General features: G+C 37.8%; 4 protein-coding genes, 1 non-coding gene and 5 pseudogenes across 12 annotated transcripts; 4 read left to right on the plus strand and 6 right to left on the minus strand.

The window, feature by feature from the left end:
• The first annotated feature begins 16,850 nt into the window (after positions 1-16,850).
• Positions 16,851-22,876, plus strand: Apobec1 (apolipoprotein B mRNA editing enzyme catalytic subunit 1). The gene is made up of 5 exons (XM_047551713.1): positions 16,851-16,887; positions 18,883-18,910; positions 20,819-21,216; positions 22,081-22,199; positions 22,727-22,876. Exons 1-5 carry the CDS (start codon positions 16,872-16,874, stop codon positions 22,874-22,876), a joined length of 711 nt encoding a protein of 236 aa, XP_047407669.1. The 5' UTR covers positions 16,851-16,871.
• Positions 22,877-34,887: 12,011 nt separating this feature from the next.
• Positions 34,888-34,981, plus strand: LOC124984061 (uncharacterized; annotated as a pseudogene).
• Positions 34,982-38,988: 4,007 nt separating this feature from the next.
• On the minus strand, positions 38,989-47,022 carry Aicda (activation induced cytidine deaminase). The gene is made up of 5 exons (XM_047549701.1): positions 47,015-47,022; positions 42,316-42,463; positions 39,831-40,101; positions 39,420-39,535; positions 38,989-39,042 (listed from the first exon to the last, which is right to left on the minus strand). The coding sequence occupies exons 1-5, from the start codon at positions 47,020-47,022 to the stop codon at positions 38,989-38,991; spliced, it is 597 nt and encodes a 198-aa protein (XP_047405657.1).
• A 13,951-nt stretch (positions 47,023-60,973) lies between these two features.
• On the minus strand, positions 60,974-84,523 carry Mfap5 (microfibril associated protein 5). 2 transcript variants are annotated; one of them, XM_047551683.1, is made up of 11 exons: positions 84,360-84,523; positions 83,545-83,604; positions 82,537-82,572; positions 78,352-78,387; positions 77,936-77,968; positions 77,210-77,245; positions 74,117-74,146; positions 72,050-72,137; positions 71,197-71,270; positions 69,520-69,667; positions 60,974-61,858 (listed from the first exon to the last, which is right to left on the minus strand). In XM_047551683.1, the coding sequence occupies exons 2-10, from the start codon at positions 83,600-83,602 to the stop codon at positions 69,555-69,557; spliced, it is 504 nt and encodes a 167-aa protein (XP_047407639.1). In that variant the 5' UTR covers positions 83,603-83,604; positions 84,360-84,523; the 3' UTR covers positions 60,974-61,858; positions 69,520-69,554. The 2 variants fall into 2 exon arrangements, with proteins under 2 accessions (XP_047407639.1, XP_047407640.1); XM_047551684.1 differs by lacking the exons at positions 60,974-61,858; positions 77,210-77,245 and having other exon boundaries at positions 68,199-69,667; positions 84,360-84,518.
• On the minus strand, positions 79,397-79,469 carry Trnaa-agc (transfer RNA alanine (anticodon AGC)). The gene has a single exon. It is a non-coding gene; the product is annotated as a tRNA-Ala (tRNA).
• Positions 84,524-105,641: 21,118 nt separating the features above from the next.
• Positions 105,642-105,828, minus strand: LOC124983985 (40S ribosomal protein S29-like; annotated as a pseudogene).
• Positions 105,829-111,169: 5,341 nt separating this feature from the next.
• Rimklb (ribosomal modification protein rimK like family member B) lies at positions 111,170-195,061 on the plus strand. Of its 7 annotated transcripts, XR_007108431.1 has the most exons (9): positions 111,170-111,581; positions 129,955-130,181; positions 171,402-171,632; positions 173,618-173,704; positions 175,168-175,371; positions 182,906-187,490; positions 189,750-189,827; positions 190,288-190,451; positions 194,259-195,061. XR_007108431.1 is itself a non-coding variant. In XM_047550685.1 (6 exons), the coding sequence occupies exons 2-6, from the start codon at positions 130,007-130,009 to the stop codon at positions 183,367-183,369; spliced, it is 1,161 nt and encodes a 386-aa protein (XP_047406641.1). In that variant the 5' UTR covers positions 111,170-111,581; positions 129,955-130,006; the 3' UTR covers positions 183,370-189,668. The 7 variants fall into 7 exon arrangements, 1 of the variants encoding a protein (XP_047406641.1); XR_007108429.1 differs by having other exon boundaries at positions 189,750-190,451; XR_007108430.1 differs by lacking the exon at positions 189,750-189,827.
• Positions 195,062-214,347: 19,286 nt separating this feature from the next.
• LOC124982774 (60S ribosomal protein L24-like) lies at positions 214,348-214,818 on the minus strand (annotated as a pseudogene).
• A 20,900-nt stretch (positions 214,819-235,718) lies between these two features.
• Positions 235,719-236,712, plus strand: LOC124982775 (probable tRNA N6-adenosine threonylcarbamoyltransferase; annotated as a pseudogene).
• A 26,921-nt stretch (positions 236,713-263,633) lies between these two features.
• Positions 263,634-265,745, minus strand: LOC124982776 (cysteine-rich PDZ-binding protein-like; annotated as a pseudogene).
• Between the last annotated feature and the right edge of the window lie 22,613 nt (positions 265,746-288,358).

Consider the following 288,358-nt stretch of genomic DNA (forward strand, 5'->3'; position numbering starts at 1 on the left):
AGCTCTCATATATACTCCTGATGGGAGTATAAACTGTTATAACAATTTGGCATTTTCTTTTTTTTTTTTTTTTTGCAGTACTGCAGATCAAACTCAGGGCCTCGTGCTTGCAAGGCAAGCACTCTACCAGCTGAGCTATCTCCCCAGTCGGCATTTTCTTAAAAACTAAATATGAGGCTGGGGAGATAGCTCAGTTGGTAGAGTGATTGTCTTGCAAGCCCAAGGCCCAGGGTTCGATCCCCAGTACTGCAAAAAAAAAAAAATCTAAATGTATACTTAGCCATTTGATCCAGCAGTTCCCCCTCTAGGTGTTTACCCAAGAGAAAGAAAAAGAAATATACATTGACACAAAGAATTGTACAAAGTTGTTCATAGCAACTTTAATCATGAAAATCTAGAAGTTGGAAATAACCCAAAGACTATCAGTAGGTGAAATGAATGAACAAATTATAGCATGCACAGTAAAATAGAATACTATTTAGCACTAAAAGAAAATGAACCACTGAAATACTAAATCATGTGGATCAATTTTACAGACAAGCGAGTAAAAGAAGCAAAGACAAAAACACACATGTGGCTGGGCATGTGGCACATGCCCATAATGCCAGTTACTTGGGAGGCTGAGGTAGGAGGATTGAAAGTTTAAGGACAGCCTGGAACTTAGTGATACCCTATCTCAAAATAAGAAATAAAAAGGGCTGGGACTATAGTTCAGTGGTTGAGTGCCTATGGGTTCACTCCCCAGTGCTGAAAAAAAAAATATCAGTGTATACATTGTAAGATTCCATTTGTATGAAATTCTAGAATAGTCAAGACAATAACAGAAAGATCAGCAATTACCTGGGATTGATTAGCAGTTACTTAGGAGGATTGACTGCAACAGACACAGATAATTTGGGAGGGGGCAATAAGAATTTTAAATATCTTGATTGCAGAATAATTACATATATATCTCCCCCACCCCCAAACTCACATGAATCTCACTGGGCTAAAATCAGGTGCATAAGGCCAGCATTCCTTCTGGAGACTCTAGGGGAGAATTTGTTTCTTTGCCTTTTCCAGCTACAAGAGGCTGCCTAATTCCTTGAATCAATGGCCCCTTCGAGGCAGCAATCACATCACTCAGATCTCTGCTACTACCTTCATAGCTCCTTCTCTGATTCTGTCTTTAACTTTTCTGCTTGTGTTCAGGAGGGGCCCACCTCCATAATCCAGGATAATCTCTCCAAGACTTTTAAGGGTCCATTTGCAAATAACTTCTTGTGACAGAAGATAACATTCTTATAGATTCCAGAGGTTGGGGCATGGACATCTTTGTGGTGGATGGATATTACCTTTAGACTACCATTATTCTACATTTGCCTAACTTGGTAAAGTTGCAGGGCCTTTATGAAATGGAGTTTCTGGCCTTCCTTCAAATGCTCATCTGCCACTGTGGAAACAACTGCTTTATCTTGGGGAAACTCCTGCTTGTCTTTCAAAGTTAAACTTTTTTTTTTTTTTTAACTAGGGGTTCAACCCGTGGGTCTCATGAATGTTAATCAAGTACCCTGCCACTAAACTACATCTCCAGTCCTTTTTATTTTGAGACAAGATCTCACTAAATTGCCCAGACAGTTCTTGAACTTAGGCTCTCCTGACTCAGCTTCCTGAGTAGCTGGAATTACAGACATGAACCACCCACCACCCCCTACACTAAATCTTTTGTTTGGGGTACAGGTTTAGGGTTCATGAGGCCTTCAGATTCAAAGTTCAGAGGCTCTATGTGTAAGATACTAGAGGGAGATTTAAATCTCAAGACCTCAGTTCCAGGAGTTTGGTAGGGTTCCCTCATTTTCTATTTCCTGGAATACTTTGAGAAGTATTGGAATGAGTTCTTCTTTGAAGGTCTTGTAGAACTTGGCTGAGAATCCATCTAGTCCTGGACTTTTCTTGGTTGGTAGGCTTTTGATGGCTTCTATTTCATTGCTTAATACTGATCTGTTTAAATTGTGTATGGTTCAGTTTGGGAGGAGCATATGTCTCCTCCCAAACTGAACCAATTTGTCAATGTCTTCGGTAGTTTCTATTTTGTTAGAATATAGATTTTCAAAGTGGCTTCTCATATGTTATGTATTTCAGTGGTGTCTGTCGTGATATTTCTTTTTTCATCACGGATTTTAGTAATTTGAGATTTCTCTCTCCTCTTTCTTAGTGTGGCTAAGAGTTTGTCTATTTTGTTTACTTTTTCAAAGAACCAACTTTTTGTTTTGTCAATTTTTGAATTGTTTCTTTTGTTTCAATTTCATTGATTTCAGTTCTGATTTTAATTATTTCCTGTCTTCTACTAATTTTGGTATTGTTCTGTTCTTCTTTTTCTAGGGCTTTGAGTTGTAATGTTAGGTCATTTAGTCGTTGACTTTTCATTCTTTTCTTGAATGCACTCCATGCAATGAATTTCCTCTTAGTACCGCTTTCATTGTGTCCCAGAGATTTTGATATGTTCTATCGTCATTCTCATTGACCTCTGAGAATTTTTTTATCTCCTCCCTGATGTTTTCTGTTATCCATGTTTCATTCAATAGCATAGTATTTAGTCTCCAGGTGTTGGAATAATTTCTGTTTTTTATTTTGTCATTGATTTCTAATTTCATTCCATTATTTTTTTTGCATTTCCTAAGGGCTGATTTGTGGCATAACATATGGTCTATTTTCGAGAAGTTTCCATGTGCTGCTGAGAAGAAAGTGAATTTGCTCATTGATGGATGGAATACTCTATATATGTCCGTTAAGTCTAAGTTATTGATTGTGTTATTGAGTTCTATGGTTTCTTTTTTTTTTTAATTCAGATCATTAGTAGCAGTCTTCAGAACACTCACTCTAGATTTAAAAAGTAATAATTTGTTAAAGCATGCACAAAAGTGTAACAGTGAATAAAAATCACAACTGACAAATATATTGGTTAACATTCCAAACATGTATAACCAATGAACATGGCATAGGTTTTTTGTTTTTTTGGTTTTTTTTTATTGGTATTCACTTCAGTAACTTGAATCCACAGATATAAGCAGTAAATAACCAGAGAGTTACAAGTAAACACGATTATACATGCAAATTTCTGTTCACAAAGGTCACATGTGTAGGTACATGAATTAGAAGCATGCATCTAGAATTATGACCAAACTTTTAAAATGCAGAAATGTAAAAATTACATCTTGAAACTATGAAGACATCTCTTCACACTTCAAAAATCAAATATTGCTTATACCAGAGATATATGACAGCTATAGGATTCAAGTGACAAGCAGTAGATCTCAAGAAATTTTTTTTTTTTTTTTGATCTCAAGAAATTAATACTGGTCAAAGAGAACGGGAATATTTTTACATTTCACTGAAAATACATTGACTACTAGAATACAAAATCTAACAGGAACTCAGGGAAAAAATTACAAAATCTAAAGCCAATGACTTAATATTTCTTATTACCTAAACAACAGCATGACATTAAAAGAAAACTGCACCTGCACCTGAATTGCCAATTTCACATGAAGTTCTCTAAAAATGAAATGCAACCAAAACAGCTTCAAACTCCAAATGAAAAGTCTGCAAGGCTCAGATTAAAATGTGGAATATTTCAGATGAAAGTAATAAAAATACAATTGGTTTTGTACTTTATTGAATGGAATCAAAAATTGACATTTCTTTAAAGCTTGGAACAACTAAATTTCATTTCTCTGAACGGTTCTATGTTATCTTTTACTTAGTGGTGCAAGTTGTCTTAATGTAACTTACGGAGTCGGTCTCTACAAAGTACTTCTTCTGTCTGCTGCCCTTACTTTTTTTTTTTGGCAGTACTGGAGGGATCAAACCCAGGGCCTTGAGCTTACAAGGCAAGCACTCTAACAACTGAGCTATCTCCTGAGCCCTGTCTGCTGCCATTCTGATGAAACAAAAACTATTCTCCATTAACTTAACAGTTATGTGGATTTTTTTTTGCTATAACACTTAACACATGAACAGTCATCTATTATTTTTCTACTAAAACAAAAGAGTACAATAGTTTTCTTCTATCAGTATTGTATTTAAAAAGGTTAACATTAAAAACAAAGAACCATTGTTTTCTTTGAAATTAAACTTCTTGAACATATTAAGCCTCCTTCTGTCTGCGTTCTTCTGCCAATTTATTCAGAAATTTCTTTAATTTCTTTGTGTGTGTGTGTGTGTGTATAACTATTTTCCTTTGGAGTTTTTATAGTTGCTTTTTTTTAATATTTTTTATTTTTACAAACAAATTTTGATTCATTGTACACAAATGGGGTACAACTTTTCATTTCTATGGTTGTACACAATGTATATTCACACCATTCATGTAATCATATATATATATATATTTATATATATATATATATATATATATATATATATAGGGTAATACTGTTTAATTCTACTGTTTTTCCATCCCCACCCACTCCCAGCCCCTTTTCCTCTATACCCTCCAAAGTTCCTTCATTCTTCACTTCCCCCCTGCTACCCCACATGCTTATATATTGTCATGCACTTATCAGAGAAAACATTCGGCCTTTCGTTTTTTGGCTTGGCTTATTTCACTAAGCATGATATTTTCCAATTTCATCCATTTACCAGCAAATGCCATAATTTTTTTTCTTCTTTATGACTGAGTAATATTCCATTGTGTATATATACCACAGTTTCTTTATCCATTCATCAATTGAAGGACATCTAGGTTGGTTCCACAATCTAGCTATTGTGAATTGAGCTGCTATGAACATTGATGTGGCTGCATCACTGTAGTATGCTGATTTTAAGTCCTTTGGGTATAAACTGAGGAGTGGGATAGCTGGGTCAAATGGTGGGTCCATTCCAAGCTTTCTGAGGAATCTCCATACTGCTTTCCAGACTGGCTGCACCAATTTGCAACTCCACCAGCAATGGTTGAGTGTGCCTCTTTCCCCACATCCACGCCAACTCTTAATATTGCTTGTGTTCTTGATAATAGCCTTTCTAATTGGAGTTAGATGAAATCGTAGGGTGGTTTTAATTTGCATTTCTCTAATTACCAGAGATGCTGAGCATTTTTTCATATATTTGTTGATCACCTGTATATCTTCTTCTGTGAAGTGTCTGCCCATTTCCTTAGCCCATTTACTGATTGGGTTCTTTGTATTTTGGGTGTAAAGTTTTTTTAAGTTCTTTATAAACTTTGGAGGTGAGTGCCCTGTCTGAAGTGTGTGTGGAAAAGATTTTCTCCCACTCTGTATGCTCTCTTTTCACATTGTTGATTGTTTCCTGGGTTGAGAAAAAACTTTTTAGTTTGAATCTATCCCATTTATTGATTCTAGCTTTTATTTCTTTTTTTTAATATTTATTTATTTTTTAAAATTGTATACAAATGGGATACATGTTGTTTCTCTATTTGTACATAGAGTCAAGGCATACCATTTGTGTAATCATACGTTTACATAGGGCAATGATGTTTATTTTTTTTCCCTTCCCCCCTACCCCTCCCACCCCTCTTTTCCCTCTATACAGTCCTTTTTTCCTTCATTTTTATCGCTCTCCTTATCCCTAAACCTAAACCTAACCCTAAACCTAATGCTAACCCCTCCCACCCCCCATTATATGTCCTCATCCGCTTATCAGCAAGATCATTCGTCCTTTAGTTTTTTGAGATTGGCTTATCTCACTTAGCATGATATTCTCCAATTTCCTCCATTTGCCTACAAATGCCATAATTTTATCATTCTTCATTGCGGAGTAATATTCCATTGTATAAATATGCCACAGTTTCTTTATCCATTCATCAACTGAAGGGCATCTAGGTTGGTTCCACAATCTAGCTATGCTGAATTGAGCAGCAATGAACATTGATGTGGCTGTATCTCTGTAGTATGCTGATTTTAAGTCCTTTGGGTATAGACCAAGGAGTGGGATAGCTGGGTCAAATGGTGTTTCCATTCCAAGCTTTCTGAGGAATCTCCACACTGCTTTCCAGAGTGGCTGCACTAATTTGCAACCCCACCAGCAATGTATGAGTGTTCCTTTTTCACCACATCCTCGCCAACACCTATTGTTGCTTGTATTCTTGATAATCGCTATTCTAATTGGGGTGAGATGAAATCTTAGGGTAGTTTTGATTTGCATTTCCCTTATTACTAGGGATGTTGAACATTTCTTCATATATCTGTTGATTACTTGTACATCTTCTTCTGTGAAGTGTCTGTTCATTTCCTTAGACCATTTGTTGATTGGATTATTTGTATTCTTCGTGTAGAGTTTTTTGAGTTCTTTATAGATTCTGGAAATTAGCGCTCTATCTGAGGTATGGTTGGCAAAGATATTCTCCCACTCCGTAGGCTCTCTCTTCACATTTCTGATAGTTTCCTTTGCTGAGAGAAAGCTTTTTAGTTTGAATCTATCCCAGTTGTTGATTCTTGCTTTTATTTCTTGTGCTATGGGAGTCCTGTTAAGGAAGTCTGATCCTAAGCCAACAAGTTGAAGATTTGGACCTACTTTTTCTTCTATAAGATGCAGGGTCTCTGGTCTGATTCCGAGGTCCTTGATCCATTTTGAGTTGAGTTTTGTGTAGGGTGAGAGATAGGGGTTTAATTTCATTCTATTGCATATGGTTTTCCAGTTTTCCCAGCACCATTTGTTGAAGAGGCTATCTTTCCTCCATTGCATATTTTTGGCCCCTTTGTATAGTTTGAGAAAATTGTATTTATTTGGGTTTGTGTCCATGTCCTCTATTCTGTACCATTGATCCACCTTTCTATTTTGGTACCAATACCATGCCGTTTTTGTTACTATTGCTTTGTAGTAGAGTTGAAGATCTGGTATTGCAATACCCCCTGCTTCGCTCTTGCTACTGAGGATTGCTTTAGCTATTCTAGGTTTTTTATTCTTCCAGATGAATTTCATAATTGCTTGCTCTATTTCTGCAAGGTACATCATTGGGATTTTAATTGGAATTGCATTGAATCTGTATAGCACTTTAGGTAGTATAGCCATTTTGACGATATTAATTCTGCCTATCCAGGAACATGGGAGATCTTTCCATTTTCTAAGGTTTTCTTGAATTTCTTTCTTTAGTGTTCTGTAGTTCTCATTGTAGAGGTCTTTCACCTCTTTTGTGAGATTGATTCCCAAGTATTTTATTTTTTTGAGGCTATTGTGAATGGGGTAGTTTTCCTAATTTCTCTTTCTGAAGATTCATCACTTATGTATAAAAATGCGTTGGATTTATGAGCATTGATCTTGTAACCTGCTACTTTACTGAATTCACTTATGAGTTCTAAAAGTTTTCTGGTGGAATTTCCAGGTTCCTCTAAATATATAATCATGTCATCAGTGAACAGGGATAGTTTGAGTTCTTCTTTTCCTATTCGTATCCCTTTAATTTCTTTGGTTTGTCTGATTGCTCTGGCTAGAGTCTCAAGGACGATGTTGAATAGAAGCGGTGAAAGAGGGCATCGCTGCCTTGTTCCAGTTTTTAGGGGGAACGATTTCAGTTTTTTACCATTTAGAATGATATTAGCCATGGGCTTAGCGTAGATTGCCTTTATAATGTTAAGGATTGTTCCCACTACCCCAATTTTTTCTAGTGTTTTGAGCATGAAGGGATGCTGTATTTTATCGAATGCTTTTTCTGCATCTATTGAAATAATCATGTGATTCTTAACTTTAAGTCTGTTGATATGGTGAATGACATTTATTGATTTCCGAATGTTGAACCAACCTTGCATCCCTGGGATGAAACCCACTTGATCGTGGTGCACTCTCTTTTTAATATATTTTTGGATGTGATTTGCTAAAATTTTGTTGAGAATTTTTGCATTGATGTTCATTTAGGATATTGGTCTGAAATTTTCTTTCCTCGATGTGTCTCTGTCTGGTTTAGGTATCAGGGTGATATTGGCTTCATAGAACGAGTTTGGGAAGGTTCCCTCCTCTTCTATTTCATGGAATAGTTTAAGGAGTATTGGAATGAGCTCTTCTTTAAAGGTTTTGTAGAACTCGGCTGAGAACCCATCTGGTCCTGGACTTTTCTTTGTTGGTAGGCTTTTGATGACCTCTTCTATTTCATTGCTTGAAATTGGTTTATTTAAGTTGTGTATGTCCTCCTCGTTCAGTTTAGGTAATTCATATGTCTCTAGAAATTTGTTGATGTCTTCGAGGTTTTCTGTTTTGTTGGAGTATAGATTTTCGAAATAGCTTCTAATTATGTTTTGTATTTCACTCGTGTCTGTTGTGATGTTTCCTTGTTCATTCCGAATTTTAGTAATTTGAGTTTTCTTCCTCTTTCTCTTTGTTAGTGTGGCTAAGGGTTTATCAATTTTATTTATTTTTTCAAAGAACCAACTATTTATTTTGTTAATTTTTCCAATTGTTTCTTTTGTTTCAATTTCTTGCATTATGGGGGTCTTGTTAAGGAAGTCTTGTCCTAAGCCAACATGATGGAGACTCTGGCCTACTTTTTCTTCTATTTGGTGAAGGGTCTCAGGTCTAATTCATAGATCCTTGATCCATTTCGAGTTGAGTTTTGTACAGGGTGAGAGATAGGGGTTTAGTTTCATTTTACTGCATATGGATTTCCAGTTTTCCCAGCACCATTTGTTGAAGAGGCTATCTGTTCTCCATTGTAAATTTTTGGCACCCTTGTGTAGTATGAGGTTACTATACTTATATGGATATGTCTCTGTGTCTTTTATCCTGTACCATTGGTCTACCTGTCTATTTTGGTGCCAATACCATGCTGTTTTTGTTACTATCACCCTACAGTAGAGTTTAAGGTCTGGTATGGTGATACCTCCTGCATCACTCTTCCTGCCCAGGATTACTTTGGCTATTCTGGGTCTTTTGTTCTTCCAAATGAATTTCATGAAGACTTTTTCCATTTCCATGAGAAATGTCATGGGATTTTAATTGGAATTGCATCGAATCTGTATAGCACTTTTGGTAGTATGGCCATTTTGACAATATTAATTCTGCCTATCCAAGAACATGGGAGATCTTTCCATCTTCTAAGGTCTTCCTCAATTTCTTTCTTCAATGTTTTGTAGTTTTCATTGTAGAGATCTTTTACCTCTTTGGTTAGATTGATGCCCAAGTATTTTATTTTTTTTGAGGCTATTGCAAATGGAGTTGTTTTCCTCATTTCCCTTTCAGATGTTTCATCGCTTGTGTATAAAAATGCTTTAGATTTATGCATGTTGATTTTATAGCCTGCTATTTTGCTGAATTCTTTGATGAGGTCTAGAAGTTTTCTGGAGGAGTTTTTTGGATCCTCTAAATATAAAATCATGTCATCAGCAATTAGTGACAGCTTAAGTTTCTCTTTTCCTATTCATATCCCTTTAATTTCTTTAGTCTGTCTAATTGCTCTGGCTAGTATTTCAAGAATGATGTTGAATAGAAGTGGTGAAAGAGGACATCCCTGTCTCGTTCCTGTTTTTAAAGGAAATGCCTTCAGTTTTTCTCCATTAAGAATGATGTTGGCCATGGGCTTAGCATAAATAGCCTTTACAATGTTCAGGTATGTTCCCACTATCCCTATTTTTTCTAGTGTTTTGAGCATGAAGGGGTGTTGTATTTTGTCAAACACTTTTTCTGCGTCAATTGATATAACCATATGATTCTTATCCTTAAGTCTTTTGACATGATGGATTACATTTATTGATTTATGGATGTTAAACCATCCTTGCATTCCAAGAATGAACCCCACTTGATTGTGGTGCACAATTTCTTAATATGTTTTTAGATACAGTTTGCCAGTATTTTGGTAAGGATCTTTATATCTATATTCATCAAGGATATTGGTCTAAAATTTTCTTTCCTTGATGTGTCTTTTCCTGGTTTGGGTATGAGGGTGATATTAGCTTCATAGAATGAGTTCGGTAGGGTTCCCTCCTTTTTTTTTTTCTTTTTTTTGTTTTTATTGTAAACAAATGGGATAAATGATGTTTCTCTGTTTGTACATGGCGTAAAGGCATACCATTTGTGTAATCATAAATTTACATAGGGTAATGTTGTTTGATTCATTCTACTTTTTTCCCTTCCCCCCACCCCTCCCACCCCTCTTTTCCCTCTATACAGTTCTTCCTTCCTCCATTCTTGCCCCCCTCCCTAACCCTAACTCTAACCCTAACACTAACCCCTCCCACCCCCCATTATGTGTCATCATCCACTTATTAGCGATATCATTCATCCATTGGTTTTTTGAGATTGGCTTATCTCACTTAGCATGATATTCTCCAGTTTCATCCATTTGCCTGCAAATGCCATAATTTTATCATTCTTTATGGCTGAGTAATATTCCATTGTATATATATATACCACATTTTCTTTATCCATTCATCAATTGAAGGACATCTAGGTTGGTTCCACAATCTGGCTATTGTGAACTGAGCAGCTATGAACATTGATGTGGCTGTATCTCTGTAATATGCTGATTTTAAGTCCTTTGGGTATAGGCCAAGGAGTGGGATAACTGGGTCAAATGGTGGTTCCATTCCAAGTTTTCTAAGGAGTCTCCACACTGCTTTCCAGAGTGGCTGCACTAGTTTGCAGCCCCACCAGCAATGTATGAGTGTACCTTTCTCCCCACATCATCGCCAACACCTATTGTTGCTTGTATTCTTGATAATCGCCATTCTAATTGGGGTGAGATGGAATCTTAGGGTGGTTTTGATTTGCATTTCTCTTATTACTAGAGATGTTGAACATTTTTCCATATGTTTGTTGATTGCTTGTAGATCTTCTTCTGTGAAGTGTCTATTCATTTCCTTAGCCCATTTGTCGATTGGATTATTTGCATTCTTGGTGTAGAGTTTTTTGAGTTCTTTATAGATTCTGGAGATTAGCGCTCTATCTGAAGTATGATTGGCAAAGATATTCTCCCACTCTGTAGGCTCTTTCTTCGCATTGCTGATAGTTTCCTTTGCTGAGAGAAAGCTTTTTAGTTTGAATCTATCCTAGTTATTAATTCTTGCTTTTATTTCTTGTGCTATGGGAGTCCTGTTGAGGAAGTCTGGTCCTAAGCCGACATGTTGAAGCTCTGGACCTACTTTTTCTTCTATAAGATGCAAGGTCTCTGGTCTGATTCTGAGATCCTTAATCCATTTTGAGTTTAGTTTCGTGCATGGTGAGAGATATGGGTTTAGTTTCATTCTGTTGCATATGGATTTCCAATTCTCCCAGCACCATTTGTTGAAGAGGCTATCTTTTCTCCATTGCATATTGTTGGAACCTTTGTCTAGTATGAGAAAATTGTATTTATTTGGGTTTGTGTCCGTGTCCTCTATTCTGTACCATTGATCCACCTTTCTATTTTGGTACCAATATCATGCCGTTTTTGTTACTATTGCTTTGTAGTAGAGTTGAAGATCTGGTATTGCGATATCCCCTGCTTCACTCTTTCTGCCAAGGATTGCTTTAGCTATTCTGGGTTTTTTATTCTTCCAGATGAATTTCATAATTTCTTGCTCTATTTCTGCAAGGTACATCATTGGGATTTTAATTGGAATTGCATTGAATCTGTATAGAACTTTTGGTAGTATGGCCATTTTGACAATATTAATTCTTCCTATCCAAGAACATGGGAGATCTTTCCATCTTCTAAGGTTTTCTTTAATTTCTTTCTTTAGTGTTCTGTAGTTCTTATTGTAGAGGTCTTTCACCTCTTTTGTGAGATTGATTCCCAAGTATTTTATTTTTTTTGAAGCTACTGTGAATGGGGTAGTTTTCCTGATTTCTCTTTCTGAAGATTCATCACTTATGTATAAAAATGCCTTAGATTTATGTGCATTGATCTTATATCCCACTACTTTACTGAATTCACATATGAGATCTAAAAGTTTTCTGGTGGAATTTCCTGGTTCCTCTAAGTATACAATCATATCATCAGCAAATAGGGATAGTTTGAGTTCTTCTTTTCCTATTCGTATCCCTTTAATTTCTTTGGTCTAATTGCTCTGGCTAGAGTTTCAAGGAGGATATTGAATAGAAGTGGTGAAAGAGGGCATCCCTGCCTTGTTCCAGTTTTTAGAGGGAATGCTTTCAGTTTTTCACCATTTAGAATGATATTACCCATGGGCTTAGCGTAGATGGCCTTTACAATGTTAAGGAATGTTCCCACTATCCCTATTTTTTCTAGTGTTTTGAGCATGAAGGGGTGCTGTATTTTATCGAATGCTTTTTCTGAATCTATTGAAATAATCATGTGATTCTTGACTTTAAGTCTGTTGATATGGTGAATGACATTTATTGATTTCCAGATGTTGAACCAACCTTGCATCCCTTGGATGAAACCCACTCGATCATGGTGCACTATCTTTTTAATATGTTTTTGTATGCGATTTGCTAAAATTTTGTTTAGAATTTTTGCGTCGATGTTCATTAAGGATATTGGTCTGAAATTTTCTTTCCTTGATGTGTCTCTGTCTGGTTTAGGTATCAGGGTAATATTGGCTTCATAGAATGAGTTTGGGAGGGTTCCCTCCTCTTCTATTTTATGGAATACTTTGAAAAGTATTGGAATGATTTCTTCTTTGAAGGTCTTGTAGAATTCGGCTGAGAATCCATCTTGTCCTGGGCTTTTCTTAGATGGTAGGTTTTTAATGGCTTCTTCTATTTCATTACTTGATATTGATCTGTTTAAGTTGTGTATGTCCTCCCAGTTCAGTTTGGGAGGAGCATATGTCTCTAGAAATTTGTGAATGTCTTCGGTAGTTTCTATTTAGTTGGAATACAGATTTTCTTTTTTTTTTTTTTTTTTTTTTTTGGTGGTACTGGGGATTGAACTCAGGGCCTTGTGCTTCCAAGGCAAGCACTCTACCAGCTGAGCTATCTCCCCAGCTCAGGAATACAGATTTTGAAAGTAGCTTCTCATTATGTTCTCTATCTCAGTGGTGTCTGTCATGATATTTCCTTTTTCATCACGAATTTTAGTAATTTGAGTTTTCTCTCTCCTTCTCTTTGTTAGTGTGGCTAAGGGTTTGTCTATTTTGTTTACTTTTTCAAAGAACCAACTTTTTGTTTTGTCAATTTTTTGAATTGTTTCAATTTCATTGATTTCAGCTCTGATTTTAATTATTTCCTGTCTCCTACTAATTTTGGTATTGTTCTGTTCTTCTTTTTCTAGGGCTTTGAGCTGTAATGGTAGGTCATTTAGTCGTTGACTTTTCATTCTTTTCTGGAATGCGCTCCGTGCAATGAATTTTCCTCTTAGTACCGCTTTCATAGTGTCCCAGAGATTTTGATATATTCTATCGTCATTCTCATTGACCTCTGAGAATTTTTTTATCTCCTCCCTGACGTTTTCTGTTATCCATGCTTCATTCAATAGCATATTATTTAGTCTCCAAGTGTTAAAGTAATTTCTGTTTTTTATTTTGTCATTGTTTTCTAATTTCATTCCATTATGGTCTGATAGAACACAAGGCAGTATCTCTATTTTTTGCATTTCCTAAGGGCTGCTTTATGGCATAACATATGGTCTATTTTCGAGAAGTTTCCATGTGCTACTGAGAAGAAAGTGAATTCGCTTGTTGATGGATGGAATATTCTATATATGTCTATTAAGTCTAGATTATTGATTGTGTTATTGAGTTTTATGGTTTCTTTGGTTGGTTTTTGTTTGGAAGATCTATCCAGTGGTGACAGCAGTGTGTTAATGTCACCCAGAATTATTATGTTGTTGTCTATGTGATTCCTAAAATTGAGAAGGATTTATTTGATGTACAGGGATGCACCATTGTTTAGGGCATAAATATTTACAATCGTTATGTCTTCCTGATTTATGGTTCCCTTAAGCAGTATGAAATGTCCTTCTTTATCCCTTCTGACTAATTTTGGCTTGAAGTCCACTTTATGTGAAATAAGGATGGAAACCCCCACTTTTTTAGGGTCCATGTGCATGGTAGGTTTTTTTCCCATCCTTTCACCTTTAGTCTGTGGACGCCTTTTTCTATGAGATGAGTCTCTTGCAGGCAGCATATTGTTGGGTCTTCCTTTTTAATCCATTCTGCCAGTCTATGTCTTTTGATTGATGAGTTTAGGCCATTAACATTCAGGGCTATTATTGAGATATGATTTGTATTCCAAGTCATTTGGGCTTATTTTTGGTTTTTAACTTGGCTTCATTTCTCCTTTGAGTGGATTTTTCTTTAAGGTAGGCCCTCCCTTTGCTGAACTACATTGTTGTTTTTCATTTCCTCATCATGGAATATTTTGTTGAGAATATTCTGTAGCACAGGCTTTCTATTTGTAAATTCTTTTAACTTTGGTTTATCATGGAAGGATTTTATTTCATCTTCAAATCTGAAGGTTAGTTTTGCTAGGTATAGAATTTTTGATTGGCAACAATGTTCCTTCAGAGTTTGAAATATGTTGTTCCAGGCCCTTCTAGCTTTTAGGGTTTGGGCTGAGAACTCTGCTGATATTCATATTGGTTTCCCCCTATATGTAATCTGATGCTTTTCTCTCACAGCCTTCAAAATTCTATCTTTATTTTGTAAGTTAGGATTTTCATTATAATGTGCCATGGTATGAATCTGTTGTGATTTTGTGCATTTGGTGTTCTGTAAGTCTCTTGTATTTGATTTTCCATTTCATTCTTCAGGTTTGTAAAATTTTCTGGTATTATTTTATTGAATAGGTTGTTCATTCCTTTGGTTGTTTGTATCTCTGTGCCTTCCTCAATTCCGATAATTCTTAAATTTGGTCTTTTTATGATGTCCTATAGTTCTTGGATGTTCTGTTCATGATTTCTTACCATCTTCTCTGTTTGGGCAACTTTATTTTCAAGATTAAATATTTTGTCTTCATTGTCTGAGGTTCTGTCTTCCAAGTGGTCTAGTCTTTTGGTGATGCTTTCCATTGAGTTTTTTATTTGGTTTATTGTTTCCTTCATTTCAAGGATTTCTATTTTTTTTGTTTGTTTCTTTGTTTGTTTTGTTTTGCTTTTTAGTATCTCTATCTCTTTGTTGAAATGATCTTTAGCTTTTTGCAGTTGCTCTTTCAACTGCTTATTGGTATGATCATTCATTGCTTGCATTTGCTGTCTTATCTCATCCTTTGCTTCATGAATCATCTTAATCATGTATATTCTGAAGTCATTTTCTGACATTTCTTCTACCATGCTGTCATAGGATTCTATTAATATGGAATCTAGGTTTGTTTGGATCATTTTCTTCCCTTATTTTTTCATGTTGTTCATGTACCTTCCCCTCTAGCAGTGCAGATCTGGGGTATTGCAGATTCCCCCCTATAGGCTTATAGTGACCCTATAGGTTTCCAAAATATTTTCTTTAAGGGGGAGATCAATATTAGCAGTGCCCAGTACAGATAATATGCAACCCTAAACCAAATAGCCCCTATGAGGACATTAACTATATTGTCATAATAAACAGAATGAAAAACAGAATGAGTTCAATTATTATCTACAGTATAACAAATAGATTTGCAATAAGGTTTGCAGTTTCTAATGGAGGACAAAGAGGATTTGGAGGGGTGTAGGATGTAGCTGTTAATGGGATAACAAAAGAGTATATAGAAGTTCTACATCATAAAAAAGAGTGAAGGTGTAATCAAAAGAAGTTGGTTGTTAGCATGAGAAAAGGGAGAAAGAGACTCTGAGGAAACAGGTAAACAAAAGGAAAAGAGAGCAAGAAAAGTAAAGAAATAAAAACAAAAATTTTCAATAAGGAGGAAAAAAAATCTACACTGTAACAGTCATATAGTATTCAAACCTCTCAGTCTTCAGTAGCCTGATGTATGAGAGGTACCTGACAATGAGCTTCCAGTCTCCAGCAGGCATCTCAGGATAAGATTTGCCCCACCTAAAGATGGGAGATATGGCTTCCTGGATAATCCAAGATGGCTGCTCTGGCTTCAAATGTGTTGGCAAATGGGGAGCTGCAGCACAAGTGTGGGCACGGTCGGCTGGAGGTCCTGGAGGTGGGGTGCAGTTGGTTATGCACAGGTCCTGGTGATGGGGTTCAGTCAGTTGGTCTGGGGGCCCCAGAGGCAGGGAGTGGTCCGTCGGCCTGAGTGTTGGAGACAGGGCTCGGTCAGTCCAACTAGGAGTCCTACAGGTCCTGACTGTTGTCTTAAAATGGTCTTTGGGAGTGGATTCTGAGATCCAGAGAAGTATCCATTTGAACTTGACCCAGGTGCAAGCAACAGAAGACAACAGAAATAGGGAAGCATAATATTGATTTTTTTCAAGAGGATTAACAAAGCAGGAATAGACTTCATTGTACACTTAACCTTAGCTTCCAGGAGGGGAACAGAGCACCATATAACTACACACTAATTATCTGACTCAGAGGCCAAGGTCCTTCTGACTTTACAACTTACCATGCCCTTTCCTTTCCAACAGGGATTTGGGGCAAAGGGCAAAATTAGAGGAAGTAATACATGAAGTCCACAATATTTTCACCAGGTAAAACTGAAAACGTTCAGGGTATAGAAACAGTTTAATTCTCTTACCTTTCTATTTTCCTTCTTCTCTCCATTAAAGAATGATGTGTTTGTCTTACCTTAATTTAAAGGAAAGAGAATACTTTCTAAATGCAGATGTTATCAGAAAGGAACTTTAAAATTTAGTGCTCCCAATGATCTACTCTGCAGGAGTAATGCTATTTGCATTGCAGGCTTTCTTATCAACAAGTGTGCAAATCACCATACGAACTTCCCTCTACTACCAGGTTGTATAGTCTAGATGCCCAATGACTCCCTGAAACTCAGAAATGAGTCATTCTCTAAGTCAATGGCAGTGGGCACACCTGAAGAAACAAAGTTCAGGTACATTGCTGGCAGGAGCAGTGAACACAAGACAAGCTCTAGAGGAAGGAGTCCAGAGAGAGAGCAACATGACTTCTGAGAAAGGTAAAATGGATTCAGGGACCTGGCAAGGACCATATTCTCTCTCTCTCTCTCTTTTTTTTTCCTTCTTTTTGAGTCAGACTCTCACCATGTTGACCAGACTGACCAGGACCCCTGGATTCAAGTGATCTTCCTGCCTCAGCTTCCCAAATAGCTGGGATTGCAGGTACACCTTGCCCAGCTGGGGCCTATCTTCTTGAACATAGTAAAATTGTATGTGATGTGATCTGCTTATGCATGTGTCCTTGGGCATTTTCCAATTTTCCTGGTATTGATTAATATAGTAATATTATTCTTAAACAAGATATATTACTAGTATGATGAATTATTTACAACTCCAAATGATTTTGATTAAATGACACTAAGTCAGTGCTGGTTTTTCCATTGATGGGGGCATTAAGGGGCATGGGGAGGTAGCTCAGTGATGGAGTGCTTGTCTAGAATGTGCAAGGCTTTTTGTGTAATCCCCAGCACCATGTACACACAAAATTAAATAAAATTATGACTTTTGAAATAATGGTTTAAGAGAACAGAGGTGATAGCACAGGGCCAGTGTGTTAATTGAGAAGTTAATGAGCAGTTACTTGGATTAGAAAAATTCATAATGGAGCACACTTCAGGTGTGTAAGAAGATGATGTTAGATGAGTTGGATTGGAGCTGGATACTAAGAAGGTAGAATTTGGATCACAAGGAAGAGGAGATTCCCTGCTGTTTGAATCCAATTGAAAAAATGATTTTGAGAGACTTTGCAAAAATCTGTGTTTAGAATATAATGAAGAAACTGGTTAGGCTAGAAGAGAATATATGGAAATAATCTGCAGTAAGACTATTTGAAGTGTTACTATAGGGACTTTGAATGCCAGGTTAAAAAGATGGAGGTTTATCTTTTTGTTAGAAAAAATCTTTGGAGAATTTCTGAATTGCAATAGTCATTTAGGAACATTTTCTTAGTACCTGGTGGGTTTCAGGCTGGAAGCAGAAAGAACTGGAGTAAGGAGATCAGTTATAAGACCTTGCAATAAATAGTGTAAGTGTCATAAGACAGGAAGTCATAAACATCAGTTTGGAGTTTAAGTAACAATGTGTTTTTATTCATTACATTCTCCCTCTATTAAAATTATATTTTAAGTACCACACAGGGAGAACAAAGGTGGGGGACACTAACCATGTTATTTAACTGAAATGTTGGGCATGTTGGCACACCTATAATCCAAGCATGAGAAAGTCTAAGTCAGGAGCATCACAAGTTTGAGGCTGCCCAGGCAACTTAGTGAGACCCTGTCTCAAAATAAAAAGTAAAAAGAACTGAGGATGTAGTTCAGAGGGAGCACACGCCTGGGTTCAGTCTCCAGAACATGTACAAAATAGTAATAATAGTAATTTTAAAAATAATAAAAAATATCTGGATACCTTGTCTTGACTTTCCTCTATGCATCCTGGTAGGAAAGTATCTGTGTAGTTTTAATTTGCATTTCCCTATCGTATACCTTTTGTTCCTGTGTGTATTTGTGTGCGTGTTTCTTACTGGAAATTGAAAACCTAGGGTGATCTACCACTGTGCTATATTCCAAGCCCTTTGTATTTTGCCCAGACTTGCCTTTAATTTGTGGTTTTCCTGCTTCAGCCCCTGAGTAGCTGTGATTACAGGTGTATGCCACTGAGCTGGGCTCCATGTTTTCTTTGTTTCTTTTCCTTTGTTGCTGGGAATCCAACCCATCGCCTCTCAAATGTTCTGTAAATGCTCTGCCACTGAGCTACAACCCCAGGCTGCATTATCTAGTTTGGGATTGGGCATCTGACAAATAGATTTCAGCAGAGCCCTTAAAAATCTTGCTTTTCTTTGGTGCAATGAGTGAGTTCAGTTGAATGAATCCACAAGAAAATCTTCCAAATTCATTTACAGCTATGATTTGCAGGTTTAGAAGAATAGAGCACTTTTTCTTAATAGCTCAATTTGTATTTGGGTGTTATTTGACATAATCTCTCTTGGTCAACAGGTCCTTCAACTGGTGATGCCACTCTGAGGTAAGAATAATATCAACACAGTGCAATTCAATTCAATCAAGAATAAGTGACAATTCAATATTTGTAGAACTACAGATTTTTTATTGTTCCCTTCTTCTTTTAAAAATTTTATTGCCACATTATAATTATACATGATAGTGGGATACTTTATGCCATATTTGTACGTGCACATAATATAATTTGATCAATCTCATTCCCTAGTACCTTCCCTTTCCCTCCCCATCTCCCTCCTCCTGATCTACTTGCTCTTTTCTACTAACCTCTCTTCTATTATCATTATTATTATTTCAATTAGTGCATTATAATTATATATACAAATAGAATTCATTGTGGTACATTCATCCATAGACATAGCATAATTTGGTAGATTTCTTTCCCTAGTACTTCCACATACCCTCCTCTCCTTCAATTCCCTTCTTCTACTCTATTGGCTTTCCTTCTATTTTTGTGAGATCCCTCTTTGTTTGTTTTTTTATCCAGCCCACCCCCCAGCTTTCGCATATGAGAGAAAACATTTGATCTTTCTGAGTCTGGCTTATTTTGCTTAACATGATGTTCTCCAGTTCCATTCATTTACCAGCAAATGACATCATCTCATTCTTTACATCAAGTATAAACATTCTTTTTTTTTTACCATGTTCCCATTCTTCCTTTCTTTGTGCCTTTTCCAACTTAATTTTCTTTGATTATTTTTTTTCTTTTTATATCTTTGTTCCTATGTCTTTTGGTTTCTATTCAAATAAATTACTTTCCAGCTTGCTTCTCTGTTGTCTTCCTATTCAACTTTTTTCATTAATCATATGTTTTAATAGTCCTCAGTGAAATGTTGGGGGAATTATTTGTCACTTTGATTTCATCTTTCTATTTGATACTATTTGCTCATTTTCCAGACTTATATAGGGAATCATGTCAAGGGTATATCATGGTGGTTGGAAGGGAAAGGGTTGACTATGAACTCAATATGGCACTTCAGAAATGAGTGGGAATAAGGATGTAAGAAGCCTATAACTTAATCATTGCATAGAGGAGCCCTCCGCACAATCTCGAATTTCCCGAGTAACAGCTTTCAAACATGGAGAATGTTAAAATCTAAAGACCATTGAGAGAATTTTGAGTTTCTTTCTTACAAGGAATTGCATACAGAATTCAAAAGTGGAAGAATCTTGAGGCTAAAATTGCCAGACTTGACTGCAGAATTTGTTGGCCAAAAGATTCTTCCATACTTCAACACTTGCCAAGCCCACTGAGAAACACTGAAAATAAGTATTGAGACAGGACACTTCTAAGTGTGAAATAGAGAGATTAGCATATAAACTGGTCCAGGTGGAGTACACCTGTAAGCCCAGCTACTCAGAAGACTGAGGCAAGAGAACAAAAAAATAAAAAATAAAAATAAAAATAAAAAGATTAGAATATAGTAAGAAATCTTTTTAAAAAAATCAAAACAGAACACACTTATACCTAAATTCAAGACAAAACAATGGTATTAAAAGGCAGTAGAGTGAATTGGACATAACTTTCCTATGTTCATATATGAATACACCACCAGTGAAATTCCTCATCACGTACAACTACAAGAATGGGATCCTAATTAGAATAAGTTATACTGCAGGTATATATATCAAAATACACTCTATTGTCATGTATATCTAAAAAGAATAAATAAAAAATAAAATAAAACAATGGTATTAGAGAGTAGTCATCAAATACCATGACTAGGGAAAAAAATCCTTTTACTATGTTTGTGATTGAAACTGATAATGCATATGAACTTCTACAACCTGCAATAGAAAAGTTTCAGAGATGTCATGTTTCAGTTCTGCTTAATAGATGAGGGAAGAATGAAATGATTTCTAAGATCGCATGGTACCTAGAAAAAGCAATCTAGGGCTGCTTTTTATATTTCAGGAGGAGAATTGAACCCTGGGAATTTGAAGTCTTCTTTGACCCTCGAGAACTTCGCAAAGAGGCCTGTCTCCTCTATGAAATCAAGTGGGGCACAAGCCACAAGATCTGGCGAAACTCCAGCAAAAACACCACCAATCATGTTGAAGTGAATTTTATAGAAAAATTTATTGCAGAAAGACATTTTTGCCCATCCATCAGCTGTTCTATCACCTGGTTCTTGTCCTGGAGTCCTTGTTGGGAATGTTCCAAGGCTATCAGAGAATTTTTGAGTCAACACCCTAATATAACTCTGGTTATTTATGTAGCACGGCTTTTTCAGCACATGGATCAGCAAAACCGGCAAGGACTCAGGGACCTCATTAACAGTGGTGTAACTATCCAGATTATGACAGTCTCAGGTAATGACAATAAACAGAATCTTAAGTGTTTATGAGACTGTGGTGATAGATCTGTTTGTAGGCCAAGTTGATCATTCTAGGCTGGAAGTCTCAGGAATAAGAGTCCAAAATAATTTGAGAAAGAACCAGGTCTGTGTGTCCTTTCTCTACTCTTGCCTCTACCATTTTGATGGTAATAGAGATTAAACCTAGGGGTGCTGTATTACACATCCCGAGCCCTTTATATTTTTTATTTTGAGATGGGATCTCACTAAGTTGCTGAAGTTCTCACTAAATTGCTAAGGCTAGCCTTGAATTTGCAATCCTCCTGCCTCCACTCCTGAGTTACTGGGATTACAGGCATGCCCCATCATGTTCAGCAATGAATTGTTCATTTTAGGGAGTGGAGTCCATCTCCAGTAACAATTAGACTACAACCTTTACACATAGTATGCTTTTTTTTTACCCCTTCTTTTTCTTTTCTTTCTTTCTTTTTTTTTTTTTTTTTTGGTGCTGTGGACTGAACCCAGGGCCTCATGCATGCTAAGCATGTGCTTTACCACTCAACTACACCACATTTATAGTACATGTTTACTTTTTTTTCCAGTACCAGTGATTGAACCCAGGGTACTTAGCTACTGAGTCACATCCCAATCCCTTTTGTTTTTAATTTTGAAACAGGGTCTCACTGAGTTGCTCAGGATCTTGCTAAGTTGCTGAGGTTGGTCTTGAATTTGCGATCCTCCTGCCTCAGCCTCCCAAGTCACTAGGATTACAGGCATGCACCCCCACACCTGGCTATAGTATACATTTTTTAAGTCGTAACTCTCTTTAAGTAATTTGCCATTGTATTTGTTGAACAAACCATGATTTGTGTCTCCTTAGAGTATTGTTACTGCTGGAGGAATTTTGTCAACTACCCACCTAGGGAAGAAACTCACTGGCCGAAATACCAGCCTTTCTGGATGATGCTCTATGCACTGGAACTCCACTGCATCATTCTAGTAAGTTGCTTTGACCCATTACTGTACATCATCCCATAAAGAATTGAAAACTTGGGACTTAATGTGTTAAGAGGCAAAGATTCTGATGCAAAAAGAAGCATCCTTCATCCAACTTCTTTCCTGAGAAGTTTGGCACAACTCTTCTCACCACTGTTTTGCCATTTATATGGATATTTAGTTATTTAACTAGTTGACTCATCTTAAGAAAATATGAGAATAAGACAATCCCTTTGTGCAAACTACGGAGGGAGAAGGGAATGGTCTAAGATGCATGTGAACTCCACATTAATTCCCTTTAGTCATCATTGTTATTGTTGTCATCCTCACATGCTGGCTCCAAGGGTTTCAGATTGTTTCCTTTCCCATAGTGGTGAATGTCATTCTGTTGAAGAAATGTGGGTGTTTCATTTGAATTTTTGAAAGTAGTTCAATGATCTTCCAATTGACATTTTTGAATGTTCATGGTAATAATAATATTAATTAAAATGTTTATCATAAGAATAAAATATAATCTGTTTTTATTCCAGAGTCTTCCACCTTGCTTAAAGATTTCCAGAAGGTGTCAAAAGCAGCTTACACTTTTCAGACTTACTCTCCAAAATTGCCATTACCAGACGATTCCACCCCACATCCTTTTAGCTACAGGGCTGATACAGCCAACAGTGACTTGGAGATGAATAGAATTATTCCTATGCATGCTATTTTAAGAACAAGCAATGTTGACCCACCAAGGAGTGAGTGCCGTTCAGAATCGGGGATGGGAATGAAGCTCAGTGGCAGAGCACTTGCTTGGCATGTACAAAACTCTGGGTTTGATCTGTAGCACTGGAAAAAAGAAAAAAGAGAGAGAAGAATCCAGAAATTTTCAGAAGCAACATTATCATATATTGTGTAACCGTCTGCCATATTCCAAATTACCCTAAAACTTTATATCTTTTGCTTTGAATGTTGTATCTTAAAGCAATAAATATTTATTGTCACAGTTTCTGAGGCTTGGGAATTCAGGAGTGTGTGCTTGGCCTAGGGGTCTCCCAAGAATTGTAGTCAAGGTGTGAGCCAGGACTGTAGTTGTTTGCAGGCTTCACTGAGGTTAGAATAGGTGCTTCCCAGATGGCACAATCATGTGGCTGACAAATTGGTGCTGGTGGTTAATGAATCTCAGCTTCTTGCCATGTAGTTCTCTCCACTGAGCTGCTTGAACGTCCTTGTGATATGGCTGCTGGTTTCCTGCAGAATAAGTAGTCTAAGAGAAAGCAAGGTGGATATCCATGTCTTTAATAGCCTAGTCTTGGAATCACACCCTATTTTTTTTTTTAATTGGTCACACAGGCCAGCTATGGTTCAGTGTTGAGAATTTGAATCTCAGGAAGTGAAACTCATTAGAAGACATGTTGGGTTCCCTATAAGGGAATTTTTCTGTACTTTGAGGACAAATAATTATAGGGAGCCAACTTCTAGAACATAGCTAGAGGGAAAGAAAGGACAAAGTAGCATATTTTTCTTTCTTTCCACATCAGAACATCTGTATCAGAACACAATTTAATAAATGATTTTTATCAGCATTTATAGGATGATTTACAGTTGTAATATCCACTCCCAAATCTGAGTAGCTTAACATATGTGCACCAAAAAAAAAAAAAAAAGATTTATTTCTTGTTTTCATTGCAGTCTAATGTAAGTTAGATAGAACTGTTGGGTCTTAGAGTCCACTTACTGAATTCTGTACTTTCAGCCAACACAGAATAGGCTGGGGAACATTAAACTAGTGTGAAAGAGTATGTTTAGGATCAAGAACTGACAAACGTCATTTTCTGGCCCCATTCCACTGATCGAAAATCTGTCATGTAACTCCACCTAACTATAAAGGAGGCTGAGAAACAAAGTTGTGCTGCTGCCTAGAAAGAAAGAAGAAAGTGATTCAGAGAACAGAGTGCCTGCCACATTGAGGAAACTAGGAAGCTGCAACTTGTGCAACTTGGCCAGGCTCAGAAAGGAAAAACCCTGGCAGAATGGGATCAATGTGCTTTTATTGTCCTGAGGCATTCACAATATGCAACAGCAAGCATATCATGGACTTTGATAATGGCGTGAGATAAGCTCAGTCATTTGCCTGGCATGCCCTTCCTGGGTTGGTCTGACAATAGGGCAATCTCTTTCTGGAGCCTTAAAAAAGGCTGGGAATATGAAACTGTCCATATGACAACTAATCTATAGTTTTTTTAAAAAAAACTTATGTGAAAGATACACTTTGTCAATTGCTCTTACAAAAAATTTGTATTAGGAAAAATTTTCAAAGACAGGACATGATTTCTCATATGAATGTTATATTTCCTTTATTATGCAAAACAAAAACAATGTAAATCATTATATTTCAATCTTTCTTATTTATTTTTTTAGTAGTGTTGAGGATCAAATCCAGAGCCTTGCACATGCTAGACAAGCCTTCTACTGCTGAGCTGCATCCCCAGTATCAAACCATTGTTTTTTAAAATTTAATTCATTTGGTTTGGAGGAAGCTGAGAGCTAAGATTTTGGTTTTTGCTTTTGGTGCTGGGGATTGAACCTAGGGTCTTGAACTAGCATTCTACCATTGAGCTACCCCCGCTAACCTGAAAGCTGAATTTTATGTATGTCTGTAGCTTTGCCTTGTGTTGAATATATTTGTCCATACTCCACATCCTAACTACTTGTCTCTATCATTTTATTATCTCTGCATTTTAAAATATTTTGCTAATTTGAATAAATAAATTTGTGATTTGGGAACTTGGTATAGATAAGTCATAAAAATGTGAGTGATACATGGTCATGGAGGCACATACCTATAATTCCACCTACCTGGCAGACTGAGGTAGAAGGAACACATGTCTGAGGCCAGTGTGGGCAACTTAATCCCTGTCTCAAAATAGAAAATAGAGAAAAAAGTGGGGGCAGGCTGGGGTTGTAGCTCAGAGAGTTTGCCTAGCAAGTGTGAGACCCTGGGTTCACTCCCCAGCATGGCACATGTGTGAACACACACAAACTGTGAACGATAAGCAATATAAGAACTATAGGAGAAATAAAGTTATGAAACAATATTGGAAGGGCCCAAAACTTGAAATAGCTATTTATCAAATAATTCTATACTGATGGTCATAACATTTCTAGAAGGATAATCTGGGTTGAACCTTAACTAATCTCTGAACAAGGTAAAAATGTTCTCAATCTTTTTAACTCTCCTCCTGCCGAAACACACCCATTCTGATGCCTTCATCTCTGGTGGTTTTAAATGAAAGTCTTTTCATACCTACTACTTGTTTTTTTGTTGTTGTTATTTTTTTTTTTTTTTGTACTAGGAATTTTGGGGGACAGAGGGGTGTGGTATCAGGGATTGAACTCAGGGGCACTCAGCCACTGAGCCACATCCCCAGGCTTATTTTGCATTCTATTTAGAGGCAGGGTCTCACTGAATTGCTTAGCGCCTCACTTTTTGCTGAGGCTGGGTTTGTACTCAAGATCCTCTGCCTCAGTCTCCGGAGCCTCTGGGATTACAGGAGTGCGCCATGGTGCCCAACTTGTACCTGGGATTTAGCCCAGGGGCACTTTGCCACTGAGTCACATCTACAGCCCTTTTCATTTTTTATTTTGAAACAAGTTCTTACTAAGTTGCTGAGGTTGGCCTCAAACTTTTGATCCTTTGTCTCAGCCTCCCAAATTGCTGGGATTACAGGCATGCACCACCACACTCTCTCTCTACTATTCTCCACCCCGCAACCTCCCTTATTCTAGGGATTGAAGCCAGGGGCACTCTACAAGGCTACATCCCCAGCCTTTATATTTTTGTATTTTGAGACAGGGTATTGCTAGGTTACTGAGGCTGGTGTCATACTTAAGATCTTCCTGCCTCAGCCTCCAAAATTGCCAGGATTGCTGACATGTGCCACCATGCCTGGCCTCACATTCAGTACTCTTACCAAAGTGACTCCCCGACCCCAGTATTCCATCTCACAGCTCAGCATTATATTAAGTCCATTAGACTTGCCTTTCTGGCCTTATATTCCCAACACATGTGGGTATCTACTATATGACCCACCTATGTACAGCAATCATTTAATAAATGATGAAAATTGAATTATTTAAGCCTGACATGGTGGCATACTCCTGTAATCCAAACTACTTGGGAGACTGTGGCAGGAAGATCACAAATTTGAGGCTAGCCTGGGCAACTTAGTGAGATCCTGTATCAAGTTAAAAAAAAAAAAAAAAAAAACCTTTTTAAAGGGATAGGGACATAGCTCAGTGGTAGAACTCTTGTCTAGTATGTGTGAGACCTGGGTTCCATTGTCAATACTGCAAAAGAAAAATAATTACTTAGAACTATTCAAACAATAGGTAGTCCCTGCTACTTGGGAGGCTAAGGTGGGAAGATCTCTTGAGTCTAGGAGTTCAAGGCCAGCCTGGACAATGCAACAAGACACCATCTGAAAAAGAGAGAAAGAGAGAGACAGAGAGAGAGAGAGAGAAAAGAAAAATGAAAAAAAAATACAAGAGACACTGTCTATATGTCAGAAAATCTAAAAATGTTCACAGTTTTGTCCCTTTTACACTAACCAGGGGGATAGGAGTTTACCTGTCAAGAAGTCTTCAATCATGTGAAGCTGAATCCATATATATAAACTACTCATTTTCTAAAAAAGTTGGTATTCTTCCCAATAACTTGAGAGGTAGAAGCAGGAGAATTGTAAGTTCGAGCCCAGGCTTGGCAATTTAGAGAGATCCTGTCTCAAAATAAAAAATGACAAAAAAGGTTGGGGATGTTGCTCAGTGGCAAAGCATCCCGGGCTAAATCCCCAGCACCAAGAGAAAAAAAAAATTTTTTTTATATTCTTGCAGGTATGGTGGCACATGCCTGTAATCTCAGCAATTCAGGAGGCTGAGGCAAAAGGTCCACAAGTGTGAGGCCAGACTTGGCAACTTGGTGAGACTGTCTCAGAATAAAGTAAGAAGGGGTTGGGATGTAGCTCAGTGTTAGTGTGCTTGCCTAGCATGATTGAGGTCCTGGGTTTGATCCCGAGTAGATCAAATAAGTAGAATAAATAAGTAGAATAAATAAATAAATAAATAATAAATAAAACTTGATATTCTTCATTTTGAAAAATGACTTCATTGTGCTGTTACTGAAACCACAAACTGGATGCCTAGTAATCTCCCTCTCCTCATATCTTGCCTTTCCTTGTAGGACAAGCAACAAATGACATCAGGCTAAGGCAATGGATATAGAGAAAAATGAATGGAATCAAGAGACTTATTAGGATGTAAAATTAAGGAGGTGATATATTGAACATGGGAGTACAGGAGAAGAAGTTATCCAAGATGACTGACATTTTATAATTACAATGTTAGTTCACCTGTTCACTCATTGATGTAAAGCACAAGGCAAACATTGGTGAATATTTATTTGATATGCTTATCAAGTACTCATATCGATATTTAAAAATACTTTCTAAGCTTGTATTTGCTAAACTGTGTTCTATAGCCAGGCATGATGGCACCCTCCTACAATCCCAGGGTCTCGGGAAGATCAGTGAAAGGAGGTTCACAAGTTCCAGGACAGCTTCAGCAAATTGGTGAGACCCGAAGCAACTTAGAAAACTTAAAATAAAAAAATTTAATAGATTGGGAATGTAACTCAGTGGTAAAGCATGCTTGGGTTCAATCCCTAAAACCAAAAAAAAAAAAAAATTGTGCTGTGTGTTATCTGGACTACCTGAATGATTCATGGTGGATGGCTGGGGATATAGCTCAGCAGCATAGTGCTCACCTAGCATTTCTGAGACCCTGAGTTCAGTCCCCAGAAAAGACAAGATTCATGATGGTATTAAAAACTTTTAAGAGAGTCTCTGCAGATTTTTCTTTTTTATTACTGTCAACCAAACTCAGGACCCCACACATGCCAAGCCTACAGTCAACCTTTCAGCTACCACAGGCACAGGGAAAATATTTCTGGGTGTTCCTACTTTGGTTCAAATTCATGAACCAGAATCAGAAATCAAGCTAAGTTGGACAAGGCTAAAGCAGGAAATAATACTGATTATCCATATTTTATGGAAATCCATGTTTTATGGGAAATAGATCGGCAATTTTATGACTGAAATAAAATTTACTTTTTTCCTTTTAGTGATGCTAGAGATTGAACCCAGGGCTTCATGCATGCTAGGCAAGAACTCTACCGCTGGACTACACCCTAGCCCCAAGTTTCCTTCTTTTATAGATCAACATTCTCATTCTAATCATGAATCCTGTAGTTGTGATTTGGCATCAAAAGGACTAGGGAAGCTTTGAGGTAATTCCATTACCCAGTGGAAAAAGCCAAGTTCCACTGGATATAGTCTAATACACAGTCACCTTAGATAATGGGGAAACTAGGATTACAACTGTTCTGCAGTAATATGGATGTAAGTAATTTTTTTCTCTTTCTCTCCTTCCCAGTGCTAGGACTCAAACCCAGGTTTTATGTGTGCTAGGCAAGTGTTCTATACCTCTAGCCCAAACTTTGTAATTGTGTGTGTGTGTGTATATGTGTGTGTGTGTGCAAGGGATTAAAACCAGGGTGCTTAACCACTGAGCCACATCCCCAGTCCTTTTTTATTTTTTATTTTGTGACAAGGTCTCACTAAGTTGCTTAGGGCCTCGGTAAATTTCGAGGCTGGTCTTGAATTTACCATCCTCCTGTCTCAGGCTGCCGAGCTGCTGGGATTACAGGTATCACGCCATCACACCTGGTCAAAATAAGTAATTTCTTACCTATCGTGACAATAAAAATCTAACTCTAAAATGACCCAGTTTACCTCTTATAGCTTCTTTGATGTCTTCTTTATCTTCTGCTTTATTTGCTTGGATTTAATTTCACAGAATTTAATTTTTAAGCTTTAAAAATTAAATTAAATGTACTTTTCTAAATAATTAGTAAAACAATAAACATTGTTTCACAATGGGGTACATAAAATTTAGAACCAAAAAATGTGAGTTAGACCAAATGTGAATATACAACTCCAGCCTAGGACACACTACTAACGAAAACAGACCTCTAAAAATGTTTGAGTTGGGCATGGTGGCTCATACCTGTAATCACAGCTACTTGGCAGGCTGAGGCAGGAGAATCACTCATTCAAGGCCGTCGTAGGCAACTTTGTGGGACCCTGTCTCAAAATAAAATTTAGAAAAGGACTGAGGACGTAACTTAATGGTACAGCACCCCTGGGTTCTTTCCCCAGTACTGGGGAGAAAAAAGAAAAGATTCCTGTCAGACTTCTCAAGACCAACACTGGAAACAAGAAGACTTTGGACCCATGCCTTTAAAATTCCAAGGAGAGGGCTGCGGTTGTGGCTCATTGGTAGAGCGCTTGCCTGGCACATGCAAGGCACTGGATTCGATTCTCAGCACCATGTATAAATAAATAAAATAAAGGTCCATTACCAACTAAAGATTTTTTTAAAATCTAAGGAAAAAATGTTTCTCAGCTTTGACTTCTGTACTTATTAAAACTATTTATGTAAGTAGGGAATAAAGATATTTTCAACATGTAAATATCCAAAAAATTACTTCCTGTGATCCCTTTCTCAGGAAGCTACCAGAGGGTTTATTACACCAAAATGATAGGCTCAGTCAGGAAAGGGGGAATATCTGGAATTCAGTACACAAATAATTCAACCCAGAAGAGGAAAAAAAAATCCCCAACATTTTGTGTATATGTGTGTGTGTGTGTGTGTGTTCATTGACAATTTATGGCTCTTCTAGGAATTGTCTGTTATTATCCTTTGTCCATTTTCCACTGGTTTGTTATCTCACTTGTATTCATTTGTAAGAGAGCTTTATATGTTAGAGGTATATGTATTTTCCCCACAGTTTTGACTTTGATTATAATTTTTTTCTGAAAGAAAACTTAAATGTTTTACAGTCAAATATATAATTTCTAGTTTCTATGCCATACCTAGTACTTTTCTCTCTACCAGATTATAATCACTCATCTTTTTATCCTATACCCCAGGGGGAAGAGTTGACAAGAATTCCTGTTTCCTAGAGAAAGAGAGCAGAAGGGCTGGGGAGATAGTTCAGTTGGTAGAGTGCTTGTCTCTTAAGCATGAGGCCCTGGGTTCAATTCCCAGCACAGCAAAAACAAAACAAAGAAAAGAGAAAGAGAGCAGATTCACTACACTGTAGAGGTGGTCCTAGACATATAGTGGTCATTTTTTTTTTTTAATATTGAGGATTCAGCAATGGGCCTCACACATGCTAAGTACCCCTTTCCCACAGAGTTATGTGCCGGGGTCCAGCCCTAGCAGGGGTCGTAGTGGTCACAGGTGATGGAGTAGGCGTAGGCTAGGAGGAGAACAAAGCAACACAAACTCAAGGAATGGATGCTATGTTCTAAATTTTATTTTTCCCAGCCAGCTTTTTATACATTAAAAGGTAGGCAGTTACACATGTTTTTTCAGAACAGGAAGAAGTCACAAGGAGAAAAACAAAAATATTTTGTATGATCATTACTAGACTAGACAATGAAGTATTCTAATTATTTTAGTAATTATTTACTTATGATAACCTATAACTAAACAATAAGACATATTAATATTTAACTGATCATAAAGGTTAAAGCAAGTTCAGTAGGGTTGAATAAACATCAGTCGTATGACTACTGCTGTAGTTAATAAATGCTAGACATTTAAGCTAACAAATATATGATATTATACTGTGTGCACTTAACATTGAGGAACACTTTATTTCTTCTGTTCCTGTTATTCCTTCCTGATGGGGCTGGAATTATTTGCCTACGTGTTTCAGGTCATCTGAGAGTAGTCAACAGGGGATCGGCAGCTACAATCTGTTTTTGTATTTTCTCATAGCAATCTTGGTTACTCAGAGTTTCATAACAAATGACTAAATCTGAAATCACTGTTCCATAAGAAGTCTGATTTTTATGTTCTAACCCTGGTTCTGTTAAGACCCCTATTTTCAGGGAAAACACATAAAATATTAATAGTAAACCTACACATATTAAGCAAGCAAGGAAGGAAAGCCCGCAACCCAAATTCCCAATGAGATGAGACTTTGAAAAACATCTTTTTTACTCAGTGGAATCCTTGTCAAGCACTGAGGGGAATTGCAGGTGGCGTAACAGTTATGCCCCCAGCTTCATATAGTGATCACAAATATATAGTCTCTCATCTGCTTTATTGAGTGACATTCTCCAAGAGTGTTCTCCAAGACTGCTCAGGTGCATGCATGGAGAATGCTGGTGGTTAGAAGTTAGCTGGTTATAGATTTTTGGCAACTGGAAGCAAGAAAAAGACTGAGGGGCAAGAAAGCTAGATGAGAGAAGGGGGATGAAGAAAGGACAGTGGTGGTAGGTTGCAAAAAGTATGGAGGACAATGAACTGCAAATCTTGATAAGGTTATTAAATAAGTAGTTGGTGTGTACTTAAACAAAGTATAAGAAGAAGAGTATCTTGTCGTCTGAAACAGGGTGGATTAATTATTTTGAAATCAAAGTAGCTACAATTGATAGCAAATGCCGAGTGTACAACCAGGAAAGTGGGAACCCCGGAAGTCTATAGCTGAGGTAGAGTATCAAAGTAGAAATGAAGAGGTCAAGTAACTGAAAAGTAAGCCTCATAATTTCATTTCAGAAGATTTTTTTGTTGTTCTCACATGTTTTTTCTACCCCATGAGTTGTAGAATAACTTTGAGAAGTCCCTATCAGACCTAAACACCTTATCAGACTTGTTTTGTTTTGTTTCACAGTGCTGGCAGGTGGTCAAACCCAGAGCCTCACACACATTAGGGAAGCGTTCTACAACTGAGCACAAATGATTTGACCAAGGGTCACAGAGATGCTGCTAAATTTTAAACCATTCTGCCTCCTAGTTTAGTTTCCTCGTCACACCACTACACTGCCTCACCAAAGAGGAAGTAGTTGTTTGTGGCAAAAAGAGCATTTCTTGCAACTTCCTTTATATATCAGACCAATTCTCCTTCTGATTTTACAATTCAAAAATATCCACGAGAGGAAACAAGATGTGGACTCTTGCCAGTTAATGTAAAGTAATCTGACCTGTCATTATACCTGGCTTATTGTGACTTATTTTCTGATCTAGTTTGTTTGTTGTTTGCAGTACTGAACTATACCCCTAGCCCCCAACTCTTTATTTATTTATTTATTTGATACTGAGGATTGAACCCATAGGTGCTTTACCACTGAACCACATCCCTAGCCCTCCTTTATAGAATTTTGAGACAGGGTCTCACTAAGTTGTTGAAGCAGGCTTCAAAGTACAATCCTCCTGCCTCAGCTTCCTGAGTCACTGGGATTATGGTCATGTGCCATCACACAGGGCCCGATCTAGTATTTTTAAACATCTTATCTTCCATCATAAAAGATGTTCCTGCAAGGTGTGGTGGCACACGCCTGTAATCCCAATAATTCGGGAAGCTGAGGTAGGATTGCAAATTTGAGACTAGTTTCAGCAATTTAATCAGATCCTTAGCAACTTAGCAAAACCCTGTCACAAAATTTTTTAAGAAGTTGGGGATGGGGCCTGGGGATGTAACTCAGTGGTAAAGCACCCCTTGATTCAATCCCTTGTACAAAAAAAAAATGTATTCTTTACTTTATAGAGTGGGTTTTCTGGGGCATAATGATGACAGTGAGTTTGAACAACCCTGTTATATTTGCCTAGTTACTAAAGAGTAAACGTAAACAACAGGAACTGGAGTCAGAGGAAGAGATAAACTGGAGTTACTTACTGGAGTCACTTCCCAAAAACCTACCTTCTTATCCCCAGAATTCAGGGCAAGTGAATACACAGGCATGTGCATGTAGACTTGATTGATGGAGTTTGACCTGCCCACAAAAGTACATAATGTTTACACAATATAATTAGAAGGGTGCTATATTTATGTCAAGTGTTAAAGATAACCACTTAGCTTAAGTGATCTCTATTTGTTGAGAACCAGTATCTCTGAGACTGGCTACAGCAACTTCTCAAATTGAGGTTCATGAATTCTCAGAGGTATAGTACAACTTTTTATATACTGGATCATCTGGAATAACTTTATGTGTGTATGTGTTGTGCTGGAGATGGAACCCAGGACCTCCCACATGGTAGTCAAGCACTCTACCACTGAGCTATACACCCAGCACCTGGAATAACTTTATAACTGAGAATTACCAATGTCCAGTGAAGTCTGAATGAGAGGGCCAGGAATTGTGCCAAAAAAAAAAAAAAAAATAGCCATGTACCTTGAATACATTATAATGACAGGACAATTGGACAGCAGTTCAAAACACAGGATGCAATTTTGAACTTCAGTTTTCATTGTTAGGTAGGTTACTGTCATGTCTGTGTTGCAGTATATATATGTATGAAATCTCATCTTTATGAAGACAATGTGAAAACATTTCATTAGGAATAAGTAGTCACTGAAACCTTCTTAGTTATGAAAGGTGGGAGCTTGTATCATAAACAGATGATGACCACAGGCTCCTTTTAATTTTATTGTTTATACTGTTGATTGATTTTGTGTTCTTAAGACTCCAGTTCAACTTCACAGATCTTTGTTAAGTCTTTACTAACTTCTGTAGTTCACTGTTCCAATGTTCTTTATCCCTCTTGGCTTAATTTCTTATTGAGATCTCATGTATGACAAAGGGTACATGAAGCCCTGCAGGATTTAAATTGGGCAGAAAAAGAAACCAAACTTCATGCACCATGACGGCTTTAAAACCCTGGGGACAGATTATATTTGATTACTAATCAAAGGTGGTTATTTGTGCTGTGCAGATTTCATGGTCCAAAGATTAGAACAGCTTGCTATGTATCAAGCTAGCCAGGCTTTGTGCCCATCTCCCCAATGGTGTGATAAATTCTCTCTCTCTGTAGCTAACCTCTCCAGGTCCTGGTAATCACACTTTCCAGAGATGGTGACAGCTTTTGAGCTGTAACTAGCTCTTCACTTTTTGGCTCCCTTAAGCCCTGTTTCACCTTTGCAAACCATTCTTTTATTAAACTCCACTCAAGTTCCTACATAAATTATGCCATCTTATCCTGCCAGGATTCTGTTTTTATGAAATCAACATGGAATACATTCTTTCTCTTCCGGGATTTTGTAAGCATTGGCTGTATATAGTGATTGTCTTCGTGGGCAAGAATGTGGATGCATGTGTTGATAAGTTGTTAGGGTTTACAGAGCCAGGGATAAAGCAGACACCATCCCTCAACTTGGATACCACATGGGATGGAACCTAGTATGATTCTTGTATACCCAACTATGGACGTCAAGTATGGAGCCTGTCTTTGTGTCACATGCCCTTCCTGTTGCTTCAAGTATCAGAGACTGCCAAGGAGTCAGAGGAAGGCTAGTAGTTCGCCAGTACCTCCCACATCTTTATTGGGGCTGGATATTGGTTTGTGAGCTAGAAGTGCCAGGAGGGGTGTATCTGAATAGAGAAGGTTGTTGGAGAGGAGAATTCAAAGGGTTTATTACTTCTATCACCTTAAAAAGAAAAGAGGCAGTTTTCTAGTTTGGGTTAGTAGCTAGGAGAAATGTCCAGAAGCAAACCAGTCAATATTTCTAGCTTAGTTTGTCTCTGGGTACTTGATACTTTCATTTTATGATAGAACTTATGAAGTATTTTATAAAAGCTGTTGGATGGTGCAGCACATATATTAAAATTGGAATGATACAGAGATTAGCATGACCCTTGTACAAGGATGACATGCAAATCCACGAAGTGTTCCATACTTTTAAATAAATAAATATTGATGGAAGGTCTACAAATCTTCCTTGGATTATAATAGTACAATGAGCAAGTTTCTAGGATAAATTCATAACTTTTGCAGTATGTTACAATCTTGGTAAAGAAGTGAATCATGCTATGGGATTTCTGAAGGCAAGATTGGTGGACTAATCATATTTTCTGGCAGATTAATTACAGATATGTGTATATATGTGTACGTATGTGTGTGTGTGTGTGTGTGTGTGTGTATTTTAGTACTAGGGATTGAACCCAGAGGTACTTTGCCACTGAGTTACATCTCCAGCTCTCCCCTCTCTTTCTTAAAATTTTGAAATAGGATCACTGAGGTCCCAAGTCTGATCTCAAACTTGTAAGCCTCCTGAGTACCTGGTATTACAGGTATGAACCACCATGCCTGGCTTAATTACAGATATATTCTACCAGATTCTGACGGATTAAGTTGAAGACTTAAACAATGTTATAAATGATATAAAATGAGAACTACATGAGAAATTATATAGTGAGGGTAAAATAATCTTGAAACTTAAAATAATGAGTAAAATTACCCTATATTTTGCTGATTACCCAAAACCCTGGATATGGAAATGTTCGTACAATTTCCTAACTGTGTCCCAAGTTACATTTCATGGAGAATCATAAACTTCCTATGAATTCCTATTGCAAGGTAAGAATTTTTTCAACCTTCAATGAATTCTTATATATCATTTTAAGGCAACTCCCAGCCCCTACAAAAAAGCATAAATTATCCACTATGCAATGAAAAGTTAAAAAACAGTGTCACACTGAAATGCGGATTCTAAGCTGTCATCGAGGCCTACTTGTTGACTAAAAAAGTCTTGCCTTTACACTAGTCTTAAAGTTCATGCACAAACAAAATAAAAAATTATTGCATATCATAAAAATTTTATCCATTAAGGAAATTTAAGAAACAGTAAATGCTAAGCATTAGAATAAGAGTCTGCTCTTTATCTTCAATTTTTTGTGTGTTTTGTTGTTGTTGTCTTCGGTATTGGGGATTGAACCCAGAGGCACATCCTGAGTCCCCCCTTTTTTAATGTATATTTTATTTTGAGACAGAGTCTTGCTGAGGATTTTTTTTTTTTTTTTTTTTTTTTCGTACCAGGTATTGAACTCAGGGGCACTTGACCACTGAGACACATCCCTAGCCCTATTTTGATTTTTATTTGGGGATAGGGTCTCACTGAGTTGCTCAGTGCCTTCCCATTACTGAGGTTGGCTTTGAACTCACAGTCTTCCTGCCTCAGCCTCCCAAGTTGCTGGGATTACAGGCATGGGTCATCATGCCTGGTGGTCAGTTTCTGGAAAGGAGGGTCTTTGTGGTTTAAAAAAAATTATTTTTTTTCTTTTGCAGTACTGGGAATTGAATCCAAGGTCTCATGCATATTGGGCAAGTGTTTGATCACTGAGCTACACCAAGCCCTTTTTAATTAATCAATTTTATTTATTTTCAGCACTGGGGATTGAACCTAGGGGTACCCCACAATCCTTTTTATTTTATTTTGAGACAGGATCTTGCTAAGTTTCCCAGGTTGGTCTTGAACTTGCAATTCTCTTGCTTCAGCCTCCTGAGTAGCTGGGATTGTAGGTGTGTACTATTTGCCTGACTTTTTAAAAATATTTTCATGATGTTGATCACAAAGCTATACATATTGATCAATAAATAGTTGGAAGAATGAATGAATAATTAATAGACTCAGTATTCATTTTTCATGAAGTCTCCTTAAAAACAATCATTGTCAGCACAACCATCTCAGAGTGAATCTCACTAAAATGCAACAAGATCTGGTGAGCAAGGCAGGGTGATGCATGTCTATAATCCCAGCAAGTCCAGAGGCTGAGGCAGGAGGATCCCAAGTTCAAGGTCATCCTCTGCAAATTGGTGAGACCCTATCTCAAAATTAAAAAAAATAAAATAAAAAAGGTTGGGGATGTGGCTCAGTGGTAAAGCACCCCTGATGCTATTCCCAGTACAAAACAAAACAAAACAAAAAACTGGTGAACTTATTACAACAGACTAGGCTAGGATGTTGATGACTCATACTCAGGTGTGTTGATGCCCTCCTCCCACAGATCACCAGGAACACACTGGTAGTTGAACAAATTGGGTTTATTACTCATTGCAGAGAGGGTAAACACACATTAGGAGGAGCCCCTATACATGAGGTATCTCAGTAAAAAGAAATTAGAAACAATTATGGAATTTGGAGCTATAATTGATTTTGGACTTTGATTAGGTGATTTGGGGGAGGGTCAAAGAGTATGAGGGCTTGATATGGATAATAAATTCTTAGAAAAGAGTCAATTCTACGACTGAGTTTGTGAATAACTCTTATCTTCAAGGAGGGCAGTCTAGAACAGGGTAAGGCTAATAAAGTTGCTCAGTGATAGAGTGTGTAGCATGTTCAAAACCCAGGGTTCAATCCCCAATACCCCCAAAATTGATTAATTAAAGTTACAAATTTATGAGACTTCAGGAACCAATTTCAATATTTCAGAAAAGGAAATTATGATAACAAAATATTGCTAGACACTCTGTGGTATAATATAAAAATGAATGAATACATGAAGTAGTAACTTTTATTATTTAATCTTTAACAAACCTATGCACAATAAGATTAAAATATCAAACATGGTTTCACACTCCTGTTACCCCCCCAACTGCTTGAGAGGTTGAGTCAGGAGGATGGCAAGTTCAAGGCCAGTCTGGACAACTTAGTGCAACCCTATTTCAAAATTAGAAATGCAAAGGACTGGGGGTGTAGCTCAGTGGTAGAACACCCCTGGATTCAATCCCCAGTACTGTAAAAAAAATTAAACTGATAACAGTTGTGCATACAAGTTTTCATCTACATTGCAAAGATTGCTAGGTAATAATTGCATAGGGATAGTTATTCTGAATACTGTTTTTTCCCAGCATCAAGGATAGTTCTTAGGGACAAACAGGGAGTCTGTTTTTACTCTGATTTTGCTGGAAAAATCACAATTTTCCTTTCAGTGTGTTCTCACCTTTCCCTCTTAAATATTATTTTCTTTTGTCATACTCTTTGGGAGAAGCATCACACACATATAAAAGGTGGGAAACCTTGACCTGCTCGGCATTGCTGAGGTTAAAAGGTCCACCAAAAAGAACAGATTTTACTTGAATATTGATTCAAGCAACTCCCTTCCAAGTGTACAGTATTAAGTGCAAAGTTTGTGGGTATTTCTAAATTATGGACTTCTTTAGAGTGTGTTTCCAGAGGATTTTCTTCTTAAGACATCAACTCATCATTCAGCAGCATCTTCACAGTTCTCATTATGGATTTGAAGATCCTTTATTAAAATCACCTGAAGGTGATCATCTGTAGTCCAAACCCTCCACCCCCATCCTCTTATATACAAATAAAAAACATGCTTCAGACAATTAAAATATACATAATGTGTTTGAATATTATTAATGCTTTGGGGAGAGGGTTTGGGCTTATAATCACCCAGATTCTCTCATCAGGATGTTCTACAGATAGATGATAGATGAGGTTACCCAAATGTGAACTTCAAAGGAAAAAAGTAGAAAAATATGTCACTAAAATCTGACAATTAAAATATGACAATAAAATAATAAAGGGTATTAACATAAAATCATTTGATCTTCTCACCATGCTTTTTAGTATATACCTTCTGTTTTCATTCTGCCTTAAATTCATAGAACATTGACACTTTAGGATGGTCCCAGGTCCTGCAGTTCTGTTCTTTCTCAGTAGAGGGCGATGCTGCACTCAAAACTGCACCAGTAGCAAAATCACCCTGGTCGGCCTGCGTTCCTTCTCTATTTTCAAGACAGATATTTTTGAAATCACATACAAGTATTTTTTTCCCCTCTACACTCCAAGAAATTAAGAGTTGAAGAAGATAAACAGAGAAGGTTTGAAGGATTATTCTATCCGTTCTCTTCAGCAAAGATATTTCACTGTGGTGACATTCCAGGAGCTTTACTATCAAAGTCCCAAAGTACGAAAGGCATCTCGTAAGTCATCCACCTCATATAGGGGCTGCAAAGAAAGAGAAAAATGAATAGAGTGAATGGCTTCAAAACTGAGCTGAAGAGAGGGCAGTCTTCTAAACTGCATGGCTATCTTTATAACATTTAGTTAGTAAACTGGAATTCTGGCCAGGAGGGAAACACATCTGAGTAATCTGAGGAGAGATAAACAGAAAGAAGAAGACATGTAAAGCAATGAGAGAAAGAGAAGGTAAAGGAAAGGCATCTTAATGGAGAGCTCTGAACTATGAATTAACAGAAGGGAAAACTGAATTGTAGGAGAAATAAAGTTACATCAGATGAAAAACCAGAGTGACTTTTAAAGATATAAGAAGCTCTAGGAAAAGACTATAGAGAGAAAAAGTGAAAAGCAAGGAAGCCCCTTACCAAAAGGATGCGACGAAGCTGTCTGGATAGACGAACTGAATTTTCATGCAGCCCTTCCCAGGCCTTGAAAGTTCTTTCATGATTTTCGACAAAAGTATTCCAGCAGTAAAAATAATCTTTAGCAAAAAAAAAAAAAAAAAAGTGGGGGTCGAGAGAAGAAGATAGTTCTGGTCTTAAACTAGAAGTAAAGAAAAACCTGGCCCGTTTCCTCATTTACCCAGGACCTTGTCTCTAAGCCATTCATTGCTTTCCTCAAATTCTAATCAATATTTTTTACTCCCATGGTGAACCAGGACCCCTAGGCAATTCATCCCCCTGAATTTTCCCCACTGACTGGGAATTGCAATTCTGAATTGCAATTCAAAATCATGTCTGCGGCACAGAGCCTGCGCAAAAGGTTCCCCTTCGCACCTTTGAAAGTCATGATGGCAATTTGGACCCCAGCTCGGTGCAGCCGCCGCAGCCCCTCAGGCTCAGCCTTGCGGTCCTCGCAGAAGTAAAGGCGCGCGGTGAAGATCCTCAGGCTGAGGTTGGGATTCCCTCTTAGAAAGTCTGCCACATGCCGGGCACAGTCGTAGCAGGGGCTCCAAGAGGTGAACCAGGTAACTCGATAGCACCGGCCAGGATCCAAGTCCCAGTCCGAGATGTAGCGGAGAAAAAGCAATTCCACGTGGCAACCGGACTAGGGAGAGAGATAGCAGAGAACTCAGCTGAAGTTCATTGACTTTTGTTGTGGTTGTGGTAATTTCACAGGTATTCTCTCCCTCAGTGATCTCTTAGGATGCTAACAGTTATTGTCTTTGTGTTACACAGAGGTCAAGCAACTTGCTCAAAAGAGCTCACTAGTAAGTGGTGAATCAAAACCTTTGTGTGTGTGTAATAGTGGTCTTACCCAGTGAAGGAAGGCTAAGGATTGGGAGGTGGGGGGTAGAGAAGGATGAAATGAGTTAAGTAGAGAATGGAAAAAATAGCATCATACTACCTGTGCAGAAATTGAATTTGTATTTTGAAGTTACTTTTGCACCTTTTAAGAAGGAAAGTGTTTTGGAAGTTTCTGTTGCTGAAACATTGTGGAACTACACCTGGACCCCTAGGTGGAGCTAGGACAATTTGTGAGGTTGCTTGGGAGGATGCGAAGAGGGAAAACAGATTATGGTGATTCAGACAGGTGGGTGTTGTAGAATAGGCACTGGTATGGGCCAAGAGCAATTAAATAATGTGTTTGCTCATCGTATGATCTCTATGATTGTAATAATAATTGCAATAGTGAGTCAACCTCTTATTGCAGAAGTCATTAGTCCAATAATATGAAGACAGGTTGTATTTTCTAGCTCCACTATTGAGACTTAAACAAACTACCCAACTCTTGGTTCTTACATTTCCTCATCAGAAAAATGGGTTGGTATTGTGTGAATTAAATGTGAAAGTGCTGGATAAAATGAAAGGTTTCTATAAATAGAATGTGTTATGTCACAGAATAAGAAAATGACTAGAATGTAAAATAACGGTGGTAATAAATATAGGCAAACAAATAAAGGCAATGAAAATAGCATAATGATATAACCATCAGACAATGACATTCCACCCCATGGATTCTCCCCTGGAATTCAACCAAGACTAAATGTCACAGAATGTTATGAAAGGAGATATTCACAGGCAGAAACTTATGTAAGATCATTTGATTTTTGATGAAGAAGTCTTTTTAAACTTTTCCCCGCCATACTGGGGATTAAACCTAGTGTTACTCTATATCCCCAACCCTTAAAAAAATTTTTTTTTAAATTTTTGAGATAGGGTCTAAGATGTTGAGGCTGTCCTCAAACTTTCCAATTTCCTGCTTCAGTCACCCAAGTTGCTAGTGGATGAAGTGTTTTGAAAATGTAATGCTGTCAGGCAGCTGAAAGTTTGATTTAATTAACCAATAAGTGAAGGCTTCTCTGTGTTTTCTGGGACTCACCATGTTAAATATATTTTCTGGTCTTCAATCTACATGAGTAGGAGGGAATAGAAATCATTGAGAAAATAGAAGTAAGCCACTATAATTTCACCTAAAATTTTCATCTTTATAAATTTTCAAATTCCAAAGACAATTAGTTTTTTTCATTTAAAATTTTGCTTGAGCTGGGCATGGTGGCATGTGCCTGTAGTCTCAGGTACTTGGGAGACTAGGCAGGAGAATCACTTACACCCACAAATTCAAGACCAGCCTGGACAAAATGGAGAGACTCCATCTCAGAAAAAGAAAAAAAAACATTGGATTTCAGTTTGAGGGGCTAGGCACATGACTAAGGGGCAGCACTTGACTAGTATGTTCAAGGCCTGAGTTTGATCCCCAGTACCACAATCAATAAATAAAACAAGCTGATAATAGTCCTCACATCAAAATCCTCTTACCTTAATCTCAGGACAATTCATAGTCTAGGAAAGGGGAAGAAAGTTTGGGGTCAAGTATGGCATTAGGATACCCAGCATAATTGGGGAGGACATTAAATGACCTTTTGGCCATGTCTAATATGGATACATGGGGGGGGGGGGGAAGAGTATTTGAGGAAGTTAGTGAAGACAGAAATGAAAAAGGAGGTGGGGGGCAGTGAGCTAGCTACAGTGGCCCATGCCTGTAATTCCAGGGATTCAGGAGGCTACGCAGGAGGATGGCAAGTTCAAGACCAGCCTCAGCAACTTAGATAGGTCCTAAGAAATTTAGGGAGACCTGTCTCAAAATAAAAAATAAAAAGGGCTGGGGATGTGGCTCTGTGGTAAAGTACCTCTGCGTTAAATCCCCAGTACCAAAAAAAAAAAAAAAAAAAAAAAAAAAAAAAAAAGGCTGAAATTAGTACCCTTAGCAAGTAACTAAATGTTTAGCTTTCAAATGCTGGGGAAGCAAACTAATTGATACCTTGTTGCGAAGGTGGCCAAAGTCCAGTGAAAAGGAGGTAGCACTATCCCGCCGCTTCACAACATAGCATAGGTAGGTCTCATGCCGACCCTTAGCCCAGCGGACATTTTTGAAATGGTAAAGAAACTTCTTCTGCTTCATCAGAAGGCTGTGGGTGAGAGGAAAGAGAAGGAATGCAGGAACATAGTTCAGTCTCTGGTCATTCTGGGTTTTCCTTCTGATGCTACTGCTGCTGCTGATGTTGCTTGGTGCTAGGGATGGAACAAACCCAGGACTTCTTGCTTGCTAGGCTCTACCACTGAGCTACATTCCTAGCCTTATTATTATGACTTTTAAAATCTATAATTACTTGGGTGCATCTCTTCCTTCATTTGCTGAATGCCTGAGACCTACTGACTTTGGAATCCATCATAAACATCTTTTCCTGCTTAAAATTAAGACCAACTGAGCGAAACTTGGCAAGTGCACAGTAAGTTGAATTTGTTAAAATGCTCTTTGGTAACTCAAGTTTCTTTAAGGAAATTTAGAATCCTTGTTAAAGCTGGGAGTATAGTAGCATGAGCTATGTGTCAGGGTTGATATTAAAGCAAGAGTGGTGTCTCTAGTTTTTGTGGGTCCTCTTTTCCAGGTATATATTTTTCCAACTTGTGTAGATAGTGCTGCCGCCTAATGGTACTGGGCAGAAGTGCAGAGAACTTGTTAAAACCTGGTGAGGAATTTGAATATAGTTTGCTGGCAAGAGAATTGAAACTTCTTTGCACTTTTTTTTTTTTTTTTTACATTGAGGTGTAATTTACATACAGTAAATTTCACTCACGATTCTATGAATATTGGCAGATGTAAACACCCCAAACTGCTACCACAATCAAGTTACAGAACCCTTCCCAGGTAACTCCCACAAAGTTTCTTCAACCCCCCTTGCAGTTAATTCTCCTCTCCACCAGGCAACCACTGACTTGCTTTCTGTAACTTCTATAAATTACTATTTGTTTTCTATCATTTCATATAAAACATACATTATCTTTTCAATCTTACTTATTTCACTTAGCATAATGACTTTGAGACTCATCCATGTATCACAGTTTGTTCCTTTTTCCTGCAGAGTGGTATTCTATTGCATGAGTATAGCATGTTTTGCTTTCTTATTCACCTGTTGATGGATATTTGGATAATGCACACTTTGGTGCAATTGTAAGTAAAGGTTCTATGGACATTCATGTGCCAGTCTTTGTATGGACATAAAATGAGAACTGATAATTTAATAATGTATTATGGGTGACAGACCTGACTTTAAAAATTAACTACCCCGGGGTTGGGGAGATAGCTCAGTTGGTTGAGTGCTTGCCTTGCAAGCACAAGGCCCTGGGTTTGATCCCCAGCACTGCAAAAAAAGAAAAAAAAAAAAATTAACTGCCCCAATGTCAACTTTATTAGGTAGAAAATCTAGGTCAACAGCCCATTATTATGGCTGTTTCAATTCTGTTTTGTTTTGGTATCAGAGATTGAACCCAGGGATGCTTAACAGAACCACATCCCCTACCCTTTTATTTTTTATTTTGAAACAAGGTCTTATTTAGTTGCTTAGGGCCTCACTAAATTGCTGAGGCTGAACTTCAACTTGTGATCCTCTTACTTCAGCCTCCTAAATTGTTGGGATTACAGGCATGCACTACCATGCCCAGCTAGCTCTTTCAATTTAAATGTCTCCCTTCACACACATAAAATTTATTGAAAAACATTTTAAATGTTAACTAGATTTATCACCAGCATAAACATTGTACATATCAAACAATATAAAAATTAGTCAACTGTATTTTTTTTTTTTTTTTTGGTACTGGGGATTGAACCCAGGGGTGCTTAACCACTGAGCTACATCTCCAGCCCTTTTTTATATATTATTTAGAGACAGGGCCTCACTGAGTTGCTAAGTGCCTCGCTAATCTGCTGAGGCTGGCTTTGAAGTAGCCAGCCTCCTGCCTTAGCTCCCTGAGTTGCTGGGATTACAGGCATGTGAAACCTCACCCAGCTGTATTATTATTATTTTTTTTTAAGTGAACTATGTAGTTAGGTACCGGTGGTAAAGTTCAATGTAGAGTTTTTTTTTTTTTGGTACCAGAGACTGAACCCTGAGGCCCTTAACCACTGAGCCACATCCCCAGCCCTTTTTATATTTTATTTTGAGACAGGGTCTCACTAAGTTTCTTATGGCCTCCCTAAATTGCTCACTTTAAACTTGTGATTCTCCTGCCTCAGCCTCCTGAGCCACTGAGATTACAGGAATGTGTCAGCACGCCCAACATATGGTACATATTTTGATAGGCACTGGGTTCAATTCCTGGCACCAAAAAATTTTTAAAAATTAAAAATGCATAATTGACAAGAATCTAAAGTGGATACAAAGCCTCAGCAACAATCAGCTTTTCAAATGGTAATGGTATATTATGGTAATCACCATAGCACCACCACTATTACTATGACTACTATTACATAATTATCATATAATTACCATTAGCATATGTAAGTTCAACATGTAATAAGCCCTTAATAAATATAGAAGAGAAAGAAAAAAAATATCTTTCTGGAGCCCAAACAGATGTTATTATTGTTGTTGTCTGTGGTACTGAGGACTGAATCCAGGGGCGCTCTACCAGTAAGCTTTGCTTATTTTTAATTTTGAGACAGGGTCTCCCTATATTGCTCAGACTGTCCTTGCACTTGGGATCCTCCTGCATCAGACTTCTGAGTCACTGCGATTGTAGTCATGCATCACTACACCCTGCTAGAGTCATCTCTTACCAATATCCTTTTATATTTAACCTATCTTTTGGGGTTGAATAGATGAGAACAGTGAGGAACCTCTGAACGCTGGGATGGAAACAGGGCAGCATACATTCAAGTCAAGCATTTTACCATTGTACATCACCAACCCTGGAAACCTTCTTTGTTCATGCACCATGGGTGGCATGTGTATGTTCATGTGCCTGTGAGCACATGAATGTGTGTGTGTGTGTGATGTGATGTGTTAGAGCAGGTTCTGTTATTATGATGAAGGAGGAATGTCCTGGGAGTATAGGAAAGAAGAACATGACATAGGTAAAGGAATTCAGGGATACTTTTGTGTCCTACACGGTGTGAAAATGCAGTTGGCCTGACTATTTCAGTCAAGTTACCTGCCAGAGTGAGATGATTTTGCCGGAGCCTGATCTTGAATCATTTCTTCCCTTCGACTCTAACTTGGAACCTGTTTCCAGCACCTGTTCTGATGGTGTCTCTCCTAGGTAGGAAGGACTTTGCAGAGGCAATTTTTTCAGGTCCCCAGGTTGACAGCTGCTTGGGCAGCTGTGTTCCCTGAGGCAGAACATGAGCTGCATCCCCAGCAATGCAAACCAGAAAGAAATGGGTTAAAAATAATCCTGACGTACTCATCTTCCTGCTATCACCAAACAACTCTGCAGTTAGGACCTTCCTGAATGATAACAGTGTGTTGTTCTTTTGTCCTGTGGAATTTCATCTTTGTCCTTATTTATCTTTCTCTGAATTTTAATAATGACTTTACCTTTGCTTTATCTTTCCTTATGTACAGATATTTCCACTGGACCTTTCACCAGGATTTACACCTCAGATTAGTTTTCACAATCTTACTGCAAATTGAGGAGACAGTTGATATTATTTTCTCTCAAGAAAATGTTCTGAAGAGGATTTAATCTACCATTAAAAATCTTATTTTTGTTTATTTACTTTTACAAGACTAGCAAGCACTCTACCACTGAGCTACACCCCCCAGCACTACCATAGAAATTCCTAACTATGGAGTAAAAATTCTTTGTTAAAGAATTATATTGAGATAAAATATGTAAATTAGATATGATTCTCCTACATTCCTAGTAATCATCATAATAAGAATGGAACCACTGTATAAAACTATAATATACTAATAAAAATATGGAAAAAATTAGAATGGAATAAGCTCTATAATAATAACTTACCATAAACTGCATGTTGAGACATTGTGAAAACCTTACAGAATCCAAATTTAAGAAGTAAGTTAGACTGTATTTGAAAAAATGTAAAGATTAGTTAACTAGTAAACATGCCACTAACTTGTTTAATACTTGGATCTATAGCATAAAATAACTTGCTTAAATGAATTTTAATCCTTATAACAACCTTAATGACTTTCAAGCAACTAATCTTGAATGTTGTATATTTTTTAAAAGTACAAATTTCCTTGCCACAGCTAAATTATTTCAGTAGGCTCCCTAGGAAAATTGTCTTCAAATGGTTTCATTACTGAATATTTACAGATTTATCATAAAAAAATTACCACTACTGTTTTTAGTATAATATTGCTATGAGCTTTTCATGATTTGAGTCTCTAAATATTTTTCTGCTAATATTACTATCATAAACTAGTTCTAGCGGTGGCAAGTTCCAGACAAGTCAGTACTTTGTGCATAATTTGTGTGTGTGTGTGTGTGTGTGTGTGTGTGTGTGCAACATGAAAAAGAGAGGGATGGAAAGAAGTACAGAACAGAGAAAGTAAGGCTGAGAACATGTAAGGCCTGATTAGAAGTTGAGACAGATTCAGAATAAATGGCACATTGACCAAGCAGACCTTGCAAGTCACACAGGGATAGTTACTGACCTCATTACTCTAAGAAACCCAATGCAACCACCCATAAGGAGATTGCCTCTTTACCTGTCCATAGTGGTTTCCAGAGTGTCTTTCTTGATTCACTGAAAGTCTTAAGCCAAGAAAATCTTGCCTCAAGCAATGCTGCTTCACTGCCTCTGTCTGACAAATCATTGGCCCCTCACATTCAAATTTGAACTTGCCCCTGTAGACTCCTCCCCCATAGAATCACCACCACCAGGTACCCCAATGACCTTCCTCCTAATTTGGGTCCAGTGAAGATGGGTGGGGTTGTCATAGGCAGAGTCACAAGGGTTAAATGTTTGAGGGTAGCTTTGCTAAATGTTTACTTTCCTTTAGGGCTGCATCTAAGAAACCAGTCCATGCTTCATAGGTAACAAAGATTAGGAGATAGTAGCAGTAGACACTTCTTCAATTATAATCATGGTGATAAACAATATCTCTTTCTCTCTCTCCCCCCACCCCTTTCTTTCTTTTTTTAAACTGGGGATTGAACCCAGAGTGCTCTAACCATTGAGCAACATCCCTAGACCTTTTATTTTGAGATAGCTTGCTAAATTACCTAGGCTGTCTCAAACTTGCAATCCTCCTGTCAATCCCAAGTCACTGAGATTACAGACATTTACCACCATGCTTGGATGTTGTGTGTGTGTGTGTGTGTGTGTGTGTGTGTGTGTGTTTGTGAATCAAATCCAAGTCTTTATGTATGGTAGGCAAAGGCTCTGCCACTGAGCTACATCCCCAACCCAATAAACATTATCTTTAATTTTAAAAGTATAATAATAATAATGATAATATTCATATTCACTTAAATGGCATTAAATAGAATTTAAGTGGCATCTTGTATTCTGTGAGCTGAAAGCATCTCAGTTAATTTACACAATGTCTTTGGACCTCAACAGAGACAGGCATAAACAGCCCTGCTTTGTGGCTGAGCAAGGAGCAAGTAAACTCAGTTATATAGGATTTAGAACCCAGAAATTTTACCTTCCAAACCACTGATGTTTTTCTTTTTGATTGTATTACAAGAATTGCTGGAAGACTAGATGTTTACATCAAAGAGTAATTTTTGAGTGAGCCATTAAAAAAAAAAAAAAAAAAACTTTAAATTTCAAATCAGAGTAGCAATGCCCCCCAAATACCAAAATGCTTATTTCACCAGACAGAATCAGTGCTTAAATGACTGTACTGAACTCGGGAAACAGGCTGGGCTTTTCAAATAAGAGGCTTTAAGTTCCTGCTTGTATACAACGTGGTCTATTAAAGATTATATTTCTCACTCCCAGCTGAGTGCATATATGTCCTATGTATCCATTGCGTTGATAATTAATACCTGCTATAAGATATACACGTGAAAGGTGCTGGAAATCCAACAGTGAACAAAGCAGCTGGGGTCTTTCTTCTTGCTTCATGGCTTTAAATACCACCTCTACGTTGATGATTCCCAAATTAATAAGCAATAGCTCTAGCTTGGACCTCTGCCTTGGACTCAAACTTCCCTCTCAGCATCTTCTTTGGGACACATGCTTAAAACTAGCCCCTCTTCTCTTTCCCATCACAGATCCTCTCCTCTTGCTATCTTCACCATCTCAGTAAATGGCAATGTCCTGCTCAAGCCAAGAACTTCAGAGTCACCCTTGATTCATCTTTCTTTTAAGTTCCATGCACAGTCCATTAGCAAATCCTCTTAACTTTATTTGGAATATATCCAGGAACAGACCCCTTCTCACCACTTCCATGTCCAAGTGAGCCAGATGATTATGTTTTGTGCCCCTCCTGGCCTTCCTGCCTCCATCTTTTTTCAATTACAGTGTGTTCTCCATGCACCTACCAGAGTACTTCTTTTGAAACTTCTTTTGACTTCCCATTCTCTGGGTATAAGTCCACATCCTTACCATAGCTCTTAAGACCCTCTATCACCTGATCCCTCAGACCTCATCCCCTTCCACTCTCCCTTACACACGCAGAGAGCACACACCACTGCCCCTGCACTCCTGGCACCTCCTCCTGGAGTGCTCTTCCCTGAATGTTGTTACAGCTTAATTTCTTATTTATTTTATGTCTGGTAGTTGAGACTTCCTCATCACTATATCTTAAATCAATGAAATTCCCATTCCCCACTTTTTTTCCCCCTCTGAAATTTTTTCTTTTCAACTCTTATCACTTGGAAGACACTCTTTATTTTACTTCTCAGTCTGAATTATTATTTCTGAAAAAATTCTTCAAGGTGCCAGCAAGATAGTAGGTAGTAGTTGTCTTAGTTGTCTTTGGCAAACCATGTGTCATAGAACAGTAGAATGGGAGAAGCCGGGAGATCTTGCAAATTTCCCTTCAGAGTCCACCATGGGCTGTGGTTATTTGAAATAGGATCCCTTTAATTTGTCTCCTTAGATGTAACTTGTGCTTTTACCATATTTTCATCCAGTTTTCCAGAGAATAATATACATATGCACACATAAACAGACACACTTACATACATCCTCCCAAAGGACCAACATTAATACTCAGAGATGGTGCCATCTCTAACTCCCCCCCACCTCCAAAAAATGGAAGAGAACTGGGTGCGGTGGCATGTTTCTGTAATCCCAGAGACTGGGGAGACTGAGGAAGGAAGATCACAAGTTCAAGGCCAGCCTGAGCAACTTAGTAAGACCCTGTCTCAAAATAAAAATTAAAAAGGGTTGGGAACTCCTTAGGCTATATCCAAAGGACTTAAAATCAGCATACCACAGTAACACAGTCACATCAATGTTTATGGCAGCTCAATTCCTAATAACTAAACTGTGGAACTAACCTAGATGCCCTTCAATAGATTAATGGATAAAGAAACTGTGGTATATATACACAATGGAATATTCTTCTTAAAGAAGAATGAAATTATGGCATTTACAGAATGGAGTTGGAGAATATCATGCTAAGAGAAATAAGCCAATCCCCAAAAAACAAAGGTCAAATGTTTTCTCTGATATGTGGATGCTGTTTCATAATACAGGGGGCAAGTGAAGAATGGAGGAACTTTGGATTGGGCAGAGGGGAGTGAGGGGAAGGGAGGGGATATGGGGTGGAAAAGATGGTGGAATGAGACAGACATCATTACCCTGTGTGATGGTGTGACTCTGCATCATGTACAAACAGAGAAAAGAGAAGTTGTGCTCCATCTGTGTACAATGAGTCAAAGTGCACTCTGCTGTCAGGTAGAACTAATGAGAACAAATTTTTAAAAAAGGGTTGGGAAAAAAAAGGGGGGGGGGAGTTGGGGATGTAGTTCAATCCCCAGAACCACAAAAACTCAATCAATTGATAAATGAATAAATATATAAAATAAAATGGAAGAGAAAAATTTTCCCAGTGTCCCAACATGAATCTCCCTCCTGATACTGTATCTTATTCTCATGATTATGCAAAATTGTATTAGTATCTTTTGTTTATTCTCTCTTTTCAAATTATACCCTTTTGAATCTGGCGAAAATAAGAAAACTGGCCCATTGCTGATTCACAGGCTTTTGTTTGTCATTGTTGTGTTGTTGTTTTGGTTTGGTTGGCTTTTTTGTTTTGAGTTTTTTGTTGTTGTTTTGGGGGTTTTCATTTCCCTCTCTCTCTCTCTCTCTCTCTCTCTCTCTTTTTTTTTTCATTTCTAACCACTTTTAAGTGTACAACTCAGTGACATTAATTAGATTTCCAATGTTGTTTTACCCATCACCATTATCTGTTTTGGAAGTGGGCAGGGAACTGGGTACCGAACCCAGGGGCACTTTACCACTAAGCGACATCACCAGTCCTTTTTATTTTTTAATTTTGAGATGGAGTCTCACTAAGTTACTGAGGCTGGCCTTAAACTTGGCAGTTCCCTGTTTCAGCCTCCTAAATTACTGAGTTTACAAGTGTGCCCCACCATGCCCAGCTTTGTTTCCAAAACTTTGATCACACCCAAAAAGAAATCCCATAGCATCTATGTAGAAACTCATGATTCCTCCTTCTTCCCAGCCCCTAGTAGCCTCTAATCTACTTTCTGTCTCTATGAATTTGCCTATTCAAGATATTTCATATAAGTGGAGTCATACAATACTTGTTCTTTTGTGTCTGGCTCATTTCCTTTTGCATAATGTTTTCAAGATTCTTCCATATTATACTATGTATCAGCACTTCATTCCTTTTTATGACTGGTAACATTCCATTGTTTATCCATTTACCTGTTGATGAATACTTGGAAAATGCATACCTACATATCATATATATATATATACACACATACATAGGTACATATATGTATATATATATATGTATGTATGTGTGCATATATATTTATTTATATTTGCAATATTGGGAATTGAATTCAGAGGTTCTTTAGCACTGAATCATAGCTCCAGCCCTTTTTATTTTATTTTCGAGACAAGGAATTGCTAAGTTGCTGAGGCTGACCTTGAACTTGTGATCCTCCTGCTTCAGCTTCCCCAAAAGCTAGGATGTGTGCCACCACATCTGGCAAAAATGATATATACTTAAGAAGTATGATATAATGCTTTGATGTACATGGAGAAATGATTGCTATGGTCAAGCTAATTAACAATTCCATTGCCTCACCTAATGACCTTTCTTTGTGTGTGCAATAAGAAAACCTGAAATCTACTCTTATCAAGTTTGCAGTATACACTGATTTTTCAGTTAATAATACAGTATTATTAACTATAGTTTTGATGTTATACAATAGATTTCTAGACTTAGTTATCCTATATAACTGCAATTGTAAACTCTTTAACCAACATCTTCCCATGTTCCAACCCCTGGAAACCACCATTTTACTTTGTTTCTATGTAATCAATGTTTTTTTTTTTTTTTTTTTAGTTTCTACATATAAATGAGATTATAGAGTATTTTATTTCTGTGTCTGGCTTATTTCACTTCGCACCAAGTTCTACAGTTTCTTCTGTTGCCATAAATGGCACGATTTCCTTTTTTTTTTTAGACCTTTTTATATGGCTATAATTTAAGATTTTTATTTGAAAGTCTTATGTAAGCTTTGAATCAAGCAGTGTACATAGAAGTTTTCTTTTTTTACTAGGGAATTGTTTTTTCATTTTTAGGCTCTCCTTTTTAAGGGCTGAATAATATTACATATGTGTGTATCACAGCACATTTCCAAATCTTGTCTACTGTGAATAATGTGAACAATGCTGTGAAGAACGTGGGAGTGTAGATCTCTCTTTGAAGTGCTTATTTCATTTCCTTTAGCAATATACACCAAAGTGGGATTGCTAGATCAGATGGTAATTTTAATTTGTGTGTGTGTGTGTGTTTAGAAATGTCTATGTCAATTTTCATTCCCACTAAAAGTGCACAGGGTTCCCTTTGCTCCACAGCCTCTCAAATATTTGTTTTCTTTTGTCTTGTTGATAGATGTTATTCTAACAGGTATGAGGTTCTGAGATGGGGGGAAAAATCAATGCAAAACCAAAAATGTATAACAGGAAATTCAGTCAACTATTTTTCCTTCTGTATTCACACAGCAATCAATGTACCTCTTCTAATACCAGATGTGTAGGGTTTTCCCCACATGTCAAGCAATTCTCCAGTGGACACCAACTGTCTATCTTATAATTTAGCTCAATTCTGACCCTATCTACCTAGAGAGTGCCAGATGCCACAAGGTGAGGGCTCAGTCTCACAGGGTGGCTCTCCCCTTCAGATGCCATTCTGAAGTCCCAGGTTGTGACCTGCACCTTTTATCAATTGGTATGAGTTTCCACACTTACCTCCTTGAGTCTAATTAATTTGCTGAGACAACTTATTGTACTCAGGGTAACATATACTGGTTCATTATATTCACAGATGAAGAAATACCTAGGATAAGGACTAGGAGGATCCTCAGAGTAGGAGCTTCTGTCCCATGGAATTGGGGTGATCCATTCTCCCAGTAGGTAGAAGTATTTGACAACCTGAAAGCTTTCTGAACTCTGTAGCTCAGGGATTTTTATGACATTTGATCATGTATCCATGACTGATTATTAACTCCATTTCCAGCTCCTCCTACTGCCCAGAGAATAGGGCTGAAAGTTCCAGGCATCTAGCCATGGCTTGGTCTCTCTGGTGATCAACCCCTTTTTTAAATTTTTTTTTTTCTATTTTTACAGAAACATTTTGATTCATTGTACAGAAATGGGGTACAACTTTTCATTTCTATAGTTGTACACAATGTAGATTCACACCATTCATGTAATCATACATGTACATAGGATAATACTGTTTCATTCTACTGTTTTTCCAACCCCACCCTCTCCCACCCCTTTTTCTTCTACACCATCCTAAGTTCCTTCATTCTTCTCTTCCCCTCATCACCCCCTTCCCCTGTTATATATTGTTATGCACTCATCAGAGAAAACATTCGGCCTTTGGTTTTTTGGGCTTGGCCTATTTCACTTAGCATGTATTTTCCAACTTCATCCATTTACCAGCAAATGCCATAATTTTTTTCTTCTTTATGGCTGAATAACATTCCATTGTGTAGATATACCAGTTTCTTTATCTATTCATCAACTGAAGGGCATCTAGGTTGGTTCCACAATCTAGCTATTGTGAAGTGAGCTGCTATGAACATTGATGTGACTGCATCACTGTAGTATGCTGATTTTAAGTCCTTTGGGTATAAACCGAGGAGTGGGATAGCTGGGTCAAATGGTGGGTCCATTCCAAGCTTTCTGAGGAATCTCCATACTGCTTTCCAGAGTGACTGTACCAATTTGCAACTCCACCATCAATGTATGAGTGTGCCTCTTTCCCCACATCCATGCCAACATTTATTATTGCTTTTTTTCTTGATAATAGCCATTCTAATTGGAGTTAGATAAAATCATAGGGTGGTTTTAATTTGCATTTCTCTAATTACTAGGGATGATGAACACTTTTTCATATACTTGTTGATCACCTGTATATCTCCTTCTGTGAAGTGTCTGCCCATTTCCTTAGCCCATTTACTGATTGGGTTCTTTGTATTTTGGGCATAGAGTTTTTTAAGTTCTTTATAAACTTTGGAGATGAGTGCTCTGTCTGAAGTGTGTGTGGAAAAGATTTTCTCCCACTCTGTAGGCTCTCTTTTCACATTATTGATTGTTTCCTGAGCTGAGCGAAACTTTTTAGTTTGAATCTATCTCATTTATTGATTCCTGCTTTTATTTCTTGTGTTATGGGGGTCTTGTTAAGGAAATCTGATCCTAAGCCAACGTGATAGAGATTCGGGCCTACTTTTTCTTCTATTTGGTGAAGGGTCTCAGGTCTAATTCGTAGATCCTTGATCCATTTTGAGTTGAGTTTTGTACAGGATGAGAGATAGGGGTTTAGTTTCATTTTACTGCATATGGATTTCCAGTTTTCCCAGCACCATTTGTTGAACAGGCTCTCTTTTCTCCATTGCAAGTTTTTGGCACCCTTGTCTAGTACGAGGTCCAAACCCCTTTTTAAGAGCCAATCAAGAGTTGCCTCATTAGAGTAAAAGATGAGCCTATCATCCATGAAATTCCAAGGGATTTAGGAGTTCCGTGTCAGATGTGTGATCACTCTGGAAATCACAAGGATTTTAGACAATCTGTGCTGGGAAACAAGGGTAGAAACCAAATATTTAATATTCTTATTTCACTGAAGTGTTACCTCATTGCAGTTTTGATTTGCAATCCTGATGATTAGAATGCATTAAACATCTTTTCATATACCTACCTACCTGTTGGCAATTTGTATGTCTTCTTTTAAGAAATGTCTATTCAGATCTTTTTCCCATTTTTAAATTAGGTTGTTTGGTTTTTTACTATTGAGCAGTATGAGTACCTTATATTTTTTGAATATTAATCCCTTATTAAATATATCATCTGCAAATATTTTCTCCCAAACCCCAGGTTGCTTTTTATTTGTTTGTTTCCTCTAAAGTACAGAAGCTTTTTGGTTTGTTGTAGTCCCACTTGCTTATTTTTGCTTTCGTTGCCTGTTTATTCAATATCATATCTAAAAAATATTAGGAAGGCCAATGTCAAGGATCCTTTTCTCCATTTTTTCTAGGAATGTTATGATTTCAGGTCTTACATTTAAGTCTTTAATTCATTGTGAGGGGTCTTTTGCGTATGGTATAAGAATAGGGTCTTTCGTTTTCTTGCATGTTGATATCCAAGTCTCTCAACATTATATTTATATACACATACATGGAGAATAATGGGACCCCAGCTCCTTCTCTCTCTTTGCTTCCCAGTCAACATGAAGTGAACTACTTTTCTCCACCATGTACTCCCACCTGCTCTCCACAGGCCCCAAAATAAAGCCAACAAATCATGGACTAAAACCTCTGAAACAGAGAACCTAAATAACCCTTTCCTTCCTTAACTAACTTTTTCTCAGGTCACAGCGGTGGAAAACTGACTAACACAACACACTTGAATACTTGTTGACCATATGTGCTCCATTTATTCTTTTCCATCAGTCTGTGTGTAGGTTTATATGCCATTGCCATACTAATTTGATTACTATCTTTGGAATACAATTTGAAATCAAAAGTATGATACCTCCAACATTCTTCCTCTCAAGACTGATTTGTCTAGTAAGGGAATTTTGTAATTCCATACAAATTTTAGAACTATTTGTCTATTTCTGTGAAAAATAGAAGTTTGATAGAGGTTGTGTTGGATCTCCGTTCCTTTGGTTAGTATGGAAATTATAACAGTATTAATTTTTAAAATCCATGAACATGAGATATCTTTCCATTTATTTGTATCTTCTTCAATTTCATAATTGTTTCATATGTTTTAATGTACTGTGTAGATCTTTCACCTTTTGGTGTCAGTTTATTACTAAGTTCTTTATTCTTGCCATGTATGGTGGTACATATATAATCCTAGCTATTTGGGTGGCTACACAGTCTGTGATATTCCGATATAGTAGTAGAAAACAGACTAAGACAAGATCTTAATTTATTTTGCCATGTCAGTTTAGAAATCTTCATCAGAGCTACAGAGGATCCCCCACCCCCATATTATTATAACATTTAGAATAGTGTTTGGCTGAATCTGTCAGACAAACTCAATAAATGCCTTGAGCAAGAAAGACTTTCTCCCATACAAAAAAGAATGTGGATAGTTGATCTAGCAGATAATTAAATCTAAATCAATTGAAACATGGATATGTGCTCCTTTGGAGCTCCCTGTTTTGTCAAAAGAGGCTCTGTTGGCAGAATTATCTTTGGATATTTGTTTACTTCATTTCATAAAGTATATTTGATATGGTGTTGGCCAAACCAATAAAGGCAACACAAAATACTAAGTGTACATTCTTACATAATGTCTTTGTGTTTTAAAATCTTTCTCAGAATATTTCCTGTACAAAGAAGATTCTCTCCAACATTTAAAGTCAATTTTAGATATTCAGTACTTAAAAATGAAGATGCTAGAGAGAAAAAGCTCTGTTTGTTTCAATGTTTTACACATTTGGGAACAATCTAAAGAATGTTTTTATGAGTAATTTATAGACACCATTTTTGAAAACAGAAATTCGCTTATTTGACTAATATTTATTGAAGGTCTATTATGAGAAAGGATAAGGGAAATAATGATGCACATTTTAGTTCTTCAAATAGTTTATATTGTTGGAAGCTTTAAAAATAGCCATAATACTTAAATGACATTATAAAAGAATTAAATGGCAATAAACGACAGATGTAAACATTACAGAATTTTAGCATCTCAAAACTGAAGGCATGTCAGTGTTCATCTAGCCCTGTACTTTTCAATGTAGGATGAGCACATCTGGAGGTATGCCTGAATGTGAGCCCACACTTACAGATCAGGGAGTAAGTCAATAGTATGGACGTGCCACACTATTTTAAACATAAATGTCTGGGGAAACATAGTCTTTTATTTAACAAATTATTTATGGACTGAGGGCATAGCTCAGTGGTGGAGCACTTGCCTAGCATGCAAGAGGCCCTGGGTTCAATCCCCAACATAAGGAAGGAAGGAAGGAAGGAAGGAAGGAAGGAAGGAAGGAAGGAAGGAAGGGAGGGAGGGAGGGAGGGAGGGAGGGAAGCCAGGACAGCAGGGTAGCACATGCTCATAATCCCAGCAGTTCAGGAAGTTGAGGCAGAAAGATCACAAGTTCAAGACTAACCTGGGCAATTTAGCAAGACCCTATCTCAAAAATTTTTTAAAAGGTCTGAGAATGTAGCTCAGGGGTAAAGCATCCCTGATTTCAACTATTTGTATCCTTCCCTATGTGCGAAGTAGGCCCACATTTGACAGATCCACAGTGTGAATGCTAATATGAATAGCATTATCCAAATTTTAAAGATAAAGCATAGATCCTAGGAAAATTTCAGCCTAACAGGGGTACTTTGGGATTATAACTCTGGTGGTAAACATTTTTTATTTCACTCTTATTTAAAGAACAATTTAATGGGAGAAAAATTGAGAACTAGTGATTCCCTAATTCTCTATAGAAAGCACGAATCCTTGCTGAAACATCCCAGATAGCTGTTTTGAATTCTCTTGTACAAACCCAGGAACAGGACATGCAACACCAACTTGATGCTATGAATTCAGAAGAAGAGAATCACAGCAGGTAGAAAGTGATCATTGAAAGCTTTGAGATAGATGTGGTGCTTTAATGAAACTTCAGCTAATGAATAAGTTTTGAATAAAAACAGGATATTTATTCAGTAGTAGTAGAACACTTGCCTAGTGTGCACAAGGTCCTAGGTTCAATGCCCAGAACCACGGACGGACACACACACACACACACACACACACACAAATACAGTTGATAGAACACAGAATTCTTTTTTTTTTTTTTTTTTTTTTTTTAATTCTTGATGGACAATATAGAGTCTTTTGAAGACAGAGAGACTGGGGCTATAGATCTTCCCCATGATTAGGAAATCATGTCATTGAGACAGAATTCTTTCCTCACAAGTCGCTCTGAAGATTTCCTTAGCTATTGTGTGTGAATGTGAAAGCATGGTATCTAGAATATGTGGAATATGCCTAATAAAATTTCTCATGCCTCTCAGCATGAGCAAAGGCAGGCTTGTAAGGATTTGCTTTGTATGTTTTAGCAACAAAGAGTAGCTTAGTTGGTTTGAGTGATGGCTCATAGCACAGCAATGATGACAGAAAAAAATTAAGATGTCATTCATATTTTCTTTTTCTTTTTGTCTTGGTGCTGAGGATTGAACTATATAAGGTCTTTAAGGAAAACTTTCTCCTTCCCTCTCTCTCTCTCTTTTCATTTTTTTTTGTTTGTTTCTTTGTTTGTTTTTAGATGGGGTCTCACTATGTTGCCTCGGCTGGTCTCAAACTTCTAGGTTCCAGAGATCATCCAGCCTGTCTCCCAAGAACCTGGGACTGCAGGCAAGTACCACTAAGCACAGCTTAAGGAAGACCATCTGACAAAATCAAGAATTAAGTAACTTGCATATGGTGGTAAATTTTTAAGTTAATGAGGTGTGGTTTATCCAGCATAAGAAAATACTTTATTTCTTAGAAAGTCGTACTCGTGGCCTGGAGATGTAACTCAGTGCTGGCGGAGCATGTATGAGACTTTGGGTTCAATGCCCAGTACTGAAGTGGGGAAAAAGGAAGAAAGCTATACTCACTGTTCATCTCTCTTATATCTCTTAGTTACAAAATCATTTCCCATTCCTGGGAATTTGGAATTAGTGTCATTTAAAAATATATATTTTATAGGGTGTTATTCAACTCTTTGTTATTTTCCTTACTAAGAACCTTCACCAACTTCTATTGAAAAACCGCAGCACAACCTGGTTAGTTTATTTTTAACAAAAATAACATGACTTGGAAATTGCGCTGCTGGTGGTGAGTGCAGTTTTGGACATCTGGACTTTACCACTTAGTCTTCATCATGAGAAGCACAGGTGAGGTTTCATTATGGCCAGTGTGTGAGGCCAGCAGGCCCCTGGGAAGTCTCTGGGGCTTGCATTCCTTCGTCTCCCAGCCATCACATTCAGACAGTGACACCCCAGGTCACTATTTTTGGACACCAGCTAGATTGTTCAATATGATACCTTGTTGTTTTTAAAAGAACCCAAAAAGGGGTCTGTGTGGGTGAAAGTGTGGTTTTTGGAGACCTTCAACTTCTGCATTCCCCAATTTTTGTTTTTCTCAGTTTACTGCCAAGCATATTATTGAATTGCTCTGGGGTTTGAAAAAGTCGAGGGACAGGCCTTTAAACATATACAGGAATTACTCAGCTTCTGCTGTGCAGCTGCCCAGGGCTCTTCAAGAATGAGACAGCCATAAACAAGTATTTATCAAAAGCCTTGGTCTGCAAGAAAGGCCTGAAGAAAGAATTTTTTTGATAGGAAAATGAACTAAGGAAGTTTCCTGGACATGCACATGCAAGAAATAGCATAGAGCAGTGGAAAAAGTTCTGTGATCAAATTCATAGATTTGAATTCTGTATCCACCATTTCCTACCCACCATCATCCTCCACATTCTTTTGAATGTATTGCCTAATGACCTATGTTTCAGTTTCTCCATGTGTAAAATATGGATAAATAATAATAACTAGCTTTTATTTTACACTTACTTTAGCTAGTGTCTGTGTTGTGTTGTATATGTTACCTCATTTAAATCTAAGAAGTAGGAACCGTCATTATTCCAGTTTTCAGTCATGAACACTGAGGCTCAGCAAGTTATAACAACTTATCTTGTAGAATTGTTAAAGATAATGTAACTACATGGACACAGCCCAGTGGCACTTGCCTGTAATCCCAGGAATTTAGGAGGCTGGGCAGGAGAATTACAAGTTCAAGACCAGTAAATTAGCAAGGCCCTAAGCAACTTGGTGGGATCCCGTATCAAAATAAAATAAAGAAAATGGGCTGGGGATGTGGCTCAGTGGTTAAATACCCCTGGGTTCAACCCCTGGCACTGCCCCCCCATAGAAGATAATATAAACAAGTGATTCAACATAATGCTGCATTCATGGAAGATACTCTGTAAAGAATGACTGTTTTTATAAAAATTTTTTATAATAGCTGTTATATTTAGAATATAAGATATTTCAAAAATATGAATTGTCGGTTGGGGCTATAGCACAGTGATAGAGAGCTTGCCTAGCATGTGTGGCATGTGTGAGGCACTAAGTTCGATCCTCAGCACTGCATAAAAATGAATGAATAAAATGAAGGTATTGTGTTCATTTATAATTTTTAAAATTTTTTTTAAATATGAATTGTGAGGCTGGAGATATAGCTCAGCTGGTAGAGTGCTTGCCTTGCAAGCATAAGGCCCTGAGTTCAATCCCCAGTACCGAAAAAAAAAAAAAAAAAAAACTATATATATATGAATTGTGACCATCAACAAATTATCTGCTTCCATGATTCAAAGTGTTCTAATGATAAAATGTGAGTGAGCACATTTAAGGTTCTCACATTTCCATCTGAGTGAACATATAACATTATAGATTCCAGTGTTTAATCCCTACAGATTTTGATTCAGTAAGTCTTTAGAGCCTCTGAGGTCTTGGCCTTTCTGACAAACATTCCAATAATTCCAAAGCAGATGATGAGTTTAGAAATGAACTTTGATAATTATTGGCCTAGAAAACTTCCAAAGTCTCTCCCAGCTCTAAAATTCTATAATTATGTAACATTATATAATTTTTAGAAATTGGTGTGAGTGGGTGGGGGTGCTTTTTAACAAATCAGAATGCCAGGGAAAGTTAAAGTTGCTCCAAATAATCTGGAATGTTTCACAGGCCTTTTTTCTCTTTGTGGGTAGGTGCATTCCAAAAACCAAATTCTGCATTGTTCAATGATAGAACATAAGGAATGGCATAATTTCAATGACTGGCAGAGATAATTTTGACAAAAATAGCTCTACAATGAAAAAGGGATGGTCCCTAAAGAAAGCAGAGCACAGTAAAACAATGTCATCTATAGAATTGCCATTCTCCACGTGAAGGGTATTTCGGTCCAAATCATCACTAAGTCATTGAATTCATGGGGCCTTCTGCTCTTAGGGAGAATTGGAACCATATTGGCAATTTTTTCTTGATTCTTTTTTTTTTTGCCCCCTTTCTTTTTAGGATCTGTGGCCTTTCTTTTATAATAATTTATTCAGTCATTACTAATTAAATTATAACCCTATTGATTTAATTAAAATTCAGTATCCTTGATGGGATTTGAGAAACAGTTAATGGATATCAACAGTTCCAAATTCTTTAGCAGATACTTTTCCTCCAGCTTCCTCTTCCCCATGTCTGCTCCTACACCCCATTAGCACATTCTTCGATAAAAGTACCAAAAGCACCTTTTCACCTTGTTGCCAGAGCAGGAAAGGGAAAGTCAACTACCTCAGCACAATTAGAAAAAACACCACTCACCCATTCAGTACACTTCAGCGTTTTGGTTAATTCAACCTGACCTTGCCTCCCACACATACTGGTTGCTTTAGATTGAAATGAGGCATGCCTACAGGGTAAAAGTAAGTAACGTCAAAGGTCTCCCTACTGAGGCAATTATCCTGGATATGCTCTAAATTTATACAACACACAGACAATCCTAAAATCTTGACTAGTATAGTCACAAAAGGTAACATAGTTTATGATTCTATTTATATGAAATATCCAGAACAGGTAAATCCACAGAAGCAGAAAGCAGATTGCCCAGAGGCTAGGGGGAAGGAGAATAGGCAGTGACTGCTTCTGAATGTGAATGTAGGGTTTTCTTTTAGGAAGAGGAAAATTTTTCGGCAACTGGGCTGGTGGTTGTACAATGATGTGTGTGTGTGCTAAATGCCACTAAATTGTACACTAAAATGATTCGTTTTAGGGTTAGGGATGTAGCTCAGTGGTAGAGGACTTGCCTAGCATATGCAGGGCTCTGGGTTCAATCTCCAACACTGAAAAAAAAAAAAAAAAAGAAAAAGATTCATTTTTGGGTTACATGGATTTCACTTCCACTTAAAAAAAAGAAATCCTCATTAACTTAGATATTTCTAGGAACTAAATAACCCCGGAAAGGATACAAGGGATAATGGATGTTTTCCTGTATGCTTTCAGTTATTATTATATGTAAGCATAAGAGAAAGTTATAAAAAAGGGAAACAAAAGTGGTAAGTGCCCTGGAATGGAGGAAAAAGAATGGAAATATGAGTGGGAGAAAAGAACCAAAAAAATTGATGAAAAGTTCATTTGGTCAAACCTAGGGAGCAGGGGTAGGCAAGGACTGAAGGCCACAGACAAGTCTGTGTAAGAAACTAACTTGACCCAAGAGGGGCGGTAGTGCACACCTGTAATCCCAGCAACCAGGGAGGCTAAGGCAACAGTATCTCAAGTTTGAGGCCAACCTCCACAATTTAGCAAGGTTTTAAGCAACTTAGTGACACTCTGTCTCAAAATAAGAAACAAAAACAAACAAAAAAAACAATTATTATTTTTTAACCCAGGGCACTTTACCACTGAGCCACATCCCAGCCCTTTTTTCATTTTTTTATTTTGCTACTGGGCCTTGCTAAGTTTCTGAGTCTAGCCTTGAACTTGTGATCCTCTTGCCTCAGCCTCTTGAGTCACTCAGATTATAGGAGTGTGTCACCACTGGGTTCAATATTTAGTATCTCATGCATACACACAAAAAGAGAAAGAAAGAAAAGAAACTAATCAACTTTAGTAGAATAAAATAGTTTTATTATATACTTAATATTCTTACAGGTACTAAACCTTTTGAATATATGATCTTGTTAACTCTCAAAACCACCTGTAAGGTGATCAACAAATATATGAAAAAGTGTTCATCATCCCTAGTAATTAGAGAAATGCAAATTAAAACCACCTTAAGATTTCATCTAACTCCAATTAGAATGGCTATTATCAAGAAAAAAAGCAATAATAAGTGTTGGCATGGATGTGGGGAAAAAGGGTCACTCATACATTGATGGTGGAGTTGCAAATTGGTACAGTCACTCTGGAAAGCAGTATGGAGATTCCTCAGAAAGCTTGGAATGGACCCACCATTTGACCCAGCTATCCCACTCCTCGGTTTATACCCAAAGGACTTAAAATCAGCATACTACAGTGATGCAGTCACATCAATGTTCATAGCAGCTCACTTCACAATAGCTAGATTGTGGAACCAAACTAGATGCCCTTCAGTTGATGAATGGATAAAGAAACTGGTATATCTACACAATGGAATGTTATTCAGCCATAAAGAAGAAAAAAATTATGGCATTTGCTGGTAAATGGATGAAGTTGGAAAATATCATGCTAAGTGAAATAGGCCAAGCCCAAAAAACCAAAGGCCGAATGTTTTCTCTGATGAGTGCATAACAATATATAACAGGGGGAGGGGGTGATGAGGGGAAGAGAAGAATGAAGGAACTTAGGATGGTGTAGAAGAAAAAGGGGTGGGAGAGGGTGGGGTTGGAAAAACAGTAGAATGAAACAGTATTACCCTATGTACATGTAAGATTACATGAATGGTGTGAATCTACATTGTGTACAACTATAGAAATGAAAAGTTGTACCCCATTTGTGTACAATGAATCAAAATGTATCTGTAAAAATAAAAAATATTTTAATAAAAAAAAAAACCACCTGTAAGGCAGGTATATTGCCAAGTTTATAGTTGAGAAATTATTTGTTTAAAATCACACAACTTGTGAATACCAAGTTTGGCCTGGCACTGAAAAACATACCAGTTCTTTTATATTGAATTGAACAGGGTGAGCTAAGGATTTGGCTTAGTGGTAGACCATTTGCCAGGCATGCATGAGGTCCTTGGTTCTATCCCCACCAAAAAAAAAAAAAAAAAAGTTGGGTTAAATTGAACAGGGTGATGTAAATACAGGGACTTTTTTTGTTTTGTTTTTTCTTTTTCTTTTTCTATTCTTTTGTGGGGGGAGGGTATCAGGGATTGAATTAAGGGGCACTTGACCACTGAGCCACATCCCCTATTTTGTATTTTATTTAGAGAAAGGGTCTCACTGAGTTGCTAAGCACTTCCCTGTTAAGGAGGCTGACTTTGCACTCCTGATCCTCCTGTCTCAGCCTCCCCAGCTGCTGGGATTACAGGCATGCACCATTTTTTTTTTTTTTGGACACCTAGAACCACATTGATTTGAAGTCTAGACACAATATTCATCATAGATATAATTTTTTAGTTTCTACATGGTGAGAGAAAAAAGAGCACAGTTGTTTGACTTTATCATATTACAAATGACCTTCTAAAAAACTTACTCTCTTTCTCTCTCTCTTTTTTGTCACTGAGCTATATCCCCTGCCCTTTTTATTTTCATTTGTTTTTTGTTTGTTTGTTTGTTTATTTGTTTGTTTTGAGAAAAGGTCTTGTTAAGTTGTTGAAAGTCTCACTGAGGTGACCAGTCTGGCCTCAAACTTGTGATACTCCTGCCTCCTGCCTCCTGCCTTGACTCTCCCCTTGTTGGGATTACAGGCATGTACCACAGAGCCAACTTATCCATTACTTTTTAAGGGGGTGTGGAGGAAGAGGTGAATCTCACATAAATTTACCAGATCATCCCAAGTTCAGTCCCTATGAAATGTAATTATGTAGTAGATATGTGTGGCAGATAATTGCACAGAAGGGAAAAGGGAGAGGAAAGAGAAAATACCAGAAATATAGAAAAGAACTGAAGGATCTACAGGTTAGGAAAAAACTAGACCTAAAATGATTGGACAAATTGAAAAAAACACAAAACCATCATCAGTCACTTAATAAAACGTGAGGGTTTGAGGTAAAGCAAAGCTCAAATTGTTAACAGGAAACTATGGGCTCTGCATGTCTATTTATATAAACATTTGCTTTTTCTGTCTTGGGCTCTGCCCAGAAGTTGTCCTCTGACTGCTACTTCTGGCTCTACTTGACTGGTTAAAAAAAAAAAAAAAAAAAAAAAACTGTTGCCACCTGTTCCTCTCTCCACTAGAGAAACTAAATATGTCACTTTCCCTGGTGTTTGGTTAGTGAAAATGCTTCAAGATGTCAAGGTATCGACTGGTTTTTTTCTTTGTACTGGGGATTGAACGCGGAGGGACTTTTCCAGCTCCGCCTAACACTTTATTTTAGAATTTTGAGATGGGGTCTCCCTGAGTTGCTTACGGCCCTGCTAAATTGCTAAGGCTGGTCTTGAACTTTCGATCCTCCTGCCTCAGCCTCCCAACTTGTGGGGATTTCAGGTGTGCACCACTGCAGGCAGCTCCAGGGTGTCAATTTTTATTGAAGTGTTGTGACTTCTTTGAGTTCACAAAACCTCGAGGGTGGTCCTGCCTCTCTTCTGCTGTGCTCCTGATGTCTTTTCAAATTTTCCATTGGAAACTTTCCATTAACTTGCCTCCTGGTTCTCCCCCTGGTGTCAACTCCAGATCCTTTGTTGGTCTCCATCTTCTGGTCTGTCTTCACTGTGTTATAGTTACTTCTGTACAATAGGCATAGGAACCTGAGAGTTCACAAGTGGCTTACTCCTTCCAACCAGGTGTACAGTGTTTGGTTGAGCATACATCTTTTGCCACAAATACCCTGAAGGAGGGAGGAGCTTGTGGCTAGCAAGATATACTCCTTGATGTCATCAAAATAAAATCTAGAGGTGGGGAAACCAGCTGGGGTTTGCACCATCTGCCTGTGAGTCAAAACAATACTAAGAGAAAGTGTGCACAGAACTCTAGTGACTATAGTTCACACTTGAATTTCCAGAATTTGTTAATTTGAGGAGAAAGGAGAATTTTCTTGAATAACAAGCATGAAATATGGGAAAAGTGAGACGCAGAGTAGAATCAACTCAATTTTGTGTGTGTGTGTGTGTGTGTGTGTGTGTGTGTGTGGTGTTGGGGAACTAACCCATAGGTTCACTCATGCTATAAAAGCACTCTACCAATAAGCTACATTCCCAATCCTTTTTATTTTTATTTTGAGACAAGGTTTGCTAAGTTACTGGGCTGGTCTGGAACTCTTGATCCTCCTGCTTCAGTTTCCCACATAGCTGGGATTACAGGTGTGCAACCTTGTGCCCATTATGGATCAACTCAATTGGGAAGAGAAAGTAAGGATGAACCTTCTGGACAGGCAGATGAGGTTGCTATCTATTCAGATACCAGGAAAGCATCCAAAGTCTAATGGATGTTTTTACCAAATTGTTTAATATTAAAGATCTATTATTTTGGTTTACATAGCTGCTTTTCATTAAAACATAAATTCCAGGGCTGGGGGATGTAGCTCAGTGGTAGAGCATTTGGCTAGCATGTGTAAGGCCCTGGGTTCAATCCCCAGCACCATCACCACAAAAAAAAAAAAAAAAAAAAAGTGGGTACAGAACATTAGAACAATAGGAAATGGCAAAACTTAGGAATTTGCACAAAAGAGAAATGAGAATATGTCATGAAACTTCACCTACCAAGATTGTTGGGCCTGATAAGGGCAGAAAAGCAAAAGGGGGACACATCTGGAGGAGACTAAATAAATTTGGACTTTTAGAGAACCTATGGTAAGTTACAGAGTGAAGGATAAAATAGGAGCAGAACAGAGAAAACTGGTTAACTTTGATACTCAGTTTTCAAAGTGGGATAAAAGAGAAAAAATTCAGGTATTTTTTGTAAGCATAAAAAGAAGAGAAAAACAATAAATAAACCAGAAACCACTTTATTCTGAGAAAAAAAAATGAATAAAAATTAAATGTAAAAGATTTAATTTGCAATAGATGAATATTGGGATTGAGGTGCTCACTGGCAGAAATGTCACCTGTTTTCATTATGTAGTAGGAATGTCAAGTGCATGAAGAGATTCTTTTCTTCTTCTTTTATTGGTATTCTCCCAACTTCCAAGAATAAACTGAATTTTTGAATGTCTTCTAAGCTAAATATTAGTATTCTTGTTATTATTATTTTAATAGTACAACTTTATAGGGTACAATGTGATAATTTGTACATGTATACAGTATGCAAAGATCATATCAGAGTAGTTAACATTTCCTTTTCCTTAAGCATTTAAAAATTTTTATTAACACATGATCATTATATGTATTTATGAGGTACATGTGATATTTCAGTATTATATACAATATGCATTGATCAAGTGGGATAACTAACATTTCCATCTCCTTATCATTATTTTGAATTTGAAGTCTCAAGAAGATATTTTGGGTTTGTTTGAATGATTGTTTGCAGTGCTAAGGATTGAACCCAGGGCTTCCACTAATGCTAGGCAAAGGCTGTACCACTGAGCTACAACCCTAGCCCTATGAAGAAATTCTTAAAATGATTCTTGTAAACTCTGTGCCTATGAGGTTTCTCTGTAGTGACTACAATATGCATTTAATATGTTTGCCTGGATGAGGACATTTTAATTCTAGAGACTATGGTGGGATAGAGATTACATGCTTTGGGGTTTTCTCTTACACTTCTCTTTGATAAGAAGTAAAAATCCTATTAAATTAAATTGTTTATTAACAGCAAGAATCCAACCCTCATTTAGCTAGTTTTTTTGACAATATAAAAGGAATCCAACCCCTACTGTCATATGTAACTTCTTCTTCCCTAATACCTATTTGAATTCCATTGACTTTTATAGAAAGTTATTAAGTTATTCAGACCCAACAGTTCACAATATATAGTTTATCACTTATTAAAATGGAATTTGGGGGACCTGGAGGTATAGCTCAGTGGTGGAGCATTTGCCTAATTAACATGCTTGAGGCCACAGGTTTAATCTCTAGCCTGGGGTGAAGGGAGGGTAGGATTTGGTTCCATTACATTGTGGACTGCTGTCAGTATTTAGGATAAAGCACACGTTTGTGAATTAGACTGCATCTAGGCTTTGAAAAATATGAATAATGCATTTACATCACAGAATCATAGAACTAATACCTTAGAACTAACAGAAATCTAGCCTTCTCATTTTAAAGGTGAGGAAATTAAACCAGGACCTAATGAAGGAAAATGACTTATCTGAAGCTTCATCCTATTATTAGGGCCAGGATAAGAAATTGTGTTTCTTTCACTCTTTCATTTCAAACTTTAGGTAAGCTTTCTGCCTACCTATTAAAGTTCAGATCTGGGCTGGGGAGATAGTTCAGTCGGTAGAGTGCTTGCACAGGGCCCTGGGTTCAATTCCCCAGCACCACAAAAAAAAATAAAAATAAAAAAAAAAAACTATATATATATATATATATATATATATATATATATATATATATATATGAAGTTCAGATCTGATCCCAGTTCCATGGCACATGCCTGTAATCCCAGTGACTTGAGAAGCTGGGGCAGGAGCATTGAAAAAGTTTGAGGCCAGCCTCAGCAACTTAGCAAGGCCCTAAGCCACTTAGGAAGAGCCTGTCTCAAAATAAAAAATAAAGAGTTGGGGACTTAGCTAAGTGAGAAAGCATTCCAGGGTTCAATCACTAGTTAAAAAAAAAATCAGATCTGAATATTCTTCTTAGGCCCTAAGTCAGGATATTCCGGAATTTCCATTTGTACAATAAGCTCTACTTTTGCACTTATTGTTAAGGATAAAAGAAGTAGAAAAACTCAAGGAAACTCAGGCAAATGGTATGGTTTCACATTAAGCTGTTTAGTTTACTTTGTGGAAGTGAGCTAACCCCAGTACTATCATAAATGAATAAGTAAAGGACTTATTTTCCAACCCTACTCCTTGACTGAACAATTGCATGAAAAATCGAAGACAGAATTATGAGTCCAAGTTCTATAACTGGCATAATCCTCTCTCTTTAACCCCAGACTCTGCCCTTAGCAGAAGACAACATTTGGGGTCTTTATGTATTGCTATTAGAATTACATAATTCTTGGTTCTGATGAGAGAATCTTCTAGAACTACAAAAATTACTGTGATCTTTCTCACCAAGGAGACCTGACAGGCAAAATTAGAATAATCCAAGCAAAAGACTTAAAATGAATAAAGAGGAATACATAAATGATAGAGAGTTAATTAAGGAAGGGCATGGAAGGAAAATAAATGAAGTTTATGGTTAGCCAAAGTAGACAAAGATAGTTTCTTCTACCCTAAAATCTATTTCCAACAAATCTAATAATTGAGATTATTAACATACAGGGTGGGCCTGTAGCTTCATGGTGAAGCACTTGCCCAGTATTTGAGAGGCAGCATCACACACACAAACAAACATACATATATGCCCTCACACACTTACACTGAGATTATTATTACTATTGATTTATTTTTTGCAGTTCTGAAGATCGAACTCGGGCCTTAGGCATACTAAGCAAGCATTCTACCACTGAGCTACAGTCCTCCCAAAAAGATTATTAACCTAAAGTTTATTCTCTCCAGAAATTGTATGTAGAACATTTGAATGTAAATCATGTTTATCCACTATGTCTATGATATTGGGAAGCAACAAAACTGCAATAATATAGATATTGTGTTTTAAGTACTGAAAAATGAGTTAAATGTTATTAGTCTTGGTCAAAAATTAGGGAGTGGGGCAAAGCTAGATATTGCAAAGGGACAGGTTTAAGAAATACTCATGTCTATGGGTTAGCTGACAGTGGTGTAGAAGAAGAAATTCTGCCTTCCTCTCACCCACACATTCTTTCTTCTTTCTTCTTCCTTGATGATCACAGACCATTGGGTCTCTGCAAATTCACATCTTCACAGGGAGGAAGTCGGAAGTAGTTGGAGCGACGGAGTCGCCTTGGGGGCAGACCTGCCATCTGACGGCAAAGTTCATCTAGAGAAGAAGCAAAGAGTGACAGGAGAATGCAGGAAGATAACAAGGGCTCTTGTTTTAAGGGAAAGAAAAGGCTTTGCAGTGAGGTGTAGTGAACAATGTTGAAGAGAAAAAGACCCAGTGGGTTGAAACCTCAGCTTTGTCACTTACTAGTTATTTACCATTTACTAGAAAGTTCCTTAACTTTTATGAACCTCAGTATTCTTTTTTGTAAAATGAGCACTAAAATACCCACCTTAACAGTTTCTGTTAAAATGAAATAACATATGCAAAGTACCCAGCACCACAGTAAATGTTAGTTTCCTTTATATACCCAGCTCCCATTTCTAGTCATGGATCTAGCAAACAGGAAAATGAGGTCCAATCATTCATTCCACTTTTAGGTGTTTACTATGCGCAAATAAATAGTTAAATTTAGTAAATCCCCTGAGATACTTGAAAGTGCCTAGAGTTCCAAATACTCATCCTCAATCTCAAGGTGCTTCCCTTGCAGGTGGCTTGCACAAAGCCAATGGGGGCAAGCAGCAAGTTTCCTTCAGCAAAGTGAACTACAGCTCTTACTCAGGAACGCAGCACAGAGCAGGCTGCTGAGTCAGAAGTGCTGTGTCTGTGGTGTTTTCACCAACCACAGCCATCATTTGGGGCTGTCCATGGGGAAGGTGAGAAGTATGTTTGCTCCCACCATGCATTGTCTAAAACCACACATTTAGGACCCTTGTAAAATTGTTCTTGTAACATCTTTCTGCCTTTCTCTATTTCTTAAATTTCTCAATAAGCAATGTAAATGCTTCCTGGAATTGGTGAACTGTTTATAGTATACCCAATTTCTTAATGTTCCTCCTTTTTTTCTTTTTTTTGGTACCAGGGATTGGACATAGCAGTGCTTAACCACTGCGCCACATCTCCAGGCCTTTTTATTTTTTTGAGACAGGCTTTCATAAGTTGCTGAGGGCCTCTCTAAGTTGATGAGACCAGCTCTGAACTTATGATCCTCCTGTCTCAGTCTCCCGAGCTGCTGGAATTACAGGTGTGCACCACCGTGCTTGGGTACATCCTTTTTATATATCCTATCCAAACCTTACTGTCTCCAAACTAGTGTGTATGCATGTGTGTGTGTGTGTGTGTGTGTGTGTGTGTGTGTGTGTTTTCCTTTTAGAGCTAGGAACTCGGTTGTTGACTAGAGGAATCTATTATCTGAGATGGCTGAATTGGTCCTTTCCCTAGAACCCCAGTGAATGACCTTTAAAACAGCCAGACCTTCAAAAAACTGTCTACACAGGAGAAGCTGGGGCGGGGGGGGCTGCCATTTAGTTGGAAAAGGATCTAGAGGTACTTTTGTTAGGTCTGTATTTGTATTAAGCACACTGCTTTACTTATTGTTTATTTGGAGAAACTTCCATTAGGGCAGATGGAAGCTAAGCCTAGAGCCAGAGTCCTCCTCCAAAATCAAGCCTTAGATCTTGGATCATGATCCTATTTACCTCTCTCATAATAGTTCCTCCCCACTAAACATCCAGATGTCAACTTACCTTTCATAACTTCATGTTCCTTGCAGACAAGACGGGAGCAGATCTCGTTGTTGATGATGTACATACGTCGTAAACTGCCACATCGCAATATCATGGTCAAGGAAAGAGATAGAAAAAAGCCTTGAAGGGGAGAACTAACCTTGGCCTAGGCTTCTCTTCAACTCTGTAGTTCTACTCTCCCCTATGTAGCCTCCCCCATCTACATTTCCTTAGGTATTTAGATGACTAATTCTTTTTTATCCCTCAGAAAAATATAAAGAATGGAATGATATTTTCTTTCTTTTTTCTCTCTTTTTCTTTTTGCAGTACTGGGAAATGAATCCAGGGGTACTCTAACACTGATCCACATCCCCAGTTCTTTTTAATTTTTATTTTGAGACAGGGTCTGGCTTAGTTGCCCAGGCTGGCCTTGAACTTGGTACGATCCTGCTCCAGCCTCTCCAGTAGTTGTGATTACGGGTGTGAGTCACTGCACCTGGCTAATTTCCTCTTCTTACACTTCACACTTTCCACCTAAAGTCAAGTCCACTGCTCCTTTCCGTTTTCTACCTTCAGATCTAAGTCTTTTGCTTCAGCATCTTTCAATCATGTAATAAATTCAACATGCCAGTGCTTCCCTTATGACCCTCTTTTTCTCCAGCCTTCATCTTCACTTACCTTCTGGCATCTGTTAGTCAGCCTGTCCTTTGTGTACCTCAACCCAGAGTATAGCAGCACCTTCAGGAATAGCTAGAAGGGTTATGCTAAAAACATCTGCCCCATCAAATGTTGCAGTTCCTTAATGAGTACTTATTATACTGACACAAAAACACTACCATGGAAGGTGCTCTCTGGGTATTCTGGGTTCCTTTACCTGGTGAAGCAGACCTGATGAACACATTGCTTGACTGGTCTATGGACAGAGTAGAGTCTTGTGCAAGCAAATTTCTCATCCCGGCACTCTGAAGAGATCCAACACGAAAAAATAGAGAGGTCCAAATAGAAGTACCATAAATAAAGGATTAACGAACTGGGGAGGGAGATAGAGTAGGGAAAAAATACAGAATAGTTTCTATAGAGGATCATTATAAATTGGGAGCTGTCCTTCCCGCTTACCAAAAGCAGAGTAAGAGGAAATTTAGGTGCTTCCCTACCTGGAAGAAGTGAATGAAATAATTTCTGTGGACTCTTCTAGGAAAAAAAAAGTCTTTTTCTAGCCCTCTAATTTAATTAGCGGTCCATACAAAAATAGAGAAATAAAGTCCTCTAAGGGAAAGTTTTTTAAAAAGAAGTCTTTTTATGATTATCTAGGTAGTAATATGAAATATTAAACTGAAATGTTGATCTCATTCTGAAGAACGAGAGTTCTCAATTCAAGAATTAAGGTCACTACATCTCTAGCTGTTTTCAACCCTAGTTGTAGATGAGACTTATCAAGAAAGTAGGGATTAGGAAACACCAGGTGATATTCTGACTGTTACAATGAATTAACCTCACATACAAATATGATGTTTTTCCTCCTATCAAGCACTGATGACACATAGGTATTATTTGAACCAACTCCTGATTCCACATTGCCTGGACCATTTTTAAGCAAGTAACAATGAAGTGTAATAGAAAGAGCAGGTGTTTGAGTCATTCGTATTTGTGTTTGAAATGCTGATTGTGCTACTTTTAAGCTTTAGGACTTTATTAAGTTAGTGCCAATGATATCATAATTTTATTCCAAATCTAGATCAGTCACACTGGAAGAGTATTGTTAAATAAAAAGTCTCATGATAAACAGTAACAGAATTAGGACAGTATCTCTTTTAGAATTTTTGTATGAACAATTAATTTAACCTGCACCGAATGGAAAGTACCATTGCTATTAAGTTTGTTTTGAAGATATAGCTTATTTAGACTATTAAAGTGTTCTGTCAGTTCTAGTAGCAATATTACTAATTTATTATGATTACAATAAAAGTTGTTCTAAATTAAAAAAAAAAAAAAAAAGAAAGAAAGAAAGTAGGGAAAGCACTTTTCTTTTTTCCAGTACTGGGGCTCAAACCCTGGGCTTCAGGCTAGGCAAGTGCTCTACTGAGTTACATGCCCCGCCCTTTTTAACATTTTTAAAATTTTGAGACAGCGTCTTCCTAAATTGCCAAGGCTAGCCTTAAACTGTAATCCTCCTGCTCAGTTTCCCAAGCCTCTGGGATTATACTTGAAAGTTACTAGACCCATCTAGGGAAAGCAATTTTAACCATGATGTCTATGGTAAATTGACAAATCGATTTTATTTCCCAATTCCTAGTCACCAAATAAAGTCCAAAAGTAGTGTACAGAGAGGGCATTTGGGGGACCATTCAACAGCAGTCTCATCCTTTCTTTGTGACTTTTAGGTCAGGAATCCATTTTGATAATAAGTAGATAAAAGCTGGGTGCATGGGGTTGGGGAGTGAAGAACACTAAAAATATTTTTTGAGGAAATCTGGCTCTCAGGAACTGACAATTATGAGAAATTGTTCCAGATTGCCTGGGGTGTGTGGGTTCCATGCAGATTGGTTCACCGCCGGAATTTGCATGCCCTAGATGAGCCAATGACCTGCTAGAGCAAAATGGCTTGTTTAGCTCCACCCTCTCCTGTTTCTCACGGAAGAAGCTCCTCCTGGTCCCCCTTTGATCTGTACTGCGATAAGTAAACCAAGCGCGGGCTCTTCCATGTTGTTAGAGCGAGACCCTGTAGCATGGCTCAAATTGTCATGCCCCCTGATTCAAAAGATAATTGTCTCCTGTGGTTTTTTTCTATTAAATGAATTTCTTAGCCAGCCCATCCCTCTGACAGGACCCTTTTCCTCACCCTCTTGGGACATGTGGCAATACTCTCCAAAAAACAAGGAAGAAAGGAATCCATAGAAGGAAAAAGAGCTTCAGAAAAAAAACATGCAAGAAATTAGCATACCTGTGGAGGTATTTTTATCACTGGGCGAGGCTGGAAGGCAGAAATTTTATTCAGTTATTACCATTTCTAGAAGTCAGCACTTCTGTAATTGTCACACTGCCTCTCTTGGGACTCACTTGGAATACTCAAATAGGGAACAAATGAGTTTTTTTTTTTTTTTTTTCTGGTACTGGGTTTGGAACTGAGCTACACCCTCTGCACTTTTAAAATTATACTTTGAGACAGGGTGTGGCTAAATTGCCCAAGATGGCCTCCAACTTGAGATCCTCCTGCTTCAGCCTTCCCCAACTGTGGGATCACAGGTATGTGCCACCTCATCCAGAGAATCAATAATTCTTAGCAACTTCTGAAAGAAAACCTCTATTGGGCTGCTTTGATCCACACAATGAAAGAGATTTAAGAAATAAGATGGGATTATGCCTTTCCCCTTTCTCTTTGGGAGAGTTGAGAAATTCACTGCATATATGTATTTTTAGTTTTAGACATGAGGGAGTATTCAATATGTTGACTAGGCTGGCCTCAAACCTCTGAGGTCAAGGGATCCTCCTGCCTCAGTTTCCCCATTGGCTGGGACTCTAAGTGCACACCACCATGCCCAGATATAAGAAACAAATTTTGTAGGAGTGCAAGGCAAAGAGCCATATCCCCAGAAGTTCTTCATCCTAGACCTAAGGAGAAAACATGATCCTGTAGAAGCTCCTCCTCATTCTTACTTCTCTTTTCTGTAGATTAAAGACATCATCATGGGTCCTTTGATAAAAGCTATTGGGATTAAAAAATAGCAAGGGTTGTATTTATAGCCAAACCTCTCCTGGGGCAAGCTTGATACAGGCTTAATTTGCAGAAAGGACAAAAGGTCAAGGAGTTAGATGTGGTTGAGGGACTATTCAGGGAGCTTTCTGGAGGAAATGTCTTGGTACCAGGGATTGAACCTGGGAGTGCTTAACCACTGAACCACATCCCCAGCCCTTTTTATTTTTTATTTTGAGACAGGGTCTTGCTAAATTGCTTAGGCCCTCACCAAATTGCTGAGGCTATCCTGGAATTTGCGATCCTCCTGTCTCAGTCTCCCAAGTGCTGGGATTACAGGCATGCACCACTATGCCAGGTTCCTAGTGTCCTTTCTGTTTAACTCTCCCAAAGACTTTTCCCACAGGGCATGGTGGCCCATGCCTACAATCCCATTGACTCAAGAGGCTAAGGCAGGAGGACTGAAAGTTCCAGGAAGCCTCAGCAATTTAGTGAGACCCTGTCTCAAAACAAAAAAATAAAAACGGGAGTGGTAAAGTGTCCCTAGGTTCAATCCTTACTACCAAAAACAAAAACAAAAACAAAACAGAATACTAGGAAGGTGCTAGCCGATATCATCTACCCCATTGTCAAGGTAGACCTTTACTGATAGTTTCAAAACCTGTTTCTAACCCAGATTCCTAAACCCCAAACTATAGATCCAATCACCGTTTTTTGAAAGTGTTACTGAATTTTTAAGATTCCTCAAATTCTACATATCTTAAACTCACTCATTATCTTTTCCTTCTCCAATTTGAGTTGTTTTTCAATGAATGGTACCACCAACCATTCAATAACCACACTAGAAAACTGCACATCATTTTAACTATCCTCTTTCCCAGGCTGGGGATATAGCTTAGTGGTAGAGCGTTTGCTTACTCCCCAAGACCAAAAACAAACAAACAAACAAACAAAAAAACCCTATCTTCTATCTCCTTTTCTTACTTCCTTCATATCATTTGTTCCTTACCCCTCACCGTTTAAAAAACTCAGTTTTCACCAGCCCTATGTGGCCCACACCCATAATCCCAGATACTCAGGAGGCTAAAACAGAATCACAAATTCAAGGTCAGCCTGGACAATTTAGTGAGAACCCCCACCTCCATCTCAAAATAAAAAATAAAAAGGGATGTGGATTTGGCTCAGTGATAGAACACCCTGGGTTCAATCGCCCGTATGGCAAACAAACAAATAAACAAAAACCCCTCAGTTTCTCTCAGGTACTAAATTCTACTGTGTTTTTCTTTTCTAAATCTCTTTTTTCCTGGGGATTGAACCCAAGGCCTCATACCTCACATACTAGGCAAGCACTCCCACCTCTGAGCAACACCCATAGTTCTGGAGTTTTGTGTTGTTGTGTTGTTGTTGTTTTGTTTTTTGAGACAGGATCTTGCTGTGTTGCCCAAGTTGGCCTTGAATTCCCAGGCTCAAGTGATGCTCCTGCTTCAACTTTTTTTTTTGGAAGGGGCATGGTGGGGAGTACAGAGGATTGAACCTAGGGGCACTCTACTCTGAGCTACACTCCCAGCCCTTTTTATTTTGGGACAGTGTTTCATTAAGTTAATGAGGCTGATCTTGCCTCAGACTCAAGAGTCTCCTACTTGACATGCCACCGAGGCCTCAACCTCCTGAATAGCTGGGAATGAAGACTCTCAGTGCACCTGGTTTAAATTCCATTTTATTTTCACATCTTATAACATGTTGTTGGTACCCCTCATTGAAATGCCAGCTCATGACTGTTTTGTCTTGTTCCAATTCTTCTTTCAAGATTTAGTTCAAGCCAGGTACAGTGGCTGCACCTGTAATCCCAGCATTTTGGTAGGCTGAGGCAGAAGGATCATGAGTTTGAAGCCAGCCTCAGCAATTTAGTGAAGCCCTAGTGACTTTGCAAGACTCCATCTCAAAATAAAATATAAAAAGGGTTGGGAATGTGGCTTAGTGGTTAAGGGCCCTTGGGTTCAATCCCTGGTACAAAAATAAAAAAAGGTTTAGTTCAAGCATTCCTTCTAAAAAACTTCATTTATCCTCCAAAACGTTTGTTTCTAATTTTGTCTCTTCTTTACTCACTTAACCTTGGAAACGTTGAGAGAAAGATCACATCTTTGTACTTTATTTAGCCAACAGCACAGTTTCTGCTCATTAGGTTTCAAAATGTCATTAATTTAAATTGACCTATTGGAAGAACATGCTACATATACTGTAATCTACTTAGGATCCTTCAGCAGCTGCACTGCCTTCCATAATGGGCTCTAGGGAAAGCCCAGAATGGCCCTTATGGCCCTGGGATCCCGGATCTGAACTCACCCAGGTCATCTGTGGAAGGCTCGATATCAGCCAGAACTGAAAAGGCACAAAACAGCAGGTGTGAGGAGGGCTTTGAATTGCAAGAGTAAAAAGGAAAGTAGGAAAAGGGAGAATGGAGGAATCAGGGCAAGGTCAAGGCTACTGCTGCCTTTGTGTATGATGTCCAAAGGAATAGAATTAATAGAGTTAATTGGGAATATCTTTTGAAGAATATTGGTTCTGTTGACATTATACTAATTTTTGAAAACTTGTATTATTACCCAGGCCTAATTTAGCTATTAATTCACTTTGTTCCCTCTTTTTAAAGGACTTTTTCCTTTTAAAGGCCCTCTTTCCTTTTATCCTATGGTCACTGAACAACACTCCCACAATCCCTTTATCCAGAGTTTAAAATATAGCATTAATTCAAGAATTCAAGAGTCAGAATTTTTTTTGACAACATCATTAATCAGACTTTTTTTTTTTTTTCCTTTTTCTTTTCTTTTCTTTTCTTTTTTTTTTTTTTGGTCTTGGGGACTGGACCCAGGGTGTCTTACCGAGAAGCAACATCCCCAACCTTTTTTTTTTTTTGAGACAGGGTCTCAGTAAATTGCTGAGGGTCTAAGTTGCTAAGTCCTCAAAATTGCAATCCTCCTGCCTCAGCCTCCTCAGTAACTGAGATTACAGGCATGTGGGATTACACACCTGGCAGATCATGCTATTTTTAAGAACTTCAGTGAAACTTACCAGTTTCATCTGTAGAAGGTTCATTCACCAGATCTGCGAAGATGCAAAACAGGGAATGAAAAATACAGATGGGAAAAGTATCTAACAGAAGTAGGATAAAGGAGACGATTATCTAAAAGGTGACAAGAAGGGTAAAAATGAAGGCATGTGGACTCCTGAGTAAATATAAGGAACTATTGCAGAAAGAAATGGAAGAGATAATGACTAGATATATTTATTATAATGGTGGCTTCTAAGAAAGACAAGAGAACTCTGTGTGAGCTCATAGTGCCCACCAATCCTCTTCCAGTCTGTTTTTCTTTGGTCAGACATCATCCTCAATCCTTGTATCCCCAAAATGATAGCAAGGAAATTTTAAAAATAAATAAATAAATAAACAAACAAAAAACAACAACCAATGAGGGTGGATAGCTTACTAGGATCTTCTGTGAATGTTTCTGGAGTCACATCATCTGAAAGAAAAATTAGAAAACATTTTCTGAGCATTCTCTGCACCCCCTCAACCCTTGCACTTCCAATAAGTGACATTATCAAGCACAACACCAGCACATAGTTAAGTATCCCCAAGTTGTTTTTCTTTATCTGCCTATAATAATTACAATGGATTGATGACCTCTTTGCAGTGCTTATTTAAAATGAAAACTATCTATACCAAAACAAAGATTTATGGGGATAGAAAAGAAGGCCTTAAGCTAAGCAAAAACTCTATCACTGAACTATACCTCCAGCCCAACATTTATAATTTTGCTATGGATTTGCTGATAATGCTGTTATATAGAGTGTCTACAAAAGGTGGTGGCAATGATTTTCTGATGCTCAGAAATGGGAGAGAGGGTGGGGGAATGCCAGTATTAGTAGACAACTTTTGGAATTTGATCATTGGAAAAGTAAAGGCAGGAAGAGAGGGAATAAAAATGGTCCAGATATTTGTGTGAATTCTATTAGGATATACTGAGAAAACCATATCTGGGATTTTAAATAATTGCACTTTCTAAAACACATTGTCTGTTCTGTTAATCTTATTATTTGGTACTGTGGATTGAACACCAGGCCTTGTACGTGCTAAATACGTACTTTATCTTTGAACTACATTCTTAACCCACTGACTTTACATTAAAAGCAAACAACAAAAAAACAAAACAAAACAAAATTCTAACATTGTACTTTTAAGTTAACTTTCTTCTTTATTTTTTTCTGGGAAGAATTCCAGAAATCAGTGCTACCACTGAGCAACACCCCCAGCCCTTTTTACTTTTTATTTTGAGACAGGGGGGTCTCACAAGTTGCAGAGGCTGGACTCATTCAAACTTTCAGTCCTTCTGCTTCAGTCTCCGGAGTAGCTGGGGTTATAAGCATCGACCACCATGCCCAGCTTAAGATTTTTATTTATTTTTTATTAATATTTGTATTATACATGTTTAAAGAGTACAAATAACTTTTTTTTGTGTGTGTGTGTGGTGGTGGTGGTGCTGGGGATTGAACCCAGGGCCTTGTGCATGCTAGGCAAGCACTCTACCAACTGAGCTATATCCCCAGCCCTAAATGACGTTTTTGATATATAAACACAAAGTGAAATGATACTACAGTTAAGCAAATTAATTATGTCCATCTTCTCACATAGTTACTGTGGCGGGGGGCGGGTGAAAAGAAGATGGAGAAAAGAGCACCTGAAATCTGCCATCTTGACAAATAACTTTTAAATACTGTATTTAGCAAATATTCCATCTGGAATAATGTTTCAATGTAAATAGTTTATATTCATAATCTATTCTGCCCACTAGAGGTCAGCAAATTCAAAAAGTTTGCTTTGACTTTATTTTATTTTATTTTTTTGGTACTGGGGATTAAACCCAGGGATGCTTTCCCACTGACTTAGATCCCTGGCCCTTTTTATTTTATTATTTTGAGACCAGGGTCTCATAAAGTTGCCCAGGCTGACTTTGAATTTGTAATCTTTCTGCCTCTGCCTTGGGAGTTTGTAGGATTACAGGCATGCACCACCACACCCAGAAGGATAAATGTTTTTTTTTTTTTATAAAGCATGTCGGAGTTATTGATGATTGTAGGGAGGAGAAATACAAATAAAGCATTTCATGAACATTTCCTGTGCTTATCTCATCCTTTTTCATAAACTCTAGTTAAAACAAATACAAATTCATCAGATCTGATAAGCACCTTTTTTTGTGCCTATTGCTGAACATGGAACCCAGGATCTCTCATAAGCTAGGCAAGTACTCTACCACTGACCTACACCCTCAGCCCTGAGCCTTGTTAACATTCAGAAAAAGCTTTCTTCTTTCAGAACAAATTTTGATAAAAGGAATCCATGTCTGTTCCAATATCATAGGATTTTTTTTTTTTTTTTTTCCTCTTGGTACTGAGGATTGATCCCAGGCACTTTACCACCAAGCTCCATCCCCAGTCCTTTTTATTTTTTATTTTGAGACAGGGTCTTACTAAATTGCTGAGACTGGACTGCCCTCAAACTTGTATCCTCCTGCCTCAGCCTCCCCCGTCACTGAGATTACAGGTATGCGCTCCTTGGGCCCAACTATCATAGGATATTTGAAATATTATCACTAACCCATATAATTCTAGAGACTATACGAGGTGAATGAAGCCTCTCAAGGATGGAGCCCAGTCCCAAGCCACTCATTTCCTTTCTCCAGAGTCTTTTCTACATTCCAGTCCAGCCACTCACAGAATAAAGTGAAGCCACCAGAGAGAAGAGTTTGAGAGCATGGCCTGTCTTTGGGTTTTCAGGGCAGAGCAATGCTTTTCTGTACATATCCGCAGTTAAACCAACCATAAGCTACCACTGTAGAAATGTTCACTCTAGGATTCATGAAGTTCTCTGAAAAGGAATCCTTAGTAACATTCATCATAACTTATACTTTTTATGTTAGAAAAGAATCCTAAAGTCATAAGACAGGACTGGTCCTTACCACCCCAGAAAAATCAATTCAGAGTTTTAGTTTTACTGGTGCTATCTTGTTCAGAAACTTAACTGACTCAATATTTTTACCAATAAGAGGGAAAAAAAATTATTTCTATGTTTTTATCTTCAGTACCAGGACCCTCAGCAAGAAATATATATTATACTGGGCCCTGTATATAAGCGTGTAAACCTGATACAACTTTCATAAACTAATGCTTTACTCTTACAAAACACATGCAGTGCATTCTGATACATTTAGCTTACTTTAAGTTGTTTTAAAAAATGCACCAGTTGTGACCCACTAAATTGATTTTATGACTCATTAGTAGACTGTATTCTGCAGTGTTCTATTTTCTAGCCCTCAAGGGTTGGGAAAAGTAAAGCGATAAATTAGAATTATGTCAAATGCCTTGAGGCAGGGTGGAGTTTCCTTCATCAGACTGAAGGAAGTGTCTTTCTGGAATCAAAACTTTTGGGTTCTGTCCAGTTGTGCCACAATTTCACTGTCGGACTGCAAAAATTTCTTGCCCTGTTTTTGCATCTTAGTTTTTCCACTGTTATGTGGATAGACTTATGCTTTCTGGGGTTTGTGTGTGTTGTTCAGTGATAGAATGCTCACCTAGCAGGCTCAAGGCTCTGGATTCAATTCCTAGCATTACACAAATAAGCAAACAAACAAACAGGCTTACCCAAATCATAAATGAACAAAAAATAACAAACACACACACAAAAAAACAAGACCTGGGATGTAGCTCAGTGGTAGGGCACTTGCCTAGCATGCACAAGGACCACAGTTCAATCCCCAGCATTGGGAAAAAAAAAATGTTTTCTTACAGGACCTAGGGGCACAGGACTGTAATCCCAGTGACTCAGGAGGCTGAGGCAGGAGGAATGAGTTCGAGATCAGCTTAAGCAATTTAATGAGGGCCCAAGCAATTTAGTGAGACCCTGTCTTAAAATTAAAAATTAAGCAGGCCTATAATTCCCACAACTCAGGAGTCAGAGTCAGGAGGATCCTTAAGTTCCAGGCCAGCTTCAACAATTTAGCAAGACCCTGTTTCAAAAAATAAAATTAAATAAATAAAAATGAAAAGGGCTGGGGAATGTAGCTCACTGATAAAGTGCCCCTGGATTCAATGCCCAGTGGGGAGTGGGGAAGGATGTTTCCTGAAGGAGTAATGAGTAATGGATACTTTCTTGAGTTAGATAAGAAATCTGCAGAGAAGAGTGGAAAGAATAGAGAAGAGATGGGGATTGAAGAATTCTTGGGAAAGATGTTTCAGTAGGTAGAAAAAAAAAACAAGAAGGTTTATGAATAGGGTTATAAGATTGTGGAAGCTGGTGAATTAGATCCTATTTCTCATACCTTGGCAATGTATTTTTCGTCTCAGGACAGATTCCTTTTTTTTTTTTTTTTTTTTTTTCCCAGTACCGGGGACTGAACCCAGGGTTGCTTAAACACTGAGCCATGTCCGCAGTCTTTTTATTTTTTATTTTGAGACAGGGTCTTGCTAAGTTGCTTGGGCACTTGCTAAATTGCTGAGGCTGACTTTGAACTTGCAATCCAAGTGCTAGGATTACAGCAGATTCTTTAACTCCAACTGTTCCTCTACATTATCCTGATAAAAACTCAAATAGAGTCCATATTCAAGGCTTCACCTACCTCCTCGTTGACCATTGACCCCCAGAGTTCTCCATTCTGCAGGAAAGGAAGCAGAAAAGAGATGTTAATGACTCCCATTGTATGCCCCATAGCTTTTCATGGGATGAACCAGAACATGATGTAGAAATGGCTGAGTATGATCTTTGATTTATTCCCATAAGCTCAACACAAAATTAGACTACTAGTGCTATGCACAAAACTGGTAGGAATAAAAACAGTCCAGAAAATGCCCTGACTCAGAATGTTCTCTTTCCCTCATTCCCAACCAGGAAGGACCCTTTTGCACAAAGGGGTCCAGCAACCTTTCTAACCCCATAGCCTTTCCATTAGCTACCCTACCCAACAAGGCAGAAAAATTATCTTCTCAGTCTGCATCTGGCAGAATAAGGAGGAAAAAATAGAATGGTATTTCTTTAAAGTCCAAGGTTACTTTTTGTGACCAATCTTTTAGCTAGATTCTGTGAAATCTGTGAAGATCATTTTTTCTTTTGAGTATAGGTATGGCATTTATTTCTTGCATGAATGTAAATATATTTGTGTGAATGTTCATGCAGGTGTTAGGTATCAGTGTATATATTTCCGGCAGTTTCCTTCAGGATTTGAATTTGGTCCATTTTCTTATTACACAGCCTCTATACATTTATGTATACTTTTGTATTAGCTTTTTCTTTTGGTTTTTGTTTACTTATGTATTTGTGTGCAACTCCCTTTTAGTGGTAATAAGCATGTGTGTGCATCTTAATTTCACCCTAATTTCCTAGGTATCAGGCTATCTTCTTCCAGTGGAAGGTCATCTCTATCTCTGGTCACATTCCTGTCCTTTCTAATTTGACAATCTATTCTTTCCTTCTCTTTAATTTAAAGCAGTTCTAGAACTCAATGCTAAGCATGTCTTCTCTCAATCCCCTTCAATCTTAGACCATTCCACCTTCTAACACACAGTTCCACATACAGATATAGCTAGGGAGCTGACATTTTGAGGAGAAAAGAATAAAAATAGAGACTCACCAGAGGTGATGATGAGTGCAGTGAGAAACAGCAGCACTTTGGGGCCCAAGAGCAGCATATCTAGTGGGGCAGCAAGGAGAGTAGAGAGGGTGATGCTCAGGGACACACTGACATTTCGCCCCAGGAAAAGGTACCTCAGCAGCTGGTTTCTTGTCTTCCCAGGAGCTTTCTTTGATGCAAACGCTTCCTCTCTTTTATTATCTTTCACATAACATTTATTTCTCCCTCAACTCTGATCTGTTCTTTGGTAATTTATTAATAGTCTCTCTTACTACTCTTTTCTATCAAATTAGCAGGTAATCATTCCTTCATTCCCCTCTCTTTCTTTTTTATTTATTTTATTTATTTATTTTTTTATTTATTTATTTATTTATTTATTTATTTATTTATTTATTTTTTGAGACTGTCTCACTACGTTGTTCAGTCTGGCCTCAAACTCCTGGGCCTAAGCAATCCTCCTGCCTCAGCTTCCCAAGTAACTGGAATTATAGGTGCATGACACTGCATCCAGTTTTCAGAGGAATTTTTATACTCTAAATAGTCCATTCTTTGCCAAACCCTGTGGTCTTTGGCCTTTTTCACCCCTAATGTCTAACCTTCTTTTTGTATATCCGTGTCTTCTCTGTACCGTCTGCTCATCTTGGTTTCTCCTCTCTGTGGAATTCCATGGATAACTGGGGAGTCTGCTGGATTCTAAGTTCAGTGGCATTCCCCACGGCCCCTCTACAGCCCGTCAGTACACACACACACACACACACACACACACACACACACACAGATACACACATCCAGAGTTTTATAATGGAACAACTCACTGTCTACGGTGCTCTGCTCTCTCCACCGAGTCCTTTGGCTGCTGACTGTGTCTCTGTCCTCACGCTGTTTCACTTTGGCTAGAGAGTAAGATGAACAGAGCCACGCCCTGGGAAGGACTTCAAATTTGGTCTAGTCTGAAACAATGAGATGAGGGAGAGGGAGAAGGAGAGAGAGAAAGCCAGGCCAGAGACACAGAATGCAGTGTTACAATAAGGCTGGAATGAGGAGGGAGATGGGAATTTGCAGTCACTCACACCCTCATTCCAAAGGTTATGACCACATTGGTGAGAGATCTTGCTGCTCCCTAGAAGAGCTGGCCCACGCTCATGTATGCCTCTCTTCTATCGGCCTATTTTCCCTCTCACTGTTTGGTCCTGATCTCCCTTTTCTCTGTGGGTTCCTTTTTACCTTAATAGTCCCCTCTCATTCTTGGAGTGTTTCATTGCCCATTAGCAAACTCTATTTCTGTGTCTCTTTCTTCCATATTTGAATTATTCCTCCATTCCCCTCTTTATCTTTTTTATTATTTATTTACTTCTTGGTAATGGGGATTGAACCCAGAGGCCCCACCATCACTGAGTCACATTCTCAACCTTTTTTATTTTACTTTGAGACATGGGCTCTCTAAGTAGCTGAGGTTGGTCTTGAACTCATGATTCTCCTACCTCCGTCTCCCAAATTGTTGGAAATTGTTGAGTGTTCACCACAACACTCAACTCTATCCTTCTTTTTTATTTGTTTTATGTTTTTCTTTTTGGGATTTGTGTGTGTGTGTGTGTGTGTGTGTGTGTGTGTGCATTTTTTAATATTCGTCTCTTCAACACATTCCTTTGTATCTTTGTATTTCTTTTTCTTCTTTGCCTCTTTCTTGACTCACACATTCAGGCTCTTGTTTTTCACTTTGGGAATATCCTATTTATTCTCACACCCAAGCAAACAGACACCACGTGAGGTGTGTCCAAGAGAAAGTCTGGCTATCTTGGAGTTATAAAAAATTGAGGCATTCAGAACTCTCCAAATCCTTTTCAAGTGTGGAGGAGCTCCATGAGAGGAGGTGCCAGTCTTATTTTGTCTTTGGCTTTGTTTAGGCTTGTGCTAAGAATCTTAGTTTCTGTAATCTAAAGGACAAAATGCCTTAAGAAGCCTAACGAAAATTGGGAGGCAAGTACATTCTGCTTGTCTTATTTTCTATCAGTATTATTTCTCAGATCGTATAACATGCTAACACTCTCTCTGATTCAGGAATTTTAAAAAGATTTTGTATTTGCTCTCCTTCATAGACAGCATGGATAAACCACTAAAACATTCCCACATTGTAAGGAGTGAACTTGAGTTACAGAAACTCCAGGTTGTGGAATAGAAATATGTCAATTTCAAGTCATCTGCTAACTCCTTTAGTCTATGTGATGTAGCACCCTGATGAGATAAATTAAAGTGTAGATAAACAGAGATCAATAGTACTAATAAATGACAGACTAGAAGAAAAAGTAAATGATAGAAGGAAAGAGATAGGTGGTTGGTTAGAAAGGAACAAGTTAGGAGGAAGAAAAAGTAATGAAAATAGTCAGAAATAAGAAAACTGCACTCCATAAGCACCTCTGGCACCTCTGAGGGAGGTGTAAGTGTTGTACCTCTGAGATTTGTGGATTCTGGTTAGCCCCCAGAACAAATACAAGTACAAAACCCAGCTCTTCCTGATCGGCTTGACCCAGAACTTGCCCTTCTTCCATCTGGTCCACAGTGAGGGGGCAGAGGCTAGAAAACAGATGTGACTGTAGTTTGCAGAGAGTCAGGGAGAGAAAAGGTTGAGGTGGGGGGTGTGAGGGAAAAAAAGCGGATGCAAAGCAGAGCTAAAGCAGACATAGAATAGAGAGCCTAGAGCAACAATCATGTTTTCCATAAAGCTCAGACAGATGGGGAAACTGAACTGAGGCCAATCGTTTGGCAGGGAGAGCAATGACCTCAATGTGCTGGCCTAGCTAGAGACTATAGTTTAGGAAAGCCTCCCCAGGCAGTAGGAGGGGACCCTCTCCTGGGGCCACAGGAGGGAGTCTTAAGCTAGAGCAGTGAAAATAAGAACAGAATGTTCAGAGCAAGGCTGAAGGAGAGGACTGAGGCAAGGGGTAGCCCCTTAGAAGGCAGGGAAAAGCAGAAAATCAGAACAGCCATACATTGTTTTGGGGCTTCATACTTCCAAGAATCCAGTTTGTTTCCAGGCATAGTGGTACATGTCTATAATCCCAGGGACTCTGGAGGCTGAGGCAGGAGGATTCCAAGTTGGGATCCTGGGTAATTTAGCAAGATCTTTTCTCAAAATAAAAATAAAAAGGGCTAGGGTTGTAGCTCAGCGCACAAGGCCCTAGGTTCAGTCCTCAATACTGCCAAAAACAAACAAACAAACAAACAAACAAAAAACAAAAACAAATCCAGGTAGGGCATGGTGGCACTCACCTGTAATACAGCAACTCAAGAGGATCTCAACTTTGAGACCAGCCTCAGCAACTTAATGAGACTCTGTCTCAAAGTAAAATGTAGAAAGAGCTGTGGATGTGTCTCAGTGGTTAAACACCCCTGGGTTCAAACTCTGGTCCTACCCCCCAACGCCCCCCCCCCAAAAAAAAAACCCAGTTTGGTCAAGGTAGTTTAATGCGGTTCATTTCTTCAAGGTCACTGTGGTGGTGTCCCCTTTCTTCTAACACAGTTCCCCACTTGTTTTTGAAGCCCAAGCTTGGATCTTCAAGCTCATAAGAGTCTCCAGTTTACTTTTCTCAGAGTGATCTGGTCAGCTCTGTTCTATTACACCATCGACTTATCATTTAATTACATCAAGTCAAAGTCAATGGCCAGAAATGAGAAAATGCCATCTAGAGCTGTAGGCCTATAATTTTCTGAGACTCTCTATGACTTGAGATGAACTCCTTGGGCAACAGTCCATATTTCCATTCCACATAGGCTCCATCCTCTGCATGAAGAGAACACATTTTCCAGTAAAAGAAAATTCCTCTGTGGAACTGACTGGCAGGTGTAGAAGTAACTTAATAAAGGTAATCTATGTTTGAGTTACACAGAAAACTTTTGGTTTTTTTAAAAAAGTTCTGTCGAAAATGAGTAAAATGCAAAGAAAAACAAGGGAGACAGAGATGGGAGACAGCAGGCTGACTTTATTCATCTGTTTATTAGCCTATAAAGATACACCCATTAGCTGAAGGCCTCTGGGCAAATGTACAGAAACATTACTGCAATTCAATCCAACTAAATTAAATCCAGGGACTAAACACAAAAAATTCCCATAAAAGGAAAGAAAAAGACGAGAGGAGTGTTATATGAGGTGGGAAGGAGTAGAGGGAGCGGTATGCGTAGAGAAATGAAGCAGAAAAATAGTAACAGCCAAATGCAAAAGAAGGACTTAAATGCCAGTAGGCATATGTCCTCAGAAAACTAGGGCTCAGGAAAACTTGTTTGTCCTTCAAAATCCAGCCTAGATGTTATCTCCTCCCCAAAACCTCTCCTGATCCCTCTACTCCTAAAGAGTTAATTATTCCCTCTATTGAGCCCTTTGTTTATTTTTATAATACCATCATCTTCTTTGTTAAACACTTTTACATATCTTTAATCTCTATTTAGCTGTGATTCCTTGATGGCAAAGGTTAAGCCTTACTCATTACCAGCTGACATAATGGTTAGCATATGAGAACTAAAATATGGTCCTTCGAATTGAGTGGAGATGAAGACTTCAAACAGCAACTTCCATTTCTGAAGTATAAACATTCAAAAACTTACTCAAATGCAGAGGGTACAGGATAAAGTTTTAGTAAAGTAAGCAATTTGAGAGTACACAGGGAGTTTAGCTACTGGAACGAGTAAGCAGTGTATTAAAGTGATCTGAAGGTAATAGAGCAAAAGAAAATAGGTACAAGGTATGGTGAATCACACATGTAATCTCACTACCCCAGAGACTGAGGCAGGAGGATTGTGAATTCAAAGCCAGCCTCAGCAAAAGTGAGACCCTAAGCAACTCAGTGAGATCCTAAATAAATAAAATACAAAATAGTGCTGGAGATGTGGCTCAATGGTCCAGTACCCCTGACTTCAATCTCTGGTACCCAGTACCCCCATCCCCCAAGAAAAGGCTCTGGCTTTTGTCTTTGGTGCTTTCCTGTTGGGACTAATGACACGTTAACTAACTCAGGCTTACTCCTTACTCCCTGGCGAGTGAGTTAGATCAAGGCCTCAAAGGCGGTTTCAAATGATGATAAATTGGACCACCGTCAGGGATTGGTTAACAACAGTTCCGCGAATGTGATCAGCTCGTGCTTGCCATATAGTCCTATGGGACTCTCACCTGCATGAACCCCCCCATGCCTTGCTGACCTTTAAGCTGATTGGTTCCCGACTAGCCTCCACCCTACATAAAAGCTGTGTGATTTCCTCAATAAACGAGATTCCTGCTGTGCCTCCTGCCCTGACAGACCTCCCGGCTCTTGTGTGTTTCCTTTGCCACTGACACTCATCATCCTGCTCCACTCTGTATTCTCCTCAGGAGGGCCCTGAGGAGGTACATTGGACCTTGTTGCCTGACAGGGAACAACACTTTCCCTCTCTTCCTCACTCATTTGCTCTGAACAAAGCTGGTTGCCAGACAGTGAGCCACTCTAGAGAGATACCCACATGGCAAGGAACCGAGGTCTGTAGCCAACAGTTTGGAACCTCAGGTCTACCAAAAGCCATGTGTGTGAACTTGGAAGAGAATCTACTGTCAGTTGGGCCTTGAGATATCTGCACCCCCAGCCAACACCTTGATTACAGCCTTTGTGAGATACCCCCAGCCACAAGTATGGCATAGGCTGTACTTGGATTCATAATCAACAGATATTTGGGGAAAATAAATTATTGCTGTGTTAAGGTGCTAAATTTTGATAAATAATTAGTATATAAATATATCTACATAATACATAAAATATGCATTGTAGTTATGCAATACCATAGTTATACAATATATATTTTGTAATTATACAAAAATATACAAATATGTATATTTGTAACTACATATAGTATACAACAATCAAATGATTAGTATCAATAAAAATATATTAATATGAAATATTATAAGCTGGGTGCAGTGGCACATGCCTATAATCCCAGTTACTAGGGATGCTAAGGCAGGAGGATCACTTAAGCCCAGGATTTTGAGGCCAGACTAGGCAATACAGTGAGACAAATAAATAAAAGAAAAACAAGTAGCTAATAAATATGAAATACTAAGATTAGTTATTATAACATATTAGCTATTAATAAAACTAGCTAGTTGGGGGTTTGGCTTTTTGTTTGTTTGTTTCTGTGGTGCTGGGGATTGAACCCAAATTCTCATACCTGCTAGATAAGTGATTTACCACTGAACTGCACACCCAGCCCTAATAATACCCTAATGTTCATGGAACATTTAGAGTATGTTCAGTTATGCTAACTAAAAACTAAATATGATTATGCCACATAAATTGTATGACTCTTTTTAAAGTTTGTACCTTCTTTGAAAAGCAGAGAGAAAAGGAAGGAAAGAAATGAAAAGAGAGATAAGGGAGAAGGGATAGAAGAGAAGGGAGAGGGGAAAAAAGGAAAGAAGGAAAAAAAGAGAGGGAGAAAAAGGAGCTAAGAATACAGCTTAGTGGAAGAGCAGTTGCTTTGCAGGCATTAGACCTTGGGTTCAATCCCCAGCACCATTAAAATAAATAATAAAAATAAAAATAAAAGGATTACAAAAGAAAAAAGGAAGAAAGAAAGAATGGGAGGGAACATTTATTCTGGAGCTTAGTTTCACTTATATCTTGCAGTGACTTTTCCTAATGATAACTACAAATAATTATATTCCTTTATTCATTCAATAAACATGGAGAACTTTTTATACTCCAGCTGTACTCTTATAGGTATTTGGAATATGCAAAAATAAAAACACAACATTCATTTTGCCTTTGTATGGCTTGCATTTTCTAAGGAAAACTATGGAACTTTTTTTTTTTTTTTTTTTGTAGACTTCTCCAGTGACTTGGCATTGATAAATTTCTAGAGACAGAATGGTGGATTTGATGATTAATAAGGTTTGGGACTGAATCACATCATGGGGGAATTGGGATTTGTTTGTTGTTTTATGTGGTCTTCTGTATCTTTATATTTTGTGGCATGACTGAAGGCAACTGTTAGAGATATCCTGAGAATAGCAGAATACAATGCTGCTCTTTCAAACACTACTGATTGGCTATCATGAATCTTTGATATCTTTCAACTTGAAGATCATTCTCCCCACTTCCCTTAAAGGTGCCATTTAATAAACTGTACCCAACTCAGTGACTTAAAACAACATTTTTTGTTAGTCTGTTTGCTTTTTGGTTTTGTACTAGGGATTGAACCCAGGGATACTTTACAACTGAGCCATATCCCCAGACTATTTTATTTTTATTTTGAGACAAAGGCTCACTAAGTTGCTGAGGGCCTTGCTAAATTGTTGATGCTAGCCTAGAACTTGGTAATCCTCCTGTCTCAGCCTCCTAAGTCACTGAGATTATAGGCATGGGCCACAACGCTGATGTAAAACAACAACTTATTGTGCACAGTTTTGTGTGAACAAGACAGTAATTCTCTACATAGTGTTGGCCCAGCTGCAGGGATGGCTGAAAGATATAAGATGGCCTCACTCAAATGGCTAGTTGGTGCTGGCGGCTGATAGGGCTCTCCATGGGGCTTGTGGGTGGAAGCCTCAGTTCTCTTCCATGTAGTAACTCCACCTGACTCACTTGGGTTTCTGACAACATGGCCATGGTTTGAGGGAAGCATTCCAAGGAGAAAATGAGGAAATTACACAGTCTAAGTTCCATGGGCCAAAATGAGTTACAAGGTCAGTTCCAATTTAAGAGGAGGAAAAGTAGATTCTACCTCGTTTTTTCTTTTGATTTCTTTTTCGTTTTTATTTATTTATTTTATTTATTTAGGCAATACTGGGAATCAAACCCAGGGCCTCACACATACCAGGCAAGCATTCTATCACTAAGCCACATCCCCAGTGGGATGTGGGTTTTTAGACTCTACCTCTTAATGGGAGGAGAGGCCAAAAATGCAGTCATTTTTAGTCCACCAGCATGCTGAATGAATTTTTTCAACAGACTGGGGTTAAATGCCAGACAGGGAATATTTGTATTTTGCCTTTTCCCTGAAATCTAACTCACCTCTTTCACAATTCTAAGAAAAGCTATCACACAAGGATTTCTTTGTTCCTCAATATTGTAGACACATTTCAGTCATATTTTCTTTAGCATTAGGCACTGTGGGCCAGTCCCTACTTCTTGAAATGTTCCCTTCCTTTGGCATCTATGATACCATGTTCCTTGTTTTTCTCTTCATACCTCTCTAGTGTGCTTTTAAATATCTTTTTATTTTTTTATTTTTAAAAGTTTTGTGGTACTGGAAATTGAACCCAGGGGTGCTCTACCACTGAGCTACATCCCAGCCCTTTTTCTTTTTCTTTTTGAGACAAGGTCTCAGTAAGTTGCCCAGGCTGATATGGAAATTTGATCCTTCATTATCTGTCTCCCAAGTAGCTGGCATGCATCACTGTGCCTGGAACTTCTATGTTCAGTCTTAAATTTTGGTAATTTTCAAGGTTTTGGTCCCAGCCACATTTCTTTCTTGTCTTTCTTCCTTCTCTCTTCCCTCCCTCCCTTCCCTTTTCTTTCTTCTTGTGCTGGGGCCTGGTACATGCTAAGCACACACTTCTTCTGAGCTACACCCCCACACCTCCACCTCTATTTTTACAGTACTCTATCTCATTAATCCACTCCCATGTCTTCATTTTTTGTCTCTTGGTTTATGCTCCCATATCTATACCTCAGTCTAATCTACTTCTGTCTCCTGAACCCTATATCTGAATATGCTATAGCACATCTTTACAGAGAGCAATATCATTTAGGAGGGGGAAGTCAAAGGTTGAGCTCAAGGCTGAACTTCAAGAAGGGACTGCCTAGAGACTTTATTGCTCTCTCCATCTTTGGAGGACACTTTCCAAATTGAAATGTCACCACTTGGCCTCTAAACTATCCTAATTCTGCTATAATCCACATCAAAAGGGAATTCTCATTCTCTGCCACTGTCCTTATTTATTTTTTTCTTTCTTCTTTTTTGGTACTGGGATTGAACCCAGGGGCACTTTATCACTGAGCATCATCTCTGGCCCTTATTTATTTATTTATTTTTTGTTCTTTTTAGCTATACATGACAGTAGAATGTATTTTGACATCCTATACATACATGGAGTATAACTGCCCATTCTCATGGTTGTACATGACATGGAATTACACTGGTCGTGTATTCGTATATGAACATAGGAAAGTTATGTATGATTCATTCTACTGTCTTTCCTGTTCCCATCCCCCTTCCCTTCCCTTCATTCTCCTTTGTCAAATCCAAAGTAATTCTATCTGCCTGCCCCCACACCTTTGTGTGTTAGCATCCACATGTGAGAGAGAACATTCAGCCTTTGGTTTTGGGGGGATTGTCTTATTTCACCTAGTATGATAAGCCTCCATTTCCATCCATAATTTCATTCTTTATGGCTGTGTAATATTCTGTTTGTATATATACCATATTGTCTTTATCCATCTGTTGAGGGGCACCTCGTTTGGTTCCATAGCTTAGTTATTGTGAATTGAGTTGTATAAACATTGATTTGGCCATATCACTATAGTATGCTGTTGTTAAGTCCTTTGGGTATATGCCAAGGAGTGGGATAATTGGGTCAAATGGTGGGTCCATTCCAAATCTCCTGAGGAGTGGTCATACCGCTTTCCAGAATGATTGCACCAATTTGCAGTCCTACCAACATCCCACATTCTCACCAACACTTATTGGTGCATTTATTCTTGATGATTGTCATTCTGACTGGAGTGAGATGAAATCTCAGTGCAGTTTTAATTTGCATTTCTCTAATTGTTAGAGATGTTGAGCATTTGTTTGTTTATTGGTTGGCCAGTTGTATTTATTCTTCTATGTAGTATCTGTTCAGTTCCTTTTCCCATTCATTAACTGGTTTATTTGTTTGTTTGTTTTGATCTTGAGTTTTTTGAGTTCCTTATATATCCTGGAGATTAATGCTTATTTGAGGTGCAAGTGGTAAAGATTTTCTACCATTCTGTAAGCTCTCCCTTCATATTCTTGTTTCCTTTGCTATGAAAAAGCTTTTTAATTTGATACCACCCTATTTATTTATTCTTGACTTTACTTCTTGCATGTTAGGAGACTTGTTGAGAAATTTGGTTCCTAAGCTAACATATTGGAGAGTTGGGTCTACTTTTTCTTCTGGTAGGTACAGGATCTCTGTTCTAATTCCCAGATCCTTTTTTTTTTTTTTTTTGTGGTGCTGGGGATCAAACCCAGGGCCTCTACCAACTGAGCTATCTCCCCAGCCCTAATTCCCAGATCCTTGATCCACTTTGAGTTGAGTTTTGTGTATGGTGAGAGATAGAGGTTTAATTTCCTTTTTTTACGTATGGATTTCCAGTTTTCCCAGCACCATTTGTTGAAGAAGCTATCTTTTCTCTATGTTTTGGGTGCCTTTGTCTAGTATGAGATAACTGTATTTATGTGGGTTTGTCTCTGTGTCTTCTGTTCTGTACCATTGGTCTTCATACTGTTTTGGTGCCAATACCATGCCATTTTTGTTACTATGACTCTATAGTACAGTTTAAGCTCTGGTATTGCGATGCCTCCTGCTTCACTTTTCTCACTGAGGATTGCTTTGGCTACTCTAGGCCTCTTAGTTTTGCAAATGAATTTCATGATTGCTTTTTCTCTTTCTATGAAGAGCATCATTGGAATTTTAATAGGAATTGCATGAAATCTTTATAACACTTTTGGTGCATGGCCATTTTGACATTCTGCCTATCCAAGAACATGGGAGATCTTTCCATCTTCTAAGGTCTTCTTCAATTTCTTTTTTTAGTGTTCTGTAGTTTTCATTATAGAGGTCTTTCACCCTTTTGTTAGATTGATACCCAGTTTGTTTTTTTTTTTAAGCTATCATGAATGGGATAGTTTTCCTAAGTTCTCTTTCAGTTGACTCATCAATGATGTATAGAAACACAATTGATTTATGGGTGTTAATTTTATATCCTTCTACTTTACTGAATTCATTTATGAGTGCTAGAAGTTTTTTGGTGGAGGTTTTTGGGTCTTCTAAATGTAGAATCATGTCGTCAGCAAATAGGTATAGTTTGAGTTCTTCTTTTCCTATTCTTATCCCTTTAATTTCTTTCTTCTGTCTAATTGCTTTGGCTAGAGTTTCTAGGACTATGTTAAATAGAAGTGGTGAAAGTGAGCATCCCTGTCTTCCATTTTTTAGAGACAGTGCTTTCAATTTTCCTCCATTTAGAATGATGTTGGCCTTGAGTTCAGCAAAGATTGCTTTTACAATGTTGAGATATGTTCCTACTATCCCTGGTTTTTCTAGTGTTTTGAACATGAATGGATGTTGTATTTTGTCAAATGCTTTTTCTGCATCTATTGAGACAATCATGTGATTTTTATCTTTAAATCTACTGATGTAATAAATTATGTTTATTGATTTCTGTATGTTGAACAAATCTTGCATCCCTGCCTTATTTTATTTTTTTTATGGTATTAGGGATTCAACCCAGGAGAGTACTATCACTGAGCTACATCCACAACCGTTTATATTTTTAGGCAGAATCTTGTTAAATTGATGAGGCTGCCCTCAAACTTGAATCTTCCTGCTTCAGCCTCCAGAGTCTTTGGGATTACAGGTGTGTGCCACCGCACCTGGCATTTTTTTGTTTGGTTTGGTTTTTTAAAACAGGTCTCGCTAAGTTGCTTGTGGCCTCACTAAATTGCTGATGCTGGCCTTGAATTTACAATCCTTCTGTCACAGTCTCCTGAGTTGCTGGAATTATTTGTGCCACTGCACCTGGCCAAATTTGTTTTTGTTTTTGTTTTTTAGTACAGGGAATTGAACCCATGGGCACTTAACCACTGAGTGCCATCCCCAACCCTTTTAAATATTTTACTTAGAGACAGAGTCTTGCTAAATTTCTGAGGCTGGCTTTGAACTCTAGATCCTTCTGCCTCAGCCTACTGAGGATTAGAGGCATGTGCTGCCACGCCCAGCCCAAATTTGCTTTTTAATTCAATTCTAATACTAATGCATGTAATTGTAGGAACCTAAATTACATTCAAAATCTATCTGCAGAAGAGTCTAAGACGTGTAGTTTTTAGTTTTCCACTCTGTAATATAGAAAGGTGCAAGATAAAGCAAGTTAAGACATAGTATCTCAGCATCTCTACAATCAGTTCAGCCATTATTATTAAGCCTACCTTTTTTTTTTTTTCCTTGTTTTGTACTGGGGTCCAAAAGTGGGGGTGGAAGTAGGGGCTGGGAGTGGTTAACTATGCTGCAAGTTGTTTTTTGTTTGTTTGTTCGTTTTGGGTTTTTTTTTTTTTTTTGTGTGTGTGTGTGTGTGTGGTGCTAGGGATTGAACCCAGGGCCTTGTGCATACAAGGTAAGCACCGTACTGACTGAGCTATCTCCCCAACTCTTTTCTTTTCTTTTCTTTTCTTGATGTAGGGTCTCCTAAATTGCTGAGGCTGACCTTGAATATGCCATCCTCCTGCTTCAAAGTCCTGAGTTACTGGGATTATAGCTGTTTGCCACCAAACCCAGTGAGCCTACCTTCTTAATATCTTCAGATTTGTCTATTCTCACCATTCTTTCCATCACTTTAGTTCATTCTTCTCTCTAGCAAAGTCCTAACTGGTCCCTGAGTTTCAGTACTTCCCTACTTCACTCCTAATACAAAGCAGCCAGAGCAATCCCTTTAGTATTAATCAGACAAAGTCACTCCCTGGTTTAAAAATCATAAAGGCGTCTCATTGTTTTTAGAATATGGATGAAACTCCATACCATCATTATTTACAACTATAATGCACTAATAAATAAATATGGAAAGAGAGAGAGAAAAAAGAAACTCCTTAGCATCATATGTGTGGTTATTCATAATGATTATTATTACTATTTTTTTGTGGTACTGGGGATTGAACCCAGTACATGTACATGATAGGCAGGTGCTCTACTACTAAGCTATATCACCAGCCCTTTTTATATTTTATTTTGAGGATTTCACTGTTGCCCAGGTTGACTCTAATTTGCAATCCTCCTACCTCAGCCTCCTGTCTCTGGGTTTACAGGTAGGTACTACCAGTCTTGGTGTATAGGCAACATTCTGTTAGGAACACCTCTGCCACCATCCTTAAATTTACAAAATCCTTATTTTAATCTGGCTTTTTTTCTTCTTTCCTTCCTTCCTTCCTTCCTTTTCTCTCCCTGCACCCCTCCCTGCATCCTGCTGTGGATGAAACCCACAGCTCTACTGCTCTACAACATTTAGATTGTTTTCCTGAATGAAGATTTGTTGAATAAATGTGGTATAAGCAGTATTTGATTTTCATACCTAGTTCCTGCACAGAGCTCCTAAAATCCTTGGAATTTCCTGAGTGGTAGATGTGTCTTTTTTGTTGTTGTTGTTGTTTGTTTTGGTGGTGCCGGGAATTGAACCCAGGGCCTTGTGCATGCAAAGCAAGCACTCTAACAACTGAGCTATACCCCACCCCCTAGGTGTGTCTTTTACTATTCATAACAAGCCTCTGATCTTGCACAATGATCCCGCCTGGGTTTATGCTAATGAGGTGATTTTAGGTGTGGCCCCCAGAAAATTTCAGGATAGGGCTGCTCTCCTGAAAGACCAAGAAATTAGAATTGGAAATTTCAGCCCTACCCAGCAACATCCAGGAAGCAGGGATGGGCTAGATATAAAGCACTATAAAATCTCTTGAACCAATGAAGCTTAATGAGCTTCTGGGTTGGTGAACTGAACCCATATTCCAGGGAGGTGGTGCATCCCAGCTCCACTTACACTGGGACAGACTCTTGTGCTGAGGACTCTTCCCAGAGGCCACCCTCTACGCTTTTCATCTGGCTAGTCATCTGTTGTTTTTTATTTTCTTTGTTTTTCATCTGTTCTTGATAATATACTCTATAATAAACTGGTAAGTAATGTGCTTTCTTGAGTTCTTGAGGCCATTCTAGCAAATTATTTAGACAATTAAGGAGGTCATGGGAACTCCCAATAATAGCTTGCTTGTAAGTCAGAGGTACCATAGACTTGGGGTTTGCATCTGTAGATGGGACAGTCTTGTGGGACTGAGCTCTTAACCTGGGGGATCTGACATAACTCCAGGGAGACAGTGTTGGTACTGAATTGAACTGCAGAACAACCAACTGCTGTCAGAATTGGTCGGTGCAGAAGTAAAAACACCCTACACAGATCAAAAGTGTTCTGTGTGAGTCTGGCACAGTGCTGCACCAGCTTTAGTCCCAGCTCCTCAGGAGTCTGAGGCAGGAGGATGACTTGAGTTTAGGAGTTCAGGGGCCAGCAAGGGTGACATAGTGAGACCCCCATCTCTTAAAATGTCTTCTGCATTAGAAAATAGAGAAACAGTGTTTTTCTTAGAATAAATAAAGAAGTTATAAGTAAGGTAGAGGATTCTGAGTGAAGGGGAGAGACTGCACTTTCTAAAACCAAACACGAGGGGGCAACAAATAACTTCTCCAGACAAGTCTCACTGTTCAGTTCCTGAACGTTAGTTAATGGAGTTCCTATAGCAAGAAGTATTGAGCTATACCTAACAGGGTGAAAGACTCCTACAGACTAAAACCTGCTTCATCAATGATTTCTGTCATAGATTACCTTTGGAGTGGTGTCTAACAGTTAGCGGCAGCCAAGTACAGGGGAACATAGGCTCAAGAGGCTGAGGCAGGAGAATCACAAGTTCAAGGTCAGCCTCACCAATTTAGGGATACACTGTCCCCAAAATAAAAAAGGGTTGGGGATATAGCTCAGAGGTAGAGGACCCCTGGGTTCAATTCCCAGTACACCCCTACACACACACACACACACAGACACACACGGACTAGGGACATGCCTAAGTGGTAGAGCACCCTTGGGTTTAATTCCTAGAAACTGGGCTGGGGAGATAGTTCAGTAGGTAGAGGGCTTGCCTTGCAAGCACTAAGGCCCTGGGTTCAATCCCCCGCACCGCAAAAAAAAGAAAAAATTCCTAGAAACCCTCCCCCACAACGCACACTCACATGGATTAGATCATACACCTAAATGAAAATCAAAAGTGTGAAATTGCCAGAAAGAGGAGGCTAGTGTCAGGTGGCTATAATTCCAGCACCTCAGAACCTGAAGCGGGAAGATGTCTTGAGCCTAGCCAGGAATTTAAGCCAGCCTGAGAAACTGTGTGAGAACCTGTTTCAAACAAAACAAAATAAAAACACTATAAAACTAGAACAGGAGAAGCTCTACACATTATTCCTGCCTCAACCTCCCGAATCACTAGGATTACAAGCATGTCATTATGCCCAGCTCCCTTTTTTAAAGATGTGTGTGTATGTGTACATATTTTAAATATATATATAAACACACACACACACATACATACATATATATATTATATATATATATATATATATTTTTTTTTTTTTTTTTTGAGACAGGAGCTCCATAAATTGCTCAAGCTGGCGTTGAACTTGCATCCTCCTGCCTCAGTCTCCTTAGTCCCTTGGGATTATAGGTATATACTACTGTGCCTGAATGTATTGTCTTTTTAATTTTGAATTGCACTTGTTCATTGCTGATACAAAGAAAAACAATTTAGATTTATCTATCTATCTACCTATCTACCTATCTATCTATCTATCTATCTATATCTATATGCAGTGCTGGTAATCAAATTCAGGACCTTGCACGTGTTAAGTAAGCACCCTTACACTGAGCTCTACCCCCAGCTCCCTGTTTTTTTGGAAGTGCTGGGGATTGAACCCAGGGGTGCTTTATCACAGAGTTGCATCCTCAGAGCTTTTGTATTTTGAGATAGGGTCTGGATAAATTGTTTAGGGCCTTGAATTTGGGATCCTCCTGCCTCAGCTTCCTGACTCGCTGAGATTATAGGCATGCATCACCACGCCTGACCTTAACTTTTAATTGGAGTCAGGCTCTCACTAAATTGCTGAAGGTCTTGCTGAATTGTTGAGGCTGACTTTGAATTTGCAATCCTCCTGCTTTAGCCAACTGAGTCACTGGGATTACAGGCTTGTGCCACCACACCCAGCTCCCATTGACTTCAAAAAGTTAATGTTTTAGGTGTAGCTCCATGGTATAGTGCTTGCCTAGCATGTGTGAGGCCCTGGGCTCCATCTTCAGCATCATTAAAAAAACAAAAAACAAAAAAAAAGGAAAGGAAAGATATATCAAAAGTTAGTGCTTGGGGGTTGGGGTTGTGGCTCAGTGGTAGAGCACTTGCCTACCATGTGTGAGGCACTGGGTTTGATTCTCAGCACCACATATAAATAAATAAAAATAAAGGTTCACTGACTATTAAAAATATATATATATATTTTTAAAAAGTTAGTGCGTTATAGTGACAGATATATGTACAGATGTATATAAAAATAGAAGTGTTTATTCTATGCAAATTTAGGGAGGCTTGTCAGCCCTCCTAAAATTAGTGGTTATGAAACTTTCTTACATCACAATTATCTAATGTATATCAAACTGAAGATTTTTTTTTTTTTTTTTTTTTTTTTTTTTTTTTTTTTTTGGTACTGGGGATGGAACCCACGGGTGTTAATCACTGAGTTACATTCCCAGTCCTTTTTATTTTTAATTTTCAGACAGGATCTTGCTAAGTTGCTTAAGGCCTTGCTAACAAACTGAAAAATCTTGAACTCCTTCCCACAGATTTCACTTTGGTGTGTGTGGTGAAGACAAGAATCTGCACTTTGCAACCACATTCACGTGATCCTGGCTCAGGTGTTCTTACTAAATGTTGGCATGTATCTGAATCCCCTGAATGTATGTTGGCCAGATACATACAGAATGATCAGTTAAATATGAGTTTCAGGTAAACAGCAGGTAATTTTTAAAAATAGGTACATCTCATAATGTAAAATATTTGAGGCAAAACATCTGTTTAACAAAAATCCAAATGGTGCTATCTCTCCAAGCATCAGTAAACATTTTCAAATTGGTAGTTACATCTTCCTTGTGGCAGGTATTTGTCATGATTACGTACCTTGACTTTTAAGGAAAATTTCAAAATGTACGATTTCATCAGGATTTTTCTCCATTACTGATCATCCCTCTGAAATAAAAAGCTCAAGAGAAATAATATTACTGATCTCTCAGACTTTTACCATTAGCAGCTATTGCTGTTTACTCTCCTGTTCCCCTTTTTAAGTCTGTTTTTCTGCTTTTGTCTAAGTTCTCTTCAACAAAATAAAATTTTTTCCAGAGCTCCCTTTTCTCCTCTCTCTCTCTCTCTCTCTCTCTCTCTCTCTCTCTCTCTCTCTCTCTCTCTCTCTCTCTCTCTCCTCTCTCTCTCTCCCTGCTCTCTCTCCCTGCTCTCTACTCCAAGCTAACATTCAAATCTATAGAAACAAGTTAGAGTATTAGGGACCAGCCTACAGTATCATGATCCAGGAGATTCTGTTCTGCCTGTCCTTTTGCTGGAGCAAGTTCCTGGTCAGGGCAAAAAGGAGCTTCAAGAAACGACAATTGCTTTGCTTAAGGATCTGCTGGGAGAGTGATAGATGGCACTGCAGTTAGGACTTGCAGAGCTGCAGGAAAAGGAGGGGAGTCATTGCCAGGCAGCATGAAGGGAGGAGGTGTCTGGAAGAAAGAGCCAGTCAGGAAGCGCTTATGAAAGGGGTGGAGAATGCACTGCCTGTGTCTGCTGCCTGCAAGACCTTTCTGCAGACATTGTGTCTTTGTGAGCTGACTGCAGAGGCCATGTGCACACACAATGTATGTGATGTATGTGTTGCTTCTTTCAGATCATGGGTCTGTGTGAACTGCTGACTACAAGAAACAGGAATGGATTGTTGAAAAGGTTTTGCAGTCAGAGTGCTTGTTTGTGGTTGTGTGGAATGTGTGACTGACTTTTTGCCAAATGTACTGTTCTGGTTCCAGCTCTGAAAGTTTAGTGGAAGTCTGGCAGACTAAGCTAAGACACAACAAAGTCAGAATTTAAAAGGAAATATGAGGGCAACCTGAGACGGAAACCAAGAGAGACCCTGTTGCAACAAGAGAAAAAGAGAGAAAGGGGGAACGAGAAAGCAGAAGGTAAATAAGAGAAATTCCTTCCTTAGAAAGGAAGAAATTTCAGAGGAGGAAGGAAAGAAAAGCAATACATACTTCCAGATATAGGCACTAGACACCTCTAGTTCTAATACCTAGGCAGGATAGCTCATCTCCCTCATATTCTTCTAGATGTGGCTTATCTTGAAATATGTATATTAGAGGTATACTTTGGTTACACTGGGGGGATATTTAAAATCTTAATTATCCAGAAAGGAGCATTACCAGTTCTTAAACAAAAAAATTTTGTTGTTATTATAGGAAGGTTATTGGACATTATGGAAGGACATCACTTCTGGTCTAGGAATACAATGACCAGGACTAGATAATTAATTTCTGGTGATTAAAACAATGTGTGAAATGCATGGCTTATTTCAAAAGCAGGGATAATAAATACACCCAGTCTCCATGTGGAAACACTGTTATTGTCATTACTTTTAAAAAATTTAACAGGTACCACCTAAACTTTAACTTAGCCACAAGATTTTCTTCCAGATCTAGTCAGGTAAACCACAGCATAACTTTTAACGTGGATGTGAGTTGAAGAGTCCTAGTTGGGAGTATCCCAGTTTTGCTTTGTTACCAAAACACTGACTTTGTTCTTAATTTCAAGTTACAACCATTGTGATGTCTTTGTTCACAGCATTTTGCTCACTAATCTGTCTTTTGTTTCCTTCAGCCATCTTTTCCACCTTTTCTTCATCTGTCTCTCTAGGTGGTTTGTTATCTCTTCCTCCATTTTCCCCTGATTAATAGTCTCTTCCTCATCCTTCTCTCCTTTATTAGAATCATTCTTTTTTTCAGGTTTGTCTTTCTCCCCATTGCCTTCCCGGTGTCTTTGTTTCCTGCAGAGGGGGTCTGACTATGACGCTGAGGTAGGGCAGGAGGCCTGGGAGAGAGCAGACGGGAGGCCGGGCGGGAGGAGGAGGAAGTCGGCCTTCAGCTGTTTCTGCAATCAGCCTACAAAAGCTGACCTATAGCCCTGCTCTGTAAATTCCCCCATTCCCACCCCACAGTCTCCCAAAGGGTCTCCACTTCCCCACCCTCAACTGCACCCCCCCGCCCCCATACCTCAGTGACATCATTCTCTACCAGCTGTGACTGTCAGAGACACTGACCTAGTTTTGGCCTATTTATTAGGCACTAAACCCTGATTTTTTTCCACTAAACCGAGTTTTCTCCTCAACACTTGTCAGTGGGTTCCATTTTAAACCTCAAAACATTTTGCAGTCTCCCACAACATAGTATTTTTCATATTTGAAGAGAAAAAACATTATGATAGGACTTTAGCAAATCTATTTGTGACCTGATATGTTATTTATATGTTATATGGACTATATGTTATTCTGCAATAAATGGATTTATATGTTATTCTGAAAAATAGAATCTACAAACAGGTTGGGGAAGCACATGCATTTAATTCCAGTGCCTCAGAAAGAGAGACAAGAAGATCAGAAGTTCAAGACCAGTGTCAGCAATTTGGCGAGACCCTCAGCAATTTACTGAGAACTTGCCTCAAAGTAAAACTATTAAGAAAAAATTTAAAAGGCAGGGAGCTGGGAATGTCGTTCATTGGTAAATACCCTGGGTTCAATCCCTGGTGGAAGAAAAAAAAAAAAACAGAATCAATACATAGTGGGGGGTTGTGGCGCATGCTTGTAATCCCAGCAATTTGGCTGAGGCTGCAAGATCTAAAAAATATAAAGCAAGGGGGATATAGCTCAGTGGTAGAGCACCTCTGGGGTCAATTCCCAGTACTGCAAAAACAAAAACAAAATAAAACAAAACAAACCAACAAAAAACAAACTCCCAAAACAAGCAACAAAAACCCCACAAAACTATACATATTTGAAGAATCACATTTATTAGTAATGCTTTTTTGTTAAATCCTGTAGATAATGTCTGTTTAATGTTTTATTAATTCTAAAAATTCACAGACAAGCCAAAACAGCAAACATTGTTATTTAAATTAAATTTAAGAAGTGGAAAAACTGTCAACCAATTTCATAGACTTTGGTTGGATTACAAGAAGTACTGAAACAAGCTTGGCATGGTGGTACATGCCTACAATCCCAACCACTTTGGGAGGCTGAGGCAGTTTGAGGTCAGCCTGGAAATTTAGTGAGACTGTCTTAAAATAAAAAATCAAAAAGGGCTGAGGATATAACTCAGTGCTTTCCTAGCATGTAGGAGGCCCTTGGTTCAAACAACTTGTACTTTGCTGCTTGGATTCTAATCTTTGCTCTCCCATTTATAACTGTTTGACTTTGGATAAGCTACTTAACCTCTCTATGCCTCAATTTGCTCATTTTTAAAAAGAAGATATTCAAATCCATTATTGGTGTTAGGAGCATTAAAGGGCTTGCTATATATAAAAGCTCTTAGAGTCCCAGGTTACAGTGGCATATACCTGTAATCCCAGTGACTTGGGAGGTTCAGGTAGGAGGATTGTAAGTTTGAGGCCAATCTGTAATTTAGCAAGGCCCCAAGCAACTTAATGAGACCCTGTCTCAAAAATAAAATATAAAAAGGACTAGGGATGTAGCTGAGTGTTAAAGCACCCATAGATTCAATACCCAGTACTAGTACTATTACTACTGCTAATAATAATAATGATAATAAAACCTATAAATGTTTATTGCCCACTCAGGATGCTGCTGGTGACAGAGATAAGTGACAAATCCTCACAACCCTTATTTGGTTTGAATATTATCATTTACATGGTTGGATTCCATGAATAAGTTGTCTACCAATTCTGTCATGTTTCTTTGCACCAAATGAGGGAGGGTCCTGTTTTTTTCCCCGCCTTGGTAGAGAACACAATGCCTTTCCAAATTTACTTATTCTACTTTTTTCTTTCACTCATTCTTCCAAAATTTATATATATATATATAACATATATATTTAATATATATATTTAATATATATACATATATACCTCCCCGCCCCCGCCTTTGTTACTGGGGATTGAACCCAGAGGTGTTTTACCACTGAGCTACATCCCCAGACTTTTTTATTTTTTATTTTTAGACAGGGTCTCACTAAGTTGCTGCGGCTGACCTCAAACTTGCAATCCTCCTGCTTAGCCTCCTGAGTCGCAGGTATTACAAGCATGAGCATGAGCCACCATGCCCTGCCCAAAATTGATATACTTTTAAAGATACTCCTGTCAATCATAGGTATCAACTCTTTGAGGAAATAAGAAAATTTTTTTCTCTGAGTCAAATATGAGTGATAATCACCCAGGAATCTAGATTCTATTTATAGGGAATGGCATGGTTCCTCCTTAGAAGTTTCAGGAGCTTTTACAGTTATAAAAGAAAGTAGGTGTACTATAACAAGGTAGGGAAATCTCTGCTATATGATTCAGATGTTGTTTTAAACAAAGCAGGGAAATCTTTTACAGTATTCAGACATTATTATGTTCTTAGCTTTAAGGTTGGTGGAAGTCAGATCCAGGAAGGTTAGTATACATTCCAAGAGTTTTATCTAGTCTCAGGAATGCTAGGTCAGATACAGAGGTTGATAGTACATAGCTGTTAAAAGGGAGTACGAGTAATCCAAGGTAACTTTGGCTCTTAATCTGCAACATTCCATCTCTCTACAATCACAATACTCTAATCAGAGGCTAGTCTGCAGACTCTTAAATGTAGATGCACCTTCTTTTCTTTTCTTTTGATAATGAGGGATTGAAACCAGAGGTGCTTTACCACTGGGCCCCATCCTCAGCCACTTATTTATTTATTTATTTATTTATTTATTTATTTATTCATTCATTCATATATACCAGGAGATTGAACCAAAGGGTGCTTAACCATTGAGCCACATCCTCAGCCCATTTTATTTTTTATTTTGAAACAGGGCCTTGCCAAGTTGCTTAGGGCCTCACTAAGTTGCTGAGGCTGACTTTGAAATTCTTAGCCTCCTGGGCCACTGGTATTACTTTTTTTTTTTTGAAGTTTTTAGAATTTTATTTTATGTACAAAGAACTAGCATGTTCTTTCATTGGGAGGCTGTCCTGGGCGATCCACTGGAGGAAGATCACTTAGTCCAACTTAATGAAGCCTATATCCTTCGCGTACTTACGGAAACACTGCCGGCACATGTTAAGGCGGTATTTCCGGATCAGACCGTGCGGGTTTGAGCATACGCGGCAAGAGCGAGAACCCTGGCCGAATTTTCACGGGTGGCTCCAGTAGAGCTGTTGGTGACCCATGTCGCTTTCCAGGGTGCAACGAGGCAAAAGGAGCCTGGTATTACTTTTTTTTAACTTTGAAACAGGGTCTCTTGAAGTTGCTTAGGACCTTGCTAAATTGATGAGACCTGCCTCAATCTTGCAATCCCCCTGCCTCAACTTCCTGGTTTGCTGTGATTACACCCATCCAGATGTAGCTTCTTTGGCGAACTTCATTTCATATTCCCATGGACAGGAACTCAGGAGACCAGGAAATTATCACCAATGAGTTAATATCATTGCCTTAACTTTTTCTTCTACCAGAGAAGACTAATAATATTTGCTCAACCTTACAAGTTTGCTTGAGGCTACAAAGAGTTTTTAAATGTTGAATGCTTTCAAGAAAACATTTTACAAATGTTTATTTTAGTTTCTTTAAGGCACTATTATCAAACTTTCATGTGTCTAAGAATCACTTGATATGCTTATTTATTAAAACACAGATTTTGGTAGGCTGGGAATACAGCTCAGTGGTAGAGTACTTGCCTAGCAACAAAAAGGCCTAGGTTCAATGCCCAGCAGGACAACAGAAAAAAATGCAGATTTGGAGCTGGCAGCTCAAGGAGTATAGTAGCTACACAGGCTGATTCAGTTCAGAGGTGGGGCCACGGAATCTGCATTTTAAACAGGCATCCCAGGTGATTCTTACCTGTAGACAAAAAGAAATCATACTGACACCCAGATGCAACTTAAGAAAGAGGGGGAAACATACATCACCCCTTGACTTTATTCAACTCTTTCTCTTATTCAGTCGCTGTATGATCTTTCATTCCTTTCCCCACCCCAACTCCCTTTGTGTCTGGCATAGGCATTGTCTTAGCATAGTTAGAAAGGCTCTGAGTTTAATGTGCAGAAATGGAGTGGAGGAAAAGGAGGAGGGATGTGGGTGGAGAAAGACTAGACCAGTGTTTAGCTATTCTAACAGCGAAGACTGTTGTTGTCGGGCTGGTTCTAGCCGGCTGGCTCCAGGAGAGGAAACAGCAGGGAGAGCTAGATTTACTGCAGCTGCTGCTACTGTTCCTTATTTGCTAGTGAAGATTCTGATATAAGACACCCACCACATTTTCTCTAGTCACATGAAGTTTGCAGTAATCACATTAGATACTCCATAAAGAATACTATTAGATATTGAAATCAGAGATTAAATTCCTGTTTACAAGTCTTCTCTTTTCTACTTTTCAGTCCTTTAGTTTTGGTCAAATTCCAGCTTGTTTCCTTGTCTTGAGACCCTGAGGAAAATATTTGTGACAGATGGTGCCTCTGGGGCACTTAAAAGATTTTTATTTGACCTGTAATCTAGAAAAAACAATATTGCTCCGTATGTGTGATTTTTTTTTCCTCCTCTTTTTTTTTTTTTTTTTTTTTTGGACTGATGTAGATATACACTTAAGCACACAAGTAGAATCGGAGACTTGGGATTGATTGAACCTGGGTAACTTTGTGAGGGGAGATTTTATTTTCATTAAACCCTTTCCTGTGCCTTCCTGGTATCATCATGTTCTCTCACCCCCAACTTTAAAAAAATACTTCATGCTGCTATTGTATTCTAACCTGCTAATCTGATTAACTGAAATGGCTAGATAACATGTGCATTTCACAGTCGGACATAATTAATTCTAACATCACTATTGGTTGTGCTTTGGGGGCAGGATAGAATCCCCTGCAGTGCTTTAAAAAAATATTGCTCCCAGACCAAAGGATCATTATGCTTATTAACTCATTTACTCCTTGTGACAGCTCAGTTAGGTAGGTAACTCTTTCTCCTCCCTTTACAGGTTAACATATGAAGATACAGGGAGGTTAAATTACTTCAGAAGATCATATAGGTGGTGGAACCAGAAATTCAATCTAGGCAGTGTGACTCCAGAAGTTATCACCCTAGGTTATGTAATAGCTTTTAAAAGACTCTCAGTACCCTGAAGAAAGAAAAAACAAAAAACAAACAAACAAAAAAACCAAAAAAAACCCAGACAAGTGATGAAATTATATTGGCAACAGATTAAAAGCACTGAATAGAAGTTGTTGGCTGAGGTGACTAAGAAGGGGATGTGACCTAAAAGAAGGCAAACAGGTTAGGACAGGTAATGTACTGGGTTCTTAGTTCCAGACATGCGGACTTAAACCATTTTTGGAAGCTTTCTAGTTGATTCTATGGTATCTAGGAATAAGAGCAAAAAATCTGAAAGTGTTTGGTTTAAGCAAAGAATGAACTTTATGTTCATCTCAAAGTCATCACTCGCCCAGAGTTGGTCTCACAGTCAGAGACATACAATTAATATTAATTCTTTGTATTATTCCACACACGTAAACTTTGTGTAATTTCTCCTATAATTGTAAGACTGTTTTGGTATCAACTTGGATAATAATAGCCAATATTTATTGAGCAGTTATATCGTATACTATGTTTGAGTTACTGCCTTAATCTTTATAATTTAATAAAGATTTAATGAAATCTTGATTTTTTGCTGATGAGAAAACTGAGGTTTATGAAAGTTAAACAACAATCCCATGCTGCTAAGAAGTTAAACCTGGATTTCAAATCCAATTTATCTGACTTGAGGTTTATTATGCTCCTTAAGAAATTCAGCTGACCTTAAAGCCTTCTGAAGAATATTAATTCACTGGTTAAAAATGAGTGGTGCATGATTAAGCTAGGAAAAGCTACTTAAAAGTATTTTTGAGCACATGTTGCTATCCAAAGGACATAAAAACCATATTTCTCTAAATACATCAACCATAAAGCCCTCAAGATTGTAATTAAATATATGTACAGCCTTTCTTGCCTTTGGTTTCCCAGTATGAAAATGGTGGAAATAATTTGCTCCCTCGTTATTTTATGCAAAAAAGATGAAGTGTAAAATGATCATTATTTCTATAATGATAATGACAAACAGTTTAAGTCATATCATTAACCATTTTTTGGGGGGGATACTGGGAATTGAACTCATGAGCACTTGACCACTGAGCCACAACTTCATCCCTATTTTGTATTTTATTTAGAGACAGGGACTCACTCAAGTTGCTTAGTGCCTGGTTTTTACTGAGGCTGGCTTTGAACTCGTGATCCTTCTGCCTCAGCCTCTTGAGCCTCTGGGATTACAGGGCCTTGCCACTGCGCCTGGTTACACACTGCTTTTGACTCATGCTAATGGGGGGCATAAAAAGGACTATTTTAAAGAGTCTTTGGGTTGAATATACTTTATGTCCCAGGAGGCTGAATATCAAAAGTGGAAGTCAATAATGTTGTATTTCTTTAGACCTTATCCTCTTTTGAAGGTGGTATGTCATATACCACATTTGTTCCTCTAAACATGTCCTCTGTGAGGATAGGGCATTATCCTTCTTGGTAACTTTCAGTGGTATCACGCACAGTAACAACAGTTAATGCTCATAATAGCCCTTGCTTTGTGTCAGGCATTAGGTATTATATACCACCATCCTTCTGTGTCCATGGATTCAACCAAATGTGAATTGAAATATTTGAAAAAAAAAATTGTGTCAGTATGGAACACATACTGGTATTTTCATGTTATCATTTCCTTAAATGATGTAGTGTTTCAACTATTTACATGGCATCTATATTGTTAGGTATTATAAGCTATCTAGAGATAATAAAGTGTATGGGAGATATGTCTACATTGTATGCAAATTGTACCTGCAATTTTGTATACAGGACTTGAACATCCCTTATTTTGATATCTAAGAAGGGTCCTAGAGCCAATCCCCTATTGGTTGAGAAAGAAGTATGCATTATTAAATGCATTAATTAACTTATTCCTTGTGACAGCTCTGTGAAATAGGTAACCATTTTCCTTCACTTTTACAGGTTAACAAATGAAGATACAGGGAGGTTAAGTTACTTTAGAAGATCACATAGGTGGTGCAACCAGAAATCCAATCTAGGCAGTCGGATTCCAGAAGTTATCACTCTGGTTTATGCAGCAGCTCCTAAAGAACTCTTAGTATCCTGAGGGAAATGGGCGAAAAACCCTCTCAAGACAGATGATGAAATTATATTGGCAACAGATTGGGAAAGTAGTGTGAATAGAAGTTGTTGACTGAGGTGACTGAAAAGATGTGACCTGCAAAAAAGGCAGATTAGTTAGGACATTACTGTAGTTCACACCTGGGCTGATTATTTGGAAATTAATCTTCCATGTGTAGAAGGGAGATCATCTGCATTATTTATATATATTTTTGGCTACAGGGATTGAACCCAGGGGTGCTTAACCACTGAGCCACATCCCTAGCCCTTTTTGGTATCTTGTTTAGAGACAAGGTCTTGCTGAGTTGCTTAGGGCCTGGCTAAGTTGCTGAGGCTGGGTTTGAACTCGCAATCTTCCTGCCTCAGCCTCCGGAGCCGCTGGTATTACAGGCGTGCGCCATGAGTCGGGCTCATCCGCCACTTTTGATTTTATTCGCGGTCTAGAAAAATTAGGAATGTAGTCCAACATATTCATAGTCTTAGCCTCCTTTGGACTAAAATGATCCTACTTCATTTTCATGCAGTTTTAGAATTTACAAAATGTTCTTAAATATATCATTTCGTTTTATTCTCACTGTAACCCTGAAATACACTTTTATCTTTTTATAACGAAGGCTGAGGGGAAGTTAAGTAACGAACTTGCCCAAGGTTTACGCTGGTTTCTAAGTGGTAGACCTGCTCTGTCTATCCTGGTAGATAGCTTCTAACCTGCTAAGCAAAGAGAATTCATGGTGTCGCTTTAAATTTGCCTTCACATACAAAGACTTTGAATGGTTATGGACCCTCTAGATGCCCATCATCTTTGTCCCCAAATCCTCGCCTCCTGGAGGGGGAGGCCGCGGGGGAGGGTTCTGGGTGGCGGCCGGGGAGGCGGGGGCGGGGGGGCGAGGCTAGGGTACCGGGACCAGACACTGCGCGCCAGAGGCGGGTGGGCTCGCGCCGGGGCTCCGGGGGATGGCTGGAGTCTGAGCAGGGAATGCGAGGGCGGGGAGGGCGAACAACGGAAGGGACTCATCTCGCGGTTTCGAGCTGGGAACCAACCTCGCCCCCCACCCGTTTCTCTTCTCAGCGAGAACGGTTTGGGGGCGGGTGGGAAAGCGCGTCCTCGGAGCGCTCTCGTGCTCCCTTCTTCGCAGCACGCGCACTCCCTCGCTCCTTGGCTGCCCAGGACAGCGATGGCTGCGGGCGCCGACGCGGAGCTGACAGGGCCGGTGGCAACGCAGGTGTCAGGTCCGCTCGGCCCGGCTGGCCCGCAGGCCCGCCCCTCTTGCAGGCCGCCGCCCCCAGCCCGCCGAGCTGCGGCGCCGGGAGGGCGGGGCCGGGCGCGCGCCGGTTCTCTGTTCGCGGGCGGGGGGCGCGCGGCGCCTCGGTCTGGGGGAGCGCGGGGCGGCCTCCGCCGGCGTCGCGCGCGCTGTGTGTGTGAGCGGGGTCGCGCGCGCGCGAGCGACAAGCGAGTGAGGGAACGAGGAGCGGCCGGGTGTGAGCGTGTGGGAGTGTGTGTGTGGGAGTAGGGGGTGAGGGAGAGGCTGACCGACCGCGAGGCCGTGAGAAAGTGGGCGAGTGTGCGAGGACGCCCGGCCTGGCTGCGGGAGCCGCGGTCGGCGGAGGAGAAAGGAGGCGGCTCCCGGCATCCCTCCCCCTCCCCCTCCTCTCCTCGCACGACTTCCAGCCCGACCCGCGGCCCGCGCTGCCTCAGAGGCCCCAGCCCGGCTCCGCCGGCCGTGAGCGAAGGAGGATCCGCCCAAGCCAGGTGAGCGGCACGGTCGCCTCCCCGCCCGCGGTGGGGGCGTGAGGCGGGGCGCGGCCTCGCGGGCGAGCGGCTGCGGCCGGGAGGACTTAGGGAGCGGGGGCTTGGCCAGGGGAGGGGCGGCGCCACGCGCTCAGGGCCCGGGGTTCTGGAGGCCGGTGGTCGCTGCGGTGTCAGTCGGTGGGGAGCGGGGCTGAACCCGGTGGTCGTCTGCGTGCGGGGAGGGGTCGGCAGTGCGGAGTGCTGGCGACTGGATAACTGTGTCGGAGGGAGGCGGCGACCTCGGCGTGAAAGAAGTATGGTTTCCCCTGTGGGTGAGGGGGTGTGGTAACCCAGGGAATGCTTGCCGTAGTAAAACCTGCGGGTTGCTAACCAGTGCTCGGGCGTGTGGTGACCGCCCTACTTCCCTGAATTCCGTGGTGTGACCCCTGCAGCAGGATGGCTCCCCACTCTCCCTGCAGTTACTGTGCTCCTAACGTGTGAATCTTAGATTGTTAGTCATTCCGCGATCGCCTTTGACAACCCTCTGAATAAGAAGGGGATAACCAAATAATTACTTGTCTTGATTTTTTTTAGAGCATTTGAGCGTGATAGAAATACCCCCCCAAACAAGCCAAATAGGGTTTCACTTTAGTCATTACTAGTTTATATTTATCTCCGATCCCAAATTTGTAATTCCATGTTTTGTGAGTAGAAATGGGGCACTAATTCTGTTGTGAATGGGGTTATACTAATGGTGCTGTATTTAACTTCAATGTAAGTTTTTTCAGTGTGCTTATTATTTTCCAATTAATTGCATGTATTTTTGCCCCACGTCTTTGTGGAGTTTGACTACATTCTAAATCTGTAAGGAAAATACAGAGGTAGCTTATTTAACACAAGATTTTCTGTTGGCTTCATATGTTTTTTGGTGGGCATTATTAACTGTAACCATTAAAATTTAAATGTTGCTCAGATGTCATTTTTTTCCTTCACAGTATTGAATAGCTTAAATGTGATTTCTTCTATGGCTTTTAAAGTGATTTCTTTCTTTTGTCAATGACTTGACAACGTATTTTTTTGTGAAATACTTTTTAAGGTACTTATTGGTAATAAAACTTTGAAATTCCAGTCCTGAAGGTTCAACGTTGTTTTTTCTCCTTGCACGTTTTTTATGGGTGCCTTATAGTTGTACATAAGGATGGAATTTGTTTTTATATACTCAAACGTGCACACAATATGACAGTTTAATTTGTCAATGTTTATTTTGTAGGTAATCCTTTTTTTTTTTTTTTTTTTTTTTTTTTCCCCTCGGTACTGGGGATTGAACCCAGGGCCTTGTGCTTGCAAGGCAAGCACTCTACCAACTGAGTTCTCTCTCCAGCCCAATCCTTTACTTTTAAAAGTAAGCTTATTGTGTTATTTGGTTAGTATGGTAAAAGGGAGAACTATTTTTGTTTTGAAGTAATCTTGTATTTCTATCTTTGATAATACATTAATTTTCTTTTTTTTTGGGGGGGAGGGTACCGGAGATTGAACGCAGGAGTACTCAGCCACTGAGCCACATGCTCAGCCCTATTTTGTATTTTATTTAGAGGCAGGGTCTCACTGAGTTGCTTAGCATCTCGCCATTGCTGAAGCTGGCTTTGAACTTGGGATCCTCCTGCCTCAGCCTCCCGAGCCGCTGGGATTACAGGCGTGCCCAACCTTGCCGGTCTTAAATTTATTTATTTATTTTTTATTTTTTCTCTATTTCCCTTCTGTTTCCTTTTTTCTTCTCTTACCCTTACCAGGTGTTGGGAGTTGCTTGTCAGACAGGCTGTCAGGGAGGTGGGGGCGGGGGAGTGCAGTTTGATTCTGAGAACAGAGCCAACAAGGGGAACAGCAAATTCAGTCACTTGCAAGCCGCCCCTCATTCAACATCCACTTTTCTCTTCCTGCTTTTCCCCTTGCAGAGACCAAGTTTCTAATCTTTAACTCATTGACTATCAGCTGAGATTCCAGTTGTCTTGGTTTATAGTGCTTTTAAAAAATGCTTCTTGTATTTCCTTTGAGTTCCTCACAGTAGTAGTAGCATGTGGTAATGGAAGGAAGAGTGACAACAAGAAATTATCCCTATTTTTTCTTTCCCCTCATTCAGTCTCCTTTTACTATCCAGAGGGTATTACCAGCGAAATCTTAGAAGTCTTCTATCTCAGCCATGTTGTAAAGAAACCCACTGAAGTAGGTTTTGTTTTCTCTCACCAATGCTTATGAATCGTGGCACATGGAAAAACATACCTTTTAAAAATATCCCCCAATTTGTCCTTTCCCCAGTTTGTATCACCTGGTGTTTGTTGCTTGGGCAAGTCATTACATTTATTTCTCAAAGCTCACTGCCCTGAGATGAATGAATAACTGACGAATTATGAACATTGGTAGAAGCTGAGGGAAAGGAACAGAGAGCACAGCTAGTTGTTCCACACTTTGAGAAGTAGTAGCTTTTACCATCTTCATAGAAACATAGACAGTGAAAATGGATGGAGGAAGAACTTCTGTGCCCACAAACAACAAGTGAAGAGTGAGAGAAAACCAAACATAAAGTAAGGAAGGTGAGTTTTTTTTTATGTTGCTTGACAACTGTTTTGGGGGCACTTTTAATGATGTAGATTTGTAGACTTTTATGGAAGATGAGTTTACAAAGAATATTCTGCCAGCATATGAGAAAAAGCCTTTAGGAATTATAATAGTTTCTTTCTTTCTTTCTTTTTTTTTTTTAATTTGAGGGAGAAGATTGTATAAGGAACAATAAAATAGGTATTATTTTTCAAATAATATATTGAGATACAATTGTCTCAAGAGAGGTTGAGTGTGGATGTTGGGGAAATTTTCCTTCATTATTTGGAATTTTACTGGTTGAAGTTAAGGATTATTAAGGAATAATACAGTACCTCAGTATTTGTACATAATATATTTTAGATTCACGTGCCATAGGTATCTGTGTATGCTTTAGGTTTGCAGAAAAGGTCTGACTTTCTGGTATAGTAACTAATGTCATAGTGGTGTACTTAATGTTTTCTAGTGTTCTTTTTCTCTTATTTGGCTTGGAGGAGAAAAGTCACAGAGCTAGTCATTTCTGTTCCCTTAGAGACTGGGCTGCACAGAACACATCTGCTTATATCTTTTTTTCAATTGAATGAAATTTTCTTTTTCGGTTTTCCCCCCTAAATTTAACTGCTAACAAAGCTTAATTATTTCAGGATGAATGTCACGATGATGGAAAGTAGCATTAGGCTTGCCTTTTTTTTTTTTTTTTTTTTTTTTTTTTTAAGAGAAACTGAAATTATGAACTTTGACAGCTACATTTAGATCTTATGACAATATACATTTACCTGGTGTTTAACACTGAAAATACCTGTTGATTTTTGATGTTCTATGATTTGATACAGCCAACTGTTAAAATAACTCAAAATAACTCTTGTCTTTAGCTTGTCAGTCTGTTACATATCATGTTCTTTGTTGTCCATTGGATAACAGCAGAGAATAACACTTGTAGGTTTTGTCTTCCTGGACTTTGCAGTCTGTTTTCATTGATTGCTATACTTTTTAATCTGTCATTCAGTTCTTCCAGCAGTGTCTGGAGGATTCTACTAGATTCTCATGCAATGTTACCAATTTGTCAATTGAGTTGGCAAAACAAAAATTTGTTTAAATGTTTACATTCCTAATTACTACTTCCCCCCCAAAACCAGCTTTATGTCACTAAATTGTGACCAAAAAATTCAAAACTCCACATTCCTTAAATGTTTTCACTCTGTATTCAACTCCTTACATTCTGTTTCTTTTTCTTTTCCTTCTAATACTATCTTCATTTTTTTTTTTTTTTTTTTTTGTACTGAGGATTGAACCCAGGATGCTTAACCACTGAGCCACATCCCAGCCCCTTTTATTTTTTGAGGCAAGGTCTTGCGAAGTTGCTGAAGCTGACTTTGAACTTGGAATCCTCTTACCTCAAACTTCCACACTGGGATTACAGCATGCACCACTTGCCCAGCTAGCTTATGTTCTTAAAAATAAGGTTTCACATACAACATGGAATTGTGATGTAAGAGCAGATGACTTCTCTCTTACTACTCTGCTCTCATTTTGGGTAACAGTAGAGCTTTGGTACTTTATCAGAAATCTTGAAAAATCCTGCAAGCTTCAAGTTCTTCTCTTGATGTTTTGAGTGATCAGTTGTTAGCTTAATCCTTTAACATGTGATTTAGTTAGCCATGCCTTGGGCTAAGTAAGTGAGTAGGTTCCTGACTTCTTTGTAGAAGTATGGTAATGTCTGGAAAGTTCCATGAAAGACTAATATTTATCATGTTAAATGTGGATGACTTTGATCTGTACTGTGCTTTTTATCTTGGAACTTTTTTCAGATTTTATGCCACTTTTCAGATATACTTTTATGTAATTTTTCCTCTTAAGTGAAATCATTAGAAATTTTATTTGGATTTAAGATACCCACCCCACCCCTGTGGGAAACCCTCCCCACCCCCCAGGTTTAGAATGTTTTGTGTTGTATAGATCATTTGGGGAATTTAGTAACTAAGCTACAGATAATTAAGTAAAAGGTAATATTTTTCTGACTGTGGTTGAAAATGTGTAAAATTTAGCAGTTAATTTACATGGGATTTTTTTCTTTCACAATTTTCTTTCTTTCTTTCTTTTTTTGTTTCTTTGTTTGTTTGCAGTGCTGGAGATCAAACCCGGGGCCTTGTGCTTGTAAGGCAAGCACTTTACCAACTGAGCTATCTCCCTAGCCCACACAATTTTCTTTATTGTGATAAAGTACTTATAAAATTTACCATTTTAACCATTTTCAGGTATAAAGTTCAGTGGCATTAAACACATTCATATTGTTGTTCAACCATCACTATCTTTTTCCAGAACTCATATCTTGTGAAAGTGAAACTCTGTACCCATTAAACAATAACTTCCCTTTCCCCCTAATCCCCAGCCCACTGACCACTACCATTTTTTTTTCCATGTGTGCTTAACCACTGAGCCACATCCCCAGTCCTTTCTTATATTTTATTTAGAGACGGTCTTGCTAAGTTGCTTTAGGACCTTGCTAAGCTGCTGAGGCTGGCTTTGAACTCATGATCCTCCTGCCTCAGTCTCCTGAGCCTCTGGAATTACAGGTGTGTGCCACTGTGCCCAACGTGACTACTCTTGATAAGTGGATATCATGCAGTATTTCTTTTTCTGAAATTGGCTTATTTCATTTAGCATAATGTCTGTAAAGTTCGTCCAGGCTATAGTATGTGTCAGAATTTTGTTCTTTTTTTTTTTTTTTTTTTTTTTTTTTTTTTTTTTTGCGGTGCTGGGAATTGAATCCAGGGCCTTGTGCTTGCAAGGCAAGCACTCTACCAACTGAGCTATATCCCCAGCCCAATTTTGTTCCTTTTTAAAGCTAAATAATATTCCATTTTGTACATGTGAACCCAGCTTGCTTATTCATGTGTCAGTGGACATTTGGGTTGCTTCTGCCTTGTAGCTATTATGCACAATGCTGCTGTGAACACAGGTGTACGGATGTAGACAGACTCTGCTTTCAGTTCTTTTGGGTGTACATCCAAAAGTGGAATTGTTATATCATATGGTAATCCTGTTTTTAAATTTTTTCCACATTTTTCATTGGTGCATTATAGATGTATATACTGATGGATCTGTTTTTAATTTTTTGAGGAACAGTCATATTTCTACAGTACCTGTGCCATTTTATATTCTCATCAATGGTACACAATTATTCCTCTTTATCTATATCCTTACCTGTGTCTATATCCCTACCAACACTTGATATTTTGTTTTGTTTTTTTCTTTTTAAATAGTAACTATTCTGGTGTATGTAAGGTGGTAGTATCTCATTGTGGCTTATTGGGGATGGGTGTAGTAGTGTCTCATTTGCATTTCTCCAGTGAAAAATGATATTGAATGTCTTACTCATGACATTTTAGCATCGGGCATTTTTAGCTTTATACATGCTTACACAATTTTACTCACCATGGTGTCTTTAGAGTACATAGGAGACGCTTAAGTTTTAATGGAATACATTATCTAATTGAATACTTAGTCTTGTTTACTTAGTAGTATATATTCTTAGCTTATGTGGGATTGTGAATAATTTTTTATTTAGAGCAGTTTTCTAATATTTAGTATTTTTATTGGCGTACAGAAATATTTCTCATAGGGGTGTGTGTGATCTGCACAATAAATGTAATAAACACTTGGTACCACTTTTTGCAGCTGGTATGCAACACTTAATGATGCCAAGGGAATGATTTCCTATGACTTTTTTTTTAATTAGTGCCCAGAATTTAACTCAGGGTCACTTTACATTGAACTACATCATTCCCAGCCCTTTTTCTTTTTTATTTTGAGACAGAGTCTAAATAAGTTGCTGAGGGCCTTAAGTTGCTGAGATTGGCCTCGAACTTGCAATCTTCCTGCCTCAGCCTTCCCAGTCACTGGGATTACAGGTGTGTGCTCCTGGACCTGGATTCCTATGACTTTTGAACAGGTATGATGGAGTATAATTGCTAAGGTAAAATGCAGTGACCTAAACCAGGTGTGGTGGTGCACACTTGTAATCCCAGTGACTCACAAAGTTGGGGCAGGCAGATTGCAAGTTTGAGGCCATCCTCATCAATTTAGAATCTATCTCAAAGAATAAAAAGGACAGTGGCATCTGCTTGACTGTCTTGTTTGTGTGGATTGAGCAGGGAGTTGCAGCAAGAGTCATTGTACCACCCTTTCTTCCCCCATTTTCTTTTTAATGAACAGGCCGTGGAATATTACTCCTCTTGACATGACCATCCCACCATTGCTTAAGTGTCAAGGTGAACATCTTGGCTGATGTAACATTACAACAAGGTGGAGAACAGGGAGAGAGCAGATGGAGGATGATGTAGTACCTTTTGTTTCTACCGTTCTGTTATCATGGCTACTGATGGCAGTGCTCTCAAATGGGTCTGGTGGAGAAGAAATATTATTATCTACAATCAAAGCTGTATTATGGTGTTTTATGAAGAATTCTCTTAAACAAAATTTCTTCATTAAGTATTGCTCAATAAATAAATAGGACAGGGGTTGTAGCTCAGTGGTAAGGCACCCCTGGGTTTAATTTCTAGTACCAGAAAAAGAAAAGATTCAGTGGCCTATAATAAAAGAATCCCCAACTACTGTAAACAATATAGAAATATATTTCTTTCTCCTACAGAGAAGTATTTGGGAATGCAGAGCCTGTCTTTATGAAGTTGTCAGGTTTAAGTTCTTTCCAACACAGCTAAAGGTCTAGGATTGACCTCTGTCCTCACAGTACAGATGTTTGCCACAGATGAAGCCATAACATCCATATTCTAGACACAGGTTAAAAGAAGGGCCAATGAAGAGTATGCCTCTTGAATATATTTTCTGGAATTTCCAGTGCAATACTTTTGCTTAGATCTCTTTGCCCAAAATTTAATTATATGACCACATCTAATTGTAAGAAAGCATGAGGAACACAGTCTTTTGTGGCATTATGGCCAACTAAATATTAGGTATTACTGGGTGTAGTGGTGCATGCCTGTAATCCCAGGCAAAGGCAGGAGGATTGAAAGTTTGAGACCAGCCTAAGCAATTTAGCAAGACCCTGTTGCAAAATTAAAGATAAAAAGGGCTGGAGGGGTTGTGACTCAGTAGGTGCTCCTGGGTTCAATCTCCAGTACTCCCCCCCCCCCCCCAATTATTACTAAGGAAGTAGTAGAAAATGGATATCTGGAGACAGGACAGCTGGCAATCTCTGTCCTAGAAGGTGTGGAATTTAAAGTCACCCTGAGCTCTACCACTTTCCAATTGTGACCTTAGACAAATTGTCTGACCTCTTCTAGAATAGCTTACTGCCAAATGAAGATTATAATATTTCAAAGAGGCAGCTTCAAGGATCGGATAATATAAATAAACTATCCAACATTGTATTTGAATGTATAGTCACTCAAATATGAATTTATTTTCCTTATCCAGTTTCCCTTTGGTGTCTATGTATAGTAGAAAAGAATACAACAAAATTAAAAAAACCTAATCCCAGTTCTGGCTTTACTTGGACTGGTCTTTCTTTAGAATGGTGATAACATGTGACCTGAGTTCCTCATGTAATTATTGTATTAGGTACTGCTTAAATGAGAAAAATGTATAGTTAAAGTAGTTTTTTGAAATGTAAACAAAAAAAATGTTTTTAAATGTTGCTAGGCAGGATTGAACCCCAGGATCACTTAACCACTGAGTCACATTCTGCATCCCCCCCACTTTTCCCTTTTTTAAAGTTGTTTTTATTTTTGAGACAGGGTCTTGCTAAGTCCTTAGGATGTTACCAGGTCCTTAGGGCCTTGCTAAATTGCTGAGGTTGGTCTTGAACTTGTGATTCTCCTTCCTCAGCCTCCTGAGTTCCTGGAATTACAGGCATGTGCCACTCAGCCTGTCAAATGAAACAGTTTTTAACTTTGCACTTGTGTGCATTGTTTTGCTTTTGTCCTATATGTGTTTCTTTGAAAAAGTGGAAACTATAGGCACTTATTTACAACTTTCTTTTTTTTATTCTTTTTAGATATGTATGACAGTAGAGTATATTTTAACATATTGTACATACATAGAGTATAACTTATTCTAATTAGGATCCCATTCTTGTGGTTTATACACGATGTGGAGTTAACACTGGTCATATATTCATGTGTGAGCATAGGAAAGTTTTGTCTGATTGATTCTACTGTTTTTCATATTCCCAACCCCCTCCCTTTCCTTCATTCTCCTTTGTCTAGTCCAGTGAATTTCTATTCTTCCCCTCCCCACCCTTCCTTGTTGTGTGTTAGCATTCACATATCAGAGAGAATGTTTGGCCTTTGGCTTTTTCACTCAGCATGTTTCCAGTTCATCCATTTACCGGCAAATGCCCTAATTTCATATTTTCTTTATAGCTGAGTAATATTCCATGTGTATGTATATCACATTTTCTTTATCCAGTCATCTGTTGAAGGGCACCTAGGTTGGTTCCATAGCTTAGCTATTGTGAATTGAGCTGCTCTGAACATTGATGTGCCTGCATCATTATGGTATGCTGATTTTAAATCCTTTGGGTATAAACCAAGGAGTGGGATAATTGGGTCACATCTTTTTCTTTTTTTTTTTTTTTTTGATACTGGAGATAATTCTTTTTACTTTTTATTTTGAGACAGGGTCTTGCTTAATTGCTGAGGCTGTCCTTCATTTGTAATGCCCTTCTGCCTCAGCCTTCTGAGTTGCTGGGATTAAAGGTGTGAACCACTGTGTTCAGCTTCATCTACATATTTCTAAGTGTTGCCTTTCCTTGCCTTCAATACCTTTTTTTGCTTTTGTGTAAACACTCATGTTTTACCAATCTTTTTTGCAGTTTTTTGACAGAGGGATCATATTGAGTTTGGATAGAAAAATCATGTGTATAGCTGGTATTAGGGGAAAGAGGGTATCTTAAGAACTATCTGTAAGAAGAAAATGAATGTGGAATGAAACTTGTAGAAATTATGTTTGCTGTGTTTTTGAGGTATACTCTTGAATATAAGGAGGGGACCTTTGTGGTCATATATTTATTTTCTACCACTGTTAAAGTTACCTTTGATTAATATCCATCTTCATGCTCCTACTTTTTCAGCATCCCATCTACCTTTTTTTTGTGGTGGGGGGGGTGTTTGGGGTAGAATTCAGGGGCACTGGACCACAGAGTGACATCCGCAGCCCTATTTTGTATTTTATTTAGAGACAGGGTCTCACTGAGTTGCTTAGCACCTCACCTTGCTTTTGCTGAGGCTGGCTTTGAACTTGCGATCTTCATGCCTCAGCCTCCCAAGCTGCTGGAATTACAGGCGTGTGCCACTGCTCCCAGCTCCCATCTACCTTTGATTAATATGGTGCCGGGCATGGTGGTGCATGCCTGTATTCCCAGCAACATGGGAGGCTGAGGCAGGAGGATCACAAGTTCAAAGTCAGCCTCAGCAGTTTAGTGAAGAGCAAAACAATTTAGAGAGACCCTATCTCAAATAAAAAATAGGGCTGGGGAGATAGCTCAGTCGGTACAGTGCTTGCCTTTCAAGCACAAGGCCCTGGGTTCAATCCCCAACACTGCAAAAAAAAAAAAATAATAATAATAATGAAAATAAAAATAAAAAATAAAACAGTCTGGGAGTGTGGCTGAGTGGTTGAGCTCCCCTGGAGTCAATCCCTATTACAAAAAATAAAATAATATGGTAAGGAAAATGGTGTTTTATGTACTGAAAATATCTAAATCAAGTGATATTACTTTAAATGATGATAAGATTATATAATAGAATCTAAGTTTCAAAGGGACTTTCTTTTGTGTGGTTATATATTGGTGAACATTTTTAGTGGATGATGGGATAACTGAGCCATCACTTGGTTGTTTCTGAGACTCTTCCCTGAGATTTTCATCTATTATTAATTTTCTGCATCTTTCATTAAATTTTTTATTTTCGATTTTTTATTGGTGCATAATTATTTATAATAGTGAGTTTCATTATGCTAGATTAGTGCATACACATAATTTGATCAGTCTCATTCCCTAGGACCTTCCCTTCCCCTCCCATCCTCCTCCAATTGCTTCATTCTACTGATTCTCCTTTCTATTATTACTATTATTATTTCAGTTAGTGTATTATAATGATATATATAAGTGGGATTCATTGTGATACATATATGTATGAACATAAGCATAATTTGGTAGATTTCTTTTTCCTGTTCTTCCTCCTTCTATGTTATCCCCTTTGTCTCTCGGTCTCCCTTCTATTTTTGTGACACCCCCCCCTTTTTTTTTTTTTATTCCTTTTCCCCTCCCCTCATATGAGTGAAAAATTTGACCGTTGGCTTTTGAGTCTGGCTTATTTCACTTAGCATGTTGGTCTTCAGTTCCATTCATTTACTAGCAAGTAACATACTTTCTTTTTTGTCAGGGGTACCTTTTTTTTTTTTTTTTGAATGAGACAGGGTCTTGCAAAGAACCTGAGGCTAGTCTCAAATTTATGATCCTCCTGCCTCAGCCTCCCAAGTGACTGGCATTATAGGTGTACACCACAATGCCTGGCAATTTCATCCTTTTTTTAATGGCTGAGTAAAACCCTGTTGTGTTTATATACCATTTTATTTATCTGTTCATCTATTGACAGACACCTAGGCTGGTTCCATAAAGTGACTATTGTGAATTGTGCTACTGTAATTTCTGCACTTTCAGTAAAGAGCTGCTCATGCTTGTTAGGCAAGCACTCTACCACTGAGCTATATCCCCAGACTACTTCTGATAGACTTTTTGGTAAAGGAACTGGTAGCATTTTATACATTTATGAAATTTTGTTTCATTTTGAGTGTTTCATCTTCAAATCTGAAGATTAGTTTTGCTGGGTATAGGATTCTTGGTTGGCAACCATGTTCTTTCAGAGCTTGAAATATGTTGTTCCAGGCTCTTCTAGCTTTTAGAGTCTGTGCTGAGAAATCTGCTGATATCCATATTGGTTTCCCCCTATATGTAATCTGCTTTTCTCTCGAAGCCTTCAAAATCCTATCTTTATTTTGCATGTTAGGCATTTTCATTATCATGTGTGTTGGTGTGGAGCTGTTGTGATTTTGTGTATTTGGTGTTCTGTAAGCCTCTTGTTTGTTTTTTTTTTTTTTGGGTGCTGGGGATTGGACCCAGGGCCTTGTGCTTACAAGGCAAGCACTCTACCTACTGAGCTATCTCCCTAGCCCCAAGCCTCTTGTTTTTGATTTTCCATTTCATTCTTTAGGTTTGGGAAATTTTCTGATATTATTTCATTGAATAGGTTGTTCATTCCTTTGGTTTGTATCTCTGTGCCTTCCTCAATCCCAATAATTCTTAAATTTGGTCTTTTCACAATGTCCCATAGTTCTTGGAGATTCAGTTCATGATTTCTTACCATCTTCTCTGTTTGGGCAACTTTATTTTCAAGATTAAATATTTTGTCTTCATTGTCTGAGATTCTGTCTTCCAAGTGGTCTAGTCTTTTGGTGATGCTTTCCATTAAGTTTTTTATTTGGTTTATTGTTTCCTTCGTTTAAAGTATTTCCGTTTTTTTGTTTTTTTGGTTTTTTTTTGAGAATCTCTCTTTGTTGAAATGATCTTTTGCTTCCTGCAGTTGCTTTTTCAACTGCTTATTGGTATGATCATTCATTGCCTGCATTTGCTCTCTTATCTCATTTTTTTGCTTCATGAATCATCTTAATCCTGTATAATCTGAACTCATTTTCTGACATTTATTCTACCATACTGTCATTTGATTCTATTAATATAGAATCTAGATTTGTTTGGATCATTTTCTTCCCTTATTTTTTCATGTTGTTCATGTATCTTCCCCTCTAGCAGGTGCAGATCTGGGGTATTGCAGTTTCCCCCCTATAGGCTTATAGTGTCCCTACAGGTTTCCAAAACCTTTTCTTTAAGGGGGAGATAAATATTAGCAGTGCCCATTTCAGACAGTATGCAACCCTAAACCAAATAGCCTCTAATGAAGACGTTAACAATATTGTTATAATAAACAGAATAAGTTCAATTATTATCTACAGTATAACAAATAGATTTACAATAAGGTTTGCAGTTTCTTTTTTTTTTTTTTTTTTTGCCATTCAAGAAATTTATTTCCAGAAAAACTATCATGTAAATAACTTCAGAGGATATTAATGGAAGCAAAATAAAGACATTTTCAAAAACAAGGACTGGCACAATTTACCACATCAGACAACTCTTATGCGAAATACTGATGAAAGTTCTTTAATTTGAAAGGAAGAATCCTCAGTAACATGATGTTGCAGGTGATAGAATCTTTAGGAGGTATTACCTGGTGAGAGGTCCTTCAGTCACTGGGGCTGTTGCCCTAAAAAGGGAATGCTGATCTTTTTTTTTTTTTTTTTTAATTTATTTTTATTGTAAACAAATGGGATACATGTTGTTTCTGTTTGTACATGGAGTAACAGCATACCATTTGCGTAATCATACATTTACATAGGGTAATGATGTTTGATTCATTCTGTTATTTATTCCTCCCCCCCAACCCCTCCCACCCCTCTTTTCCCTCTATACAGCCCCTCCTTCCTCCATTCTTGCCCCCCTCCCACCCCCCATTATGTGTCTTCATCCACTTATCAGTGAGATCATTTGTCTTTTGGATTTTTGAGATTGGCTTATCTCACTTAGCATGATATTCTCCAGTTTCATCCATTTGCCTGCAAATGCCATAATTTTATTATTCTTTATAGCTGAGTAATATTCCATTGTATATATATACCACAGTTTCTTTATCCATTCATCAATTGAAGGACATCTAGGTTGGTTCCACAATCTGGCTACTGTGAATTGAGCAGCTATGAACATTGATGTGGCTGTATCTCTGTAGTATGCTGATTTTAAGTCCTTTGGGTATAGGCCGAGGAGTGGGATAGCTGGGTCAAATGGTGGTTCCATTCCAAGCTTTCTGAGGAATCTCCATACTGCTTTCCAGAGTGGCTGCACTAATTTACAACCCCACCAGCAATGTATGAGTGTACCTTTCTCCCCACATCCTCTCCAACACCTATTGTTGCTTGTATTCTTGATAATCGCCATTCTGATTGGGGTGAGATGGAATCTTAGTGTAGTTTTGATTTGCATTTCTCTTATTACTAAAGATGGTGAACATTTTTTCATATGTTTGTTGATTGCTTGTAGATTACAGGCATGTGCCTCCACTCCTGGCTCCTATGTTTTATAATAGTGAATGTCATTTGAAATTTAAGATTCTGGATCATCAGTAAAGTTGTCATTTTATTGGTGAACTTTTGCCTTCTGTTCCATGTAAGTTTACTGCTGCTGTCCTTCAGATTTTTTATTTTTAATGGTACTGGGATTGAATCCAGGGTTGATCTACCACAGGGCTACATTCTCAGGCCTTTTTATTTTAAAATAGGGTCTCACTAAGTTGCCCAGGCTGGCCTTGAACTTGCAATCCTTCTTCCTCAACCTCGAGTAGCTTGGGTTGCAGGCATGCACCACTGTGCTCAGCATGCCTTCTGACTTCTTATCAGCATTTATTTTTTCTTTTTCCTTGTTATTAGTACATACAAACATCAAGATGTTTATAAGGTAGAAAAGTAGATGTTTTAAAAATTCCATTAAGGTTTGGATATGCTGTGGCCAGTGGAGGGAGTTGTCCACTGGTGTTGGCAGCCTGAGACTGGGAGGACTCTGGTGGGGAAAAGAGCTTGAGCCACTGTGTTTGGATCAGGACCTTGGACCTTTTGGGGTCTCAAATGTGAATCCTGATGGTATAGCCCTAAGGTAAGCTCATGTGGTGGCACACACCTGTGATCCCAGCAGCTCTGGAGGCTGAGGCAGGAGGATCACAAGTTCCAGGCCAGCTTTAGCAATTTAAGGAGGCCCCTCAGCTACTTAACAAGACCCTATTTCAAAAGAAAGTTCTGGGAATATGACTTAGTGGTTAAGTGCCCCTAGATTCAATCCCTGGTAGGAAAAAAAAAAAAAAAAAAAAAAAGAAAGAAAGAAAGGAAGAAAGAAGAAAATGAAATGAAGCTGGGCAGAGTGGCACATGCCTGTAATCCCTGCTACTTGGCAGGCTTAGGCAGGAGGATCACAAGTTCAAGGCCAGCCTGGGAAACTCAGTGAGACCCTGTTTCAAAATAAAATTATAAAAAGGCAGTGAGTGGGGCAGGATGTAGCTCAGTGGTAAAGTGCTCCTGAGTTTAATTCTCAGTACCACAAAAACTAAACAAAATGAAAGGTGATAGGAAGCCAAATCTGAATCTGTGGTTGTTGGTTGCAGTGTAGAAACACCCAGTTGTCCTCAAGGATGTCCAGGATAACCATTAAGCCAAACAAGATGATATTCTTAGATACATAAATCTGCCAGGAGTTGCTGCAGTGACTGAGTTTGCAGCTATGTACATATATATCCTCTTCTGCTTGTTCAGGTAGTATGAAGTTATCATTCCTGTACCCCACCTGCTGTTGTCTGATTGGATTTATAAAAACCACATCACAGAAGTGTACCTTATCTAGCATCCTGGCAAGTGTTACAGTGAAGAAAAGTAGTTCGGACGCAAGGAATAAAATCACTCGACATTCTGCAGTCCAAAGTCAGGAAGTCCTTTTCTGGTAAAGAGGGAAATTGAGAGGATCCACTAGAGCTGTCATGTTGACAGCAACTCTTTAAATGTTGGACACAAGTGTGCAAACAATGTACTCTTTGCTCTGCACAGGATCTGAGAGTGAGCTGAGGGAATGTAGGCCCTTGGGAATGCACCATTGGCCTCTGCTAACTTTATGACCATCCAGGATTATGTATGGCTTCTGCAAGAAAGCTTGACCTATACAACTGCTGCTTCTAGAACCATTGCAGATCAGAGAGCAGAGTATATACATGAACCCTGTACTGCCCTTCTACAGTGTTTGGTTTGCCTGTAGCCCTTCTGCCACCTGTACTAGGGCAGCTCTTTGACTCGATGCCAAGCCCACGTGTTTGAACTTGTCCTGGGTGACAGATTCTGAATTGGATGCCCAATAGTTATTCAGATATCTTAAAACAGTTATCTGGCAACTAGAGGTTTCATGTGAAAAAAACATATTGACTGAAAGTTGTACTTTTCAGGGGGCTTGGTGGGTATTTTACAGAATCACTATTAATACCATTTTGGGGCCCATGAAGTTTTCAATAGCTGACATTAATATCAGCAAAACATTTTTGCTTCCTGGTTGCCAGTGTCTGTAACTTTTCATTCTGATTGCTATTGGGGTAGGAACTGCATACTCACTTGTAAGACTACCACACAATCAAATTAATCATCAGTGAACAGATGAGGTTTGAGAATCAAGTGTCAGCAGAGGAGGGACTGACATGGCTGTAGAATATTGGAGGTTAATGGCAGTTTCGAAAATGGTATATACAAATATTCTTAAGTGCTTTTTTTTTTTTTTTTTTTTTTCGTCTTTTGGTGCTGGGTATTGAACCCAGAGAATCTTTACCACTGAGCTGCATCTTCAACTCCTTTAATTTTGAGATGGGGTAATCTTAGTAAGTGGCCAAGGCTGGTCTTGAACTTGGTTTATAACATATATTTTATTTCATTTTGTCTGGTGACTGTCATCATTATCATCATTTCCTCCTCCTCCCTCTTTTCCTTCTCATCATCATCATCAGCAACAACACAGGGGTACTTTTATCACCCAGCTACATCCCCAAATCTTATTTTTTACTTTGACACAGGGTCTCACTAGGTTGCCCATGCTGATGTAGGATTCGCCATCCTCTTGCCTCAACCTCCTGAGTAGTGGGAATTATGGGTGTGTGCTGCCATACCCCGCTTGCCAATCATCTTCTAATGAGATTTAAACATCACAAATTATAACACAGAGTCTAATTTATAATTTACAAATTGGGTATAATATGGTATTGTTAGCTTGGTTCCTTCCTAGTGTGTAAGTTATTATCATATTTAGCATAGATATCCTGCTTCTTTAGTGCCAGTGACTTATTTACACCTTTGAGGAAGTGGATTGAAGGATAGGTGGCTTAGGGATAAGGTAGGTGGGTGAGTGTGACAGGCATGGTGTGGGTCAAGGTGCTGAGGATGTCTGGTTTTACTATGTTTCTATGGAGTAGGTCCTTCCAGTTGTATATCAGAGAGAGAGGTGAGGTGTGCATGAAAGACCAGAATAACTGCTGCTCTTCATGAAGCCGCTGATCTCTATGGATTTTGCTATCCTCTAATCTTTGCCCTTGTTTTTGAGTTAGGTTTACAGTGTCATCTGAAATAATACTCAAATAATCAGCCCTCTGTTCACGGATTCTGCATTCATAGATTAAGTCAATTTTGAATTGAAAATATTTGGGAGAAAAATTGTGTGTATGTGGAGCATATACAAACTTTTGGTATTCTTGAACAAAACAGTAAAACAATTACTTATATAGTATTTATATTGAATTAGGTATTGTAAGTAATCTAAAGATGATTTAAAGTATACAGGAGGGCTAGGTGTGGCCATTGGTGCAAGATTATAATTGCAGCAACTTGAGAGGACTGAGGCAGGATTCTAAGTTTGAGGCCAGCTTGGGCATGTTAGAGACCCCGTCTCAAAATAAAAAAATAAAAAGGACTGGGAATATAGCTCAGTTGTAGAGTCCCCCTGGGTCCAATCCCCAGTGCTGTGGAAAAGGTATAGAGGAGGATGTGTGCAGTTATATGAAAATAGTACACCATTTTATGTAAGGGCTAAGTGTCTGTGGATTTTGTTATGCCTGGGGGTGAGGTAGGGTGTGTGGGGCAGGGATGGGGTTCTGGGAACCAAATCTTAACCACCTCTAGGGTACCAAGAGCAAGGAACAACCTTAATTGAATTTTTTTTTTTTTTTTTTTAATTTTTAAAAATCTTCCTTCTTATTCTCAAGATCTTATTTTGTGTATGTTTGTGTGTTCGGTTGTTTTTTTTTTTTTTTTTTTTTAACCTTAGGAAGACAACTTTTGTCTTAAGATAAAAACTGAGTGACTGTATCTCTGTGAAAAAGTCCTCTTTTTTCTATTCTAGTAAACTGTGTGTTTCCAAATTTCTATTTAAAGAAAGAATACAAATACTGAGTAAAAGCATCCTGTTCTCTGACTAAAACAGACAAAATTTAGGGTGAGGACCTGGGTATTTACTTTGATTATTTAAAGTCCTTTTGCTGCTTCTCTACTTACTTTGATTAAAATAACTGTGTAAGTGAAGCCAGCATTTATTTACCTAGTAGTACTAGTGCTGTTATCTCACTTTGTACATAACTATAACAAAGCATAGGAAGAAAATTGAATGTTAAGCTAATTACAGCTACAAAATATACATAATCAGACTATCTACTGCTGGGAAAGATGGGGTATCTTTTTGATTGGAATTTCGTCTATTTCATGTCAAGAAAGAGAATGATTTTGAGGGAAGAAATGAAACTGAAAAGGAAGTGATCAGGTTGAAGTATATTCCTAGATAATATACTGACCTATATTCTTTCTTTATGCCCCACCATTCTTTCAAGTGACCTGCTGTAATTATTAATCTGTTAAGCTGCAGTGAGAGTTTCCTTAGAGGAAAAAAGAGAAATTTATTTATTAAAGGTTGCCAGTTTCTATATTTTTACTGGTATATAATTTTTAATTTGAATGAAAATGAAAAAAGGCATAGTATCTTCACTTTTTTCCTAATTACTATATAATAACCATATTATAGTTATTGCACAGTTTTATATAATCAGCATTTACATGTATAAAATCCAGATTTCAAGTAGATTTCTTGATTTGTATGTATATTTTCTCCATCTAGAGTTTATAGTCAAGAAGAAATAATCCGGAAGAGAAAGAGTAAGCAGATCAAGATGTGTAGCTCTGTGGCTGCGAAATTGTGGTTTTTGACAGATCGTCGCATCAGGGAAGACTATCCCCAGAAAGAGATATTACGTGCTTTGAAGTCAAAATGTGGTGAAGAGGAATTGGACTTCAGGGCTGTGGTGATGGATGAGGTGGTGCTGACAATTGAGCAAGGAAACCTAGGTAAGTCTATACTGAGTGATCTTTTGAATTTTTGCTTAGAATAGTGTGAATCTTTCTGTTTTAGGACAGATGAATCCTTAATAGCCTTAGCATTTTTAAGCATCATTTGATCATAAAATCTGGTATATTTTATAAAAACATTAATAGTTTCCTAAAACAGGAAGGAAATTAAAATGACTTTCTACTTTACTCCTATTTTTATTGTCTTCTAGTTTACAGTACTGGAGATTGAACCCAAGGGCTTGTACAGGCAAAAGCTCTAACTCTGAGCTACATAACCAGCCCTGCTTTTTAAAAATTTTATTTTAAGTTGTACAGGTTGGCCTAGAACTTACCATCTTTCTGCCTCAGCCTTCTGAGTAATGGGGACTGTAGGGTGTGTGCCATCATGCCTAACTATTTCTGTCTTCTAGTTTTAAATACTTGTTCATAAGGAATTCCTAAGGGAATTTGTGCCTTTCAAAGGTCCTGTTATCAGTGTACAGTGACTCTTATTTTCATTTTCTTTATAAAATAATTTGTAGCATAAACTAAAACAAGCTTTATTAAGGGTGTGTGTTAATGATGTGAATGTGTTAATGATGTGACTCATTGGTGATAAAAATATTTCTGGTATTTGTAATATTTCACATTTGTTGTAGGATTAAAAGGGAAAGATACCCTGGAAGAGCATAGAAACTCTTGAGGTCTGACTTTCAGGAATCTAAATTTTTGCTTTGAAAAGTTATAGCTTGTTAGCATAAGTGGTTATTTCTGTCTGGGAATTTCACATGGTATCAGAGAAGTGGAATTTTTGATTGGCTTTCAGAACATAAATTATAATTTAGCATATATATATATATATTCTAGATCACTTATAAAACAAACAAAAAAAGTAGATTACTTACTTGCTTTGTGACTAGAATCATAATGAGGCTTCCTGGTTTTAATTTCCTCATTAATACAATGGAGAGAGACAGTTATTGTGTGAATTGATGATATGCAGAGTGTATTAAATTCTTACTTTTATTTGCTGTAGATAATTTTATTCAAAGGGTGGTTAATAGATGCAGAATCTTGTCTAATTCCAGATTTAACTAAGCAGACTATCTTAGCAAACAGTCTTTATTCTTAGCTTTCTTTTAACATTTACTTCATCCTTTGAGCAATTATTGTTATGTTTCCATGCTATTTCACTTAAGTGAATAAGTTTTCTTCTTCTCTGAGATGTAATTACTACCTTTTTTTTTTTTTTTTTTTTTTTGAGTATACCTCCAGTCCTTTTTTTTTGGGTGGAGGTACCAGGGATTGAACTCAGAGGCACTTGACCACTGAGCCACATGCCAAGCCTGATTTTGTATTTTGTTTAGAGACAGGGTCTCACTGAGTTGCTTAGTGCCTCACTTTTGCTGAGACTGACCTCAGGACCTTGAACTCAGGACCTTCCTGTCTCAGCCTCCCTCAATGCTGGAATTACAGGCATGCACCATCATGTCTGACCTTTTTTATTTTTATTTTGAGACAGGGTCTCACTAAATTGCTGAGGCTGGCCTTGAACTTGTGCTCCTCCTTCTGCCTCCTGAATCACTGGGATTGCAAGTGTGTACCACTGCACCGGGCTAGGAGGATGATGTTCATTATTTTATTATTGAATCCAATTCTCTTTTCAATTTTTATGCCTAGATTTTCAGATTCAGAAGACATTGAGCAAACTCACTTTCATTCTTCCATTGCATATTATTGGAGAACTTCCTAGATAGTGATTGATTGGTATGGTGTGCAAAATAAAACATAGTCCCTATTTTCTAAAGGTCAACTTTAATAATCATTCAAATAAATGTAAAATTATTACAGCTCGTTTATAACTTTTAGTATAAGTGTATGTATAGCTGTTGTTGAAACCAAAGTCAGAACCTCAGATGCTTTATTTTTGGGAGCTACACTCTTGAAGTCTTCATGAAAAGAAGACATACCAATGTGAAACATTAGTTCACTTAATACTACTCCCACAGACTTCTGGTGTTTACTTATGTGTTTTAAAGGTTAGAAAACCAAAGGCCAGAGCCAGGGTTCTTTAAGAAAGGCCCTGGCCTCAATCCGCAGCACCGCAAAAAAAAGAAAGAAAGAAAGAAAGAAATCTGGTGTCTCAGCTGAGCCTGGTGGCATAGCCTGTAATCCTGGTGGCATAGCTACTTAGGAGGCTGATGCAGGAGTGTGGTAAATTTGAGGTCAGTCTAAGCAACTTAGCAAGACCCTGTTTCAGAATTTAAAAAGGGCTGGGCATATAGCTCAGTGGTTAAGTGCCCCTAGGTTTGATCCCCAGCACCTCAAAAGAAAAAGAAAAGAAATCTAGTGTTGCCAAGTAGACTGGCAAGATTTGGGAGGTAGAAATTAGTTTGAATAGTTGAAAAAGATCTAGGGTTGAAAACCATTATTGTTAGGGGCTGCACAAGGCACCACAAAAAAAAAAAAAAAAAAAAAAAGAAAACCATTACTGTTGCATTTTTTTTTCTCAGTTGCCTGCTAGACATTTTCACTTAGATGTCAGCTAGTATTTGTATGCCAGTTTGTCAAAGCTGAACTCACTTTTTCTCCTACAACTTCCTTCTTACCTGAGCTTCTTTGTAACATCACATTTCTCACACTGATCTGGACTTATGATATTTAAAAATCTAACTCTTAGAGCCTGTCACAACTTCCTTAGTTTTTTTCATTCTAAATTATAACTATTCTATCTTCTTCTTATCCTGAGTCAGACAGTCATGGCCTCAAATTTTAATGACTGCAACAGCCCTTTAGCACTTTCTCTTTTCTTTTTTTTAATTTATTTTTATTGTAAACAAATGGGATACATGTTGTTTCTGATTGTACATGGAGTAACAGCATACCATTTGCGTAATCATACATTTACATAGGGTAATGATGTTTGATTCATTCTGTTTTTTCCTCCCCCCCCTCCCACCCCTCTTTTCCCTCTATACAGTCCCTCCTTCCTCCATTCTTGCCACCCTCCCACCCCCCATTATGTGTCTTCATCCACTTATCAGTGAGATCATTTGTCTTTTGGATTTTTGAGATTGGCTTATCTCAGCATGATATTCTCCAATTTCATCCATTTGCCTGCAAATGCCATAATTTTATTATTCTTTATAGCTGAGTAATAGTCCACTGTGTATATATACCACAGTTTCTTTATCCATTCATCAATTGAAGGACATCTAGGTTGGTTCCACAGTCTGCCTATTGTGAATTGAGCAGCTATGAACATTGATGTGGCTGATCTCTGTAGTATGCTGATTTTAAGTCCTTTGGGTATAGGCCGAGGAGTGGGATAGCTGGGTCAAATGGTGGTTCCATTCCAAGCTTTCTGAGGAATCTCCATACTGCTTTCCAGAGTGGCTGCACTAATTTACAACCCCACCAGTAATGTATGAGTGTATCTTTTTCCCCACATCCTCTCCAACACCTGTTGTTGCTTGTATTCTTGATATTCGCCATTCTGATTGGGGTGAGATGGAATCTTAGTGTAGTTTTGATTTGCATTTCTCTTATTACTAAAGATGGTGAACATTTTTTCTTATGTTTGTTGATTGCTTGTAGATCTTCTTCTGTGAAGTGTCTGTTCATATCCTTAGCCCATTTGTGCACTTTAACTTTTCACATCAGTCTTTCCTCTTTAGCTCTTTTGTATCTTAATTGAACACTGCTCCGATTATCTATTTTTTTTTTTTTTGAACAAGAGACTAAACCCAGGGGCACTTAGTCACTGAGCCACACCCCCAGCACTTTTTATTATTTACTTTGAGACAGGGTCTCACTAGGTTGCTTACAGCCTTGCTAAATTGCTGAGGCTGGCTTGGAACCTGTGATCCTCCTGCCTCAGGCTTCCAAGCTATTCTGGCTCTGATTATCTTAACGTCCATTAAAAAGTCTTCAGGAACTTATTATTCCCTATAGCATTAAATTAATTTTCTTTATGGCTTTTCATTGATATATCTCTTGTGTATCCAGACATTTCTAGGTGTTTTTAAAAACTATTATTTCACATTTAAGTCTCACATCTTCTTTTAGGGAATGTTATATTACCATTTTATAGATAAGAAAACTTTTTCATAGAATTCTCTTTTTCTATATAGACCTAAAACAATGGTCTCCAAGAGTTTTTCTTTGAATAACTTCATTTCTCAGTTAAAATTTTTTGGAACATTTCTCTGCAGTATATGCCTCTTCGAAGAAAAAAATAATATTAGAGCAGAGTTGGTTAGACCAAACTTGCCTGTGGTAGAACTGTATCCTTGGGCTACCATAATTATATTTTCCCTGTTCATCTCTTTTATTGACATTGAGGCCTTGGTTTTTTAGCTTCTGTGCCTCATCCTCAGAATCACCCTCTCTGGCAGCAAGTCTGCTGTTTTTCACAGCTACTTCACCCAGGTCAAACTACTCTGCCAACTAAGTTTTGCAGGTAGAGTTAGGAAATGGAGGTAGCCTTAGGCAAAAAAAGGCCATAGACTCTCATTGTTCATACCCAGTGTTCTAGCCTTTTTTTTTTTTTTTTTTTTCAGTTGTAGATGGACACGGTACCTTTATTTTATTTATTTATTTTTTTATGTGGTGCTGAGGATCGAACCCAGTTCCTCACATGTGCACTCTACCACTGAGCTACAACCCAACCCAAGCCCTATTCTACCTTTTTGTTTGGTTGTTATTAAATGTGTCTCTATTAGTTTGTCTTTGGCTAATTTCCTGAGTCCCATAGTAGAATTTAAAACACATACTTAGACAGTTTTGTACTTGAATGTTTGGGAATGAGAATTTATTCACTTTTTCATAATGTCATAGTTGGAAGTCTAAGCCATTTTTATAAAAACCTTCAATTTTTAGAAGAGTTTTTAAGTTTACAGCAAAATTGAGTAGGAAGTAGATCTCTCCTGTATCCCTTCCCTACACGAATGCATAGGTTCCTCCCTTCATCTACATACGCTACTAGAGGGGTACATTAGTTTAAAATTGGTGAACTTGCATTGACATCATTATTACCCAAAATCCTTAGTTCACCTTGTGGTCCACTCTTGTGTTGAACATTCTGTGGGCTTGAACAAATGTATAATGATATGTATCTATTGTAGTTTTTTACAGAATAGTTTCAGTGTCTTAAAAATCCTGTGTACTCTGCTAATTTATCATTTCTTTCTTCTCCCACCTATTCATCCTCTGTCCCTTTCTTCCCTCTTGACAACCTTGGACTTTCTTCATAGTTTTCCTTGCCTAAAATTCATAGCTGAATAATAAACTATGTAGCTGTTTTAGTCATCTTTTTCACAGCTTGACTAAATGACCCAACCAGCACAATTGTAGGGGAGGAAAAGTTTATTTGAGGGCTCATGGTTTCAGAAGTCTTATTCCATTCCTTGGGACTCTAGGTGAGCCAGGACATCAAGGTGGAAAAGTACACAGGGAAACAGCTCACTTGAAGAGCAGGAAGCAGAGAGAGAAAAACTGCTTGCCAGATACAAATATGTACTCCAAGGTCATGCCCCAATTCCCACTTCCTCCAGCTTTCTTCCATTGTCTCACATGTGAGCTTTTGAGGACACCTCATATCTAAACCATAACAGTAGCCTTTTTTGTGTTGACTTTTTAAAATTAATAATACCCATTTAAGGTTCTAGCATGTCTTTTTCTGGCATGATAGTTTTTTATTTCTTTTTAGTGCTGAATAATATTACATTTGTCTAGATGTACCACAGTTTATTTACTCATATACCATTGAAGGATATCTTGGCTACTTCTAAGTTCTGGCAGTTATAAATAGAGCTGATTTAAATTATTTTGTATATGTTTTGTATGGGCATGGATTTTTTTACTCCTTTGGGTTAATACATGTCAAAAAACATGATTGCTAGATCATATGGCAAGATGTTTAGCTTAGTAAGAAACTGCCTTAAAAAGTGTTTGTAGGGTTGGGGAGATAGCTCAGTTGGTAAAGTGCTTGCCTTGCAAGCACAGGACCCTGGGTTCGATCCCCAGCGCTGCAAAAAAAAAAAAAAAAAAAAAAAGTGTTTCATTTTACATTCTGATCAGCAAAATGAGAGTTCTTGTTGTTCTGATTCTCACCAGTATTTGGCGAATGCATCATTTTGGTGACCTGTTGATGAAAGAAGGAATTGGGGGACCAGGATCTTTACTGGAGCATCTAGGAGAAAGTTAATTAATGTTAGGTATAGGAGGAGGAATATATCTCCTTTAAGAGATGGAGTGGATTAGAAAACAAATCTTCTGGAGTCAGAAAACAAGTCAGGGCTTCCTGGTTATAGTTGTATACAGCAGAGTTTTTGTTTTGTTTTGGTGTTGAGGATCAGAGCCAGGTTCTTGTGCTTACTAGGCAAGTGCTCTGCCACTGAGCTACAATTCCAACCAGGATGAAAGTTTTAGCAAGCATTCAGATATTTAATCTTATTACTGTCAAAAGTTATGGTTTTTCAGGAAAAGCACTTTCTCCCCTAATTTGTGTGTAATTTGGAGTTGTATGCTGTCAAATTCTTTTAAAAATGAAGACTATTAAAATAAATGTACATGTTTCATCTAACTTAATTTGAGTGAGTATGTGTATGTATATGTAGAGGGGAGTGAGAGCAGCATATTTTTGGTACAGGAACTTTAGGAATTAGGAAATCTATTCATCCTCTAGTAATAATAAATATTACATATATATTATAGTTATAATAATTAAATTAATTATTACTAATTTATTTATTTGGGGGGATTGAATCCAGGGTACTCTACCACTAAGCTCCATCTGCAGCCCTTTTTTTAAAATTTTTGTTTTATTTTGAGATTGGGTCTTACTAAGTTGCTAGTGCTGTCCATGAACTTGAGGTCTTCCTGCCTCAACCTTGAGTCACTGGGGTTATAGGCCAATGTATCTGTCTGTCATCCTCTCATTAAAATTTTTAAGATTAATTTTTTTTTTAACGCAGGCACTCACACATGCTGGGCAGTATTCTACCACTGAGCCATGATCCTCTAATTTTATTTATTTAAGTACCAGGGATTGAACCCAGGAGCGCTTAATCACACAGCCATATTCCCCAGCACCCCCCACCCCTCCCTTTTTTTTTTTTGAGACAGGGGCTCTCTAAATTGCTTAAGGCCCTCGCTAAACTGCTCACGCAGCCTTTGGACTTTCAATCCTCCTTCCTCAGCTTCCCGAGCTGCTATTATAGGCACGTGACACAGCACCCAACTCTGATCTTCTAATTTAAAGAGAAGGAAATAGTATGAAAGATTGTTACTTGCCCAGTTTTGTGGAATACAATCCCATTTAAACAAATCCTAGTTCTGTGAATTTTCTATATGCCACCTACCAATTTATGGTGAGTTACTCATTCTTTGTTAGTTTATTTTCTTCTTGGTAAATTAATTGGTCAACAGTTATTTTCAACCTTTTTCCTCCTGGAATCCTACAACTCAGGGGTGTTGAAGCAAACAAACTGTATTTAAATTCTAGTTTTACCAGTTGTGAGACTTAGGACAAATTATTTAACCTTTCATCATATCAGTTTCTTAACCAGGATGATAATATCTATACAAATAATAAAGTCATATATTAAACTTCTTAAAATTGTTTTCCCAACCTTTCCTTCCTAATTGTTGATAATCTCATTGTGGCACTCAGACTTTTGGAGCTGATCAAGCTTTGTATGTATAAATTATGACAGGATTTCATAAATATACCAATATGTAGCCTCATTTGTGAAAAGCAGATTTTTTAAAAAAATTGTTTCCTAGCTGGGTGTGGTGGACCATGCCTGTAATCCCAGTGTTTCTGGAGCCTGAAGCAGGAGGATCGAAAGTTCAAAGCCAGCTCAGCAATTTAGCGAGGCCCTAGGTAAACTAGAGAGACACTGTGTTAAAATAGTTTTTAAAAGGAGGAGGCTAGGCAATCCTGGTACCTGCCCCCACCAAATTTTCTAACAAAAGTAATAAATGATTTGTTCTAGAAAATTGGAAAAATATAGACAAGAACAAGGAAGGTTAAACAGTTTTTTGTAATTTTGTGCTGGGGGCATAATTTAGCTCAGTGGTAGAGCATAGCATGCACTATACTCAGGGTTCAATCTCCAGCACTGAAATACGTAATTTTCTTTTTTCATATTTTTTTATTGGTGCATTATAGTTGTACATAATGGTGGAATTTGTGGTTACATATTTGTACGTGTACACAATGTAACTATAATTTGTCTAGTATAAAAAATAATTTTCACATCTCTAGAAGGTCACTGTTAAACTTATGCTATATGTATCCTTCAAGTCTTTTTATGGATAATATGCATAACATGTAGTTACAAACTGTAATTTTAAATGTGATTATAAAAATACTTTGCATTTTTATTTATAGCCTACCTTTACAATCTAGTTTTGTCTTGGGGCCATTTTTCTCTTGAAAGGTATTGATGCATAACACAAATTTTAATAGCTTTGTAGTGTTACATTATATGAACGTAATATAGCAGTATAGGATTAGTGGTTAAAGGAATTTGCTCTAGAATCAGTCTGTTTGGGATTAAATCTTGTCTGCACTTACTAACTGTATATCTTGGACAAGAGATTGAACTTCTGAGTGCTTTTCATCATGTGTATAATGGAAGCCATGTTATAGGATTGTTATGAAGATCAAAAAAGGTAATAAAAGTCAAGTCCTTAAAATAGAGCCTGGCCCATACTAAGTTTCAGTGTTGTTTTTCCTCATACTTTATTAGATATTTAAGTTGTTTACAGTTTAAAAAGAAACTCTTAGTTTAATCTGATGGAATTTTTATTTATTTCTTTATACTGGTCATTTGTATTTCTGTAATGCAAATTTCTGAAAGGAATCATTGAATCAGTGCATATTTTTATGTTTTTTGGAGGATGGGGGTTGAGGGGTTGGTTTGACAGATGTTGCAAATTGATTACCAGAAAGGTTGTATAATTTCTTGCACTTTTTTTTTTTTGACTATATTTGGAATTGAGCCCAGGGCTTTGAATGTGCTAAGAAAGCACTCTACTACTATGCTATATCCCCAGTTGCAGTTTATTTTCTTATGAGCAAGAGATAAGGCCTATTACCCTCACCTCAATTAGCTTTTACAGATATGTACATATATCTGTTTAATAAGACATACTATTTCATTAAATTATGTATTACTTACTGATCTCAAAAGGAATCCAGCTATATTTGGAATGAATTTGAGCTTCCTTTATTTTATGTATGTATGTATATCTATATATGTATTGATTTATTTTTTGGTACTGGGCACCTAACCACTGAACCACATCCCCAGCCCTTTTTATTTTTTATTTTGAGACAGGATCTTATTAAATTGTTTAGGGCCTCACTAAGTTACTAAGGCAGGCCTTGAACTTGGAATCTTCCTGCCTTAGCCTCTGGAGTTCCTGGGATTACAGACATGCGCTGCTGTGCCCGGCACTTTGAGTTCCTTTTGATTGTATTAATTGTGGCCTTAAATTAATCAATTTTTAGGTGGCCATTTTGTTTAGGTGCTGTCATATTTTACTTGCCCTTGGTATCATTTAGCTTCTCAAAGTTTATTGTATTTTTATTAACTAACTGAACACAGTAATACTAGGAAGGCGTTAACATGTATTTCAAATTACAGATTTTAATAAAAATAGATGTATTTATTTATGTAAAATAAAAGCATTTTATTTCCCAATGGAGAAGGTAATAAATACACAGAGGCAAACTGAGTCCCACCTTTTCTGTTTTAATTAGCCTTTGGAGTTCTTTGGAGTTCTTTCATGAGACTTCATCTCAGCTAAGCACAGAATACATTAAGGACCAGAAATTCACTTCAGGGGACAAACAGGATGAGGTAGTTTTGCTGCATTTGTCATACTCTGGACTGTATTCCTTAAACTATATTCAAGAGACAATAAGAAAAAACTATCCTAATTGTTTGTTTTGGTACAGGAAATTTGTGGATCAAATTTTAAAAAATGTTTTCCTTGGTCAGAGTTTCAGAATATCTGGTAATGATACATTTTGGAGTTTATGACCAATTGGAGCTGCTTCTGTCAAACACAGGCTGAAATTTAAAATTTTCAAAAATTGACTTACTAGCACATCTTTATGGAGTACAGTGACATTTTAGTGCACATATAGTATGTAATGACCAACTCAGAATAATTGACAGCCATCACTTCAAACATTTGTCATCTCTTTTGAGACTGAAAATTTTAAAAGTATAAACAGCAATAAATATTAAATAAACATTTAATATTTAAACAAATGTGGAACATTGCTGGGTAGATAAAATACATAATTAACCTTTGGTAAAAATTTTAAAACTTATTGTATTGAGCTGAGGATGTAGCTTAGTGGTAGAATGCTTGCCCAACATGTGTGAGGCCTTGGGTTCAGTCCCCAGCACTGCAAATAATTTTTTAAAAATAAGAATTTTTTAAAAATTTTTGAACCTTTTTGCTTGCTTTTGTTTAAAGAGTGTTTTGGGAAGAATCCTTATTTCAGAATTTTATTATCTATATCATTAATGTCTTCTCTGAAGCTGTTGGGCCAATTTCTTCAGATGGCAGTGTTTGCCTGTTTTACAGTTGAAAGATCATTATTCTTTTATTTTATATTTAAGGGTATTCCTAATTTTAAGATACCACAAGATTTGTGTTTGCTTAATAAGTGATTTTCTTTTTATAAGGTGCTATTTAGTCTTTAATATTCATTTCTCCTTTCAGTAAGCTAAAATTGGTCTATTGGCCTTGTACTTTTAAAACCTTTTTATTTTGAAATAGTTTCAAATTTATAGAAATGTTGCAAAAATAGTACAAAGAACTCCTGTTTACTGTTTACTCAGTTTTTACCAGTTGTTAACATTTGCTACATTTGCTTCCCCCCATGAGCTTTTTTTCTGTACTATTTAGAATGAGGTCCAACAAATTCTTAAGTGTATGTTTCCTAAGATTAAGTATATAAGCTTAGCACTATTCAGGAATTTTATTTACATATATATTTTAGTTGTCATTGAACCTTTGTTTTATTTATTTTTATGTGGTGCTGAGAATCTAACCCAGTGCCTTGCACATTCTAGGCAAGCACTCTACCACTGAGCCCATAACCCCAGCCCCCAAGGAATTTTATTATAGTTTTTTTTTTTTTTTTTAAGAGAGAGATTCACTATGATGCCCAGGCTGTTTTCAAACTCCTGGACTGAAGCCATCTTTTTGGCGGGGGAAGGGGGACCAGGGATTGAACCCATGTGCACTTCCCCACATCCCCAGCTCTTTTTTGAATATTTTATTTAGAGACAGAGTCTCACTGAGTTGCTTAGGGCCTCTCTTAGTTGCTGAGGCTGGCTTTGAACTCTCAATCCTGCCTTAGCCTCCCAAGCCACTGTAATTATAGGCATGTGCCACCATGCCTGACTTCAAGCCATCCTTCTACCTCTGTCTCCTAGATGGCTGGAACTACAGGTATGCATCACACCCTGCTTCAGGGTTTTTTCAGGATCACTCATTGCATTTGTCACCTATCATTAGTTTCCTTTAATCTTGAATTGTTTCTTTACCTTTCTTTTTCTTTTGACATTGATACTTGCATAGTATAGGTGAGCTTTTCTGTACAATGTGTACCAGTTTAGACATGTCTGATCTGTTCTCAGTAGTAGTCAGATTGTGGCAGATATTTTCTTTCATTCTCTTAATATTGTCTTAAGAGAACAGAAGTTTTTAATTTTAATGAAGTTCAAGTTGTTCATTATTTCATAATTTCTTGCCTTTGACATTGTATCTAAAAGGTCACCACCATACTCAGAACTTGAAAACTGAATCTCTGTACCCTGGGTACCTCTTAGACCAGCATCTCCACATACCAACCCCTGGCAACCACCATTCTATTCTATTTCCATAAGTTTGGCATTTTTACATTATACACATATAAGTGAGATGATGCAGTATTTATTTTTGTGCCTGACTTATTTTGTTAAGCTTAGTGTTTTCCAGGTTTCTGAACATAGTTCTATTTTTAATTTTTTTAGAAACCCCCGTACTGTTTCCATAATGCCTATGCCAGTTCACATTCCCACCAACAGCATACAAGGATATTTTCTTTGTGTTCTTAATATGGGCTATAAAAATTCTTTAAGTTATAATAGTCTGTTTTTAAGTGATACATTCAATTACTTATAAAAACTCTCTCTTCATCCCCCACTTTGTTATAGTTGTCAAAAATTACATGTTTTTATGTTTTGTATCTATCAACATAGTTGTATAGTTACTGTTTATAGTGGTGATGAACTTAACTTTTTAAATCTGGAGTATCTATATTTTTCCTTCAATTAAAAATAATTTTTTTTTTGTAGTTGTAGATGAACAGAATGCCTTTATTTGTTTATTTTTATGTGGAGCAAAGGATTGAACCCAGTGCCTCACACATGCTAGGCAAGTGCTCTGCCACTGAGCTATAACTCCAGCCCTTTTCCTTCAATTTTGAAAGTCAATTTTGCTGAATATAGATTTTTTTGGATGGCACTTTTGCTTTCAGTAGTTGGAATGTATGTTCACATTTTCTTTTTTCAAGCTTCTTAAAAATTCACTGATAACATGGGAACTCATTTGTACACAATGATGTACTTTTTCTCTTGCATTGATTTTTGGTAGATTGTTTAGATGTCTCAATGTGCGGTTCATTGGTTGAGCTGGAATTTGGATGTCCATTTCCTTCCTTAGATTTTAGATTTTTTTTGGCCATCATTTCTTCAAATAAACCCTCTGTCCCATTGACTCCACTTCTGAAATTTTCATGATCCCTTTGTTGGTCTGCTTGATGATATCCTGTAAGTTTCTCATATCCTTCATTTTTTCCCTAAATTGTCTTTTTGAATAATTTCAGATGACCCACCTTCAGATTCATTGAATCTTCTGATTAAGTATGATGCCAAATTGTTCTAGTGAACTTTTACAATTCACTAACTTTATTCCTAGCCTTCCTGAATTTCTATTTAGTCATTTTCATAATTTCTCTTGATAATTCTCATTTTTCATCATTTTCATAATTTTGTTTAGTTGTCTGTATAGTCTTAGCTTATTGAATTCTTTATTGGATAATTTTCTGCCAGAATTTGGGTATTTTGAAAAGTGACTAACTCCTGGTTTTGTTTTTTTTTTTCTGTACTGGGGATTGAACCCAGGGCACATGAGCTACATCCAACAGCCCTTAACTCTCGTAGTCTTTAAAGTGATTTTGTAGAGAAATGCCATCACCAGTCAACCCAGTGAGATATATTGGCTATCTGTAATGTTTTCTGGAGATGTTTCTTCTCAGGACTGTGTTTGTAGTTTACTAATTAGAGAGATTGGACTGCTGTTTAGGCATTATTAATCTCTTGTTCCCTCTGGTGTTTATATTTGGTACTTCAGGCTGGTTCTGCAGTTGATCACCCTGCCCTCCTTTTTCTCAGCAGCTCCCAGGCATCTAAAGTATGCCAGTTCCCCATCAGCTCTTAAAGTCAGTCATGACAAGAAAGTAGTCCTTCCGACAATTCTTCGCAGGGAAAACTGAACAGTTTTTCCCGATTGCACTGAGGTGTGCTGGCTTTGGAGAAGGCTTTTGGTGGTTTTAATGTGGCTGTTCTTAGCATTGCATTTGTCAAGAACTGGAATACTGCAGCTGCAATACTGTGACTTCTTAACTAGTTTCTGGAGTTTGTAGAAAGATCTTCTGGACCTCATACAGTTAAGCTGGTATCTCTGGGCAGGGAAGAGATCTGAGTCTTTCTATGCTATTACTGTGCTGAGGATACTCACCTTCATTGTCTTCTATGAGTGTGATGCATTTAAAACATCCTGGACAGGTATATTTTTTAGTCTGTCCCACAGTTTTGGTGTTTCTCATTGTTAGATTAAAGTTAGTTTTTTTATAGGGACCCATCAAACTGTTCAACAGAGTGGCCACCTGTTTTTATAAAAAATTTTTAGAACATAACAGTACCCTTTTTTCTTCATTGATTGTGGTTGTTTTTGTACTATACTGGTAGTGTTAAATAGTTGTAGCCAAGACTATATGGACTGCAGAGCCTAAAATGTTTACCTTAGTTTTTTGTGGAAAAGCTTTGCCATTTCCTAAATATAGGAACACATACCACAAAAGTGTTATACCTTTCTCAGTACATCCCATCAGGGGGTCCATGATGTTGCTATGGCCTGTTACTGGTGATGTTAACTTTCTTCACCTAGTTAAGCTTGTGTCAGCCAGCTTAACTATTTTTCCCTATGCAGTTAATAAATAATAAGGGGGAAGATATCTAGTAGACAATGCAGTTGTCCCTTTTCTCCTTAAACTTTAGCACTTACCAGTTGGTACTGCTTGAAGTTAGTATTTTTTTTTTTTTTTTTTTTTTTTAATTTAAGTGAGTTTCTCTATTTCTCATGCGGGTCTTCAACTTGCAGTCCTACTGCTTTAGTATCCCAGGTAGCTGGAATCACAGGTGTGTGGCATCATACCCTCCTGCTGCAGTATTCTAATGCTATTTTTCTCCTTTCCTCTATATTAATTAAATGGAATTATTCTTCCCCTTTTATTTATATCAGTAAGGACTCATGTTCTGTAGGCTTATGCTTATTTTTAAATTATCTTTTATCTTTTTTTGTTTTGTATTATATTCTGTACACAAGTCACAATGGATATACATATTATAAATACATTTTTCACTCTCTGACTTAAATTTTCACTGTTAATGTCTTTCAGAATAAAGAAACTTATAATTTGTAGTCTGGTATATATTTTCATGGTCTATTTAAGGAAAGTTTATTTTCCTTAAGAGTCCTTTTCTTGAGATACATACTAAAATATCTACTGCTTAAAATATGATATTCTTTTTTATTTTTTCATATATTTTTATTTTAATTGACATATAGTAATTTTACATATTTATGGGGTAGAGTGTGATATTTCAATACATGCATATAATGTATAAAGTCAGGGTATCCGTCACATCAGACATTTATCATTTCTTTGTGTGTTTCGTTTTGGTTCTGGGAATTGAATCCAGGGGCACTTTACCACTGAGCTATATTCCCAGCCTTTTTTTATTTTTCACTTTGAGACTGGTCTCACTGAGTTGCTGAGGCAGGCCTCTAACTTGTAATCCTCCTGCCTTAGCCTCCTGAATCACTGAGATTACAGGTAGGTATGTGCCACTGTACCCGGCAAAATATGATTTTCCTAAGAAAAATTAGGAAATTGGGAAAAACAGTAAGATGCTGCCATCATCTAGGAGGAGGGCAGTGTATAAATATAATTTTTGCAGAAATAAATAATGGAAGTTTAAACTACAATTGGAGAAAAGATGAGTTACCTTTTGGGAAAAGGGGAAAAAATGTTGAAGGAGACAAAGATGAAAAATTATATCTTATTTTGTAGACCCAGATTATCTGTGGTTGGGGGGAAGGTTTAGGCATATAGGTAAAAACAGGGTTGACTGTGTCCTGATAATAGTTGGAAGTGATAATAATACATTGAATTTATTACACAGTTTGCAATATTTTGTTTGAAGGATTCCATAATAAATAAATTAAATAGAAAGAAAGTTTGAACTGCTGATTTGTTGCTTCTCATGTAATTTCCTAATTTAAAGTAAAATTTTCTCTTTACTCAGGTAGCCTACAAAATCCACATTGCTTTCAGAAGTTTGTAAAAGGTCATGAAAAAGGCAGACATTACACTTGATTTATAATAGACTTGTTTAATTACTTAAGTCTTAAAGTTTTATGCATATGTTATCACCTATTTATGTAATTTATCTCACATAAAAGTGATTGTGTCAGTTTACATGTTAGTCTTTTAAAGTGACTGTGGGGTTTTTTTGTTTGTTTTTTTGGTGCCATAGATTGAACCCAGGGGGGCTTAACCACTGAGCGGTGTCCCCAGTCCTTTCTTTTTTTATTTTGAGACAGGGTCTCCCTAAGTTCCTTGAGGGCCTTGCTAAATTGCTGAGGCTGGCTTTGAACTCATATTCCTCCTGCCTTAGCCTCCTGAGCTTCTGGAATTACAGGTGTGTGCCACCATGCCCAGTGTGACTGTGATTTTATACTTGAGCCTTGAAACTGTGTATTGACGGTCAATCTTCTTTGAGGAAAGATGACAACTCGGTTTTGAATTTTCCAAAATTCCTGTCATATCTAAAACAGTATAATCTCATCATTTTAAAACTGCAGTGCCATTGTGTCTGGAAATGAGGGTCTGTTTTCTTTTTAAAAAATGGTTTTGTGAAAAGATTCCATTTCGCTTTTATATATATTCTCTTATTTTAGTGTTTTAGTTTTCATATCTAGTAGATTTTCAAATTATATACTTTTAACATAGGAATATACTATGCTTTCTTTCCTAATTTAATGTTATTAGACTTTTCATGTGATGTTGATTCAGTTACTTATCATCTCTTTGAGATTACTGTCATTGAGAACTCAGCTATCACTAATTAAACATCTTCCTTAAATTCTTTTGGAAGTTTTCTCTCAGTTAATTGAGAAGAAATGGTTTGAGAGCACCTATTATATACAAGATATGGTGTTAGACATGTACATTTTCTCTTTTTCCAAAATGCTAAAAGCATATTCAAAGGAAAAAGCTTTCATATCTTAAATTACCAAGAAGCAGTGTCTTCTTTTTTAGATACTTAGATCTTTTTTTTTTAGCTCCTCCTGTTAACAGAGCACCAGGGAGATTTGATTATAGTCTGCATACTGAATCAGTCTGCCTTTTAGTTATTAGTTCTTCAGTGAGATACTAGAATGAAACCTTATCTTCTCTAACAGAGCCAAGTGACCATGCCTGTCTTAAGAGTGATTGCCTATCCTTTTCCAAAATAGTTCAGGAAAGTGTTGGTATTTGGTATTTGTGACCCTGATGCTTTAAACTCTTTCAGATTGAGGGATCAGATTGCTCTTGAAAATGGTTGCAGTTTTTTTTTTTAAATTTTATGTGATATTGAATATTAAAATTGAAATCTAGCTGTATGAATAGAAGTTCTATACAAATTGAAGTAAATGTTATATTCTTGTAAACAAGCAGGTCCTATGCATCATGTCAGAATAATTCCCTTAGTAATGATGTGGGATGAGATAGTGATGAAATGTGACAAGATATGTAGTATCTCTTATCCCTGTCTACTGAAGGCATTATTATAATATAGAACAATCCTATCAGATGTTACAAAATTGTGAGAATTAGTATAATAATGTAGATAAAATTATTTGTTCAGTTTTTGGCCTGTGATATACTCTTGTTTCTTGGTCATTCCTCCCTCATCACCCCCTTTTTTCCACTTCTTTGCTTTACTAATAGTAAATGTACTTTCTTTTGAGAAATTCCCTTTTCCATTATTATACAGTTTTGATTGTGTCATTAGACAAGGTCCTCTGCTTTTATAACCAAACTGGACCATCATTTAATTTGTCATTTATGTCTCTCACCCTCTGAAGGACTCAAGGACAGAAAATGGAGTTTAATCATTTTGTTATGATGCCTTGATGAGACTATAGGTTGTTTCCTAGATCCCCAGAATTGTCCTTTTTCTTCTAAGCCTGGTTTTCCTTTTTTGCGGGGGCAGTACTGGGGATTGAACCCAGAGGCACTTTACCACTGGGCTATATCCCTAGTCCTTTTATATTTATTTATTTATTTATTTTTTTCATATTTGATAGCAGCTTTTTTTATTGGTTACAAAATCTAAGCCCATACAAAATTAAGAACATGTTTAGATGCCTCTTTTGAAAGAACGTTTTAGTCTATTTTAACTGAGTTAAAAAAAAAATAAAAACAATGCAATTTTTAAACACTGTTTTGAAAACTTAAACGTGCAGCAATATACTTAGTTTCCTTTATCTATGAAATGGTGCAATTCCAATTCAAAACTGGTAAGGTCACAATAAACTGAATCAAGCAAATGCACACGTTGGTCTGCACTACTTGATGCTAATGTTCACTTAAATGTTAGTTTGCACTTAAAACAAGAGGAAATAGGAATCATCATAGTAAAGGCCCAATTTTAATCTCAGTGTGTGCAAAATTTGAAAGGTAACTGTCAGTTAAGTATGAGAGTCTGGAAGAAACTAAGTTGGGGGACAAAAAATTCACAATATCCAAACAATTTGTACTTCATGGGTTTCACCAAAGTTTGTGACCTTAATTTGATTTGATTTTGTTATTCCTATTTTTAGTGAACACCACACAGTTTGAAAAATTTAGATGATAGTGTATATTTATTTTTTGAGACAAGGTCTTGTTAAGTTGCTGAGGCTGGCCTTGAACTTGTAGTCATCCTGTCTCAGCCTCCCAAGTTAGAGAACAGATCGAGGACAGTAGACCCTTAGAGAATTGTTTACCTGATATAGGTAGGGCAGAAAGTAGTAAGGATCACTTTTCTTATTTCAGTATGAGAATTTAAAAACCCACGTTACTTGTAGTGAAACTGATAATTGGAAAATTACCTTGATTCATTTGGAACAATGGACTTGTTGAGGACAAGGATTAGGAGAACCTGGTAGCTATTGACACAGAATACTTTGAAAGATTTGTGAAGAGTTTGGAGTTAAGAGGCTAGAGTAGCCTTCTAAATGACATTAGATAAAAAGCAGAGCATGAGTGAGGAGTTCTTGATTGTAGGTACCATTAGAAAATATACCTGCTAAAAGGAATCGCCCAGCTATTATATGCTGCTTAGAAAATTAGCACAGCTAGAGATTTTAGGAGGAAGTTGTGTGACATAGAAAAGAGCTGGTCTTTACAATTACATAGTTAGATCTGATTGTCCTAGCTGTTTAGGAACCTGTTAATAATAAGTGAAAGAGCAGTGGTTGAATAACAGGTGGAGCCATTGTTTACATGCCAGAGATCTTATAATATTATCTACCTATTTCTTGTTTTTGCCTTTGTTCTCCCCTCATTATTATTCCTGGGTATTGGGAGTTTACATGCAATATGGGAGGATAAAACCTTGATATTTTATTTTCTATGTAGTTTTCTTCAAAATGTTCAGTGTTCAGTTTTATATTTCCTCTCCTTTATTGTTCATTAGTCTATGTTTCTGTTTATAACTGTATTTGAAAGCTTTAGATAATAAAGTTTAAACTACTCTTGATTGTCAAAAGAACAAATTGATAAAAAAATTTGACTTGTAGTCACTTTTAAAAAAGAATCTATTTCTTTTCAAAATGGGGCAGAGGCAGACTTTCCTTGATTGCATTAAAAAACTTTGCTTCCTTTCTCACCTAGAGTAGTCTGTCTAGAAGAATGAAGTAAATTTTTTATGTCTAGCTTCATTATCAGTGACTTAGACACTTGTTTACTTATCTTCTTCTTTTTTTTTTTGAAGGGAAAGAATATTTATTTGATCACAGCAAATCCTGTTGCTTTCACTCATGGGAATGGCAACAGCAGACTTCCAGTCTGCCAGTCACCTTCCTCTGCCCCCTTTTTTGGGGGATACGGGAGTTGAACTCAGGAGCACTCAACCACTGAGCCACATCCCCAGCCCTATTTTTTTTATTTTTTATTTTTTTGTATTTTATTTAGAGAAAGGGTCTCACTGAGTTGCTTAGTGCCTTACCATTGCTGAGGCTGACTTTGAAGTGAAGATCCTCCCGTATCAGCCTTCGGAGCAGCTGGGTTATAGGCATGTGCCACCACGCCCAGCCTCCCTTTTTGTTTATACTGGGGATTGAACTTGGGTGTTCTACCACTGAGCAGTGCCCTCAGCCCTTTAATTTTGAGACAGGTTCTTGCTAAGTTGCTAAGGCTGGCTTCAAACTTGCAATTCTTCTGCTTTAGCTTTGTGAGTGGCTTGACTTACAGGGCTGTGCCATCTTGCCTGGTAGCTTCACATTTTCTTTGGTTCCTTACGAGTCACCATGTACTTCTGGGCCATATTAAGGAGAGGGAAGAGGGCCATCACCCTCCTGGGTTGGAGCCCTAGACAGGAACCCCTGAGTTCTCAGCCTTTTCTGTCCTCATCTTCCACTCTGGAGTTAAGAGGTCTGGATACTCACCTCAGTCCCTGCTATTCCAAAGCTGGTCCTCAGTAAGCAAAGGGGCTTAGGGCAGGGAACAAACAGCAGGAAGAAGAAGGGAGACTCATTTCCCACAGGGTCAGACTAGAAAGGGCAAGGGGTCTTGTTCCATTCAGGATCCCACACTCACCTCCAAGTCCCGATGCAGCTCCTCCCAGAGGTAGTCTGCACCGTTTCATCGTAGCAGCAACCCAGAAGAGACAGAGCTACTTATCTTCTGTGTAGCTTTACTTTATCATTTCTGTAGAGAATGTTATTTTATGGGAGAAGAAAATGCAATAAAATGCAATAATTAGTTTAGATATAGGTTATTTATTTTGTTCGTTTTTTGAGGCTCCTACCTAGGAAGGGTAGATGCAGCTCTGGAAAGTGTCAAGCTGGGTCACTGGGGTGGTGTGAGGAACCAGAAACAAACAAAAATGGAGCTAATTTTCTTGTCTAATTGGGGTGAGGGTGGGGGTTTAGGAATATATATTGGCTTCAGGTGCACTTCAAACTGTGAGAGCACCTTAATTTAACTGTCTTTATCCGGGTGAGTTAAGTGAGGCGCCCCCCCCCCCCCCCCCGCGCGCTCTGATGATGCACCCAGTACTCTATTATTTTTAAGCTTTTATTTATTAATTTTTTCCATTATCTTTTTTGTTGACAGTGATAAATTAAAAAAAATTTTTTTCATACATTCATGGTAGGGTATTAATGTCTGTCTCAATCTACCAACCTTCCCATCCCCACCTGCCCCCAGCCACTCCCCTCTGTGTAATCCAAAGTGCCTTCATTCTTCCCTACCCGTCTCGCCCCCCCACTATGGATCAGCATCTGCTTATTAGAGAAAACATTCAACCTTTGGTTTTTGGGGATTGGCTTATTTCACTTAAGCTTAATATTCTCCAGTTCAATCCATTTACTGGCATACACCATAATTTCATTCTTCTTTAAGGCTGAGTAATATATCATTGTGTATAAATACCACATTTTCTTTATCCATTCATCTGTTGGAGGGCATCTAGGTTGGTTCCATAGTTTTGCTATGGTGAATTGAGCTGCTATAAACATTGGTGTGACTGTATTCACTCTAGTATGCTGATTTTAAGTCCTTTGGGTATAAACCTAGGAGTAGGATGACTGGGTCAAATGTTGATTCCATTCCAAGTTTTCTTTCTTTTTCTTTTTTTTTTTCCGCACTGCTGAGGATCAAACCCAGGGCCTTGTGCTTGCAAGGCAAGCACCCTAACAACTGAGCTATCTCCCCAGCCCCCATCCCAAGTTTTCTTAGCAATTTCCATTCTACTTTCCAAAGTGGTTGCACCCATTTGCAGCCCCACTAACAATGTCCGAGTGTACCTTTTTCCCCACATCCTCACCAATACGTGTTATTGCTTGTGTTCTTGATAATTGCCATCCTGACTAGAGTGAGATGAAATCTTAGAGGTTTTGATTTGCATTTCTCAAATTGCAAGAGATAATGAACATTTTTTCATATGTTTGTTGATAGATTGTATTTTACTGTGAAGTGTCTATTCAGTTCCTTAGCCCATTTATTGTTTGAGTTATTTGGCTTTTTGGTTTTTTTTTTTTTTTTTTTTTTAAGTTCTTTATATATCTTGGAGATTAGTATTCTCTCTGGCAAGGTGTGGTAAAGATTTTTTTTTTTTTTTCTATTCTGTCAGCTCTCTCTTCAAATTATTGATTGTTTTCTTTGCTGAGAAAAAGATTTTTAGTTTGAATCCATCCCATTTTTTGGTTCTTAATTTTACTTCTTAAACTTTAGTAGGAGTCTTGTTAAGGAAGTCAGGTCCTAAGCCAACATGATGAAGATTTGGGCCTACTTTTTTTTCTATTAGGCACAGGGTCTCTGTTTTAATTCCTAAGTCTTTGATCCACTTTGAGTTGATTTTTGTGCAGGGTGAAAGATGGAGGTTTAATTTCATTTCATTACATATGAATTTCCAGTTTTCCCTGCATCATTTGTTGAAGAGGCTATCTTTTCTCCAATGTATATTTTTGGCACCTGTGTAGTAGGAGATAACCATATTTATGTGGGTTTGTCTTTGTGTCTTCTATTTTGTACCATTGGTCTATATGTCTATTTTGGTGCCAATACTATGCCATTTTTATTACTTCTGCTCTGTAGTATAGTTTAAGGTCTGGTATTGTGATGCCTCCTACTTCACTGTTCTTCTAAGGATTGCCTTGGCTATTTTGGGTCTCTTTATTTTTCCAAATGATTACTTTTTCTAGTTCCATGAAGAATGTCATTGGGATTTTAATAGGAATTGCATTGAATCTGTATAACACTTTTGGTAGTATGGCCATTTTGACAATATTAATTATGCCTATCTAAGAGCCTGGGAGATTTTCCATCTTCTAAGGTCTTTAGTTTCTTTCTTTAGTGTTCTGTAGTTTTCATTGTAGAGGTCTTTTCACCTCTTTTGTTAGATTGAATCCCAAGTATTTTATTTTTGTTGAGGCTATTGTAAATGGGGTAGTTTTCCTAATTTCTCTTGCAGATTTGTCAATTATGTATAGAAATGCATTTGATTTATGGGTATTTATTTTATTTTATTTTTAATATTGTTTTAGTTGTCAATGGATTTTTTTTAAATTTAATTTTATTATTTATTTATATGTGGTGCTGAGGATCAAACCCAGGGCCTCACACATACCAGGCAAGCGCTCTACCACTGAGCCACATCGCTAACCCCTGAGTATTGATTTTATATCCTGATACTTTGCTGAATTCATTTTTGAGTTCTAGAAGTTTTCTGGTGGAATATTGGAACTTCTAAGTATAGAATCATGTCATTGGCAAATAGTGATAGTGTGAGTTCTTCTTTTCCTATTTGCATCCCTTTAATTTCTTTCATGTGTCTGATTGCTCTGGTTAGGGTTTCAAGGAGGATGTTGAATGGAAGTGGTGAATGAGGGCATCCCTGTCCTATTCCAGCTTTTAGGGGGAATGCTTTCAAATTTTCTCCATTTAGAATGGTGTTGGCCATGGGCGTAGCATAGATAGCTTTTACAGTGTTGAAGTGTGTTTCTACTATCCCTAGTTTTTCTAGTGTTTTGAACATGATGAGGTGCTGTATTTTGTCAAATGTTTTCTCTGCATCTATTGAGATAATCATGATTCTTGTCTCTAAGTCTATTGATGTGATGTATTACATTTATTGATTTCCACATGTTGAACCAACCTTGCATTCTGGGGATGAACCCCATTTGATCATGGTGCACTATCTTTTTAGTATATTTTTATATGTGATTTGCCAGAATTTTGTTGAGAATTTTTGCATCTATGTTCATTAGGGATATTGGTCTGAAGTTTTCTTTCCTTGATGTGTCTTTGTCTGGTTTTGGTATAAGGTAGATACTAGCTTCATAGAACGAGTTTGGAAGGGTTTCTTCCTTTTCTATTTCATGGAATAATTTGAGGAGTACTGGTGTTAATTCTTTTTTGAAGGTCTTGTAGAACTTGGCTGAGAATTCTTCTGGTCCTGTGTGGGGGTTCCCGGGAACCCCAGCCTTAGACATGGTCAAGATGGCGCCTGACGCTGAGCCAAAAGCAGCCAGCTATACAGTAAACAACCAGCGAATTCCAATGATTGGCTAGTTAACGATGTGATTAGAGCATGCCCCCCCTCGTGTACCCATCCTGTGCCTGCAGCTGTCCGCGTTTATCTCGTGTACTCTCCCCTGATTGGTTGAAGTGTATATAAGCCTGGTGGGTGGGAGAGTAGAGGGCAGAAGCTGAGGAAGGGACGGAAGAAGCTGCGGTGACGGCGGCAGCAGCGGAGCGGAACTGGAAGGAGGGAGTACGCGGGAAAAGGGAAGCTGAGAGTGCGCAGGAGCTAGGGGTAAGAGAGCGTAGGAAAGGAACTGTGTACAATAAACTTCCAAAGCTTCAGACGTTTGCCGTGTCTCTCTCTGCGGGCAGAGGGGACGCGACAGTCCTGGACTTTTCTTGGTTTGTAGACTTTTGATGGCATCTTCTATTTCACTGCTTGAAATTGATCTGTTTAAATTGTGTATGTCCTGCATCAGTTTGGGTAGATCATGTCTCTAGAAATTTGTCGATGTCTTCAAGTTTTTCTATTTTATTTGAGTGTAAATTTTCAAATAGTTTCTAATTATCTTCTGTTTTTCAGTAGTGTCTGTTGTGATATTTCCTTTTTCATCACAAATTTTAATAATTTGAGTTTTCTCTCTTTCTCTTTGTTAGTGTGGCTAAGGGTTTATCAATTCTGTTGATTTGTCCCATTTGTTTACAATGAAAAAAAATTCTGTTGATTTTTCTTTTTTTCAAAGAACTAACTTTTTGTTTTGTCAATATTTTCAGTTTCTTTTGTTCTGATTTCAACTCTGATTTTAATTATTTCTTGTCTTCTGCTGCTTTGGTGTTGATTTGTTCTTCTTTTTCTAGGGCTTTGAGAATGTAATGTTAGGTCATTTATTGACTTTGTATGTGCTTAATACAATGACTTTTCCTCTTAGCACTGCCTTTGTAGCGTCCCAAAGATTTTGATATGTTGTATCGGTGTTCTCATTTACCTGTAAATATTTTTTAATTTCCTCCTTGATTTCTTCTTTTATCCATTCATCATTCAGTAACATACTATTTAGTCTCCAGGTGTTGGAGTAGCTTCTATTTTTTATTTTTTATTTTATTGTTGATTTCTAGTTTCATTCCATTATGATCTGATAGAATTCAGGGTAGTATTTCTATTTTTTTTGTATTTGCTAAAAGTTCCCTTGTGTCATAACATACAGTCTATTTTAGAGAAGGATCCCTGTGCCACTGAGAAGAAAGTGTATTCGATCGATGATGGATGTAATGTTAAGTCTAAATCATTGATCGTATCATTTAATTCTATAGTTTCTTTGTTTAGTTTTTCTCTGGAAGATCTATCCAGTGGTGAGAGAGGTTTGTTAAAGTCACACAGTGTTATATATGTTTGGGGCATATATATTTATGATTGTTATGCCTTGTTGGTGTATGATTCCTTTAAGCAGTATGAAATGTCCTTTGTTCCTTCTGACTAACTTTGGTGTGAAGTCCACTTTGTCTGATATGAGGACGGAAATGCCTGCTTGTTTACACAGTCCTTGTGAGTGATATGTTTTTTCCCAACCTTTCACTTTCAGTCTGTGGATGTCTTTTTGTAGGAGGTGAATCTCTTAAAGACAGCATAGTTTTGGGTCTTTTTATTAAATCCAATCTGCCAGTCTGTTTTGTGATTGAGTTTAGGCCTTTAGCATTAAGGGTTATTATTGAAATATAATTTGTATTCCTGGTCATTTTCATTTTTTTGGTTTTTAACTTGACTTAGTTTCTCCTTTGACCTTTCCTTTAGTGTAGTTCCTCCCTTTGCTGGTTTTTATTGTTTTTTTTTTTTTTTTTCATTTTCTCCTCTTGGAATATTTTGCTGAGAATATTCTATAGTGCAGGCTTTCTAGTTGTGAATTCTTTTTCTTTTTAAATTTGCTTTTTATTTTTACAGATCACATTTTGATTCATTGTACACAAATGGGGTACAACTTTTCGTTTCTATGGTTGTGCACAATGTAGACTCATAGCATTCATGTAATCATACAAGTACATAGGGTAATGATGTCTCTCATATTCTTTCAACTTTTGTTTATCATGGAAGGTTTTTATTTCATCTTCAAATCTAAAGCTTAATTTTGCTGGATGTAAAATGCTTGGTTGACATCCATTTTCTTTCAGAGCTTGATATGTGTTGTTCCAGGACCTCCTGACATTGAGGGTCTGGGTTAAGAAATCAGCTGAGATCAGAATTGATTTCCCCCATATGTAATTTGATTTTTTTCTCTCACAGCGTTTAAAATTCTATCCTTATTCTGTATGTTAGTCATTCTCATTATAATGTGCCTTGGTGTGGTTCTGCTGTAATTTTGTACATTTGGGGTCCTGTAAGCCTCTTGTAGTTGATTTTCCATCTCATTCTTTAGATTTGGGAAGTTTCCTGATATTATGTCACTGAAAAGATTGTACATTCTTTTGGTTTGTATTTCCACATCTTCATCTATTCTGATAAATCTTTAATTTGGTCTTTTCGTGTTATCCCATATTCATTGGAATTTCTGTTCATGGTTTCTTATCGTAAGAGCAAAAGGATGGATGCAGACCTCAACAGATTCAGAGAAGCCTTTTACTCCTTCACGGACTCAGGCACCGTTGGGGCTCATTTTCCAGATGTGAAAATGGCCATCAGTTACAGAGGGGATTTTGGTTTTATAGGGTACAAGGAGGATGGTTTAATCATTGGAAGCAATGCACATGCCATTTGGGCAGTTAGGGGCTAGTTGTATAGGTTATGAGGGTAAAAGTTGAAACTTGTTGTCTAGGGAGACAGGATTCTAGATCCCAAGGGACAAGGACTCAAATCTTGCCCATTATTTTAATTTCTCTTGTGTCCATTGTCTCCCAGAGTTTCAGTATTTGCTGTACCTCCAGTTAGGACTAATTTGCTATGAGGGAAGGTCAAAAGTTCAGGGCCCAACATTCAGTATTCACCCCTTTCCTTTAGGACCCATTGTTATTAGGAAAGGATTTACTGGGAAGTTAATCCTTGGCTAGTTTCTCCTCCCTCCTCCTGAGCTGCATTGTCCCTCTGTCTTTGAGCACTCTCTTGCAGAAATATTATTTTCATAACCCTTCACTTACCATCTTCTCTGTGCGGTCAACTTTATTTTTGAGAGTATATATGTTGTCTTCATTGTCTGAGGTTCTGTCTTTCAAGTGGTCTAGTCTGTTGGTGATATTTTTGTCATGAGCAACAAGGAGGAGTCAGTGAGAGTAAATTTGGTCCAGAATCAATTGGCTTTTATTTGATGCTGATCACACAATTATTATAGTTATTCTAACTTTAGTCACACCAATATCACATATTACTTAATCACTAAATTATTATAAGCCCCGAATAAGCAAGACTCACTCCTTACTGAGACCCGTTCCTAAGGTCCACTCCTGTGTGACGTGTCTTGAGTCAAAGGGCAGTGACTCCCAGAGGTCAGTCAGGAAGACAGCTCAGGAGATCTCGCTGGGGAACTCTCTCCGGCCAGAGTCATGATCATTGAGGACAGTTGGAAGGCGAAGGAGGGCAGCGAGATCACGGCAGGCAGGCCGGTTGGAGATGTCTCAGGCAGGATGCACACGGGCAGCTCCGTGGTCACTTCCACAGGAACATCTCAGTCACAGTAAGGATAACGGATGTTCCAGCAAGCAACGAGCAAGTCAGTGAGTCTCCTCCAGGTCTGGTGCAGCACTGGCGTAAATCAGAGACCAGAGCTAGGGTCAACATGAGTCCTTTTAAATCCTTTTTATCAGACCCTGCCAGCCAGTCTTGGTCAGGGGGAAGTCAGTTATCTTACTCGGGGTCAGTTGCACATGTCTCCAACTTGGGACAACGTCAGTCTTATCTTGGGGCAACACCACATCATTACCTCATTACAGCACAGAGCACTCAAGTTACTTTTTGCAAGTTACACAGCATACAGAATGTCACACATTTAATTTGCTCCTTACAATTTTCCATTGAATTTTTTTTTTTTTTTTTTTTGGTGGTGCTGGGACTCGAACCCACAGCCTTGTGCTTGCAAGTCAAGCACTTTACCAACTGAACTATCTCCCCAGCCCTCCATTGAATTTTTAATTTGGTTTATTGTTTCCTTCATTTTGAGGATTTCTGCTTGATTCCTTTTTATAATCTCTGCCTCTTTATTGATCTTTCATTTCCTATATTTTCTCTTCAATATCATCCTTTATTTTGAAGATAAATCCATGTATTTTCTAAACTCCATCTCTGACATTTCTTCTGTGTTGTCTATGGATTCTATTGTTAGAACATTTTGACTTGTTTGAGGCACTTTATTCTCTTGTTTTTTCATGTCGTTTGTGTGTCTTCCCATCTAGCAGTATGGATCTGAGGCAGTACAAATTCTACCCTGTAGTCTTTTGGTGTCCCTGAATGCTTCCAGTACTTCACCCGCAGGTCCTGGCTGTTACCCAAAAATGGCAGCAGCCACATGTAACCAAATCTGTGGGTACTGTGACAATGGACTTTCAGGAAATAGCAGACAGCAGGCAATTAACCTATCAGCCAGCGATCTGCAAGTGGTCTACAGGCTATGGCAGATGATCAGCAGGTGGACATTGGGCAGTAGACGGTGAGTAGGTGAAACGCGGGCAATGGGCAGACAAGAGTCAGGCAAATGACAGATGATAGGAGGTGGTCAGTGAGCAATATGCACTCAAAAAGTAGGCAGTATGATGGCAGATGGCATGTGACTGCGGTGGACAAATGGGATAAACAGCAGGGGATTGGTGGGCAGCAAGGACTTGCCTCACAGAGAAACAGTATTTCCTCTGCTTGAATCCCGAGCTATGGAGTGACAAGGAGTGCAGCCTCCCTCTATTCTGCCATCTTGGATCCCCGCACCCAGTACTCTTTGAGGGTGGAGAATGGAGAGTGAGGCACATTTGGTAATGTTGAATATTTTGGGGGGAGTGATACCCAGGGACCTACTACCAGGGAGCTCTTTGCACAACTCCTTTTATTTTTTGAGACAGAGTCTCACTAAATTGCCCAGGCTGACCTCTAAGGAATTTGTAAATTTGGCCACACTCTCTTCCTGAGTATTGGATATAGTAGTTTAAAGGATTTTTAAATTTTCTCTTTAGTACTGGGATTGAACCCAGGGCCTCATGCATGCTATGCAGGAGCTCTGTCACATAGCTACATCCCTACCTCTGGACAGAGCATTTTCATTACAAATCCAGATCATATTAGGAAGATTTCATTCTAAGTGAAATAGAAGTATAGTTTCTTATTTCTAGTATTGTATCTTTTATGCATTAAAAATGAAATAAACCAAGTAAGTTTGAGACTGGAGGGCCAAAGCCATAAAGAAACAAGTTTCCTAGTTATAGTACTTGTGATAATTAACAGGCCATCAACATACATCAATCCACCATGTGAGCTGAGAGTACTTGATAACCACTAACAATTATAAAGAACCCACTATGTGCTAAGCATGTATTAAGTACTCTATATGTGTTTTCCCTCTTTTGTCTCCCTCAAAACTTCCCACATAGAAGTAGGACTTTATCCCAAGACTCAGTTTCTGAATAAAGTAGGTACTTAGCAAATCTTTTTGAGTGAATAAAAGACTGGTTTAATCCCTAAGGGCATTTTATTCCTTTTGTTTATCGGTTTCATTACATTTTCAGTTTCCTGAGTTGGTTTTTATTTCACTGTCTAGATGTAGAAGAGCTGAAGAGAGAATGTACTTAAAATTGTAGAACTTGAATGTAAGCATTTACAAAATTTAACGATGGATTGAATTATATTATTTTAGCATCATGTTTCTCTCTTTTTGATATGTTTTACCCCCTTTGCCAGCTATTAGGATACAGTTGGTTATCTTGACTCCCAGATCCTTTTTCTTTTTAGATATTATTATTATTATTATTTGGTACTGGAGTCTGGGAGGATATGCTTTACCACTGAGTACATCCTTTATTTTGAGACAGAGTCTCACTAAGTTACTTAAGTCCCCACTGATTTGCCGAGATTGACCTCAAATTTTTGATCCTCCAGTTTCAACCTCTTTAGTCACTGGGATTACAGGAGTACACCACTGAGCCCATCTTTTTAAAAAAGTACTCTAAAATGAGCTAGTCAGTTATTACCTTGAATAAAAGATGGTTTTTAAACATCATCCTTAATCTGGTTGCTTCTTTGCCTGCTTTTTGTTTTCCTCTTTCTCGTAGCTCTTCTATCTTTAAAACATTACTCTCATCTGCAGTGCAGCAGTGCTCAGTGATAATGAGGTATAAATAGTCTTTGTTTCTTTCTGCAACTCTAACCAGGGATCTAAATAAGGAATTTTATTGGTTTCCCATCATTTCCAAAAGACCATACCTTCAAAGATAAAAATTTTGTCCCTGCCTGGGACATATTAAGATATTAGAGGGGAAAAGTATTGCTGAGAGTGTTAAAGAGGGAAATTATTTTAGGAACCAAAACATACCTGTTAGGAAGCAGCTAAGCAGATATGAAAGTCATATTCTTACATTATATAATCATATTCTTATACTTGTTTTTGATGCTTGGTAATTGAATTCTTAGCCAAACTTAAAGACTTTTTAATGTTTTGTGTTACTATTGGTACCATTTTCATATTAGTAGTGGTCTGTTCTTTTTAAAATTTAGATAATCATGTTTCCTTCATTTTCAGTTAGTTTGGAACCTGATTGAATTGAGGTAGGGCCCAACCAGTGATTAAAAAAATCTTAAGGATGTCCAAATACATCTACAGTCTTGTATAACTAAAAAGAACAAATTAAAAAATGCAAAAAAAAGGTAAGGGGACATCTCTGATGTTAGATATACATGAAGACAAATTAACATTTATGTTTCATATCAGTCCTGTGTGACTATATGACTATATTCACTTGCTGAAATCTTTTATTAATACTGTATTATAGAGTAATTGGAAAAGAGATTCATAGTGCCCTGAATACCTTAAAATGTTTAGAATTATCTGATCTTTTCTCTTTTTTTAATTTAGCGTGGCAAATACCTTTTTTTGTCATGGTCCTGATACTTGAAATGTAAATGGCAAGAGAAGTGGAGCAGTGGGGGAACAATAGATAGGGCTTTTGTTGTTGATGAGATAAAGGAAATGAAACCATTTTTTAAAAATGTGGAAAAACTGCAGCAAATATAAGAAATTTTAAAATATGAATGACCCAGCATCAGTTTTCTTGGTAGAATCCTCAGGAATTTAATATGATGTCTTGATTTCTTTTCCCCTTCTCCAGCTTTTTATTAAAACCTTCTTCCATTTCTCTCTCTCATAATGTGTATACATATCATACACACAACTTTTAAAGGCGCTAACATTTCAGATTAAATAGCCATTTCATTTTCTTATCTCTTAAATACTTCAATGTATATCTAGAAAATAAGGACACCAACACATATAATCCTATATATTATTAGGATACCTAAGAAAATTGTTTAATATCATCTAATATATATATGCTCTAGAGTCAGATTTTCTTAGTTGAATCCAAAATATCTTTTTCAGTTAGTCTTTTTAGACTGGTTCTGGTAATGTTAATGTATTCATTTGAATGTAATGTCTACATAACTTTAAATGTACACCTCCCCATCTTTATTTCTGCAGTCACATTGTTTAAAAGTGATCAGAAGAGTTTTATCACATTCTGGATTTATCTCATCATTTCTTTTTGATATCTGCCTCATGAAGCTTTCTATAAATTTGTATGATTATATCCAAGTTGCATATTTTGGGCAAAATTTACTTTATAGGTGATGGCATATAAGAAAAGAAACACAAAATGAAAGTTTGTGCCACTATTACTGAGTTATTAATTGACATTCGTATTTAAAGGAAATTTCTGTATTGATAATGTTCTTCAAAAATGGTAGAATAATTGTAATCGTAATTTTCTCGCATTACCAGTTCATAGTTGTACAATAGTTTCCTCAGGTAGTAACAAATGAGATTCTAGGATTTTTTTTACCCTTTCTTCATAATCATTATAGATTCATGAACTTTTAAAAAATTTACTGTCATCAATTTTAATGAAATCAATTAATTAGTTAATTTATTTTGGTACCAGGGATTAAATCCAGGGGACCTTAACCACTGAACCACATCTGCAGCCTGTTTTATTTTTTATTGTGAGTAAGGGTCTCACTAAATTGCTCAGGACCTTGCTAAGTTGCTGAGACTGTCCTTGAACTTGGAATCCTCCTGCCTCAGCCTCCTCCTGAGCCACTGGGATTATAGGCATGTGCCACTGTGCCCAATTTAATTATTTTTTTTCTGATGGTTGGATCATGTCAAATTTAGATGTTTGGAGCACCTCAGTGCTGTCTTCTGTGTCTTTGAAACACATGATTTTTACACAAAGATTATGTGGATTTTTAGTTGTATCCAAAATAGCACCTTCACTTGACATTTGTAGTTAATGTTCTTAGAATTCCATAAACTTTTGAAAGATTCCAGAAATCCTGAAAATCCTTCAGAACACAAGAGAATTGAAGAAGAAAAATGCCAGTCAGCAAGAAGCCTATGAGTTGTCTGTTCATCTTTCCTGAGGAAGAAACACTAATATTTATTAATAGTGCAGCCAAACTCTACTTTCAAAGAGCAGAAGTTCAGCGTAGGCTGAATGAGGAATTCCCTATTTAATCATGGGGAAGAAGACTGTTAGTAGCCTGAGGAATCTTTCAACTTGAAGATTGACTCATAGCACTCTTACTCTGCCTTGACATTAGCAGCAACATTTTAATACATAATACATTTTTTATCCTAAAAAACAAAAAGGAACAAAGATTGCTCTGTTATCTCATTGCTATTCTAAGGTTAACTCATCATTGACTGTTAATGCTTGCTCACTCAATCTAATATTTACATCCAAAATATTCCTGTTGAAATCTTGATCTGAGTTTTAAGTTTACAAACTAGATGTACAGTTTGACAAGTTAGTGTTTAAGATTTTAAAGACCATATAAGGATTTGGGAACTAGTTCAGTGGTAGAGCATTTGCCTGGCATGCATGGTTCCTAGTACCATAACAAACAAACAAATAAATGTGGGAATGTTGCTGAAAACAAAGCTGAGTAATAATATCAATGTGAAATGGTATGTAAAACTGTTTACACATTCATGTACATTTATATGCTGAATTAACATGGATCTAAGGAATGGCAGCCATTCTTTTTAGTTCAGTTTGTGAGCTATCAAAGACTAGCATTTGGTAGGAGTCACTAAGAGATCAGTAGCACATGATCCTTGAAGATATTCCTTTGCCTTTTTTTTTTTTTTTTTTATTGTAAACAAATGGGATACATGTTGTTTCTCTGTCTGTACATGGTGTAAAGGCATACCATTTGTGTAATCATAAATTTACATAGGGTAATGTTGTTTGATTCATTCTGCCATTTTTTCCCTTCCCCCCCACCCCTCCCACCCTTCCCCTCCCTCTATACAGTCCTTCCTTCCTCCATTCCTGCCCCCCTCCCTAAACCCAACTCCAACCCCAACACTAACCCCTCCCACCCCCCATTATGTGTCATCATCCACTTATTAGCGATATCATTCTTCCTTTGGTTTTTTGAGATTGGCTTATCTCACTTAGCATGATATTCTCCAGTTTCATCCATTTGCCTACAAATGCCATAATTTTATCATTCTTTATGGCTGAGTAATATTCCATTGTATATATATACCACATTTTCTTTATCCATTCATCAATTGAAGGACATCTAGGTTGGTTCCACAATCTGGCTATTGTGAATTGAGCAGCTATGAACATTGATGTGGCTGTATCTCTGTAATAGGCTGATTTTAAGTCCTTTGGGTATAGGCCGAGGAGTGGGATAGCTGGGTCAAATGGTGATTCCATTCCAAGTTTTCTAAGGAGTCTCCATACTGCTTTCCAGAGTGGCTGCACTAATTTGCAGCCCCACCAGCAATGTATGAGTGTACCTTTCTCCCCACATCCTCGCCAACACCTATTGTTGCTTGTATTCTTGATAATCGCCATTCTAATTGGGGTGAGATGGAATCTTAGGGTGGTTTTGATTTGCATTTCTCTTATTACTAGAGATGTTGAACATTTTTTCATATGTTTGTTGATTGCTTGTAGATCTTCTTCTGTGAAGTGTCTATTCATTTCCTTAGCCCATTTGTCGATTGGATTATTTGCATTCTTGGTGTAGAGTTTTTTGAGTTCTTTATATATTCTGGAAATTAGTGCTCTATCTGAAGTATGATTGGCAAAGATTTTCTCCCACTCTGTAGGCTCTCTCTTCGCATTGCTGATAGTTTCCTTTGCTGAGTGAAAGCTATTTAGTTTGAATCTATCCCAGTTATTAATTCTTGCTTTTATTTCTTGTGCTATGGGAGTCCTGTTAAGGAAGTCTGATCCTAAGCCAACAAGGTGAAGATTTGGACCTACTTTTTCTTCTGTAAGATGCAGGGTCTCTGGTCTGCTTTCAAGGTCCTTGATCTATTGTGAGTTGAGTTTTGTGCAGGGTGAGAGATAGGGGTTTAGTTTCATTCTGTTGCATATGGATTTCCAGTTTTCCCAGCACCATTTGTTGAAGAGGCTATCTTTTCTCCATTGCATATTTTTGGCACCTTTGACTAGTATGAGAAAATTGTATTTATTTGGGTTTGTGTCCGTGCCCTCTATTGTGTACCATTGATCTACCTGTCTATTTTGGTGCCAATACCATGCTGTTTTTGTTAGTATTGCTTTGTAGTATAGTTGAAGTTCTGGTATTGTGATACCCCCTGTTTCATTCTTCCTGCTAAGGATTGCTTTAGCTATTCTGGGTTTCTTATTCTTCCAGATGAATTTCATGATTGCTTGCTCTATTTCTGTAAGGTACGTCATTGGAATTTTAATTGGAATTGCATTGAATCTGTATAGCACTTTTAGTAGTATGGCCATTTTGACAATATTAATTCTGTCTATGCAAGAACATGGGAGATCTTTCCATCTTCTAAGGTCTTCCTGAATTTCTTTATTCAATGTTTTGTAGTTTTCATTGTAGAGATCTTTTACCTCTTTGGTTAGATTGATTCCCAAGTATTTTATTTTATTTATTTATTTATTTTTTAATGCCAAGATAAGAAACAATTTATTATAGAGAGAAGAAAAATTTCTCATCCAAAATATAGAATTCTGTACAACTTTGCCACAATCAATATACATGAACTGTACAAATTTACACCAGTTCATAATTTACCAAATAAAAGATGACTAACAAAGTTCACAAAATAGATGGTGGTTTGTGGAAAAGACTTTTACACAATTAAGTACAAGGAAAGTTACAAACCAGACCTCCACTTTCTAAAAATAAAAAGTTTACTCAGTCTTAGAAAACTACAAGCTAGCAAATGTACAGAGAGCTGGCTGGTGCTAATACCACAGTTGAGACAGTGTCTTTTTTAAGGGTCTTTTTTTAAAAGCCTGTTGCCATGGCAGATTCTGGTCACTTGCTACTTCCAAAGCCAAAAACACAATACAAGGTCTGACCATTTCCCCAGGTCATGCTTACTAGTTTGTCTTTATGTACATTTATACATATTTAAGTGCTAGGTAAAAGTCTTGTAGTAAAATTTCCAGTACTACCATGTTTAAAACAAGCTTTCCTACTGAGCTGCCAAAAAAGGTCTTCAATAACAATTTTCAAGTGTAATAGTGCAAATTCCTCTGCAAGATCTACTGCAGAGAAATGTTTTTTGAAATACAGATTTTCCTTAAAGGGATTGATGTTAAAATTTAGGTGTGTCTGGGAGAAACTGAAACCACCCTAGGACTTCACTCTCTAGCAAATAAAGTGATCATTTACTTGGACTCACAGGCTATTAAATCATTGAAAGGTACTGTCCAAACTATGGCACTGTCACTTAAAAATTTTTTTTTACCATTCTATCTTGTGCCAGATCTTCACAGCTGTGACATGGTTTAAATTCCATAATCCATCCCCAAGAGGAACCCACCCAAAGCAAAAATCAAATTTATCCATCCATTATAAGATGATCCATCCATAGACTATATCTTAACCCGATACAGTCATCATATTGTAGTTTTTGGAAGGGCTTGTTCTGCCCAAGAGAAGTTTCTCCTTACAGCTGATTCTGCTGTCTACCATTTGCATGTTGGTGCTGTTTTGAGTGCTACCTCCTGCTGGTGAGGCTTCATACAGCTCACAGATGGAGCCATCCTCTCCAATTCTGTAGGACACTTCGTAGGGGTCAACCCAGAGTGTGAGTTCACCAAGTATTTTATTTTTTTTGAGGCTATTGCAAATGGGGTTGTTTTCCTCATTTCCCTTTCAGCTGTTTCATCGCTTGCGTATAAAAATGCTTTAGATTTATGCGTGTTGATTTTATAGCCTGCTATTTTGCTGAATTCATTGATGAGGTCTAGAAGTTTTCTGGAGGAGGTTTTTGGATCCTCTAAATATAGAATCATGTCATCCACAAATAGTGACAGCTTAAGTTCCTCTTTTCCTATTCATATCCCTTTAATTTCTTTAATCTGCCTAACTGCTCTGGCTAGAGTTTCGAGGACAATGTTGAATAGAAGTGGTGAAAGAGGACATCCTTGTCTTGTTCCCGATTTTAAAGGGAATGGTTTCAGGTTTTCTCCATTAAGAATGATGTTGGCCATGGGCTTAGCATAAATAGCCTTTACAATGTTCAGGTATGTTCCTACTATCCCTGTTTTTTCTAGTGTTTTGAGCATGAAGAGGTGTTGTATTTTGTCGAGCGCTTTTTCTGTGTCAATTGAAATAACCGTGTGATTCTTATCCTTAAGTCTATTGACATGATGGATTATGTTTATTGATTTACGAATGTTGAACCATCCTTGCATTCCAGGGATGAACCCCACTTGATCGTGGTGCACAATTTTCTTAATATGTTTTTGGATACGGTTTGCCAATATTTTGTTAAGGGTCTTTGCATCTATATTCATCAAGGATATTGGTCTAAAATTTTCTTTCCTTGATGTGTCTTTGCCTGGTTTGGGTATGAGGGTGATATTAGCTTCATAAAATGAATTCGGTAGGGTACCCTCCTTTTCTATTTCCCGGAATACTTTGAGAAGTATTGGAATGAGTTCTTCTTCGAAGGTCTTGTGGAACTTGGCTGAGAATCCGTCTGGTCCTGGGCTTTTCTTGGATGGTAGATTTTTAATGGCTTCTTCTATTTCATTGCTTGATATTGATCTGTTTAAATTGTGTATGTCCTCCTGGTTCAGTTTGGGAGGAGCATATGTCTCTAGAAATTCATCAGTGTCTTCGGTAGTTTCTATTTTGTTGGAATACAGATTTTCAAAGTAGCTTCTCATTATGTTCTGTATCTCAGTGGTGTCTGTTGTGATATTTCCTTTTGCATTATGTATTTTAGTAATTTGAGTCTTCTCTCTCCTTCTCTTTGTTAGTGTGGCTAAGGGTTTGTCTATTTTGTTTACTTTCTCAAAGAACCAACTTTTTGTTTTGTCAATTTTTGAATAGTTTCTTTTGTTTCAATTTCATTGATTTCAGCTCTGATTTTAATTATTTCCTGTCTTCTACTACTTTTGGTGTTGTTCTGTTCTTCTTTTTCTAGGGCTTTGAGCTGTAATGTTAGGTCATTTAGTTGTTGACTTTTCATTCTTTTCTGGAATGCATTCCCTGCAATGAATTTTCCTCTTAGTACCACTTTCATAGTGTCCCAGAGATTTTGATATATTGTATCGTCATTCTCATTGACCTCTAAGAATTTTTTAATCTCCTCCCTGATGTTTTTTGTTATCCATGTTTCATTCAATAGCATATTATTTATTCTCCAGGTGTTGAAGTAATTTCTGTTTGTTATTTTGTCATTGATTTCTACTCTCAGTCCATTATGATCTCTATTTTTTTGCATTTCCTAAGGGCTCCTTTGTGGCATAACATATGGTCTATTTTTGAGAAGGTTCCATGTGCTGCTGAGAAGAAAGTGAAACTGCTCATTGATGGATGGAATATTCTATATATGTCTATTAAGTCTAGGTTATTGATTGTGTTATTGAGTTCTATGGTTTCTTTGGTTGGTTTTTGTTTGGAAGATCTGTCTAGTGGTGACAGCAGTGCATTAAAGTTACCCAGAATTATTGTGTTTCCTGAAATTGAGAAGGATTTGTTTGATGTACAGGGATGCACCATTGTTTGGGGCATAAATATTTACTATCGTTGTGTCTTCCTGATTTATGGTTCCCTTAAGCAGTATGAAATGTCCTTCTTTATCCCTTCTGACTAACTTTGGCTTGAAGTCCACTTTATCCGATATAAGGATGGAAACCCCTGCTTTTTTACTGAGTCCATGTGCATGGTAGGTTTTTTCCCATCCTTTCACTTTTAGTCTGTGAATGTCTTTTTCTATGAGATGAGTCTCTTGCAGGCAGCATATTTTTGGGTCTTTCTTTTTAATCCATTCTGCCAGTCTATGTCTTTTGATTGATGAGTTTAGGCCATTAACATTCAGGGTTATTATTGAGATATGATTTGTATTTCCAGTTATTTGACCTTTTTTTGGTTTTTAAGTTGTCTTGGTTTCTCCTTTGAGTGGTTTTTCTCTAAGGTAGTTCCTCCCTTTGCTGACCTACATTGTTGTTTTTTATTTCCTCCTCATGGAATATTTTGTTGAGAACATTCTGTAGTGCAGGCTTTCTATTTGTAAATTCTTTTAACTTTTGTTTATCATGGAAGGATTTTATTTCATCTTCAAATTTGAACGTTAGTTTTGCTGGGTATAGGATTCTTGGCAACCATGTTCTTTCAAAGCTTGAAATATGTTGTTCCAGGCCTTTCTAGCTTTTAGAGTCTGGTTTGAGAAGTCGGCTGCTATCCGTATTGGTCTCCCCCTATATGTAATCTGATGCTTTTCTCTCACGGCCTTCAAAATCCTATCTTTATTTTGAATGTTAGGCATTTTCATTATAATGTGCCTTGGTGTGGATCTGTTGTGATTCTGTGCATTTGTTGTTCTGTAAGCCTCTTGTATTTGATTTTCCATTTCATTCTTCAGGTTTGGGAAATTTTCTGATACTGTTTCATTGAATAGGTTGTTCATTCCTTTGGTTTGTCTCTCTGTGCCTTCCTCAATCCCAATAATTCTTAAATTTGGTCTTTTCACAATGTCCCATAGTTCTTGGAGATTCAGTTCATGATTTCTTACCATCTTCTCTGTTTGGGCAACTTTATTTTCAAGATTAAATATTTTGTCTTCATTGTCTGAGATTCTGTCTTCCAAGTGGTCTAGTCTTTTGGTGATGCTTTCCATTAAGTTTTTTATTTGGTTTATTGTTTCCTTCGTTTAAAGTATTTCCGTTTTTTTGTTTTTTTGGTTTTTTTTTGAGAATCTCTCTTTGTTGAAATGATCTTTTGCTTCCTGCAGGTGCTCTTTCAGCTTATTGGTATTATCATTCATTGCCTGCATTTGCTCTTATCTCATCCTTTGCTTCACGAATCATCTTAATCATGTATAATCTGCTAGAGGGGAAGATACATCAACAACATGAAAAAACAAGGGAAGAAAATGATCTAAACAAATCTAGATTCTATATTAATAGAATCCAATGATATTATGTTAGAAGAAATGTCAGAAAAGGACTTCAAATTATACATGATTAAAAGTTTAGTGACAACTAAAAAAACATTTTTTAAAAACGCTGCCAGACTGTCATCTCTTTGGTGGAATCTCATAATAGAATTCTGCTGGCAGGAAAGTGTTGTGGGAGATGCTTCTAAGATCTTGCCATAGAGAGGAGGGATGAAAAGATTGGAATTGCCTTGTCTATGAACAGTCAACGTCCAGATCACTCTCTTAATTATAAACTCATTAGCTTAGATTGTGTGATTTTGCTTACTTATCTCCTTACCCTACTTAGCAGTATCTTTTACCTTACATCAATAAAATTTTAGTTGAGGCACACAAATTAGAAGATCCTTGAGCTTTTATCTAATATTTCTGTTTAGGGAGGATCCAAATAATACAGGAACAAGATACTTATGTGTTACTCCTTAAAACCTACTTTGACTTTAAAATTATATATATATGTGTGTGTGTGTGTGTGTGTGTGTGTGTGTGTATTTGAATATATTCTAAACCTTTGTATGTGAATGCTTTAAAAATGTATACATATACACATTATATATAATAATATATAATTGTGTATATATATATATATATATAAATACAATTCTCTGAGTACTTAGTGTTATGGATATGTGTTTTCCCTACTCTATCTTAAGTATATAGAAAAATATGTACTTTTTAGAACAGTGAGATTTTATACTTTTTATACAAATTTAAAATTTAACAGACATCTTTCTATGTCAATGCATATATGGCTTTCATTTTTTAGGTGAACTGAATTGAATTACATTCTATAGAAGTAACCTATGATTAATCCCTTACTGAAGGACATGTGGTTGAGTAAACATTAAGCAATTATTGTGTATTGAGATTCTTTTCTGAATCATCAGGATGGATTAATAAATGAGATAAATAAGGTCCTTTTTCTCAAGATTTTTTTCTAGTGGGGAAAAACAGACACATAATTAATTTTTATCATATTAGCTTTGATTTCTTTTTCCATATTTTTATTGGCACTATTGTACATTATTTTGGTTGTCAGTGGATATTTTTATTTTATTTGTATGTGGTGCTGAGGATTAAATGCAGGACCTCACACATGCCAGGCAAGCACTGTACCACTAAGCCACAACTCCAGCCCTTCGTTGTACATTATTTTGGGATTTGTTGTTACATATTCTTACATGTAACATGCAGGGATGGAACAATATAATTTGGCCAATATCGCTCTCCAGTATTTCCCTTTTCTCTTCTCTCCTCCCTCCTTCCTTTCCTCTACTCTGCCAATCCCCCTTCAATTTTCATGAGCTCTCCCTTTACCCTCCCCCCCCCCCTTTTCTGACTTCTACATGTGGGAGAAAACATACGACCCTTTACTTTTTGAATTTTACTTATTTCATGAAATAATATTCTCAGGTTTTATCCATTTTTCCCACAAATGATATAATTCCTTTTTTTAAATGGCTGAATAAAACTTTGTTGTGTACATGTTCCACATTTCCTTTATCCATTCATCTGTTGATAGGCATCTAGGCTGGTTCCGTAGTTTGGCTATTGTGAATTATGCTGTTGTAAACATGGATATGTATATATCATTATAGTATGCTTACTTTAATTCTTTGTTATTAGCTTTTAGACCATAGTAGTTGTCTTGATAGAGATCAGTGAGGTAACATTTATAATAAAGTTAGGGCAGAAACATAGAGGGGTAGGTGTATGTCTATACTTATGTATGTGTGACGTTCTTTTTAATGGTGTAGTAATCATTGTATTGGCATATACAAGATTTAGTTAACCAGTGTAGGATTTTTCTTTTTGTTTACAGAGGAATGTTTCTCTCTCCCAACCCAATATTAACAACATAGTGCATTTAATTTTGTGATCTAAATTTTTATATATAACTATTCCTCTGTTTTATTATATATTCCTTTCTAATGATTTTGGTTTCATTCCTGTATATTTTAGGTCTACGGATCAATGGAGAACTAATCTCTGCCTACCCCCAGGTGGTGGTGGTGAGAGTTCCAACCCCTTGGGTGCAAAGTGATAGCGACATCACTGTTTTGCGCCATCTAGAGAAGATGGGATGCCGATTGATGAACCGACCCCAAGCCATCCTGAACTGTGTTAATAAGTTCTGGACATTTCAGGAATTAGCTGGTCATGGTGTTCCTCTGCCAGATACTTTCTCTTATGGTAAGATCTTAAATAAGAGTGTACACCCTAAGCATTAAAAGCACGGATAATTTTGAGATCCATATTAATTTATATAATAGATTTGTGAACATGAAGAAGCTTCTTAGAGAAGTGACTTTCAGTTTTAGCCAACTGGGCAGAAAAAATTTGAGTTATGTCGTAAGATTAGTTTCAGGGTATAGGGTAGATGAGGTTAGCAAAATTTTTTGGTAAAGTTCTTTGTGGTGACCTTCAATAATGCTGTTGTGAAGAAACTATTAGAGGCAGTGTTTAAGTAAGTTTGTCTCTGTTCTAATTAAACTATCATAAAAGTAAATAGTAGGCCAAATCTGTCTGATATGCCTTAAGTTTGAGGTAAAAGATAACAGAATTTGATATTTGTGTGATTTCTTATTGTCATTGTAATTTTCATAATTCTTCATAAGTATCTTTATTTTTTTAAGAAAATGACTTAAATGCTTTAAACTGGTGTTTCTGAAATTATCTGAGGTAAAGGATCATTTTTGTTTTAAAGATCAACCTGCTAAGGGTAATACTCATGTAAAATACAGTAAAAATATCACCACAATTGTTATAAAGTTTCTAGTTAGTGCTTACTCTTACTATTTGTGTTTAATATATGTCAATAACAAGTCTGACAGGCACAGGTTCAGGACCACACTTTGAGTAGCAGTGTTGTGAACAATATCATGCTAATATATTTCTTGCCATTCCAGTTCTTCAAGTTTGGAAAAGATTGGTACAGTGTTTTCCACAAAGACATTTCTCTAAATAAATCCTCCAGTCGAATGCTTGGAGGGTTTTTTTTTTCCCCCATTTCTTCAATTCAGGGTTAGGAATCAAACCCAGAGCCTAATGGATGCTAGGCAAGTGTTCTTCTACCTGTAAGCTATACTTCCAACCTTTCTTTTAAAAAGAAATCTGTTTCCTTCCAAACATGGGTGGATGCAGTTGCTGCTTTTAGCAATTGCACACACATAAAAGATAGAATTACTGTGAATCAGTGAGAATTCTGTCTTCCTGATACTTTTAGGATATTAGCTTATATTATGGTTCTGGAATTCTGTCTTTTAAGAGAATAGAAAGGAGACAAAGGTGAATCAAATCCTTCAGTTCTAATATTGATGGGTTAAAATTTGATGACTGAATCATTTTAATTTCTCTAAAAATTCTCATTGTAGTAATTTCTCATTGTAGTAGTTTAATGAACTTTTTCCTGACTTGATTTTCCTCTGTCATCATGCTGAGTTTTTACTAACTACATTCTATTTTTGCTCTAATCTTGCTGTCGTATCATTTGTTCCTGGACAATAAAGACAAGTAAGAAACAAGACAACCCATGGATGCTGAGTGTCTCAGTGTAGAATGAACTCTTACTAATTGCAGCATAAGAATAAATGATCTGTATATTTGATACTTAAGAGAGGTGTGTATGCCTGCATTTGTAGGTGTACACATGCCTGCAGTGTCTCTTCAACCCTGGGTAAATCTTGTTAACCAACTCATTGTTCATTTTCTTTTTTTTTTTTTCTCCTTTGGCAGTACTGGTGATCAAACACAGGGCCTGATACTTGCTAGGCAAGTATTCTACCACTGAGCTACACCTTACCCAGTCTTCATCGTTCAGTTTCTTAATCTGATGAGGGAATTGTATATATTAAGTCTTGCGGCTTCTGTTATTTGTGTGGTGGAGGGTTAAGGGATTAAAAATAATAAGAATTAGGAAATTAGCTTTAACTTAAAGATACTTTCTTTAGGTTGATTGTCAAAATATGTATAGTTTAAAGCTATTACCTTGTTTCACAAGAAATATTTTTTTTTAAATGATAACTCAGTTTTACTTTCAACTTATTTGTATTCTCCAAGAAAAAAATAGCCAACAGACTCTTACTTTCTGCCTCCCTATATTGTTTATCTTTGGTGTCCATAAAATTGTTCATAAAATACTTCTGTTGTTCTTAGATTTCTTTTTTTGCCTAAACCAGGTGGCCATGAAAATTTTGCTAAAATGATTGATGAAGCAGAAGTACTGGAGTTCCCAATGGTAGTGAAGAATACACGGGGTCATAGAGGTATTGTATGAGTTCTTGACATGGTACAGAATTTTTAAATTATTTTTGAAAATTAATAATAAGAGTGATTTTGTAACAGGTCTGCTGAAGAATAGAGAAAAATCGATAGGTACATGACATCTCAAACTTCTAGGTGGTAATTGCAAGTTAAGTTTGACTAGAAGCTACTTCTGTTTATTCTAGAGGTTTTTACAAGCATATTCAGAGTAATTACAAATTAATTACTTTATCTTCCTTCTTAACAATATAACACCTTAGATCTCTAACTTAAATCATCCCCCTTCCAGTTTATAAGTTTAAATTCTTGAATATTTAAGGCAGAACTATAAATCTTTATAAGAGTATGTGAGAATATGTAATGACTTAAAATTAAGGAAGAATTTTTAAGGCATAAAATGATTCATAAACATGAGGACAGTATGTGTTCAGTGCTTTGACTGGGATGACTCTATCAGTTTAGCTGAAACTGTTGACTAGATTTATATTTGGCTTCTCCTGTATGATAGTCAGGAATCTTAGGCCTCCATGGTAAATGTTCAGAAAACAAAGACGCTACATAACCTTTTTGACATAGCCTTTAAAGTCACATAGAATTTATTTTGCTGTGTTATATAGGTTAGAACAATCATAGTTCTGCCTAGATTCAACCAAAAGGGACATGGGTTTTGTCCCCCAAGAAAGGAATTTATAATTATGTGTTAAAAAGCTGCTACTTTAGGGCTGGGCATATAGCTCAGTTGGTAGAGTGCCTGCCTTGCAAGCATAAGGCCCTGGGTTCAATCCCCAGCACCGCGAAAAAAAAAAAAAATTAAAAAGCTGCTACTTTGATTGGAGTGTAATAAACTAGTGAATTCAGAAATAAATTGAACATACTGCTCTGTTACTACATACATATAGTATGAATATTATACAATAATATATAGCACTTATACTTTTAACTCAGAGGGAAAAGGTTTTCTAATAAATGACTAATCTCTGATCCCTCCCTTTCAGCATTTACCAAAGTGAATTCTAGTTTACCACACAGTATGGAAGTTGAGGGAATGGTAGATGATGATTATTAGTTTTGTCTTTAAACATTCTTGTATTATCTCACTAATTATAATTAAATTACTTAGGTTAAAACAATTCTAACAAGGAAACTTTAAAAAGTGTAATTTTTTTTCTTTTCTTTTCTTTTTTCACCAAGAATTGAACCCAGGGACACTTTACCACTGAGTTACATCCCTAACTTTTTAAATTTTTTGAGGCAGGGTCTCACTAAGTTGCTAAGGCTGTCCTCAGACTTGGGATCTGCCTGCCTCAACCTCCTGAGCCCCTGAGATTACAGGCAAGCACCATCGTGCTCAGCTGTAATTAGTTTTGAAAGAATAGATTATACTCAAGAATGTGCAGGTAATAGATATCAACTGCCCACAGATTGACTTATGTGTATTGTATATATTATTCTTATTTAATCACAGGTAAAGCTGTTTTCTTAGCTCGAGATAAGCATCATTTGGCTGATCTAAGCCATCTTATTCGTCATGAAGCTCCATACCTGTTCCAGAAGTATGTTAAAGAGTCTCATGGACGGGATGTGCGAGTCATTGTTGTAGGAGGTCGTGTTGTTGGCACCATGTTACGTTGTTCAACAGATGGGAGAATGCAAAGCAACTGTTCACTAGGTACAAGCAATGCAGGTGTCTTTCTGATATATAAAGTAAACATTATAGCTTTTGTCTTGTATTTCTATACAAGTATAGACCTTTTTACTTAAGTTGGAAAACTTTTTTTCACATATATATACAATTTATAAACATGCCATCAATTTAATATACTGTTGAGTTGTTTTTCTTATTATGGGATTAGAATTCCCTGAATCATGAAAATTTACTCTTACCCACGCTGAACTTATAACTGAATTTTATACATTATGAGATGTCTAACCAGAGTTGAGTTTTCATCTTTGGTGATATACTTATTTTGTGTATAAATGGAGTTTATTCAGGCTGTGGCCTGACCTGTTTCACTTAGATATCCCAAGCAGATTGCTGATTCCGATTTACCTATATAGGTGTTTTCCTTGATCTATGACTAAAGTGCATCAAAGCTTAATCTTTGGTTTTTCCTCTTTTCTGTTTAAATCACTTTCTTAGTAATCTTACCTAGCTCATGGCTTTAAATACCATTATATGCTTATCATTTTCAAATTCGTATCTTTGATTTAGGCTTTCTCCCTGAACTTCTTGCTCATATAAGTAACTACCTACTTGCCACGTTCAGACCTGAACACCTAATCTAACTGCCCTCCTCCAAGTTCTACCTACAGTATTTTCTCCCCATTTAATGAATGCTCTATTCTTCCTGTAGAATTTTGTAGACAAAAATCTGTAGTCATCCTGATCCCCCTCTTCTCTTCCACCACAAACTGTTATGAACTCCTTGAAATCTTTATTCTTTCAAAATATATTCAAATCTGACTTTTTCTCACCATCTCCAGAACTAATACTATTTTCTCTTATTTGTATTACTTTTGGTAGGCCTTTAATTGGTCTTCTGGATTCTGTCCTCATCTTTTCCTCGTTTTTTTTTTTTTTTTTGGGTACTGGGGATCGAACTCAGTACAAGGCAAGCACTCTACCAGCTGAGCTATCTCCCCAGCCCATCTTTTCCTAACATAGTAATGATATGACAGATCCTTGTATAACTGTAATTCTCCCATTATTTATGGTTTCACTTTTCGTTATTTCATTTATAGCATGAAAAAAACTAGCAAATTTTAAAAATAAATAGTCCATAACTTCTAAATTTTGCATGATTCTAAGTAATATGAAGTCTTATACCCTCTGGTACTGTCCTCCATCTCACCTAGAACATGAATCTCATGCCTTTGTATAGCATATCTGCATTGTACACACTACCCACCTGTAACTTCTTGGTTATCAGATTGACCCAACCACTTGCACTCAAAGTGTAAGAATAGTGGTATTGGCAATTTCGTTACAGTATAACTGTCCAATTTTTTATTGTTATTAATGTCTGTGAATAATTAATAAATTAAACTTTAACATAGCTATGTACTATAGGAAAAAACATAGTAAAGGGTTTGGTATTTACAGTTTTGGGCATCCATGGTAGGCTGGGAGTGTCTTACAACATATTCCCCACAGATGAGAGAGGATTACTGTATATTTCAAGTCAAATCCGCTCATACTTACAGTCCTTCAGTAACTCCCCTTTAATTTAGAGAAAAACAAGTCCATGCAGTGGCTACTAGACCCTACCATGATTTTATCCCTAGTTACTTTTCTGAGATCTCCAACCACACAGATGAATCTCAAAAACATCATGTTGATTAAAAATGTAAGTCAGAGGAGACTAGATGTAGTCTGGTTCCATATTACATAAAATTTAAATATACAGCAAAACTTAATAGTGCATAGTTAAGAATGTAAACATGGTAAAACTATAAAGAAAAAGTGTATTGATAAGCATGAAATTCAATATAATGATTTATTGCTGAAAATATAGGATAAAATAGGAGCACACAGGATTTAAAAGGAGTGAGTTGTAAAATTCATTCTGCATGCCCCTTTCCACCTTTTTTTCCAGTACTGGGGATTGAACCCACAGTCTTTGGCATGCTAAGACAAGCACTCATCACTGAGTCCTTTTTTAATATTGAGACAGGGTCTCAATAAGTCACCTAGGCTGGTGGTCCTAAATTCGGAATCCTTCTGCCTCAGCTGAGATTACAGGTTTGCACCACCATGCCTAATTTCTGCTCTTAAAATGACTTTTCCCTCCTTGAATTAGTTCCACATGCCCCATTTTATATTTTTCCATCGTAACCCATGGTGCTTACTAACTGGCATATTTTCCTTCTGGGTCACCTTCACCTTCTTACCACCACAGGAATTAAGTAATAGTTACTCTTTATTTTTAGGCAGAAAGAACTAAGTAGCTTAGTTTTATATTAAGAAGTACTATTTTTTTTCTTTTAGGTTTGTTTTGAGATCACTAAGGCTTATTAAAAGATTCAAAAATAATTTAAAGGGCTTCTTTATACTCATTAACCAGTTTGAGAAATAGGTTGCAGTATAGTATTGTTTAACTTCTCTGGTCATTTTCTTCTCTCCCAAGTTCAGAACTTCTACTTATCTTGCCAATCTGTATGTGTTTTTTCTGGTACTGAGGCTTGAACCCAAGGGTACTTTAGCACTATGTCCCTGGCCCTTTGTTTCATTTTGTTTTTGTTCTAATTAGTTATACATGACAGTAGAATGCATTTTGACACATCATATACAAATGGAGTATAACTTGTAATTCATCTGTTTGTACATGATGTACGAGTTAAACACAGGTCATGTAATCATATATGCACATAGGGTAACAATGTCCAATTCATTCTACTATCATTCTTATCCCCATGTCCCTTCCCTTCTCTTCACTCCCTCTGGCTAGTCCAAATATCTCTATTCTCCACTCCCCCATTGTGAATTAGCATCCACATATCAGAGAAAACATCTGGCCTTTGATTCTGTGAGATTGGCTTATTTCGCTTAGCTTAATATTCTCTAGTTCCATCCATTATGGCAAATACCATAATTTCATTCTTTTTTAAAACTGAGTAATATTCTAGTGTGTATATATACCATAGTTTCTTTATCCATTCATCTGTTGAAGGGCATCTAGGTTAGTTCCACAGTTTAGCTATTGTGAATTGAGCTGCTATAAACATTGATGTGACTGTATCACTCTAGTGTGCTGATTTTAAGTCCTTTGGGTGTAAACCCAGGAGTGGGATGACTGGGTCAGATGGTAGTTCCATTCCAAGTTTTCTGGGGAATTTCCATACTGCTTTCCAGAGTGGTTATACCCATTTGTAGTCCCATCAGCAATGTATGAGTGTACATTTTTCTCCACATCCTTGCCAACATTTATTATTGTCACTTGTATTCTTGATGATTGCCATTTGGACTGGAGTGAGATGGAATCTCAGTGTAGTTTTGATTTTCATTTCTCTGATTGCTAGAGGTGTTGAAGATTTCTTCATATATATGCTGATTGATTTTATTCTTCTATGAAGTGTCTGTTCAATTCCTTTGCCCATTTATTGATTGGGTTATTTGGTGTTTTGGTGTTAAGTTTTTTGAGTTCTTTATATATTTTGGAGATTAGTGCTCTCTCTGAGGTGAATGTGGTAAAGATTTTCTCCCGTTCTGTAGGCTCTCCCTTCGTATTCTTGATTGTTTCCTTTGCTGCGAAGATTTTTAGTTTGATTCCATCCCATTTATTGATTCTTTATTTTACTTCTTGCTCTTTAGGAGTCTTGTTAAGGAAGTCAGTTCCTAAGCCAGCATGGTAGAGATTTGGCCTACCTTCTACTAGGTGCAGGGTCTGTGGCCTAATGCCTAGGTCTTTGATTCAGTTTGAGTTGATTTTTGTACAGGGTGAGAGAGGGGTTTAATTTCATTTTGCTACATACGGATTTCCAGTTTTCCCAGCACCATTTTTTGAAAAGGCTATCTTTTCTCCAGTGTATGTTTTTGGCACCTTTGTCTTATATAAGATAACTGTATTTATGAGGGTTTGTCTCTTGTGTCTTGTATTCTGTTCCATTGGTCTACATATCTGTGTTGGTCCTGGCCCTTTTTACTTTTTATTTTGAGACAGGATCTTGCCAAGTTTCTTAGGACCTGGATAAGTTTTTGAGACTGGTCTTGAATTTTCAATCCTTCTGCATCAGCCTCCCAAGTCACTGGGATCATAGGTGCAGTGGTACACACTTTTAGTACTTCTGTGTTTCTACATAAGATATTCTATGCATTATAAAATATTATATAAATGGTTTATAACTTTGTACTCACTACATTGCCATGAACATTTTTTGTACTAGGAGTGTTTCTAAGTTAGCTCATTCCTTGAAATGGGGACTAATCTGAAATGGGATTTCTGTCATTATATTACATAATTTCAATTTGGTTCTAGTTCAGTGATAGGGATTGCTTTGATCTGTTTATTGCTTTTGGTAGTGTGGCCATTTCAACAATATTAATTCTCCCTATCCAAGAACATTGGAGGTCTTTCATCTTCTAAGGTCCTCTTCAGTTTCTTTCTTCAGTGTTCTATAATTTTCATTTTAAAGCTCTTTTACCTCCTTGGTTAGATTAATTCCAAAGTTTGTTTGTTTGTTGAGGTTGTTGTGAATGAGATGAATTTCCTATTTTCTTCCTTGGCTGAATCTCTTTTGGAGTATAGGAAAGTTGTTGATCTATGGGTGTTGATCTTGTATCCTGCAACTTTGCTAAACTCATTTATAAGAGCTAGAAATCTAGTGAAGTTTTTTTTGGGTCTTCTAGATATAGGATCGTGTCATCATTGCAAACAGATAGTTTGACTTCTTTTCTTATTTGTATCCCTTTGATATCCTTTTCTTACCTGATCACTGGCTAATGTTTCAAGGAATATATTGAATAGGAATGGTGAGATTGAACAACTTTGTCTTATTCCTGATTTTAGAGGAAATGCTTTTAGTTTTTCTCCATTCAGTATGATGTTGGCTTTGGGTTGTCATAAATGCCAATGTTGAGGTAAGTTCCTTCAATCCATAGCTTCTTCAATATTTTTAACGTGAATGGGTGCTGAATTTCATCAAAAGGCCTTTTCTGCATCTTTTGAGATGATCAAGTCATTCTTTTCCTTACTTCTTTTTAAGTGACTTTTTGTGTATGTTGAACTAAACGTGTATCCTTGGAATGAAACCTGTGTGAAAACCTATCTTTTTCAAGTGTTTTTAAATGTGGTTTGCTAATATTTTGTTAAAGATTTTTGCATCTGCATTCATCAGGGATGTTGGTTCGTAGTTTTCTTTCCTTGAAGCATCTTTGTCTGTTTTTGGTATCAGGATTATTCTGGCTTCATAGAATGTATTTGGGAGTGTTCCCTCCTTTTAATTTCATGGAATAGTTTGAGAAAGATGGGTGTTACTTCTTCTGTAAGTCTGGTAGAACTCAGGTGAGAATCCATCTGGTCCTGGACTTTTCTTTTTTCTAAGACTTTTAATTGCTGCTTCAGTTTCATTCACTTGATATTAATCTATATCTTCTTCCTGATTAAATTTGGGCAGGTTATATGTCTAGAAATTTGTCAGTGTCCTCTAGATTTTCCAGTATATTGGAGTAGAAGTTTTCAAAATAGGTTCTGATATCTTCTGGATTTCAGAAGGTTCTGTGGTGATATCTCCTTTTTCATCTCTAATCTTTGTTGATTTAATCTTCTCTGTCTTACTGTTGATTTTCTAAGTCTCAAAAATGACTGTACTCTCCTTTCATTCCCTTTATCATCATCATCATCATCACCAGTGGTACTGGAGATTAAACCAGGGGTGCTCTACTCTGAGCTACATCCCAAGTCCTTTCCTTTTTAAGACATAAACTTGCTAAATTGCTGAGAGTCTCATCAAGTTGTTGAAGCTGGCCTTGAATTTGCAATCCTTCTACCTCCACCTCCTGAGTTGCTAGAATTAACAGCTGTGTGCAAATACACCTGACTTCCCTTAAGTTCCTCTACTGAATGTTTTTCCCCTTGTACTGGTGCTCTACCACTGAGCTACATCCCAGCCTTTTTTTAAATTTTGGGACTTTAAATTGCCCAGACTGACCTCAAACTTGAGATCCTCCTACTTCACTCTCCTGAGTAGCTGGGATTATAGGTGTGCACCACTGTTCTTGGATGTTCTCTACTGAATTATTTAAGTTGGGTAATCATGTGTTTGTTTTCATTTTAGAAAGTCTTTACATTGAACTTGAATCTTGTTAACTTGAATCCTTTCTTTCATTCAAGTGGTAGATTGATTATTATTTTGTTGTTGCATCAGGGCCCACTCAGCTCTGGTTATATGAGGCATTTAATATAGCCTCAGTCCTCTTCAGATGCTGAGAAGCCTTATTTCTTGGACTCCCCTATTCTTCCAACTTCAAGTGGTAGGGAGGACTCAGCTCACATGTCCAACTACTCTTTGCTTCTTTGGGTTCAAAGAGAGCAAGCATCTCATGTAATATTGTTGCAAGTACTCCTGTGAAAACGCAGAGCTGTTTCACTCAAACTCTTCTCAAAGTTCTTTTCCTTCTTGTCTTCGGAATCCTGAAACTAGTCCCCAAGTGAGAACCTAGTTCTACTTCATTTTTCTCAGATAATAGCAAAGCCCAATATTTCACCTGTGTTCAACTAGATACCTGACAACCCAGAGACTTTTATATTTTAGGAATGGCAAGATAAATTGGAGTTGTAGGGTCAATAGATGAGCAGAGCCATGTTTAGCCATTCCATCCTTTGTCTTTATTTTTCAACTCAGTTGTCTTTACAAATCAAAAATTTATAAATGTTTTGTTTTATATAACATAAAGTGGCCTAATTGTTTTTGTGCAAAAGTTTGTTATATAATTAGCCCTCCATATCTGCAGGTTCTGCCTCCACAGATTCAACAAACTGCAGATTGAAAGTATATTTTTTAATCTCATCAAATTCCAAAAACAAAACTTGAGTTTGCCATGTACTTAATCTGCAAATTAAGTGATGTGTGGACCTACTGTAGTCTCCTACCATATCACGGATCCTCAGTCTCTCCCCAGCACTTGTATGACCATTGTTCATCTTGAATCTTCTTTGTGTATCATGTAGTTTAGACCTACAGTGATGATGTATTGAATACGTTCAGGCATTTTGGGGTGATTAATCCTAAACAATATTTGTACAGTGTTTACATTGTATTTAGTATTGTAAATAGTCTAGAGTTGATTTAAAGTATACAGGAGATAGTATTGTAGATTACATACTAATACTATACCATTTTGTCTAAGAGACTTCAGCATGTGTAGATTTTGTATCTGGGTGGTCGTGGAACCACTTCCTGGTGGTTATCAATGAGGAAGTGTATTAGGTCCATATTATTGCAGCTAAGATGTGCTTTAGAGAAAGTTTAATGACTTCTTCAGAAAAAGTAACATTGAAAAAGTGCTACAGTCAATTCTGAGACTAAGTAAGGACACAATCCCTTATGCAGGAAATCCAGACTTCAAAATTCCAGTTTTAGACTAGAATAGCACCTTTGTTTTCATTACAGATTTAAAAGAGAGGATTAACCTCATAGGCTAACGTCAGTTTTACATCAAAACTTTATTATTTTGATAACTTCTTATCTTGTTCCTCCTTTGCCAGGTGGTGTGGGGATGATGTGTTCGTTGAGTGAACAAGGAAAACAGCTAGCTATCCAGGTGTCTAATATCCTGGGGATGGATGTGTGTGGCATTGACCTGTTGATGAAAGATGACGGCTCCTTCTGTGTCTGCGAGGCCAATGCAAATGTAGGTTTCATCGCCTTTGATAAGGCTTGTAATCTAGATGTAGCTGGTATCATAGCGGACTATGCCGCCTCCCTTCTGCCCTCTGGCCGGCTCACCCGGCGTATGTCCCTGCTCTCTGTGGTGTCCACGGCCAGTGAGACTAGTGAGCCGGAGCTGGGTCCCCCTGCCAGCACTGCTGTCGACAACATGAGCGCAAGTTCCAGCTCTGTCGACAGCGACCCTGAAAGCACGGAGCGAGAGCTACTCACCAAGCTCCCAGGGGGCCTATTCAACATGAACCAGCTGCTAGCCAATGAAATCAAACTCCTAGTGGAGTGACTCCACTGGTAAATAATTAACCAACAAAACCCTTGTAAAACCTTTTTCTTTTTTCCCTTTTCTTTTTTAAGCCAACTTGCAATGCTGTTCATGGAGGATGCTCAGGAGAATGAGAGGAAAATCAGTAGGATTAGTTGGAGAGAAAAAGAGGGAAATAGATGAGACCTCTGCTAGTAAGGTTTTACTGACTTTAATTTACAGATCCTATAGAGAGGCAGAAGAGGTGGGATAGAACTATGTCAGGCTCTCTTAGTTACTTTTTAAATTACAAAAGAATTTGTATGCTTTCAGACCATGAGGAACATGAACATTTTGTTCATGATTCCTTTTGTTTTTATACAAAAAATTGATTTGGTTCAAATATCTGACAGCATAACCTTACATAGTATTGGAAAATTTGTAAAAAGTGAGGAAAACATCTGCCTAAATTACAGTAATTTTTTTTCTATAAATCTGAAAATTCTACCATTTTGCTGTTAGATAGCAGCTTTAGTTCATAGTTGTTTATGATCTCTTAAGGGGCTCTTCTATTGTTTTTTTTTTTTTTTTTCATTTTTGTGTTTTGTTTGTTTTTTCCCTTAATTTGGGTGGGAGGGCAAAGTAAATATAACCCAGTAGACATTTTTTAATGACAAAATTGGCATGTTTGCATGATGAGATAGAAATGAACAGTATTGCAATGTCTGGTATACAAAATAACATTTACTCAATGTAGATAAAGTTACACTAGTTTAAAATATGTGCATTGACTTGTACTTGTTAGTGTTTTAGTCTTTTTTGAAAGATATATGCTCTGTTAATGTTACTTTTTTTTTTTTTTTAATACATTCTAGTCTAACATTCCCTGCTCTATGCCTGCATCTTTTAATAATGGCCAAAGTGGAAAAAAAAAATATGCTACCTTTTTGTTAACAAGATACTGACTTGAAACATGTACATTTAAAAGCTTTTTTTTTTCCCCGTTTTTCTTTTTGTGGTTGGACATTTAAAGAATAAGAACAAGGAAAATATTTTTGGGGGGCACATCAGGGGCCTTTAAGTTCTTAAGTATAAAGCTGAAGTGCTTTCTAATGCCAGCATTTAATATATTCGCATTTTTCACATTTTACAAGGGAGTATATATGTATGTGCGTGCACGCATGCATGTGTTTGTGTTTTGCTTTTTATTTACACCAACCAAACAAAAAGGATAGATTATAGAGAATGGAGCATGATGGGAAACACAGTTTTTTACTTTAAAGAACAGATGCATTGTTTTCATGACTTAGACTCCATTGGGGTAGAGGTAGTCACCTAAAGACATAAGAATAGGTGCTTCTTAGGCCTTCATGTGTATATGTATGTTGTTTGGTTTTTTTCCTTTGTTTCTAGACTGTTCAGTGTATGATTTTTCAAGGCTACATGCTTTTTGTCAATGCTCATGGCTATGCATTTTCTCTTTTTACACATAGGATTTGGGGTTGGGTGGATTGGATGTTTTTGTTTGGGGATTAAATTAGCAGTATTGAGTCTCATATAGCCCTACTCTTAAGCCTTCAATACTGACCACTCTTTTTATTCCTTTATTTTCTGAATTTACAAAAGCCCCAGAACTGCATATAATATGAGCCTTTAAAACATGGGTAAAACTCTCTTAATGGTGGGTTTGGAAGGTATGTTAAGAAATGGAGGTGCTACAGAGCTCAACATAATTTTTTTAAACAGCAAGTTCCATCTCCCTACAAATCCTCTGAAGCTTTTATCCAAGCCCTTCCTTGCCTCTCCAGTGCTATTTTCCTTCAGATGGACCTTAACATAATTTCTTGGACACTACTAGAGAGACTTCGAGGCAATAATAAAAGATCAGTATTAACCAGCTCTAACAGAGGTTTGATCATGCTTACTTGTACAGTTTTTCCCCGTTTTAAAAAGGAATGTAATAAAACTTGTTTTTTCCATAGAATTAAATACTGTTAAAATTGAGTGAAAGGTTGATTGTTGACAAATAGAATAGTACCTCTAATCTGTGCACTGTCTCATTTCACCTGAGGAAAAAGATAAGAGGAGTTTCTAATTATCTTTAGTATATTCTAATTGCATCTAAAAACATTTGACTTGCACAGGGTTATTGGGGGACTCACATAAGTACCTGTGACTCATTAACAAAAAGAAATACTTGGTACTTTTGCTGAATGACCATATTTTGAAAGGTGCATACTATTTGGTATAGAGAAATAAATGAACTGCTTAATCAAACCATCATTCATACGTTCATGTAGAGACCATCTGGTTGCCACATATATTATGAAACATATATTTCAAACAGTTATATATCATATGTATATAGGTTAATGTATTAAAAACACAAATAGAACAACCTCTTTATTTGATGAAAAACTAATTTTGTGTTGTGGGTAAGGGATAAAAAAAAATGGTAGTTAGCCATTTTTTAACTTAACCAAATTAAGCAACCATTTTCAAGAAATATCTGAAATTATTTCACCTATACTTTTACTCACTATCCATCTTCTGTGCATTCATGCTATATTAAAACATGGCTTTACCAATCTACTTCTGGAATTCACACTCACACATTAGAATGAGAAGGACAGGAATGGTCATATTAGACTTCAAAACCATGGGTATCTTGAATTTCCTCAAAAATTAAGGTAAAGAATAAGAACAAATCATTCCGGAAGAACTCAAAGGGAATAGTATTAGATATTTAAGTGATAGTTGAATTTATTTTCATAATTGTTTAATAACTTTTGTATGATCTTCACTTTTATGAGATAAAAATGTATTTATCAAATATGTGTAATCATTATCATGCCAAATTCTGAATTATTGTTAAATTTTTGTATATTGTTAAAATTGTAATTCTAAATTGTATTTTTAAAATAATTCTTTCTGATATTGTTTTTATGTCACCCATGATGAAAACTGGACTTTTAATATATTATCTATACATATGAACTATTCCATTTAAAAATTTTTAATAGTCTTTTTTCTTTTTTGGTGCCTATAATTGGTCATTTCTGCTGGCTTTTCTCCAATGAACTTTGAAATCTTTCTGTATATGCTATCAATAAGAAAACTACCCTGGAACATTAGAAAAATCCAACAAAGAGACTTGCTTTCATGGAGTACTTTATCAGACTTTGAGAAAAGGTACCGAAGGCATTGAAAAAAGTCACTGACTTTCAAAATCATCTCCTTTTTTCTCAAGAAGAAAGCAATGGGAAAACAAATTCTCTTCATTCAGTGAACCCCCACTTTGGGGCTTTGGGGGGCTTAGAGACATTGTGAAATCAAACCTTGTGTTATATTTTTCTCCTGGCTCGCTTTTTTTGAGAAGGTTTATGGGCTATTTGGCTGGTGAGACACGATCCCCTCCTAAGAAAATGTAGGTGCTCAGACAGGTAACCTCTGCTGCTACTGTTTTTATTTGTTTGTTCGTTTAATTTTATTTAAAATTTGTTTTTGTTGTATTAGGATTTTTAAAATATGTAATATATTGCAGGATTTATAACCAGGTTCACTGCTCTTTCTTTTTTTCTTTTCTTTTTTTTTTTTTTTTTTCCTTAAACAAAACAAAACAAAATTTCATTTAAAATACAGTGTAGGCGCCTTTGAAGCTTGGATTTTGGAATGTTTCGGTAGTGGACAGAAATCTGCTGTTGGAATCTTCTAGTCTTCCAGGTTTAATTTGAAATGTTTTTAGTTTTGTTTTTGATTTTTGTGTGGTATTTTATTTCCTTTATACCAGTGCCCTTTTGCCATGCTGTTTTGGTGGCTGCCTAACTCTAGTGAAAATTTTTCTATATTAACGAAAGTTTGGCTTTTAAAATTCCTTAATGTTTTGCATTTTTAAAAATTGTTTTTAAAGAAATATTCTAATTGCTTGCACTGTTACTGTTCTTTGCCAGCCTTTTCAGGAGCCAAAAAAACAAATACAAACAAACAAAAAAATACCCAGAGAAAAAACTTTCCTTCTTCCCCCTTCCTGATGATGAGTGAGAAGTATTGAGAACTTTCGGGGTCAGTGCCCTTCTAAACTCCCCTTCCCCCAATAATGCAGCTGTATAATGAATGCTAAATGCAGCGGTTTGGATTCAGGCACAGCCCCAGCCTGCTTGCAGGTAATTTGACTCTCCTTTCTTTCCATCACAAGGCTAACTTTACTTTTCTTCTTAAAATTTTCCTTTCTTTATGCACTTTAAAGGCAACTGTGGGTTTGTCATAACTCTCATTTTAAAAAATAATGCGTAAATATATCTAACAAATTTGATTAAAGGATATCTTTTGTGGGTAACGTTTGAATTGATTAGATGAACTCAGGACTCTCTTTGGAAATTTTGTTTAGCCATTTAGCTAATCCATTCCTTGCATATATGTCTATAATTAAGTATTTCAGAGTGTGACTTTTGGCTTTGTTTTTGTTTTGGGTTTGTTTGTTTCTTCCATTGTGCTACTCTGGCTTAAGCTTTTTCAGGGGTTGGTGTTCCGAATACACAGTGAGCTCACAGTAAAAGACATCAATTAGGAGTTGACAGGTATGGAAAACTAGTGTTTTGAAAAGGTAAAATTAGGTTGTAGGTTATATATACGGTAAAAATTCACCATAGCATTCAATTACCTTAGTGCTTCTCTTTCAATAATGTAGTTATAAAAGGAAGAAATGATGAAAAATAAATATTTTAGTTATTTTAAAAGCACTGTGATAATAGAACTAATTAGCGTTACTGAGAAGCTAGTTCTTACAGAAATAAATGTGAACAGTGGGATATTATCACGAAGTCATGGTTTAAACATTCAAAAATTACAGGTTTGAATAGTTAGAAAAACATTACTGAAGTACAACATGGTTAACAGATTAATGAAGATCATAAAGCTAGTGGCAAGAGTAGGAATGCAACTTGTCCATTTCTTCCTGTTAATAAACTATCCCCTCCTCTCTGTCCCCATCCACCCACCTTTTCCTCCTTTCTCCTGTCCTTCCTTAAGTTTTAGTTTTAATATGAGAGCTTAAACTACCATATTTTTGCATTTGGGGAGATAATTCTCATTTCTAGTAGGTTAGAATGTCAGCAAAAGTTAACCAGGACCTTTTAAACATATGCTTCTGCATAATTTGATCCTGTTGCTTTAAATTTCTTATCCAAAAAGGACAATAAGTTTATAGAAATCACTAATGAATAAGAAATCCTGGCTCTAGATCTTTTTCTAAACCTTAAGGAGGGCATGTAATAAAGTCACATGTTCATTTGCCTCATTTAAAAAGATAGTAGTAGTCACTCCCATAAGCATTTTAAAACAAAAATAATCTGTTGAGCTGAAATTTATTAATAAAGGATTCCCAACTTTAGTCTTGCAGGAATTTATAATGTTTTCTGAAACAGGTTCATTCAGGAGACCCTTGTTCTCTTGCTGCTAAGAATGGCCACCATTAAGATGTATGCAGTATGTGATTACATAGGGTATGGAGAGTTTAACAACCTCCATTCTGCTGCCCCCGCTGAAAACCACTGATTTGTAAAGAATGATCTTGCTTTTAGATTTTACCATATTCAAACTTACTAGGTGGACCTTATATAGCATATATACCTGGCTGCTATTGTGGGATTTGGGAACATGAGGGGTGGGGTGAACTGTTGTTGTTTTAGGTTTCAGTCAGACAGACATCCCTGTGCCCCAGTTCCCAGAAGCACAGCAGGCCTCTAGGAGCATCCGTGGGAACGGCGCAGTCCTGACATCACCAACTTCTCCTGCTCAGGCTCATCCCATATACAGAGGTCAAAAGGGTGGGGATTGAGATGGGGGAAGGAATGAGAAAGCAGATACAATGTCATTGCAGTGCCACTGTTGACTAGCTTTTGGTGCTTATGTCAGTGTTTGTTTTATTTTGACTTTTTTTTTAAGTTGGCAAAATTGTGCATATTTATTTTATGGTGAAAGTAGTGGGAGGGTGGAACAAAAACAAGCCATTACTGTTGCCATCCGTTCATTACTGGATATCGTTCCTTAATAATTGATATAGAATAAATTTGAAATGTAGACCCCAATGACAAACAGAATGGGAATAGAAATGAATCTTAGGTTTTAACAAGCAGAAAACATTTTTGCTGTGTTAATTCCCAATTCTCCTATGACTGCTATTACATTTATCATTCTGTCTCCCTTTTCCCCCCTAATTTCTATGTATGTATACAATTTGAGGAAATGTGCTTTCATGGTCAATATTTTTTAAAAGACTTAAATTTATTACTCTTTTGCAAAAAAAAAAAAAAACCCCATATATATATATATATATATATATATATACACACACACACATGTATATATATCTGTATATCCCGTGCTTATATGGGCATACAAATGCTACCCTATTTTAAATATAGGTGGCGTATATGTTCGTGTTTTAATGTATTCAGAGCCATTGGGCAATAAGCAGTCCAGAACATTGAAAACTCAAGAAGGTAAAGCACCTCAACACCCTTAGTTTCTTAGAATCACTTTTTAAAAACTCTTTTCTATTGATGCATCTTCCACAATTCTTTGGGTAGTCTCAGAACCTTAAATTTGTAGGAGTTATAGACTACCTAGTTAAATTTGTAAACTCTGCATTTATATAATTACATTTGTAGGGATAGGTAAAGAAGGAAACTATGACAGAACAGAAAATGACTTCTTGAAATGACAGTTGTTGGGTGTCTGAATCTTTCCACTTTGTTTTTTTAATTTTTACCGCTTAGCATGAACATTGATCATACATTATTTGATTTTCTGTGATTGGGATTTTTGTTTCTGATTTTTTGGGGGGAATATCTGGGGGAGACATGCAAAAGTTTGTACATGTAAAAATATGAAATGTTAAAGGTTTTTCTCTTTAATCTGAATAGTAAGCAAGAACTTTTTCTATATACCCTTCTGCTGCAGCAGAGAAATAAACTGGTAGGTGGCAGCAGAGGAAGGAATTCTTCAGAGTGATGACTACTGACAAAATCTGCGTAGGAGGAGAGATAGAGTATGACATACCAAGTGAAGCAAGGGGGGCAAAAATGGAAACAAGACTTAAGATTACTGGATTTTGACTCTAAATGGTAAGTAATTTGCAATCAAGAATATGGTTTTAAACTGATACCAGTGCTGTGTTACATAATTAAAAATGGGGAAAAAATAGGCTGCAAGTATATCTGATGTTTTAAAAATCTGCAAGAGAAATGTGCATTGACAACCATTTTATAAAACTAATACTGCCTCATGTTTAATAGGAATGCTGAAGGGATAACTGGAGAATGAATTTTGAAAAAAAATTATGGGGTAATAAGATATGTTCTGTTGGCTGTTTTCTTTCCTTTTTTTTTTTTTTTTTTAATATTTTTTAGTTGTTGATGGACCTTGCGGTACTGAGAATCAAACCCAGTGCCTCACACATAAAGGCAAGTACTCTACCACTGAGCCACAACCTCAAATCCCAGCTGTTTCTTTTTGATCTAGTCCCATTTCCTTGTCACCATGCATGCACATCAGTCCACTCTGCCTGTTTATATTTCTGTCTTGCTTATCTGACTCTACTTTCTCCTCTGCCTCTTTCTCTCTCTCTTTTTTTTTTTTTTTTTTTTTTTCTTAAATCTCTCTTACCTTAGTCTTTCTGGATGCTCTTCTCTCTGAGAGTCCTTTGAATTTTACTTATCCAGTGTTACCATTTTCATCTCTGCCTGCCTCTTTTCTTAATTGTGTATGTGTCTCCTCTTTCTCCTTTCCATTGGCATTCTTTGTCTATAACTGCCTGGGCATCTGTACCTGCATTTGGATATGTGAATCAGTGTACCACCATTGTGATTCCTTACATATTAGAATTTGTCTGTGCTAAATAGAAGAAAGCAAGTGGTATTTTGAAGTCCCCTAGAATTAAATAATGTAAATACCAATTCTTAAATTTATAATAAGATGTAGCACTGGTTATTCAAGTACTTGTTCATTTTAACTATAGTTTATTGTTTCCAGCAACCAACCTGTTTATTTGAGCAGAAATGAGAGGCAATATAATTCTTAATCTTATTTAGAATTTTTGTTTGTTTTGTTTTGCATGCTGGGATGTGAATCCAGGGTTTCATACTTGCTAAGCAAGTACTCTACCACTTAAGCTACCCCCCAGCCTTATTTAGACTTTTAACTTCTAGGTGACTGACTTTTTTTAAGTTGTAGGTGGACACATTACCTTTATTTATTTATTTCTATGTGGTGCTGAGAATCGAACCCAGTGCCTCACACATGCTAGGTGAGCACTCTGCCACTGAGCTACAACCCAACCCTAGGTGACTGATTTTTAAAGTCTAATATATTCAAAAAATGAGCAAAGCAGTCATTGTTTTATAGATATACATACTAGAGAAGATTAATTTTTAGTCTTTCAAATAAAAGTTAAAACAAGAACCCATCTAAATCTTATATACATAAGCATTTCAGAAGCATTTCTATTTGTTCTCTTAAATGAACACACAAATAATTGTTTTCAGGTTTTTGTAGATGGTAAAAATGTTATCCAGACAATTAATTAATTTTAAAAAAACGAGTCCTCGCTGGGTGTGGTGGTACATGCCTGTAATCCCAGTGACTAGGGTAATTTGAGGCCAATCTGTGCAACAAGGCAAGACCCTGTCTCAAAAAAAAGGGGGTGGAGTGGGGCTGAGAGATGTAGTTCAGTAGGTGAGGCCCTTGGTTCAAACCCCCCCTCTACTGAGGGGAGGAAGGAGAGAAGAGGAGTTCTCTTGTCATCTGTAATTGAGCTACAAGTCTACAAAGGCCTGCCATAGAAATTTAGGAAGTTTAAAATGTCAACTTTGTTATTTTAATTTGTAGATAAGGAAGTTAAAGTTCAAAAAAGTTAGTGATTTACTCAAGATTAGAGAGCCAGGGGCTGTAGCTCAGTGGCAGACCACTTGCCTAGCATGTGTGAGGCACTGGGTTCGATCCTCAGCACTGCATATAAATAAATGAATAAAATAAAGGCATTTTTGTCCATTTACAATTGAAAATATTAAAAAAAAAGATTAGAGAACCAGAACTAAAATCCAAGTCACCTTATTATTAGTATAATAATACTGCACTGTATACCATACAGTCTTCAAAATCTAGTTACTAAACACTGCTTTGCAGTGGGAGCTGGGATGCTACCAAAAAATTGTCCCTGTTTATGCTTGTTATCAAATATATTATGGGGAGTCTTTAAAGCAGTAGGTTGCCATTTTATATAATTTGCATGCAGAATTGCTTGCCTATACACTTATTTGTGTTGTATGCATTAAATACTATTTTGAGTACATCATTTACAGGGTTTGATATTGAAAAGTTATTCCTTGTTAAAAGAAATTAGAAAAAGGGCTGAGAATGTAGCTCAGTGATAGAATAGCTGCCTAGTATATGCAAGGTCCTGGGTTCAATCTCCAATACTCAAATTAATAAATAAAGATATAAAAAGACCTTTGTATTCAAGGGAGAAGAAGAATGGATTCTTTAGATCTAATATACCATTGTCTAGCTCTCTTCTTGCCTACCATCCATTGCTAGTCTGTAAAATAAATCATTCTATAATGATAATCTTTTTATTCTGAAATACCTTCTTGTTGAAGATTTTTAGGCTAACAGAGGGGCAAGTGAATAGAGTATTTACTTAGAATGATAGGAAGTAACATGTAACATGACATGGAATAACTGATATATTGTCTATGTAGTAAATTTGAATTTTCATTACTGTGTAAAAAGAAATCACCTTATGTTTAAAAAATTGTACTCAGTGCTTTTATATTAGCATGGAATGTATGAATACACTGCCTTTAATAGCTAGGTCTTAAGAATTTTGATTAGTTTATAAAATTGTTAAATTTTGTGTGTATGTGGTACTAGAGATTGAATCCTTTGGTAGTAGTACTCTACTACTAAGCTACGTTCCCACCCCTTTTCATCTTTAAAAATTTTCAGACTGGGTCTCTATAAAGTTGCCAGTCGTGACCTTGAACTTGGGACCCTCTTACCTCATCTTCCTTTAAAAAAAAAAAAAAAAAAAGTTACTTTTTTTTGTAGAGCTGAAAAAAGATGACCAACATGAATTGAATCTTAATCTGAATTAAATTATTGCATTCTGTAATTTATTGGGAACTTAGCCTAGAATTTTGTTTGGACCTTTTAGTACAATACGTATTTTTTAGTTTTCTTTTTTATAAGAAAATTTTTTATCTTTTCAAATTTTTCTTCTTGGTGTAGTTTTTCTGACTAAAATGGAACACAATTTTCTATTGTAGCATTGTTAAGGAATTTTACTATTAAAGCACCTTTGTGACTGATTTTTAAAATTATTATGAATATTATCTGTCTTGCATTGGATTAATTTTTATAAAATGTAAGCTATTTCTCTGGGGTAGTTTAATCCCTGGGAAAGTACACCTAAATAAGTATCTGTCTAAAATAAATCTTAATACTTGAGAAAAATAAAAAGTGCAAGCTATCATGTTGACAGCATCTTAAATGAAGTAGACAACATTATGGACTGTAAATTGAACTAACTAATAAGTCTTCACCCACTAGAGAGAACAAATTCTAGAGATTTAGAATAGTTTCTTCTGGAGAAAAACACAAATTTGAGAAGTAAGCTTGCTCATATAAAATAATAATAGGTATACCTTTTAAATTTTAATGATAATAACAATAAATATCTTCCAAGTCAGAATTGGAATATACTTTTGCTTGCTGGAAAAATCAAGTTAAAGAATGGTAATGCAACATTGTAGTTTTTGGTAGTCTAACCAAATTTTATGTCATGTTAGTTGATTTTGTCTCCCCCTCCCTCAATCCTGATCATAAAAATTATTTAAATCTGTGATTTGAGTTATATTTGTTTTTCCCCCTAGGTTCTCTTGAAGTCACCAGTGATCCTTTGATTATTTCATTAGCAGAATGGATGAAGATAGATTTTCACTCTTTTTTCAAGTGAAGAGTAGAAATACACAGAAGAAAAGCAGTAGCTCTAACCTATTTGATTCCATGTGTTTTCTAAAATAAAAACACCATGAACTGAAAATTAAATAACGGAAAGCGTGACTTGTTCTTTTGACAGCTGTTTCTACCTTTTTTATCCTATATGAATTCACCTTAGTCTGGATATCTAGACTTGATATCTAGCTCTACATATGTCATTCTTTTTATTCTTTTCTACTCTTCATCTTTTGCAAAATGAAACTCTTGAGTGTTTTGGATCTTAATCTCTGTCTGATCTTTAATAATATCTTCTAAAGTGATTACTACTTTTGCACATAGGCAAACACCAAAATATGTATTAGATGGATTTCTCCCTGTGCCTTTCATTGCACTTTATATGTCCATGTGGAATAACTGTTACTGTACTGTTTACTTTTTAAATCTCTGAAGAGTATATTTGACCAAGAATGGACTTTGTAGTCAGATATTGATACAGGTTCCAGGTCCATCACTTAATGATTATAATGACCTTTAAGTGAGTCATCCTCTTCAAACCTTAGAGATGTATTTGTTAAAAATGAAAATAATTGGTGGACCAGGGATGTAACTCAGTGGTAGATTTCTTCCATAGTGTATATATAAGACCCTAGGTTCAATCTCTAGCATAACAGAAAAAAAAAAAAAAAGAAAATGATTGTACTTTATTAGCTTAATATGTAAGGATTAACTAATACATGTATAGTGCTTAGCAGGTACTTGAATCTTTAATAAATCTGTCCATTTTGTAAATTTTGATTATTGATACCTTATTCAAAGCCATTGAATCTTTTTTTTTTTTTTTTTTTAATTCCAAAGTTGAACTTTTAAGATTTTTTTCTTGGTTTTCTTTTCAGTTTTTCTACTTAAACTTCTTTCACATGATCTTGTAGTGGCTGGAACATATGGGGTGGGAAGGTTGGTTGTTATTGCTGTGGCATTTTTCCTAATATAGGCTGATAAATTATTCTTTCCACATTTCATTGGCTTAGAAATTTTATGTAATGAAAGTTATTTTTTTTCCTTCAAACTTTTCTTCCCTTTCAGTTCAATACAAAAAAAAAAAAAAAAAAAAAAAAAAAAAAACTCTTGCTCTTAAGCTGGGAAAACTAGATTTAGTTGAATTAGAATATATAAACAAATGGGGGAAATTTAGGTGAAGACAAGATAGAAAAATAAGGTGAGGGTTAAATTTTAAAAATGCATGCCATCAAGTTTTGTACATTTGCTTAGAGGTGTAACAAAATTTGATTAGAGTAAAATATTTAGAAGATTCGTGATAATCTTTAGAAGCAAATTTATTGCTCAGAAAAAGTAGTATTCCCCAAAATGCAAATCAATATCATAACTCTAAATTAACAGACCAATAAAGGCAGTTCAGGAAGAAGTCCTTTTTGATGAGTTGCTAAGGCTGGCCTCCAACTTGTGATCCTGCCTCAACCTCCCGAGTTGCTGGGATTATAGTAATGCACCATCACACCTGGCAAAAATGTGCATTTTGGCACAGTGCAGGTGACATTCATACTGATGATCACTCCTGCTCTAAATCTCAACATTGGTGCCTTTAAAAAAACACTGCTTGTACTTGCCTAGCATGTACAAGGCTCTGGCTTTGATCCCCAGCACTGCAAAAACCAAAGCAACAAAACTGGTATAGGGGTTGACCAACTTACCTCTAAAAAGACAAATAGTAATACTGTAGCCATCGCTTCTTGCATATGGTCTCTGGATTTTTAAACACTTTTAAATTGTAAAAAACATTCTTAGCTCATAAGTTATACAAAACAGGCTATATTTTTAAGCAGATCATCTTCCTTAATACACAAGTTATTTGTCTTCCTGGGTTAAAAAAAAAAATACATAGTGATGATACAAAGAGATGTGGAATTGGCACTTGACTCCTTTACTCATTTGTTTCCCTTATGATTTTCTCTTAAAGCTGTCTCTTCAGGTGAAATTGTCAAAGGTGACTCCATATATCACATCAGTATGACCTCACAGCAAATTGTAAGCCCTGTGCTTCCCACACCAGGAAGTGCAGGTTTGAAAGCAGGGCTTTATGTCCCATAGATCACGAAAGAGCAGAGCTCACCAGGATTGGGTGGGCCATCTCTGCTGCATGGAGCCTCACTGAACCTGCACATGTACCCGAGACTAACACTTGTTCTGGAAGAATGGGTGGATTGAATGTAAAGTGACAATGGTCCATGAATTAATACTCCTCTAAATTGAGACTTTGGTGACAGTACTTTTTGAGGTTATTTACTGTGGTAGGAAAATATATATATTGAAATTCTGTACAGTGGACAGAATGATACTTTGTGTAGTACAGGAAGGTGGAAGATACAGTTGATTGATACTCTCATGAAAATTAGCTTAACTGGGATTTTGAACAGATGGTCACCCTATGCATTAAGACAGGATTTGTGACCAAAAAGTATTAAGGAACCAAATCCTTCAGAGTTCTTATGATTTAAAAGCTCATTAAATGTTGATTTCTGAATTACAAACAGATGACCTTTGGCAGATTGTTTAGTTTTGTTTTTGTTTTCCTCTACTCAGCTACCACTCACACAGGAAGAATCCATGTATATGCATGGCTTCTTGAAGCAGGCTTTATAGGAGCTACATCAATACTGAGCTATTAGTATTTGATGATATTTAGAATTTAAATGGTATGGATTTGAGAAACTGGATTACAGAAGTGAAACTTGTTTTCCTGAAAATTGGGTAGAATCAAGAGATGTGGATGATTTAGAAAAATCTTCTGCACTTTTTTTTTTTTTTTTTTTTAAATAACAAGGTTATTGTTTAAGCATACATGCTAGTGGCACCTTGGATACTCCAAATTACAGAGAACAAGATAGAGTCATGTGTGCTGGAAATACATTGAGGGATGTGCCTGTAAAGGGATACAGGGAGGAGGGCTATTGAAATCTTGAAAGTTGTGATAGAAGAGAAAGAAGAAAGGAAAATTGAGAATGAGCTTCAGACCTCAGCTGCTATAAGAATCTTTGCCAATCTAATGAGGTATCTCAGAGCAAATTCTCCATTAGAGTAGTTCTGCATTGGGCAGAAGTGGTGTGATTAATATGCTCACAGCAGCTTGGCTTCCATGTGAATGCTACAATGGTTCAGGAGTGGCAGCTGGGGGTTGTCAGCCAGATATGTTAGTTGTATCCAGTTTGTTTGTACTGGTGATTGAACCCAGGGCTACTTGACTACCTAGCTACATCCCCAGACCTTTGTAACTTTTATTTTATTTATTTATTTATTTTTTGGGAGGGTGTTGCTGGGGATCGAACCCAGGGTCTTGTGCTTACAAGGCAAGCACTCTACCGACTGAGTTTATCTCCCCAGCCCCCTTTTTAACTCTGAGAATGGATCTTGCTGAGTTGTTTAGGGCCTTGCTAAGTTGGTGCGACTAGCTTCAAACTTGAAATTCTCCTGCCTCAGCCTCCTGAGTTGATGAGATTATAGGCAGATGATACCACACCCAGCACATCCAGTTTTCTTGAGAGACCTGGGTGGCACACTTTGTGACAATCACATCTCATCCCTTAATATTGCACAGGTCTACTTCACAGACATTGAACCCTCCACAGTTCAGTGAACCTCTGTCATAAGTTCTACATTGTATGTTTTCTCACCACTGATACCTTCAGTGTATATACCAAGATTTGCTATATACAGCTCAATGTGCAGGGTTACTTGCATCACATAGCTAGAATCCTCTAGGGCCTTTACTGCTCTAGGACCCTACTCAAACCTTAGTTTTTCATATCATTTAGTGTATGGACTGGAACAGTGTTTCTAGGTGAGATATTTGGCCTCCAGAATCTAGAATCCTTCCAGTAGTGCTTGCTTCCTTGTAGCAAGTGATATATAATGTCATTTTATTTTGTAGATGATATTCCAGCATAACCCTGACCACTGTTCTAGAAACAGCATATCCCCAAATCTTTGTAGTGTTTATCTCCTGCTTCTGGAACAGATATTTCAGCAGGACCTCTATTGTGCTGGCTTCCTTGTGTTCACCTTGCCCAATTAGGATGATGTCACTATAACAAATTGTAGTGTTTCCCCCTTACCTGAGGCAGGATGTTCCAAGAATCCCTGTGCATGCCTGAAACTGCAGATTACTGAACCCTATATATTGTCATTTTTTAATAGCCCTGCAGCTTTGCCTCAATACCAGAATTAATCTGTCCTTCCATATTATGAGCCTGGGTCCTTCCTTTGCATTGTTACTCTTTTCTTTGGGACCATTATTAAGTAAAATAAAGATTACTTGAACATAAGTATAATGATACAGCAGTCAATCTGGTAACTAAGAGTAATAGATGGGTAGTATATGCAACATAGATACTCTAGACACTGGGATGATTCACATTTCAGGTAGGAAAGCAGGAAAGCACAAGATTTTGTCACAGAATGGAGTGCAATTCAAAACTCCAAGAATTGTTGATTTCTGGAATTTTCCACTTAATATTTTTGGACCACAATTGACTGTGGTTAACTGATAACAGGTAATAAAGAGAAAACTAATATTATGTGGAATGTCCAAATGGCCCATAATTCACATATGAGGTAAAAGAGTAGAAGTCAGGTGTGGTAGTGCACACTTGTAATCCCAGCATCTTGGGAGGCTGAGGCAAGAGATTGCAAATTCAAAGCCAGTCTCAGTAACTTAGTGAGACTCTATCAAAAAGCAAAGGGCTGAGGATGTGGCTCAGTGGTTAAGTGCCCCTGGCTCAATTCCTGGTAATCACCAAAAGGGAAAAAAAAAAAAAAGTGCAGGGGTTAACATATTCCTGGGGCAAAACAAAATATTGTCCATTCCGCATGGATTCAAACTATTTGACGTCCTCTTTTTTACATAAAACGAAAAAATCCCATCTTTACTAAATCAGTGGCTGTACATATGTACCTAAAACCTTGTACCCTGCTATGTACAGTTATTGACTAAGGGTAAGAAAGTAGCCACAGTTATTGACTAAGGGTAAGAAAGTAGCCCTGGTAAGGTGGATCCAAAAGTGGCAGTTGGAGGTCAGTTAGCTGACTACATTTCTCAGTGATTTTTATTTTTTGGGCATGATTTAAAAAATAATTTAATTATAGCATTAACTTGTTCTGTATATTGTGGCATGAAAACAGAACTTAACAGATTTTCACACGTATACTACAGTATCCACAGGCACTGTATTGCACACTGTTGTACGCAGATCTCTAGAACTTACTCATCTTGTGCAATTGAAATTTTATACCTATTGATTAGCAATTTTTATTTCCTTTCACATCTGTAGCAACCATTCTACACTATGATTTTGACTATCTTAGATAACACAAGTAGAATCATGCAGTATTTATCCTTTTGTGACTGTCTTATTTCACTTGGCATAATGTCCTTCAACAACTGAGCCATATCTCCAGCCCTTTTTAATTTTTATTTATAGACAGGGTCTCACTGAGTTGTTTTAGAGTTGTTTACACTGAGTTGTAGGTTGCTGAGGCTAGCTTTGAACTCACAATGCTCCTGCCTCAGCTTCCTGAACCATGGGTTTACAGGTATGGGCCACCCCGTCTGGCTCAGCATTTCTTTTTTTAGGACTGAATAATATTACATTGTATGTTTATACCACATTTTTTAAAATTCATATTTCTGACAGCCTTTTTTTCTACATCTTGGCTAAAAATGGTTCTATAATAAACATGAAAGTGCAGGTATGTCTTCAGGAATCTGATTTCAGTTCTTTTGAATAAATACCCAGAAGTGAGATTGCTGGATCATGTAGAAGTTATATTTTCAAGTTTTTGAGGAACCTCCACATTGTCAACCATTGTGGCCGCACCATTTCCAATGGAATTTCTTAAGGAATCTGATCAACACAAATCTGGCTGCCGCAGTGCTCATGGGAGATGAATAATTCTCAAGATGAGAATAACTGGAAAGTAAAATCCATTGACAACCCTCCCCTCTTGGCCAACCTTACTTTTTAGAGGGAATCAACTGTTGAAAAAATTCTTGTGTATCATCCAAAAATTTTATATTCTTATAAACATTTCTTAATGGGATCATGATAAAAGCAGTGTTCCATAATTTCATGATATATTTTGAGTATTTTGCCATATAAGCAGGTATATTGCTACATCAGTTTTTTAAATAGCTACATAAAATTCTGTTATTTGCTTTTATCAGATCTTATTTCCTTGGCTTACTTTTATGAAATATCTCAGTATTCTTCCAATGAACTTTCTCCCTTTACTTAAATTTTCTGTTCTGTGCAGCCAAAGAACTCTAATACAGGAAAAGAGACTGGGAATAAGAGGTAAGCTTTATTTGACATACTTCCTTAGTATAGCCAATTGAAAATTATTTTAACACAATTGAGCATTGCTGAAGGGATAGGGAAGATTTGTATGGTAGTGTTAGAAAACGGCACCTGGAAAGGTATGGAGAGGCTCAGGAACCATATAATGGTTATATCCAAAGTGGACCTGGAAATTTCTTCATGTGGTCAAAATCAGGAGAAAAGACATGAGTTAATAAATAATGACTTGCTTCCACAAATTAGTAGAATTCTTATCCTGAGTGGTACTAGATCTAGTGGAGGATAACTGGACTGTTAACAAGGATGTGGTAAGGGCTGGGGAGATAGCTCAGTCGGTAGAGTGCTTGCCTTGCAAGCACAAGGCCCTGGGTTTGATCCCCAGCACCCAAAGGAAAAAAAAAAAAAAAAAGGATGTGGTAAGAGTAAAGAATTCCCAAGTCTAATTAAACATCTAGGGATTATACAGTACCAAGAAAAATAATAAAGTCAATTGTACTTTAATAAAGTCTTCAGCTTAATAAAACCATTTGATTTGATTTTTTTTTTTTTTTTTTTTTCGGTGCTGGGGATCGAACCCAGGGCTTTGTGCTTACAAGGCAAGCACTCTACCAACTGAGCTATCTCCCCAGCCCCCATTTGAATATTTGGATACACTCTTGGGGAATATAATTAGAATCCATATTTAGTGTAACTGGTTATATGAATGGAAGCATAATGGAAGCCTGAAGAAGAAAATCTGCCAACAATTCAGAATTTGCAAAACAATTTTTATAATCTTCAAATTTATTTTACTGTGTTCTCCATACCTAAATCTACAGGAAAATCCATTTGAGTGAAAACATGTCAAGATTAGCCAGTCAGAAACAATATTTCTTGGACAAAAGTCATGAACAAATTCAGTTTATGTTTAAGCAGAGGAATTAGCACAATTCCAGTCACATAAAATGCTCTTAGTTTGGGCTGAATATACCTGACTGTAGTATCGTAAGCAAAATCCAGTTTAGAATTGAGTCTAAATTTTAGTTTTGCCACATGCCAGTTCTATGATTCATGCCAATGGGAAAATTAACCTCTTCATACACCAATTTTTCTATCTGCAGAAGGCAATCAACAGACATGGTGGTGCGTGTCTGTAATCCCAGCGGCTTAGGAGGCTGAGGCAGGAGGATAGCAAGTTCAAAGCCAGGCTCAGCAACTTAACAAGATGCTAAGCCACTCGGTGAGACAGTGTCTCTAAATAAAATACAAAAAAGGACTGAGGATGTGGCTCAGTGGTTAAGTGCTCCTGAGTTCAGTCTCCAGCACCCCCCACAAAAAAAATGGTAGTCAGTGATAACTTTGTTGTTATTGTTGTTTTAATTTAAGAGAATTAAATAGTTCAAGCAGTATCTGGAAAACAATTGACACTGAGTTAATGGCTGTTCTAGAATTGTTCCTCTCTTCACTGAAGGGCAATAAAACATATAAGCGACAATATCTACCTTTATTAGCCTATTATTCTTGGGATGTGAGAAGGAAAATTTCTTTTTAAATACTCATGAACAATGAAAAAAATATGCAAGGTAGTCTAAAGTTAGGCACAAATCTGAGTAGTAAATTATTATTGGAATTTGGGGAGGAAGGGGAAATTAGTATAATTTAGTAGAGAAAAACTTGTAAAGAATGTGAGAGAGCTGGGGAGCTCAGTGGCGTAATGTTTGCCTGGGATGTGCAAGGCACAGGTTTCATCCCCAGTGTACAAAAAAAAAAGTTTGAATTAGACCTATAAAAATAAAATGTTAAAATCATGTTTCACATATTTTTAAGTAAATTTCACAAAAATGCTACATTATGTGAAGTTGGTATTTTTGAGTTTTTTGTTTTGTTTTGTTTTGGTTTTTTATCCTTTTCTCATGATGCTGGGGATTGAACTCAGTGCCTTGTGCATGTGAGGCAAGCACTCTACCACACTCTACCAACTGAGCTATATCCCCAGCCCTTGAAGTTTTAGAGAGGTCCTAAGAGAAATTGTGTATTTCTAGAAGTACAGGACTGCATGACAGAACATATATCCATACAAGCTGGTTTCTAAAGAGGAAAAGGAGCATTTTGCTCAAAAAGCCACTGTGATCAAAGTAACACGTGTATGGGAAAACAGTAAGATCTTCCACTTATCTAGAACAGGATAAGAGCAGAAGTTTAGACAGGCTACCTATGGATAGGAAACTTCTTGTGGGACGATAGGCAATTTATAAAGTAATTCCCCACCTATTTTTTACCTTGGATAGATTTTTGTTCTTTATTAATTAACTGTACTGATTAAAGCAGAAGTGATAAGAGTAATGAGATTTTGCAGGAAGAATTGACCTGACTACACGATAGCTACCATACGTATGGTATTTTTAAAATTGAAAAAAAGGTATTTTTCAGATTTTTAACTAAAACTGTCAAAAGGTGATGTGGTATACAGGTTTACTTTGTTAAATGGCTTAAAATTTTTTTTCTCTCATTTTTGGAGTCTAGGAGTCCAAAACAAATTTATTGGTAGAAGCAGGTCCCCTCTGAAACCACCAGGGAACAATTCTTTTATGCTTCCTCTTAGCTTCTGGCAATCCTTGTCATTACTTGCCTGTCTTCCCTGTGTGTCTGTGTCTTCACATATTCTTCTTATAAAGACACCAACCATTGAATTTAGAGCCGATCCTAATCCAGTATGACCTCATTTTAACTGATTATATGATAGCTGATTAATGTTATTTCCAAATAAGGCCACATTCTGAAGTTGAATTGACATGAATTTTGAGGAATGCTATCCAAGCCAGTATGGCAGGTAAAGTCTTTTCATAAAATCAGGTGAAAGACAACATATAAAGACTTTAAAAGATTTTTTTCCTTATCACTAAGCAATTACTTTCCACAATTAATAACAAAAACACAGTTATGAAAATGGAGAGGGTTTTTTGGGTTTTTTTTTGTACTCGGAATTGAACCCAGGAGCACTTAAACACTGAGCTACATTCTCAGCCCTTTTTTGCATTTTATTTAGAGACAGGGTCTCACTGAGTTGCTTAAGGCCTCACTAAGTTGCTGAGGCTGGCCCTTGAACTTGCAATTCTCCTGAGTCAGCCTCCCAAACCTCTAGGATTACAGGCATGGGCCACCAAGCCTGGCTATGAAAATGGAATTTTAAAAAGCATTTGGAAATTTAGATTTGCCAGTTGTAAGCTCTAAAGTAATTATTACCCAAACATACTTCTGTTGCTTGTATTTTGCTTCCTGTAAACTTTTTTTTTGTTGGTAGAAATAGGAACCTTCATCAGAAATTTACAGTTATGTGGATTGCATTAACCAGGACTCTAAGTTAGAAATGATAAACCCAAATTAAACTAGTTTAGGAAAGATAAGGGGGAGTGGTTATTTATTGGTTCATATCTAGATTTCTAAGATTATAATGGCTTCAGGCAAAACTAGATTAAGATATTCAATTATCTAGTTCTTTTTCTGTGTCTCATGTCAACTTGTGTTGCCTTGATTTCACTTCTGTCTGGGATTCAGAGGGCTTCATCTCTTTCCATTTCCTTCAGCCTTTTTTTTTTTCAATATTGGGGATTGAGCACAGGGGTGTTCTACCTCCTTATTTATTTATTTAGAGACAGTCTCACTAAATTGCCACAGCTGTCCTTGAACTTGCAATTCTCCTGCCTAAGTCTCCCAAGTCACTGGGATTACACCATGCCAGACTCTTTCCATTTTTTTAGCTTTGCTAGTTTCTGCTTGGTTTCATTCTTCAGATAGGCTTCTTCTAAAAGGCAGGCAAAAATAAACTGTGGTCTCTATCATTTAAACATAGCTTCTTTCCTTAAAGTGCTTTTTCAGAAAACCTAGGAAGAGGCTGGGAAGGAGTCTCTGTTTGTCCTAGGGTGGGTCCTCACATTCACCCGAACTCATCTCCACTATGGCAGGGAGTGTGAAGTTTAGTGATTAGCTAGGTTTGGATCGGCCCCTCTCGGTACATCCGAATGAGGTTCCCACAAGGAAAAGGGCCAAGGCAGTATTCTCTCAAAAGGGAGAAATGGTGAATGGAAAAATATTAATTTAGAGATAATATTCCCTAAATTAATATAGAGATAATATTCTGATTTTATTGGAGATAATATTTGAAAATCAAGACAGATTTAGAGAAATAACCTCCCAATGGTCACATAGTAGCAAAGTACAAAAAAAATTTGAAGTTTATTGCTTTTTTAGTCACTGCTGTAAAAGTGGGGTTTTCAAACATTTTGGTCTATTTTATGATTTAATAAAGGAAAATCAATTAGAATAACTGGATAATCAGAAAATGAGAGAAATAAAATCTCTACCATTAAATATTATAGTAGGAGAATTCCAAAATAGCTCCCATGATTCCACCCCCTAGTATACATGCCCTATACAGTTCTCTCTCCTTGAATAGGACCTTTGAATATGATGGATTATCATTTCATAATTAGGTTATGTTATATGATAAAGATGAAAGTCTTTTGCAGTTATAATTAAGACCTCTAATCAATTGACTTTAAATTATTTGAAAGGGAGAGTATCCTGAGTGAACCCCTTAAGTGAATATCTGGAAGCCAGAGATAGAAGAAATCAGAAATCTGAAGCATCAGAGACACTCCGTATTGGCCTTGAAGATATAAACTGCTACATAAGAGGAGAGGGCCATATGGCAGGAAACAGCAAATGACTTCTAAGAGTTAAAGACTTCAGTCCTACAGTCCCAGGGAAATGAACTCTACCAATAAAATCATGAACTTGGAGGAGGAACCTAAGCCTCAGATGAAATGGCATCTGGTGGAACCTGTCGAGGCACAGGTCTACCTACACGCTTGATCCATGAGGACTATGAATTAACAAATATGTGTTGTTTTAGATACTGTTGGTGGTTATTATATAGCAATCGAACAAATGAAAGGTTCTTTGCTTTATAGTTAAGAAAAGTTATATAAAAGAAATGAAAATATGTAAATATGAATATTTGCATATATTTGACATTAAAATATGTAATAATATAGCATATATATTACATGTTATATATTATACTATAAAAATATCTGTGGTATATAGACTGTGGCAGAGTTGTGTTTTCTGATGGTGGGATAGCACGTATTTGAGATAACTTGTAGGTTTATAAACACAGCAAATTATTAAAATATTTTAATGATTTAGGGCTGTAATGTTATATAATGGGAAGAGCATGGATTGGGACACAGGGGACAGTATTTTAGTCTTCATCCACTTGATCCTTTTTAGGTAAAAAAGGTAATAATTTGATGAAGTTCCTCTGGTTTGTTTTTTTTTTTTTTCCCAGCACATACTGGGGATCAAACCCAGGGCCTCATGCATGCTAGGTCAGTGCCCTATCACTGAGCCACATCCCCAGTTTTCTGCCTCTCACTTTCTATGTTAAATGTGTTTATAAGTAGGAAGTACTTAAACCTGGAAGGGAAAACAAGGTTCCCAAAGTGATGATACATAAATATTCAGGAATTAAAATGTCTGCAACACAGTTAAAGAATAGGTCAGAAAAAAGATGCAATAGAAACAAATGAATTCATGAGAGTGATGGAGGGGAGAGAGAAAAACAGAGGGAGGGAGAATTAGAATTCATAGGAACAGAATCTGAAAGTCAAGGAAGAAGTGCATTTCTAAATGCAGCTAGGATGGGAACTAGGAGACATTGAACTTGCCAAGTCATGGCCATGAAAAGGATTACAGGCCATAAATATCCTATGCCATTTATAATCTCTGGCCTAAATAATGCGAAGATCACCACTACCCTGAAAGCAAGAACAAATTTTGGATCTTCTATTAGTACTACATACTACTTTACCTTCTGTAGATGGAGAGACCTCTATATCATCATTAAATGTCTTGACAAATTGATGTTAAAAAAGAGAATGAGAGTATTATATAGCAAGTCTTTAGTGAATCCTAGTAAAAATGATATTTTCCAAGTACACATACAAGCTTCTCTGAAATTCTGTTATTAATCATGATTCCATTTTGAAATCATGTTTTAGAGCATTTCAGGCTGAACTTAATGTCAGATCCTACTTCCATAGTTTTAAGTCTCTAGATCCCCATCTTAACCCAACCTCTAGATAAGTTTCTGGTCTTTGGCAAAAACATATTATTTCTTGTTCACCAATAACATTTGGCATCAAATGACCTTTGTTACTGGCAAAATTCTAGTATTACAATTCCATTTTTGGTATTGAATTTCTGTTTTGTCTCCTACAGTTGAGTGCTTGTTTTTGTTACCTTCCTAACATCCTAAATGCTCTATGATTAGGCTCAGACTTTTCATTCAACAAATATTAGAGTGCCTACTTTGTGTGATGCAGAATTTTAGGTGACTGGGTTAAGTTGGTGAAAACAAAACTTGTCCTCTTTTACTTTATGGCATATCAGCGGAGAGAGATGGTAAATAATAAACATGGTAAATAAAAAGACCTTAAGCTAGATGTTTCTTGGCATGTCTGAGGAACATCAATGAGGCCAGTACAGATGGAGGCAGAGAAAGCAACTGTAGATCAGATAGGTCAAGAAGGGCCAGATTAACCACCTCCTTTAGATCATAGTAGAGACATTGGTTAATTTGGAGAGAAATCAAAAGCCATTGCAGTTTTGAGCTGAGAAATACTATGATGTAACATTTTAAAAAATTATTTTCTGAGATGGGGGTCTTGATTTGTTCCCCAGGTTTGTCTTGAATTTGTGGACCCAACCTTCTGAATAGTTGGGACTATAGGCATGTGCCACCGGCTTAATTTACATTTTAAAAGGATCCTTTTAGCTACAATATTGGTCATAGACTCTGTAAAGTCACAGGTAGAAGAAGGGAGACTATTGTAATAATGCGTACATTATTACACGCAAGGAGAAAAGGAGACAGAAAAGGAGAACTTTTCTGTCTGGCCAAGATAGAGTAACAGAGACTGGATTTACTCTGTTGTCTGAAAAACAGGACATGATATGTGAAACTACGGTTTTCAAATATTGGACATAAGTTAGCATAAAATAATGATCCCATAAAGAGAGATCAAAGTAATCGCCACAGCTTACCTCTGGAGAGAGTTTCTAGGTCACAGAGCAGTGGAGGGCAACCTAACAGAACCTAGGAGTCTCAGAAATAGAATTCAGTGTTGAAAGATCAGGGCAGCTGGAGTCATCAGAACAGATTACCAGACCGCAAAAACCTACAGAGAAAATACTGAAATCTGCAGAGGTTCCCCTCCCTCAATCCTACCCCTCTTTGGACGAGTACTGATTAGCACAGGTATGTGAAGAAACTACCCACATGCAAGGAAGGAGCCATCTGAAATTGCTAGTGGGAACAATTCCCCGGGCTCACAGATTAACCACAGCAGTTTGTATTCTCATCAAACAGGGTGGAAAAACCAAGTATATCATGGGACAGAAAGTAAAGAGGTAAATATTGACTCAGGAATGGGGTGGGGGAATGCCAGAAAGGTTGCTCAGTCATACTGAATGAAGCTTAAAATCAAGTATGAATACCCATAATGGTTGAAGCAAACAACAGACTAAGTGATAACCTTAAAGAAATAAGATAAAGAATGAGATGACCATAGGAACTTTGAAAACTCCTGTGTATTTCTGGGATCCACATGGCCACAGAGGATCCAAGAGGATTTGTACACATAACTCAGGAAGACCTGAGAAGACCTTAAGCTCTCACCTCTGACTATTCTCAAAACTGCAAAAGCAAGATGTGAAGGATAAGGAAGATTTATAAACTGCCTGGGCAATTACTGGAGATATGTCCAACATGCACACAGAGCCCTTCAAAAAAGACTGGGAAATTTATTGGTTTTGGGCATTTAAGGAAATCTTTTTTTCTGTTAGGAGCTGATCACTAAACTAATAGCAGTTAGAATCAGTTCAGAAAAGTCACTAAACAAGGAGCCCGGCATGATACTTACCTGTAATCCCAGCAACTCAGGAGACTGAGGCAGGAGGATTGCAAGTTGGAGGTCAGTCTCAACCACCTACTCTGTCTCAAAAAAAGAGGGCTGGGAGTGTAGCTCAGTGGTAGAAGGACTCTTGGTTTAGTTCCCAGTACCACAAAATTTTAAAAGTTTTTATAAAAGGAAAAATTCACTAAACAAACAACATCTACAATAAGCAGCAACAACAAACCTGGCAAGGAATGAAACTGATTTTCAGAGTTGTCTCATTGTCCAGTTTCCAAAAAAAGATTAGGAGGCATATAAAAAATAAGGTTATGTCCTATAATCAGGGGGATCAGGGCATTCAATAGCAACTATTCCTGGGCAAGAATAGATATTGGAATTCCTAGACAAAGACTTTAAGTTATTTAAAATATGTTTAAAGAACTAAGAAAAAACTGAAGAACTAAAATTTGAGAGCAATGGTCTCATCAAATAGGAGATTGTGAAAGAGTAGAGACCCCCTTATAAAAAGGAAAGGGTAGAGACCCTCTGATATAAAACAAATATATCTAGTTAAGATTGACCAAACCAAAATGGGTGCGAATAAAATCATTGAGTTGTGCTGATTTTGGTGAATACAAGGATGGTAACCCGAGATAAAATAAAGTAGCCATGAGTTCAGGACATTGTGACCATTTCTGTGAAGCAACCCATCCCTTCGGAGGCCCCAGAAGTACCAGTTTCACATATGGATAGTCTGGCTCCCCATGCCTAGCTCACCCTGCTAACCCGCCAGGTGCAGCCTGAAATAGATAAGCTGGAGCTGGCTGCTGCATTCCTTGGGGAAAAAAAGGAAAAAGACCCCTACTGTAAGCCTGTCAGGATGTTTTTATGGTTTTCACTTTAAAAACGAGCTTACTGAAGTCACTCATTACTACTGCCCCACTTGGAGTAGTGGTCCTGACATGTCAGTCTGTTTTTCTATTTCTTTTTTCTCTCTCCAAAATAAACTCTTTTCCTACTTTAATTTCTGGTGGTCTCACTATGCGTCGATAACCGGACCCCACAACGAGACATCAATAAAGAGTCAAAAATAATTAAAGAGATCCAAATAGAAATTCCAAAGCTGAAGAGTTCAATATCTGAAATGAAACAAGCAGTAGAGTAGCTCAATTGAACATTTGAGATAAATTAAGATTGCACAGCACAATAGCAGGAAAAGGAGCTATATGTGAATGAAGTATTTATAAACACTGGAAGTTAAATTTCATTCAAAATGTTATCAATTAGTGTGTTAATCCATATAGCAATCACTTAAAAAGTACTTCAAAAATATATTGGGAAGAAAAAAACAAGGAAATTGAAATGGTACGTTAGAAATGACTAACAGAAAAGAATTTAGGGGATTGGCGCCGAGGACGAGGACCCAGCTTTGGGATACATGATGAGGAGGAGATGCTGATTTTGTGTCAGGATTTCAAAGAGCGGGAAAGGCGTTTAGGGTTCAGGAGCAAGGGAGAAGGCCCTGGGTGTGCAAGGCGCTGCGCACTCTGATGCATCTTCTGACCCGTGATTGAAGTTTTAAAGATGAGGAAACTGAGGCACAGAGAACTTCAGTGATGGATCTCAAGTCAAGAGGCAGAAGGTGTCAAAGGACATATGGTGGGTCTTACCCCCTAAAGGATCGGAGAGCCATCGATGCACCTGGAGGACTGTCTCCCTTTGACTCCTCTTGGGGTCAATGAAGAGTCCACGATCTACCCACAGGGGGACATCACAGGGACCTCACCATCCTTCAGTGAATTTTGGGTGGCTGTCGTCAGTCTGTTTCTCCTCTGGAGACGTATTGGGTCAATTGTTGACATGGGTTCCAACCTTCTTCCATCTGGGATGTGGTGGTGACTCCTTAAGGTCCAGGAGAGCTTTGTTCACACCCACAAGCCCCTTGAGTTGTCACCCGAGACAGTTTCCGCTCCTCCCTGTCCTGACAGAGGTCACACCCATTCCAACTGTTGTACTCCGGTCCCTCTACCTCGAGGAATAAAAATTTGTCCATTTAAAAAAAAAAAAAGAATTTAGTAACAGAAGAATAAAGGAAAGAAAAGACAAAAAGCATGTAGAAAAAAATGGTAAAATGACAAATATAAATCCTACTCTCTCCTTTATTACATTAACTCTAAATAGATTAAGTTATCAAAAAGCAGAGATTAGATGCAGATACATAAAAGAATACACACAAACCAACTATATGCCAAGATGCAAACCGGTTCAAAGAAGGATGAAAAAAGATATGCTATGAAACAGAAACCCAAAGAAAACTGACGAAGTTGTACAATCAGATAACTATCAGAATCTTTTAAGAAAAAAAAAATTGTTACTGGAGACAACAAAGAACATTATAAAAATAAAAGGTCAATATATCAAAAAGATACAGCAATTAAAAACACACACACCTAATAATGGAGGCCCAAAAAACATTGAAGTCCAAAATGGACAGAACTGAAGGGAAAAAGGAAAATTCAATGAAAGTTTTTTTTTTTTTTTTTATAAGACTAAAAATACAGGTTTAAAAAAAAAGAAGAAAACATACACAAAATAATAAATAAAAAGAACAAAAAGATTTGTAAACTTTAATACCTCAATTTCAATAATGCACAGAACAATGAAACACAAGATCAGTAGGAAAATGGAAATCTTGTACAACACTGTAAACCAACTAAACCTGCTAGCTCCTAGCAGACATTTGTGGAACATATTAATATACAACAGCAAGACATATTTTTCTCTAGTGTATATGTAACATTTTCTCTAGAATGGAACATATGCTACACTATGAAGCATGCCTCAATAAATTAAAAAAGATTGATATCATACAAAGCATGCTCTCTAGACACAATGGAAGAAGTTAGAAATCAAAAAGAGAAGGAAATTAAAGAAACGAATAGCTACATGAAAATTAAACACCATATTATTAAGTAACCAGTGAGTCAAAGAACAAATCAAAGGAAACTGGAAAATAATTTGAGAAGCATAAAAATGAAGACACAAAATACCCAAACTTATGGGATACAATGAAAAAGAATTAAGAAAGAAATTTATACTATAAACACATTTAAAAAGAAAAAAACTCAAATCAATAACTTACCTTTCACATTAACAACAGAAAGAGTAAACTTAACCCAGTACAAGCATCAGGAAGGAAATAATAAAGATTAGATGGAAATTAATGAAATCAAGAATAGAAAAACAATACAGAAAATCAATGAAACCAATGTTGGTTCTTTAAAATGGACAACAAACTGACAGATCATTAACTACACTCACCAATAGAGGAAAAAGAGGGAGAAAGAGTAAAGTCTCAATTTATGAAAATCTTGAGTGCAATGGAGAATATATTACTATTGATTTTACAGAAATAAAAAAGATACAGGGGTTGGGAGGGTGTAACTTGATAAAGTAAGTACTTGCTCAGCATGCATGAGGCCCTGGGTTTGATCCACAGCACTGCAAAATTAAATAAATGCTATGAAAAACTATCTTTAAATAGGAGAGATAATTTAAAGGAAATACACAAATTTCTAAGAGGACACAAACTACCAAAACTGATTCAAGATAAATCCCATAAAGAAAAGCTTAGCCCAGATGCTTTCACTGATGAAACTGATGAGACAGGGTCTAAGTTGCTTAGGACCTCGCTAAGTTGCTGAGGCTGACTTTGAACTTGTAATCCTCCTGCCTCAGCCTCCAAGTCACTAGGATTACAGGCATGCACCACCACACCTGGCTCCTATCAAATATTTAAAGAAAGAATGAAATTTTTCACAAACTCTCCCAGAAACCAGGAGAGAGGGGTACTCTTCCTAACAGTCTGTGAAGCCAGTACTAACTTGATACCAAAGCCAAAGACATCCCAAAAAAAGACTACCTACCAATGTTTCTTATAGATGTAGTTGCAAAAATCAATAAATACTAATCCTCAAAAAGCTGACTACAGAGTTATATATAAAAAAAGATGATACACAATGAGCAAGTGAGATTCATCCTAGTAATTTGAAGTTGGCTGATATCCAAAAGTCAAGTAATATAATATACCATCCCAATAGAACAAAGGGCAAAATCCGTATGATCATTTCACTAGATTCAGGAAAATCATCTGACAAATCCAACATATTTTTTTAGGACAAATTAAAGGATTTAATATTATCAACACTTTAAAAAACAGTCATTTGCAATATGCTACTATAATTAGAACAGCGTTTGGTTTAATACAAGGAATTTCAACAGCAAATTTAGAGCTTCCTTAAAACATAAAAACTTGAGACAGTGAATTGATGCAAACATACTACATCTGAGAAAAATACTCTTCTTGTGAATATTAATAGTCAACTAAATATAATCACTGTCACTGTGACTGGAGGAAGGCTTTTAAATTTGAATTAGGGCAACCTAGTGGAAGGCTTCCAATGGAGGAAGGAATGGGACTTAAAGTTGGGATAACTCGAAATGCCAGGGACAATGAGGAGACCTATTTGGGAGAAGCAGTTACATGTCAAAACAACAGGAAAATATTTTAAAAATTAAAATATATGTTTCAAAGCATGTGCATCAGCACCTCATGGTGAGTTGAAACTTCTTTAATAAGGCCCAGTCTGAAAAATGCATATAAATGAGAATTTAGAGAGCCGAGAGACACTTTAGTCTGCTGAGTGCAGGGGTATGGCTTTGCATTTTGTTCAGGGTCTCTACTACATTGTAGGGCCTTCAGAAATAATAGTCTCTTTTTAAAAAGATATTGCTTATTTATAATGATTAAATGATCTTGATTGAAAGATTTGACCACATAAAAGTTCATGAGCATTGTACTGACTTTAAGGTTTTACCTCTCAAATATTCCTGAAAAAGCAGTAAGAAAAAGGCAGCTTTCCTCATTATCTAAAAACTCCTTTTCAGAGGTTGTTCACAGTGTTCTAAATGAAATAAACAGGCAATATTGAAGCTAAGGGACAAACTGAGGAACTGCTTCCCACTTAAACCAAACAGGAATAAAACTTAAAACAATCTGCTATAAACTGCAAGGCAAAATACAGCTCAAAACTGAATGGAGCTTGGTGTCTTTTGCTAAGTGAAGGAGGAAGTGTGATTACCCACTTGAAGTTCCAGTTACACCACGAATGCAATTCACTTTGGGGAAAATAGTTTAATGTATCTCTCAGAAAAAAATAATTTATACTTTGCATCACAAACAAAACTGGCTACGATGTCCAGAGTCACTAACCAACCTTCATTCTGTCCCATACTGCTGAAAGTGCATCCAAGACGGGGAGACGTCCAGGGTGGTGAACTGGTGGTCCGTGGTGATCTATCACATATCTAACTTTTGTGTCACAACGGTTGATAATCCCATCGTGCCTGTCGAAAGAAAACTCATACCCCATCCTCTCTGTCCAAACCTGCTCACTATTCCGATTGTGAATTCTAATGATGTTTCACATATCTTTCTAATACCATCTTTCCACTTCCACCCTTTCCTTAACACCGCATTCTAGAACATCTGTTCAGAAAGATAAAATCACTTTTTGTCTGAATCTGCTCTTGGAATGGATGACTCCTCTGACGGTGAAATTTGTTGTCACGAGTTCTTTTTTTTTTTTTTAATGTATTATCTTTTTTTTTACATTAAGTTTTAGATACATCTTTATTTTAAAATCTGATCTGCCAATTTAGCATTTTCCACCAACTCAGGAAGCAGAAACCTTCACAGGCTTCACGATCTTTTGCTTAGATCCTGGCTCTGTGGGAGCCTGGGCAGCAGCCATTGGCGCCTGTCTAGATGCCTGCTTAGCCTTTCTCGCCCCCTTGGCCGCCCTGAGAGCTTGCTCTAGTTGAGCCTTCTAACTTCCGGCTTCGGATTGCTCTTGGCCTTGATATTCGCAAGAGATGCACCAGTGATGGCTCTCTGAAATCTGACTGGACGTCGGGTTCTCTTCTCTTGAATTTCTTCCCACTGGCCCTTTCTGTGCTTTCTTCTCTAGAGGACAGTCCAGTTTATCTGCCAAGGATTCCTCTTGGTTAGGAACGCCGACTCGCATTTTGCATTAAGGAATTGGAAAACCCTTCCGCAGGTCCTGGTGTAGTGCCTCAGGTGTCTGGTCTGTTCTGTACCCGCTAAAACTGCACAGCTCGACCTTCATGGCAGTGGCTGCTGGGAAAGAGGAAAGATGGCGAAAAGGAAGTCATATTATCTTTTTAATGGCACTAGGATGTTAGTGAAAGTTCTCTTTCATTCTTTGATGACTTTGCCACCCTGGCTGGGATACACTTGATGAGTCATAAGGTACGAATATGTTTAGTTTTGTAAGAAACTACCAAACTGTCTTTCAAAGTGGTGGTAGTATTTTTCATTCCCACCAGCAATGAATGAGAATTCTGTTGCTCCAGAACCTCATCAGCATTTGGTGTCAGTGTTTTGGATTTTGGCCATTCTGATAGGTATGCAGTGGTATCTCACTGTTGTTTTAATTTGCATTTCTCTCATGAAATATGATATGGAATACTTTTTCACATATTTATTTGCTATTAGTATGTGTACAAGTATTTGGCCCACTTTAAAATTGGGTTGTTTTCTTATTATTGAGTTTTAAGAATTGTTGGTATATTTTGTATAATAGTCCTTTGTCAGATGTGTTACTTGCAGATATTTTCTCCCAGTCTGTGTCTTGACTTCTCATCCTCTTGACAGTATCTTTCAAAAGAGTAGACACTTTTAATTTAAATGAAGTTCATATTACATACTGTTTCTTTAATTCTTTTATTATTTCTTGCCTTTGATTTGTATCTAAGAAGTCATAGCCATACCCAAGGCCGTATAAATTTTCTCCTGTATGGTCTTCTAGTTTTATAGTTTGGTATTTTACATTTAGATATGTCATGCATTTCGATTTAATTTCTGTGAAGGGTATACAATCTAAATTTTTTAATGTAAATAAACCACTTGTTGAAAAGACTGTCTTTTCTCCCTTTTCTCCATTGTCAAAAATTGGTTAATTATATGTATGTGGATCTGTTTCTAGGCTTTCTAATCTGTTCCATCTTTCTGTTACTTCATCAATATCATACTGTCCTAATACCTATAGCTTTATAATAAATCTTGAAGTCTTGTACTCACTCCTTCAATTTTATTATTTTCCCTCAATATCTTGCTGGATATTCTGAGTCTTTTGCTTTGCTATATAAATTTGAGAATCAATTTGTTGATATTCACAAAATAACCTGCTAGGATTTGATTGGGATTGCACTGACTATAGATCAAGCTGGGAAGAAGTGACACTGTGACAATACTGAGTGCATCTATGAATGTGAAATAATTCTCCACCTAGGTCTTCTTTGATATCCTTCATTAGAGTTATAGTTTTCCTCTGTTAAATTTAAATCTAAAATCTATTTCTTTTTTAGGTGATAATGTAAGTGGTACTTTCAAATTCCATTTGTTTGTTACTAGTATATAGGAAAGCGATTGATTTTAGTATATTAATTTCAAATCCTGCAAATTTGCTATCATCTCCCATTAGTTCCAGGAGGTTTTTTGGTTTTTATGAATTCTTTTTCTTATCTACATAGATGATCATGTCATCTATGAACAAAGATTTTATTTCTTTTTTCTCAAAAAATATATTTCTTATCTTACTGTATTAGCTAGGACTTGCAGTATGATATTGAAAAGAGGGAGTGAGAGGGGCCATCTTTGCCTTATTCCTGATCTTAATGGGGAAGCTTCTAGAGTTTCACTATTAAGTATGATGTTAGCTATAGGATTTTTTTTTCATATTTATTTAGTTGTCAGTGGATCTTTTATTTTATTTATTTATAGGTGGTACAGAGGATCAAACCCAGGGCCTCACACGAGCTAGGTAAGCACTCTGCCACTGAGCCACGCCTCAGTCCCACAGCTATAGGATTTTTATAGCTATTACTTATCAAGCCAAGACAGTTTTCCTGTATTCCTACTTAAATAAGAGTTTTTAATCATGAATGAATTTGGATTTTGCCACAATCTTGTCACATTCTTTTTATGCATCTGTTGATATGACCCATGTGATTTTTCTTCTGTAGCCTTCTGCTGTGATGAATTACATTCACTGATTTTTCAAATGTTAAATCACCAGGGATCAATCAATTTGGTCATGGAGTATGGTTTTTTTTATACATTGTTGGATATGATTTGCTAATATTTTGCTGAGGAATTTTTTTTTTTTTTTTTTTTTTTTTTTTTTTTTTGTGACAGAGTCTCACTATGTTGCCCAGGCTGGTCTCAAACTTCTGGGCTCAAGTGAACCCACCCTGGAGCCTCTAGAGTAGCTAGGACTACAGGTGCATGCCACCATATCCAGCTTTTATAGAGAATTTTTACATCTGTGTTCATAAGATATTGGTCTCTAGTTTTCTTTTCAAATATGCATCCAATCCTAATATTTTCCCTCTTCTTCCGATGCTATAATTATATGTTAGGCTGCCGTTATCACCTCATGGATCTCTAATTATCTACCCCCCCCACTTGCTGGGGATTGAATCCAGGGCCTTGTGCTTGCAAGGCAGGCACTCTACCAACTGAGCTATATCCCCAGTATGTTTCTCTCTGTACTTCATTTTGGACAGTTTCTATTTTTATTTCTTCAGGTTTGCTGATCATTACTTCTATAGTGTCTGATCTGTTTTTGTTCTCATTCAGCTTATTTTTAATTTTGCATTTTAAATACAAAATTTGAATCCTTTTTATCCTTCCATTTTTCTTCTTGTCCTGTTCATGTTTTCCTTTACATTTTTAGCATATTGAAAAGATTTATAATGGTTCTCTTCAGGATCTTTTCTAATAACTCTATTATATCTTTAAACTGTTTATTTCTATTGCTGTATTTTTTTTCCTGGTTATGTATCGTACTTGTCTGCTTCTGAATATGTATGAAAATTTATTGGTACCAGATATTGAATTTTACATTGTTATTAGGCAGGATTTTGTTGTATTCTTTTAAATACTGTTACACTTTTTTCTAGGGTGTAGTTAAGTTACTTGGAATCTATTTGATTCTTTTGAGTCTTGCTTTTATATTATTTGGGGGAAGGGGTTGGGACTTGAACCCAAGACTTTGCATATGCTAAGCACGCACTCTGCTACTGAGCTACACCCCCAGTCCTCTTTTTGTGATTTATTAGGACACATTCAATGACTTTTTTCTGAAAATTAATTTATCCACATTACTAATGCAGAAACCTTTTGAGGACCCTACCAAGGGTGTGTATGTTATGATGTCTGTTGACTCAGACTTTTGGAATCATGAAATATTCTCAAAACTGTGATCTCCATAAATTTTCAGCTAACCACATCCTGACGGATCCTCCCCACCTCAGTTAGTGTTCCTCCTCCTCTCAGTTAATGTTCTCTCATGGATATTCAATTCTGGACTAACAGAAAACTCAAAAGGATCCTCCAGAGATTTCTTTCCATTTGGCTCCCTCATCTTTGGTACCCTGTCCTGCAAGTTTTAGTTTTTCCAACTCTAAAAATTCAGTCTCTGACTCCTTATTTCAGTAAGACCCTCCGACTGTTTCAAGTCCCACTTCCTGTCCTGGAGCCTAGATCTTGCCTCCAGGGATTAGGCAGGGCAGATATAAGGCCCATCTCATTTGTTTCCCTTTTCTCAGTGATTATAGTCCTGAGCTGCCTGTGCTGTGTTGTCCAATGTTGGAAGACCATTATTTCACATATTTTATTTGGCTTTTCAGTTGTTTATAGGGCTTCATACAGCAGTTATTCCCTTATGGGCAGAAGTGAAATTATGGCTTAAAATATTTTTTCAAACATCTAGGTATTTTATTATATCAATCCCTTCTTAAGTCTGATAATTTTGATTGCCTTCTATCCTTATATGTTCTTAAGTTCCAAAACATCTTTTAGAAGTTTGTCACTCTCTCTCCTATATTCTGAATCATACCTTATTATCCAAGTTCATATTATGTTGTTCTCTGAACCTACTTCTTCCAAACATTTGGTTTGTTCTTAGTTTATGCTTGTTTCATTACTTAAGTTTGTCCTATCTCATAGCTAACCAGTTTGCAGGGAAGCATCCAAATACATATAAACATATGCAACCAGAATCTATATCTATAGTTGCCCCTGAAGACATTTAAAATTTTCTATTTATACCCTCTTCTACTTTTTAAAAAAGTATTTTATTTGTTCTAATTAGTTATATATGACAGTAGAATGCATTTTGACACCTCATATACAAATGGAGTATAACTTCTAATTTATCTGGTTGTACATGATGTATAAAGTCACACAGGTCATGTAATCATGTGCACATAGGGTAACAATGTCCAATTCATTCTACTATCATTCTTATCCCCATGCCCCCTCCCCTTTTCACTCCCCTCTGTCTAGTCCAAATACCTCTATTCTCCACTCCCCCATTGTGAATTAGCATCCACATATCAGAGAAAACATCTGGCCTTTGATTCTGTGAGATTGGCTTATTTCGCTTAGCTTAATATTCTCTAGTTCCATCCATTATGGCAAATGCCATAATTGCATTCTTCTTTAAGACTGAGTAATATCCAGTGTGTATATATACCACAGTTTCTTTATCCATTCATCTGTTGAAGGGCATCTAGGTTGGTTCCACAGTTTAGCTATTGTGAATTGAGCTACTATAAACATTGATGACTGTATCACTCTAGTGTGCTGATTTTAAGTCCTTCGGGAATAAACCTAGAAGTGGGTGACTGGGTCAGATGGTGGTTCCATTCCAAGTTTTCTAGGGAATCTCCATACTGCTTTCCAAAGTGGTTGTACCCATTTGTAGTCCCATCAGCAATATATGAGTGTACATTTTTCCCCACATTCTTACAACATTTATTGTTATTGCTTGTATTCTTGACAGTTGCCGTTTGGACTGGAGTGAGATTGAATCTCAGTGTAGTTTTGATTTTCATTTCTCTAATTGCTAGAGATGTTGAAAAATTTTTCATATATTTGTTGATCGATTGTATTCCTTCTGTGAAGTGTCTGTTCAGTTCCTTTGCCCATTTATTGATTGGGTTATTTGGATTTTTGGTGTTAAGTTTTTTTCTTTTTAATATTTTTTAAGTTGTTGATGGACTTATTACTTATTTTTTTTTTATGTGATGCTGAGACTCGAACCCAGTGCCTCACACATGCTAGGCAAGCATTCTACCACTGAGCCACAACCCCGGCCCACTGGTGTTAAGTTTTTTGAGTTCTTTATATATCCTGGAGATTAATGCTCTCTCTGAGGTGCATGTGGTAAAGATCTTCTCCCATTCTGTAGGCTCTCTCTTCATATTCTTATTGTTTCCTTTGCTGTGAAGAAGATTTCTGGATTGATTCCATCCCATTTATTGATTCTGGACTACCCTCATCTGCTTTTTAGGACACAGTACATTGGAAAGACTGGCATTGTGGGCATAAGGGGATGTATGAAAAGGCTGAATCAAATGAGTGTGACAAAAAATATTTGGATGAGCCACTTAGGTCATTCTCCTGTCATTTAATTTCATATTTGAACAACTTTGGGCAAATGACATTCTAACTTAATTTGTCAGAACCTGTTTCACAAATATTCCATCACTTCCCCCATTGTCTTTGCCCAGAGACCACAATCTAAGCTTCCTAATGTCTATGACCATATGACTTTCTATTTCTGCTCATGTCTCTTAAAATATTTGTTTTATCCTATTTGCAACTTTTCAGTCATTAGAGAAATGAAATAAGTTCAAGATAAATTCTGCAACATATGTGATATATGATAATAACTCAATGCCAAAATTATATTTAAGCTTTTTCTTAGTGGTTGTTCTGGGGACTAACATTAATAATTTAGATCAATCTAGTTCGGGCTCATACCAACTTACACAGTGTATAAAAACTTTGCTCCTATGAAGTTCTGTCCTCTGCCTCCTGTTGTCGTCAAAAATTACATCTTTCTACATACAAATCTACAACTTAGATTTATAATTGTTACATTCTACAGTTGTTACATTGTACAGAAAAAAGGCATTACAAAGTGCATGTTTACACTTTTATGTTCATCTATGTCATTACCTTTAATGACGTTCATTTTTCATGTGAATTTGAATTACTTCTAGAATCCTTTCATTTCAGCTTGAAAGACTCCCTTTAATATTTCTTATATGGCAAATCTGCTAGCGGTGAAATATGCCAGTGTTTATCTGGGAATAATTTCTCTACTTTGGAAAGATATTCTTTCCAGATATGGAATTCTTATATGACAAGTGTTTTCCTTCCAGCACTTTAAATATATTACCTCACTGCCTTTTGATTTCCCTGGTTTCTTTTTTTTTCTTCTTCTTCCTCTTCCTCCTCTTCTTCCTCCTCCTCTTCCTCTTCTTCCTCCTCTCCCTCCTCTTTCTCCCTCCTCTCTCTCCCTGCCCCCTCCCCTCCCTCTCCTCCTACTCTCCTCCTCTCCCTTCCCCTCCCTCTTCTTCTTCTCCTTTTTTTCTTCCAGGGATTGAACCCAGGGGTGCTTAACCACTGAGCCACATTCCCAGCCCTTTTATTTTTTATTTTGAGACAGGGTCTCCCTAAGTTGTGTAGGGTCTTGCTAAGTTGCTGAGGCTGGCTTTGACCATGCAATCCTCCTGCCCTAGCCTCTGGAGTCGCTGGGATTACATGGATGTTTCTGGTGAGAAATCAGCTAGTAATACAAAGATCCTTTGTGTACAATGAGTTACTCCATGATGTTGCTTCCAAGGTTTTTTCTTTGTATTTTATCCTTCAACATTTTAATTATAATGTGTGTAGATATGGATTTCTTTGAGCTATTCCAAACTGGAGTTCATTGAAACTCTTGGATGTATAGATTGTTTTTAAATCAATTTTGGACGTTTTGGGCCATGATTTCTTCAAATATTTTTTATTCCCCTATCTCTATTTCTCTAACTCCCATTATAAGTATGTTGATATGCTTGGTGGTATCTCACAAGTCTCTAAAGCTTTATTTATTTTTCTTCATTCTTTTTTCTTTCTGCTCTTCATCCTGGATAGTCTCAAGTGACCTGAATTTAAGTTCACAGATTAATTCTTCTGCCTACTCAAATTTGCTAATGAGCCTTTCTAGTAAATTTTTTATTTCAGCAATTTTACTTTTCAAGTCTAGAATTTCTATGTGACCCTTTTAAAAATTTCTTTCTTTATGTTCTTTGTTGAGACATCATTTTCATTCTTCTTTAGGCATGTTCTCTATTGACTTTGAGCATATTTAAAACAGTTGATTTAAAGTCTTTGTGTAGTAAGTCTAACATCTGAGCTTCTTCAGAGACCATTTTCAATAATTGCTTTTTTCTTCTGTGTATGAATTGTGCCTTCTTGTTTCTTTGTATACCTTATAATTTGGGGGTGGTTTGAAAACTAGATAGAGATCTCAAATAATGTGACATCTCTGCAAATCAGATATTCCTGCTTATCCAGCATTTATTCCTGCTAATGCTTTTTAGAGCTATTGTTATATGTTTTTTTTTTTAATTTTTTAGTTTTGGATGAACATAATACCTTTATTTATTTTTACGTGGTGCTAAGAATCAAACCCAGTGCCCCACACATGCAAGGCAAGTGCTCTACCACTGAGCTACATAACCTTACCCCTTGTTATATGCTTATTTAGTTAATAACCAGTAAATCTTTTGAACTAATTCCTTGATAATTTTTAGATGTCAGAATTTTTCAAAGTTTCTATAAGTATCTCATTTATCAGGTTTTCCTTTTAAGCTTTTTGGTTCCTATATTGTTGTTTGTCACTATTATAAATCATTTCAGGCATCTGTGATGTTAAGACACCAAAATCTCATACCGCTTCCAGAAGTATTTAGCACTGGGCAAGTTTGAGATTAAATAAATACAAACATCTTCCACTGGATTCTTCCAGTGAACCACTAGCAAATGGGTCAAATAATGACATTTCTTTGGAACGGGGTTCTTTTCGGTCCTGCTTGTTCCAGGAATGTAAGGTGTTTTTATTTTTCCAGGCCACTGAACTGAAGAATGATTGCTGGCTTTTACTAAGATTCAATCTTTTTTCTTAATTGTTCTTTGGCTTGTTACAAACCTTCCATTTAATTTCCAGAGTTTTAAAACTAATTTTGAACATTTTTGCTAGGTCTCTTTGCTGTTTTGAGGGACAAAATTTTAGAGATCTTTGCTGCATGATTTTTGCTGAAATCACCACAATTAGGCCTGTTTTGACTTTCAGTTTTTAATTTGCTCATATTTATTAAAGGCCTACCATAACCAAACTGTTCTAAATGAACAGGGGGTATAATGTTCTTCTGTAGTCTCACATGTTTTGTAAAACTAAGTAATATGTGTCTAGGACCAGATGTGGTGGTGCACATCCATAATTCCATTGACTTGGGAGGCAAAGGCAGGAGGATCACAAGTTTGAGGCCAACCTCAGCAACACAGCAAGACTGTGTGTCTCAAAATAAAAAATAAAAAGTGCTGGGATGTGGGCAATGATAAAGTACCTCTGGATTCAAACCCCAGCACCAACAAAACAAAACAAAAAAAAACAAAGAACAAAAAGCAAACAAAAAGATGTTGGTTAGAGGTATAACCGTAATTTTATCTGGACACCTAACTTTGAAGAATTTATTTCATACTTAGCCTCTTAAGGCATTCAACAAAAATGTATTGAACACTTGTATCAGAATGTATTAGGCATTCTGAGTTTTAAGGAAACACTTTGTTCCTCTCCTTTGAATCCTTTGTACAGTCTTCTTTTCCTGAAAAAGTTTATGCCTTACAGGAAACACTTAATCTGTTCCACTGCCTCTTTTCCTCCCTCCCAAGATAGTACCAACAAATTCAGAAAGAGTAGCTTATTACAGACAAGCCAGCATCTCATAGAGAAAATGATATAGTTAGTAAGATTGAGGGAGGGGTCCTACCTTCAGGAAGGAACAGGAATCTTTTTTGCTGTTGTTGTTTGAAAGTATTATAGAGTAAGTAGGATAAAAGTATAATGAAAACCCAGATAGAGAGGTTCCCTGAAACTTTTTTTTAGTATTATGCTGAGTTATATGCCACTAAACTTTTCCTGATGACTCTAACCCACCTCATTGTTTTCTAAGAGAGAAGTGTATGTCATCACTAGTGCACTTTAGGTAATAAATCACATGCTGCTCAGTGATATTTCTTTAATGTTTTACTTGTTATTTCATATATGAATACCTTACATTCTGAAACATTTCCCTTGAAGTTAAGGAAAGCATCATCAAAAACATTCCCTATTATGTTGAAGGTGTCTATATTCATCAGGGTTCGTCAAAGAAACAGAATGTACATATTCTGATTTATAAGTGGCTCATGCGATTGTGGAGGCTGGCTAGTCCAAAAATTGCAAGGTAAGCCATCAGTCTGAGCTGATACTCAAAATACAGTCATATTCTGAGATAACTAGGAATTGGAAATTCAACATACGAATTTGGGGAAGGGAAACAATTCAGTCCAAATACTGCTTAATAAATATTTGTTGGAAAAAAGTGTTTCTACCTAAGTATAATCTGAGCATGTGATCTCCATGTTTATCCTTTCCCTCTTCTAACACAAATTTCCGTTTTAATTTCATTTTTAACTTTAGGAAACTACATGTTGATTGATGTACTGTCTAAGCTTGGGTGGGGTTGTGTGGCCATCTTATTTGCTTTGATGAACTCATTTGTGAACTTTGACACATTGCATAGTTTACTCAAATGGAGTTGAGAAAGGAAGAGTGAAGCCCATAATTAGTATGAAGGGTAGAGGGGACACAGAGGCAAGCAAGAAATGGCACAAACTTCAGCTGAATCCTCCTTTTCTTTTCATTAGTATTGTGACTTCGTTTGATCATGTCCCCACTCTCCAGCAGTAGAGCCTCAGATCGGCAGTCCTGGAGTGAGGAAGAAAGAGGCTCCTCTCTTCTGGCCTCCTCTGGGATAAGAACAGAAAACTGGCTTGCTAATAATACCATTCTGCAACCAACCTATCTCCTATGGGTCCCTGAGGAAAGTGGGTTAATTATTTTTGAAAAGCGCATCATAGAAAAGTAAAATAGTCAAAGAAAATCGTAGCAGATATAAGACCAAAGACTATATATGAAAAAGTGGAAATAATCTGCAAACAAGAACATAATATCTGTGAGCAGAATGATGTGAGACAAAATATAAAATACACAGAAAAGGGTCAAGAAAGTTAGGATATTATAAAGATGGAAGAATTACAAAAACATCAGAACAAAAACATCTTCCTTAGCTGTATTGGTTGATCTTGGTCAAGCACCTAAGCACCACTGGGCTATAGGTGTAGCTTAATGGTGGAGTGCTTGCCTATTGTACATGAGGTCCTAGGTTCAATCCCCAGCAACATGCATGCATGTATGTACACATATACACACACACACACACACACACACACACACACACATACAAATAGTACTACTAATCTTTTGATGAGGATGAATTGGAAATTCATATTAGTACTCCTGAGTAACATTATAGATTGAATATATATATACATATAATATTTATGCCTGATATAATATATATCATGTGTTATAACATTCTGTCACTATAGAAAAATATCTGAGATAATTGATTTACAAAGGCAAAAGGTTCATTTTGGCTCACAGTTTGAAGGTTCCAATCCAAAATGGGCAGATTGTTGCTTTGGGCTTCTAGTAGGCCTGACAGATGGGAATGGCAAGAAGTGTGGGAATGGTGGAGCCAAGTGCTCACTTCATAGCCAGGAAGCTAAAGAAGAAGAAGGGGCCAGGTCCTACAGACCCTTCCAGGGGCACACTCACAATGACCTAAAGACCTCCCACTAAGTGCCACTTTCTAAAGGTTCTACCATCTCCCTACAATGCCAATGTAGGGACCAAGTTTTTACGCATGAACATTTCAGGGACACTTATCCAAAACATAAGATAATAAACTATTAAGATAACATATAATTGGTATACATCTTACTCCAGAAAAGCAATTTTTTTTTTTTTTTTTTTTTTTTTTTGGTACTGGGGATTGACCTCAGGGGCACTCAACCACTGAGCCACATCCCCTGCCCTCTTTTGTATGTTTTATTTATAGACAGGATCTCACTGAGTTGCTTAGTGGCTCTCTTTTGCTGAGACTGGCTTTTGACTCATGATCCTCCTGCCTCGGCCTTCCAAGCCACTGGGATTACAGGTGTGCACCCCCCCCCCCAGGGTCAGAAGTACTTTTATTGTTTACAATAAATATCAAAATGCAAGAAACCTTCCAGAGGATGTCTATGTAGGCTAAAACTCTCATGTCAGTATTCTGATAACCAAAACAAAATGCAGTGAGCTAACTCCTTTATAGAATAGCCCTTAAAATGACTCAGTTTTTTTTAAAAACTTCAAAATTTTTTATCTGATACATAAAAACATAAAAATTGTGCATATTAATGGGGTACCATGTAATGTTTTGGTACATGTATGCATTGTGTAATATCTAAGTCAGGTTAAACATATCTGTCTTCCAAAAAATTTATCATTTGTGGTGAAAGGTTAAAAATCCTCTCTTCTAGCTTTTTGAAAATGTACAGAATAGCACTGTTCTCTGTAGTTAACATCCTGTTCAATTGTACACTGGAACTTCTTGCTCCTTTCTAACAGTAACTTTGTACCCATTGATCAACCTTTCTCCCCACCACCTTCCCTAGCCAGTAAATACCATTCTACTCTCAACTTCCATGAGATCAAAATTTTAGATTCCACATATGTGAGATCATGTAATACTTAGCTTTCTGTGCCTGACTCTTTTCACTTAATATGATCTCCAGTTCCATCTATATTGCTGGGAATTACAGTTGTTCATTTGTTATAGCTGAATAGTATTCCATGGTACATATGTTCACATTTTCTTTATTCATTCATCAGAAGCTGGATGGATTGTTTCCATTCTTGTCTATTGTGAATAGTGCTGCAATGAACATGGGAGTGTAGATGTCTGTTTAATGTACTGATTTCATTTCCTTGAGACATATCCAGTAGTGAGATTGCTGCATCTTATGTTAGTTCTATTTGTAATTTTTTAAAGAATCTCCATACCGTTTTCTATAATGACTGAATTATATTCCCACCAACAGTGTGCAAGGGCAGCACAGTTTTGTCTATATGTGTCACACAGCATGCCAGGAATAGGGAATTTATGCAGCCTAACTCTTGGGGATTGATAAAACCATTGATATTTTCCACCAGCAAATTCCAGGCAGATTATTAGGCTGATAACTGCATTTAAATAGATTTTAAATGAAAAAGAGAGAAAAATATCACTGAGTGAGTTAATTTAACTGACAGAAGTGGTGAACTGAATAAATAGCTCCCACCGGAGGACCACTTAGCCTCCTACGAGGAATTGATGTTAACGGACCTGGGCAATCCCCCTTATGCAGGAAACCCAGACAGAGTGATGAGGCAAAGAAAAACAAGGTGTCAGAACCAAGCTTCTATCATGTGTTTCACTCAAATACTCAAATTTGAATATGACCAAATCACATTCATGGGCCATCTGGGAGCACTGATGCTCTGAAGTTTATTTGAATTGCAGTCCAGTTCAAATTGAGAGAAGACGTGGAGAGATTTCCCAATTACGATTCAAAATACCTACCAGTTAGATCAGTAAATGTAATTGATTGGAAAGTGTTTGTACTTAATTAGTGTCATACAACTCTTGACTGCTGAAGCACGTTTGAAGCTCCTAAGAGGTGAGACTGGCCCTAACTGTAGTTAAAAACCACCTGAACAGCCACCCCTCATGGACACCTCAGGAAAGGGCAGGTAGAAAGGGGGAGGTTGGTATATGTGTTAGTCAAATTTCTGTTACTAGGAAAAAAATACCTTAGAAAAACAAACTATACAGAAGAAAAGTTCATTTTGACTCACCGTTTCAGAGGTTTCAGTCCATGGTTCATTGGCTCTGTTTTTTTTTGCGCCGTAGCAAGGCGGAACGCCATGGCGAGGAACATGAGGTGGTGCAAAGCTGCCGACCTCGTGGTAGCCAGGAGGCAGAGAGAGAGGAAAGGGTTGCCCAGTGACACCACAGGAGGACAGCCAGACCCTCAGCACACGGGCCTTGGGGAATATTTAAGATCCAAACCATAACAGTGTAGTGTGGAACCATGTGTTCAAAGACAAGATAGGAGCTGCAGGTACAGCCCAGTGGTAGACTGCTTGCCCAGCCTCTGCTGGGTTTGAGTCCAGCTCTGGAAAAGAAAGAATGAAACAGTGGAATTAAATTGGTATTCATTTCATATAAGCTTTCTATAAGATTGTGAATTATTTGTAATAAGTGACTATTTATTTAAGAATTTATTTAGAGTAGGCTTTGACCTTAATTGGATGCACTGTTTTTTCATTATTATGTCCCAATCAGTCAGAGACTCCTGAGGCAATTACAAGCAACCCATACTTAACAAGGAGCGCTGGTGTGTGCCTGTATGTTTATTGTTTGTGTTTGGCCTGGGATTGAGGGGAAAATGGAGGAATTATTTCAGACTATAGCAGCAAGTCCCCTAGAGTCTTCTTAGCAAGGCTCTGAAGGGATTTTTATGTCAGATCCAATCATATACACCCATACATATACATATATACATATATGTAAATAAATAAACACAGATGTGTTAAAATGTTCTTTTTCCCCCCTAGTACTGGGGTTTGAACCCAGGGGCTGCTTTACCACTGAGCTATATCTCCAGCTCTTTTTACTTTGAATTTTGAGACAAAGGCCTACTAAGTTGCCCAGGCTAACCTTGAACTTGTGATCCTTCTGCCTCAGCTTCCCAAGTAGCTGGGTTTACAGGAGTGTACCACCACTTCTGGCAAAAAAAAAAAAAAAAAAAAATGTACTCTAAATCAATATTGACTGAAAGCTTCCTAGGTGCCAAGTACTATCCGATATTTGGGAGATAACAATTATTAGCAAAACAAAATTCCTGCCTTCATAGCTTATGTAGTCTGCTGGGCTCCACTGTGCACAGAAGAGAGTCTTCCAGGTGATAGAGATGTGAATCTTATGTTCTGGGCCTTCCAAGGCTAACCAAATACTCCAAGGTGTAGATTAAATTGAACATTCATTGTTTTACTTGTGAGTCACTACTTAGATATATTTTAAAGAAAATTACAAACAATAAAAGCTTGAGGCAATCCCTCATGTTTTCTGAGCAACTTTCCTTTCCCATCAAGGGAAAATACACCTGGCCTCATTCCACAGAGAGCTTGTTAACCTTGGCACCTTGTTTCTTGTATTCCACAAGGTAACTATTTTCATTTTACTCTAGGGAACAGAGTTCCAAACTATAATTGCTGATAATAAACCCAGAGAAGTCCTGGGAGAAACAGACTGAAAGAGACAGAGAATCATAAGAGAAAGGGAGACAATTTCATAGCTGCTGCTCCCTGCCCCCCGAGTAACAGGGACTGAACCCAGGGCCTTGAGCAAGTTATACAAGATTTGCCACTATCTCCAGCCTTTATTTATTTATTAATTTATTCTTGTTTTGAGAGAAGATCTTCTTAAGTTGCCCATATCAGCCTCAAATTGTAATCCTCCTGCCTCCAATTCCCAAGTAGCTGGGATTATAAGCATGTACCACTGTGTCCATCCTCATGGCCTCTTTCTATTGGACACTGGTAAGAGATATGTAGAGGGAAAGTTGACATTCTATACTCTTATTATTCACAACTTTGCTCTAAACTCCAGGAAACCTTCCTGACAAACTACTCTTAGACCCAGAATTACATCAATGGTTCTTGAAGTGTTGTCCTTGGGCCAGCAGCATCAGGATTACCCAAGGATTTGCCTGAAATTCAAGTTCTTGGGCCCCATCTCAGACCAATGGATCATAATCTATGGGACAAGGGTCCAGCAAAATGTGTTTTAACAAGCATTTTATCCCCCTTATAATAAATTGAGATAAAAGATGATTTTTTCCCCATACTATGTATTGTCAAGTTTCCTCCTGTAAAAAAAGAATAATTACTGAAGCCCCTAGTTGTAACATCTTTATTAAACTAGAGCTCCAGAGAAAGAATGTTGAAAGATTTTGGGAGAGGAGGAACAGAACGATTTACTTTGGAGACCGTGGAGAGGTAGACAGGAGGCATAATGATCTTTGACCTTTGCTCCTCATTTAGGGATCACGCTGAGTACCTAGGCTAGGGGAAGATAGGAAAACTGATCCTATTCTTATAGTATTGGTGGGGAAAAGGGTCCTGTAAGTAGGAAGTGACCGGATAAGATGGCTAGTGCTCTGGTCAATTTCATGAGGTACTGAAGATATGGAGTATAAATGAATGAGGAATTAGTTCTGCCTGGGGTAGTGGAAAATGAGGTGAGTTAGAAATGCCTTCAAATGGGCTGGGGATATAGCTCAGTTGGTAGAGTGCTTGCCTTGCAAGCACATAGGCCCTGGGTTCAAATCCCCAGTACCCCCCAAGAAAAGAAATGCCTTCAAACAAGTGTATTGAATCTGGAAGAACAATGGGAAATTCTCCAGATAGAGAAGGAGAAAAGGCAATCTAGGCAAAGGGAAGGGCAGGGATGAAAGCTTGTATATGAAGTTGTCTTTCAAGTTTCTTCCTGCCTGCTTTGATGAGTCTCTCTGGACGTTCTGCTAGTGTACCCAAGCATAAGTAACCATCTGTCCATAATTTTTTAAATGAAAGTTTTATTTACTTGAGAAATACTAGAATAAATTAATTTTGTACTGATTTCCCCATCTCTAGATTTTTCTTATTGTTATTTTAATTTTGATTTTTTTCTTATTGGCACCAGGGACTGAATTCAGGGATGCTTTACCACTGAGCCATATCCCCAGCCCATTTTAGTTTTTATTTTGAAACAGGATCTTACAAAGTTGTTGAGGGTCTTGCTAAGTTGCTAAGGCTGACCTCAAACATTCAATCCTCCTGCCTCATCCTACCTAGTCACTGGGTTTACAGGCATGCATCATTGTCCCCAGCAACATTTACTCTTTTAACCATTTTTAAGGGTACAGTTTGGTAGTATTAACTATATGCATGTTGTTATGTAATAAGTCCACAGTTCTTGCCTTACTTAACTCTTCAAAATTCTTATTGCCTGTAAGTTACTAAGAAAAGCTGTTTCATTATATTCCTTAAAATATTAGATTTCAAATATTAGAATTTGTATCAAGATTACTGTGCCTAGCATTATTATAGACATTTTCCATATATCAAATAATTTTATTCTTACACCAGTTGTATAATATGTGTGCCGTTACTGTCCTTATTTTATAGATGAGGAAACTGAGACACAGAAATGTTAATAACTTGTCATGAGTCACATAGTTAGTAAATGACATGCACAGATTCTTTATACCATTCTCTCTTCTGCAAATTGATGACTTCTGGTTTCTGGGACAGTGGATATTGTTTTGAATTCCCCTTAGTAGTAAAATTAACTTCTTAGGAACCCAAGATACATACATTCAAAGTAGATAAGCATCCTTCCTAGTTTAAGCCTTACTACTATTATGATTTTGATCTTAAATGTCTCCCAAACACTTATGTGTGAAGACTTGACCCCAGCATACGGTGCTATTGAGGTAGTAGAAACCTCAGGAGGTGGAGCCTAGTTAATGGAAGTTGGACACTGGGAGCATGACTTTGAGGGATATATTTGATGGTTTATTGCTGTGATTATACTTAACCATGTGGTTTGGAACCTTTAGAATTGATCGTTAGGAGTTTTTTAAAGTTTGGAGATGCAGGCTTAGAGAAGCATTAGAATACCGTGAGCATAGCTTAATGAGTGATATTTGTGGGAGCTCAGATAATCAAAATATTGATAAGAAAGCAGACAATAAAAGCTGTGCTCCTTCCAGCTATAATCCTAGTGACTCACAAGGCTGAGGTAGGACAACCACAAGTTCTAGGCCAGTCTCATCAACTTAGCAAGGCCCTAAGCAACTTAGCAAGATCCTGTCTCAAGATAAAAAGAGCTGGGAATGTGACTTAGTAGCTAAGTGACTCAGGATTCAATACCTGGTACAAAACAAACAACAACAAAAAAGGACCAAAGAACCCCATTCCTGAGGTTTTAGATGGAAATCCTCAATTTGGAATTAGACTAGAGGCCATTCATATTATATTCTGGTAAGCATCTTGTCTGCATTTTGTCCATGTTCTGAGATTTTTGTGAAGCTGAGTTTAAAGATGATGAACTAGTTTATCTGACAGAGGAAATTTAAAGGCAGCACAGCATTCAGGCAGTGGTACAGGTGTTGCTGACTGCTTTTAGCTAAATTTACAATGAGGAAACAGGAGCAAAAAGCACTACAGAAAGATCTGAAAAACTTGCAGTTTTTCCAGAAAAGAAGCACATTTAAATATGCAACTCAGGAGGCTAAAGTTGCTAAAGAAATTAGCACCATTAAAAAAACTCAAGCACTTTGTATTGGAACAATGTGAAAAATGTCTAGCAATCATCTCAGAAATTGTTGAGAACACCCCCTCCCATTGCAGACTTAAGAGTACAAAAGTGTAAGTTTAATTCTAAGATTGTGCTTTGAGAATAGGGCCTGGGTTGCCCTGGTTGCACAGATCCATCTAGGGAATTGTTTCCCCAGGGTTTGTTTCCCTGTGTTCAGCCACCCAGGAACCCAGAGACCAGTGAAGCCATGGTCCAAGGGAGCCTGGCTCCTGCTTCTGTTGATGGCAAACCTTGGCATCATCTCTGTGTTAGTTTTCCAGGTATGCTGAATTCAAGAGTTACAGGGTCACAGATGCTTTTTAAGATTTCAAAGGAAAGCTTGTGAAGTCAGACAATATAAGAATTCCTACAAGAAACCTATGACAGGGTGATGTGTGAAGCCAAAAACTATTACTATACTATTACTATCAGGGTAAAGCCAAAATTGCAGTGGAGACCCTGAGAAGTTGAAGATACCACTAAAAATGGAATGCCTGGCAAGGGAACCTGCAAGTGATGAGCAGAGCCAGCCCGCGAGAGGCCACAGGGTTGCAGGCAGTAAGGCCGCAGAGGATGGGTGCCCAAGTCCTTTGAAATTCATATCATTCCACCTTGTGACCCAGAGGCCAGGCACGGAGCACTGTGATTTAATGTTTGCCCTGCTCGGTTTTGGTTCTGCTTTGGTCTGATTCCTCTTTGCTTTTTTCCCACCCCTGTCTTTTGGAACTGGAATATTTACCCTATGCATTTTATCTTGAAAGTATCTAACTTTCTTTTTTATTTTACAGGGGTTCACAGCTAAGAGTTTGTCTTGAATCTCAGAGGAAACTTTGTACTTGGATTTTTGAACGATGCTTTTTAAGATTATGCAACTCTTGCAGATGGACTGAACGCATTTTTGTATTATGAGATGTACATGAGTTTTGGGGGGCCGGGGCAGAACGTTATTATGATTTGGATCTTAAATGCCTCCCAAATGCTCGTATGTTGATGCCTTAATGCCCAGCTTATGATACTATTGAGTTGGTGGAAACTTTAGAGTTAGGGCCTAGTTGAAGGAAGTTGGGTCATTGGGAATGTGACTTTACAGGGTATGTTGGAACCCTGGCCTCTTTCTCTCTTTTTTGCTTCCTGGCCACAACGATGCAAGTAGCTTCACTCCATCAAGTACTCTCATCCATAATGATCTGTCTCATCACAAGCCTAGAGCAATGGAGCCAAATGATATGAAACACCTGAAAGATAAGCAAAAATGAACGTTTCTCCCTTATAAGTTGATCATCTTGGGTATTTTGTCACAGTGATGCAAAACTGACTAACACACTATTCTTTTGCTGTATGGCTAATATGTTACTGGAGGAACAGGTACCCCCAAAACCAGAACCATACTCCATTCTAGTTTCTGTCTTAGTATTGTCCACAGGATTAGAAAATTTTCAGTAGGATCCTGAAGTTAACAAATTTCATCTATTAGAATCAAAGAGCCAGGGTAAAAGAAGATTCATGACTAGAGAGAGTAAAGGTATCTCTTACGGATTTTACAAAATCCGTAAGCTAAGAGAAGTAGAATGTGTCATGCTGGACCCTGAACAAGTTACAAGGAGAAAAAGAAAGTAAAATTTAGAGTAAAAAAATCCAAAATATGAGAGAAGGTACCAAGGGAATTATGTTAAGCAGGCCACACAATGTTTCTTTTATCATTTTCATTCTTTTTGTCTTTACATGTAAGAAAATGCATTATCCCTATACCATGGCTCAGAATGAGCTCTTTTTAGGCAGACATTTAATAATTATTTCAAATGTTTTAAATATTGTATTTGATGTTATTTCCAGAAATCTTCATTTATTTGTATAGTTTTTGTCTGGTATCTTATCATAGGGGCTAGTGAACTTTTCCTGCAAGGGATTGAATGGAAGATAAGATAGGCTTTGCATGCTACCCAGTCTCTTATAATTTAATCTTCCATAGTAGCCCCAAAACAACCATTGATAATAGATACTCTGTTCACTTTTTCTACTTTTATTTTTTTCTCATTGTATTTCATTTGGGTAATTTCTACTGACCTATCTTCAAGATAATTTGTTATTTCCTCAGATGTGTTAAGTTACTAGTGAGCCAATAGAAAGTTCCTTGTTTCTAATACCATAGGGTTTTTTTGTTTGTTTTTTTTGTTTGTTTTGGGTGCTAAGGATTGAACATGGTCTTATACATGCTAAGCATATGCTTCCATATATTTTTATTTTTAACATTCTTTTGAGTTTATGACTTCCATCTTTGTTTTGAAATTTCCCCATATGTTCATGCATGTCTTTCATCTTTTTTAATTAAAATCTTTAACCTATTACTCCTCACCATTTTGAAGTTCTTTTTATGTGTATATTATTTTTTATTTGCAAAATAAAAAGTGTTAACAAACAATAAAATAAATATGTTGCTGTGTCTATATGATAAAGAAGAGAATGAACAATTACAACAAAAGCATTCCAACAGTCTTTTTTCTAAGTCTGACAGCAGGACTATTCAACATGTTTTCAAAATATTACATCATGAAACTTATCATTTACCCATTTTCCACTGACCTTCATATCAGGTGAACTTTTTTTCAACAATATCAATAATTAATTTAAATATAGATGAACTAGATATTGTAATTAAAGGCATAAATGGCCAGGCATGGTGGCACACACCTGTAATCCCAGCACCTCAGGAGGCGGAGGTAGGAGGATCATGAGTTCAAAGCCAGTCTCAGCAAAAGCAAGGCACTTAGAACTAAGTGAGACTCCATCTCTAAAATAGGGCTGGGGATGTGGCTCAGTAGTCAAGTGCCCCTGAGTTCAATCCCCATTATCCCCCCAAAAAAGGTATACATGTTCAACATGTGTAAAAACCAAACAATAACTAAATGCTCTGTGCATATGTCACACTTTAAATATCAATACACCAACAGGTTAAAAGCAAAAGAAGGGGAAAATAAGCATGAGAAATTTGAAGTAGAGCTATTAATATAAATAATAAATTTAAAGAAAAAAGTATTTCCAGACATCAAGAACATAAGCATAATAGGGTACTTTCTTTAAGAAAATATAACAATCTTAAATGTGTATGTACCTAATAAGAAAATTTCAAAATACACGAAGTAAAAATTTTTTAAAGTAGAAGGACAAATCCACAATCATATTTGGAGATCTTAAACCCCCTCACTTTGTAGGAAGGAGTAATCACAGAGAAGGCTAACGACATTATCAGCCACCCTGACCTATACACAAAAATGACAAGTAGAAAATTAATACAGATAGACTATATTCTGTCATAAAATAAAGTTTGAGAAATTTTTAAAATTTTGAAATCATGCAGACTGTGTTGCCTGCATGATTTATTACATTAAAATCAATCACCTTAAGATATATAGAGCCTGGAGTTTTGTGCTTGTCCGGGTGCCATCTGCTTTCTACTTGTGGCTGGCTCTTCTCCCTCCTTGCTCCGGAATGTGCTGCCCAGCACCGACGCCTGAGGGCCTCCGTAACTCCACAGTTTCTAGTAGCCTGCCGGCGTTTTTTCTCTGGGTCTACCATGCTGGTGGTGCTGGGTTTTGAAGGCAGTGCCAACAAGATTGGTGTGGGAGTGGTGCGTGATGGCAAGGTGCTAGCGAACCCGCGGAGAACTTACGTCACACCTCCGTGCACCGGGTTCCTTCCAGGTGATAGTGTCAGACGACACCGCGGTGTTATCCTAGATCTCCTGCAGGAGGCACTAATAAGCTGTATTAGCCTCCCGTGATATCCATTGCATTGCTTACACCAAAGGTCCTGGCACGGGTACCCCATTGGTTTCTGTAGGCACGGGCCCATACCGTGGCCCAACTATGGAATAAACCATTGCTAGGTGTGAACCACTGTATAGGCCACAGTGAAATGGGCCGTCTCATCACTGGAGCCACCAGCCCAACTGTGTTGTATGTCAGTGGAGGAAATACTCAGGTGATTGCCTACTCAGAGCCTCGTTACTGCATATTTGTGGAAACCATCGATATTGCTGTGGGTAATTGTCTGGATCGTTTTGCTGGAATGCTGAAGATTTCCAATGATCCTAGTCCCAGGCTACAACATTGAACAGATGGCAGAGCAAGGCAAGAAGCATGTTGAGCTCTCATATACTGTAAAGGGGATGGATGTCTCATTCTCAGGGATCCTTTCATTGAGGATGTAGCCCAAGATGCTGGCCACGGGTGAGTGTACTCCTGAGGATCTGTGTTTCTCCTTGCAGGAAACTGTGTTTGCAATGCTGGTAGAGATCACAGAGCGAGCCTTGGAGCATTGTGGTTCTCAGGAAGCCCTCCTTGTGGGAGGTGTGGGTTGTAACTTGCAGCTGCAGAAGATGATGGAGACAATGTGCCAGGATGTGGAGCTAAGCTTTTTGCCACAGATGAGAGATTGACAATGGAGCCATGATAACCCAGGCTGACTGGGAGATGGTTCAGGCTGGAAAGAGGAAGCCCTTTGATGACTCTGGGATTACACAGAGGTATCGTGCAGATGAAGTAGAAGTGACCTGGAGGGAAGATTAACAGGATCAGAGGAGATAGTTCCCTAAGTAGAACTCAAAGGACCCTGGCCCTTAATCTCTCTCCTGCTGTGGGAATCTTGGCAATGCTATGGACTCTACTCTTCTGGTACAGCCTTGCTGTGGACTCAGATGTGAGGCTTGGTGTCCCATATGGAACCTCTAGATGACTCAGCAATAAAGTGTTTTAGATTTTGTTAAAAAAAAAAAAAAAAAGATATATAGAACCACACCCCCACCTCTCAACTACTTCAAAATTAAATGGCACACTTATAAATATCTCACAGATGAAAGAAGAAAGCACAAGAAAAGTAAATAAAAAGTACTTTGAACTAAGTGATAATAAACACTTAAAATATCAGAATCTCTGGGGTGAAACAGTATGCAGATGAACACTTATAACTTAAAGTATTAGAAAGAAGTTAAGATTAACAAAGTTATTTTCAAATTAGGTAGTAGGGAGGAAAAAAACATAGGTGCACAAAGGCCGAATGTTTTCCCTAATAAGTGGAGGATGATATATAATGGGGCTGGGGGTAGGGAATGAGAGAATAATTGGGGAACTTTAGAATATGTAGAAGAAAATGAGAGGGAGGGGGGTATGAAAAATGGTGGAATGAGACAAACATCATTGCCCTATGTACATGTATGATTACACAAATGGTATGAATCTACATTGTGTACAACCATAGAAACAAAATTATGTACCCCCTTTGTGTACAATGAATCAAAATGCAGTCTGTAAAAAATTAAAAGCCAAATAAAAATAATTAAAAAAAGCATTGGTGCAGAAATATGTGAAATAGAAAATAATGCCGCTAAAAGTTGATAAAAATCTAAGAAATCTAATTGAGAAAAAAGCAAGAAAAAATATCAATGATGAGCAAGCGATCAAAACAACCCTAGAGATTCTAGAAATGTATTAAGCTAATATTACAATTGTATAATTATAATTATATAGCTTAAACATAATTTGGTCTATTTTAGAGGATAGAAACCCCTGCTTATTTACATGATCCATGTGAGTGATATGTTTTATCCCATCCTTTCACCTTTAGTTTGTGAATGTCTCTGCCTATGAGGTGAGTCTCCTGGAGGCAGCATACTGTTGGGTCTTGTTTTTTTATCCAATTTGCCAGTCTATGTCTTTTGATTGAAAAGTTTAAGTCATTAATGCTCAAGGTTATTATTGAGATATGATTTGTGTTCCCAGTCCTTTTGGTTTATTTCTAGTTTTTAATTTGAATTAGTTTCTCCTTTGATTGACTATTCCTTTAGTGTAGTTCCTCTCTTCACTGGTTTTCACTGCTTTTTAAAATTTTATCTTCTTGAAATATTTTGTTGAGCATTTTTAAGTTCTTAATTATTCTAACGTCTAGGTCATCTCTGAATCTAGTTCTGTTGATTACTTTGTATCTTGACAGGGGGTGGTGGTGGTTTTCTTCTGTTGGCACGTACTATAGTGTTTTTACTGAATGCATCTTGTGTAGAACAGGAAAAATTTAGGAAAACAGTATTCTTGTTTGGAAATGAACATGCCTCTTCTCAGACAGTGTGATGGATTGAGTCAATCTAGTTTAAAAGGTAGGCTGGATTAAATTTTACTGTGACCAGAATTGCTTTCACTTCACCATAGACTTGACAGTTCTCTTCTGATGCCTTATCCTTGGGGTGGTGTTTGGGATTTCTCAATGCTTGTGCTCCACCTTCTGCTTACAGTCTTCCCTGTATACCAGGTAGCACCACAAATGTAGTCTTTCTTCATGTTCTTGCTCCTCTGCCAGTGAATGGCAGAGAGCTACTACTTATTATTTGGCATTTTTGATAGGGTGGCAATGAGGAGACAGGATGATTCTCTGTTCCCTTTAATTTTAGGAAGTTTTTATATACTTGGGCCCTAGGGATGAAATTTTTTCAGAACTGCCTGACTTCCCATGACAGGCTGCCAAACATAATTTTGTATCTGTGACTTTTCTTATGAGTGGAAGATTTCCCTGTCCCTCTTTCAGTTTTAGGAGACTTTTATTTATTTATTTAAAAAATTTTTTCCTATTTGTAGATGGACACAATAACTTTATTTATTTATTTATTTTATGTGGTGCTGAGACTGAACCCAGTGCCTCACATGTGCTAGGCAAGAGCTCTACCACTGAGCCACAACCCCCCGCCCCAGGAGACTTTTAAATGTACTGGTATAGAATCCCAGGCTCAGGACAGTTTCTTGTCACTCCTCCAGGGGTGGGCTTTACCCCCAACCTGATCCTCTGGTAACAATGGGTCTTTGTGTTCTGGGTGCAACAGTATTTGGTGCTCCTCCCCAGAGTCTTAACCCTTTTGAGTAAGAGCACAGGCAGCTGGGCCTTCCTGCAGTGGTAGCTCTGCTATCCTCTGTGCCTATAGTAGAGTGAGGCTCTTGCTATCCCCCCACTATCTTCCTTGTGAACACCTGGTAGAGGTCATGAGCAAGTGCATGCTCTGAGCAAGTGCATGCTCCCTGCGTCTGTGGCACTCTTTAGTCTTCTAGCCCACACCAGGCTTATAAATCCACTAAAAACTTTGCTGCTTTCTTCTTGCTTGTACAATAGTGTGAATACCTCTTATGCTTAGGTGCAGATGAGACAGTCCACACATCCAGGCTCTGCTCATGAGAAATGTTATCCTTTGGAATTTTAGGCTATTTATTTGGACTTCGACATCAGTTTCAGTTCTTGGGCTCAACTTTTTGGTTCAAGAAAAGTGATTTTGCAATTCGTTTGGCTTTTTTTCTCATTGCCAGAGAGGGAACAGTGCTCTTTCCAGTAATTTGGATTCCAAGTAAAATTGGAAAACTTACAGTCTACGACTGAGCCATCTATACCCCAGCTATATTTTTTAAATTTTATTTATTTATTTATTCATTGATTATGACAAGGTCTTGCTATGTTGTCTAGCAGTCCTCAAACTCCTGGGCTCAAGTGCTCTTCCTGCGTCAGACTCCCAAGTAACTCATACAGAAGGCATGTGCTGCTGTGCCCAGATCAGGAGATAATTTTCATGGCTGCATAGTATTGCTTTGTATTAACCTGACAGTTTATTCAATCAAACTCATATTATAGGACATTGTGATACCTAATGTTTTATTTTCCCAGCTTGTTTGTCCTGATCTACCTCTTAAAGTAGTGGACTCCTTTTCTTTCTTTCTTTTTTTAGACTTTTCCCTTCCCAACTCTCTGTAGTTCTAATGGGGGCTGCCAGTCAGAGTACCATCCACTATCCTTCAGATGAAAGAATGACTTAGGCCCTGCTATCATAGGGTCCTGGCTATGATGATTGATTCAGAGGAGAGCACAGAAGAAAAGGAACAAAGCATTTCTCCAGAAACATTAGCATATATGAGGTCCTGTGTTCAAACCCTAGCACCACACACGCAGAGACACAAAAGGAAATGAGTGTTTCTGTTGCAGAAATTACCCAAATCTGAGGAAGTTGGTAAATAGGCAGATGATGTCAATAAAGTACAAAAGTTGTGCTGATCTGTGCACAATTTTAAAGAAGAAGAAGAAAACAAGTGAAAATTTTGTCAGTTGGCATCAGAATTGAGGACTCACAGATGCCATCTTCCCCACTGCTTAGGTGGGGAAAGCCCATAAGTGGAAGGAGAAAAGGAGGCTTCCAGAGACCAGTAAATAGAAAAAGATGGGGAGAAGTGAGTCCTGCCAGCAGCAAATCTAATTCCAGGTTATAAATGAAGTCTTTGCTCTGGTTCCTTCAGTTCTTTCTTCATGTCTGATCCACCCTAGAAACCTTTTCTTGCTTGTGTTGTTTTGATGTGGGTTGGTCACTGGGCCAGGAAAGCATCTTAACTAGTTTGTATGCTATGTGGGTTCAAGGTCTTGCATTCTGAAGCACACTGAGAAATAAGGTAGCTTGCTATTTTCTTCATTAAGATACATTTCCAGAGTAGGAGTTATGAGCCAAGGAGTATGCTCATCTTAAAGGCTTTTGATGTGTGTTGTAAAATGGCCCTCAGAAAGGCTGTCCAATTTATATTCTTTCTAGGGCTGTGTATGTTCCTATTTTTAAAGAGTCACAATACTGAATAGTATCGATTTTTTAAAATTCCCATTTAGATAAAGGTTTACTGCTTTTCTATTAATACTGCCTCCATATCTTTGTTCCCAGGTTTACCTTAACAGAACGATAAAAAGAGAAAAGGATATCAATCAGGAGTGGGAGTTTAGAATGCAAACTGGAAAAAAAGGGAGAAGTCCAAAATGCGTTGAGAGCTTTACCTCTCTGAATCATCAATCTGGCTTTGTCCCAAAAACACTATTATGAACTGGCTGGACCAGTATAAATATTTCAGGGAGAAATAAATTTAAGGGAGTCAACTGTGGCCGCACCCTGCTTTACCACTTTCTCCTAATTGCCAGAGCATCAGTCATAGCTGCACACTCTGTCTGGGGGTGCTGGGATATAAGGGTAGTTGGGGAACAGACCTCTGGTTCCAGATCCTGAGACATTTCTTATCCACAGAGTTGTAGGCTTGACTTCTAGGAGTATTGGCTCTATTGCCAGCTGCTGTAGAATTCCTCCCATGAGCACTTGGTGTTAGAGTTGATTTAGGGAAGGTGGCTTCTTTGCTGGTCTTTCTCAACATAAATAGGAGGAAGGAAAGAAAAAGGGAAGAAAAACCTTTGGATTCTTTTGGTTTCCTTTTCATCTTTTCCCATCTTTGGTCCCATTGATCCTTTACTCAGAGAGAAAAGCTGAAGCACCAAGAGGAAGCTTAGCAAAAAAAGATAAATATTAACATATAGTAGACTCCTTGTGTCCTATTCTCTGTGTTAGCTCTAACTTCCTTCCAGGCATAGGTTCTCAATGGGGGCCCCCTATGCAGAGAGGATTAAGGTTGTGCACTGAGTTATTTGTTACTCCTCTCCTACTCCCTTATTGAAAATGAAGCTCTTGAAGACAGGGTCTTCACCTGTGTGATTCATTGCTATTTGTTGGGTGCTTCTAAGTGCTTAGTTTTTCATTGAATGGAAGAATTATTACTACTCTGAAATTCTTTTGTTCCCTTAGTAGAAAATGTAATACAAAGCCGATATCCCGCCCTTTCAGGTGCAGCAATTTTCCCTGCCTCCCAACCACTTGTCAATCTGTGCTCCGCCTGCCTCTTATGTTACAGGAATTTCCCACCTACTCTACAGGCATTTCCTGCTTCCCACCTTACATCCTAGCTTGTCAGTCTGAACATGCTAGCTAGCTATTGGTTCATCAGTCAGCTTGCAAGTATTCTCCTCCGCTATTGGTTCCCTCCAGCCCGGGAGATTCCAATATCTGGGAGAACTCCACGCCATCTTTCTCTTTTCCCTTCTTTTCAACCCCAAAGCGGACGTGCTAGTTGTCCACACAATAAAGTCTCTTGTGTGAGGCCCTGTGTCCGTCGTGGATTTTCTGGGAGCTATTGTTGAGCTGCAACTGAGACTAGGCATACGGAGCGCTAGTTCCGTCAGAGGGGCTGGAACTACCTCGGTCCCGAGCTGAGCTGCATTTTTTCTTACAGAAACTACCTAGTGACATTACCAACACAGCTTCACTTCCCCTCCACTCACTCAGAAAGTTTGTTTAGATCTGAGCTCTAGGCACTGTGATATAAAATTCTGTTATTCTGGAGACCAAGGACAAGACCTAGATGTGGCAGAACACTCTGGACTGAAGAAGCACTTGCACTTCATCTCCATTTTAGTAAGCTCTGACTCAGCCCTAACTATCTCTTCCTTTCCTGTGCTCCTCCCTGGTCACTTACTATAGTCAAACTTCAAGTATAACCTCTGTTATTTTACTTTTGCTATGGCCTCTTAGCCATAAACTTAACTTCAGTTCCTGACCACAACTCTCCCAAAATTCTTGACCTGGATGTCTTCCTTTAGTTCCTGACTAACTTTTGACTCTCTTGTTTCCCTTCTTCCTGGCATCTTGTTTTGGGCTCTACCCTTGCTACCCCCCTCTAATTCAGTTCTTTCTATTTGCTCTCCCTTGTTGGGCTGCCAGCCAGTTGATTTGTTCCCCCAATTCCTACTTCTCCCCAGAACTCCCCTATCTTGCCCAGGTCCCACTTCCTGCTGGTGGTACAGAAGTGGTTACAATTCAGGTGTCCAGAGTTGGAATTATCTCAGCTGTGAGGAAGAAAAAAGTTCTAATCCCAAGGCAAAGGGAATGGCACATTTGTACAGACTGATGAACCTATCTACACCCCCGGGTAGCAGGGTAAGGAACACAATCAGGGATGAACAGACAGGAGAAACAGCTGTGCTATGGTGGAGAGGATTTGTAGTTTGGTGGTGAGCTTATGGAACCAGAGGACAGAAGTGAGCAAACTCTGAAGGGTTGAAGTGTTACCAGTGTTGAATAGATGCTTTGTTACACCAGCAAGAACAGAGGGTGAAGTTGCTACTGTGTGCATGTATCTAAAACTAAAGTACACATTTCTCCTAAAGCAGAATGTAAGTGTAATTGGGTTCCTGGGTCTTGGAGCCAGGGCTGCTGGCTTGAACTCCTGTTAATTTGAATTTATCCTTTCTTCCTTAGAGGGACATTCCATTCTGAGATCTCACAGTCAGGAGCCCTGAAAAGAAACTGGGCTGTACTTTGTTCTCTCTCAGACTAGGTTTTTTGTTGCATCGTTTTTGTTTTTAAGCTAAACCTAATGAGGTTTTGCTAACTCAGAAGTACTCATGAGGAAACAGAACAGGTGGAGAAAAGATTCTGAAAAGGGAAAAAATTCTCTTTGTTAATGATGCCTGTTCCCTTCTAGTATCTTTCTGCAGGGTCACTGTGAAAAATGACTTTGTTGGGCCAGGTGCACACCTGTAATCCCAGTGATGAGGGAGATGGAGGCAGAGGATTGCAAGTTCAAGACGAGTCTCAGCAATTTAGCGAGGACCTAAGCAAATTAGCAGGACCCTATCTCAAAAAAAAAAAAAAAAAAAAAAAAAAAAAGACCTGGCATGTGGTTCAGTGGTAAAGTGCCCCTAGGTTCAATTCCCAGTATCAAAAAGAAAAACAAAATGACTTTGTTCCAGTGAATGACAAGGTAAGCAAGGTAAGAATCTAGTTGGGAGGACAGAAAGGGAAAGATGAGGAAAGACTGAGAGAGAATAAGGAAGAGGAGAAGAAAGTCTCCTGGGTGGAAATTCTCATGTCTTCTGGGTTGCAGAACACATAATACAGAAATGCAAGTAGCAACTGCTGGCCTATATCCTCCCCACCTCTCTCCCGCCTAAGAACAAGCAGAAGCGACCAGTTCTCACTCTGAGTATCTGCATGTCAATTAGATTAGCATTCCTGAGAGATGGTTACATTTGCTTTTATTTTAAAAGACTTTGCACATTTCAAGACCTCTTCAGGAGTAATGCCAAGTGGCTCTGCAGTTCAAATATTAAAAAATAGGGACTGGTGGGCTGGGGATAACAGTGGTAGAGTACTTGCCTAGCATGTGCCAAGCCATGGGTTCAATCTCCAGCATGAGGGTGGGAGAAGGAAGATATAGGGGGCTAGGAATGTATGTCAGTGATAGAGCTTGTGCTTAGTTCTGGGTTCAAACCCCAATACTGGAGGTGTGGGGAGGATAATTTAGGAATGTATTTAATAAAAGGAAAAAGATAAAATGAAAATATATTCACTGTCATTATCTTTTGTTTAGTATGAAGCAAGGAAATTTGTGAAGTAGATAAATCTCTTAGGGAACATTAAATATATACTATGAAAGGTTAAAATGTGATAACTTTTGGCAAATATACTTACATTTTTCTTGAATAGAAATTTGCTCCTGACAATGTCTCGTGATAGGTTTGATCTCATTTTGGGGCTATCATCATTTCTACATGCTTCTGAGATAATTATCTCTCAAATACCCCTGCTGCTTTCTTTTGTCTTCAGTCATAGTCCATGCATTCAAGTGGAACTTTTTAAGATGAATATGGGGAATGCATTCTTTTCATTTTCCACACGATGACCTTGTAGCTCCTGTTTGCTTTCCCTGTGTACAGGAAAGATAGGAGCTTGTTGATGGGTAGCTTCCTCCACCACTTTTCCAATTTAGAATTATTTTTAGTTTCTTTCTTCCATCTTCTGCTTTCCCTCTTCAGTAGGAGTTCGGTATAAATATTGAGTACTTATTTCCTTACAGAAATTCTAGACCTACAAAGGAAACACCAGAGCTGTCTTAGACTCTACTGCCCCCTGGAGGTTGACCTCATCAACTACCCTGTCATGCTCTCTGCTCAGATAATTCAGAAGTACCCGTGATTTTTGTAATTAGGTTCTATTTCTCCTGTAAAATTTCTCATTCCTTCATTCCTTTTACATACCTAGCCACTCCCTCCAGGTTCAGTTGAAACACTGAGATTAACAAAAGGTGTTTTACCAAGAAACTGAGGAACAAAAATTATGAGTTTAGAGAGCATGATATTTTATCCTCAGTCAACAAAATATATGACCAAAACGAACTGACCCTGTTCCAATTGGAAATGCTGCCTATATATTCGAGTACTTATTTTCTTCCAGAATCTACTTCTGCCTAACTAATATCCTTCCTGACTCTTGACCTCCTGTGTGAGAATAGCAGTTTGTTGTCAGAGGAAATGTTCCTTTTCTGGACTTTGTGGCAATCCATAGCAATATGAGTGATATTTGCCTCCTCATTGTCTATATGGCTTCAGGTTCGTGGAAATCTTAGGCTCACTTTGATCTTTTTCTCATCTTATTTTTTGGCCCTTCTGAAGAATTGCCAATATCCCTTATGTGGACTTCTTCACTGGTTGGCATCACATGGTACTGCCTAAGACTCAAAGGCAAGCCTCATCTGATTACATTCTCTCTCCTTTCCAAGTTAGACCCAAACTGGTTTTCTCTTTTGAATGACTTTGCATCCTTTAGTTATGAGCCCCTCATAACTAAATTTCAGCTTTCAGTCTCATCTACCTACAAGTACAATGACCTGTTCTGACCAACTTACAGATTTAGCATTAGATTTGACAACCATGTTTTGGAGGAAATTGTACATAAGCCTTTGATGGAAGGGTTTTTTAAAAATATATTTTTAGATGTAGATAGACACAATACCTTTATTTTATTTATATTTTTTAAAATGTGGTGCTGAGGATCAAACCCAGGAAGGTTTGAGGATCACACGTGCTAGGCAAGCACTCTACCACTGAGCCTCAGCCCCAGCTCCTGATGGAAGGTTTTTAAACAAATTTTTTCCAAAATTATTTTGTAATAAGTGAAAGTAAGGTCCCTGCTCACAGATTTTCAGGCTTTTCCATGTCATGCCAATTTAACCAGGTATGGTTTTGTGCTGTTCTTCATTTTAGGCAATAGGTCTTGTCATAGACAATGACTGAATAGTAACATGAATACATGTAAAATGTTACAGAGGAACAGGACCAGAAGGGTGAATTACTCATAGTATCTCCTCCATTTTTCCATTAAATTACCTGTAAGGTATCTTATAATCAATTCTCTCACCCTTGTTCCTTAACAGAGACCAAATATACACCAAACGCTCCTTATAAAAAAGATCCTAAAGCCCACTTTCTAAAACTGATGACACCTTAGTGAACTCAGTCTGATAATTTGAATTCCTAAAGACCCTTTTTTCTCCCAAACTTTTCTTTCCCAAGTAAGACTGAATCTATAGGAATATTTATCTGATTCAGTAATGAAAAAAAAATTATAGATTAGACAGGGAGCAGCTCTTCCTAGATGCAAATCACAAGGATCATGAGCAATGGATAGGATTCTTTATCTGCTCTTTGATTCTTTGCCTACTTTTTGCAATACAGAATAGGAAGCAGACAGACACATCAAGCAGTTTCTCTTTATTGGACCCAGGATCCAAATAGCTGCAGGATTGCAAAATGGTTGGACATGGTGCCCAAGCAAGGCATTGTAGACCTATTCCTCCAACTGACACCACAGCAATGCGGGGCACCTACATATAATGACAGTGGCAGAATGCATGACCTTTACCAATTTCAGCATGGAAAAATATGGTAAATGGGGGAGTTGGCAGATCAAAGTGTTGGGCATAATCTTGTCTCAAAATCAATAAAGGCAAAGTAAGATCTTCTCTAAGGGAGAGGTTATTTATTCATTTTTGCATTAGTGCTAAATGAGTTAATAACTTCAGTGCATTTTGAGTAATGCTGTTACTGAAAACTTGGTCCTTATCCCTGATCCCAATCCAATAATGAGGACATAGCCTGGAGAAAAAGGGAAAGGAAGTTTTATTGCTTTGCTAGCAAGGGAGAAAACACAGAGGACTCCTATCCCAGAGGCTGTGATTCTGCCCATCAGGGGGAACAGCGGGTTTTTAAAGAGGTGATTCAAAGTCTATAAATTCCACATGTTCTCTGTCAGAGTTGTAATTCGCTTGTTAATTTGGGAGACAGTCATTTCTGAGATCTTCTGGTGCCTCTCCAAACTGAATTTGTTCCTATGGTGGGTGTGTTCTCAAGGACAGATAACTCTGCCTAGGATGGAGCAGAAAGGTAATCCTGCTTCCCCTGAAATTAGGGAGTAAGGGAGAGAGGAAGAGAAAGAAACATGTCAGTTTTAAAAATAACAGTGGCAGAGCAGCAAAGGCTATTTTCAAAGCATAAAGAGGACCACTATTATAATCTATTAATTATCTTTCTGCCCCTCTGTTCACCGCCTATTTAGTCATGTCCTCCTCCTGTTCCTTTTCCATGTCTCTTTCCACTCCCCCCAGTGCTGTCTAATTTAAGGTGGAAGTGTTAGAACCAAAGCAATTATTGACAATGGAGGAATCTTTCTTTGTAAGAGCAGAATTCTGGATCCCATGCAGATTAAGCTGTAGGAGAGAAGTGATGAGGGAGTGTATGGGGAAGGGAATTATGGTACAGGTTAAAACTCAAGATGTTTTATGGTGTGGAGTCATGATTTATCCAAGAACAAATTTTAATAATCGTGTTTCCGCTCTCACTTTCCATTGCTCTTTTGGTTAGTGCTATTGATTTTTGTCTCTACGTTGTGTAAAGTCCAATGTTAAATCCTACGGGAAAGACGAGTAAGGAGAAAAGTACCCTTTCTGCCCTTAGGGTGGTGCTTATGTGTAGTGGGAATATTCTAAGGCTCTGAGCAAAGTAGGAGAGGGAAAGAGAACTAACTAAAGCAGCGTAGGATTGTCAGGGCGCTCCCAAGGCTGCAGTGCAGGGAGGAGGGAACTGTGGTGTTTGTGGAGGAGGGCAGGATTTCAAGTGGGGCTTTCTAGCTGTGTCCTCATGCTCCTCTTGTTAGGTACAGCAATGGGAAGCCCATGTGGAGGAGGGCAGTGTGGGTATTTGTGTGTCAAAAGACACATATTTACTGGTATCAAAAGGTGGAGCAAGATCAGCTCCCTGACGGATGCAGGAACCTCTTTGGACAGGTGAGAAAATGAGATGTAGAAAAGTACACTCATCTGCACATATCCCAAAGAATCAGAGCACGAGTATAGAAAAGTGGTTAAAAAGCCCAAAGTAAAAAGCATTTCACAGGATTATTTTCCCAGCTCTGAAGAACAAAGCAGTGCTCTTTATCCTAAACAGATAGTCTTTCAGTCTGTCTTGGAATCAAGAAATTAACCCAAACCTTGTAAGATACAATTTTCCAGTTCTACAGTTGGGTCTTTTCCCCTTCACATATCTTGGAGCCTCACTGTTGTTTCATGATTATTTATGTGCAGGTGTATACTGCATGTTATAGGAGAGCTTTCTGGCTTAAAGATGGAAAAACTAAAGTATAAAGATAAGGAATTACTTCTTTCAGGGCTGGGGATATAGCTCAGTGGGTAGAGTGCTTGCCTTGCAAGGCCCTGGGTTCAAGCCCCAGCACTGCAAAAAAAAAAAAAAAATTATTTCTTTCTATAATACATTATGAAATAAAAGTAGGGATTACATTATCCATTTCCCCCAGCCTCTCTCTCTCTCTCTCTCTCTCTCTCTCTCTCTCTCTCTCTCTCTCTCTCTTTCTCTCTCTCTCTCTCTGCCTCCGTAGAATGACAAAGCAGGATGTTTCTTGGCATCTGATAAATCCCACTTTCAACCTCACTGGATATGTGTACAACCATAACATCAATATTGTGGCTTTGTTGGTGGAGAAAGGGACAGGTAAGAGGGGTCTTCCTGGCTCATTAAGAAAAGAGGAAGAAAAAGGGCTGTCTCAGGAACAGACTTGCTCAGAGGATTCAGGACCTCCCTTCACCAGTGTTTGAAGGTGACCTGTTCTTAACTCACAATCAAGGGTGGAAATGCCAGACTTAGGGTCCATGATGACTCCCTTCTCAACTACTGTCATGTTAACTAAAAAAAATAAATAAATAAATAAAATAAAATAAAAAAAAAATTATCCAGTGTTCCTGGTGATTTATGGCATAAATGGAACCACCATCCAGGCCCTAATTACTCACAGCAGGGCCTTGCTTCTTTTTCACTGGATACATTTGACTGGAATGGGACAGACATTTCTCTGGAGGTAAGCACTGGGAGGTTGGTTTCTTGGAGAGGAGGGCTTTACTACAGGAAAACTTCAGGATTTTCCTGTTTTTAATCTTCCATCTGTGATTTCATTTCTTTCACTCACCAATCCTACTACACAGGTGACAAAAAGTCTGTCCTAGATCCTGTTTTGATATTTACCAAATAACCTTTCAAATCAAAATCACTATTTCTACTAATTTGTCTTATAACTTAGCCACCTCTTTCTGATCCTATAGGAAAGCAGGCTAGAGAGGAAGAAATGATTTAAAGTCAAGTTTTCTTTCTAGTCCTCCCTCTTCTCTCCCCTATTACTTATAAAAATGTGGTTTTTTTTGTTGTTGTTTTTTGTTTTTTTTCAGTCTGCTTTCTGTCATTAGGCAAAATACTGAAGATAACCCACTTAAAAGGAGGAAAGTTTATTTGGCTCATGTTTGCAAAGGTCTCAGTCCACAGTTGTTTGGCCCTGTGGCAACACAATGCATTGTGGTAGGAACACATGGCCATGGAGACCTGCTCACCTTGTGGTATCTGGGAGACAAAGAGAAAGGAAGGAACTAGGTCCCCATATCCCCTTCAAAGTCACATGGTGGGCCCACGGTCAGTTAAGAGGGTACTATAAAATTACATGGTAAAGAATATTGATACACAAAGGGTGAAGAATTACAGTATCATTCAACCACATACTTAAGCCAACACATACTACCTGAATTGTAGCTAATTGGACTATTTCTTTATTCCAGACATTGCACAATCACTTTACTCAGAAATAACTATTTCATTTCAATCTTATTATCCTCTAAGTCTCATTTTCTTACCCCTAAAATATAATATTTGATTTCTATATAATCTTGGTCATGCTTATCTATCTGCTGGACATCAATTCAGGAAGGTATTATCACCAATAATTTCCCATTATTTGACAATTTTACTTCAGCCCTCCTCTTACTCTCTTACATGCCAAAATGTTTCTACATTCCTCTACTGTCCTTGGCTGGACCTCTAGTGAAGTACCCACATGCCATTCTTAGGTAATTAAGATTTGAGAGAAAGAGCTCTATTTGGAAATCATAACCACAAGTCTATGGTGTAAGATGGTTGGGGTACAAACTAAAAGAACTTCCTTCTCTCTCTTTTTCTTTCAGGGCAGGTTCCAAATGGAAGAGTCACTGAATAATACAGAACAAATGATTCATTGCTACCAAAATGCATACCAGCACCTGTGACCCTTCTATAACACAACCACAGCTTCCTTGGCATTTGTGAGCTAAATGACCTCTTGAAATGTGACCAGCCCCAGGAAATGCTGGTGAATTACTACATTGATCTAGTTGATGCGAGCTCTGGCCAAGAAATTGTCTTCTCCTACTGTGTGAGACTTGGTGAGAATATACTAGAAAGGAAAGGGAATAGGGAGAGTATGACAGAGAGGATGGATAGATTGCCTACACAGAGATATAATGCAAGGCACATATGTAATTTCAAAATTTTAAGATGCCACACTACCAAATTCAAGCTGAGGCAGGAGGATCACAAGGCTAGCCTTGGCAACTAAGCAACTAAGCAAGACCTTATCTTACAATAAAAATAAAAAGGACTGGAGGTGCCAGTCAATGGTAGAGTGCTACTGAGTTCAGACCCAGTGACACACACACATATACACAAAGAAAAATAAAAAATAAAGAACAGGTAAGATTAATTTTTCAAATATATTTTCTGTTTGTAGGAGGGACTAGGGATTGAATCTAGGAGTGCCCTACCACTAAGCTACATCCTCAGCCCTTTTTTATTTTTTATCTTGAGACAGGTCTCTACATAGCCCAATATGTTACAAATATTATCATTTTAACATGAAATATATATATTTCAATATGACATATATTATTAATAGATATATATTATTAATAGATGGGGGTTTTGGTACCAGAGATTGAACCCAGGGGCGCTTAACCACTGAGCTACATCTCCAGCCCTTTTTATTTTTTATTTTAAGACAGGGTCCAAATAAGTTGCTTAGGGCCGCACTTAGAACTTGCGATCCTCCTGCCTAGCCTCCTGAGCTGCTGGGATTATAGGTGTGAGCCACCACACCAGGCCTATTAATAAATATTTCACATTCTTTGTTTCAACTAACTTTGAAATAATATGTATTTTATACTTAAAGCATATCTGTTTGGATTAGCCACATTTCAAGAGTCAACGAATATTGAATAATGTAAAGTATTCAGTATTCGCATGTGGCTAGCAGCTACTGTATTACTGTACCATGTCAAAATAAAGGAAGGAGGAAGGGAAAGTAAAGAGCTTTTGCACAGAATCCCAGGAAAATTGTGTGGGAAAATAAAATAAAAAATTAACTGAGAAACTTGTTGATCAGGGCCAAAAGGTGGGGGCATTGGTGAATGGGAGGAAGGAGAGAAGGACATGGAAGTCAGGGAAATTTCATTCTGTGAGCTACTGGTTCCTTTGTTCATTTGCTTTGCAGTGATGAGGGTGGAACCCAGGGTCTCAGGCCTGCTAGACAAGTACTGCACCACTGGGCTGGAGCCCTGGCCCCCATGGTTAATATTTTTAAAGAGTTTTTTTTTTTTTTTTGCGGTGCTGGGGATCAAACCCAGGGCCTTGTGCTTGCAAGGCGAGCACTCTACCGACTGAGCTATCTCCCCAGCTTTAAAGAGTTTTTATAGGGCTAAATTTAACACTGGTAGCAGCCTTGTTGGGGAAGTAAAATCACAATGTGGGAGCCTGAAAACAATATATAAAGATAAGTAGCTTTACTGGCCATCCTTGGTGATAGTGACGAACTGGTTTTTAAGTTTGATGGTCCAGATTCTCTTTATTCCCTTATTGTCCTCTGAGTCTCTGAGAGACTGTCTCCCCTGGAACATTCCAGTTTCTTCTATCATTTCAGTGTCTTCATCACACTAAGAACAGACATCCTGACAACAGAATGAGTGAGGAGGGGTATGTGGAAAATAAGAGTTCAGAGTGATAATGGAGTCGCATCTTCAGGACGCTGTGTGTGGAGGCCTAGGAGGAAAGGGAGATGAGATGCGGGCCAAGCCTCACGGAAGGGCTGTGGGTCAGGTGGGAGTGTGAGCAACTGACACTGAGCCCTCAGCAGGAGCAGGAGCTGTCACCCTGCTGAGAAATAATTCACTGAATTCTGTTTCAAATGAGTGACCAGGAAGGTGGAGTTAGGAAAGATTTCTCCACCATCACAAGGGCACAGGGTAATTTAGGGTACATGCATTCCCACTACATTTTGAATTGCACTGTGATAAAGAAAAAATCACGAGGATGGATTTTAGCTGACTTTATAAAGGTTATATGGAGAAAAAAATCTGGAGATCTCTAAGAGATGAAAGATAGCTACCTATTGTGAGGGGTGATTTCTGTGCTGTCTGACCCTTTTGTCTCCCCATTGTCCCCACCCCCATCCATGGTTCTCAGCCAAATCTGCAACTGGAGGAAGAGCCATGGGGACCCATTGGCAGCATTCCACATTCAGTAAGCTGTCCCAGACACTGAGACTGTGGAAAGAGGGATGCAGAGATGCTCTATGGGTAGCGCCTGGGTGAAACTCCCATAACTTCTGTGCTGTTCATTATTTTCTTCTCTTTTTTAGGTAATAGAGAACAGAGGAGTTTGGAGACAGAAGGGCAGAAACATTTGAACTCTAAGAAGAAAGGTGAGTGTACTTGCTCTTCCTGGAAAAGAATAGTTTAAAATTCCAGAGAAGAATTCTATACATAGAAGCAACAAGAACAGTACACAAACGGAATAATAGAAGAATAGCAAAATCAGACATGACAGGCATCTGAGGCTTGTGGTGGTCCAGTGAGAAGTGTGTTCAGGTGGCATTGGTGGGTGCACATGCATCCTTGTTCCCTGTATGTCTCCTCTTCTCTTTTAGCACTGAAGGGCTACTTCTGTTCCTCTCACTGACCTTCACTTCCAGACTAGCACCCGGTCCCTCCCTGGTAATGTATGCTATTTTCCCCAATGAGGTGTTAGAGCTGACAACATTTAGTTTTCCATAGAAATGTGCTTTGATAGCCAGGCAAAATGGCAACTGAAGGGGGCGATAAAAAGATCTGGGCATGGAGAAAGATCTGTGTGCACTGGTTTTGGAGATAAGGCAGGCTCAGGGAAATACCAAGATAATATAAAAGTTGGATGTTGTGTGGTATTAATATCTTTAGTATTTTAGATTCATGTTGAAATTCTTCTTTCCTGCTGCTGCTTTTTAAAAACCCATTTGAGGAAGTCATATGTTCTATAGAGCTCTTCCACTGTCTTTCTACTTTATTTTTTCTAACTTTCTATATCACTCTACTATGCTGCTCCCTTTATCCACCTCTGTCAAACATATTAGTCCTGAAAAGTTGGACATTACAAAGACAAGGACGTGTAATAGTGAAGGAACTTGAGTGTGTTGGCTGATGATCCAAGTCACATTGCTTCCCTCCTCTCCCCAAGGTAAACCTTCCCCTTCCCCAGGTTTCACTTGGCTTCTCACTTTCCCAGCAGTTATCAGGAACAGGCAAGCAGCTGTGGCTGTAAGCAGCACTGAGGTCCCTGTGTGTCCTCCAAGTTGTGGATGAGAGTGTCTTGCAGAGCAACAGCTCTGTGAGTAGTCTGCGGGGGGCGGGGGTTGACAGAGGACGGTTTGCATCAGAATGAGAGAGATTTCAGGGAGTGGGAAAGTCTTAGAGAAATAATATGGCACCATCAGGTAAAAGGAAAGCTAGTGTGGAAATGAAAGTAGGAAGGATGGTATGAGACGGACATAGTTAATATGGATGTTAATAAGAAAAGGGGATAAAATAGAAGGCATGAAGGTTATGAAAAATGGAGCAATAGAGGGTAAAATTTAAAGAGTAAGGAAGGTGATTATGATGGAACAATATAAGAATTCGGGAGTAACAAAGGAAAGTAATTTGGGAGTAATGAACTGTGACACCAGAATTGGAGAGGTTTCTCAACTGGTTTCACTGTTTCAATACTCTGTTCCCTTTTCCTCTCGTCAGGCCTATGCAATGTTTCCTTTCTGGTATGATCACTACCCCGAGTGGCTGAATATGATGAGTGTCCATGGGACTTTTCCCAACCTCTCATTGATCTAGGGCTTAGAGAGCATCTAAGCAAGTATTCTATTATCTGGAGACTCTAGTTCTCTGAAGTCATGAACCTTTCCAGTTTTTCTCCAAATAGCTGCTCTAACCAATTTGTTCTTATGAAAACAGTGGTGGAGGAGGGAGGTAAAGGGTAGCTCATATATGAGAAAGCAGGGAGATTCATATGGCACTGAAAGAAAATCTTGGAAGAATCTTCCATCACATGAGGTAGCTTCTCTTGGCCCTTCTGCTTGAAAGAGTTGCCCCATTGGGTTGGAAGAGAACCACTGTGAGAGGGTATGCAACTAGTCCTCTTTCTGTTGTCTCCAGACATTGATTTCCACGGGATCAGTCAAGAAAGAACATTAGGGAAGATAAACCAGAGGTCTGTTATCATTATTATTAAAAAGTTTTTGTGAAAAATCTGACCAGACCATCTGAGCAGCTGCCTCTTTTCTTCCTTTGTGTGCCTTTCCCGGTTGGTCTGAGTGATGGAGGAGGAGGCAGAGGCCAAGGAGCAGCAGCGATTCTCTTACCTGCAGACGTGAAAAGAAGCACAGTCAGCACTAAGGATGCAAAGCTTTCAGCCAGGATGAGTGATTCAGGGTGCTGGGGCCTTGCATGTGAAACTTCACATTTTTAATTCTTTCAATCATTCAAGGAACTCATTCATTGAAATATACTGCTTGGAAGATAATGGATGGCACTAAAATACCGTGTGACTCAGTCCCAAGTTCAGCCAGAGGAATGGGAAGTTGTGATCCATTTGTGTACAATGTGTCAAAATGCATTCTACTGTCATGTATAACTAATTAGAATAAATAAAAATTATAATAATTAGTGCCAAAAAAAAAGATTCCCACATTCCCCAAATGCTATTGCCTCTTTACTTTTCCCCATATGACAATAAAGGTTCACTACTGTGGATATATTGATTCCTCTCTGGCACCACTTCTGCCTCTTGTGGTGTTTTTTGTTTTGTTTTCTCCTTCCCCCCAGAGAGATTGTTTATTTTGCATTATCCTTGTAATCCTTCTGGATATGTCCAAGTCATAATGTATCATTATTTTTTTCTTTTTGTTTTTTTATTTGTTCTAAAAAGATATACATGACAGTAGTGTATTTTGACATATTATACACATATGGAGTGTAATTTACATAATGTATCTTTTGTGTGTGTGTGGGTTGCTAGGGATTGAACCCAGGACCTTGTGCTACCAACTGAGTTATCTCCCCAGCATGATAATGTATCTTTAAAAATACTATTTGAAGCCAGGCATAGTAGTGCATGCCTATAATCCCAGCAGTTTGAGAGGCTGAGGCAGGAGGATTGGGAGTTCAAAGACAGCTTCAGCAACTTAGTGAGGCTGTAAGCAATCTAGTGAGACTCTGTCTCAAAAATAAAAATAGAAGGGATTCCAAGATGGCGGACTAGAGGGAAGCTGCGTTCCTTGTTGCTCCATAACTCCGGTTTCATGCAGAGGACATCTGTTTCTTGGTAAGGCAGTTTTTGCTGCTTATCGATCCCCTGCTGTTTACCCCATTTGTCTGCTGTGATCACCTGCAGTCTGCCAGCATATCGACGCCTTTTTTGAGTGCAGATTGCTCACTGTCAGGTGCCTATCATCCGCCATTTGCCTGCCTCTTGCCTGTCCATTGCCTGCATTACACCTATCCATCACCCAATGCAGGAGGTTCACCTCCCCAGCGTCCGACAACAGTCAGCAAACTGATTGCCGACTGCCAGTGGAGCACCAGCTGCCTGCTGTTGCCTGGAACTTCACTGTCACAGTACCTGCAGGTTTGATTACACGTGGCTCCTGCCATTTTGAGACAACAGCCAGGCCCCATAGGACCCCTGGCTGGACTGACTGAGCCCCGTCTCCAGGATCCTTCAGCCCGACCAATCACTCCCTGCCTCTGGGGCCCTCACATCGACTGACTGCTCCCTGCCACCAGGACCCCCAGACCAACTGACTGCGCCCTATCACCAGGACCCAAGACCAACTGATTGCACCTGGCCTCCAGGATCCTGCAACCACACCAAACACACCCGACCTCCAGGACCCCTGCCTGACCAATCACATCCCGCCTCCAGGACCTCCTCCTGACCACGGCCACACCCTGAGCTGCAGCTCCCCATTTGCCAACACATTTCGAAGCCAGAGTGGTCATCCTGGATAATCCTGGAAACTGTAGCTCCGATCTTCAGGTGGGGCAAAACCCATCCTGAGACGCCTGCTGGAGGCTTGAAGCTCATTGTCAGGTACCTCTCATGCATCAGGCTACTAAACTCTGGGAGGTTTCATTAGTATGTGACTGTTACACTGTAGATTTTCTTTTTTCTCCTTATTGAAAAAGTTTGAGTTTTTATTTCTTTACTTTTCTTGCTCTCTTTTCCTTTTGTTTACCTGTTCCCTCAGTCTCTTTCTCCCTTTTTTGCATGATAACATCCAATTTCTTTTGATTACACTCTCACCCTTTCTATTATCTAGAACTTCTGTATATTCTTTTCTTATGCTATTAACAGCCACATTCTACATCCCTCTGCATCCTCTTTGTCCTCCATTTGAAACTGCAGACATTATTGCAAATCTGTTTGTTTTACTGAAGATAATATTTGAACTCTTTCTGTTTACTATGACAATTTTGTTATTGTCCTGATAGGGGCTATTTGGTCTAGGATTGCATAGTGTCTGAATTGGGCACTGCTAATATTGATCTCCCTTTAAAGAAAGGGTTTTGGAAACCTATAGGGCCACTAGAAGCCTATAAGAGGAAATCTGCAATACCCCAGATCTGCACTGCTAGAGGAGAAGATACATGAACAACATGAAAAAACAAGGGAAGAAAACAATCCAAACAAATCTAGATTCTATAGTAATAGAATCCAATGACAGTATGTTAGAAGAAATGTCAGAAAAGGACTTCAGATTATACATGATTAAGATGATTCACGAAGCAAAGGATGAGATAAGAGAGCAAATGCAGGCAATGAATGATGATACCAATAAGCTGAAAGAGCACCTGCAGGAAGCAAAAGATCATTTCAACAAAGAGATAGAGATTCTAAAAAAAAAAAAAAAACCAAAGGGAAATCCTTGAAATGAAGGAGACAATAAACCAAATTAAAAAACTCAATGGAAAGCATCACCAAAAGACTAGACCACTTGGAAGACAGAACCTCAGACAATGAAGACAAAATATTTAATCTTCAAAATAAAGTTGCCCAAACAGAGAAGATGGTAAGAAATCATGCACAGAATCTCCAAGAACTATGGGACATCATGAAAAGACCGAATTTAAGAATTTTGGGGATTGAGGAAGGCACAGAGAGACAAACCAAAAGAATGAACAACCTATTCAATGAAATAATATCAGAAAATTTCCCAAACCTGAAGAATGAAATGGAAAATCAAATACAAGAGGATTACAGAACACCAAATGCACAAAATCACAACAGATCCACACCAAGGCACATTATAATGAAAATGCCTAACATTCAAAATAAAGATAGGATTTTGAAGGCCATGAGAGAAAAGCATCAGATTATATATAGGGGGAGACCAATACGGATAGCAGCTGACTTCTCAACCCAGACTCTAAAAGCTAGAAAGGCCTGGACCAACATATTTCAAGCTCTGAAAGAACATGGTTGCCAACCAAGAATCCTATATCCAGCAAAACTAACCTTCAGATTTGAAGATGAAATAAAATCCTTCCATGATAAACAAAAGCTAAATGAATTTACAAATAGAAAGCCTGCACTACAGAATGTTCTCAACAAAATATTCCATGAGGAGGAAAAAAAAAAACAACAATGTAGGTCAGCAAAGGGAGGAACTACCTTAGAGAAAAACCACTCAAAGGAGAAACCAAGACAACTTAAAAACCAAAAAAAGGTCAAATGACTGGGAATACAAATCATATCTCAATAATAACCCTGAACGTTAATGCCTAAACTCATCAATCAAAAGACATAGACTGGCAGAATGGATTAAAAAGAAAGACCCAAAAATATGCTGCCTGCAAGAGACTCATCTCATAGAAAAAGAAATCCACAGACTAAAGGTGAAAGGATGGGAAAAAACCTACCACGCACATGGACTCAGTAAAAAAGCGGGGATTTCCATCCTTATATCAGATAAAGTGGACTTCAAGCCAAAGTTAGTCAGAAGGGATAAAGAAGGACATTTCATACTGCTTAAGGGAACCATAAATCAGGAAGACATAACGATAGTAAATATTTATGCCCCAAACAATGGTGCATCCCTGTACATCAAACAAATCCTTCTCAATTTCAGGAATCACATAGACCACAGCACAATAATTCTGGGTGACTTTAATGCACCACTGTCACCATTAGATAGATCTTCCAAACAAAAACCAACCAAAGAAACCACAGAACTCAATAACACAATCAATAACCTAGACTTAAAAGACATATATAGAATATTCCATCCATCAATGAGCAGTTTCACTTTCTTCTCAGCAGCACATGGAAACTTCTCGAAAATAGACCATATGTTATGCCACAAAGCAGCCCTTAGGAAATGCAAAAAAATAGAGATACTGCCTTGTGTTCTATCAGATCATAATGGACTGAGAGTAGAAATCAATGACAAAATAAAAAACAGAAATTACTCCAATACCTGGAGAATAAATAATATGCTATTGAATGAAACATGGATAACAAAAAACATCAGGGAGGAGATTAAAAAATTCTTAGAGGTCAATGAGAATGACGATACAATATATCAAAATCTCTGGGACACTATGAAAGCGGTACTAAGAGGAAAATTCATTGCATGGAGTGCATTCCAGAAAAGAATGAAAAGTCAACAACTAAATGACCTAACATTACAGCTCAAAGTCCTAGAAAAAGAAGAACAGAATAACAGCAAAAGTAGTAGAAGACAGGAAATAATTAAAATCAGAGCTGAAATCAATGAAATTGAAACAAAAGAAAAAATTCAAAAAATTGACAAAACAAAAAGTTGGTTCTTTGAGAAAGTAAACAAAATAGACAAACCCTTAGCCACACTAACAAAGGAGAGAGAAAACTGAAATTACTAAAATTCATGATGAAAAAGGAAATATCACGACAGACACCACTGAGATACAGAACATAACGAGAAGCTACTTTGAAAATCTGTATTCCAACAAAATAGAAACTACCGAAGACATTGATGAATTTCTAGAGACATATGCTCCTCCCAAACTGAACCAGGAGGACATACACAATTTAAACAGATCAATATCAAGCAATGAAATAGAAGAAGTCATTAAAAATCTACCATCCAAGAAAAGCCCAGGACCAGACGGATTCTCAGCCGAGTTCTACAAGATCTTCAAAGAAGAACTCATTCCAATACTTCTCAAAGTATTCCAGGAAATAGAAAAGGAGGGTACCCTACCGAACTCATTCTATGAAGCCAATATCACCCTCATACCCAAACCAGGCAAAGACACATCAAGGAAAGAAAATTTTAGACCAATATCCTTGATGAATATAGATGCTACGATCCTTAACAAAATATTGGCAAACCGTATCCAAAAACATATTAAGACAATCGTGCACCACGATCAAGTGGGGTTCATCCCTGGAATGCAAGGATGGTTTAACATCCATAAATCAATAAACGTAATCCATCATGTTAATAGACTTAAGGATAAGAAACATATGATTATTTCAATTGACGCAGAAAAAGCGTTCGACAAAATACAACACTGCTTCATGCTCAAAACACTAGAAAAAATAGGGATAGTAGGAACATACCTGAACATTGTAAAGGCTATTTATGCTAAGCCCATGGCCAACATCATTCTTAATGGAGAAAAACTGAAACCATTCCCTTTAAAAATGGGAACAAGACAGGGATGTCCTCTTTCACAACTTCTATTCAACATTGTCCTCGAAACTCTAGCCAGAGCAATTAGGCAGACCAAAGAAATGAAAGTGATACGAATAGGAAAAGAGGAACTTAAGCTGTCATTATTTGCTGATGACATGATTCTATATTTAGAGGATCCAAAAACCTCCTCCAGAAAACTTCTAGACCTCATCAATGAATTCAGCAAAATAGCAGGCTATAAAATCAACATGCATAAATCTAAAGCATTTTTATACGCAAGCGATGAAACAGCTGAAAGGGAAATGAGGAAAACAACCCCATTTGCAATAGCCTCAAAAAAAATAAAATACTTGGGAATCGATCTAATCAAAGAGGTAAAAGATCTCTACAATGAAAACTACAAAACATTAAAGAAAGAAATTGAGGAAGACCTTAGAAGATGGAAAGATCTCCCATGTTCTTGGATAGGAAGAATTAATATTGTCAAAATGGCCACACTACCAAAAGTGCTCTACAGATTCAATGCAATTCCAATTAAAATCCCAATGACGTACCTTACAGAAATAGAGCAAGCAATCGTGAAATTCATCTGGAAGAATAAGAAACCCAGAATAGCTAAAGCAATCCTTAGCAGGAAGAATGAAACAGGGGGTATCACAATACCAGAACTTCAATATACTACAAAGCAGTAGTAACAAAAACGGCATGGTATTGGCATCAAAACAGACAGGTAGATAATGGTACAGAATAGAGGACACGGACACAAACCCAAATAAATACAATTTTCTCATACTAGTCAAAGGTGCCAAAAATATGCAATGGAGAAAAGACAGCCTGTTCAACAAATGGTGCTGGGAAAACTGGAAATCCATATGCAACAGAATGAAACTAAACCCCTATCTCTCACCCTGCACAAAAATCAACTCACAATGGATCAAGGACCTTGAAATCAGACCAGAGACCCTGCATCTTACAAAAGAAAAAGTAGGTCCAAATCTTCAACTTGTTGGCTTAGGATCAGACTTCCTTAACAGGACTCCCATAGTACAAGAAATAAAAGCAAGAATCAATAACTGGGATAGATTCAAACTAAATAGCTTTCTCTCAGCAAAGGAAACTATTAGCAATGCGAAGAGAGAGCCTACAGAGTGGGAGAATATCTTTGGCACTCATACTTCAGATAGAGCACTAATTTCCAGAATATATAAAGAACTCAAAAAACTCTACACCAAGAATACAAATAACCCAATCAACAAATGGGCTAAGGATATGAACAGATGCTTCACAGAAGAAGATCTGCATGCAATCAACAAACATATGAAAAAATGTTCACCATCTTTAGTAATAAGAGAAATGCAAATCAAAACTACACTAAGATTCCATCTCACCCCAATTAGAATGGCGATTATCAAGAATACAAGCAACAATAGGTGTTGGTGAGGATGTGGGGAAAAAGGTACACTAATACATTGCTGGTGGGGCTGCAAATTAGTGCAGCCACTCTGGAAAGCAGTGTGGAGATTCCTTAGAAAACTTGGAATGGACGCACCATTTGACCCAGCTATCCCACTCCTTGACCTATACCCAAAGGACTTAAAATCAGCATACTCCAGAGATACAGCCATATCAATCTTCATAGCTGCTCAATTCACAATAGCCAGACTGTGGAACCAACCTAGATATCCTTCAATTGATGAATGGATAAAGAAACTGTAGTATATATATACAATGGAATATTACTCAGCTATAAAGAATGATAAAATTATGGCATTTGCAGGCAAATGGATGAAATTGGAGAATATCATGCTAAGTGAGATAAGCCAATCTCAAAAATCCAAAAGATGAATGATCTCACTGATAAGCGGATGATGACACATAATGGGGGGTGGGAGGGGGGCAAGAATGGAAGAAGGAAGGACTGTATAGAGGGAAAAGAGGGGTGGGAGAGGTGGGGGGGAAGGGAAAAAATAATAGAATGAATCAAACCTCATTACCCTATGTAAATGTATGATTACGCAAATGGTATGCTGTTACTCCATGTACAAACAGAAACAACATGTTTCCCATTTGTTTACAATAAAAATAAATTAAAAAAATAAAAACAGAAAAAAGGCTGGGAACATGGCTCAGTGTTTAAGCACCCCTGGGTTCAATCCCCCATAGCAAAAAAAAAAAAAAAAAACCAAAACACTAGTTCGAAAACCTCTTACAGTTAAAACTTTAAATATTTTCCACAGTGATTTTAAGGCAATAAAAGCAATATCTCTATCATGTATATTATCACATTATCTATAATATCCTACATTTTTACTATGATATATTTATACATACTACAATTGGAAATAGAGAATACCCTTTTGGTCACCCATAATAGCCTGCAAATTTTAAAAACAAAAGACCTGATCCTATGAAAGCAGTGTAAGAAAAGTCTTCATTTGAATCCTGAGTGGTCTCTTGCCATCTACATTATAAAAAAAGTCAAGATGTTTACTTTGTTATATTTATTTCTTTGAGAAGTAGGAAGTAGGTTTTTAAAAAAAAGTTTGTTTTCAGTTTCAAAGAGTTGTGAAAAGGGGCGAGAGGATTTCATTTTTATTTGCACATGAATATATACAAACACTGTTCTTATGACTTCCATGACAATTTGACTTCAAGGTAATATGTGTAATGTGTGTTTTTCTGAAATCCAGTGTATTCATTTGGACACCTGGGTGTTCCTTGTGTTCTTGTCATATATGAAAGGAACTGGTGCTTTGGCTTCAAGAACAAATTTTTAAAAAATCACAAATCCAACTTGTATTTGATTTGGTTCTGGATTAATTCCTAAGGAACTATTCAGCAATAACAGCTTTGAACATTTAAATATCCTCTGAAACTGCAGTTAATTAAGGAACTGCTGATTCTAAGAACTATGTCCATCAATAAGAAAATGAGGGAAAAATTCTAATTCTGGATACTAAGTTAAAAGCAAAATATTAATAATCTAATTTTTTGCAATATTTATAAATAAAGTAGATGGAGGAGATAATAAGACTAATGTTAAGTAAAAAGTACATACAGAACTTGGAAATGTGTTTTCATTAAATTTGTCACTAAACTAGTTTAGTAAAATGCTCATAAGGAAAATAACTGCTTAATGCAAAAGATCAGTTACACTGTTGCTGCTCAGAGCTTGAGTGCAGGGCTGGGCTGTATGTCAGTTGGTAGAGTGCTTACCTTGAATGCACAAGGCCCTGGATTCAATCTCCAGTACCACCCAAAATTTCCAGAACTTCAGAGCAAAAGAATGGATGCCTATCAGTTTTCTTGTTTAAAACTTAATCTTGTCCAGAAATAGGTTATTTTAAAGTTGAATATCTATGCTATATCTTGAAAATTCAAAGCAGAAAGCAAAATCATAGAAAGCCAGAAACTTCATCAATATTTCTACACAGACATTTGCTTGTAATTTTTGGTATCCAAACTTTTCTTCCCACACATCGCACAGATGCGCTTTTTGCAGGTACAGTCCTGGCAGTAATGAGAATTCCGGTTGGTGCCCAGAACTTTTACCAAGTCTGCAAGTGGAGCACTTATTCTTTCCATATGGATCAAATCTTGCTCTGTTTGAGGTCAAAGTTTATTTTTATTCAGTTTTATTTCACCACCTTCTGTGGTGTTGCCTGCACCTTCCTTCCACATATCTGGGGTGATACCAGTACCAACTTTCTTTTCACCATCCTTCCGTTTGCAGTTCCCTCAGACCCGGCAGCAGCAGCTTGCAAACATCAATACCACTGCCTGAGAAGGATTTCCTTCCGCGATGTCAAACTACTTCTGACGTCCCAGCTCTGGATCCCGCCTAACCTGCAACTGGAAAACCGCGGGAGGAATAAAGGCTCTCAAAGTAACTCAGGCAAGGAGGAGTTCCTGATGCCATCACAGAGTGGAAGGCCGAGACGTTCTGCACCTCCCAGTCCAGAGACTGCGGCCTTTCGCCCACTGTGGGACGAACTGCTGGAATCCTTTCGTCTTACTGCCGCTGTCTTCAATTACCTAAAGGACCGAATCAGGAATCAGGGGCAGGGTAAGAGCCAGGAATACAGGAAGCAGGTGCCGTGCCGGAACCAACCCTTCCCCCACTAACTCTGTCCTTAAATCATACAAGTATTTCCTGGGAAAAGATGAGATGTTGGTGTCTCGGGGTAAGATTTGTTACTTGTCAACTCCTGTGACATGTCCTCTTAAAACTCTGAACTCCCCTAGGTGGCCTGTGTACCTTTCTGTGAACACCAGCATCTTGTACATACACAATATTATAATACTATATTAAAAATCATTCGTGGGCTGGGGTTGTGGCTCAGTGGGAGAGCACTTGCCTGGCATGTGTGAGGCCCTGGGTTCGACCCACAGCACCACATATAAATCAATCAATCAATAAATTAATTAAATAAAGGTCCATTGACAATAAAAAAAAGTATTTAAAAAAATCATTCATAATGAATTATAACTCTAATTGTTTTGTGAGCTTTTTAAAGATGTAGTGTTTTTGACATGTTTCCCCAGGGCACATAGTAGGTGTTTGCTTAATGATAGCTAGTACAAATTTGTTTAATAAATGATAATAACTTTTTGTGTGTGTTGCAGGGGGTGCTGGGGATTAAACCCAAGGCCTTGTGCATGCAAGGCAGGCACTTTACCAACTGAACTCTATCCCCAGCCCTAAATCGTAATAACTCTTAAGGGTTGCTTCTCTCTACCACCACCTTCTTCCTCTCTCCTTTAGTACCCCAGTAGATATCATGGGCAGAACCTACAGAATTTAAGACTGTCTGGTGCAGATGCCCAGTGACTGTGGGGAGAAGAATATGGTCTTTTTTGCTCCTATCATCTGTCTTGTGGTACCTTGAGAGGGCAGGGTTGCTGACTGAGGAAATCAGGTCTCAGACAGTGGGTTTCCTGGAGATAGGTAAGTTGTTTCAATCTTTCTTAAAAACTTTTCTCCTCTAGGATCTACGATAGGTTGGTAAGATATGGGGAAGTTCCAGCTCCCACAGTGTCCTCCATTCTTAAAAGGCATGGGAATGTTTTTTGAAATTATCACTGACGCCTCAAACCACATCTGGCTTCTTAGGTCACCAGAAGGAGCTGATATACAAACACTGCGAAGGCTCATACAGTGCCTTTGGGGAGCAGGATAAAAATGGAAATACATGATAATATGCCCGCTTCCCAGGAGTTCTGTACTCCAAACCACGAGTCCTGAGACCTCTGGAACTGTTCCTCTACCTCTCACCATTACCCCATTCCTCCTTACACCGAATCTTCTACCTCTTTAATACTCTTTAGCCACATGTCTGGTAATGTCCTTCACTCTTCTCTTGAACTTCAGGCCTCCCTGTTCTTGTCCTTGTTGATGCCCATTAATTCCTCCCTTTTCTAGGCCTCCTATGGCATTGTCTCCTCAACTCCCCTTCTGGAACCATCACCAGAATGAACTATATAATTGTGTACCCTTACCTGGAAATCCCCATTCATGCCAGTTTCCTCTTTACCCATATAGATGGACAACCTTTGTCACAAAATATTTTGACCAAGCCCAGATATTCATCTTCACTGATGACAAGAACATCCAGGATGCTCTGAAGTGGTTGGAAGGGAACCACACACACAGCTATGAAGGTGCAGATCTGTGCAGGGGCCTACAGCTCCCCTAGGGTGTCTAGGAGGAACTCATATCTCTGACTGAGCAAAATCAAAAGAGCATGGTCTGGGAGTTAGTTTGTTTTAGTACTTAGCACTGGCTGTGGGTGAAGTTGGTGAATATACTTTCCAGTCTGGGCCTCTGCTTTGATATCTGTAGAATGAGAATGGTTCTCAAAATTGTGGTCCTCAGATCAAGGGCATCAGTATCACCTGGGAATTTGTTTGAAATGCAACTTCTGGCTCCCAGCCCAGACCTAGTGAACAGAAGCTCTGGGGGTGCGAGCCAGCAATTTGTAGTTTAATAGAGGCTCCAGATGATTCTGATAGATGCTGAGGTTTTGGACCATTGAACTAGAGAATCTTGGGCCTGTGACTATCTCCCCAACTCAAAGCAAAGTCATTTCCTGTGGTGTAGACTAGCAAGCAGCTCAGTGACTTTTTAATAGGCTTGCTCTGTACCAGGGGCTGTTCTAAGTATTTTTTTTTATATATATATTATTTAATGCTTACAATAAATCAGTCAGTTAAGTACTGTCATACCACATTAATTCCAGTTTACAGATGAAGAAACTAAGCACAGAGACTCAGTAAATTACCTAAAGGTGCACACCAATAAATGACAGGACTAACATAGCCCGGAGGCACACACTGGTAATCCCAGCAGCTTGGGAGTCTGAGGCAGAAGGGTCCTGAGTTCAAAGCCAGCCTCAGCAACATAGTAAGGCCTAAGTTACCTTAGTGAGACCCAGTTTCTAAATAAAATACAAAAATAGCTGGGGATGTGGCTTGGTGGTTAAGCACCACTGGGTTCAATCCCTGGTATGTATGTATGAATGAATGAATGAATAAATCCCAGGACTAAGATGTGGACCATTGCAGTTAGATTCCAGAAGCACTACATTTCCTTTACCACTTCCAAACACAGAATGAAGCATAGATGCTACAGGATAATACACCCTTGTGAAAGAAAGATTTGTATAGACTTTCCCAGAGAAATCATTTACATTGCGTTTTAGTCAGCTTTTTCAGTGCTGTGACTAAATGACCCAACCAGCACAATCGTAGAGGAGAAAAGTTTTATTTGAGGGTTCGTGGTTTCAGAGTTCTTAATCTTAGTCCTTTGACGGCTGATCCATTCCTCGGGCTCAAGGTGAGGCTGAACATCATGGCAGGAGAGGGTGACAGAGGGAAGCAGCTCACATCATAGTGATCAGGAAGCAGAGAGAGAGAGTCCCCACTTGCCAGATACAAACATATACCCCAAAACCACACCCCAATTCCTACCTCCTCCAGCCACACCCTACCACTTCAGTTACCACTCAGTTAATCCCTATCAGGGGATTAATCCACTGATTGGGTTAAGACTCTTACAACCCAATCATTTCTCCTCTGAACCTTCTTGCATTGTCTCACACGTGAGCTTTTGGGGTACACCTCATATCCAAACCATAACACATTGCTATTTCAGGGCCTACATCAAGAATCTTGAACATCAAAATTAAATCTCTGTATAGGATTCATTAGTATTCCTCATGCAGATTTTATCAGTTTCCCTAAGTCCCCTTCCTTCCTTCCTTTGTTGGTACTGGGGATTGAACCCAGTAATGCTTAACCACTGAGCCACATGCCCAACCCTTTTTATTTTTGACTGTGATGTAGAGACAGGATCTTGCTAAGTTTCTAAGGGCCTCACTAAGTTACCCAGACTGGTCTTGAACTTGTGATCCTCCTTTCTCAGCCTCCCTCATGGCTAGAATTACAGGTATGCACCACCACTCCCCACAGTCTTCTTATGCCGTGTTTAGTAGTGTGCTTTCCATGACTGTGACAAAACATCTGCAATAAACAACTTATAAGGAGAAAGGCTTATTTTGGCTCATGTTTTCAGCGGTTTTAGTCCATAGTTGCTTAGCTCTATTGCTTTGGGCCTGTGCAGTAGCACAGTATGTCATGACAGGAGAACACAGTGGAGGGGGCCTGTTCACTTCATTGTAACCAAAGAAAGCAAGACAGGAAAGCAGGCTCCGAATATCCCCTTCAAAGGCATGCCCCAATGATCTAACTTCCTCACACTAGGCTCTACTTCCTAAAAGTTCCACCACCTCCTAATAGCACCATAGGCTGGTAACCAAAGCTGTAACACACAAGCATTTGGGGTACACCTAATCCCAGCCAAAGCACAGTGAAATATTTTGGGGGGTGCAAGACATGGCTTGACTACAACAACATTGCAGAGGTGTTTCCTCCTCCTCTCATTCCAGGGCCAGACGCTGCATTAAGAAACTTGTCACTGTCAGTTTGAGTGGTTTGGCACAGGTGTTCGAGTTAAACTTCCCCGTCTTGCTGCCTGTGAGCTATGTGTGTAACTGTGAACAAGCTATTTAATCTTTTCAAGTGTTTGGTTTCTTATCTATGGAATGAGGATGATAATTTAGATTACATAGTTTTATAAACTTGCTAAGATCTTTGTGGGAAAGGTGCTAAGCAGGGAAGGTCTCACTTAATCTCCCTTGGAGAAGGGGTTGGACTTGAGGGAGTTCCATGTTGGAGATGCAGGCTTAGTGATGTGGCATTCTTTCTCCTTAGTCCTCCCTTTTTGAACCTCAATTCCTCTTATTCCTTGTGTTTCCTACATGCATGCTGTGTCCAAAAGGCTACTGATTACGGCTGTGCTGTTACTGGAGTCCTGCCATTTTCCCCTCATTGTTGTCCTGGAGGGTTGGAGCTATAGAAAGCCTGCAGAATGGGATGGCTTTAAAAAAAATTAATAATTTACCCATTCAGAGAGGATGCTTTTTGCAATTTGCACATAATTATGGCAGGTGTTGGCTGCTGCTCTGACTTCCTGTCCCCCTCTTCCCTCTAGGGTGGTATTGAGGACAAGGCCTCCTTGACAGCCCACATCACAGCAGCATTGCTGGAGATGGGGAGGATCAAAGATGCAAGCTTTACTAGCTCCTCTGTTTTTGCGGGATGGGAGTACTGGGGACTGAACCCAGAGGCCTCTTCCCCTGAACCACATTCCCATACCTTTGTATATTTTGTTTAGAGACAGGGTCTCGCTAAGTTGCTTAGGGGTTCACTAAATTACTGAGACTGGCTTTGAACTTGAGATCCTCCTGCCTTAGCCTCACCAGCTGCTGGGATTGCCGGCATGTGCCACTGCACCTGGCTCTAGCTTCTCTTTATACTCTTCTTCTCATGACTATTCTTAGAGACATTTACCTGTCTTTGTTCCCAATTCAGGCTTTTGAGATCAAGGAAGATGTGATGCTTTCCTTATTACTTCCCATTTTATAAGGAATGCCTTTTGAGTTCAGTTCTTTATCTTCACATTTTAGGACCTAATGGTGAGTCAGGGTCTGCAGATCCTGGAAGAATTCTTTCCCTTCCACCAGCAACCTCTATACACAGACACTGTTAGTTTGTATTTTCTCCCTGGCTAGAGAAATGAATTTCAAGAACACCACTCTTCTTCTCCTCCCCCTCCTCCCCCCTCTCCCTCCTCCCTCCTTCCTCTTCTCTCCTTTTTTTTTTTTTTTTTTTTTTGGTACTAAGGATAGATTAACCCAGGGGTGCTTAACCACAGATACACATCCCCAGTTCTTTTTTAAAAAACATTTTATTTAGAGACAGGATCTCACCGAGTTGCTAAGTGCCTTGCTAAGTTGTTGAGGTTGGCTTTGTACTCATGATCTTCCTGCGGTGCTGGGATTATAGGCATGTGTCACTGTGCCCAGCTCTTCTCTCTCTCTTTTTTTTTTTTTCCTGGGGATTTGAACCCAAGGCCTTGTGCTTGAAAGGCAAGCACTCTACCAACTGAGCTATATCCCCAGCACCCCCCACCAGCTCTTCTTAAAAAGTTAGATCAACAGGCTACTATCTCAGGTGTGTTGGTCACAGTAGAAGTTCTCTGGAATTGTGAAAATATGCCGCAAGTTGCCTATCATTTCTCTGGTATCCTCTGTCCACATACATTCTTCAATTCTAGGATTCCTTTAGTAGAAGTAATTAACTCATAAAATCATTGTTGGGAGTTTTATGTGAAAGTCCATTTAAGTCCTCTTTGTGTTAAAAGTATAACATAAAGAGAAACTCGATGGTAGAAGTTTCTACTTACCTATTTCCATTATTATTAGAACCTATAAATTAATAAGGGTGGTTTTCTTGTGCTTTCTGGTGGCAAGAACATATACTGATGTTCTAGCTTTAGGGAATTATGTGCAAGTGTACACACACACACACATACACACACACCTGCATTTGCATCATGGCCAATTCATCAGCTGATTCTGAGAAATATTTTTTCTAACCCATGATTAATTCTTGGTTGATACTTTTTCTGTAGTAGGATACATATTTACAAACCAAAAATGAGAAACTTAGTTCCTTCACAAACCTTCCTAGCAATACTTTTTTCTCCACTTGAGAATCCCTTCACTGAATCCAGAAACATACCCAGTCTTTGGATGCCAGGTCTTGGTTTGAGCTTGAGGCTCTTGATGTGGAACTCACAGCCTATGTATGGTTGGCCTAGTTTATTAAGGCCAGTCTGGCTCCAGGAAGTAGCCAAGGCCACAGGCATAATGGCTTGGTTGGCCAAGCAACACATGCATGATAGATCTTCCCATCCATTCAGGTAAGCAGCCTTCTCTCCTATTGTCACTTACTGGGTAGGCTCAGATCCTGAGCTGATATAGAGAAAAATATATCACTCTTGCCCTCTAGGTCCTTATAATTCTATAGAGAAGAAGAAGCATTTGAAAAATATAGGATTAATAGAATTGGGTGATACGAACACAAAAAATACCAGATGCATTTAATTTTCTTTCTTTGTAGAATATGAAATATCATGAGATATTTTACATGTAAAATAGGACATATATAATTATGGCTGAATTAACATATTAGCAAATTAGCCCATTATTGGATCTGTAAACATAAAAACACGATTTATAGGCATACCTCCTTCTTCTACTACTGTAGGTATTGGAAAGCTAGTAAGATACAATCTCTACTCTAAAAAGTTACAGTGTAGGACTGGAGATGTAGATCAGAGGATGAGTGCTTGCCTAGGATGCATAGGCCCTGGGTTTGGTGTCATCGTAGACAAAAAAAAAGTTTGTAGTATAGAAGGAAAGCTAGGTTACGTTCTACATATTACCAAGTGGGATATGATTATATAATGTAAAAAAAGTAAAATATATTGGATTTCAAAAGGGAGAAAGAGCGGGCATCAGGTTAAGTCTTTTTGTTGTCTTTTAGCAGTACTGGGGACACTACTTAGGGCTTTGCACATGCTAGGCAAGCACTGCGCCACTGAGCTACTCCCTAGTCCAGAGATAAGAAAAGCCACAAGCGAGTGGCATTTGAGGAAGATCTAAAATAATATATATAGTTTTGATTGACAGCTGTTGAAAGGAAAAGGAAATGTGAACAGAGACACCAATTTGCAAAAGTACTGAATGGCTATTGGGAAAATGGTTTAGCTGAAGTTGGACTCAAGTTGGGACTCAAGTTGGAAACACAGGATAAGCTCATATTATGGAGGCCTTGAGTTTGTGCCTAATTCCGAGGGGCTATTAATGTTTCTTTTTCTAACTTGTTTCAGAAAGATTAATCTATCTCTTGATATGTAGGATACTTTAGAGGTGAAAGAATCTGGACCTGAAGGGATCAGGAGATTGTTTCATTTGCCAAGATTAGGAGTAGGAGAATTTGAATTAGTGCAGAATCAGTAGGAGAAAAAAGGAAGCATAGAATTGTATGATATATTCAAATGACATCAACAAATTATCTTAGGAGCTAAGGATATAGCTTAGTGGTAGAGCACTTGCCCTGGATTAGATTCCTAGCATGCACATATGCATGCTCTCTCACACACACTCACAATATTAGATTATCACAAGAGTAGTCATCAGTACATTTCTTCTGAAAATATTATTAAATATCTACAATGTTCATATTACGTCAGTGAGGATACAGAGGTAAGGAAGAAAACATATTTCTTGTCCCCATGGTAATTACAAATTAACTGGTTGAAATTAAGGTCAGTTTCCCTGAAGATGTAGTATGTAAATTAAACTTGGGAGAATGAGCGAATTTTAATACATAGAATGTTTGGTAGAGATATCAGCCTCCTTAGTAGCTGGGATTACAGGTGTTCCCCACCACGTCCTGCTTTTGTCTTTTATTTCAACAAAACTGTAGGTTCTCAAGGACTAGTCATGTTCTAAAAACTGGTACAAATCTTATTTTCATCATATTCCACACAAGAGATAAAGGCATCCTTATTATATAACCATCAGACAAGAGTATGGAAATTAATACTTACTGTTGTTAGTACACCCATTTCCAACCCTTGCCCTCCTACCAACTCATTTATCTAGCTGTGGTTTCTTATATTCCAGGGAGACAATGTAGGTTGATTGGTTGGTTGGTTGGTTAGTTGGTTGGTTTGCAGTGCTACAGAGAGAACTGGGGCCTAGCACACGCTAAACACACTACCACTGATCTACATCCCCAGCCCTGTTTCCATTACAGTTTTAATGTACTGTTTTATCTAACTTCCCTGCAGCTCAATAAGAAGACTCAGACCTATACATTTATCATTGGTCAAAGAACCTGGTCACCAACCTGTAAACAGCAACCATTGGAGTCTGTGACTATTATCTAGGTGAGTGCTGAGATTTCACTTGCATCTCCTGACATATTTATACCTCATTTTTCATGGTCTCTCTGAGATTTACAAGAATTCTTTCCTAAGGCATGTAGCACATTATACTACCTGACCTCTTAAAACATTTTTAAAAGTCTTCCACATCAGAGACATTTTATATGATGTAGTGTTTAGACCAAAAAAACAATATAAATCATTGTTTTCAAAGGACTAACTATTCCTAATATTTTTGCTATGATTAATAATTTACTGTAGTCAGGTGCAGTGGTGCACACCTGTAATCCCAACTACTTGGAAGACTGAGGCAGGAGGATCACAAGTTCTAGACTAGACTGGGCAATTTAGCAAGACCTCATCTCAAAATAAAAAATAAATAAGAAGGGTTAGGGATGTAGCTCTGTGGTAGAGCATCCTTGGATTCTAAACACAGTCCCCCCCCCAAAAAAAAATTACTACAATATGCAAATATTAGCAATTGAAATCCTCTTGTAACTCTGAGTATGCTCAGAAAAGGGCTAATACAGTAGATTTTATGAAACATTTTTCTCTCTGCATGTGTGAGAATCCCCAAAGTAACAATTTATTATTTTGCTCTACAGATGAACAAGCAACAATTCAGTTTTCTGATCCCTGTGAATGAGGTAAGTCCAGCAGAGAAAACGATAGAGTTTTGGGAAAGGTTGGTAGTATTCAGAAGAGAAACCTCTTTTGAGTTACTATCTTTTGGAAGCTTATTTTTGATAGGAAGTATGCTTTCCTTTTTTGTCCTAAATTCTTGAAGAGAGAATAATAATCTCCATAGTGCACATTGGAAAAAGCTAATAGTGGCATTTGTGTGGAGGTTTCTATGTGATTTTTAAAAACAATATTTTTTCTATCAGACTGAAAATAAATTGATTTTTCCTAATTATTTTTATATAATATATATCTTCATTATAAAACAGTACTAAAATGAAAATAAAGATTACCAGATTCCATTCCCATGAGATAACACTATTAATAATCTCATCATTTGTTTGTGAGATTATTGAATACACACACACAATATTTGAGTGTGTGTGTGCGTGTGTGTGTGGAGGGGTGAGAAGAGAGGTTAGGTACCTGACATCTGTCATAAGAAAAGCTCCTTTATAAATGTAAAGATTTGAGTATCTTGATGACTTCTGTTTATTATTTTCTTGTTTGTTTGCTTTTCAGGATAGAAACTGAAAAGAGACTAAAGTAGTCCTCTGTGGCATTGCTGGAGGTGAGAACTTTCTTCTGTCTCTTAAACCAGAATTCACTCAATCAACTAATTTGATTTCTCTGATTGACTAGCGGGTGAGTAACAGAGGTGCATGCCCGAGGCTCAGCTATTCTGTGCTACCTCACAGGGAGATGAAATAGGAATAATCATACAAAGGTGGCATTGCACACAAAGATCAGAGTGAGCAGAGAAGTGGTATAACCATTCTGTCAGACACTCACTAGCCAGAAAAGGGATGGTGGTAGAGGGTGATTAGGGAGGTAAGAACATCTTCCTGGAGGTTAAGTTTAGGGAAGAAAGGATTTAGGGATTGAGAATAGGCTTTTAAAAATAAAGTGTGGGGCTGGGGAGATAGCTCAGCTGGTAGAGTGCTTGCCTCGCAAGCTCAAGGCCCAGAGTTCGATCCCCAGTACCGCAAAAAAAAATAAATAAATAAATAAAAATAAAGTGTGAAAAGAAAATCTGTGTATTTACTCTGTAAATAATCCTTTGGATACCAAAGTTTCTTTTAAAAGATAGTGACCATCCTTTAACAAAAACTCAGACTATGGCTTTTTCCTTAAATCTTAACCAAAATTTCTCAGAGAATCATATTAAAGATGCAGAGAGGGGTCAGAGTAGAGAATTTAGTTAAAGGGCTGTGTTCAGAGCTAGACAAGTGCCCTAGCAGATCAGTGGTAGAGCACTTGTCTAGCATGCTTGAGGTCCTGGGTTCAATCTCCTCTGGAACAGGAAGAAGGAAGGAAGGAAGGAAGGAAGGAAGAAAGGAAGAAAGAAAGAAAGAAAGAAATATGGGCAGAATTCATTTAAAATAGTTGCAAAAACTCTTCTGATATCTTGTAGATTTCTGATATGAGGAAAAAAAGAGTATTCTCATGACTTTATGTTAATGAGAAAATGCGTATTGTGCAACATACAAAAATGTAAACATTTGTGCATATTTGAGAAAAAGGAAGGTGACTGCAAAGGTTGAGTGGCACTTAGCATTAAAGTGACATTTGTATGTAAGATTAGTGGTCCTTTACAATTAGCTGTTTCTCCAGAACACAAAAGGTTGAGGGAACACACTGATCACCACTGAGAAGTCCAAATTTGAGAGTCTTTATTAAGCTGGCTGGCTGACTGTCTCACACAATCCCCCAAAAAATGGCTATTAGGAGAACAGCCCTGACTATAGGGTTGTAGGGGTTCTTATACCAAAAATCACATCAGTCATAAGTGTCTGTTGGTATGATTCGAAACTACAAACTAACATCATGAGATCATCAACAGAGGGGGAAGTGAATCAAAATGACCCTTACATAGGTACAAACTAAAGAATGGTTACTAACATCCACACAATCACCGTTCACATGATACATTGTTTAGGAGCAACAGGAATCAAAAGAGAGCAATTTTTCATTACATAAGAATTGTCATTTTGTATTGCTAAACATGTCACGCTAAGTAACTGATGATGGGGACAGAGGTGGGGTGTTCCCAAGGGAGAAGCTTATTTCCTACATAACATGGAGTCTCAGAGCAAAATGGAGTCTGTTTGTGTTAGTTAGATGTAAAGGGGGCAGTTTTGGTTCGTCAATAACTCCCAGAAAAGACGCTCCGCAGATACAGGTCTCACACGAGGAAATTTTATTCAAGTGGACAAAACGTGTCTGCTGGGGGGAAAGGGGAAAGGGAAAGAAGAGGGCAAGAAGATGGCGCATGGTTCTTTGTATTGGAATTTCGCAGGCTGGGAGGAACCAATCACGGAGGAGAATTATTACAGACTGACTGATGGACCAATGACATATTGGAACGTAACGTAGGGGGGGGGCAGGAAGGTTACAGCGACGTAAGCCGGAAATTCCTGTAACGGGAGAGGCAGGCTTAACACAGATTGACAGATGATGCCTGTAGCGGGAGAGGAAAAGGTGGCTTTATACCTAACAGTTTGGACTACAACATTCTCATGGAACCAGATCTGTCAGCCCATCACAGGGGGAAATAAGGATGGGTGCATTTCTAAATTGGTCTGTTTCCCAAGAAGCACAGGTTTCAGATGGCTCACCATTGTCGGTCACTAATTGGATGTAAGAGATTAGAGTGAAGGAAGTGTCTGGGAAGACAGACTTCTAGCATTATGGACTGTGGACTATGTAAAGGACAAACTTTTCCTTTACCCTCCTATGTTTAGTGACTGGGGCCTGTGAATTAAACTGACAAAAAAATACTCCCAAATAAACAAGAGGAAGGTTTATTGCATGCCTGTGGGAGCTTCACAAGAAAGAAGTGAAAAATCCAAAGAATTTGTTAGGATTAGGGGCTTTATACAATTTTAACAAAAGGCAATAAATTGTGGAGATACAACAGTATGAAGCAAAAGGGTTTGTCCTAGGGGTGTAGGAAGGTAATGCAGAACAATAATGGAAGATAAGGGTTATTTTAGGAAGGTTTATTTATACTGATTCAAGTTGTTGCTTTCTGACTCCTATGATAAGAGTTGTTCTCCTCTTCCTTCTCATATGGGAGAGGGGAGAGGAGACACCTTCTTTCGCAAGGGGAAATTTATGCCCTGCTGTAAGTAGAAAATGGGAGCGTAGACAGTCCCTCAAATGTCTGCTGTTTTTCATTATCTTCAGTTCAAAATAATCCTCATGCCAGAGTCACATATTGTTATGGTCTGGGTATGAGGTGTCTCCCAAAACCTCCTGTGTGAGACAATGCAAGAGTGTTTGGAGAAGAAATGATTGTGTTATACCCTTTACCCAATCAGCAAATTAATCTCTGGTGTGATTAACTGAGTGGTAACTGGAGGCAGGTGGGGTGTGGCCAGAGGAAGCGGTTTGTTGTGGGCGTGGCTATGGAGTATGTATTTTGTGTCTGTAGCCTGGAATCAATCTCTCTCTGCTTCTTGATCACCATGTGAGCTGTTCCCCTCTGGCACACTCTTACACCATGATGTTCTATCTCACTTCTAGCCCTGAGGAATGGAGCCTGCTGTGTGTGGATTGAGACCTCTAAAACCATAAGCCTCCAAATAAACATTTCTTCCTCTACGATTGTTTTGGTTGGATCTTTTAGTCACATCAGCGAAGAAAGCTGACTGAAACATATTTAGAGATGGCATGTTCCAGTTCCTTTCAACTATGTGGACAGTGCCATTCACTGAGGTAGAAATGAGAGAGTAGTGTGTTCTGTTCAGTGTTTTAAGTGTGAGAAGTTATGAGGCTTGCAGGGAGAAATGCAGTGCCAGTGGGATACAAAGTCTCATGTGAACCACTAAAGAAAAATCTGGATAGGTAAAGATGGGGAATTAGCAGCAAGTAGGTGGTAAGAAGTCAGGGGTGTGCAAAGGATCAACTAAGGATCTTGGAAAGAGAAGAGGAGAGAGAGGAAGGTAGTGCCCACATTCACATGACAAAGGACGGGAGAGGGGTACAGTACCCAGAACCCTGCACACATTTCTTTCCCTAACCATGGTCACTTAAGGAAGGCTTTCCCTTCTCCTCCTTTCCCCTTAAATCCTACTCTTCCTTAAGGATCTGGGAGAAAACAGAATTAAGGAAGGAAAGCAATGCCAGGAAAGAGCCTACCTTAATGAGCAAAGGATACAACAGCACATTTGAAGCATGGAATACATTTCATTTCTCTTCCTGTAGCTCTGAAGTACACATTAACACATCTCATCCACACTGTTGCAAAAACATTTCTCTACCACTTCATCTATGATTCATACTGTGTATTCTCTATACACATGGCTGTCCCCATTCATTCAACTAACCCCTCTCAGTGTTTCATTTTTTCGGGTGATGTACTACTAGAAATATCTACTTAAAATTCTGTCATTTCTTTGCTTAAAACCCGTTAGGAGCACCCAGGTATGAGGGCACATGCCTGTATTCCCAGTTAGCTACTCAGCAGACTGAGGTAGAAGGTTCACAAGTTTGAGGCCCAAATTTAAGGAGACCCTGTCTCCCCCCCCAAAAAATGTGGAGGTTCTGGGGGTGTAGCTCAGTAATTCTACTTCCTTTTCATCACACCCAAGTCTTTCATAACCTGATCTTTTCCTACCCCTCTAACACCCTCACCCTGACTTCTTCAGGAATACTAAACAACATTGAGTTCCAATTCCCACTACACACTCTGATAACTTCGATATATGCTTTTTCTTCCCCCATCTCCTCCTCCTTCTTCCAGTAGTGGGGGTTGAACTTAGGGCATTCTCCCTCTGGGCTATATCCCTAACTCTTTTTATTTTTTATTTTGAGACAGGGTCTTACCAAGTCATCCATGCTAAGTTCAAACCTGCCATCCTCCTGTGTCAGCCTCCTGAGTAGTGGGGATTATAGGTCTGCACCCATGCACAGCTGTTTTATCTTTTATATCACTCTTGAAAATCCTTTCCATCTCTTCTACCTGGAGGGCTCCCATAAGTCCTCCAAGGTATGGCCTTCCAGGAGTACTCTGCTCTGCAGCACCTTGTGCTTCCCACAGAGGACTTGCTAAACTGAGTTTTCTGTCAACTCTCTTCTCTCCTCCACTAGAATGTAAGGTCCTTGAGAGCTTGTAGCCTATGCTGGACACTTTCATTGCCTCCCCATGATCTGTTCATCACTAACAAAGCACAATTTTATTTAGAGCATCATGCCCACTGTGTCACCTTCTCAGAATCACTTGCAGTTAGGGGTGGACACGAGGCAGAATTACAGCCTACCAAAAGAAAGTGGTAGTTTCCAGACACTGTTTCTCTTCCTGAACAAAATGACAGAGCCTCTCAAGGGAAACCTCTTGGCCCCATCTTCTCCTGGCTGAAACAAGGTAAGACACTTGGAAGTAAAGTACCCATTTTGCAGTTGTGCAGATAGAAGCCACGTGCACAAACATGAGAAAGCAGAACAACAAAAGAGCCTGGCTTCTTGATGATGTCCCTGACCCAGCCTGGACTCCCTACCCTTGGACATCTTGGATAGGCAATGAGAAAAATGAATGGCTTATTTTTACTTTTCAAACTTATTATTAAAGTATAATAAATGCACCAAAAGTGTCTAGTTCTGTGTAGTTCAATGGATTTTCACAAATTGAAAGTACACATCCTTGAAGCCCACTTCCCAATTCTGTTTTCCAATCCTCAGAGAGAAACTATTATGCTGATTTCATTTTTTTTTTTTTTTGTGGTGCTAGGGATTTGAATCCAGGGCCTTGTGCTTGCAAGGCAAGCACTACTACCAACTGAGCTATATCCCCAGCCCTATTATGCTGATTTCTAAGAGCATAAATTAGATTTGCCCACACCTCAGGTGTGGCGATCCACACCTGTAATCCACATACTGTGGAGGCAAAGTGGAAGAATTTCAAGTTTGAGGGTGCTGGAGATATAGCTCAGTTGGTAGAGTACTTGCCTTTCATGCACAAGGCCCTGGGTTCAATCCCCAGCCCCACCACCAAAACCAAAAAAACCCACAATTGCAAGTTTGAGGCTAGCCTGGGCAACTTACACACTAACAAAACAAAAAACAAACAAACAAAAAATGATGAGGGGCTGGGGATATAGCTCAGTTGGTAGAGTGCCAGCCTCGCATGCACAAGGCCCTGGGTTCAGTCCCCAGCACCACAAAAGCAAAACAAAAAAAGAAGGGCTGGAAATGTGAATCAGTAGTAGAGTACTTGCCTAACATGCTAAGAACCTGGGTTTGATTCCCAGCACACATAAAAAAAAAAAAAAAAAAAATGGGGCTGAGTGTGTAGCTTAGTGTCTGAGTGCCCTGGGTTTAGTCCCCAATACTACAAATAAGCAAACAAATCCCATGAACATACTTGTGACATTCATTGATATCATTCATGAATCTTTCATTTTAATTACTACACAGTACTTCATTGTATCAATCAATAACTAGGTTTACTTATCCATTGTATAAGCTGGTGGAAAGCAGGATAGTTTCACGGTTTTGCATCTATGAATACCACTGCTATGACTATTCTAATAAATGCCTTTTGGTGAACATATTGTGCATATTTATCAAGGGTATGTGCTTAGGAATGTAATTGCTAGGTCATAGGCTATACATATGTTTTGCTTTAGTCAATACTACAAAACTATTTTCCAAAATGTTTTAACCAATTTATACCTTCAACAGGAAGGTATGGGAAAGCCAATTATTCTAAATCTTTGACAAAACTGCAATTTCCTTATTTATTTAGCAAGTATGTGAATGTACACTGATATTACACTGACTTTTCATTTGTATTTTCCTGGTAACTAATAAAGTTAAGCACTCCAAAAAATTTGGCTATCCTCTTAAAATAAAAAAACAAAAAAAGCTCTATTGAAATAGAATTTGCATACCCTACAGTCACCCATTTAAAGGCTGCAATTCATTGGATTTTAGTATGTTCCCAGATATTTGTGACCATCAACAGTTAATTTTAGAACATTTTCATCATCTCAAAAAGAAAAGTTATGCCCTTAAGCTATCATCCTTTATTCCCAACTCTCCCTGCCCAGCCCTAAGCAACCACTAGCCTACTTTCTGTCTCTATAGATTTTCTTATTCTAAACTTTCATATGAATATCGTTAGATAATATGTAGACTTTTGCCTATCTTAATGCTTTCAAAATTCATCAAAGTTGTAGTATAAGCATTTCATTTCTTTTTATGGTCAGATAATATTCAATTATATGGATATGTCACATTTTGTTTTATTCATTTGTTGATGGATTTTTTTTTCTACCTTTTTGCTATAATAATGCTACTGTAAACATTCGAGTAGAAGGTTGAGAATGGACATACATTTTCATTTCTCTTCTACTTAAGGGTGGATTTGCTGGGCCATATGGTAACTCTACATTTAATAATTTCAGGAATTGCTATATTGTTTTCTAAAGTGGCTGCACCCTTTAACATTCCCACTAGCAGTGGTTGTTGCTCTCTGACGTGTAGCCATGCTAATGGTGTGAAGTGCTACTTTATTGGCGCTGGATATCCTGTTTTACCAAGTGTCTAAGTCTAGGCTGGGGATGCAGCTCATGGAAGAGTACTTGCTTATTGTGTTCAAGTGCCTGGGTTACATTCCCAGCACTGCAAAAATAAATAAATGAATAAAAAGAAACTGTCTAAGTCTTATTTGTATTTAACAATTATTCCTGATGTAATAGATTTTTTTTTTTCACCTTTGCCCAGTCCTTCACACTCTATTTTTTGTCTACTTTTCTATTGGACTGACTTTCTTTGGTAATTTTTTATATAGTCTAGGTAAGAGGTCTTTATCACATATATGTATTGTAAAAATATCTTCTTTTGGGCTACAGGCTGCCTTTTTACTCTTTGAATGGTGCCTTTTGGTGAACAAAATGTCTTAATTTTCTGTTTATTTTTTAATTAAATTAAAATTTTAGGGTTTTTTTTTTTTTTTTTTTTTTTTTTTTTTTTGGCAAGAGGGTTGCGGGTGAGTCTCACTGTGTTTTCCAGGCTGGTCTATAAACTCCTAGACTCAGTGATCCTCCCATTTCAGTTTCCTGAGTAGCTGGGATTTTATAGGTATACGTCACCATTAAGGTCTTAATTTTAATATAGTTCAAGTAGTGCTTTTTATGTTCTTTCAAAGGAATTTTATCTGTCCCAGGGTCATAAAAATGTTTGTCTTACATTCTCCACCTAGAAGGTATTTTTGGTTTAATTTTCATTTTTAGATACACAATACACCTAACCTTACTGTTATCACATGGTGTGAAATAGGGATCACAATACATTGTTTTCCTATGTGTATATCCAGTTGACTCAACATTATCTATGGAAAGAGTACCCTTCACCTACTACACTATAGTGTCTTTTGTTGCTGTTGTTATCATAAATAAGGAAACTGAGAGTTTATTTCTGGTTCTGTTTTATTTCATTGTTTGGTTTGTCTCTCCTTACAATACCACACACACACACACACACACACACACACACACACACACAACTATACTTTCATTGTAATTCTTTTGTTTTGCTTTGTTTTCAGTACGGGGAATGAACCCAGGAGCATTCTACTTCTGAGCTACACAGTCAGCCCTTTTGAAGTTTTATTTTGAAACAGTGTCTCACTAAATTACCCAAGCTGACCTTAAACTTATGATTCTCCTGCCTCAGACTCCCAAGTAGTTGAGGATTACAGGTAGTTGTTGATATCTAATAGTGTAGTCCTTTAGTTTTGTAATTCTTCTTCAAGATAGACTTGACTAATCTTGACAATCTGAATTTCCATATGAATTTGAATCAGTTTCAATTTCTTCAAAAAAATTTCTGGGTATTTGGGAGGATTTCTTTAAAACTATAAAGAAAATGATTGACACTTTTATAACTCTGTTTCTCAATTTATGGACATGCTCTATCTCTTAAGTATTAAGTCCATCTTCAGTTTCTCTCAGCATGTTTTATAGTTTTCAATGTGGTAGTGTTACACATTTTACATTAAGTTTATTTCTAGGTATTTGGTCATTTTGATGTTATTGTGAATGATATTTTCATTTAATTTTATATTTGTTTTATATTTGGACCTTGAATCCATCAACCTTGCTACATTTACTTATTGTTCCGATTTTCCCTAGATTCTTATTTTTTCCTTCTTTTTTTTTTTTTTTTTTTTTTTACTGGAGATTGAACCCAGGGGTGCTTTACCACTGAATTACATCCTCATTTCCCCCCTACTTTTATTTTAAGACAGGATCTCACTAAGTGCCTTAAGGTCTCCTCAAATTGCTGAGGCTGGTTTCAAAGTTGTGGTCCTCCTACCTCAGTCTCCCAAGTTGCTGGGATTACAGGCATGTAATCCTGTAATCATGTAATATTACACCTGGCTCCTCCTGGATTCTTTTAGATCATCTCGGTGAACAACCCTACGGTCCTTGAATCGTGGGCTTTGTGGCATACCACTCAGAAACATTTCCTCTCATAATGGAAGCACTCATTTCTTCAGTTACTTGGAGAGTTTGTAGCAGGTGAGTTGCAGTAGTGTCTCCTCTGGGTTATTGGACCCCACTTGCTAGAGACAGACAGTTCATAATAAAAAATGGACCAATGTGTAGGATAAAGGCTCCACCTTCTTGCCTCAGTTTAGGACCACTCTGCACAAACATCTTACCTCTGGGGCCTTCACGAGAGTTGTGGCTGAACTGCTGACCCACTTCTCCCTCTGCCCAAACTTGCATTCTTCATTTCCCCATAGGTACAGATCAGGGGAAATAAATTTATTTCACTGTTCAATGGGAGGATCCAGAAGACATTCTGCTGGAATGCTTCGCTGAGCCAGGCACCAGCATCACTGAGAAGCTTCTGCTCTTGTTGCAGGTCTCTGAACCTCCAGAGGTGCAGTCTTCCTAGTGGGTTTGCTTAGATTTCATTGCAAGGTCTGCTGTCCTGAGGTAAGATAGCTGCTCAGTGTGGTAGTCCCATTGTCCGGAGGTTGTATCCTCCTGCCCTCTAGACCTGGCACAGCCGTCTCCCTTGAAAAAATCGTGAGACTTCCTAGTCTTCTTTGTCCCATGATTATGTTTAATACTATTTCTTTTCCTTCTTTGTCTCTTTTCTTTTCACTGATCTTCCTATATCTTTGGCCAATATCATCCACATTTCAAATTCCCCTTGCCAGTCACCTTCCGGCCTCAGGTGGCTGCTGGGTCTTGTCTGGGTTTTTGGGCTTTCTTAGGAAATTGGCCTTTCCTTCTCTAGTCTAGTAGACTTTGGGTAATGTACATTGACCAAGGTAAGTTATTTGTTTTAGAATGAAAAATTTACTATAAATTCTCATTTAAGTTTACACAGAAATTCTATTGCCATTTTGATTTCTCTTAAGTTCTCCATCCACAAAATAAGAGCAATTACAAACTGCCTCTTTAGCTCAGAATTCTTGTGATAAGAAATGAAGCCTGCACTGTGGAGCTCTCCTACAATCCCAGCAACTTGGGAGGCTGAGGCAGGAGGATTGCCAGGTTTGAGGCCAACCTCAGCAATTTAGTGAGAACCTGCATTAAAATAAAAAGGGTTGGGGATATAGCCCAGTGGTAGAGTACTGGTCAATCCCCAGTACCCCCCCCCCAAAAAAAAATTTAACATAAAGTTCTTAAAACCTCATCTAACAGCAGAAAAGAGATATTACAAATTTGTTGGAGAATGATATAGGGGGTGATTGATGATACATATATTCATTACCTTAATTGTGCTGTTTCATGATTGATCAAAATTTATCAACTGTGCACTTTAAATATGTGAAATTAACCATGTACTAATTTTACCTTAAGAATGCTGTTTAGGGGTTGGAGGTGTAGCTCAGTGGTCCAGTGCTTGCCTATTGTACATGACTCCCTGGGTTGGATCCCCTGCCCCACCAAAAGAAATCTTATTTGACATTTAGAGTGCATTTATGCAATCTTATTTTGCATTTAGAATGCTACTATTGTGAGAAGAGACCCTGTACTCCTCTTTCCAGGAGTTAAAATTTTCAATGCCACTTAGGACCCCTACCATATATACCTCACATCTTACCTTCCTTCTCCATCCCCAGCAAGGGTGGAGGTTATTTTACCTTGGCAAGGAAGCTACACCTTCTGGCCAGAGAGGAAAATACTTTACCTTTCTGAGTTTTAAAAATTTGTGTTTTGTTTTAGCTTGCAGTTTTGGGAGTGGAACCCAGGGCCTCACCACGAGAACTTGGCAAGCCCTCTACCACTGAGCTATATTCCCAGTCCTTCACATTTATTTTGCCGTAGATGACACTCCCTTTTTGTATACTCAAGTATACAAAAAGATACCTTCCACATCTCTAGTTCCCTCCTCAATAGTAATCACCACTAACAACAGGCAGACAGCTCATGCCTGTAATCTCAGCTACTTGGGAGGCTGAGAGAGGATGATGGAAAAGCAAGGCCAACCTGGGTAATATAGTGAGACCCTGTTTAAAACAAAACAAAGCTCCATGTATATATGATACATTAAAATACATTCTAGGGGCTGGGATTGTGGCTCAGTGGTAGAGTGCTTGCCTGGCATATGTAAGGGACTGGGTTCAATCCTCAGCACTACATAAAAATAAAGAAATAAAATAAAGAAATAAAGGTGGACTGGGGATGTGACTCAGTGGTACAGTGCTTGCCTGGCATGCATGAGGCCCTGGGTTCAAATCCCCCAATACCAAAAAAAAAGAAAGAAGGAAAGAAAGGAAGAAAGAAAGAAAGAAAGAAAGAAGAAAGGTATTGTGTCTATCTACAACTAAATTTTTTAAAATATATTCTTCTGTCATATATAACTAAAAGAACAAATTTTAAAAATTAAAAATAAAAAATGAAGTAAACTTTAAAAAGTGGTTGGGGATGTAGCTCAATGATGAAGTGTCCCTGGGTTAAATCCTAGTAGTGCAAGAAAATAAAAGAAACAAACAAATAAAAAAAGAAATTATCACTATCGGTTTGTCAAACGCTGTGCCAGTTCCTTGAAAATACCATCTAAAACTATTGCTAAAGCAAATTCAGGCTTATTCATACCAAGGTGAGGGAGCACACTGCCTTGATGGAGGCTTGCAGTATCTGGGAGGGGAGAGTAAAGTGAGAATATTTATGAGTTTTTGGGATCCAGTAAAGCGGGTCTTACAAGGTCAGGCTTTAAGTTTGTGTAAGAATCATGGCTGGGGATTATGGATGCAAACTTTTTGGAGGGTTTCCGAAAGCCTTAGTAAGTAATCATTTGTCTATTGCCAAACCAAGCCGTTAAAATAGGTCTCTGGATGTTCCTCAATGAACAACTTTTTCTGGGAAAAAAGTTTCCTGGAACCTGAATCATGCTAATGTGAACAGTAAACTGTAGGTGAGGACAGTTCTCAGTTTCTTGTATGTCTTTTCAGAAATATTCTGTGCATATTCAATTATATATGTATACATTTAAGAAATGTGATTTTTATCCTTTCACTGTTGTTGCAGAAAACCAGAAACTCAATATGAGAGTCCTTAAATAACAACTGTCCAATAGTATTTGTTCTGTGTTATACATAATGTACTTCTCCAGAGTATGTATATTTTAAACTTTTTTGATGAATGGGATTACTGCATGAAGGATTCTACTATTATTTTCCACTTCAGCAATTTATCTAACAGATCATGGTTTTGGGGGCATTTTCTCTTATTCCTAGTTTTTCCTTTTCTGTCACGAAGCATAGTTATAGGATTGTGTGACAGGGAACCAAAATATTTATTTTATAAGCACTGAAGTCTGAAGGTAACCGGAGGAGCACTCATTAAATACACATGTGTTGGGCACATACTCAGTGATGGGCACTGTGCCAGGCATGATTACAACACCATTTACCACGCAGTGGTGCACCTGTAATCCCAGAGGCTTGGGAGGCTAAGGCAGGAGGATGGAGAGTTCAAAGCCAGCCTCAGCAAAAGCAAGGCACTAAGCAACTCAGTGAGACCTTGTCTCTAAATGAAATATAGAAAAGGGCTGGGGGTGTGGTTCAGTGGTCAGGTGCCCCTGAGTTCAATCCCGGGTACCAAAAACAAAAACAAAATCAAAAACATAACACCATTTATCAGAACAGGGCTTCAAGTTCAGTAAGGAAGAGAAGCACTGAATGGGTGGTTATGTGTGAGATGAATTTATAAAAGACAGTTAGGTTATGGCAACCTTACCTAAACTCAGAGCTGACCTAAAAATTCCCAGAAGTGACGCTTGAGTTGTAAGCTGGAGGATAAACAGGGATGACATAATAGAGGGTGAGGTGCAAAAGGAAATGTTCCAGCCAGAGGAAATAGCTTAGGCCTTCTCTAGAACTGAGGTTGCTTTTCTCCATTGTCCTGCTTTCTGTGTCCAACTACTTATTCTATTCTTCTCATAATCCCTTTCTAAATATTTTAAATAGGAAGGTACATATAACATTTCCAATTTTGAAAGTCATCAATTCTGAAAACATAAAAATCTACCCTGTGCCTGAAGTCCCCCCATTTGTGTGAGTCTCTCATGTTAGTGGTCCTAGAGAAAGGCAAGCCCGTAATTCTCAGGAAATGAAATGAAGGTCCTTTTCTGAATCCTAAAGTCCAAGAAGTGCTAACATTGGCTAAAAAAAAAAAAAGAATTATAAGTTTGTAAAATTGAAAATGTCTTTATAAATCATAAATCTAGTTGGGCATGGTGGCATACAACTATAACTCCAGCAACTTGGGAGCCTAAGGCAGAAGGATCGGAAATTCGAAGCCAGCTTCAGCAATTTAGTGAGGCCCTAAGGAACTTAGCAAGACACTTTCTCTAAAAAATTAAAAAGACTGAGAATGTTGCTGAGTAGTAAAGCACCCTGTATTCAATCCTCAGTACCAAAATAATCAATTAATTAATTAAAGAAATCATGTAGTCTGATCTTTTTAATTGGAAAACAAGAAAACTGAGATCCAAATTTTTTTTTCCCATAGTACTGGGGATTGAACCTAGGGGTGCTTTACTCAGACTTCCTAAGGCATACTCTGTATTTGTTTCCTATTACTACCATTAACATATTACCATAAATTTTTAGCAGCTTCAAACAACACAAATTTATTATTTTGCCATTCATAAGTCTGTAAAGAGTTTCAATGGGTTGAAACCAAAGAATTAGTGGAGTCACACTCCCTCAATAATTTAAGAATTTGTTCCTTAGGTCTGTGGTATGTATAGCTCAGTGATAGAGCACTCACCTAATGTATGGGAGACCCTGGGTTCCATCCCCAGCACCAAAAAATAGATAAATAATTAAAAAAAAAAAATCTGTTCCTTGTCTTTTGAAGTTGGAGAGCTGCATTCATTGCCTTCCTTGGCTCGTGTTCTCTCGTCTCTTCAAAGCAGCATCCTAGCATCTAACAAATTTTGGTTTCCATCATCTAAGTCACATCTGTCCCTATGATTTCCTGCTTGCCTGTTATAAATAAATAAATAAATATTTTAAAAATATCTTTATTTTGCTTATTTACTTTTATGTGGTATTGAGGATTGAACCCAGTGCCTCACAAGTGTTAAGCAAGTGCTCTACCACTGAGCCACAACCCCAGCCGTAAATATATATTTTTTAAAATAAAATACCCATGCCAATACAAGAAGGAAAATGACTTTAATGACCAAATAATGAAACCATTCATAAATCAAGTGGTTTCATTTCTTTGTTTCATCAATAGTTGTGTTATTAGTTGATAAGTATTTCAAATATTTTTTAAATGACAGACCTCTAGGAACTTGTGGCCTATAATATGAAAGGAGTTAAAAAAATTTTAGTGACATTACTGTAACAAAAATCCATTTCTATCTACTTATATATGTAAACTACTTATATCCATTAAAAAAAGAAAGAAAGAAGGAAAAGTAAAGAAAGGAATATAATTGATGGGAACTCTGTCCCGTTTTAGCAAAAATTATTAACTATTCAGGTTTGAATATATGAACTAATTTGGATATACGAACTAATTACAAAGAGAAAAGAAAAAGATAGCCCATCCATTTACTTAAGAGATGAAAGGGGCTGGGGAGATAGCTCAGCTTGGTAGAGTGCTTGCCTTGCAAGCACAAAGCCCTG

The sequence above is a fragment of the Sciurus carolinensis genome, chromosome 4, assembly GCF_902686445.1.
Source record: "Sciurus carolinensis chromosome 4, mSciCar1.2, whole genome shotgun sequence".
Lineage (NCBI taxonomy): Eukaryota > Metazoa > Chordata > Mammalia > Rodentia > Sciuridae > Sciurus > Sciurus carolinensis.

Bases quoted from the DNA above. Each gene is read 5' to 3' on its own strand.
- Apobec1 (XM_047551713.1), top strand. The intron at 21,217-22,080 runs GTAATGACAATA...GTGTCTCCTTAG, and splicing joins CCAGATTATGACAGTCTCAG to AGTATTGTTACTGCTGGAGG. The intron at 22,200-22,726 runs GTAAGTTGCTTT...TTTTTATTCCAG, and splicing joins AACTCCACTGCATCATTCTA to AGTCTTCCACCTTGCTTAAA.
- Aicda (XM_047549701.1), bottom strand. The intron at 39,536-39,830 runs GTGCGAAGGGGA...TTTTTGCTAAAG, and splicing joins TGCCATCATGACTTTCAAAG to ATTATTTTTACTGCTGGAAT. The intron at 39,043-39,419 runs GTAAGGGGCTTC...CTTTCTTTGCAG, and splicing joins AGCTTCGTCGCATCCTTTTG to CCCCTATATGAGGTGGATGA.
- Mfap5 (XM_047551683.1), bottom strand. From the start codon at position 83,602: ATGCTGCTCTTGGGCCCCAAAGTGCTGCTGTTTCTCACTGCACTCATC. The intron at 78,388-82,536 runs GTAGGTGAAGCC...TTTTTCTTTCAG, and splicing joins GGTCAATGGTCAACGAGGAG to ATGATGTGACTCCAGAAACA. The intron at 77,969-78,351 runs GTAAGCTATCCA...GCATCTTCGCAG, and splicing joins AACATTCACAGAAGATCCTA to ATCTGGTGAATGAACCTTCT.
- Rimklb (XM_047550685.1), top strand. From the start codon at position 130,007: ATGTGTAGCTCTGTGGCTGCGAAATTGTGGTTTTTGACAGATCGTCGC. The intron at 173,705-175,167 runs GTATTGTATGAG...ATTTAATCACAG, and splicing joins GAATACACGGGGTCATAGAG to GTAAAGCTGTTTTCTTAGCT. The intron at 175,372-182,905 runs GTACAAGCAATG...CTCCTTTGCCAG, and splicing joins GCAAAGCAACTGTTCACTAG to GTGGTGTGGGGATGATGTGT.